This window comes from Pezoporus flaviventris, unplaced genomic scaffold, assembly GCF_033815535.1.
Source record: "Pezoporus flaviventris isolate CSIRO_AGI_PZ_B2104156 unplaced genomic scaffold, CSIRO_AGI_Pfla_v1 ptg000029l, whole genome shotgun sequence".
Taxonomy (NCBI): domain Eukaryota; kingdom Metazoa; phylum Chordata; class Aves; order Psittaciformes; family Psittacidae; genus Pezoporus; species Pezoporus flaviventris.
Window position 1 is genome coordinate 1 of NW_026892577.1, and position 280,590 is coordinate 280,590.

General features: G+C 45.4%; 9 protein-coding genes, 1 long non-coding RNA gene and 1 other non-coding gene across 11 annotated transcripts; all 11 read left to right on the forward strand.

Annotated features, from left to right (window-relative positions):
• Nucleotides 1–2,992: 2,992 nt before the first annotated feature.
• Nucleotides 2,993–5,343, forward strand: LOC133272378 (uncharacterized). The gene is made up of 7 exons (XM_061459537.1): nt 2,993–3,024; nt 3,106–3,373; nt 4,035–4,121; nt 4,199–4,249; nt 4,564–4,623; nt 4,722–4,819; nt 5,142–5,343. Exons 1-7 carry the CDS (start codon nt 2,993–2,995, stop codon nt 5,341–5,343), a joined length of 798 nt encoding a protein of 265 aa, XP_061315521.1.
• A 1,183-nt stretch (nt 5,344–6,526) lies between these two features.
• LOC133272379 (uncharacterized) lies at nt 6,527–8,877 on the forward strand. The gene is made up of 7 exons (XM_061459539.1): nt 6,527–6,558; nt 6,640–6,907; nt 7,569–7,655; nt 7,733–7,783; nt 8,098–8,157; nt 8,256–8,353; nt 8,676–8,877. Exons 1-7 carry the CDS (start codon nt 6,527–6,529, stop codon nt 8,875–8,877), a joined length of 798 nt encoding a protein of 265 aa, XP_061315523.1.
• Nucleotides 8,878–10,060: 1,183 nt separating this feature from the next.
• On the forward strand, nt 10,061–12,411 carry LOC133272380 (uncharacterized). Its single transcript, XM_061459540.1, has 7 exons — nt 10,061–10,092; nt 10,174–10,441; nt 11,103–11,189; nt 11,267–11,317; nt 11,632–11,691; nt 11,790–11,887; nt 12,210–12,411. Exons 1-7 carry the CDS (start codon nt 10,061–10,063, stop codon nt 12,409–12,411), a joined length of 798 nt encoding a protein of 265 aa, XP_061315524.1.
• A 1,183-nt stretch (nt 12,412–13,594) lies between these two features.
• LOC133272381 (uncharacterized) lies at nt 13,595–15,921 on the forward strand. Its single transcript, XM_061459541.1, has 7 exons — nt 13,595–13,602; nt 13,684–13,951; nt 14,613–14,699; nt 14,777–14,827; nt 15,142–15,201; nt 15,300–15,397; nt 15,720–15,921. Exons 1-7 carry the CDS (start codon nt 13,595–13,597, stop codon nt 15,919–15,921), a joined length of 774 nt encoding a protein of 257 aa, XP_061315525.1.
• A 1,183-nt stretch (nt 15,922–17,104) lies between these two features.
• Nucleotides 17,105–19,431, forward strand: LOC133272382 (uncharacterized). The gene is made up of 7 exons (XM_061459542.1): nt 17,105–17,112; nt 17,194–17,461; nt 18,123–18,209; nt 18,287–18,337; nt 18,652–18,711; nt 18,810–18,907; nt 19,230–19,431. Exons 1-7 carry the CDS (start codon nt 17,105–17,107, stop codon nt 19,429–19,431), a joined length of 774 nt encoding a protein of 257 aa, XP_061315526.1.
• Nucleotides 19,432–20,615: 1,184 nt separating this feature from the next.
• LOC133272383 (uncharacterized) lies at nt 20,616–22,966 on the forward strand. The gene is made up of 7 exons (XM_061459543.1): nt 20,616–20,647; nt 20,729–20,996; nt 21,658–21,744; nt 21,822–21,872; nt 22,187–22,246; nt 22,345–22,442; nt 22,765–22,966. Exons 1-7 carry the CDS (start codon nt 20,616–20,618, stop codon nt 22,964–22,966), a joined length of 798 nt encoding a protein of 265 aa, XP_061315527.1.
• A 1,183-nt stretch (nt 22,967–24,149) lies between these two features.
• LOC133272384 (uncharacterized) lies at nt 24,150–26,500 on the forward strand. The gene is made up of 7 exons (XM_061459544.1): nt 24,150–24,181; nt 24,263–24,530; nt 25,192–25,278; nt 25,356–25,406; nt 25,721–25,780; nt 25,879–25,976; nt 26,299–26,500. Exons 1-7 carry the CDS (start codon nt 24,150–24,152, stop codon nt 26,498–26,500), a joined length of 798 nt encoding a protein of 265 aa, XP_061315528.1.
• A 1,183-nt stretch (nt 26,501–27,683) lies between these two features.
• Nucleotides 27,684–30,022, forward strand: LOC133272385 (uncharacterized). The gene is made up of 7 exons (XM_061459546.1): nt 27,684–27,715; nt 27,797–28,064; nt 28,726–28,812; nt 28,890–28,940; nt 29,255–29,314; nt 29,413–29,510; nt 29,821–30,022. The coding sequence occupies exons 1-7, from the start codon at nt 27,684–27,686 to the stop codon at nt 30,020–30,022; spliced, it is 798 nt and encodes a 265-aa protein (XP_061315530.1).
• Nucleotides 30,023–93,904: 63,882 nt separating this feature from the next.
• On the forward strand, nt 93,905–172,245 carry LOC133272408 (uncharacterized). The gene is made up of 4 exons (XR_009744399.1): nt 93,905–94,008; nt 138,018–138,125; nt 168,698–168,843; nt 171,148–172,245. It is a non-coding gene; the product is annotated as an uncharacterized LOC133272408 (long non-coding RNA).
• Nucleotides 172,246–178,375: 6,130 nt separating this feature from the next.
• Nucleotides 178,376–223,281, forward strand: CHST15 (carbohydrate sulfotransferase 15). The gene is made up of 8 exons (XM_061458547.1): nt 178,376–178,487; nt 203,067–204,151; nt 204,905–205,244; nt 209,253–209,399; nt 213,998–214,154; nt 218,126–218,282; nt 221,242–221,389; nt 222,656–223,281. Exons 2-8 carry the CDS (start codon nt 203,564–203,566, stop codon nt 222,844–222,846), a joined length of 1,728 nt encoding a protein of 575 aa, XP_061314531.1. The 5' UTR covers nt 178,376–178,487; nt 203,067–203,563; the 3' UTR covers nt 222,847–223,281.
• A 55,244-nt stretch (nt 223,282–278,525) lies between these two features.
• Nucleotides 278,526–278,598, forward strand: TRNAF-GAA (transfer RNA phenylalanine (anticodon GAA)). Its single transcript has one exon. It is a non-coding gene; the product is annotated as a tRNA-Phe (tRNA).
• The last annotated feature ends 1,992 nt before the right edge of the window (nt 278,599–280,590 follow it).

Below are 280,590 nucleotides of genomic sequence, written 5' to 3' on the forward strand. Positions count from 1 at the left end.
TGTGGGTGTGGAGGCGCTGCCGGTCCACACAGGGACGGGGAAGGGGGTGTCAGTGCTGGCCCGAGTACGCCAGCAGCCACGGGCAGCGGCATGAGCGGGCAGGACATGAGGGAAGATCATGACGGGAGAGCAAGGGCAGCCATGGGGTGTGGGGAGCGTTCCTGAGGGGTAATCATGAGGGGAGATGAGAGGTGGCCATGAGGGGTAGCGGTGGCAGCTATAGGGCGTGTGCCACTATGGGTGGGAGACGAGGGGTGGCTGTGAGTGGAGATGGTGAGGGGCAGCCATGAGGGGAGATCTTGAGGGAAGATCAGTTTGCGCTTAGTTTAGTGGTGGGCTTGTCAGTGCAGGGTAATGGTTGGACTGGATGCTACAGTTCTGTACCAGCGCAGTTGATTCTGTGATTCTGTGACATTTACTTTACGGTCTGTTGCCTGCAATGGAGGGAATGGGCCGTGCCCCTCCTGGAGACACTCTTGTTCCCTCTCCTCTCCTGCAGGCAGCAGAGGCCGACGGAGCAGCCTTCAGACTGGCCATGCAGAGATACTCAGAGCAGGCCGGCAGCAAGGAGCTGCTGCAGGACATGGTAGGTGTGGAGGGGCTCCTGGTCCATGGGCTCTGGGGCTGCAGAGCCTGAGCCCGTGCTCTCCTTTCCCCACGCAGGACGGGACTCATGAGGATCTCTCTGATGCTGTGCAGGAGGTCCGCAGCCAGGTTGGTGTCCTCTCCCCTAGCCATGTCCTAGAGCTGTGCCGGCTGGGGCTGAGCGGTGTGCCGGGTCCTCGGGGGTAGTCTTGTCCAGCGCCCCCCCCTGCTGAAGGAGGGTTCTCTGGCACGTGTTGCCCACTGGCTGCGGGCAAAAGGGTGACTGGGGAGGAGGACACATTGCCCAGGAGATGAGGCATCCATCACTTAATTCCCTGTGCGTGGCCTGGAGTCACCCGCGCTTCTCAGTGCCCTGTGGCGGTGGGGTAGTGAATGAGGGCTGGAGGGGGCTGAGAGTGCCCGACGCTGCCCTTGTTTTGCAGGAGGAAAAACACCTTGCCTGCATGGGGGCCTGGCTGCGGGAGGAGCAGCAGAAGGACAAGGTAGTGCCAGAAGGGCCAGGGCAAAACAGGCCCTTGGGGAGTGTGAGGTTGGAGGAGGCCCCAGCAGGTTCAGAGACTCCAAGCCTTGTTTCTCCCAGATTCTGGATCAGCAAATTGAGAAGCTGGAAGAGGCCGTGGCGCAGAAAGAGGAGAGGGACTTGCTGGCCAGGAGACGTGGTTTCTGCTACTGGCTGCAGTGAGTTTCCCCTCGGGGGTGCCCTGTACCCCGCTCCAGGCAGTGGCAGGGATGTGCTGTACGCCTGCTCCATCTGGCCAGGCTCAAGTTCAGGCTGATGCTGTGTGCTGCTGCCCGGCTCTGGGCTCTAGCTGAGCATTGGCCAGGGTCAGTTTTCCTTGAGCCTGGGTGTTTCCTGGGATTGAGGAGTCTCAGGTCTCACTCTGCTTAAGGGTGCGATGAGAAATGGCTGGGGGCAGCCCATGGCCCCCTCAAGTCCAGAGGAGACCTAGGGTTGGCATCATCCACCCTGCCCTGTCTCCCATGGCTCTTCTTCTTCACAGGATGCTCTCCCTGCTCTTGGTCAGCCTGGAGCTGGCCGTTGGCATCTGTGTGGCTGCTGCACTTGTCTGCACCTTGCGCCTTGACCTTGAGTTCTTCTGCTGCGTGCTCTCGTGTGGACTTCCTGAGCAGATCTACAGCAACCTCGTGTATGCACTGGGATGGATTTTCCCTGCGGTCACTGAGGGGCTGCTGCCCTGTTGACATCCCTTTCCCCCCCGCCAATAAAGCCCAGGGACTGTGACATGCAAACCAGCTCCTCTCAGCTTGGGGGTGCTATGAACAGGGTGGTCTGCAGCGGCTGCTGTGTTCTGGTCTCACCTCAGGACTCCAAACACCCGTGGGGCAGGCGCTGTCCCCAACGTGTCCCTGGATGGGGGCCTGGAGCTTGTGCCCCTGCACACCGGTGCACGTGGTAGAGGGGCCATTGTAGTCCTCTTTGGGCACCTTTGGGCTTCAGCGTTACTCATTGGGAGGGTGTAGGAAACAGCTACCATTGGGCTCCACCGAACTGAGCGTAGGCAGCTGTGATGTCCCAAGAGGCCTCAAAGACACCAACCATTGAGTCGCTGTCTCGTGCGACGAGGCAGCACAAGGTGGCTGTGGGAGAGCAGCCGCTGGCCTTGGAGCACTCTGGGCAGGGCAGTGGGCCTGCAGGGACACTCAGAACATCAACCCCGTCTCCAGGTCCTCTGCGGCCAGCGGCTGGCCGGGCTATGAATGGCCAGGGTGGCCAGCAGCCACACTGTCCAACACATCAGGTCCAGCAGCTGCAGCACAAGCAGGTGCTGGCTCTCTTCAGGAAACCCTGCTCTTCCTTGGGGGCTCTGAGATGGGATCCTGCAGCTTCTTGCCTACCGGTTTGCCCTTCCTGGGCAAGATCTTCATCTGGCCCTACTGCGTTTTGCTGGGTTGGAACTGGACGAGCTGGAAGGTCCCTTCCATTCCAAAGCGTTCCACGGTTCTAGAATTTCTCCTCTGGCATGTAAGGAGGATTTCAAGGAGGGTTTCCCCAGTGTTTGGGGGATTCCCAGCAGCTCAGCCCAGTCCTGGCCCTGTTACGTGGAACTGATGGAGAAGCACCATTTTTCAGCCCCTTTTCTGCTCTATCCTCAGTGGAGCCCTGGGTTTGGGTTAACTCCACCTCCCTCTCAATGCAGTGACCCAGCTTCCCCTGGGGCCGCGCTCCCTAAGCTCACAGGAGCTCATGTGCGCCGGCAGCAGAGGCCCCAGCAGTGAGCATGGTGGAGTTGGACTCCCTGGTGCCACCATTGCTCCGGCCCCATGCACCCATAGCAGAGCCTTGTTCCCCTCATTGCTATGGCTGGGTCCCCGGCTCAGCGCCTGCTGCCAGCAGCGGCCGTGTCACAGTGGGCAGTTGGCGGCCATGTCACAGTGGGTAGTAGCAGCCATGTCACAGTGGGTAGTAGCAGCCATGTCACTGCTGTCACCGCGGGGCTGTGACACAGGTGCCCTGGTGTAGCGCTGGGCTGCTTCCAGAGGTGGGGAGCACCGGGAGAACCTGGGTGCTGCTGAGCAGGAGTGGGAGAGAGACAACAACGACCTGTGGTGTGTCGCTGCGCTGGGGAAGGGCTTTAACGAAGGCGAGAGAGGAGCGTCTGTGCTGCCAGCGCCCGTGTCAGTGCCCCTCACAGCCAGCACTACCATGGAGGCGGCAGAGGTGAAGAAGTCGCTCGGTGTGCTCGTGGAGCAGCTGGAGCAGAGTTGTGCAGAGTCCAGGAGGTGGAAGGAGCGGCTGCAGTGCTGGGTGGGTGTGGAGGGCGCCTGCACAGCCTCAGCCTGGCTGAGGTGGGGAGGGAGCTCTGGGCATCGGCTGCTCTGGTCCCGTGTCCCTGCTGAAGCAGCGTCACCCAGAGCCGGTTGCTCAGAGCCATGTGCTGACAGGGACAGGGAAGGGCTTGCAGCCTATGGTGGGTGTGGAGGGGCTGCCGGTCCACACAGGGACGGGGAAGGGGGTGTCAGTGCTGGCCCGAGTACGCCAGCAGCCACGGGCAGCGGCATGAGCGGGCAGGACATGAGGGAAGATCATGACGGGAGAGCAAGGGCAGCCATGGGGTGTGGGGAGCGTTCCTGAGGGGTAATCATGAGGGGAGATGAGAGGTGGCCATGAGGGGTAGCGGTGGCAGCTATAGGGCGTGTGCCACTATGGGTGGGAGACGAGGGGTGGCTGTGAGTGGAGATGGTGAGGGGCAGCCATGAGGGGAGATCTTGAGGGAAGATCAGTTTGCGCTTAGTTTAGTGGTGGGCTTGTCAGTGCAGGGTAATGGTTGGACTGGATGCTACAGTTCTGTACCAGCGCAGTTGATTCTGTGATTCTGTGACATTTACTTTACGGTCTGTTGCCTGCAATGGAGGGAATGGGCCGTGCCCCTCCTGGAGACACTCTTGTTCCCTCTCCTCTCCTGCAGGCAGCAGAGGCCGACGGAGCAGCCTTCAGACTGGCCATGCAGAGATACTCAGAGCAGGCCGGCAGCAAGGAGCTGCTGCAGGACATGGTAGGTGTGGAGGGGCTCCTGGTCCATGGGCTCTGGGGCTGCAGAGCCTGAGCCCGTGCTCTCCTTTCCCCACGCAGGACGGGACTCATGAGGATCTCTCTGATGCTGTGCAGGAGGTCCGCAGCCAGGTTGGTGTCCTCTCCCCTAGCCATGTCCTAGAGCTGTGCCGGCTGGGGCTGAGCGGTGTGCCGGGTCCTCGGGGGTAGTCTTGTCCAGCGCCCCCCCCTGCTGAAGGAGGGTTCTCTGGCACGTGTTGCCCACTGGCTGCGGGCAAAAGGGTGACTGGGGAGGAGGACACATTGCCCAGGAGATGAGGCATCCATCACTTAATTCCCTGTGCGTGGCCTGGAGTCACCCGCGCTTCTCAGTGCCCTGTGGCGGTGGGGTAGTGAATGAGGGCTGGAGGGGGCTGAGAGTGCCCGACGCTGCCCTTGTTTTGCAGGAGGAAAAACACCTTGCCTGCATGGGGGCCTGGCTGCGGGAGGAGCAGCAGAAGGACAAGGTAGTGCCAGAAGGGCCAGGGCAAAACAGGCCCTTGGGGAGTGTGAGGTTGGAGGAGGCCCCAGCAGGTTCAGAGACTCCAAGCCTTGTTTCTCCCAGATTCTGGATCAGCAAATTGAGAAGCTGGAAGAGGCCGTGGCGCAGAAAGAGGAGAGGGACTTGCTGGCCAGGAGACGTGGTTTCTGCTACTGGCTGCAGTGAGTTTCCCCTCGGGGTGCCCTGTACCCCGCTCCAGGCAGTGGCAGGGATGTGCTGTACGCCTGCTCCATCTGGCCAGGCTCAAGTTCAGGCTGATGCTGTGTGCTGCTGCCCGGCTCTGGGCTCTAGCTGAGCATTGGCCAGGGTCAGTTTTCCTTGAGCCTGGGTGTTTCCTGGGATTGAGGAGTCTCAGGTCTCACTCTGCTTAAGGGTGCGATGAGAAATGGCTGGGGGCAGCCCATGGCCCCCTCAAGTCCAGAGGAGACCTAGGGTTGGCATCATCCACCCTGCCCTGTCTCCCATGGCTCTTCTTCTTCACAGGATGCTCTCCCTGCTCTTGGTCAGCCTGGAGCTGGCCGTTGGCATCTGTGTGGCTGCTGCACTTGTCTGCACCTTGCGCCTTGACCTTGAGTTCTTCTGCTGCGTGCTCTCGTGTGGACTTCCTGAGCAGATCTACAGCAACCTCGTGTATGCACTGGGATGGATTTTCCCTGCGGTCACTGAGGGGCTGCTGCCCTGTTGACATCCCTTTCCCCCCCGCCAATAAAGCCCAGGGACTGTGACATGCAAACCAGCTCCTCTCAGCTTGGGGGTGCTATGAACAGGGTGGTCTGCAGCGGCTGCTGTGTTCTGGTCTCACCTCAGGACTCCAAACACCCGTGGGGCAGGCGCTGTCCCCAACGTGTCCCTGGATGGGGGCCTGGAGCTTGTGCCCCTGCACACCGGTGCACGTGGTAGAGGGGCCATTGTAGTCCTCTTTGGGCACCTTTGGGCTTCAGCGTTACTCATTGGGAGGGTGTAGGAAACAGCTACCATTGGGCTCCACCGAACTGAGCGTAGGCAGCTGTGATGTCCCAAGAGGCCTCAAAGACACCAACCGTTGAGTCGCTGTCTCGTGCGACGAGGCAGCACAAGGTGGCTGTGGGAGAGCAGCCGCTGGCCTTGGAGCACTCTGGGCAGGGCAGTGGGCCTGCAGGGACACTCAGAACATCAACCCCGTCTCCAGGTCCTCTGCGGCCAGCGGCTGGCCGGGCTATGAATGGCCAGGGTGGCCAGCAGCCACACTGTCCAACACATCAGGTCCAGCAGCTGCAGCACAAGCAGGTGCTGGCTCTCTTCAGGAAACCCTGCTCTTCCTTGGGGGCTCTGAGATGGGATCCTGCAGCTTCTTGCCTACCGGTTTGCCCTTCCTGGGCAAGATCTTCATCTGGCCCTACTGCGTTTTGCTGGGTTGGAACTGGACGAGCTGGAAGGTCCCTTCCATTCCAAAGCGTTCCACGGTTCTAGAATTTCTCCTCTGGCATGTAAGGAGGATTTCAAGGAGGGTTTCCCCAGTGTTTGGGGGATTCCCAGCAGCTCAGCCCAGTCCTGGCCCTGTTATGTGGAACTGATGGAGAAGCACCATTTTTCAGCCCCTTTTCTGCTCTATCCTCAGTGGAGCCCTGGGTTTGGGTTAACTCCACCTCCCTCTCAATGCAGTGACCCAGCTTCCCCTGGGGCCGCGCTCCCTAAGCTCACAGGAGCTCATGTGCGCCGGCAGCAGAGGCCCCAGCAGTGAGCATGGTGGAGTTGGACTCCCTGGTGCCACCATTGCTCCGGCCCCATGCACCCATAGCAGAGCCTTGTTCCCCTCATTGCTATGGCTGGGTCCCCGGCTCAGCGCCTGCTGCCAGCAGCGGCCGTGTCACAGTGGGCAGTTGGCGGCCATGTCACAGTGGGTAGTAGCAGCCATGTCACAGTGGGTAGTAGCAGCCATGTCACTGCTGTCACCGCGGGGCTGTGACACAGGTGCCCTGGTGTAGCGCTGGGCTGCTTCCAGAGGTGGGGAGCACCGGGAGAACCTGGGTGCTGCTGAGCAGGAGTGGGAGAGAGACAACAACGACCTGTGGTGTGTCGCTGCGCTGGGGAAGGGCTTTAACGAAGGCGAGAGAGGAGCGTCTGTGCTGCCAGCGCCCGTGTCAGTGCCCCTCACAGCCAGCACTACCATGGAGGCGGCAGAGGTGAAGAAGTCGCTCGGTGTGCTCGTGGAGCAGCTGGAGCAGAGTTGTGCAGAGTCCAGGAGGTGGAAGGAGCGGCTGCAGTGCTGGGTGGGTGTGGAGGGCGCCTGCACAGCCTCAGCCTGGCTGAGGCGGGGAGGGAGCTCTGGGCATCGGCTGCTCTGGTCCCGTGTCCCTGCTGAAGCAGCGTCACCCAGAGCCGGTTGCTCAGAGCCATGTGCTGACAGGGACAGGGAAGGGCTTGCAGCCTATGGTGGGTGTGGAGGGGCTGCCGGTCCACACAGGGACGGGGAAGGGGGTGTCAGTGCTGGCCCGAGTACGCCAGCAGCCACGGGCAGCGGCATGAGCGGGCAGGACATGAGGGAAGATCATGACGGGAGAGCAAGGGCAGCCATGGGGTGTGGGGAGCGTTCCTGAGGGGTAATCATGAGGGGAGGTGAGAGGTGGCCATGAGGGGTAGCGGTGGCAGCTATAGGGCGTGTGCCACTATGGGTGGGAGACGAGGGGTGGCTGTGAGTGGAGATGGTGAGGGGCAGCCATGAGGGGAGATCTTGAGGGAAGATCAGTTTGCGCTTAGTTTAGTGGTGGGCTTGTCAGTGCAGGGTAATGGTTGGACTGGATGCTACAGTTCTGTACCAGCGCAGTTGATTCTGTGATTCTGTGACATTTACTTTACGGTCTGTTGCCTGCAATGGAGGGAATGGGCCGTGCCCCTCCTGGAGACACTCTTGTTCCCTCTCCTCTCCTGCAGGCAGCAGAGGCCGACGGAGCAGCCTTCAGACTGGCCATGCAGAGATACTCAGAGCAGGCCGGCAGCAAGGAGCTGCTGCAGGACATGGTAGGTGTGGAGGGGCTCCTGGTCCATGGGCTCTGGGGCTGCAGAGCCTGAGCCCGTGCTCTCCTTTCCCCACGCAGGACGGGACTCATGAGGATCTCTCTGATGCTGTGCAGGAGGTCCGCAGCCAGGTTGGTGTCCTCTCCCCTAGCCATGTCCTAGAGCTGTGCCGGCTGGGGCTGAGCGGTGTGCCGGGTCCTCGGGGGTAGTCTTGTCCAGCGCCCCCCCCTGCTGAAGGAGGGTTCTCTGGCACGTGTTGCCCACTGGCTGCGGGCAAAAGGGTGACTGGGGAGGAGGACACATTGCCCAGGAGATGAGGCATCCATCACTTAATTCCCTGTGCGTGGCCTGGAGTCACCCGCGCTTCTCAGTGCCCTGTGGCGGTGGGGTAGTGAATGAGGGCTGGAGGGGGCTGAGAGTGCCCGACGCTGCCCTTGTTTTGCAGGAGGAAAAACACCTTGCCTGCATGGGGGCCTGGCTGCGGGAGGAGCAGCAGAAGGACAAGGTAGTGCCAGAAGGGCCAGGGCAAAAGAGGCCCTTGGGGAGTGTGAGGTTGGAGGAGGCCCCAGCAGGTTCAGAGACTCCAAGCCTTGTTTCTCCCAGATTCTGGATCAGCAAATTGAGAAGCTGGAAGAGGCCGTGGCGCAGAAAGAGGAGAGGGACTTGCTGGCCAGGAGACGTGGTTTCTGCTACTGGCTGCAGTGAGTTTCCCCTCGGGGTGCCCTGTACCCCGCTCCAGGCAGTGGCAGGGATGTGCTGTACGCCTGCTCCATCTGGCCAGGCTCAAGTTCAGGCTGATGCTGTGTGCTGCTGCCCGGCTCTGGGCTCTAGCTGAGCATTGGCCAGGGTCAGTTTTCCTTGAGCCTGGGTGTTTCCTGGGATTGAGGAGTCTCAGGTCTCACTCTGCTTAAGGGTGCGATGAGAAATGGCTGGGGGCAGCCCATGGCCCCCTCAAGTCCAGAGGAGACCTAGGGTTGGCATCATCCACCCTGCCCTGTCTCCCATGGCTCTTCTTCTTCACAGGATGCTCTCCCTGCTCTTGGTCAGCCTGGAGCTGGCCGTTGGCATCTGTGTGGCTGCTGCACTTGTCTGCACCTTGCGCCTTGACCTTGAGTTCTTCTGCTGCGTGCTCTCGTGTGGACTTCCTGAGCAGATCTACAGCAACCTCGTGTATGCACTGGGATGGATTTTCCCTGCGGTCACTGAGGGGCTGCTGCCCTGTTGACATCCCTTTCCCCCCCGCCAATAAAGCCCAGGGACTGTGACATGCAAACCAGCTCCTCTCAGCTTGGGGGTGCTATGAACAGGGTGGTCTGCAGCGGCTGCTGTGTTCTGGTCTCACCTCAGGACTCCAAACACCCGTGGGGCAGGCGCTGTCCCCAACGTGTCCCTGGATGGGGGCCTGGAGCTTGTGCCCCTGCACACCGGTGCACGTGGTAGAGGGGCCATTGTAGTCCTCTTTGGGCACCTTTGGGCTTCAGCGTTACTCATTGGGAGGGTGTAGGAAACAGCTACCATTGGGCTCCACCGAACTGAGCGTAGGCAGCTGTGATGTCCCAAGAGGCCTCAAAGACACCAACCATTGAGTCGCTGTCTCGTGCGACGAGGCAGCACAAGGTGGCTGTGGGAGAGCAGCCGCTGGCCTTGGAGCACTCTGGGCAGGGCAGTGGGCCTGCAGGGACACTCAGAACATCAACCCCGTCTCCAGGTCCTCTGCGGCCAGCGGCTGGCCGGGCTATGAATGGCCAGGGTGGCCAGCAGCCACACTGTCCAACACATCAGGTCCAGCAGCTGCAGCACAAGCAGGTGCTGGCTCTCTTCAGGAAACCCTGCTCTTCCTTGGGGGCTCTGAGATGGGATCCTGCAGCTTCTTGCCTACCGGTTTGCCCTTCCTGGGCAAGATCTTCATCTGGCCCTACTGCGTTTTGCTGGGTTGGAACTGGACGAGCTGGAAGGTCCCTTCCATTCCAAAGCGTTCCACGGTTCTAGAATTTCTCCTCTGGCATGTAAGGAGGATTTCAAGGAGGGTTTCCCCAGTGTTTGGGGGATTCCCAGCAGCTCAGCCCAGTCCTGGCCCTGTTACGTGGAACTGATGGAGAAGCACCATTTTTCAGCCCCTTTTCTGCTCTATCCTCAGTGGAGCCCTGGGTTTGGGTTAACTCCACCTCCCTCTCAATGCAGTGACCCAGCTTCCCCTGGGGCCGCGCTCCCTAAGCTCACAGGAGCTCATGTGCGCCGGCAGCAGAGGCCCCAGCAGTGAGCATGGTGGAGTTGGACTCCCTGGTGCCACCATTGCTCCGGCCCCATGCACCCATAGCAGAGCCTTGTTCCCCTCATTGCTATGGCTGGGTCCCCGGCTCAGCGCCTGCTGCCAGCAGCGGCCGTGTCACAGTGGGCAGTTGGCGGCCATGTCACAGTGGGTAGTAGCAGCCATGTCACAGTGGGTAGTAGCAGCCATGTCACTGCTGTCACCGCGGGGCTGTGACACAGGTGCCCTGGTGTAGCGCTGGGCTGCTTCCAGAGGTGGGGAGCACCGGGAGAACCTGGGTGCTGCTGAGCAGGAGTGGGAGAGAGACAACAACGACCTGTGGTGTGTCGCTGCGCTGGGGAAGGGCTTTAACGAAGGCGAGAGAGGAGCGTCTGTGCTGCCAGCGCCCGTGTCAGTGCCCCTCACAGCCAGCACTACCATGGAGGCGGCAGAGGTGAAGAAGTCGCTCGGTGTGCTCGTGGAGCAGCTGGAGCAGAGTTGTGCAGAGTCCAGGAGGTGGAAGGAGCGGCTGCAGTGCTGGGTGGGTGTGGAGGGCGCCTGCACAGCCTCAGCCTGGCTGAGGCGGGGAGGGAGCTCTGGGCATCGGCTGCTCTGGTCCCGTGTCCCTGCTGAAGCAGCGTCACCCAGAGCCGGTTGCTCAGAGCCATGTGCTGACAGGGACAGGGAAGGGCTTGCAGCCTATGGTGGGTGTGGAGGGGCTGCCGGTCCACACAGGGACGGGGAAGGGGGTGTCAGTGCTGGCCCGAGTACGCCAGCAGCCACGGGCAGCGGCATGAGCGGGCAGGACATGAGGGAAGATCATGACGGGAGAGCAAGGGCAGCCATGGGGTGTGGGGAGCGTTCCTGAGGGGTAATCATGAGGGGAGATGAGAGGTGGCCATGAGGGGTAGCGGTGGCAGCTATAGGGCGTGTGCCACTATGGGTGGGAGACGAGGGGTGGCTGTGAGTGGAGATGGTGAGGGGCAGCCATGAGGGGAGATCTTGAGGGAAGATCAGTTTGCGCTTAGTTTAGTGGTGGGCTTGTCAGTGCAGGGTAATGGTTGGACTGGATGCTACAGTTCTGTACCAGCGCAGTTGATTCTGTGATTCTGTGACATTTACTTTACGGTCTGTTGCCTGCAATGGAGGGAATGGGCCGTGCCCCTCCTGGAGACACTCTTGTTCCCTCTCCTCTCCTGCAGGCAGCAGAGGCCGACGGAGCAGCCTTCAGACTGGCCATGCAGAGATACTCAGAGCAGGCCGGCAGCAAGGAGCTGCTGCAGGACATGGTAGGTGTGGAGGGGCTCCTGGTCCATGGGCTCTGGGGCTGCAGAGCCTGAGCCCGTGCTCTCCTTTCCCCACGCAGGACGGGACTCATGAGGATCTCTCTGATGCTGTGCAGGAGGTCCGCAGCCAGGTTGGTGTCCTCTCCCCTAGCCATGTCCTAGAGCTGTGCCGGCTGGGGCTGAGCGGTGTGCCGGGTCCTCGGGGGTAGTCTTGTCCAGCGCCCCCCCCTGCTGAAGGAGGGTTCTCTGGCACGTGTTGCCCACTGGCTGCGGGCAAAAGGGTGACTGGGGAGGAGGACACATTGCCCAGGAGATGAGGCATCCATCACTTAATTCCCTGTGCGTGGCCTGGAGTCACCCGCGCTTCTCAGTGCCCTGTGGCGGTGGGGTAGTGAATGAGGGCTGGAGGGGGCTGAGAGTGCCCGACGCTGCCCTTGTTTTGCAGGAGGAAAAACACCTTGCCTGCATGGGGGCCTGGCTGCGGGAGGAGCAGCAGAAGGACAAGGTAGTGCCAGAAGGGCCAGGGCAAAAGAGGCCCTTGGGGAGTGTGAGGTTGGAGGAGGCCCCAGCAGGTTCAGAGACTCCAAGCCTTGTTTCTCCCAGATTCTGGATCAGCAAATTGAGAAGCTGGAAGAGGCCGTGGCGCAGAAAGAGGAGAGGGACTTGCTGGCCAGGAGACGTGGTTTCTGCTACTGGCTGCAGTGAGTTTCCCCTCGGGGTGCCCTGTACCCCGCTCCAGGCAGTGGCAGGGATGTGCTGTACGCCTGCTCCATCTGGCCAGGCTCAAGTTCAGGCTGATGCTGTGTGCTGCTGCCCGGCTCTGGGCTCTAGCTGAGCATTGGCCAGGGTCAGTTTTCCTTGAGCCTGGGTGTTTCCTGGGATTGAGGAGTCTCAGGTCTCACTCTGCTTAAGGGTGCGATGAGAAATGGCTGGGGGCAGCCCATGGCCCCCTCAAGTCCAGAGGAGACCTAGGGTTGGCATCATCCACCCTGCCCTGTCTCCCATGGCTCTTCTTCTTCACAGGATGCTCTCCCTGCTCTTGGTCAGCCTGGAGCTGGCCGTTGGCATCTGTGTGGCTGCTGCACTTGTCTGCACCTTGCGCCTTGACCTTGAGTTCTTCTGCTGCGTGCTCTCGTGTGGACTTCCTGAGCAGATCTACAGCAACCTCGTGTATGCACTGGGATGGATTTTCCCTGCGGTCACTGAGGGGCTGCTGCCCTGTTGACATCCCTTTCCCCCCCGCCAATAAAGCCCAGGGACTGTGACATGCAAACCAGCTCCTCTCAGCTTGGGGGTGCTATGAACAGGGTGGTCTGCAGCGGCTGCTGTGTTCTGGTCTCACCTCAGGACTCCAAACACCCGTGGGGCAGGCGCTGTCCCCAACGTGTCCCTGGATGGGGGCCTGGAGCTTGTGCCCCTGCACACCGGTGCACGTGGTAGAGGGGCCATTGTAGTCCTCTTTGGGCACCTTTGGGCTTCAGCGTTACTCATTGGGAGGGTGTAGGAAACAGCTACCATTGGGCTCCACCGAACTGAGCGTAGGCAGCTGTGATGTCCCAAGAGGCCTCAAAGACACCAACCATTGAGTCGCTGTCTCGTGCGACGAGGCAGCACAAGGTGGCTGTGGGAGAGCAGCCGCTGGCCTTGGAGCACTCTGGGCAGGGCAGTGGGCCTGCAGGGACACTCAGAACATCAACCCCGTCTCCAGGTCCTCTGCGGCCAGCGGCTGGCCGGGCTATGAATGGCCAGGGTGGCCAGCAGCCACACTGTCCAACACATCAGGTCCAGCAGCTGCAGCACAAGCAGGTGCTGGCTCTCTTCAGGAAACCCTGCTCTTCCTTGGGGGCTCTGAGATGGGATCCTGCAGCTTCTTGCCTACCGGTTTGCCCTTCCTGGGCAAGATCTTCATCTGGCCCTACTGCGTTTTGCTGGGTTGGAACTGGACGAGCTGGAAGGTCCCTTCCATTCCAAAGCGTTCCACGGTTCTAGAATTTCTCCTCTGGCATGTAAGGAGGATTTCAAGGAGGGTTTCCCCAGTGTTTGGGGGATTCCCAGCAGCTCAGCCCAGTCCTGGCCCTGTTACGTGGAACTGATGGAGAAGCACCATTTTTCAGCCCCTTTTCTGCTCTATCCTCAGTGGAGCCCTGGGTTTGGGTTAACTCCACCTCCCTCTCAATGCAGTGACCCAGCTTCCCCTGGGGCCGCGCTCCCTAAGCTCACAGGAGCTCATGTGCGCCGGCAGCAGAGGCCCCAGCAGTGAGCATGGTGGAGTTGGACTCCCTGGTGCCACCATTGCTCCGGCCCCATGCACCCATAGCAGAGCCTTGTTCCCCTCATTGCTATGGCTGGGTCCCCGGCTCAGCGCCTGCTGCCAGCAGCGGCCGTGTCACAGTGGGCAGTTGGCGGCCATGTCACAGTGGGTAGTAGCAGCCATGTCACTGCTGTCACCGCGGGGCTGTGACACAGGTGCCCTGGTGTAGCGCTGGGCTGCTTCCAGAGGTGGGGAGCACCGGGAGAACCTGGGTGCTGCTGAGCAGGAGTGGGAGAGAGACAACAACGACCTGTGGTGTGTCGCTGCGCTGGGGAAGGGCTTTAACGAAGGCGAGAGAGGAGCGTCTGTGCTGCCAGCGCCCGTGTCAGTGCCCCTCACAGCCAGCACTACCATGGAGGCGGCAGAGGTGAAGAAGTCGCTCGGTGTGCTCGTGGAGCAGCTGGAGCAGAGTTGTGCAGAGTCCAGGAGGTGGAAGGAGCGGCTGCAGTGCTGGGTGGGTGTGGAGGGCGCCTGCACAGCCTCAGCCTGGCTGAGGCGGGGAGGGAGCTCTGGGCATCGGCTGCTCTGGTCCCGTGTCCCTGCTGAAGCAGCGTCACCCAGAGCCGGTTGCTCAGAGCCATGTGCTGACAGGGACAGGGAAGGGCTTGCAGCCTATGGTGGGTGTGGAGGGGCTGCCGGTCCACACAGGGACGGGGAAGGGGGTGTCAGTGCTGGCCCGAGTACGCCAGCAGCCACGGGCAGCGGCATGAGCGGGCAGGACATGAGGGAAGATCATGACGGGAGAGCAAGGGCAGCCATGGGGTGTGGGGAGCGTTCCTGAGGGGTAATCATGAGGGGAGGTGAGAGGTGGCCATGAGGGGTAGCGGTGGCAGCTATAGGGCGTGTGCCACTATGGGTGGGAGACGAGGGGTGGCTGTGAGTGGAGATGGTGAGGGGCAGCCATGAGGGGAGATCTTGAGGGAAGATCAGTTTGCGCTTAGTTTAGTGGTGGGCTTGTCAGTGCAGGGTAATGGTTGGACTGGATGCTACAGTTCTGTACCAGCGCAGTTGATTCTGTGATTCTGTGACATTTACTTTACGGTCTGTTGCCTGCAATGGAGGGAATGGGCCGTGCCCCTCCTGGAGACACTCTTGTTCCCTCTCCTCTCCTGCAGGCAGCAGAGGCCGACGGAGCAGCCTTCAGACTGGCCATGCAGAGATACTCAGAGCAGGCCGGCAGCAAGGAGCTGCTGCAGGACATGGTAGGTGTGGAGCGGCTCCTGGTCCATGGGCTCTGGGGCTGCAGAGCCTGAGCCCGTGCTCTCCTTTCCCCACGCAGGACGGGACTCATGAGGATCTCTCTGATGCTGTGCAGGAGGTCCGCAGCCAGGTTGGTGTCCTCTCCCCTAGCCATGTCCTAGAGCTGTGCCGGCTGGGGCTGAGCGGTGTGCCGGGTCCTCGGGGGTAGTCTTGTCCAGCGCCCCCCCCTGCTGAAGGAGGGTTCTCTGGCACGTGTTGCCCACTGGCTGCGGGCAAAAGGGTGACTGGGGAGGAGGACACATTGCCCAGGAGATGAGGCATCCATCACTTAATTCCCTGTGCGTGGCCTGGAGTCACCCGCGCTTCTCAGTGCCCTGTGGCGGTGGGGTAGTGAATGAGGGCTGGAGGGGGCTGAGAGTGCCCGACGCTGCCCTTGTTTTGCAGGAGGAAAAACACCTTGCCTGCATGGGGGCCTGGCTGCGGGAGGAGCAGCAGAAGGACAAGGTAGTGCCAGAAGGGCCAGGGCAAAACAGGCCCTTGGGGAGTGTGAGGTTGGAGGAGGCCCCAGCAGGTTCAGAGACTCCAAGCCTTGTTTCTCCCAGATTCTGGATCAGCAAATTGAGAAGCTGGAAGAGGCCGTGGCGCAGAAAGAGGAGAGGGACTTGCTGGCCAGGAGACGTGGTTTCTGCTACTGGCTGCAGTGAGTTTCCCCTCGGGGTGCCCTGTACCCCGCTCCAGGCAGTGGCAGGGATGTGCTGTACGCCTGCTCCATCTGGCCAGGCTCAAGTTCAGGCTGATGCTGTGTGCTGCTGCCCGGCTCTGGGCTCTAGCTGAGCATTGGCCAGGGTCAGTTTTCCTTGAGCCTGGGTGTTTCCTGGGATTGAGGAGTCTCAGGTCTCACTCTGCTTAAGGGTGCGATGAGAAATGGCTGGGGGCAGCCCATGGCCCCCTCAAGTCCAGAGGAGACCTAGGGTTGGCATCATCCACCCTGCCCTGTCTCCCATGGCTCTTCTTCTTCACAGGATGCTCTCCCTGCTCTTGGTCAGCCTGGAGCTGGCCGTTGGCATCTGTGTGGCTGCTGCACTTGTCTGCACCTTGCGCCTTGACCTTGAGTTCTTCTGCTGCGTGCTCTCGTGTGGACTTCCTGAGCAGATCTACAGCAACCTCGTGTATGCACTGGGATGGATTTTCCCTGCGGTCACTGAGGGGCTGCTGCCCTGTTGACATCCCTTTCCCCCCCGCCAATAAAGCCCAGGGACTGTGACATGCAAACCAGCTCCTCTCAGCTTGGGGGTGCTATGAACAGGGTGGTCTGCAGCGGCTGCTGTGTTCTGGTCTCACCTCAGGACTCCAAACACCCGTGGGGCAGGCGCTGTCCCCAACGTGTCCCTGGATGGGGGCCTGGAGCTTGTGCCCCTGCACACCGGTGCACGTGGTAGAGGGGCCATTGTAGTCCTCTTTGGGCACCTTTGGGCTTCAGCGTTACTCATTGGGAGGGTGTAGGAAACAGCTACCATTGGGCTCCACCGAACTGAGCGTAGGCAGCTGTGATGTCCCAAGAGGCCTCAAAGACACCAACCGTTGAGTCGCTGTCTCGTGCGCCGAGGCAGCACAAGGTGGCTGTGGGAGAGCAGCCGCTGGCCTTGGAGCACTCTGGGCAGGGCAGGGGGCCTGCAGGGACACTCAGAACATCAACCCCGTCTCCAGGTCCTCTGCGGCCAGCGGCTGGCCGGGCTATGAATGGCCAGGGTGGCCAGCAGCCACACTGTCCAACACATCAGGTCCAGCAGCTGCAGCACAAGCAGGTGCTGGCTCTCTTCAGGAAACCCTGCTCTTCCTTGGGGGCTCTGAGATGGGATCCTGCAGCTTCTTGCCTACCGGTTTGCCCTTCCTGGGCAAGATCTTCATCTGGCCCTACTGCGTTTTGCTGGGTTGGAACTGGACGAGCTGGAAGGTCCCTTCCATTCCAAAGCGTTCCACGGTTCTAGAATTTCTCCTCTGGCATGTAAGGAGGATTTCAAGGAGGGTTTCCCCAGTGTTTGGGGGATTCCCAGCAGCTCAGCCCAGTCCTGGCCCTGTTACGTGGAACTGATGGAGAAGCACCATTTTTCAGCCCCTTTTCTGCTCTATCCTCAGTGGAGCCCTGGGTTTGGGTTAACTCCACCTCCCTCTCAATGCAGTGACCCAGCTTCCCCTGGGGCCGCGCTCCCTAAGCTCACAGGAGCTCATGTGCGCCGGCAGCAGAGGCCCCAGCAGTGAGCATGGTGGAGTTGGACTCCCTGGTGCCACCATTGCTCCGGCCCCATGCACCCATAGCAGAGCCTTGTTCCCCTCATTGCTATGGCTGGGTCCCCGGCTCAGCGCCTGCTGCCAGCAGCGGCCGTGTCACAGTGGGCAGTTGGCGGCCATGTCACAGTGGGTAGTAGCAGCCATGTCACTGCTGTCACCGCGGGGCTGTGACACAGGTGCCCTGGTGTAGCGCTGGGCTGCTTCCAGAGGTGGGGAGCACCGGGAGAACCTGGGTGCTGCTGAGCAGGAGTGGGAGAGAGACAACAACGACCTGTGGTGTGTCGCTGCGCTGGGGAAGGGCTTTAACGAAGGCGAGAGAGGAGCGTCTGTGCTGCCAGCGCCCGTGTCAGTGCCCCTCACAGCCAGCACTACCATGGAGGCGGCAGAGGTGAAGAAGTCGCTCGGTGTGCTCGTGGAGCAGCTGGAGCAGAGTTGTGCAGAGTCCAGGAGGTGGAAGGAGCGGCTGCAGTGCTGGGTGGGTGTGGAGGGCGCCTGCACAGCCTCAGCCTGGCTGAGGCGGGGAGGGAGCTCTGGGCATCGGCTGCTCTGGTCCCGTGTCCCTGCTGAAGCAGCGTCACCCAGAGCCGGTTGCTCAGAGCCATGTGCTGACAGGGACAGGGAAGGGCTTGCAGCCTATGGTGGGTGTGGAGGGGCTGCCGGTCCACACAGGGACGGGGAAGGGGGTGTCAGTGCTGGCCCGAGTACGCCAGCAGCCACGGGCAGCGGCATGAGCGGGCAGGACATGAGGGAAGATCATGACGGGAGAGCAAGGGCAGCCATGGGGTGTGGGGAGCGTTCCTGAGGGGTAATCATGAGGGGAGATGAGAGGTGGCCATGAGGGGTAGCGGTGGCAGCTATAGGGCGTGTGCCACTATGGGTGGGAGACGAGGGGTGGCTGTGAGTGGAGATGGTGAGGGGCAGCCATGAGGGGAGATCTTGAGGGAAGATCAGTTTGCGCTTAGTTTAGTGGTGGGCTTGTCAGTGCAGGGTAATGGTTGGACTGGATGCTACAGTTCTGTACCAGCGCAGTTGATTCTGTGATTCTGTGACATTTACTTTACGGTCTGTTGCCTGCAATGGAGGGAATGGGCCGTGCCCCTCCTGGAGACACTCTTGTTCCCTCTCCTCTCCTGCAGGCAGCAGAGGCCGACGGAGCAGCCTTCAGACTGGCCATGCAGAGATACTCAGAGCAGGCCGGCAGCAAGGAGCTGCTGCAGGACATGGTAGGTGTGGAGGGGCTCCTGGTCCATGGGCTCTGGGGCTGCAGAGCCTGAGCCCGTGCTCTCCTTTCCCCACGCAGGACGGGACTCATGAGGATCTCTCTGATGCTGTGCAGGAGGTCCGCAGCCAGGTTGGTGTCCTCTCCCCTAGCCATGTCCTAGAGCTGTGCCGGCTGGGGCTGAGCGGTGTGCCGGGTCCTCGGGGGTAGTCTTGTCCAGCGCCCCCCCCTGCTGAAGGAGGGTTCTCTGGCACGTGTTGCCCACTGGCTGCGGGCAAAAGGGTGACTGGGGAGGAGGACACATTGCCCAGGAGATGAGGCATCCATCACTTAATTCCCTGTGCGTGGCCTGGAGTCACCCGCGCTTCTCAGTGCCCTGTGGCGGTGGGGTAGTGAATGAGGGCTGGAGGGGGCTGAGAGTGCCCGACGCTGCCCTTGTTTTGCAGGAGGAAAAACACCTTGCCTGCATGGGGGCCTGGCTGCGGGAGGAGCAGCAGAAGGACAAGGTAGTGCCAGAAGGGCCAGGGCAAAAGAGGCCCTTGGGGAGTGTGAGGTTGGAGGAGGCCCCAGCAGGTTCAGAGACTCCAAGCCTTGTTTCTCCCAGATTCTGGATCAGCAAATTGAGAAGCTGGAAGAGGCCGTGGCGCAGAAAGAGGAGAGGGACTTGCTGGCCAGGAGACGTGGTTTCTGCTACTGGCTGCAGTGAGTTTCCCCTCGGGGTGCCCTGTACCCCGCTCCAGGCAGTGGCAGGGATGTGCTGTACGCCTGCTCCATCTGGCCAGGCTCAAGTTCAGGCTGATGCTGTGTGCTGCTGCCCGGCTCTGGGCTCTAGCTGAGCATTGGCCAGGGTCAGTTTTCCTTGAGCCTGGGTGTTTCCTGGGATTGAGGAGTCTCAGGTCTCACTCTGCTTAAGGGTGCGATGAGAAATGGCTGGGGGCAGCCCATGGCCCCCTCAAGTCCAGAGGAGACCTAGGGTTGGCATCATCCACCCTGCCCTGTCTCCCATGGCTCTTCTTCTTCACAGGATGCTCTCCCTGCTCTTGGTCAGCCTGGAGCTGGCCGTTGGCATCTGTGTGGCTGCTGCACTTGTCTGCACCTTGCGCCTTGACCTTGAGTTCTTCTGCTGCGTGCTCTCGTGTGGACTTCCTGAGCAGATCTACAGCAACCTCGTGTATGCACTGGGATGGATTTTCCCTGCGGTCACTGAGGGGCTGCTGCCCTGTTGACATCCCTTTCCCCCCCGCCAATAAAGCCCAGGGACTGTGACATGCAAACCAGCTCCTCTCAGCTTGGGGGTGCTATGAACAGGGTGGTCTGCAGCGGCTGCTGTGTTCTGGTCTCACCTCAGGACTCCAAACACCCGTGGGGCAGGCGCTGTCCCCAACGTGTCCCTGGATGGGGGCCTGGAGCTTGTGCCCCTGCACACCGGTGCACGTGGTAGAGGGGCCATTGTAGTCCTCTTTGGGCACCTTTGGGCTTCAGCGTTACTCATTGGGAGGGTGTAGGAAACAGCTACCATTGGGCTCCACCGAACTGAGCGTAGGCAGCTGTGATGTCCCAAGAGGCCTCAAAGACACCAACCATTGAGTAGCTGTCTCGTGCGCCGAGGCAGCACAAGGTGGCTGTGGGAGAGCAGCCGCTGGCCTTGGAGCACTCTGGGCAGGGCAGGGGGCCTGCAGGGACACTCAGAACATCAACCCCCGTCTCCAGGTCCTCTGCGGCCAGCGGCTGGCCGGGCTATGAATGGCCAGGGTGGCCAGCAGCCACACTGTCCAACACATCAGGTCCAGCAGCTGCAGCACAAGCAGGTGCTGGCTCTCTTCAGGAAACCCTGCTCTTCCTTGGGGGCTCTGAGATGGGATCCTGCAGCTTCTTGCCTACCGGTTTGCCCTTCCTGGGCAAGATCTTCATCTGGCCCTACTGCGTTTTGCTGGGTTGGAACTGGACGAGCTGGAAGGTCCCTTCCATTCCAAAGCGTTCCACGGTTCTAGAATTTCTCCTCTGGCATGTAAGGAGGATTTCAAGGAGGGTTTCCCCAGTGTTTGGGGGATTCCCAGCAGCTCAGCCCAGTCCTGGCCCTGTTACGTGGAACTGATGGAGAAGCACCATTTTTCAGCCCCTTTTCTGCTCTATCCTCAGTGGAGCCCTGGGTTTGGGTTAACTCCACCTCCCTCTCAATGCAGTGACCCAGCTTCCCCTGGGGCCGCGCTCCCTAAGCTCACAGGAGCTCATGTGCGCCGGCAGCAGAGGCCCCAGCAGTGAGCATGGTGGAGTTGGACTCCCTGGTGCCACCATTGCTCCGGCCCCATGCACCCATAGCAGAGCCTTGTTCCCCTCATTGCTATGGCTGGGTCCCCGGCTCAGCGCCTGCTGCCAGCAGCGGCCGTGTCACAGTGGGCAGTTGGCGGCCATGTCACAGTGGGTAGTAGCAGCCATGTCACAGTGGGTAGTAGCAGCCATGTCACTGCTGTCACCGCGGGGCTGTGACACAGGTGCCCTGGTGTAGCGCTGGGCTGCTTCCAGAGGTGGGGAGCACCGGGAGAACCTGGGTGCTGCTGAGCAGGAGTGGGAGAGAGACAACAACGACCTGTGGTGTGTCGCTGCGCTGGGGAAGGGCTTTAACGAAGGCGAGAGAGGAGCGTCTGTGCTGCCAGCGCCCGTGTCAGTGCCCCTCACAGCCAGCACTACCATGGAGGCGGCAGAGGTGAAGAAGTCGCTCGGTGTGCTCGTGGAGCAGCTGGAGCAGAGTTGTGCAGAGTCCAGGAGGTGGAAGGAGCGGCTGCAGTGCTGGGTGGGTGTGGAGGGCGCCTGCACAGCCTCAGCCTGGCTGAGGCGGGGAGGGAGCTCTGGGCATCGGCTGCTCTGGTCCCGTGTCCCTGCTGAAGCAGCGTCACCCAGAGCCGGTTGCTCAGAGCCATGTGCTGACAGGGACAGGGAAGGGCTTGCAGCCTATGGTGGGTGTGGAGGGGCTGCCGGTCCACACAGGGACGGGGAAGGGGGTGTCAGTGCTGGCCCGAGTACGCCAGCAGCCACGGGCAGCGGCATGAGCGGGCAGGACATGAGGGAAGATCATGACGGGAGAGCAAGGGCAGCCATGGGGTGTGGGGAGCGTTCCTGAGGGGTAATCATGAGGGGAGATGAGAGGTGGCCATGAGGGGTAGCGGTGGCAGCTATAGGGCGTGTGCCACTATGGGTGGGAGACGAGGGGTGGCTGTGAGTGGAGATGGTGAGGGGCAGCCATGAGGGGAGATCTTGAGGGAAGATCAGTTTGCGCTTAGTTTAGTGGTGGGCTTGTCAGTGCAGGGTAATGGTTGGACTGGATGCTACAGTTCTGTACCAGCGCAGTTGATTCTGTGATTCTGTGACATTTACTTTACGGTCTGTTGCCTGCAATGGAGGGAATGGGCCGTGCCCCTCCTGGAGACACTCTTGTTCCCTCTCCTCTCCTGCAGGCAGCAGAGGCCGACGGAGCAGCCTTCAGACTGGCCATGCAGAGATACTCAGAGCAGGCCGGCAGCAAGGAGCTGCTGCAGGACATGGTAGGTGTGGAGGGGCTCCTGGTCCATGGGCTCTGGGGCTGCAGAGCCTGAGCCCGTGCTCTCCTTTCCCCACGCAGGACGGGACTCATGAGGATCTCTCTGATGCTGTGCAGGAGGTCCGCAGCCAGGTTGGTGTCCTCTCCCCTAGCCATGTCCTAGAGCTGTGCCGGCTGGGGCTGAGCGGTGTGCCGGGTCCTCGGGGGTAGTCTTGTCCAGCGCCCCCCCCTGCTGAAGGAGGGTTCTCTGGCACGTGTTGCCCACTGGCTGCGGGCAAAAGGGTGACTGGGGAGGAGGACACATTGCCCAGGAGATGAGGCATCCATCACTTAATTCCCTGTGCGTGGCCTGGAGTCACCCGCGCTTCTCAGTGCCCTGTGGCGGTGGGGTAGTGAATGAGGGCTGGAGGGGGCTGAGAGTGCCCGACGCTGCCCTTGTTTTGCAGGAGGAAAAACACCTTGCCTGCATGGGGGCCTGGCTGCGGGAGGAGCAGCAGAAGGACAAGGTAGTGCCAGAAGGGCCAGGGCAAAAGAGGCCCTTGGGGAGTGTGAGGTTGGAGGAGGCCCCAGCAGGTTCAGAGACTCCAAGCCTTGTTTCTCCCAGATTCTGGATCAGCAAATTGAGAAGCTGGAAGAGGCCGTGGCGCAGAAAGAGGAGAGGGACTTGCTGGCCAGGAGACGTGGTTTCTGCTACTGGCTGCAGTGAGTTTCCCCTCGGGGTGCCCTGTACCCCGCTCCAGGCAGTGGCAGGGATGTGCTGTACGCCTGCTCCATCTGGCCAGGCTCAAGTTCAGGCTGATGCTGTGTGCTGCTGCCCGGCTCTGGGCTCTAGCTGAGCATTGGCCAGGGTCAGTTTTCCTTGAGCCTGGGTGTTTCCTGGGATTGAGGAGTCTCAGGTCTCACTCTGCTTAAGGGTGCGATGAGAAATGGCTGGGGGCAGCCCATGGCCCCCTCAAGTCCAGAGGAGACCTAGGGTTGGCATCATCCACCCTGCCCTGTCTCCCATGGCTCTTCTTCTTCACAGGATGCTCTCCCTGCTCTTGGTCAGCCTGGAGCTGGCCGTTGGCATCTGTGTGGCTGCTGCACTTGTCTGCACCTTGCGCCTTGACCTTGAGTTCTTCTGCTGCGTGCTCTCGTGTGGACTTCCTGAGCAGATCTACAGCAACCTCGTGTATGCACTGGGATGGATTTTCCCTGCGGTCACTGAGGGGCTGCTGCCCTGTTGACATCCCTTTCCCCCCCGCCAATAAAGCCCAGGGACTGTGACATGCAAACCAGCTCCTCTCAGCTTGGGGGTGCTATGAACAGGGTGGTCTGCAGCGGCTGCTGTGTTCTGGTCTCACCTCAGGACTCCAAACACCCGTGGGGCAGGCGCTGTCCCCAACGTGTCCCTGGATGGGGGCCTGGAGCTTGTGCCCCTGCACACCGGTGCACGTGGTAGAGGGGCCATTGTAGTCCTCTTTGGGCACCTTTGGGCTTCAGCGTTACTCATTGGGAGGGTGTAGGAAACAGCTACCATTGGGCTCCACCGAACTGAGCGTAGGCAGCTGTGATGTCCCAAGAGGCCTCAAAGACACCAACCATTGAGTCGCTGTCTCGTGCGCCGAGGCAGCACAAGGTGGCTGTGGGAGAGCAGCCGCTGGCCTTGGAGCACTCTGGGCAGGGCAGGGGGCCTGCAGGGACACTCAGAACATCAACCCCGTCTCCAGGTCCTCTGCGGCCAGCGGCTGGCCGGGCTATGAATGGCCAGGGTGGCCAGCAGCCACACTGTCCAACACATCAGGTCCAGCAGCTGCAGCACAAGCAGGTGCTGGCTCTCTTCAGGAAACCCTGCTCTTCCTTGGGGGCTCTGAGATGGGATCCTGCAGCTTCTTGCCTACCGGTTTGCCCTTCCTGGGCAAGATCTTCATCTGGCCCTACTGCGTTTTGCTGGGTTGGAACTGGACGAGCTGGAAGGTCCCTTCCATTCCAAAGCGTTCCACGGTTCTAGAATTTCTCCTCTGGCATGTAAGGAGGATTTCAAGGAGGGTTTCCCCAGTGTTTGGGGGATTCCCAGCAGCTCAGCCCAGTCCTGGCCCTGTTACGTGGAACTGATGGAGAAGCATCATTTTTCAGCCCCTTTTCTGCTCTATCCTCAGTGGAGCCCTGGGTTTGGGTTAACTCCACCTCCCTCTCAATGCAGTGACCCAGCTTCCCCTGGGGCCGCGCTCCCTAAGCTCACAGGAGCTCATGTGCGCCGGCAGCAGAGGCCCCAGCAGTGAGCATGGTGGAGTTGGACTCCCTGGTGCCACCATTGCTCCGGCCCCATGCACCCATAGCAGAGCCTTGTTCCCCTCATTGCTATGGCTGGGTCCCCGGCTCAGCGCCTGCTGCCAGCAGCGGCCGTGTCACAGTGGGCAGTTGGCGGCCATGTCACAGTGGGTAGTAGCAGCCATGTCACAGTGGGTAGTAGCAGCCATGTCACTGCTGTCACCGCGGGGCTGTGACACAGGTGCCCTGGTGTAGCGCTGGGCTGCTTCCAGAGGTGGGGAGCACCGGGAGAACCTGGGTGCTGCTGAGCAGGAGTGGGAGAGAGACAACAACGACCTGTGGTGTGTCGCTGCGCTGGGGAAGGGCTTTAACGAAGGCGAGAGAGGAGCGTCTGTGCTGCCAGCGCCCGTGTCAGTGCCCCTCACAGCCAGCACTACCATGGAGGCGGCAGAGGTGAAGAAGTCGCTCGGTGTGCTCGTGGAGCAGCTGGAGCAGAGTTGTGCAGAGTCCAGGAGGTGGAAGGAGCGGCTGCAGTGCTGGGTGGGTGTGGAGGGCGCCTGCACAGCCTCAGCCTGGCTGAGGCGGGGAGGGAGCTCTGGGCATCGGCTGCTCTGGTCCCGTGTCCCTGCTGAAGCAGCGTCACCCAGAGCCGGTTGCTCAGAGCCATGTGCTGACAGGGACAGGGAAGGGCTTGCAGCCTATGGTGGGTGTGGAGGGGCTGCCGGTCCACACAGGGACGGGGAAGGGGGTGTCAGTGCTGGCCCGAGTACGCCAGCAGCCACGGGCAGCGGCATGAGCGGGCAGGACATGAGGGAAGATCATGACGGGAGAGCAAGGGCAGCCATGGGGTGTGGGGAGCGTTCCTGAGGGGTAATCATGAGGGGAGATGAGAGGTGGCCATGAGGGGTAGCGGTGGCAGCTATAGGGCGTGTGCCACTATGGGTGGGAGACGAGGGGTGGCTGTGAGTGGAGATGGTGAGGGGCAGCCATGAGGGGAGATCTTGAGGGAAGATCAGTTTGCGCTTAGTTTAGTGGTGGGCTTGTCAGTGCAGGGTAATGGTTGGACTGGATGCTACAGTTCTGTACCAGCGCAGTTGATTCTGTGATTCTGTGACATTTACTTTACGGTCTGTTGCCTGCAATGGAGGGAATGGGCCGTGCCCCTCCTGGAGACACTCTTGTTCCCTCTCCTCTCCTGCAGGCAGCAGAGGCCGACGGAGCAGCCTTCAGACTGGCCATGCAGAGATACTCAGAGCAGGCCGGCAGCAAGGAGCTGCTGCAGGACATGGTAGGTGTGGAGGGGCTCCTGGTCCATGGGCTCTGGGGCTGCAGAGCCTGAGCCCGTGCTCTCCTTTCCCCACGCAGGACGGGACTCATGAGGATCTCTCTGATGCTGTGCAGGAGGTCCGCAGCCAGGTTGGTGTCCTCTCCCCTAGCCATGTCCTAGAGCTGTGCCGGCTGGGGCTGAGCGGTGTGCCGGGTCCTCGGGGGTAGTCTTGTCCAGCGCCCCCCCCTGCTGAAGGAGGGTTCTCTGGCACGTGTTGCCCACTGGCTGCGGGCAAAAGGGTGACTGGGGAGGAGGACACATTGCCCAGGAGATGAGGCATCCATCACTTAATTCCCTGTGCGTGGCCTGGAGTCACCCGCGCTTCTCAGTGCCCTGTGGCGGTGGGGTAGTGAATGAGGGCTGGAGGGGGCTGAGAGTGCCCGACGCTGCCCTTGTTTTGCAGGAGGAAAAACACCTTGCCTGCATGGGGGCCTGGCTGCGGGAGGAGCAGCAGAAGGACAAGGTAGTGCCAGAAGGGCCAGGGCAAAAGAGGCCCTTGGGGAGTGTGAGGTTGGAGGAGGCCCCAGCAGGTTCAGAGACTCCAAGCCTTGTTTCTCCCAGATTCTGGATCAGCAAATTGAGAAGCTGGAAGAGGCCGTGGCGCAGAAAGAGGAGAGGGACTTGCTGGCCAGGAGACGTGGTTTCTGCTACTGGCTGCAGTGAGTTTCCCCTCGGGGTGCCCTGTACCCCGCTCCAGGCAGTGGCAGGGATGTGCTGTACGCCTGCTCCATCTGGCCAGGCTCAAGTTCAGGCTGATGCTGTGTGCTGCTGCCCGGCTCTGGGCTCTAGCTGAGCATTGGCCAGGGTCAGTTTTCCTTGAGCCTGGGTGTTTCCTGGGATTGAGGAGTCTCAGGTCTCACTCTGCTTAAGGGTGCGATGAGAAATGGCTGGGGGCAGCCCATGGCCCCCTCAAGTCCAGAGGAGACCTAGGGTTGGCATCATCCACCCTGCCCTGTCTCCCATGGCTCTTCTTCTTCACAGGATGCTCTCCCTGCTCTTGGTCAGCCTGGAGCTGGCCGTTGGCATCTGTGTGGCTGCTGCACTTGTCTGCACCTTGCGCCTTGACCTTGAGTTCTTCTGCTGCGTGCTCTCGTGTGGACTTCCTGAGCAGATCTACAGCAACCTCGTGTATGCACTGGGATGGATTTTCCCTGCGGTCACTGAGGGGCTGCTGCCCTGTTGACATCCCTTTCCCCCCCGCCAATAAAGCCCAGGGACTGTGACATGCAAACCAGCTCCTCTCAGCTTGGGGGTGCTATGAACAGGGTGGTCTGCAGCGGCTGCTGTGTTCTGGTCTCACCTCAGGACTCCAAACACCCGTGGGGCAGGCGCTGTCCCCAACGTGTCCCTGGATGGGGGCCTGGAGCTTGTGCCCCTGCACACCGGTGCACGTGGTAGAGGGGCCATTGTAGTCCTCTTTGGGCACCTTTGGGCTTCAGCGTTACTCATTGGGAGGGTGTAGGAAACAGCTACCATTGGGCTCCACCGAACTGAGCGTAGGCAGCTGTGATGTCCCAAGAGGCCTCAAAGACACCAACCATTGAGTCGCTGTCTCGTGCGCCGAGGCAGCACAAGGTGGCTGTGGGAGAGCAGCCGCTGGCCTTGGAGCACTCTGGGCAGGGCAGGGGGCCTGCAGGGACACTCAGAACATCAACCCCGTCTCCAGGTCCTCTGCGGCCAGCGGCTGGCCGGGCTATGAATGGCCAGGGTGGCCAGCAGCCACACTGTCCAACACATCAGGTCCAGCAGCTGCAGCACAAGCAGGTGCTGGCTCTCTTCAGGAAACCCTGCTCTTCCTTGGGGGCTCTGAGATGGGATCCTGCAGCTTCTTGCCTACCGGTTTGCCCTTCCTGGGCAAGATCTTCATCTGGCCCTACTGCGTTTTGCTGGGTTGGAACTGGACGAGCTGGAAGGTCCCTTCCATTCCAAAGCGTTCCACGGTTCTAGAATTTCTCCTCTGGCATGTAAGGAGGATTTCAAGGAGGGTTTCCCCAGTGTTTGGGGGATTCCCAGCAGCTCAGCCCAGTCCTGGCCCTGTTACGTGGAACTGATGGAGAAGCACCATTTTTCAGCCCCTTTTCTGCTCTATCCTCAGTGGAGCCCTGGGTTTGGGTTAACTCCACCTCCCTCTCAATGCAGTGACCCAGCTTCCCCTGGGGCCGCGCTCCCTAAGCTCACAGGAGCTCATGTGCGCCGGCAGCAGAGGCCCCAGCAGTGAGCATGGTGGAGTTGGACTCCCTGGTGCCACCATTGCTCCGGCCCCATGCACCCATAGCAGAGCCTTGTTCCCCTCATTGCTATGGCTGGGTCCCCGGCTCAGCGCCTGCTGCCAGCAGCGGCCGTGTCACAGTGGGCAGTTGGCGGCCATGTCACAGTGGGTAGTAGCAGCCATGTCACAGTGGGTAGTAGCAGCCATGTCACTGCTGTCACCGCGGGGCTGTGACACAGGTGCCCTGGTGTAGCGCTGGGCTGCTTCCAGAGGTGGGGAGCACCGGGAGAACCTGGGTGCTGCTGAGCAGGAGTGGGAGAGAGACAACAACGACCTGTGGTGTGTCGCTGCGCTGGGGAAGGGCTTTAACGAAGGCGAGAGAGGAGCGTCTGTGCTGCCAGCGCCCGTGTCAGTGCCCCTCACAGCCAGCACTACCATGGAGGCGGCAGAGGTGAAGAAGTCGCTCGGTGTGCTCGTGGAGCAGCTGGAGCAGAGTTGTGCAGAGTCCAGGAGGTGGAAGGAGCGGCTGCAGTGCTGGGTGGGTGTGGAGGGCGCCTGCACAGCCTCAGCCTGGCTGAGGCGGGGAGGGAGCTCTGGGCATCGGCTGCTCTGGTCCCGTGTCCCTGCTGAAGCAGCGTCACCCAGAGCCGGTTGCTCAGAGCCATGTGCTGACAGGGACAGGGAAGGGCTTGCAGCCTATGGTGGGTGTGGAGGGGCTGCCGGTCCACACAGGGACGGGGAAGGGGGTGTCAGTGCTGGCCCGAGTACGCCAGCAGCCACGGGCAGCGGCATGAGCGGGCAGGACATGAGGGAAGATCATGACGGGAGAGCAAGGGCAGCCATGGGGTGTGGGGAGCGTTCCTGAGGGGTAATCATGAGGGGAGATGAGAGGTGGCCATGAGGGGTAGCGGTGGCAGCTATAGGGCGTGTGCCACTATGGGTGGGAGACGAGGGGTGGCTGTGAGTGGAGATGGTGAGGGGCAGCCATGAGGGGAGATCTTGAGGGAAGATCAGTTTGCGCTTAGTTTAGTGGTGGGCTTGTCAGTGCAGGGTAATGGTTGGACTGGATGCTACAGTTCTGTACCAGCGCAGTTGATTCTGTGATTCTGTGACATTTACTTTACGGTCTGTTGCCTGCAATGGAGGGAATGGGCCGTGCCCCTCCTGGAGACACTCTTGTTCCCTCTCCTCTCCTGCAGGCAGCAGAGGCCGACGGAGCAGCCTTCAGACTGGCCATGCAGAGATACTCAGAGCAGGCCGGCAGCAAGGAGCTGCTGCAGGACATGGTAGGTGTGGAGGGGCTCCTGGTCCATGGGCTCTGGGGCTGCAGAGCCTGAGCCCGTGCTCTCCTTTCCCCACGCAGGACGGGACTCATGAGGATCTCTCTGATGCTGTGCAGGAGGTCCGCAGCCAGGTTGGTGTCCTCTCCCCTAGCCATGTCCTAGAGCTGTGCCGGCTGGGGCTGAGCGGTGTGCCGGGTCCTCGGGGGTAGTCTTGTCCAGCGCCCCCCCCTGCTGAAGGAGGGTTCTCTGGCACGTGTTGCCCACTGGCTGCGGGCAAAAGGGTGACTGGGGAGGAGGACACATTGCCCAGGAGATGAGGCATCCATCACTTAATTCCCTGTGCGTGGCCTGGAGTCACCCGCGCTTCTCAGTGCCCTGTGGCGGTGGGGTAGTGAATGAGGGCTGGAGGGGGCTGAGAGTGCCCGACGCTGCCCTTGTTTTGCAGGAGGAAAAACACCTTGCCTGCATGGGGGCCTGGCTGCGGGAGGAGCAGCAGAAGGACAAGGTAGTGCCAGAAGGGCCAGGGCAAAACAGGCCCTTGGGGAGTGTGAGGTTGGAGGAGGCCCCAGCAGGTTCAGAGACTCCAAGCCTTGTTTCTCCCAGATTCTGGATCAGCAAATTGAGAAGCTGGAAGAGGCCGTGGCGCAGAAAGAGGAGAGGGACTTGCTGGCCAGGAGACGTGGTTTCTGCTACTGGCTGCAGTGAGTTTCCCCTCGGGGTGCCCTGTACCCCGCTCCAGGCAGTGGCAGGGATGTGCTGTACGCCTGCTCCATCTGGCCAGGCTGATGCTGTGTGCTGCTGCCCGGCTCTGGGCTCTAGCTGAGCATTGGCCAGGGTCAGTTTTCCTTGAGCCTGGGTGTTTCCTGGGATTGAGGAGTCTCAGGTCTCACTCTGCTTAAGGGTGCGATGAGAAATGGCTGGGGGCAGCCCATGGCCCCCTCAAGTCCAGAGGAGACCTAGGGTTGGCATCATCCACCCTGCCCTGTCTCCCATGGCTCTTCTTCTTCACAGGATGCTCTCCCTGCTCTTGGTCAGCCTGGAGCTGGCCGTTGGCATCTGTGTGGCTGCTGCACTTGTCTGCACCTTGCGCCTTGACCTTGAGTTCTTCTGCTGCGTGCTCTCGTGTGGACTTCCTGAGCAGATCTACAGCAACCTCGTGTATGCACTGGGATGGATTTTCCCTGCGGTCACTGAGGGGCTGCTGCCCTGTTGACATCCCTTTCCCCCCCGCCAATAAAGCCCAGGGACTGTGACATGCAAACCAGCTCCTCTCAGCTTGGGGGTGCTATGAACAGGGTGGTCTGCAGCGGCTGCTGTGTTCTGGTCTCACCTCAGGACTCCAAACACCCGTGGGGCAGGCGCTGTCCCCAACGTGTCCCTGGATGGGGGCCTGGAGCTTGTGCCCCTGCACACCGGTGCACGTGGTAGAGGGGCCATTGTAGTCCTCTTTGGGCACCTTTGGGCTTCAGCGTTACTCATTGGGAGGGTGTAGGAAACAGCTACCATTGGGCTCCACCGAACTGAGCGTAGGCAGCTGTGATGTCCCAAGAGGCCTCAAAGACACCAACCATTGAGTCGCTGTCTCGTGCGACGAGGCAGCACAAGGTGGCTGTGGGAGAGCAGCCGCTGGCCTTGGAGCACTCTGGGCAGGGCAGGGGGCCTGCAGGGACACTCAGAACATCAACCCCGTCTCCAGGTCCTCTGCGGCCAGCGGCTGGCCGGGCTATGAATGGCCAGGGTGGCCAGCAGCCACACTGTCCAACACATCAGGTCCAGCAGCTGCAGCACAAGCAGGTGCTGGCTCTCTTCAGGAAACCCTGCTCTTCCTTGGGGGCTCTGAGATGGGATCCTGCAGCTTCTTGCCTACCGGTTTGCCCTTCCTGGGCAAGATCTTCATCTGGCCCTACTGCGTTTTGCTGGGTTGGAACTGGACGAGCTGGAAGGTCCCTTCCATTCCAAAGCGTTCCACGGTTCTAGAATTTCTCCTCTGGCATGTAAGGAGGATTTCAAGGAGGGTTTCCCCAGTGTTTGGGGGATTCCCAGCAGCTCAGCCCAGTCCTGGCCCTGTTACGTGGAACTGATGGAGAAGCACCATTTTTCAGCCCCTTTTCTGCTCTATCCTCAGTGGAGCCCTGGGTTTGGGTTAACTCCACCTCCCTCTCAATGCAGTGACCCAGCTTCCCCTGGGGCCGCGCTCCCTAAGCTCACAGGAGCTCATGTGCGCCGGCAGCAGAGGCCCCAGCAGTGAGCATGGTGGAGTTGGACTCCCTGGTGCCACCATTGCTCCGGCCCCATGCACCCATAGCAGAGCCTTGTTCCCCTCATTGCTATGGCTGGGTCCCCGGCTCAGCGCCTGCTGCCAGCAGCGGCCGTGTCACAGTGGGCAGTTGGCGGCCATGTCACAGTGGGTAGTAGCAGCCATGTCACAGTGGGTAGTAGCAGCCATGTCACTGCTGTCACCGCGGGGCTGTGACACAGGTGCCCTGGTGTAGCGCTGGGCTGCTTCCAGAGGTGGGGAGCACCGGGAGAACCTGGGTGCTGCTGAGCAGGAGTGGGAGAGAGACAACAACGACCTGTGGTGTGTCGCTGCGCTGGGGAAGGGCTTTAACGAAGGCGAGAGAGGAGCGTCTGTGCTGCCAGCGCCCGTGTCAGTGCCCCTCACAGCCAGCACTACCATGGAGGCGGCAGAGGTGAAGAAGTCGCTCGGTGTGCTCGTGGAGCAGCTGGAGCAGAGTTGTGCAGAGTCCAGGAGGTGGAAGGAGCGGCTGCAGTGCTGGGTGGGTGTGGAGGGCGCCTGCACAGCCTCAGCCTGGCTGAGGCGGGGAGGGAGCTCTGGGCATCGGCTGCTCTGGTCCCGTGTCCCTGCTGAAGCAGCGTCACCCAGAGCCGGTTGCTCAGAGCCATGTGCTGACAGGGACAGGGAAGGGCTTGCAGCCTATGGTGGGTGTGGAGGGGCTGCCGGTCCACACAGGGACGGGGAAGGGGGTGTCAGTGCTGGCCCGAGTACGCCAGCAGCCACGGGCAGCGGCATGAGCGGGCAGGACATGAGGGAAGATCATGACGGGAGAGCAAGGGCAGCCATGGGGTGTGGGGAGCGTTCCTGAGGGGTAATCATGAGGGGAGATGAGAGGTGGCCATGAGGGGTAGCGGTGGCAGCTATAGGGCGTGTGCCACTATGGGTGGGAGACGAGGGGTGGCTGTGAGTGGAGATGGTGAGGGGCAGCCATGAGGGGAGATCTTGAGGGAAGATCAGTTTGCGCTTAGTTTAGTGGTGGGCTTGTCAGTGCAGGGTAATGGTTGGACTGGATGCTACAGTTCTGTACCAGCCCCGTTGATTCTGTGACATATACTTTGCGATGGAAGTTTTCTCTCTCCGTGGCAGGGGTGGGAACTGGATGAGCTTTAAGATCCCTTGCAATAGAAACCATCTTGGGATTCTATGACCTGGATGAATTAATCCCGGGGAGGGAGGCTCGTTTTGCACATGTGACTGCTTTCAGCTTTGCTGGTGTGTTTATTTTGTTGGCAAGGAATCCAGTCATCAGATTTTTCCATGAGAGTCTCAAGGTGTTGCTGATGGTCTTCCAATATGAAGCTCATTGCAGCCTGGACCCCTTATGGGAAGCGGGAGGCACTGTGGTGGGTGGCCGGGGAACACAGGGTGCTCAGAGATGGATTGGGATGGCTTTTCCCATGCTGGAAGTCAAGTGTTTGCTATTCACATGACATGAGTTGGAGCAGGAACATGTTGGTTTTCTGCTATTCTTCTGCAGGCTGGTGGGTGGTCACATGCTAAACCAATAACAAGTAAATTAAAACCAAAACCCCGATAGTGCTGCGAACCACAGTGGTGCCTGGAACCTGCTTCCCCATGTGGCACAACTTTCATTGTCTCATGGCTGGCCTATGCAACTGTGCTGCCACTTCTCTGTGACCAGAGCAGCTGAGATCTCAATCCTGAAATGAAGATAAAGTTACTGAACAGGGAACAAAGTCTGGGGTGAAACCCAGCACTTTCAGAGAATTCTTAGTGACTGCCTCGCCTTATAAGAGAGCACTGAGTCTCTTGGCAGAGCTGAAAGTTTTGCTTTATGGAGACTGTGCTTTTGCAACTTGAAAGGATCCTGGAATGTGATCAATATTTATGTAAAGAACAGAAAACTAATGAGGATGTGAAAATGTGAACTAGCTCGGTGGGAGGAAGCACAGCTAGCTGAGGTTGCACAAGAGAGATGAAGCATCTTTTCAAGAGCAGAAACAAAGTGCTGGCAGAGGCAGTAGGTCACGGAGCTCCTTCCAGCCATGCTTTTCCAGGCCGGAGCTCCCTCCCCTAATCTGGGAAGCCACGAATAACGCTCCTCTCTGCCAAGGGGGTCTGGGCTGTCATCTCCCACTTCATCACTTTCATGCCCCTATTCCATGCTCTTATCACTCAGGCCTTGGAGTACACTTTATTATTGTTTTAAAGGTTTAGCACATGCCCTCTCACTCTTCACTTAAGGCTGAACTATCCAGATGTTGGACTGCTTCCACCAGTGTTGTGTCTTCAAGCACTTCTGTTGCTCTCTGGGGTGCTCTCACCCTGTGCTCCCAAAACTGGCTACAGATGAAGACTTTCTAGGGCTTACACCTAGCAGCAGCATACCTTCAAGGCTGTTCTCCTTAGTTAGACGTCCAAGCATGGGTATTTGCTTTCTTTTTTAAAAGACTTGGCTTTTATTTCAGACTGAAAGAGGGTGGAATTAGATTACATATTAGAAGTTATTTACTGTGAGGGTGCTGAGGTGCTGGCAGAGGGTGCCCAGAGAAGCTGTGGCTGCCCCATCCCTGCAGTGTTCAAGGTCCCTGCTGCCATGCCTGTTTCCAGTTTGTCAAGATCTTGTTGAATTTCATTCCTGACACCTTTCTAACCACTGCCCATCCTGTCATGACAGCAGTGACCCAAGCCAGGTCATGGACAGACCCTTACTAAATGCTTCATCCTGTTTTCCCAGGGAGCCATTGGTAGCTGCCAGCAGATGTATTTACACTTGATCCTACCACAGTTTCAAGCAGAACCTCATTTCCAGAGCTTAATTTTGAGAGCAGCAGGAAGAGCCTTCCCTATGTGAGGATACAGGACAACCACTGCTTTCCCCTCGTTCACAGATCCTGTCAGTCTGCTATGGAAGGGACTAAAATTGATTCAGATGGTGTTTTCCTGATACATCCATCATGCTTGCTAATCAATTTATGTGACTTTTGTCAGAGTATTCCATGCAGGGCTGAGAAGATTTGAATGTCTTAGTGGATTTGAATGGGCAATATTAAAATCGTAGTGAAGCAGATAGAAACTTGACAGTTGAGTTCAGCCCATCTTGTGGATAGGAAACTTTGAAATTAAGGAGGGAGACTAGTCACTGAGAATGAAGGCTATTAATAGCACATAATCCCTGCTCATTACCAAGATGCAAGCAGACAGTTAACATTAAGAGCACATCATGCCAACATGGGTAACCGCTGGACCCATGGGCTTGTATCTCCCAGGCCCCAGTTTACAGCTGTCTCTGCAAGATGGTGATTCAGACAGCTTTCGGAAAGCAAATTAAAGCATCCTTTAATATTGATAAGTGGCAGGGGAGGTTGCAGGTGGAGTGGGCTGCTGGATCCCTGCTAGATCCTTGCTAGATCCCTGCAGCCATTGGGATCTTCATCCTGCCCGGGTTGCATTACACTACAGGCTGGTTTTTCTGGCTGAGCTTACTAGGATCACTGCACTGCTGCCTCTGCAGCATGACCTCCTTCTCCTCCTCCTCCTCAGATCCCTAATCTCTGTGACAAGCTTTCTGCTGTCTTCCTGTTCATCGATAAAAGTTTAAGGCAGCATGAGGTGAAGCTGATTGGAATGGACCTGCTGCGCACAGGTTTCTACAATAAAAGCATTTGCTCGGTTATCTGACTGTTCCCAAACCTGATTTCCATGCTGTATTACACACTGTATCCTGCCTTTAGGTGAAATTCTGGCTCATCAGTTGGCTTTGGGCTGCTTTAGCCTAAAGTTGGGCCCCTGTGAGAGCAGCAGGTTCAGCTTCTGCCTCTTGGCTCCTGCCTGTGGCTGCCTGTGCAGGCAGAGCACTGGTGTGCAGAAAAAGGTGCTGAGAAACTTCCCCAGGCTATGACGCCCCGTTCCTCCTCCACTCCTCTTTGCATGCCCTGGCAGAGGATGAGTGGGAATGGGGAGTACCCCTCTGCCCCGGGCAACCTGGTGCTCCTGGAGTAACCCAAATGAAGGTGCATTTATCAAGGCTTAAAATACAGGCTCAGAAGAAAGTATAATGTCCAAAACCAACATAAAATGTTCTCTAGGCTAGATATACTTAGCATGTTCTTTGAGGCTGAGTATGTGATGCCTCATCTTTCTGTATGATAATTTAGCCCTGTTAGCCATCCTAACTCTCTGAATGGGTCTCTTGTCTGCACACACCAGAAATCTGGGCCTGTGCCCCATCCGAAATGCCCAGATCATGGGTGGATCATACTCAGCAGCTGACTACAGCTGTTATTTGCAGCCCTTCCCACATAGATCTCTATCTATCTCTATATCTCTATAATCTATATCTAATGTGTCAATATCTATACCTGTATAACTGTCTACATATTTATATTTATATCTATATATCTATATTGATATAATCTATATCTGTCTATATCCATATCTCTCTATATCTCTTTCTATATCTATTAATCTATATCTGATAAATCAGTATCTATATATCCATCTACGTGTCTATACTAATCTATATCTGTCTATCCATCTATCTATTTCTTACAGTAAGCGGAATTTGGAGACTTTTCAGATAAGAAAAACCTCTGCAGAGCTCCCATCTCTTTGGGGTCAGCTCTAGCCTTAATTCTTGAGCACTTTGGCTTTTATAGAATCATAGAATAGTTAGGGTTGGAAAGGACCTTAAGATCATCCAGTTCCAACCCCCTGCCATGGGCAGAGACACCTCACACTAAACCATGCCACCCAAGGCTTTGTCCAACCTGGCCTTGAACACCACCAGGGATGGAGCATTCACAGCCTCCCTGGGCACCCCATTGCAGTGCCTCATCAGTCTAACAGTAAAGAACTTCTTCCTTATATCCAATCTAAATCAGATTGGATAAAATAAATCTAGATAAATCTAAATCTATCACAGCTTTAATGTGATTTTATATTTAGGGAGTGTACATGTGGAGCATGCTGCTGTCTTCCTAGTAGTCCCAGAAGACCTGAAAGAAGCAGTTGCATAGCAGGAGGTGCCGGGGGGAGCTACACCTGTGTCCTTGGATGGCACCATGCCCTGCCCAAAGGTTTTATTTCAAGTATGTGTCATGGTTTAAACCCATCCAGACAGCTCGTTCACTACCCCCCCCTCCCCCCCCAACCCCTTCTTGCCCTCCCCGTACTCCCTGAGGGACAGAGAGGAGAATCAAAAAGAATGCAACTCCCACGGGTTGAGATAAGAACGGTTTAGTAATTAAAGTATGACACAAATCACTACTGCTACCACCAATAATAATAATGATAAAGGAAATAACAAGGGAACAGAATACAACACCTCAGCATCCGCCCTGACTGATAACTCGCTCCCTCAGCCTGACCAAGCACCGACCCATACCTCCTCCAACCCTGCAGTTCTAGCCCTTCCGGGTAACTCTCAGTTACCTCCTGGGCATGACGTGCTGTGGTATGGAATACCTCTTTGGTCAGTTTGGGTCAGGTGTCCTGTCTCTGCTTCCTCCTGGCCTACCCTCCTCCCTGGCAGAGCATGAGGCTCACAAAGTCCTTGGCCAGACCAAAACATGTGTTACCAGTTTTGTTCCCAGGCTGAAAGTCAAAACACAGCACTGCACCAGCTACCAAGAAGGAGAAAAATGACTGCTACTGCTGAACCCAGGACAGTATGAAATGAGATTTGGTCCAGTGAAGGGGTAATACTATCATACACACTTCTGATGCAAGAGAAAGACAGCTGGAAACCCACAGACAGCTTCTTTTCCCATTCCGCACCCTACTGTGAATGTGGCCTTTCATGTAGAATGAGGAAGATCCAACCCTTGTGTTTCTTGAAGTGCCCTTCCCATAGTGATAAGCTTCCTCACTTTGCTATATCATCTCACTTTTTCCTCAAAGCCTGAATTTGTGACCTGTTAGCCTGAATAGGTGCTGACCTATTTACTGGTCTGCTGAAAGAAGGGTTTGCCCATGCAGAGGAACTGATTTATGTGCTGCCTTACACTCATGCCTTCACAGCTCTGGCTGTGCACACTCAGGTTTGGATGTGACTAGGATTTTTCTCGCACAAACCTATAAACACCGTGTGTTGAGTATGTCTGATACAGTTCCATGGCTGGAAAAAAGAAGGAATACTGAGGGCTAACAAGTAGTTGGAAGAATTGTTTTAAAATCTGCATTCCTGAAAGAGTCCATCATCAGCACGGACAATGTAATGGGCATGATTAAATAGTTAAGTCATATGTAAAAGCAGTGGGAACAGTGATCTTTCACATTATGTCCGATTACATCATTTTTCCCAATGAGATTCAGTGCAATTCCCAATATTTTCCTTCAGGAAACACACAACATAAATTAACACAATATATGATTTGCTCTGTAGCAAGCAGCTACAGCAGATTTTGGAAGGAGATCTGAAAATGTGGAGTGGATGTTCTGCTGTTCACTTGTCTTTATTCTTGATCCAGGACAACTGGGCTTTTCCAGGAGGTTTTTCCTTCCTGTGAGTCTTCCTGGTAATCTTTAAGCCTTGCTTAAATGAAAATTACATTCACTAGAACTTTGTCACCTTTAATTTGCAAAAGTTCTGCGAGATTATACCCATAAATTCATCAGGAGAGGAACTGTAATCAAACATCATTCATGCAGCATCCACCGACACTGAAAGCTGCTCTCTGAAACAGTGACTCATCTCATTCTACATGCCAAGACACATGCCTTGCATTTCTAATACCTGAAGTAGTCTTTAACTTATAAAAGCTTGGCTTAGCAGCCCTCATCAGATAACAGTCATATTTAACAACCGTGTTTAGAACCCATAAATCAGTGCACACACTGCCTTGATTTAGGAGAAGTGGCGCGCAGGGCTTCCCACTCCTCTTCTGTATCTCACTCACTGTTTCCATTTCTGCATCCCAGTAAAAGCCGTCATTGCTGATGTCCCGCTCTGTCACCCATTTTTATGGATCTTCCTATTTACTGTTTAACTTCAGGGCATTTCAGACATCCTCGAGGACATCTTGGGAAATCTTGGCCATGTTTCCCATGTAGCGGTGGCTTCCAGGGGATAGCTTTTGAAGATGGATTGGTGACAGATTTTGGTCTGGATGCAGCAAGGATGGTGCAGTTCTGCCTGAGAAATCCCAGAATCTCACATGAACATGCCTGGTATTGCATTTCCTACCTTCAGACCCAGCTATGCCAGGTTTTCTCAGCACGTGGGGGGTGCACATTTCTGTATGTTTTCCATTCCACATGCTTTCCAAATCTGTGGAAAGCAGGAAGTGAAGGAACATTCCTATCTTGTTCGTTGGCTTAGGAACTTGATCTGGTTGATGCCACCTGATGACATTTTATTAAGCAATAAACTGCTAGACCTGGTTTTGTTAAGCCAAACAGGAAATAAGAAACTCTGCATTAGGCTGACTCTTATCCTATTGCCTGATACCCTGTCCAGCCCAAAGTCCTGCTCTTTTGAACCACACTTATTCCAAATGTGATTAAAATTATTTCCCCTATGGAAAAGTTACCCCAGCATAAGGATAAAGGTTTTGGAAAAAATCTTTACTTAAGTGTAGGAAAAATGGCCTTTAATGTGGACTGATAAAAACCAACAGATCATTCTTTTTCAAAGTAAATCACAGCACTGGGGCAGGACAGCAAGGAGGGGGTTATGGTTTCTTGGGGTTGCATAGAAAGGTCTGCTTTTTGCCCTATTTCATCTGGCCCCAGCTGGTTTGTATCAACTGCAATGAGCATTTACTTCCACTACTTGTAAACCATTTTGCCCTGTGCAAATCCTCCTCAAAATGACCTTTTCCTGGATATATACAGATTACTCAGCCCAGCATCCTCTAGGGCTGAGGATGAGCTGTGACTGCACCCTCTGTTATGGTTTCCCTGGTGTCCCAGCTCTCCTGTGTGTTGAATCATAGAACAAATCATAGAATGATTTGTGTTGGAAGGGACCTTAAAGCTCATCCAGTTCCAACCCCTGCCACAGGCAGGGACACCTTCCACTAGAGCAGCTTGCTCCAAGCCCCTGTGTCCAACCTGGCCTTGAACACTGCCAGGGATGGGGCAGCCACAGCTTCTCTGGGCAACCTGTGCCAGCGCCTCTGCACCCTCCCAGGGAAGAGCTTCTGCCTAAGAGCTCATCTCAGTCTCCCCTCTGGCAGGTTAAAGCCATTCCCCTCGGCCTGTCCCTACAGGCCCTTGTCCAAAGACCCTCTCCGGGTTTCCCTGGAAGTCCCTTTCCAGAAGCCATTCCCTGGAGTCCCTTTAGGCACTGGAGCTGCTCTCAGGTCTCCCCTTCAGGAGCCTTCTCTTCTCCAGGCTGCCCCAGCCCAGCTCTCTCAGCCTGGCTCCAGAGCAGAGCTGCTCCAGCCCTCGCAGCATCTCCGTGGTCTCCTCTGGACTTGTTCCAACAGCTCCACGTTCCTCTTCTGTTGTTGCTTCTCGGATTGATTGTAGTATTCCCTCTCATCGCTCCACAATGAACACCTGGAGAAGGTATTCGTGAGGATGAGCACCACCTGTTTCAACAAATCCATGAGGAAGATGAAAAACCAGCAACAACCAGTTCAGCAAGCTGGCACAAACTATCCTCTTGCAAGTGGCTGTCACACTAGTGTTGTCAGGGTATGGTACATCCTATTTTCCTTGCTACCCTATATATTCTGGAATGCTGCTTTTGTAAAAGGACCTGTTACAGGTATTTACCTACTGTGTCTGTTTGGCACTTCCCAGCTAACTGCCTTAACCCAGGAATTGCTCTGAAGAAATCTCTTCTCTTGTAGTTGCCTTGGCCAAAGTCGGGCTCCATCCTCCTTCTGAGGGAAAGATGCTAGACCAGTGAACCCATGACCAAACAGAAGCTCAGATACACATAGCTAATGCATTCCAAATATCATGAGGTAGGTTGTCTCTCTTGTATAACATTACAGCAGTGCTTAATGTTGCAGTGATAAAGCATATACCTTATTGCTTTGCCCTCACTTAAAACAGCTGATTTGAGAGGCACTTCTCAAGGACCAATCTTTAGTTTCCCATTAGGTGTTTTCAGTCTGTTAAACCAGAATCTGCAGCCCCAGCCCCAGCTACTCAGCCATTAAATAAGCATACATAACTCAGTAAATGGCACACATGAATAACATTCCTGATGGATGCCTGGGCTTGCAGGATTTTGACTCAACACATCTCCATGGCTGTGCAAGTCCTTTCTCACGGAGGTACCTGGAGCAGTTGGTATTTACAGACCTACAAGGCAATTAAGGCGAGATTGATGTATTCATGTCAGTTCTGCCCCCACTGAAGACAAGCAGCAAATTATATTGAAGCAACAGCAAAGCAATCTGAAGATAATGTGTCTATTGATAAAATAATTGCAATATAAAGTTAGTTGGTTTTCTTTCACAAATCCCATAGAAAGCAAGTGGCACTATGTAAAGCAGATGGTGTCTTGTCAGTCAAGGAAACAGAGTGAACCAAGCTTGCAGGGATTCAAACCTGTGTGAAGGAAAACCTCTGCTGCGGAGTGGAGGTGAATGATGAATGCCGAGACAATCATTAAAAACTGGTGATCCTTTTATTGCCTTTATGTCTGTGTCTTTGTCTCCAGGGACCTGTGCTTCTCCCCAGTGGTTTTGTGCAAACCATGCAGAGCTTTGTTTCTTTGCAAGAGTTTTCAGTGGATAATGCAATGTTACTCACCCCCTATTTATCACCCGATCTGCACATTATCTGAGTGCTCAGGCACTGCAGTGTCATAGGGTCAGTCTGCTTTTCTTTCTCTAAAATACGTCCAAAGCACCCAAACAATGCATCCCACGTGTCAGGGCTTGTGCGCAGCAGCACACAACCCGCTCCCTGGCTGCCTGGTTTCTCACCATCATCATCATCATCTCCTGGCTGAGAAAGAGGGAAGGCTTGTCCCAGCAGGCTCACCATGCAGCTCAACTGCACTGCAAGGAGTCAGCTTTCCATCAAGGCTCTAACCATGAATCACGGTGAGCCCATGATCCAGCAGAAGCTCAGATATCCATGCCCCATCCCTGGCAGTGTTCAAGGCCAGGTTGGACACAGGGGCTTGGAGCAACCTGCTCTAGTGGAAGGTGTCCCTGCCTGTGGCAGGTTGTTGAAACTTGATGAGCTTTGAAGTCCGTTCCAACACAAACCATTCCACAATCTATGCTATACGTAATTAATGCACTCTTGGGGGCAGGCTCTCCTTGATCACAGCAGTGCTTAATTTTGCAGTCATAAAACATACACCCTATTGCCTGTGCCTTCAGTTAAAATAGCTGACTTGTGGGGCAATTCTCAAAGACCAGCCTTTCATTCCTCATTAGGTGTTTTCAATCTGCTAAACCAGAACAATAATTTATTACATTCAGGGACTTTTGGATGGTCCTATTTTGCTTTCTGCAGAAATTTAGAAAGAGGGAGAGAAATGTTTCTGGCTCAGACACTGAAGTGTTAATCCTCATCTGAACTCAGGTAGCAGATTCCTGCATCATGAAGGTAGGCCTTCAGGCTACTCTTTAATAGAGGTGAACACTTTTAACTCCTGCATGGTGGTGATTCACCACCAGTTCTCCAGCTCTGCCATTAAACTTCCTTTGCTAAGTGCTCTGCAAATGCAGCTCCTTGTTTATCCTGTGATCACACACTGTTATTCCCCAAACAGCCCTTGGTCATGAACATCATCTCTGCATCTTATTATAGAGTGAGCCTCTTGTTAGACACAGATAATGCTATTCCAGAGCTTGTTACTGTTCAACCAACAAATGAATGCATTTACAAAATAGAATACTCAGCAATCTAGTGTTGCTGGCTGTACTTTTCCACACGACTATAATTAGACAGGTCCTAACCGAACTATGTGTAGGAGTCTGACTAGGCCTGGAAATAATAGACTTATTCTCTAGAGACCCATCTGCTGTACTGCTCTAAATGGGCACTGAGTATTTTTGTTGTTTACAGAGATGATTTATTCTTACTGCATGCCTAGATTTCACCCACACCACCCTACCTCCTCCTCCGTACCCTCTGCATTACCTTTAGTAGTAACTTGACTTCAGAACAAGCTATTGGAGAAGCCGTAGAAGTTTGAATGTAATTGGTTTGAACCTGCCTAACAGGAGAGCTCACTGCAGATATTTGGTATTTAGGCAATGCTGTGCTCTGAATCTCTCAGCAGAAAGATGCTGCTGATGCTTTTTTCTACCACCCTTATGGCTGGTCATCCTCAGCTGGTGCAAACTGCCTAAAGATATGTCTTGGAACAAAGTTAGTAGATACTTGGATCACAGAGCCTGTCAGAAAGCTGGAGAGTTGGGAAAGAGCAACAGAGCCTGGCCCGAGGTAAGCAGAACCACTGATGCATGCAGGCACTGTTAATGTACATGATATACACAGAGGACCAATGCTACTTTTTGTGGATAACTGCCATCTTGGCAGTTATCCACATGTCATATTTTCCAGGCTTACGAAATGCCGCTTGTGTCCTGGACACAGTAGCTACTCTTGCTTTTCCTGTATTTTGATTCCTATGTATTTGTCTTGGCCACTGCAAGGAAAAATATCTTCCCTGATGTAGCCTCATTTCCTCTGCGCTCCCCCTCTTGGCCTGTGTGAGATCCTAACATACCAGTTCTTGAAAATGATGAGCAGTATGATAGGTTCACGGCACAGACCACACTGTGTAGACTCACCTGGAGGTCACATCCCTACATTAATGATCCTTTTCCACTTGAAATCAGGAGCAAAACGTCAGGTGATTTTTCCACATGGTAATAGGGAATATATTCCTGACAGCAGCAGAAGGAAAATTTCTGCTTGAACACAGGGGGAATAAACTCAAAAGGGGCTTTGCAGAGAAATAAGACCTTTTCAGTTCCTTTGTGCACTGCTCATGCAACAAGCCCAAACGTGCACAGCCTCTTACATCCAAGCAGGGCAGGGCACAAAGATGCCAAAGCCCAGGTGCATTTCAATATGCTGCAGGTATGGACCAGGATGTGGATCTGGCATCCCCAGGGAAGAAGGAGAAAAGAGGAGGCTGTGTCACGGGGAATAAATGCTTGGTCCTTGAGAGGCAGGCTGATGCAGGGGCTGTCCACAAATGCCGAAGGATCCAGCTTCAGCCTAGAGATAGAGGCTGGATATTAATGGTAGTTGTGTAGATGTAACCAAATTTAAGTGCAAGGTGGGAAATCATGGACAACCAGCAAACCAGCCTGGAAAAGAAAAAGAGAAACAAGATATTGGAGTAAAGTATTCCAAGATAAGCAGCTTTCCTCCCCCTGCCACATACAGGGAAGAAATGGAAAAAAAAGGTCTAAATCTCCACCCCTTGTCCCTGCATATCTCACACAGATTTGCCAGACCATTGCCTGATATTGGTGGATAATAGTAGATTTGCCTTCTGATTTTCTACCCTGTGTTCCCCTCTCAGAGATGACTCCTATCAGTGATTGCTCCTCTCCTGCAGCAAAGCTTTGCCCTTTGTGAATAAAGAGGACAAACCCAGCATGGAGGATTTGTGGTGCATCTGATAAAAAATGCCTTGTCTGTTCAGGTTTTTGTTACTGACCACAAAAAACAGTTGGATTATGGCATATTACAGCCTCCCAGTAGCTGGAACTCAACAAGTTTTATAGCTGGCATTTTACTCCTAGTGGTTCAGCTATTGATGTAAAATTGGATTTGAGCATCAACCCTGGTTTTATGAGTGTGCATTGGGTTAAACACAGTGAAACATATTGTGCACCTGGCAATGAGGCAGGAGCCTGCATTTATAAGCAGTGATGTTATCAGGAGTAGCAAAGTTGGCTGGAGAAACACATTCGACCTTGGAAGTGCTGAGTTTTAGTGCTGGAAACCATAAACATTACTGCTTTGATTAGGAAACACAACTGCATCAAACGACCATCCAGTTGTAAGGGCTTGGCGTTTTATCACTTGCTGGTGATAAAAGACTATAAATATTATTCTTCTCTGAAATACTTACAGGACTTGCTTTCCATACTACATTACAAATCTTAATTCCCTCACCCTCAGCCTACCCCTTGTATGGGGAGCACTACTACTGCTTTACAGATAGGTTACAAAGGCACAGGGGAGCTGAACCTTGCTTCATGTTAGACATAAAGTCTGCTCCAGAGTAAGAAGACTTGGCTTGGAATTGCAAACCCCGGCCCTCATCACTAACCAGGGCACAGTATTTCCTTGTTCTTCTAGCTTCTGAAAGGGCCACTGAGGGTTTGGATAAGAGCCCTTTTTTAATAGATGGGGGGAAAAAAGAGAAAAAGAATGAACACTTTGGCCTATCAAGTGTTATTTGCTGAAACTGAGCACTGGGTTGTGAATCTTCCACATCAGAGGTTGGCTCTATTGTGTGTTTGTTTGTATGTTGTCTAACACAGTGGATAATTAGTCCCAGTTGGGATACTTTGGATGTACAAGTGATGCAAATATATTTATTATGAATGATAAAAAACAGTTAAAAAAATGGGGAAAACCCTCCTGCTCTCTAAAAGAGTTTTTCGTTTGAACCATGGCATTTTAGTTAACATTCCAACAATTCATTCCGTATAGCCACCTTGGCTTCTAGGTCTCTAATCATCTCCTCTGGGGAAGTGAATTTTCCAGTCATTTTCATTTGATTTTTTCCTAGATAAGAGAGGGCTTATTTATTCCCAGCCTTGCTCTATCAATAGTCACTCAATCTCTTCATACCCCACTCTCATTCTGCTCAGGGCTGGCTCATAATCAGGTTGTGAACAGAAACACTGCTCATGAGTGATGAGGCCAGTCAAGAAAAGATGGGGGTTTAAAAAGGCTCAGCTTGCTCTTTGCTCCCAGTGACCTTAAAGACGATGGGAAAAGTTTTAGAGCAGTGACACATGATTTTTTTAAATCCCATATGAAAATAGCTATGAAAATAGTTGGGTTAGAAAAGTGTTGACCAGTCAGATGCTGGGAGAGATTGAGATTTACAGTCTGAGACGTATGGTGTGAATCACCACAGCTTTACTGGCTCAGTGTCATGTAGCTTCTCAACTTCTTTCTCTTATTTGAATTATTTAATGTTTGGCCCCAAAGTAATGTCATTAGCAACTCTTACTTGTGTGGCCCCTATGGCTCTCAAAGTCTTGAAAGGAGAATCAATGTTAAATTAATTCTCCAAGTTTTGACCCTATCATAGAATCATAGAATAGTTAGGGTTGGAAAGGACCTTAAGATCATCCAGTTCCAACCACCCTGCCATGGCCAGGGACACCTCACACTAAACCATCTCACCCAAGGCTTTGTCCAGCCTGGCTTTGAACACTGCCAGAGATGGAGCATTCACAATTTTCCTGGGCAACCCATTCCAGTGCCTCACCACCCTTACAGTAAAGAACTTCTTCCTTATTTCCAATCTAAACTTCCCCTGTTTAAGTTTGAAGCTGTTACCCCTTGTCCTGTCACTACAGTCCCTAATGAAGAGTCCCTCCCCAGCATCCCTATAGCACCCTGTCCTGGGTTCAGCAGTAGCAGTCATGTTTCTCCTTCTTGGTAACTGGTGCAGTGCAGTGTTTTGTCTTTCGGCTCAGGAACAGAGCTGATAACAAGGATGTTTTGGTCTGGCCAAGGACTTTGTGAGCCTCATCCTCTGCCAGGGAGGAGGGGAAGCCGGGAGGAAGCAGAGACAGGACACCTGACCCAAACTGACCAAAGAGGTATTCCATACCACAGCACGTCATGCCCAGGAAGTAACTGGGAGTGAGCCAGAAGGGCTGGGAGACTGTGGGGTCGTAGGGGGTGTAGGTCAGGGCTTGGTTGGGCTGGGGGGGCGAGTTATCGGTTGGCTGGTGGTGAGGTGTATTCTCTTCCCTTGTTATTTCCTTTATCGTTGTTATTATTGGTGGTAGCAGTAGTGATTTGTGTTATACCTTAGTTACTAAACTGTTTTTATCTCAACCCAGGGGAGCTGCATTCTTTTCGATTCTCCTCTCCGTCCCTCTGGGAGTAGGGGGAGGGAAAGAAGGGGGGGAGTGAGTGAACGAGTTACCTGACTGGGTTTAAACCACGACAGTTCTTTTTGGCGCCCAACGTGGGGCACGAAGAGTTGAGATAACGACAGATCTGACCGGATTAATAGTCACTCGTCACAATGCTGATTTATTGGGTATCAGAGCTGTTCCTCTTGATCTCACAGCTTCAGAATGTTGTAACTTAGAGCCGGTATTTGCTGTGTTAATCAAGTGTGGGGCCTGGGCTAAGGTTCTTGTCTCACTGTGCTTTATGGCAATGGCTTGTAACACGGGCGGGCTTCAGCAGCAGGGCGGGACAGACGTGGCGGTGGACTTGTACCTGGCCGTCCGGCTGCTCTTCACCGTCCTGGCCCTCGCCCTCGCCTCCATCTTTGTGAGGCCGCGGGGAGCCGAGGGGGAGCGGCCCCGGGAGCCGGCGGCTGCTGAAGCAGCCCGGGAGAGTGGCCCCGGGGAGCAACCGGTGGCTGGAGCGGGGCCGGAGGCCGCGAGGGGACGGCTGCCGGTGGAGGAGGTCGGGGCGGTCGAGGAGAGGAAGGAGGCGGCTGCCGAGCAGCGGGATAAGGCGGCGGAGGAGCCGAGCCCCGCGGAGGAGCCGAGTCCCGCGGCCGAGCCCAGCCCCGCGACGGCCGAGAGCATTCCCCGGAAGCCGCCCGCCGAGCCCCAGGAGGACGCAGGAGACCACGCAGCGTTTCCCAGCAAGGCAGAGGAGGAAGAGCTGGACTCAGGAAAAGAGAAGCCGGTGGTGGGAGAGCCGGCAAGCACAGCAGCTACACCAGCCCCAGTGACAAGTACAGCAGCATCAACTGAGAGTTCTGGAGGTTTTGAATGGCCTTTGGGTATCCTTGGGACCTGCCTGCTGATTGTGATGGGGATCAGCATGTTGGCACACATACACAGTGTGTTTTACCCACCGCCATTTTGTCTGATCTCAAAAGTTAAGCAGAGTCAGGTTTGGGTCTTGTCTGGGGTTAGACGACGATGCAGGGGGACCAAGAGATTTTCCCCAAGGCTGGACAGTCATGAGTAGCAGGGCACGTGGGACAGTATGGGCAAGCATCTAGTCCACTGAGCCCCTCCAGTGCTTTGGAAGCGTCGGAGATGGAAGGCAGCTGTATGGAGTCCCCAGCAACAAGCTGCAGAAACTGCTTAAGGGGACAGTGAATTATTTTGAGCCTGATGGGCCCATGGCACTTCAGGCCATCAGGGCAGAGATGCAACATAGAGATGGACTCATGATCGAGGGGTGGACTTAGCAATGGACACTATTGCCCAGGTTATTCACGAGTGTGAACACTGCACACAGTCTCTCCTGCTCTGGAAGACTGTTACAAGAGATGGAGCCTGGCATCATGGACCAGATGGACGCAGCAGCTTTATAGCTACTGGTCCATGCACTTAGATAAGAGAGATGGTATATTGAAAATGTGGGATCTGAGCATGACGTGAATGGTATGGAATAAGGGGTGGATAATGTCCTGGGTTCAGCAGTAGCAGTCATGTTTCTCCTTCTTGGTAGCTGGTGCAGTGCAGTGTTTTGTCTTTCGCCCTGGGAACAGAGCTGATAGTGATGTTTTGGTTTGGCCAAGGACTTTGTGAGCCTCATGCTCTGCCAGGGAGGAGGGGAAGCCAGGAGGAAGCAGAGACAGGACACCTGACCCAAGCTAGCCAAAGAGGTATTCCATACCACAGCATGTCATGCCCAGCAGATAACTGGGAGTTAGCTGGAAGGACTGGTAGACTGTGGGGTTGGAGGGGGTGTAGGTCAGGGCTTGGTTGGGCTGGGGGGGGCGAGTTATCGGTTGGCTGGTGGTGAGGTGTTGTATTCTCTTCCCTTGTTATTTCCTTTATCATTATTATCTTTGGTGGTAGCAGTAGTGGTTTGTGTCATACCTTAGTTACTAAACTGTTCTTATCTCAACCCGTGAGAGTTGCATTCTGTTCGACTCTCCTCTCCCTCCCTCTGGGAGTAGGGGAAGGGAAAGAAAGGGGGGAGTGAGTGAACAAGTTACCTGACTGGGTTTAAACCACGACACCCCCCTTCAGATACTGGAAGGCTGCTCTGAGGTCTCCACGCAGCCTTCTCTTCTCCAGGCTGAACAGCCCCAACTTTCTCAGCCTGTCTTCATACAGGAGGTGCTCCAGTCCCCTGATCATCCTCCTGGCCCTCCTCTAGACTTGTTCCAACAGCTCCATGTCCTTTTTATGCTGAGGACACCAGAACTGCACACAATACTCCAGGTGGGGTCTCACAAGAGCAAAGGGGCAGGATCACCTCCTTCGACCTGCTGGTCAAACTCCTTTTGATTCAGCCCAGGATACGGTTGGCTTTCTGGGCTGCAAGTGCACACTACTGGCTCATGTTCAGGATTAGATGATGTATAGTGCATTTTCCAGTGTAAAATGGAGAACTGCAATTCACAGTTTCAGTTGTTAACTGTCCTCAAATGTACTTGTTTTACAGGGAAACATGCAGGTGAGCATAAGAGCAGATACATTCATGCTGCAGCGTCATGTTTCTTGGTGGCCTTGCAGATCTTTGTGCTGTGGTGGGCACTAAGCATGTTCCATAGCTGAAAGAAAGACATGCTAGCAGAAAATCATGATTTTCCTGAAAAAAACGCCATGCTTATTTCTACAGGATTTATCATTTTGATTTAGCAATTGACTTCAAAAGACTGACCCAAATGCTTTTTCCTCCTGTTAAGGCCAGAGACAGCAGGTTCATGGTTAAGATGATAACACAGCCTTCAACTGCTGATGCATAACAATTCATCATAATGGTTCATAATACTGTTTCTTTCTTCCTGATCCTTCCCAAACTGGCCTTTAGAGGCATTCAGAGTCCCTCAGCTGGTCCTTTTAATGGGAAAACCCTGCAAAACACCGATGTGTTTGACTTCTAGAGAGTCAAGGCAACACTTCATGCTTTATGGGTGGTTTGAGAGAATAATGCTAAGCACTGAGTCAGTGAGCACTCTTCCTACCTGGCCTCTGCTTTTGGAAATCACTGTTTGTCTCACTGCCTTTACCAAACCATTTGGGATAAACAGGAAAACTAACACAGCATAAAAGTAATTTCCTTAGTACTTCTAGGAAACATGGAGCCAGTTTAAAAGCAGGTGAGACTGGCAAAGCCCTCCCATACTTTGAGCTGTGTTTCTCTAGTTTGACTGGAAAAGAAATGTCAAGAATAAAAATTGTGAGGCTGACAAATAACATTTTATCAGGAATAATGTTTTTGTTATCCCAGGACATTGTATTTTACACAGTGTGGTTTAATCCATGAATTATGGAATTACTGACACTCCACTATCCTCAGTAATACTGGTGTGGCTTCACACAACTCTTAGCTGAATGAGTGATGCTCATTTCCATGAAAGCTTTAGTGAATGGGTATTTTATTAGGAACCATTGAAGAATATTCACACTAAAGCAGTAGCAGCTTTCTAATGGAAAATATTCCCATCAGAAGCCAGGCCACTTAGACAAGATGCAGTAAACAGCTTGCTGGATAAAAAAAGAACTATAAAGTAATATTAAGTGAGAAGCAACAACAAAGGACAGCTTGGTTTTGAAAAACTACTGAAGGATTAGTCACAGGAATTTCTTGATGTACAAATTCAGTCAGGTCCCAGATCATTCAAGAACAACGTGATATATTTCACACTGTGATCTTCTCCCAGGTTTATTTATCATTTCCCATCTACTTTTCTCCAAGGCCTCTTATTTTCCATGTTGCCAGAGTAGCCAATAGCAGCCACTTCCATACCTTTAATATCAGAATAACACGATGCAGATAAGGCACATATAGTCAGGACCCTTCACATCAGGGAAGCAGAAATGCTGTAGGAGAGCTACTACTGACTGCGTAGTCCTCAGGACCCCTAGTATCACTTACTCATCATGAGATGGAGCTCTGCTAACCCACCCTGGTGAGAGGGGAGGGTATGTGTATGGGATGAGGAAGCCATGGTCTCCTCCCCTGACTGGAAGCATCTGGGGGTGGCCTATGTACCCCATGTGTACATGTGCCCCATCCCCAAGGCACCACCTGGGTTTTGTCGTCATCTGCCACTCACTGTCCCTGGGGGCTTCCCAGCGAAACCTTCTGGACTTCCACTTTTGCTGGGGCTTAAAGCAACCTGGTCTAGTGGAAGGTGTCCCTGCCCATGGGAACTGGGTGATCCCTAAGGTCCCTTTGAGCCCAAACCTTCCTGTGAATCTATGACTTTTCCAACTTGTCCCTGGTGCTCTACCAGATACTGCTGTCTTTGCTCTGTGGGCAGCAAAACTGCATTTACCAACATTGCTGAGAAGCCTTGATCCTCTTCCATTCAAAGAAGCTTAAAGCCATTAGATCCTCCCACCAAAAAGCTTTATTTGGAGCCATGAAGCTCTCTGCCATCGGCAACCTCAGTTTCTACTTGTTTTGGACTATGATTGGCACAGAGCAAATTTAACTGCTGTGGAAATCAGATTCTTATTCCTAGTCCCTGTTCAGAGTTTGTAAGGATGCTATTGCTGTCACTCTAAACAGAAGCTCAGGTTACGTTAAAGCCACTTTTGAAGCCAGCTCTGATTTTTCCACACATGGCACAATGATGTTATTTTCAATCTAAAAGACTTCTACTACCCTTCAGGGAAAAGAGCAGTAAGAAAAACAGCACAAGTCAAAGCTTTTAGGGAAGATGAGCGTTAGGATTTGTGTCTGCTCTCTGACAGCCTCCACTGAAATGAATGCAAAGTGGCTGCCAGGCGTGGTGGTGAATGAGGGGATGGATGCCTTCGAGATTTAAGAGTGCAGTGTACCAAAATAAAGACATAACAGTTCCACGGGACATGCACCACAAATCTCCCTAAGTGTAATTCCATAGAAACCTGTAGGAATGGGTAAATATCCTGCTGCCACATGTTCTTTATTAGTGGAATCTACAAAGTTGCAGGATAATTAAAGGGTAAGTTACGTGGTATTTGTGCCCAGTGACTCAGTAAAATCACTTTTACAGCTGTTTTGACATAACGTTCACTTTATTTACAAAGAACTTGTAATACTGGAACAGCTGTGAAATTGCTTTCAATGTTGCCTGGCTTTACATCTATTCATAACTGGAAGACTCATAGAAATCCTATTTATCCAAATTATCCTGTGTGTTGAATAAACTACGGAGGATAACATTTTAGGAGTGTGTTCATGGGTCTGTGTGTAGTGAAAACACCTGCTTGAAATTCTGTAGTTCTCCCTGTGTGTAGGAAGAAGAATTGTTTATAAAGGTCTTTTAGGCCCATTATATAAACAGAAGCCAATTACCTAACAGTTAAAGAAGTGCAAACCTGTGCACTTCTGTATTTCATGTCGTATTTCATGTCACATTTAGTTACAGCTGTATTAGGCTGGAGAAATTATGCTGAAAGCAGTTACCTTCCACCACTACAAAACTGGCAACAGAAATGGGGCAGTGAATGTTGGTTCACAGGAATTAGAATCATAGAATCAGCTAGGTTGGAAAAGACCTTTAAGATCATTGACTCCAACTATTACCCCAGCACTGCCAAGCCCACCACTAAACCATGTCACTAAGTGCCCCATCTTTTAAATGTGGTGACTCCACCACTTCCATGGGCAGCCTGTTCCAGTGCTTGACAACCCTTCAAGACATAGCGTCACTAATAATACTACTGCTGAAAGCCAGGAAAATGCTGTTCCTTAATAAGAAACACTGAGAAAAGAAGGTAGAAATCATCAAGAGGAGCACTTACATGATCAAAGTTTAAAAGTGAAATAGGGTGGTACTTTGATTTTTCCTTCTTGTATGAATGCACCGTATAATTCAGGGCTAGGTCCTCTCCTGGAGTAACCAGTCACTGGTTACCTGGTTTCCATGGTTCCTAATTGCATGATGACATGCCAGGCTTTCCCTTTCCTCTTTTTGCATGGTGGATGGTGCTCGTGGATCAGCTGAGTTGTTCAGTAGCTATGTTTAGCCCTACTCTGTTGCCTTACTCTGCATACGCCCAGCTCTGTGTTCAATAGGGCAGTGCTCCAGAGAGCCCCCTCGCTATCATCACACGTGTGAAAAGAGGGAAGAGCAGCAACCCTGCAACTGGGTAATTAAAGACTGTATTTAATGAGCATGCAGAGCCACCCAGTGCTGTGGAGTGATGTTAACTTTGATTCTTTTGGACTCCAGATTATGTATTATTCAGGAGCTTTAATTCATTTTTAATAGTTTTCTGTGCAGGGGTTCCAAATCAAAGCAGAGCCCAGAAAAATAATTTCTGAAACCTGCTCACTGGATATTGTCTGTTCTGCAAAGGTATGCATTCAGGAAGATGGGGATGCTGAATTTCCCAATTCTTTGCAATTACGCATCATCCAGACTCACTGTCATGTTTCCTTTTGAGAAGAGATCTGGCAAGAAGAGCCCAGGGAAAGCAAGGCTTCAGGGCTGTCATGGCACTTTTAAGGGACAGTCTCCAAAGTGATATGTTGGATGTTGCCCAGAGTCTAAATTAATCCATTTTAACTGAGATTGCAAAAGGAGACATTTAAAGAAAACTGGGGTGAAAACTCCAGCTATATAGAAAGTGCTGTGATGCTTAGAGCTCTCATGATTTTGTGTCTGCATATTTGTCAGAGGTCACGTTTGCCTAATCAGGAATGATCAATAGAATCATAGAATCATAGAATGGTTAAGGTTGGAAAGGACCTTAAGATCATCCAGTTCCAACCCCCTGCCCTGGGCAGGGACACCTCACACTAAACCATGGCACCCAAGGCTCTGTCCAACCTGGCCTTGAACCCTGCCAGGGATGGAGCATTCACAGCTTCCCTGGGCAACCCATTCCAGTGCCTCACCACCCTCACAATAAAGAACTTCTTCCTTATATCCAATCTAAACTTCCCCTGTTTCAGTTTTAACCCATTATGCCTTGTCTTATCACTGCAGTCCCTAATGAAGAGGCCCTCCCCAGCATTCCTATAGCCCCCCTTCATAGAATGGTTTTGATTGGAAAGGACCTTAAGATCATCCAGTTCCAACCCCCTGCCATGGGCGGGGATGCCTCACACTAGACCATGCTGCCCAAGGCTCTGTCCAGCCCGGCCTCGAACACTGCCAGGGATGGAGCATTTACAGCTTCATCTGCCAGCGCCTCACCACCCTCACAGTAAAGAACTTCTTCCTTATATCCAACCTGAATTTCCCCTGTTTAAGTTTGAACCCATCACTCCTTGTCCTATCACTACAGCCCTGATGAAGAGTCCCTCTCCAGCATCCTTGTAGCCCCCTTCAGACCCTGGAAGGCTGCTATTACCATTACCTTTTGAAAACAAGCAGAGGGCATGCAGCAGCCCATGTGGTGACACAGGAAGATGATTTCTGTCTATGAAAAATCAAATCCTTGGCTGTAACAGTTAGTGTTGGTCAGCCTGGGCTCGAGGGGTTCATGAGACACAGGAGCTGTAAGAGTTTCATTCATACAAATCACCATCACCTCTGCTAGGTGTGATTTATACGAACTGATGTTTTAAGGGAGATTGATAGGCAGTGTTTCAGAACAATAAATCATAACACTCTGAAGGCAATCTAAGCAACATACCTGTGCTGTGCATCTCAGCTGAGGGCTTCAAGTACTTTGGGAAGTGATTTCAAGCTTATACATTATTCATTTGCAATAGCTGTCTTTTATACCCAGCTGTTAGAGGTAACAACCATCAGTGTGTATTCACCACTGCCATCACTGCCCTTAACAAGGTCTAGACTGTAATTTCATTGCACACTAATATTCCTGAAATCTCTCCCCCTTCTCAGGCTCTTACAGGGAATAGTAACAAAATCAGGCTGCTTAGGGGTATCCATTCCATGGGACTTCCTCAGCATCACAGCTAGTTTCAGTGCTGAACTGTGCTGAAAACTTGGTGAGTTGAAGCCCTACAGTTAAGAGAACTGTAAGTCAGAGTTCTAAGGATGTAAAATAAAGCTCCATTTTTGATGTAGCAAAGACATTTCTCCTCTTTTCTTTCAGCAAGGTATGTTGTACGAGCTGGCTTCTGAGGATGAATGCAATTGTGTATGAAAATAAGAGAAAATGTCCCTTGCAGCTGTGCAGCTGAACAGTGCACATATGAATCTGGGGGCTGTAATGAGGAACAGAAGATGAGTTCCTGTTCCTCCAGGCAGGAATATAATAAATCCTTCTCCAAGGCCATTCAAAAAAGAGTATCTATGAGTCCTGCTGGGATCACACATGGCCAGAGCTCATCATGTCAGCAGAGCACATAACTCACTGCTTTGAGGAGTATGTTTTGAGGGATGTTAAGGGCTAAAGCTTGCAAGAGCTGAAGCGGACTGAAGCCCTTCAAGGCTCTGAGGAATGAATATTGAAGCTGCAATTATAAAAGCTTAATTTTCCATCAGGGATACTGTGCAAGAGCAGGGAAATCCACACTGTATGCTCTACTTCTGCTCAAACCGTGCCATCCTGCTTTAGAGCAATGACTTCTTCAGAAAGCAATAAATGTGACAAAGGGTGTTGGCACCACTCCTTGGTCGGCTGCTTGTAAGCTACTGATTATAGTGTGTATTACTTTTTTAGTACTTTTTACTCTCTGTCTGAAGGTGTTTGAAGCAAAGACTCCCAGAGAACAGAGTAGGCAGTAGCTCTAAGTACGCAACGCTTTGGAAAGCCCAGTCTTATTTAGGTCCTTAATGGGAAAACCGTTCATATACAAAGATGCTTTTGAGTTTCTTGCCCAGGTTTCTCTGGGGGTAAATGTGATAGAGGGTAGCTAAACACAGGTGCATTTTTACTATGAAGATAATGTCGGCTGTGGTGTAGTTCTGAAACTTGGCAAAATGGAAATGCTTTCAGTTTTAGCAAAAATCCTTGATGTCAATGCAACTAAAGGGAAAAGGAAGTCATGGTCTCACTCATACGTTGGTGAAAATCTCCTACCTTTAATTGCCAAGTGACATATTTCCAATCATTTTGGATTCATCAGCTGACACCCTAAAAGCAATCCAAATCCATAACCAGAACCTCTGCTCATTTCCTACGTGCTCCCAGAATAAATGTCCAAGAAATTGGAATTTCATAGATCAAGGAAAGATTAATGTAGCAGTAAATGGGCAGAGGCAGAGGAATGTCTGAGCAAGCTGCTCTTCCCTCATCTTGACTCTCTCATCAATACTTTTCAATCTACTGTGCTGAGAGGGATATCGCTTTTAATGCCCTGAGGTCACTGAAACCACACATCAGATCTGTAATCCCTGAGCTGGCAGCACGGCAAATGGTTTCTCTATTGCTCTTTATAACTGTAATTGCCACTGAACAGAATCTTTATGTATTTCTCACTCTAAATGATGTGACTGATGACACGGATGGTCTCTCTGCAAAGATGATACCAGTGCTTTCTGATGGCGTGAAGCTGATGAACAGTGCATGCTGGTGGCTTTTATGTCTTTCAGAAACAATTTCTTGCCAGATGGTCTTCTGAGATTGCCTCATCTTCTCCTCTCTAGTTGAGGTAACATTGACATTGCAGCATAACCCTTAATTTCCAAGGTGTTGTAACCTGTAGCCACATAATGGAAAAGAAAGAAAATAAAATCGTTTTCTCTCTTGTTGTCGTAATAGAACAGAGAAGATTGCAATGGTGAATGGTTGTGCAGGTTTGTGAAGCTACTGATTCATGGAGTGTGAGTGGCTTGGGGTATAATTAACAAGATGCTGAGTTTTTTCTTCATTTGTGTCCTCACTTCACACATGCTCTGGTTTAATCCTGGCCACTGAAGAATTGTGATGTCTAACGGCTGCTCATTCACTTCTTCCAGGTCATGAAGGCTCAGAGGTGACAGGCACATCACATAACCCAACAGCCATTAGAAAGGGGTTCAGCAGTCACCCCTACATAAGCAAGGGTCTTCCAGGCTGGTGTGGCACTTTGGGGTGTGTCGTGGTTTAAACTCTGTCAGCCAAGCAGTCTCGCTCGCTCACTCCCTGCCCCTTCCTCCTCCCTCTGCTCCCAGAGGGATGGGGAGAAGAATTGAAAGAATGTAACTCCCATGGGTTGAGATAAGAGCAGTCCAGTAACTAAGGTATAACACAAATCACTGCTGCTACCACCAATAATTATAATGATAAGGGAAATAACAAGGGAAGAGAATACAACCGCTCACCACCCGCCGACAGATACCCAGCCCTTCTGGGTAACTCAGTTTACCTCCTGGGCATGTTGTGCTGTGGTATAGAATACCTCTTTGGCTAGTTGGGGTCAGGTGTCCTGTCTCTGCTTCCTCCTGGCTTCCCCTCCTCCCTGGCAGAGCATGAGACTCACAAAGTCTTTGGTCACACTAAACATTTGAGCAGTAACTAAAACCAGCACTGTTTCCAGGCTGAAAGTAAAAAACACAGCACTGCACCAGCTACTTGGAAGGAGAAAAATGACTGCTACTGCTGAACCCAGGACAGGCTGATATGACTGGGGACGAATAGAATCATCCAAAGCCTGTTCTCTACGTGCTCCGTGCCTAATCTGACTTTCCTGGCTCAGCTTTGTATGCTCTATTAGAAGTAGTGTGCATGAGTTGCTGTATGAATCAGTGTTTTATCTACTATCAGTAGAAACACCAATTAGACAGCTGTCGGGCCTTAAACTGGAGGTGGGAATGAGAGTATTTAGCAATACAACTCAAGTTTGATGCATATTTATTTAATCAATCTCCTTCTCCTGAGGTTGTCTGAAAACTGGTGTCCCTTCACTGCCCTCTTGGTCTTGGGGAAGATGTGATTTAATGGTCTCTTAACAAGACTTAGGTCAAGTCATGATGAGCAAAGCTTGAGATGAATCAGTATGTATTTCATGTAGTACCTGTTCTCCGCCATCTATGCATCCTCCCAACAAGGAGCATGAGTTCCTTGGCTTTATTGTAACTCTCCATCTTGCTCCAGTGCTGGCAGGACCTGTGAAATGGGTTCCTGGAAATACCTGGCAAAGGGATTGTTCCCCTGCTATAGCTGGTAGCAGAGGAACAGCAATTCAGTTTCTCTTTTTAATCAGGAATGAGTGGGAAATGACTTTTCCTGGGTGCACTCTGCAGTGCTGAGCTCAGCAGCAGCAAGACAGCTTTCCTTTATGGGTAAAAAAGTGCCAACCTTTGAACTGCTTGTCAGGTAGCCGAACTTTAATGTTGAAAGACTTCTTTTTTTCTTTCTTTTCAGCATTGATGTGGAAGCAAGGGGCTGGATTCTCAGCTGGTTGAGCTGTCACTGTTGGCTCAATAAGGATACGTAGATTTAAAGCGGCCGATAATCTGGTTTTATGCAAAACTTATTAAAAACATAACCCGCCCCCCCCCCCCCCCCCCAATCACTGCATCTGATCCTACTAATCCTTAGTTGTTTCAGTGAACCAAGGCAGTGTTTTTTGCCAATAGCATTATGCATCTCTCCTGTTTAAGATGTCTAATTTTGGGAACAACTCTGCCTTTAAATTCTCTTTCACTGAGGACCAGTCTATTGTATTCCCTGGTAATAAGAACAAACCAAATTAATACATTCCCTGTGAGACAACACTCCAAATGCTTTAGACACAAAGTGATTTGTGGTGGAAGGCACATATTTTTCTGAAGGAGACAATCACCAGTACAGAGCAGCACAGAGCTCACAGGAAATATGGTTGCTTTTAGAGGAAATACCGTATGTCATAAAGCCATGGGGAAACACTCAGCTATGTCATAAATGTGTCCGTGGATGAACTCAGGGAATATATCCAGAAAGAGAAGCCATTCTGGGGAAATTCTGCTTCTTGAACTCATGGAAGTGACACAAGGAAGTATTAATCCTTGGGAAAATGTTCAAAGCAGTTGAAAGGTGAGAAAGGAAAACAGCATATGGGGACAAAATACCATGAATTAAATATATAACAGGAACAGAGGTAGCTCCACAGTCAACAGCACAACTGACAGAGCAACCAGCCAGGAAGCCAGATGCTATGGCAATAGAAAATATCTTCCACCACTTGGCATAGACTCCTGTAATTGCCAAGGACAATGGAAAAGATTTGTGTGGGGGAAGTAGCACCACAGGATCCAGAAAGCAATTGCATCCGAAGAGAGCTGGGTTTAAAAAAGGAATGACTGGTTTTTTGGAAGGGAGAGTGCCAAAGGAAAAAGGCAAGAGAGCTTTTGTGCAGGAGAAATGACATTTTAAATGTTTGTCCATGTAATTTCTAGCCAGGGTGATGTATTTGGGTGCTTTAGGTAGCAACCTCAGTGTAAGGTTTGATGTGCATGGCGTGGCAGTGATGTATAATGGGTTGCCGTGAGTGATGGGCACTATGTATGGTGGGCCCCAGGAGGCACAATGTGGGGAACAAAGACCAGTTGAAGGCAATTATTATTATTTAGGGTGTTTTAGGGATAAAACCACACCATTTCCTACAAGAGCCCAGCTTCTCTGTTCTCTGTGCACACAGACACCCAAAGCTTGCTTTTACAGGAGGAGGCTGGGGATATCAGGGAAGAAAGCTCTGCCATTACATGCTCAGGAGACTTTAGACAGTGAATTGGGCTACACCTGTGTGAGCTAACTTTTAGTCTTAATCTGCAGAGATTGACATATGTACCATATCTGCCATGAGAAGCTAGAGCATGAATCCCTTATTTTCTGAGATAAGACTATAATTAGCTCTTTTAAAAAATGATATATTCCCAATGAGAGGGTGATCTGAGGTTTGGAAGAGTCTATTTGCTGAAGAGGCAGGAGAGCCTTTTTTATGCATTCACATATGCTTCTGTCTGCTTGCATTCATTAAATAAAAGAGAAAAACAAACCACAACTTTAATGGCTTTTCCTGTGCAACAGGAAAACTCATTTGAAGCAAAAGATGGGGATTTGCAGTGATTCTGTTGCCTCTGCAGGTAAGAGCCTAGTGGACAGTGAACCTCGGATATGCACATGCTGTGTCCGTTGTCCAGCAGCACCACCTGAGCTCTGAGTGTGGATGGAGCTGTATAGGCAGCCACCCCAACCAGCATCACTCCAGACAGTCAGGTCCAGGAGGAGGAATGAGGCAACTCATTTAAGGAACCCCTCCTAGCTCATTGTGTCAAAATGTAAAGACTTCCCCAGCTAAATCACAGCTTTGCAGTAGAAGGATTTTGCTGTCATTAGTTATAAAACCTTAGCACTGTTCTCATTGTTTTTATAATAACACCCAGGTCGCACGTTTTTAATTACTAGCCTTCATTAATGCAAAAATGGCTAAATCTGTTCTTTCAGTCACCAAAGAGACAAAAAGCTTGGCAAGGAGGCTTTATGCTGCTTCTACTGGGAAAATTATAGCAGGACAATATGTGCAAAGCACCTGCTGTGGTCTGGGATCAAATCCAGTGTGGATTGCCTACTGTGTCCAGCTTTACAACACACCAGCACCATGGGGATGGCTATCTGAAGGCTATAAAAAGATCATAAACTTCTCTCCCATGAACAAAAACAAATCAAAGGCAGAAAAGGGAAGATGGGTCCAACGTAATCAAACAGCCTGCGAATCCTGGGGCCTTGGCTCTGGATGACTCTCAGCCAGGTTTTGGTGATCAAAGCACAGTGGATTTTTGTGGCTAGAAGGGAGATGGATCGTTGGAGCTTCCTCCTCCAGCTGGAGAGTGGGGTGGGAACCACTGGGATGGAAAATGCTCCGGGACCACAGTGCCCATTGCAGCAGGGGCGTCCTCTGAACCCAGGGAATGCTGTTTCATTAAGGGGGATCCTGGGTTTATTCTGCTGTAAAACTCAACAGCGTTTGCTGGAAACCCAGAATCATTGAGGCACCCACTGGTAGGAAAAAGGAAGACATGAGGGACACAGATCTCTTGTTGGTATTTTTCCACAGTTGATCTATGTCCACAAAAATGACCGGAAACCAGCTGGGGATGTAAATTCGAGGTGTTTGGATATTTCCTGCCTCTTGCTGTGTTTTCCCACCCTGACAGACTGTTTTTGGCACAGGCAAACTAAAATGTGTACTAAAAAATTAACATTAGGAACATGGCCTTTTGATCTTCCTCCTTTATTTTTTTTCCCCATATGAGGGGATCCATGTAAATGCACTTAGGAAAAGAACATTCTCTCTTATTCATATTTACCTGCATTGACAGGGTTGCTGCTAGAAATGAAACTTGTATTCTGTGCTTCTGATGCCCTGATGTCAGTCCCTGTAATCCCATTAATCAGTGAGTGCCATGGTCTTCCATGGTAGTTTCCAGCACAGCGGTTTCATAAGCTGCACTAATCAATGTGTCACCTAATTTAGCATCAGTTTGGTGCTGCAAAGGGAAGCTCTTATGAGGAGCATGGAGGTGGTTGGTAGATCTGGTTCTCAAGGTTCTGTGGCTTGTCCCATAGGACCATCGTGGTCATCCTGCTTCTTCACATGGGAGGTTCCTCCAGTACAAGCAGCTCATAAGCTCCAGACCTCAGTTTGTCTGCTGTGCAACTCCCTGCCAGAGAGCTACAAAGAGGGTATGAACCAAGAAGAGCAGCAGCACCAACACATCTCTGAAGTGTTTCTCTCCCACTTTGTAGCAGTAAACATATATTAATCTGAGATTCAAAGCAGTGATGATTTTGCATGAAGCTTCTTTTTTCCTTTTCATAAGAATAACATAATATCCTGTAAATTGCTACTCACTAGAGACTTTTATGATCATTTCAAAGTACTTAAGCCCACACTACCTGACACAGTTACTTAGATATCTTCCTTGTGACTAAGCTAGTGCCAAGAGAAACTGAAAGACTTATCCAGTGCAATTAAACCTCAAAATTTACAGTGACAGGCCCATTAAAAATTCAGTTCACTCCTCACAGTTTCAAACAAGCAGTAGCTTGACATGTGCGTAGCCTGTTTCCTGAGCAGCTTTTCAAAGGGGAGAAAGATGACCTCTATAAATGTCAGTGCAAATAGGACATGCGTTTGCAGTGATGCTCCCCTGGGAACCCGTTAAGAAAGCGGCAGCAGAATGCCTGGTGCGAGTAAGTAACTCTCTTCTAGTAGAAGGGCATGAAGCTGGATGTAAAGGTCCCCAGGTTCATCACCAGATCCTTTCTGATGTGGAATTTCAGTGGGAGGTTGCGAAAAAGGAGTGAAAGAGAAGGTGGTTGTGTCTTCAGTAAAGCCATAAGCTGGAAAAACCTGGCTAGTACCTCTATAAGGAAGGCTTTAAGAGACAAACCACCATGCAGCTGAAAACAAGGAGAGTGGACCTGAAGGCTGGCATCACCATCGCCCTGATGAATGTCATTGCTCCGTTCCTGTGCAGCTGTTTCCTCACACACACACAAGCTGTCACCCAGCAGACACAGGAGCAATGATCAGCTGCAAACCCCGACCTGTTTTGCATTTCCTTTCTTCACAACAGACTGGAAAGCACAGAATGTTTGTGCTCCCTACCGCGGTACCTGTCACTGACTTCACTCAATACATCAAGGAAGGAAAATGGTGTTTATCGTCTCTCAGGACAGGAAAGTGAGGGTTTAAATCATTTTGCTTCTTTTAACTCCTCTGATTTCTCCAGCACGGGTGAAAGAAAACAACACATCAAATATTAATACGATAAAGATTTTGAATTGTGCTTGCGCTCCATGTGCTCCTGAAATTACGTGACACTTTCCACTGTCAGTACCCTGATGCTTCCAGAACAGCCGTATGCTATACAGACCATTATTCTGACAGCAGTAGGCTCATAGAAACCTGAACATCCTTCTTATTAGAATGCTAGGAAGCATGTTAATAGCAGATAGCACTGCCTGTATAAGTACGTACTTGTATAAGTATGTACTGCAACAGAGAAGATAGCTATTTCCAAACAAACGTTAACGTGTCTTCACTGTAAGAGTTGTCAAGCATTGGAACAGGCTGCCCAGGGCAGTGGTGGAATCACCATCCCTAGAGGTATTTAAAAGATGTGTAGATGTGGCCCTTAATGACATGGTTTAGTGGTGGACTTGGGTTAACAGTTGGACTTAATGATCTTAAAGGTCTTTTCCAACCTGGTTGATTCTATGATAAGACCTAATACTTGGAAATGTTAAGCTGTACTGGGAATTGGACAATCTCTGAAGACATGAAAAATAAGGCTGTTGAAGCACATCTCTTAGCAATCTCTTCTACTGCCATCTCTTGGGTATGCCAAAATGAAGGTGGTCATAAGCTTGTCTCAGAAAGTATAAGGTGCTGCTGAGGAGGAAAAGCGTGGGAGGAGAAATGCTGGTTGCAAGGGAAAGGTGAGGTTTGCTGAGGAGGACAATAGCTGCTGGACATGAGCTCACCCCTTTGTGCCACTGCATGAGGGCTGTGAGAAACCAGCCACAGGTCACACCAGGACATCCTCTGCTCAGCCCTGGGGCTGCCCGTGTGATGATCTGCAAATACATCAGTGCTACCCGATAGACAATACTTGCCCAGTTTCTTATACAAGAAGAAAACCTTTCAGTTCATGCCTACGAGACCCTGGTAACAATGGATATACACAGTATATAATGAGTTCATGCTTGTAGGAGTACTTTTAAGATTTATGGTGTGTACTGAATTCATTTCATCACTACAGAGATTACGTTAATGTGGTTTTCTACTACATTTAGCTCAGAAGCTGTGGTTGCGGCTGATGGAGCATGCAGGCTGTTAACCAGGAAAGATGTAAGAAAACACAGACATCCAGAGGATGTTTTGCATTGTAAAGGGCAGAGAACATTGTTAGGTAGCAGAGGAATCAGTAATCTTAGAGAAACATGATCCCTCTTTGAGAGGAATTTAGAAACCCTCATAAAAAAGGGAAGAGTGGAATAGGACAGGAAATAAAAGAAGGAAAAGCCTGTGCCCCCGTACTGTGCAGGAAGCCCATCTTCTGTGGTTTAAATGGCCTCAGATAAATCACCTGAATTTCCTGCACAGACTGGCCAGCTGTGGAAAGGACATAAATAAGTTGCTCTCCACCGGTGTCCTTTGGAACAAATTAGTCATTTCCACTTGAAAGAACAAGAACAAAATGGGAAAACAAATGAAAACAAGGCTATGGGGCTGGAGCTGGTTGCTTGTGGGACTGTGTGGTCCCTTCTGAGCCATGCGGGAAGCACGTGCATGTCCCACGTCCTGCTGCTCCATGAGGTGGAAGGGACATCCTTCCTAGTGTCCCCATCACATCCCAACCAATGCCTGGAAGGAGCTCTTTTGTGCTGCTGAACCTCCTCAGCTCCTGTAGGACAGAGGGGTAGAGACACCTATTTCTTACTGAGGTTCCCTCTACTCATGCTAAACTACATGCTGAAGCATACAGTTGAAAAGGAGCTGTGAATCAGAGGACTTGTGTGGCTAATTATGTGGGTGCACAACCCTCCACACCACTCAAAACCTCAACTGCTGCTGAATTTTCCTCAGCTCATCACGGTGCCGAGCTCCTCTAAAGGAAAATTGGTGGTTTGTTGCCACATAGTTCTGTTTCCTGTCATCATCAGCTGGAAATAAATTGTTCTGACAACCTGGGAAGCCAGCCCTCCACCATCCTGAACATGGAATCTTAGGATCACAGCCTGGTTTGGGTTGGAAGGGACCTTAAAGCTCATCCAGTTCCATCCCCTGCCATGGGCAGGGACACCTTCCACTAGAGCAGCTTGCTCCAAGCCCAGTCCAATCTAGCCTTGAACACTAATGTTAAATATATAGAAACACATCCCCGTGCTACTGAATTTGAAGCTGTGGCCAGTGCAGAAATGTATGATCCTCCATCAGAACTGAAAATCCTTTCAGCATCTACTCATTTTTAACGTGTTTACCATTAAGAGCTGGCAAAGTCTTCTGCTACAACTTCAAAGCAGATAGGTTGGGGGCAAGACAGTGATAAAAACGCTTGCTGTCAAATATATAAGTAAAGCAGCCTGGAGTTTTGGATGACTGTCAGCACATGGAAGGATTCATCAGCTTCAAGCACAGTGGCTGCAGGGTGAGCTTGAAAACTGATCAGAATTATGGTTTTTGGATGATCTATGCAAGCTTTCCCTCTTGGGAGGGATGTCTGATTAAAATCCAGTATGGTCACAAGAGAAAGCTTATTTTATTTTGCTGTCTGATTTACAAGCCATTTGGCTGACTTCAAAGGAATCAATGAAAGCGATTAGAAGCAATATAGCACTTTGATTTCAGGAACGTTTATGTGGCTTTCCAGGGGGATGTTTTAATAGACACTCTCCTGATCATCTGCAAAGAAACACTGGAACTAGTCTTAGTGAGAGTCACAAAGAGGGACTAATTAGGCACTGCAGGGTTTTGATACGAATGATGCTGACTGCTTTGTCTTTGATTTTGATGCATCATAGCATCCTAGAATGGTTTGGGTTGGAAAGGACCTTAAGATCATCCAGGTCCAACCCCTCTGCATGGTCAGGGACACCTCACACTAGAGGGCTTTCACATTGTGTTTGGCAGAGCTCATGAGCCATAGCTGAAACTGAACCATGGAATACAACCAAACTGCTGAATCACATCTTCCCTTGTCAGATTACTTCCTCTTTATGACGATGTTCTGCAAAATCAAGGAGAAGCCTTAGTTCAAGCTACCTGTTGAGCAGGAGATATGATAATGATAAACACTAAACCCTTCTGTCTCTAATGTCAGTAATACAGTTTATGGATCAGGGAGAATGTTGTGGGTCCAAGAGCTTTATACAAGTATCGGAGTGGAAACTATTGCAGAAGATCATACTTACAATTTTGGTCTTAGGAAGCAAATAACTGCAATTAGAGAAACTAATTAATGAGGATCTTTACATCATTAAATTAATGACCTGACTGTGGCAAAATGTCACATTACCATTTCATTGATATTCATGTTTAGTAGTAGAACAAGTGTTCACTAGTGATACATTACGTTTTCAAGATACTTCTAGAAAGAAAGTAGTGCACTGCAAAGGAGTTTGCTTTTTCATCATCACCTACCCCTCTCCCTGGGTAGGGCACATGATTGCACGTTTGAATACCCACATCCTTTCCCTGAGAGTAACTTTGGTTCTTTGACATTAGACAAGCCGTTAAGCTCTGTGTGTACAGCTGAGCTATTCCAGCATATTACAACACCCAACTGTCTCCTGTGCAGCAGTGCAGTGGTTAATTTGAGTTGTATTTTGTTGCTGTAAAGTTACTTAAACGCCCTGTTCCCTCTTTGGCTTTTTTATATCAGGAATATTCTTTCAGTGTCTGGGCATCCCTTGAGAGAAATAATGTCTAAGATGGTTTGTGATTTTATTGCTGGGCCTATGCAAAACAGATGGGTTTTGAGTAACATGGGACTTGGTAACTGGAGGATTAAAATGCTGATATAAATGAAATATGTAAAGGCGTAACCCTGTAACCTAATGCAGGAACTCCTATGACAAAAATGTGGTGGTCACATTGCTCCTGGCTAGCTGGGGACATGCATTAGGGTAACATTACTGTTAACAAGCAGTGGACTTAGGGAAGATGGAGGGGACTGATTCTGCACTCCTCTACCCAGAAGTGTAGAGCTGCCTGGTGTGCATTTCCCAACGCCTTCTCCCCTTTGGGCCTTTAGTGCTAACTTTTCCATCAATTCTCTTAAGAAACCACTAGGAAACACCTATAGCATCCACTGTCAGGAAATTCCCCTTGATATTCAGCCTTAACGTTTCTCTCTGAAACCTCATCTCATTATTTTTATTTATAACCTCTTGAAACACCTTGAATAATTCTCTCCCATCCTTTCTATTTCCAGACACAAGCAGACACATTCACATTCCTCTCAGCATTCACCCAGCCAAGCTATTCAGAAGCTTCCTTTAAACTTCCTTCAAAAGCCTCTGCTTCTGCAAGTCCTGTCTCATTCACTCTTTAGCAGGATTTCAGAGGAGGAGGAGAGTCTGGGGGAGAAGCTGTGCAGCAAAAAGAGTACAGACAGTGTGTCTATTTGGGGAAAGGAGAAGCAGAGGAAGGCACCCAGCAAGAACCAGTCTGTGCCGTTTCTCTCATAAAAGCCTCTTGTGTTGGAAAGGAGTTTCTTGGTTCTCTGATGCTCTTGTGACACCCCAGCATGGGCAGGTTTCCCTGGAGAACAATTGCTGCAGCAGCTTCATGCCCTCAGAAGGATGATGGTGGGGACAGTTTCTGACCCTGTGAAGCCACAGCATCTGTCAAAACGAAGTCTATCCAGTATGAGACAGCATTTCCTTGCTGGCAGCTGGTTTTATCTGCTTCTTACAAATGGACTTTCCGAAAGCTCATTTAAGAAGATGCAGTGGAAAAAAGGAAAGTTTCATCCAAATGGTGGTTGGCTTTTGTGGCTGAACAAAGGAGTCGGCCAGGTTTTTGTTGTTCGAATGTCCTTGTCTGAGTTCACAACTTGTAAACCCATTTCCCTCTTCCAAACTAATTCTTCCTGCAGGGGATCACGCTCAAAAGCTTTTGTTAGAACTGCTGGAGGAGTGGGAAGCCTTAGATACCATAGAGGTATCTAAGTGCCTAATTGCCACCAATTTCAATAGGAGATGCCATAAATATAGCTTGGAGGATAGATATCAAAGATAGATACTTTTAAAGGGGTTTGCTCTCTGGGTTGATCATGTCCTTTTTTCCTGACAGGGTTTTTTTTAATTGAAAAAGATTCAATTCTCTCATTTTTCCTTGCTGGTTTTAGTGGAGGAGGACTGCAAGGTTGGCAAAAGATGGCTGCAATAACCTGTGAATCCTAGAAAGAAAAGGGCCATTTGCTACAGCAGTTACGTTACCCACCGATTTAGAAAGGCCCAGCCTATCTAACACATGCCCAGCGTGCTCAGCTTCCTTGGAAAGAATGTGCTCTTGGCCTTTGCTCTCAGCCCATATTGTTTCAGCCTTCAGAACACAGCTATGTTTTCAAGGTGCCTTAAATTAGTTTCTCCTGTCATAGTGGTATGGAAATAGCAATGAATTCCAGTGATCTTCCTGCAGCATTTAGCAGGCAGTGTCACTACAGCTTGTTCCTTGACTTTCCCACAGAGGATGCCAGGCAGTTTTGGAGCCCATATGCTATGACTGTAAGGTAGAAGCTCATGACCTAGAGTTGTTCTCTTCTGGGAGCAGCAAAAGCGGAGTAGGTGAGAGGGAAGAGCAGAACAAATATAGAGTTGGTTAACACATATAGAGAAGTAGGACATGCCAGTATTAGCTGGGGTGGCCCAACTGTTCTGCAGCTCCTTCGAGGTAGCATAAGGAGATGTTCACGACAGCTCTTTTCCATACTTCAATGGGAGATGTTGCACCAAGTGGCATGTTACCCCAAACACTCTGAAATGTAAATCAGTTACAGCAATACCGTCCAGGGCTATAATTACCCCAGAGCTATAACCCTCTTTGCTAACATAAACCAGCTTCTACCACTGATAATACATCTGTACTTCGAATGGCCCAGAAGGCACCACCACACTGAGAAACTGGTGCTTGTTTCTTTGGTAGGAGCTACTCCTACTTCAAATTCAAACCTAAATTAGATATTTGGAAGCAAATGGAATAGTGGGGGTATTTTAAGATATCTGGCTCACATCCACCTTCTAGTAAAAATGCTGAACAACCGAAAATGCAGTTACCTGATCTGACTTGGGCTACCATGGAATTAATAAGCCCAATAAAATCAGTCTACATCCATTTCTAGTGCAGAGGAAACCACGTCTACACAAAAATGATTTCACATCCCACTTGCCCTCACTGCCTGAGCCTTGAGCAATGTTAGAGTTGCCTGAATTGTCAAGATAATCTTCCAACCTGTGTTTTGGTAAACACTTGACAAAAATAACACCATTCCACTTAAAAACAGTTTCCCTCTTCTTTCTATTTTGGTGGATGCTCCAATGTGCTGAAGTGTCTCCTTGTTGCTAATTTGCAGTGTCGGGGCGGGGGGGGGGGGGGGGGGAGCATGGCCATAGAGTTGATCCTGAGTTAATATTTTATTTATGAATTTGTTTTTACAGACTAGATAAAAGAAGCTGGAACTTCCCCATCTCCTGAAGGTTTCTGCCCTTTACGGTCCTGCTCTGAACTATCCTTAATCCATTAGAGGGAATGCCCTCACCCGCTGGTCCTCAGTAATGCCTGGTGGGATTTGCAGCAGCATTTTGTGGCTGCCCTGCTTCAGAAAGGAGGGGTTTCTATTCGCTCCTCATGGAGGAAGCTCTGCCCTTTGCTGGCCTTTATGCCAAGCAGCATGAACTCAGGCAGCCCACAGCCTTTCATGACTTTGCATATTTCATTAAAGCTGCCAGTGTCAGAAAAAAGTTAAACTAAAATGGAGCAAAAAAACCCAGGAAAAAGAGTGGAAGGTTTTGGGAGGTTCTCCTCCTGTTGGGCTACCTCTCATGGCCATGGCAGCTATGGAGAGATGCAGCAGGACATAAAGCTGCCAAAGAACAGCTGAAAGAGGGGAGACTGAGATGAGCTCTTAGGCAGAAGCTCTTCCCTGGGAGGGTGCTGAGGCGCTGGCACAGGGTGCCCAGAGAAGCTGTGGCTGCCCCATCCCTGGCAGTGTTCAAGGCCAGGTTGGACACAGGGGCTTGGAGCAAGCTGCTCTAGTGGAAGGTGTCCCTGCCTGTGGCAGGGGTTGGAACTGGATGAGCTTTAGGGTCCCTTGCAACCCAAACCAGTCTGGGATTCTATGATTCTATGACATGCGCTGCCAAAATGGAGCCCAAAAGAGGGAAAGCCCATTTTTTTGGAGCCATTTGTTCATGTGAGTTTCCTCCCAATGATAATACTTGAACCCTGTAGAGTTATTTGTTAGGGTTGCAACACAATGTGGTCAGCATGTGCCTCCTTGTGAAACAGCTGCCAGTGGCAGAGCTGGTGAGTGCAAGAGGGTTTCACCCTTAACTGCTGAACCTCATTCCAAGGCCATTTATATCAGCGCAACTCATCAGCAGTCGCCCTGCCAGGGTGTCTGGATACCTGATCCTTCAGGAGCTGAAACACAGGATGAGTCTGGTTGTCTTGACTTGGAGAAGGACGTGTCATCGATGAAGTGATAACTCATGGCAAACAGCATGACTATAGAACCAGCATAAGCAGCATAGTCTGGGTAAAAAGAAACTTACAGGAAGTAGTTTTCAATCAGAGGAAGGAGAGTTCTTCCCATCTTGTATTTTTCCAGTAATTATGTGCAATTTCTTAAATGCCAGCCAAGGGAGGGTGGCAGAATTGGCTCCTCAAATAAACGTGCTCACCTTGCCACTGCTGGAATATAGTGAAGTATGTGGAGCTTGAATTAACGTGTTTGCTGAACTAGCCTCACATTTTCCCTGGAAGTTCCTGTTTTACCTGGGGTTTGTTCCTGTAATCCGTAATGCTGGATTTGATGAAGGCGATTTTTACAAGTTGTTCTTTATTCATCCAAGAAAAAAGAATGGAATTCTTTTTCACCATCGCTGCACCACCATTTACCAAGCCAAAATGCTTTCCCCAGCTCTAGCTCCTAACACTGTCAGTCATGCCTCGAATGGAAAGTGCTGGGTTTTATGCACATGTATTTAAAACAATCTTCTTAAGGAATTCTTGGCACCCTCCTACATACCCTTTATTATTATTATGGGTTTTTTTAGGTGCTTTTTTTAGGTCTATGCAATTGTCACAATGCAGTTGAATATATTGAATCCTTTCAGAACAAAAACTGAATGGGTTGGACTTGGCTGACTAAACACAGCTAAATCCAGAGAGCTGCTTTAGAGGTAACTTGGACTGTTATGAGTGGGATTACTCAAATGGGATAAACCATCATTAGAGCCTGGCTAAAATACCTGCTGAAGGGCTCTTGCCTTAGGAAAGTCAGTTTAGGGAAAAACAGACTAAAGGATTGTATTTTATGAGTTGACTACAACTTGGCCCAGCCCCATCTATGGGAGCCAGCCTGCACATACCTTTCATGAACAGGCAGTTTTGCAGATGATTATGTTCCAGTGGGACTCCTTGTGCTAATGACTTTCCAAGATGACTGAGGTGTCATCACCTATCCCAGGAAATATAAATCAGCCCTTCCAGTGTCTGGGGAGCAACAAGAGAGGCTCAAAAGCACAGTGATTTGTAAGGCATTGACAATACATCCAGCTTTCAGTTTGAGGGGTTCTCTATGAGACAGAGAATGCAACAGCCCCTTTTCCCTTTGGGGAGGAAAAAAATATCCTCAATTTAGAGGGTTTTCTGGTCTTTTCAAAGTATAACTCAGTTGAATTTTTCTGGGAGATGGGAATTCCTGGCAGGGACAAGACCTCTGATTCTTCACCTCTTGGAAACGGAGCTGATGTTTTTTGTTCCATGGTGCAGCCTGTTCCTGCTTTGTTGACCTGGATATTCTTCCTTGTTTAGAGAAGTTTTGTCTTCGGCTGGAAAAAGAAAAACACGGGCTTTTGCTCATCTTTCATCAGGATAAAGCGAAAGGCAGAAAACAAGCAAGCCTTTGGGTTTCCAGAGAATTACAGGCATTCCTGATATGTTAAAAACACTAAAAATTCCGAGTCTGGCAAGTGGAGTCAAACGAGTTCAGATGATGTTTATTTCCTTTGGTCTTTTAAAATCCATCTCCTCCCTTGTGCTTTTTTATGATGGTGAAAGAATAATTCAGAAAACAACAGTAGAAAAGGACCATTTTTCCCTATATATCTGAGGGTTTTGACTTTGAAACTCCTCACTGCCTTCAGAGGGAGTGGTGCAGTATGAAACAGTCTGCAAGCAAGCACTCACATAGCAAAGCACTTGTTGCCCCTCTTAGGAAGCATAATGCAGTGATGGGAATAGCAGGAGGAGGTGTCCTTATCCTAAGGGCGTTTCAAGTTTCATTTGCACCTCTACCACCACGCAATTAAACCTCCTCAGCCTGATGTGTTTTATGGTAGGAGCAGGGCCAGAGGAAGAGGGGAAACAAACAGCAGGCTGGGATAAAACAGCCTCCAAGTATTTAGCTTGCTTGCTTTCCCTTTCCATTCCTGGCTCCAAACACAGCACTGTCTGTAACAGGCTGTCCTCATCCATTCACCATCCCTGCCATTGCACCTAGTCAAGCCCCTGCCTCACTTGGGGGCCTGACATTTAGGTTATATACCCCTTCAGTTAGAATCACAGAATCCCAGGCTGGTTTGGGTTGGAAGGGAGCTTAAAGCTCATCCAGTTCCATGCCTCGGGCTGGGACACCTTCCACTAGAGCAGGTTGCTCATAATTGCTGCTGACCTCCCTCCATTGTGCAGTGCTGGTGACCACTGCTGGCACATACGTGGTCCCTGCAGGGTGACCAGCCACCATCCGAGCATGGTGCCTTGTGGATGCTGTAAATCCAAGGAAAACACTGAGCTCAGCATTACAAGGAAGTGTCAGGGGGGAAAAGGAGGACTTTGACAACTGGTCAGGAAATGAGTGCTGATTAAAGAAGTCCCTCTTATTAATCACACAGTGTGGGTGCATACTCCGAGGTAGTTTGGGATAGATAATATTTAACAACACCCCATCTTTTTTTGTTTGCCAGCAACAGAACGCTCTCAGCATTTCTTTAAAAAGCAGCCAAGGGAGGGTGGAAGTGGGTGAGCAAACAGCAGCTCTCCCTCGTGGAGCACATGTTGGAGGGACAGCATGGGGACACCTGAAATCCTGCTCAAAAGAGAGACATAACACTGAAAACATGAGCTTATCCTTAATTATGGAGTGTGTGGATTCAAGAAAACTGAGAAGAAATGTGACCCAGGATAGTTAGGTGCTTGCAGTCAGCATCTTCCTAGCTATTGCATCACTTGCAATACTGAGCATTAAAATATTCAATGGGCTAATGTTTCAATCAAACTCTGAATTGATTCAGTTCCTTGTCAAGGTCTAAAGCTTTGATCATTGTACAAGAAGCTGAAACTGCAGCAAAGCTATTGACTGACATCCCTTGGGAGCACTGACATATGCCGTGGTCAGAAGAAGCTCAACTGAAAGACCAAAAATGTCAAGAGGTCAGAAGTGGGTCTAGTGAGGAACTGAAAAAAGTAATTGGGATCAGGGGCAGGGGTGGGTAAAGCAACCAGGAAGGAAACAGGACTTTGTCAGGTTACTGAACTGACAAAGGAGCTTCTGCATCTCAGTTTGCAGGTATGAACAAGGAGGAAGCTTGCAGGGAGGTCTTGAGAGGTGCGGATGCAGAGGAGACGCATACAGAGCATCCTTCCCTGCCCACAGGTTGGCTCAGGAGCCACCTCAGCACTGGGCACTGCACGGTGCCACTGAAGCAGAGTGTCTCGTAAGTGAGACTTGAGCACGGGTTTGCAGATACACATGTGGAGGTCAGCAAAGCAGTGCTGTAAATTTAGGGAGATGTAAAAACCAGAAGGGAAATGCCAACTACTGCAACAAAAGGACAAGAGCGAAGTTAATGTTAAAAGGTGAAGTGCTGCAAGAGACTAAGTGTTAATTACGTGCATGGCAATGCATATATTAACCTTTGGTTACACTGGAAAGTATTTCAGCAACAGGCACACATTCCTACACAGACTATAGAGAGTCGGCACCATGCTCTTGGTGCTCTGGCCTTGGATTCACAGGGTAAAAATGTGAATGCCTGAGAGTTGCCTCCTGTTTGATGGGAGCCATTGATTTAAAGCCCAACTGTCACAAACTGATGGCACACAGACTGGGTACTGCAGCACGAGGAGAGCAGGGCGATGCTTCCGACAAAGCCATCCAGGAGCAGAACATGGCATCAGCAGTATCACATTATGTTGGTTAGGCATGTGCTGCTGTTGACACATTAACTTATCACTGCTGCATCTTTAAGACGTTATCACAATAAATTAGGCAGCTATCCTGTCTTGCTTACACAAGGCAGGAGCCCACTGCTGATACAAGATGATTTCCCTGAGTGAAAACTTGAGGATTAACTCTTGATTGCTTTGTGCCTGGGATCAACAACATTAAAAGGTTGGTTTCAGATCAAATGTTCTCTTTTCTATTAGGAGAGCAGGATTGAAAATAAGAGATCACCGGGGCTGTGAGGTCCATTCAGGTGAATGGATGCTCCGTATGTGGGTAAAGAGCTTTTAAAAGGTTAGCATCATACCACACTTTAATCCCCACCAAATAGGAATGACACACACTGCCTGCATTGCTGTTTCAGTCAGTGCTGCCTGCCTGGACTTTTGTTTTAGTGCTGACAAAGTGCATGGCATTGCAACTGAACTCTCCAACAGCACAGGGGTAGAAAAATCAATCATGTCTCTGACACTTGCAGAAGGAAGGTGTTTAACACACAGGGGATCCATCACACACCACTCGCCAAATAAGCCACACAATGCTTGTAGTAACCTGATTATGCAGCATGCCTTAAATTAAATTAAGCTGGTATTAAAGGGTTCAAAACACACAGCTCTCTACCAGACCCCTTGTAAAGCACCCTGCCAATTCCTGCTCAGCATTTTAAAAGCACACCGCTCCTATGACAGGGTACAAATGGATTTAACTTGTGCTGAGGTTGTTTGGTTCAAAACTAGCAAATTCACCATTAATTATTGATCTGGCTTGTCAAGCTGTAGCATCAATTACTGCAGCCTTGGCATATGGGGCTTTGGAATTAAAAGCATCCATAACCTTTGTGTGGAAAGAGCTTACTCTTTTTTTTTTTTGGCTGAAGAATACCATTTTTCTTCCATGATGTGTTTTTTACTTCTATACACATAGCTGTTTTGTTTCCCAGCACAGGTATCAGTTCTGAGTTGATTAAATAACAGTAGTAAATGGTACCCACATGGACCCCCTGATAAGCATAAGGTTGTTATTTCTGGAGCGGATGCTCTGTTCCCTGGGGAAAGAGAACCTGTATCACTGTTTTTGTTCCTCAGTATGAATGTCATTCAGTTTTAGGCTTGTAAGAATATCTTTGCTTTTCATCCATTCCAGCTATGATATATATTTGATAGGTAGAAATGGAAGTTATGGCCATCAGGGGTGGAAGATGAATCAGTTGACATTCTCCTTTTGTAATAGGATTCAGATTGACTCTGGAGGATGGGAGAATGACTCTGACAGGGAGCCCTGAAATCCTGGGCTAGGGAAATAAGGTTTTGTAATTGGACTTGTTGATGAGGACAGGATAGGCAAAGGATGGAGCAATATTTCTTCTGTGTCTGATTCAAGAAATGTTAGCTTGCCAATTTTAGAAATGTATGAAAAATCACCTTGTAGTTATTAGGGCTGGGAGTTGCAACAAGAATTACAGAAGCCTTAGAGCAATATTTCTGAGAGCTTTTATATAGACACATTTCTTAGCACTGAAAAACAGGGAAATAATACTTCACATGGGAGTTGTGGGTTTGCAAATGAAAGCAACACTTGCTTTTAGCAACATCAGTGCACAGAGGAGCCGAGTCTTCGCTCTAACCTCAGTGGATGTTGCAATCCACAAATTAATGCTCACATTCTACCTGGGTTTAGGCTGCTGCTCCAAAATGTGCACTTTAGAGGGACCTCCTCCTCCAGAAGTCTTGTTGGGTCTCAGGCTGTTTGGTCCCCATTTCATCTTGTGCTTCATGGTTGGATTGGGAATTTCTCTGCCTTCTGTGGTTTCTACAGCACCTGTTTCAAGACAATCTTCATCCTGTGATGATGCCATATATTAAAGCAAACGTGTTTATGAAGTGTTATAGAATCATAGAACAGTTTGGGCTTGAATGCACCTTAAAGCTCATCCAGTTCCAACCCCCTGCAATGAGCAGGGACACCTTTCACTAGAGCAGGTTGCTCCAAGCCCCATCCAACCTGGTATTTAAGAAGAAATTGCAGTGTGAGACTGGAGAGAAACTGCTGCATGTAACCCACAGCATCAATTATTTATCTTCAGAATCTTCCAGCTAAAGCAAATCAGCAAAGTCCTGCTGTTTTAAGCCTCACATGTAGCTCTATCCCATGACAGAAAAGGAATCAAGCAGCCCAAGGACATTACACTTGTACACTCGACAGGGAGGTGCAGCTGACAGCACCTTTGTATCAAATGCGTCCAAGTGAATGAGGGTAAATTAAGAATCTCATTTATTTCAGAGGGGAAAGCCATGCGCATTAACATACTTGCAGGAAAATGCTTCCATTTCATTTATCTGCTTTATTAGACAGGAAGAATTGGTCTCTAGACCTTACCAAAACACGTACCTTAAATCAGCCCATGCAGCTAAGGATATTAAGCCAGTGAACTCTTCGCACCCTTTCCTTTCATACCTGACCTGGAAGATACATTAATAGTTTTCTGCCTTAGCTGGCCAGTCAGCTGTGGGAGCAGCCAAGAAATGATGCTGAAGGTTGTTCCTTGAGACCCAGTCAGCACATCATGACTGCTTGAGGGATGCCTTCAGAGAAGGAAGAGCCACAGCAGATGGGTGCCCTGGCATCGTTCCATGGCTTCAACTTGGTATCAGCCAAGAGGAATTGCTGAGATTAATGGTGAGGTCATGGAGATGGTTTAACTGCAGCCCAGCGTGGTGGAAATTCATAACTAATGACTTCACCATGACCTATGAATAAGAATCTGACCTTCCTGGTGGGACAGCTGAGTCAGTGGTTAGACCAGCCCTTACTATCCTACAAACACATAGCTGATGAAACAGAGACCTCCCAGAAGGGATGCTATGCCTGGGATTCCATGCTTTGAAAACCAGAAGCAGCTTTCAGCTACTGCCCTCTGCCAAAGGCTACTCTTGGAGGCTGTAACGGGTGGAGACACACGGTGTTAAGGTAGAGCATGGGGAAGCTTTTGTGTGTTTGTGTGGTACCTTCCTCCTCCTGTCTCCTCACAGGAGCCAACACTCCCTGGGCTTTCAGTGTGAGCAATTACACCCAAGTGGCTCTCCCTTTGCTGTAGACAGCAGACAGAGGAAGTTAAAGATGTCAGTGGGCCACAGTTGCCTTTCTTCTCACAGGAAACAGAGAAGTTGCTGCTTCCTATTACTTGAGTCAGAATTTAGGGGAAATAAAGTTAGCATCAGCCATTTCACCTTCCAGGACCACTTCAAACCCCAGACACTTAGCTGGTCTAACCTTAAACAAGCTAGCTACCAGGTTTGGCATGTCTCTTGGCAGTGCAAGAGAAGGGACAGAAGGTTTCAGTGGTTTGCCATTTCCTCCTCAGACAGACTCACTCTATGATGGCTGAACAAGATGGAAGAGTTTGGAGATAGGCAACACAGGAGATCCCATGCCAGGCTGGATGGAGCTCTGAGCAACCTGCTCTAGTGGAAGGTTTCCCTGTCCATGGCAGGGGGTTGGGACTGAATGAGCTTTAAGGTCCCTTCCAACCCAAACCATTCCAGGATTCTATGGTTTTTCTTGCGCTTTCTGGCCCCACAGATGTTTGGGAATGGAGAGTCTTCTGTGAGGATATGAAGGACAATGGAATGCACATAAACATTTCCATGCTAGATTCTGTCAATCCACTCACCTTCACCATCTTATACCTGGTCCCATACGACTCTAAATGATTGCGAGTTTATGGGTCACTTGCTCAAGTGGGGTGCCAGTCAACCACACAACCATCAGCACCATCAAAGCACCCTTGCTGCCTTCAGAAGAAGGGCTATGCTTGGGAAAGCAGGCATGCCAAAACTGGATTAGAGAAAACACTTATACCCTTTGACAAACTGGATTAAAAAGAAGTCTCATCAGAAGGCTCAGTTTAATTGCTAGGATTATGCTAGCAGTGGAGATGTAATGGGAGGAAAACTAACAGGAGATGTGTCCAGAAGAAATGCATTCCCTTGACTTCCCTCACAAACTGGAGGAGAAAACTGGCCGATGATTCAGTTTTGCCTTTGATTCAACATAATGACTAAATCCTGCACAGATAATTGGTGCTATGGCCATTTGTGCTGGCAGCTGCACTCCAGCACTCTTTAAAATCATTATCTGTTAAGACATTTGCAAATATACAGTGAGCCTGGCAATGCCTCATTAAAGCACTGAAGAAGACAGTCATAAATTTTATTGCCTCAGCATTATACGTTGAAGTTATAATGGTGCAGAATCTGTTCTGAATGTATAAATTCCCCTATTGCTTCAGCAGAATCTCATGTTCTTCTGGACAAGCTCTTGAGAAAGGCATAAAGATGAAAAATGCCATCAGCGTTTAAAGTGAGGGAACTCTGAGTGACTCCATTGCTTTTCATTTAAGGAAAATGTTTGCTTTAACCATGCAGGGAGTCTGTTTTAAAATGTAACCGCACAGAAACATCAGACAAATGCTATCCCTGCAGTGATTTCAGGCTATATACTTATCTCTGGTATTTCATTTCCAGTTCACTATTTCTCCTGATCACAGAATCACAGAATGGTTTGGGTTGGAAAGAACCTTAAGATCATCCCGTTCCAACCCCCTGCCATGGGCAGAGACACCGCACACTATAAACCATGTCACCCAAGATGCACATTAACTTCTATTTTGGGGTCTCTATCCAAACTTATTGAGGTCAGTGGAAAGACTATCATCAGTTTCCTTTGGTTTTCCACCAAACATTGATCAGGACATCTTGTTTTATAAGGGGAGAATACATTTGCTAGTGGTTTAGAAAAACTATTTTGCCATTGGCTTAGAAATATAAGTTGTTATTAAATGGAGCTGAAACAAGGAAATTCACGTGGTATCATGTTACATTCTAGGGACAGGCTTCTAGTCTGTGTTCAAGGTGCTGTTTGATGTTGTAAATTTATAAATATGGAAAAGAAACATCGGTAAGAGTTTAATTCTGTGAACTTTCCAGAATAACAGTGTTTTAGAGACCAGCAAATCCCACTGAGTGAGTCACCTCTGTCTTATTCCACATGAACCTGGATTTGGGCTCTAGATAAATGAACGTAGATAAATATTACTTAGCCTAATGGAATCCCCATAGGCTGGGATAAGCTTCTCACTATTACTCACACTGCTCCTCTCTGCAGGTCTTTGGATGTGGTGAGGGATTTTTAAGGGTGTATATTCTCCTTGATGTGCTTGCAAGTCAGCTCTTTGTGTGGCTGTGTATTTGCATGGGTATCTAGGGGAAAATAAATCACCTTTGTATAGCTTCTCAGAGGGAGTTAAACTGTTTAGGATTGAGCCATCTATTCTATAACACTGGAGACACTTGTATTAAATGACATGGATGCTGGAATATCCATGCTGGAGTTTCACTGCCATGCTGCTGTGGTGACATAAAGCCATGCCATGCCGTGGAGACATAAAGCAGGGACAATGACACTATTAATATAAAGCCAGATTTACCATCATTGTGCCCAGTGATTTAATTCAAGGGTATGATATCATCCACTTTGAGTTAATGCAGAAATACAGCCTGTATTTCAAGGCCTGAACACTTCCATATACATAAAAATACCACTTGCTCACAAATTGTTCAAAGCCTGTACATGCTTTTTGGAGATGGATTGCCAAGCAGCATCCTGGGAGGCTCTCCTAACCCTGCAGAAGAAGGGCATTCCTGCTCTTAGCTATTAACTGGAGCTGGGATAATGTAAAAAGGGATGGAGAGAGCAGGAAAGGTATAGAACCATAGAATCATAGAACCATAGAACCAGAGAATCAGAGAATAGTTTGGGCTGGAAAGGACCTTAAGATCTTAAGATCATCCAGTTCCAACCCCCTGCCATGGGCAGGGACACCTCACACTAAACCATCTCACCCAAGGCTCTGTCCAACCTGGCCTTGAACACTGCCAGGAATGGAGCATTCACAGCTTCTTTGGGCACCCTGTGCCAGCGCCCCAGCACCCTCACAGTAAAGAACTTCTTCCTTATATCTAACCTGAACTTCCCCTATTTCAGTTTGAGCCCATCACCCCTTGTCCTATCACTACAGTCCCTAATGAAGAGTCCCTCCCCAGCATCCCTATAGGCCCCCTTCAGGTACTGGAAGGCTGCTCTGAGGTCTCCACGCAGCTTCTCTTCTCCAGGCTGAACAGCCCCAACTTTCTTAGCCTGTCTCCAGCCCCTGATCATCCTCGTGGCCCTCCTCTAGACTTGCTCCAGAAGCTCCATGTCCTTCAGCCTCCAAAAGAATTTCACCTGTGCCATCAATGATGGATCCAGACATGAGCCGCAGGCTGGTACATGGCCATCGGATACCCAGTATGGCCACACTGCTGACCTCCACACAGCCTCTTCCACCCTTCCACATCTCTTTTGCTACCCCAGTCAAGAGCTGTTTTGAAGAGAGAGGAATAAAGCAAACACATTTAGGGTTTGTCATTCTAAAGGAAAGACAAAATCTATAAAAAGAAAACCAAACAAGGAATCGTAGGAAAATCTTACCAATGTAGGAGGCCCCTGAATGTTTTGATCCCTGAAGCTGTCCAGAGAGGCATTGCCAGATTTTTTCCCCAGCATGCTGGAAAAACTCTACCCTGGGATAGGTCTGCTTTGTCAAGTGTTAGGAGAATTGGTTTGGCCTTGCTGAAGCTGAGGGTGGAGTTGGGAATGAAGCCTGATTCTTGGTCAGATCCTGGCTTTGATCATGACTATAGAGACACTAGAACCTCCCGCCATAATTTAGGATCTGCCACAAACATTTAAGCTTTAGACTTCCCCCCGCCCCCCCCCCCTTCCTTTTTCCATACTTTAAGTTTCTTCCTTTGCATGGACTCATCATTTCAGGAGCTTGACCTCTGAGCAATGTTGGCAGCTGTGTGTGCCGATGTTGACATCCCAGCCATTACAGCTGCACAGCCCACAAACCTCTGCAGTCAGAAGGTCAAATCACCTCAGGAAAATGATTCAAGAACTAATAATCGTCCTACCCCCAACACCTCCAGTTTGAAAACCTTACTGCATTTAAGAACAAAGGGTTCTTCATTCTTAGGGTTGACCAGCCCTTTGCTGCCACTTGGCGCTGCTACGTCTCACCCCAGCTGGGCAGAATAGGAGGGACAAAGACTTGGCTTAGCTCCCCAAAGTACTGGTCATCTTCCTAAGATACATCAAGGCAAAGGAGCTGGCTCAGGGTAATTCCTATGTATCTGGACCAAGAAGCCATCCAGATCAGGAGTCAGATTGTGGTTCAGGCCCTGTGCTTAGGATGTTATACAGCTGTGTACTTGTACAGGGACAGCCCAGCCCTCGGTGAACCTCAGAGGGTACGGTCAAGCATGTTCTTACCGAAACACCAAGCCCCTGAGGGCAGTAAGTACAAGATACAGCATCTACAGAAAAGAATCTTAGGATTAAAACCAGGAAAGAACTTTCTACCCTGTTTCAGTTTAGACTTGGAAATCAGTATGTTGTCCCTAGCTGCACAGTAACAGGAAAGACTGATTTTTATCAAATCACAAGCATTGCTGGTGCAGTACCTTTATTTCTTTTAAGCTATATTTTTTCCCCAGCATACGAGGTTACAGGACACCAGAGAAATCTACAGCTATTGAAATAACTGGGTAATTTCACCAGCATCCTGTGCTGATATTACAGCTTTCATTGTGTTCCTATTACAGCCGCACATTTCAATGCCTCCTTCTTTCATTTGGTGATGCTTTTCAATGCCAGGTCTCTCCCAGGGAAATCCATAAATCTTCCTGTGTGTTCTCTTCCATCCTCAGCGTACTTTGAGTATAAGAAGCTACCACAAGTAAAACCATGTGAGTAATATGCTTAACAAAGCTGATGTACAGAGTACATGCACAGCGATGGGCAGATGGTTCGAACTGAGATCTGTGGTACTGCTGTGAGTTGACATTCTTTGAACTTTATAATGGTGGGAACAGAGCAGCTCCAAATGCTTTGTAAATTGACCCGGCAGCACAGAAATGCCAAAGGCAAATTTCATTTAGGGTTAAGCAAAGAGGTCAAAATGTTCTGGTTGTGATGTGAAGGACTGCAAGAAGAGCCTGGGCTTTTCAAGGGTCATACTTGGGCTTATGTGACATGAGGCAGGCCTCAGCTCCTTGGATCCATACCAAGGAAGACTCTTGTTTATCTCAGTATAAACACTAAGAGCATCTGGCCAAAGACAAGAGGCTCAGCCACTCAAGCTCTTCAACAGTGTCAGGCATAGTGCTTATCACTTTTCAGTAACATCTAAAATGAAGCCAAAAAGGCAGAGCACAGTTTGTTCCATTTCCACCCTCATTAACTGTACTTTGTTATTTTCTGGATCATTCACCCTTGGTTCAATTTAAGTTTATTTTAAGGCAGACTAATCAGCCTTTTAACTCGAGAATCCTTGGCCTCCCACTGCTCACTTACAGTGGTGCCTAATCAGGTAGAAAGAGTGTTTCTGCTTTGTGTAAAGGCAAGGCTGATGCTGACCTTAAGAAGTGGCCTGCCAATCAGTCACCACTGTGGGCTGCCATGATGGACTCAGTGATGTGACGCAGATGCATCATGCCATGATAAAAGGTACATTATGTGTCTAAGCAAGAGGTAAATGACCTGGACATACATAAATATAGCTGTGAACTAGATCCACATCCCCATTACATTTCCAAATATAATTCTTTTCAAGTAAGGACCAAAGGAAATTCATGTTATGACCACATGCAGGCTGAAAATACCTCTTATAATATAAATATATCTGAATATATATCTGAAAATGCATCTTATCATAGAATCCCAGCCTGGTTTGCGTTGGAAGGGACCTTAAAGCTCATCCAGTTCCAACCCCTGCCACGGGCAGGGACACCTTCCACTAGAGCAGCTTGCTCCAAGCCCCTGTGTCCAACCTGGCCTTGAACACTGCCAGGGATGGGGCATCTTCTGATGAACAATTTAATGTCTCCTAAATTTTTAAGCAAAGCAGAATGCAAGTAGTACATATGGAAGAGGGAAAGCCAAGCATATGTGAATGTTAGTTCTTGTGCATGCAATGCTATGGGGAGACCCCCTCAGTACTTTCCTGCTGCTGCTATAAACAAAGGAACTTCTCTTAAGAAGTCATCTTAAAGAGAACTAGATAATAGACTCTATCTTACTGTACACTACCATAGCCCATTTTACACCACGAACACAAGAGCTCTCCAGGTAGTTAAAGTCTTTGCTCTTGATCTTTATTTCCCAGTCCTTATGAAGCAGTGGTGGAAATGGAGATGAGAAAGATGATGGTTATTTGGGATTCTGTACTGGAGCCTGAGGAGAGAGGGAAATTCTTTGCATGTTTAACTCTGCTAACTTCATGAGGGATGTTGCTGGCCTTGTGGGTCTATTGTCTTGGTACAATATGGTTTTATACTTTTATGAATGGGCTATTTATGTAGCTTCTATGGAAGATCTTCATTTGGTGGAAAACAATAGACAGTGATGAGGATCTGTTCCACAGGGTTACAGATCTGACATTCGAGGGCCCCATGAACCCATCGAAGATAAAGTCCATTGTGTTTAGATTTGAATAGAAGGAATGTTCAAATTTGAAATAAAAAAAGCTGCTTGATACCCTGAAGAAGCTTACACACTGCGTTGTTTGTGGGTGATGGGAGCACAGGTAGCTTCAGTTGCTTCTTCCTCTGAGCTATGCACAATCAAATAACTAATCTGAGGAAAGCAACCTATTAGCATCTTCAAACATCACCTTACAGGGTTGTGCATGGGCTTGGCTCACATTGCTTGTAGTGGGACTCAGTCTTTACCCCAGTAGAACCTCAGTTCCCATCATCTCCACCTCTCTATTGACAAGTTTCTACGTAGTGCAATGATAATTTGCTTCTGAGTGGAAACATTAATAGCATGAATATGCTTATATGCTCACCAGGAGATCTGGTGTGGATTAAACTATGCACAGTATTCTTCGCAGTTACTCTCAAATTTTGCACTTGGAAAGCATTACTATTTCCCTTTTGTCTGTAAGTCACTTTTTTGCCATCTTTATGCCTTCTTGGGTGGTAAACAATGGTTATTAATATGGAATTTGCGACATCGACATTGGTCAGGTTCCTAGAAGATGATTACAAACACCTTCTTTGATCTCCTGCAGAACCCAGTCTAAAGAAACCAAGTCAATAATTCTGTCTACAGCTCATAAAAGCCACTTGAAGGATAGCCTATCTCTCAGGGAGTTATTGTCTTGATGCATTGAAACAGAGACCTCAAAAAAATGGAGATTCCACCACATTTTCCTTTCTCATAGACTTCAAATATAAAAAACCTGGTGTGCCATCATCCCTGAAGCCTAATTTGCTCTACTTGCAGCACTGGCATAGACAACAAGTGGGAAAATAATGTCAGTGGTGTAAAAAGGATTACTTTTCAATTAAAATTAAGCTAGCATGATAAATTGACCCTTTTACACTTAACCAGCCTCTCTGCCTGCAGGTCAGCAGTTAGAACAATGTCCTTACCCCATCTTTTGAGTCAATGATATTTGTGTTTTCCATTGGCCTTGACTGAAAGACCTCACAGTAGGAGAAATTCTGGTGGTCTTACACCATCATCTGTGGCAACAGCATGTGGAAAACAACTTTGCATCACTTTCTGCAGTGGATAAGGGATAACAAAGAGAATAGAAATAAAGGAATTAAAGGTTGTAGGAAGACAACATTTTCCATCGCTGGGAAGAACCATTTGTAAACATATTTCCCCTACTGATTATAGGCTTTTGGCTCGGGGCAAGATCAAGCACTCTCCATTGACAGGGTAAGGATGCAGCAGAAAAGCCTGTCCCTAGGCTTCCTGCCCCTCAAAGGAGGTAAAACCAGTGGTGTGCCAGCTACTGAGAGTGAAAAAATGTGTTGTGAACTCCTCCCTAGCCAAGCACAATTGCCTCCCTCCCTCCCAAGCATACTTCCATGCTGCGAACACAGTGTGTTGGTCCCACATCATTCTCCTGACCCACAGCAGGAAAGAGCGCTTTGGTCTGTTTGGGCTTACAGACAGAGACAGGCATGCTTGCGCTAAACCCTTCTTCTGGCTGGCAGGTAACAAGGCTGCCCAGAGGCAAGAGCATCTACCCCTTGCATGATACCTGCTTCTTGGAAATATCGGAGTCAGAGAACAGTTCGTGTTGCAAAGGACCTGCAAAGCGCATCCAGTCCAGCCCCCTGCAATGAGCAGGGACACCTTCAACTAGACCAGGTTGCCCAGAGCCACATCCAGCCTGGCCTGGGATGGAGCATCCACCACCTCTCTGGGCAGCCTGTGCCAGTGTTTTACCACCCTCATTGTGAAGCATTTCTTCCTCACATCCAGCCTGAATCTCCCCTCTTAGTTCAGAACCACCACCCCTCATCCTATTGCAACAGGCCCTGCTAAAAAGTCCCTCCATGGGCCTCTGCACAGCCTACTCACTGGTCTGCTGGAAGAAGTCTCCCAAGACTATTTGCTCATGAACAATGAGAGCAAGAAGGGGAAAAACTGTGATTCTAGTGCTATAATGTAGCACCGTATCTTCACGTGAGGCAACAGGAGCCTCTTGCTCCTGATAGATTCATGCCTTGTATCACCGCGTATGGCATTGCTGACTTCTTTTTTTTGCATAACCATAGATGTTTGGCTGCCTCTTAAAATTAATGACAGTAATCAGACTGGTGGATCTGTGGGAACAAAGTAGGACATACTGTTGGTTTCGCACCATGCTACTCCCTGGGGACACCGTTCTGGTGGCTGAGAGACTGGAAGACACCATCTTCAGCAATGAAAAAGGAGCTGATGAGTCACTCCAGCTACAAAAGGGATTAAAATATTTTTAAACAGAAGAGCAGTTATTAATAAAGTGCAGGAAATGATAGGGAGTTATTGCACTTGGAGCAAAAAGTCAACACGACTTCCTCCCACATAATACCTACTTTGATGGTGCTCTCCCTCCCTCCTAAGTCTTATTTTTACTCCCTCTCAAGGTTCTTTCAAAACTTGTTTACAAAAGTGTCCATGGTGTTATCCTCTCTCTGGCTGGATACTCATCTGCAGTAAGTGGTTTCTACTTCTCAGCCTTTAAAACTGGCCAAGGTTTGGAAGAACATCTCCACTCTTTTTTTTCTTGGTAGTCTGTTTCTTAGTGAGAGGGTCTTTGGACAAGGGCCTGTAGGGACAGGCCAAGGGGAATGGCTTTAACCTGCCAGAGGGGAGACTGAGATGAGCTCTTAGGCAGAAGCTCTTCCCTGGGAGGGTGCTGAGGTGCTGGCACAGGGTGCCCAGAGAAGCTGTGGCTGCCCCATCCCTGGCAGTGTTCAAGGCCAGGTTGGACACAGGGGCTTGGAGCAAGCTGCTCTAGTGGAAGGTGTCCCTGCCCATGGCAGGGGTTGGAACTAGGTGAGCTGTAAGGTTCTTTCCAACAGAAACCATTGCATGATTCTACAAAATGCCCATTTCTTGGGAACATGACCCAAAATGTCAGTAACCAGTGCAAGTGTCCAAGCCCTCCTGAATCCTCCTGAGTCTCCTTTCTTTGCAACTTTCACAGAATCATAGAATAGTTAGGGTTGGAAAGGACCTTAAGATCATCCAGTTCCAACCCCCCTGCCATGGGCAGGGACACCTCACACTAAACCATGGCACCCAAGGCTCTGTCCAGCCTGGCCTTGAGCACCACCAGGGATGGAGCATTCACAATTTCCTTGGGCAACCCATTCTAGTGCCTCACCACCCTCACAGTAGAGAACTTCTTCCTTATATCCAATCTAAACTTCTCCTGTTTAAGTTAGAACCCATTACCCCTTGTTGTATTAATACAGAAAGTTTAACCTCTACCATATAAATATACAAAGAGAACTGCCAGTAATTTCAGTCATACGAGATAGGAAAGGTGCAGAGCTGCAGAACACGACTGCAATGTTTTACTGACTGCAAAATTATCACTGGGGAAAGAACAGTGATAAACATGTATTCAGAATCCTCTACCAGCCAAACCCTGTTCTCCAGCCTGTGTAACCCATTGTCTTCAGAGATGCCATCTTGCAGCAAGGGCACAACAATTTCTCCATACACTATTCTCACCTTTGACGTTGTTTTGGAAGATAAATTTAATGTATTAAAGTACTTCAGAAAGCATCTTACCTGCTGCAGTTTTCCCTCGCTTCTGAATGTCACAATGCCCCTTATTTTTCTCTTGATAAATTTATGAGTTTACTTTAACTTCTTGAAGTATTTTGACTGCTTTCCAAAGAAATTCAACCTCAGTTAAGTGAAGTATTACTGAAGTGCAGTCTTGTTAGCTTGAGCGCTTTCTGGCAGGAAAGCAACTTTGCATCAGTTCTCTTTTTAACTCACTGGTGCTCCAAATCGAAGTGTTAAAACCATCCCCATCTAATCTACAAGGTTTTGCACAGCTCTGGCTTTCTAACTGCACGAATAACTTTGTTCTGATTTACTCTACTTCCTTCCTTTCATCACCAGTAATAGGATCCTGCCCCTGGAAACAACCCCAAACCTCAAGTTTAATTTTAGTTCATATTGCTTTACTTTTGTGACGGTCACTTTACAAATCAGAATTCCCCTCAGCTACCAGCTCATATTTATTGTTATAAATCCTATGAAGCATGAGGATACATGGGAAAAATGTCCTTCTTCATCTTGAAAGCATAATGCTGAATAGCTGGAACATGCTGAAATGGAAAACACAATTATTTTATGATGTATTTGATCCACATCTGGTGCAGTACAGGTAAGACAACATCCAGAAAGTTATGACCCACAAAATGGGTATTTCAGAGGAAATAAAACCAAGTTCTTATTTTTGTCCTTTTTTTTTAAAACTGATGTTTGTGTTACTGTAACTCCTCAAGCCCTTTATAAGGAAAACACATAATCATACAGTTACATTCTCTCCAATTTGAAAGATACGGCTCTGGGGCATTGAGTTTAGTATCCCTATTTAATATCCTTTTAGTCTACCCCTGCTTCCCTTTTTTAACATATTTTCTCTTTGGATTTCTTCTGAACAGCGAGATGGATCTTTGTTTAATTTTGGCTTTCTACCCCACTGCTGAGATTTTATTTCTTGATCAGCTGTTACAGCAATGATTTTCTGCAATGTCTCTCTCTTTTCTTTTGGAAACTGTACATCTGCTCTTGGCATCTGTTCTGTATCCTTTATGAACACTGAAGCAAAGAGCTTATTTTTCATGCAGAGGCTGAATCTATTGTCTAGAAATTATTGTCTTTGCCTTAAAAATCCCATGTCTCCTTCACTGACACTTTTCTCATACTGGAAACACTTCCTATTGCTCATCATCTGGTAAAATCATATTAGAATCTATATCACTACTTTCAGTGTTATTTCTTTGGCAACTTTAATTGTATTCACTAACCATTCAAGCCCTTCTCTGTTATCTACCTCTTTATTGCTCGAGACGTTTTGCACCTCATTGTTTTTGCACACCAATGTTTGCCTTTTTATACTGCTATAGTAGATTTAATGACATCCAGTCTCCAAGCCTCCTAGAAACTGCCTTTGAAACTGAGGCTTTTGTACCCTGCGTAATTTCTGCCTCTTTATTCAACACAGTTTCATTGCATTTCCTCTGCCTCAATGCAAACGCCTCATTTTTATCATTCATCCTTCCCCACAGTACAGAGCAAACCACTTCTGCTGAAGAGTTTTAGCCTCCATTGAAATGTTTTGCTTCCAATAGCACCAAATCAAGTGGAGAATCCTGCTCTCTGTAGTTTTTGCGTTAAGAAAAAATCCCTTATGCACCTCAAAGTGCTTGACTAATGCAGTTATTGCTCCAACTTGTTTGTATCTGTAAAGTTAACATCTTTCATCTTGAAATATTATTACACACTGTTGGCCAGTAAGGTGAAAATGGACAAACATGCAGCCTGGTTTATAATAGATCTTTAAACAGACATTTTTATGCTTCGCTGAAGAATTACTGACAGAGAGTTTGGTCTCTGGTGAGTGCCAAGATCTTGTAAAGCTCAACAATTATAATACATGCACACAGGGAATGCTAACAGAAAGCAGACCAAGCGTTTATTAAACCTTCAAGGGCTGTTGGATGCACAGCTTCCCTGCAGCTGAATTCAGTGACCGTGCAAAGCTCAGAGACAGAAAGGGTACTGTGATGATGTGCAATCTGATGAGCAATTCAAGCCCTGGCCAAACATCAACCAGCCACCTGGAGACTCAAGCAGCATCATCAGCGTCTCTCATGTCTCTTCTTTTGGCCCTTTCAAAGAGTCTCAGAGGAAGGAGAGCTTCTCCCTCCTTCCTCATTCTCTCAAAACAGTGGTCAAGTGGAGGAAAGTTGATCTTGCCCCATGTGAATAACCAAGAGAAGCCTTGAAGCAGGAGACTAATACAGTGCAAGTATAATACCAACACTCATTATCAACAAATACATGAGGAATTTATCAGCAGCTCAGACACATGGATTTATCAGAGCAAAAAGTTTTGCCTTCCAATACCTAAAGGAGCCGACAAGAAACCTGAAGAGGGGCTTTGGCCAAGGGCCTGTAGGGACAGGCCAAGGGGAATGGCTTTAACCTGCCAGAGGGGAGACTGAGATGAGCTCTTAGGCAGAATCTCTTCCCTGTGAGGGTGCTGAGGCACTGGCACAGGGTGCCCAGAGAAGCTGTGGCTGCCCCATCCCTGGCAGTATTCAAGGCCAGGTTTGGAACTGGATGAGCTTTAAGGCCCCTTCCAACACAAACCATTCCATGATTACTCTTTCCCTATAATTTCTTTTCTATGAACTTATCTCTATCTCAAACCCCTTTTCTTTTCCTTATTCCTACCAACACATTTGGGAGGCTGCGCTGAAGTTTTACTTTTGGAAAGATTTAAAGCTTTCATATAGCTCTCAGCCCGGAGATAATTCAAGACCAGCCCAGAAAAGACACCAAACTTGTAAAGAAACCTGTTAAGAAAAGAAGCCAACTCCAGAACAGACCTTAAAACCTTTAGTAGTTAAACAACAGCAGGACTTGCTTTCTAAAGGAAATTTCACACAAAGAATTTTGTGGCCATTAAGAAATCCTTTCTCCTCATATCATTCAAACTCAAGACTCCAATCTACTCTGCAAGTTCCCTCCATAGGCTGTTTTCCACCACCATCATTTAACACCAGTGTCAGTAGGATGTACCATAAGCAAATGCTTGTGGAGCGCCATGGATCTACCTTTTCCTGATTTGTATCCAAAGCGGTTCACTTATTGCTCATGTTTTGGTAGATCATCTATTCTCCCTTTGGAATATGCTGAAAAATTAGAAGGGCATCAGAGAACTCATGTTACAGAGAAAACTTTGCAAAATCATCTAATACTAATTCCCCTGGATTTCACATTCCCCATTATCCTTTGGGATGACAGAACAGAGCCAGCAATACTCTTACACTGATGCTGAAAAGGTTTATTGTAATAAATGGGAAGAGTTGGAACTCCTCATCCCATTGGTGTTTATGGCTGTTGGTGGAAAAGAAACACCTCCTTTGGGGGGCAAGGCAAGAAGAGAACTGTGATTGCCAGGAGGCTTGGGCTGGGAAATCAGCCATATATATGCAAAAGGATTTCCACTGATATTTTCATGCAAAAACCTGTGAGAATAGTATTCAAATATTCATTTGGATAACACAAATAATCAAAGACAATCAAAACAGAAAGCAAAGGCTGTTTGTTGGCAGAGGGAAAATGACTGGAAAGCAAATGTTTTAGAGGAGCACTGCCCTACACAGTAATAGAGCACATCTGGTTGCACCCCTGTTGTAAAACGAACAATGTAATAATTGTGAACTGAGCTGGCTTTAGATGCTGTTACTGAGCAGTCTTGGAATAAAAGCTATCATCTAGATGAGATTAAACTGTATGATTTCCTTAGAGTGAGGAAATCCATGTCAAGGCAAACTCTAGCCAAGCCTGACAATATAAAGTTGTGTTTTATGAGCCACAGCAGAAAAAAAACATTCCTATCTTCCAGAAAGTATTAGAGAAAGGGGTTTCTGTTATAGAAAAGTCTATTGCAACGACCTCAGACCGGATCCCTCATTAATTTGGGGCTTATACTTCATCCCTTCATTTTTAACCTCTTATTTGGTGCAAATATAGATGTTTTGTGCATTTACATTTTAAACCTTTCCCACTGGAATGCAAATTAAAGAGGGCACTTCTACACGATTTAAGAAATATATTTCTCTGTTGACAAGTACAGTAGAATTTTATCAATTATACTAATGAAAAATTGGTATTCAGAGGCTGGTATTGAAAATAAATTTGCTATTTAGAATATGCATGATGTTGTTAACTTGTTGAGGCAGCTGCGAGTGAAAATTAATGATTCATTTCAGCACATGATCAAGAAGGCAAGAAGAAATTTCATGTGCAGAGGAATTATTGGTACAGTTTATAGAGGCCATGTGTTACCCACCCTCATTAACCCACTGAAATAAGTAACAGAAAACCTCACAACTACACTGAGGGTGAATGAGCAGCTAAATGGTATCGTTGGTGGTGCAGAGCTGAGGTTTCCAGGAACTGGCACTTCACCAAATTAATGTGACATCCCACAAAGACATGGCCAGGTCAATAGGGAGGGCAGGAAACCTACCCTACTCCTCTCCCTCATTTACCAAGTGAGACCATTGGGCAGCCAAAGCCACCTGTGATATAGAAAGATGGTTTTGTCTAACAACAAATCATCCAGACAGCATGAAGGCCTCAATTATGTCATTATTCTAATTGTTTTAAAGCTTCATAAGTGCTCTACATTAAATCAGCTAAGCTGTTATACCTGCACCAGGTTGCTGCTTCTAAATCAGCCACTGATTCAGTGCAAATATAATCATCAGGAAAATATTAAATGTATTTGTCTCATCAGCTGCCACCTTTGAACAGTGTTCTTAAAGTTCTCATTAAGCAACAGAGGAACTTTCTCAAGCTACCAACATCACACTACACAAACCAGTTTATTTTCTTCCTAATGAAATAAATTATAATAAATAAATATAAGTGTACAGACACTTGCTTTTTAAATGAAACATTTCACAGATTTCTCTGGCGCAGCAACAAAATGAAAAGCAGAGATTTATGCGCTCCCTTACATTTTGAGCATATTCACATTGAAGCTCATGCTACAGCTGTGAACAGCACTGAAAGACTCCACTTACGGGTGCTAGTCTACAGGCTGCAGTGTTCTTTAGCCACCAGGAGGATGAAGACAGCTCTTCTGATACTTTATGACTTTGCATTGTTAATCAATGCAAGTAAACTCTTTGCTTGCAGACAGGGGCATAATGTTGTAAATGTAAGGTCACAGCCGTGGGTGCTGCAGGAAACTGCTGGGAATAGCTCTATTTCCTTTGAGTGTGCATCAGAAAAGGTGTTTTCTGTGATTCCAATCTCTAAAGTAGTTCTGTGCCTCAAGAATTGTCTTTCATAAGTAAAACTCTTTATTCATCTTGATTATGGAAGTGCTGAATCTACACAACACTGAAATGATCAGCTATTTCTTCTGTATTTGGAGGTTGTTGAGAGGGGTAAAGTGATCCGCAGATACAGTGCAAGTCAGCAGTAATTTAGTGTTCTGATGCACTTACAAAGCCATGAAAACCATGCCGTGTTGACTGTACAATATTCCACCTAGGGTTTTTTTTTTAGATGGTTAGTTATGATTGAAACTACAAGTCACAGCCTACACCAGCAAAAAGGTTGGAGTAAACCCAGAGTTTTGAAGTTTTCAAAAGTGAACCATTACATTTAAAAGGTGTTAAATTCTTACAATAGCCCTGGTTTTCATGAAGCATAAAGAAGTGAGCATCAAGAATCTTCTCTCAGTTCCTACACTGTACTTTAAAACATTCTGTCACCTGAAGCCTTACAGCTAAGTGCTTTTGAAAGCCAAGAGAATACGTTCTTATAGACTGCACAGGTAGGAACCAGCTACTGAAGTAGTTCCATGTGTGTCATTAGCAAGCTGGTTTATGTTGTATGAATTAAAAACAGACCTGGTGGAAAAAAAACAGGAAACCCCACCTGATTAGCAGGTGCCCACAATAAGCAGTGTTGAATCCTGACATTTAACTTCTCTGTCTGAAATGCACCCTCTTTACCATTAGCTCCTTCACGTTTGCAAGGATATCTCCTCTCAGTCTTTCCTTGACTAAGCAGACCAGAATCCCTTCCAATGTTCCCAATGGGTTATTTTTATTAGCTGGGTGATCACTCCCATTCCTCTCACCTGGATACCAGCAGTGCAAGGGCAGGGTGGGACCAGTCTCGGCACCCAAACCAGAGGAGTTTAAATCCTATCTGGGCTTGGTAAAATACCTGAAGGGAGTAGAAGAGCAAGACAAGAACAACCAGATATCGTCTCAGCTCACTACTGTTCCCAAGGTGTTTCTGGTGTTCTGGTGTCACTGTTGAAGCCCTGGGCAATCTCAGCCATGAGGAAGGGAAGCATTCTCCCACCACTGGCACATCCAGCATGGGTAAATCCCATCCTTTCCTCGGGGAGATATTAGCCCACAATACTGACAGGTAAGGCTCTCCTTCCCCAGCAGCCTGGCACTGCTGCCCAGTTTCTCTTCACCTTTCATGACAACAGTCATTTATCAACTTGCTCAAGCAAAACGGCTTATGCTGGTCTGCTGCTCATCTCAATGAGTCAATGCCTCTTCATGTCTTAAATAGGATTTTGGACGTGGGGAGGTCAGAGGTAAACAACACACCATGTCAGGCTAGATTAGATTGCATTTGAAGGTACGACGCCACTTTGTTTCTGCTATTAATGCTGCCAGGCGCTAAGGAGTCTCATTCAGCTGCCTGCAGCAATGCAGCATGCATGTTTTGTACAGCAGACCTCCAAGCAACATGCACCAAACATTTGCATTAAAAAAATGGGTTATCTTGAGCTCAATGAATTTCCTTTTGTTAGTTGTCTACTTGACCAGCCCCTTAATTTTACTAAAGGCAGCCTACCTCACTTAATGTCCTTCACAAACGTTGATGCTACCTTCCTCTTGGGATTGCACATGGTGCCAACTTGTAACTTCAGCAGGCTGGAATAGCTCTGCCAGCTTTCAGAAGATGAAATTCTCTGTCGTATTCTGTTCCTTAGCTATTCTTTAGACTATTATAGCCCATTAACTTGCACCTTCTTTGTTTCACAAAGCTTTTCCTAAGTGAGTTTATCAATGGCTTTTTAAAGACCCCAATAAGCACCACCTGGTCCCATTTCATGGGTACTTAGCGGACACACAGAGAAGCAAAGTAGCAGATAAGGGTAGATATCCATTAACTTAAGATAAAATGCAGATGCAGGGGGTGATGGAGCAGCTTTACACAAAATCTCCCAAAGGATCCCTTTCCTGAGGTAAGAATTATAGGGAACAAAATTTTGGAGGATTTGAGACTTTTGTGTCTGAGTAAGCTTAAACCAGGAATTCAGTCACTATTTAGTGCCAGTGAGCAACATGGGAAAACCAAGAAATAACCCTGTGCATTTTCTGAGGAAAAAAATACATAGGAAAAATGAATTAAAGCACTAAAATGAATAAGCAGCCACAGGCTATGCAGAACTTCCTCTGCCCATTACACTGTAGCGGGCACAGTAAAGAACAGCAAGATAGAGCCACTCATACAATTGTAAACACTTGTATTCTAGTAAAAGCTGTTTCTTTCCACCCATTCTAACACAAGAAATGGAATTAAAGCCTGGAAAGCAAACAAAGAAGCGCTATCAAAGAAACAAAATACAGAGGAAAGGGGAAAAGCCCCCGCATCTTAAAGCCATAACACACCTACCTCTTCACAAAGCATAGGCACATGGTGGGACCTTTTCTAAGAAAATCTCCACCCCCATTTCCCACCATGCTCTAACCTCATAGCTATATATAAGCCGGTGAACCAGTCAGGGTGGTGTATGCTTTTTGCTTTCCCTAGCTGTGGGAAGGTTGGTGGCATAGCTGGTGTTCCTAATGGGACAGCAACATCTAAGGCCCTCAGTGAGTAGAGCTTGTTCTTTAGGAACATACAGGTAAGCTACGAAGAGAACACCAAACTCACTCATGGTTTTTGAATTTGGCCAGGGTTAGCAAAGTGTTGGAGGTGTGGATTGTGACACTGTTAGCATTTACTGCAATGTTACTTCATTTGTTTGTGATAGCGTCTTATTGTTTAATAATTTGGTCTTTGAGTAAGGAGTAGCTTTCTTTAAGCATTGCATCTGATTAAAGGAATTCTTATGAAAGCAGCAGAAGTACCCATTATGTAATTAAAACTTTCCTGTTTACATGGAAAATTGCTATGAGACTAATGCTGTGTGAAGGCAAAGACTTTAATGGGTAGAACCTTGACTTTCAAGCTCTGTTAAAGAACATGACTCATGTTTGGGAATGGGTTTAAAGCAAATTTCTGCTTTAGCAGTAGGCTTACTTGTGACACTCCTTTTTTCTTTTTCTCTGGCTGCTTGATGTCAATGCTCAGAGGCCAGCTGGGAAGGTGAATAAACTAATGCTGTCAAGGCATTCTTGCAGAAGACTCCTTGATGTAATTAGGGATGTGAGACCTCCATTGCAAATAGCTCTGTTAGTGAACTGCTCAACTTCAACAAGACTGTCCGACTTCTGCAGTTTCTCTCTAGTTCTTTGTACTGAGTTGATGCTGCTGAGAGCTTAGCTTGAAGTCCTGGTGGTGATCCCCAAGCCAGTGATGGTCTGGGGTAGTATGTTTGTGGTTGGGTCTTGTTGGGGTAGAGCAGAAAAGGAGACTGCTGAAAGTTTGTTGTGCTGTTTTTCTGGTGTTGTGTTTCATTAACAGTTGTTTTCTAGATGGTATGTGAAGCATCTATTCCCTTAAAGGTTATAGGCAATGTAATATGTAGTATCAGCAGTCTGTTAACTAGGATGATACTCTCAAGTGCACAGTTACAATAGGAAGGTCTAGTAGAAGGTGTCTCTGCCTTTGGCAAAGAGGTTGGAACTGAATGAGTTTTGAGGTCCCTTCAACCTGAACCATTCCAGGATTCTATAAGATGTAGCATTTTTAAAACCAGAACGACCTTTGCTGTTTGATGGGATGTGTATACTTTCCATTCCTCCTGAAGATGTAGGAGGAAGCTCATTTCAGCCGTAGGTTTAGTTGGCATTCTCCCTTCAATAAGAGGAAGAAATGACATCTGAAAGAGCAAGCCAAGGAATGAGTGTCTTGTGATGCCTGGTGCCACTGTGTCCTCTCCTGGGATGTGTTTGAGGAGCCCTATGGGGAGCAGGGAAAGAAGTGTCTCTCTGTGTGCCAAGGGCTTTCCTGGGAGGGAGGTTTACTTTCCCAGCAAAGGAAGACTGCCAGAGTAGATGCCATAAACCAACAACCTGTGAAAGATCAGGGAGAAATTCCCAGGGGAAAAGAGGAAACTACTTCAGAGAAAAGGGAAGGGATAGGAGTGAAAAGGGATGGGAATAGGAGATCCAGATGACTTTTTACATAGCACCTGTTTGGAAACTTGAGGAAGCTCTAGTCTAGAGTCCCTTGTGAAAGACCTCTTGCTCAAGATGTAAGCCTGTAAATGATGTGAAAGTTAAGCTTGACATTTCTAAGAAGCTGTTAGAACAGATTCTTTTATGTTCCAATGATTTCTACGTGTCTCTGAAAGTAGCTTTGTCACAATGAGCTGAAGTACTGACAGTGCAGTAAGATGTTCTGCAAATGGCATGTGGGGAAGGCTTGCACAACCTGCACTAAATCCATTTTGCCATATGTGCTAGCCCACATTGGAGTGGGGGATTCATGGGGATTTAGAAGAAATCAGCTGAGAAAATGAGAAGAATTGGGGGAAAGCAATTCTATGGGTTGTGTCTGCACAGAATGATCCTTCAGGAATATGGTGAATAAAAGAAACCTAAACCTAGAATGTTTTGATGAGCATCACTTTGAGAATAACACAGTATGTTCAAAGCAAGAGCTCTTAAAATCTGGTTTAGTGCTAAATAGGGATACTTGGTGGAGAAATTTAAGTGCTTAGCCAAGAACCCCATCAAGCAGAATGTACCCTTAAGGATGTCACTTGAGCTTTGAAATGCTCTTGCAGAAGGTGTATTCCCCAAATAGGTAATCCTGCTTTTAAGAAGGCAAATGTCAGTCAATTGCTTTTAGAAAGGAAAGGGCAGAGAGGTGTAGCAAGCACTCTGTGTAGGGGTACTGTTGAGAAATGCTATTGGAATCCATGGATGTGATTTGATATCTATTTGATAACTATTAAAGGAATAACTTGATTCTCTTGCAGTGTTGTATCATTCTGCTGACATCTTGCTGATATTTCTGGAACTTGCCTTTGTATAGGCTAAGCTAACTTCTGCTTCATGTTGTAAATAGTGATTTATCATTTTTGGTCTAGCCAGCTAGGCTGATCAGTTGACAAACAATAGATTTCAAGCTTCAGGCTTTAAATACAGAAGCCATTATTAATAAATATCAAGGGATTTACCTGTTCTTTCAGAGACTGACACTGTATTTGTGTCAAATCCAGATTTCCAGCCAAGCCCAGATTGTGCATGGATTTAATGGTGCTGAAGTGTATATACCAGTTCTGAAGTGAGTAGGACTCCTTGTAGCACAGGAAAGTCATGGTCTGTCCACAGTACCCTGCCTTATGGAGGTCTCGGATGCTGTAGAACAGGCAGGCAAGGAATGCTTCACTAGCCAGCTTAAAAAGCAATAACTGGACTCAAATCCTTCAGCACTGCATGGAAGTGTAAAATAAGCATGTAAAATAGGCAGCACTCTCCTGGTGACTCCATCTGCTCCATGGCAGCACCATGGCTGCTCTGCCTTATTTCTCTGGCAGATTCCTCACCTCTCTTATGGTTTATAGCTCAGCCAGCTTGCTGCAAATCATCCTCTCACCCAGGCAAGGTTGGAGACTGAAATCACTGCCCCCGAGTAAAAAAAAAAGGCATCTTAATCTCAGGCTCAGCCTCAAATCTCATTTTCCCTTTTGGTGCTGGACTCCTATCTCCACCCAGCTTTCTCAGCTGATGTGCAACTGGGTATTTGGCTTTGCTGTTGCACACTGTGGGTTTTGTGTTCTCTTCCAGCCAGGAATGCCATTACTCAGGGAGGTGTTTATGTGCTTCAGTGTTTTGACTACACCAGCTTTCCATTCAAACAATTTCTGGTGAAAACGAATCCAAGCCTGCAGTGAGAGAACAGGGCAAAGAATTAGTACAGCTATTGCCTTAGACTAGACAAGGGAAGAAGGCAAATCACAAACAGGGTTGTAGTGGCATGAGCAACAAAGGCGGGTTATTTTCTTAGTGGCTTTACCGCTGGGCGTAGGGATGCTCAGTGTTATCCACAGAGAACAGCCCAGTTGGAGACGAGTGATGTTATACTCCAGCCCCGAAACTGTGCTCTAGGATGAATAAATTCTGAGCTACAAAGTGAAAGAAAAGCATAGAAGAGTTATATGGTGTCAAGTTTATGCCCTTGAAAGTGCGGATCCCAGCACTGTGGACTGGTGGGCTCCACAGGCTTCAGTGAAGATACATTGCTGCAGAGCAGCTGAGAATAGGCAGCTTCATTGGCTACCAGAGAAGATGCTTGTTGCCTTGCAAAGTAAGGGCTATTTATCTTTCTCAAGTTACAATCAAATATAGAGGCAACTGCCAAGGGAAGACAGGCAGGCTTCATTCTTTTTCAGCCCATCTTAGATTTTGCTAATAAAATACAGTTTAAGTATGGTTTTGTGTGGCTGTTTGGGAAGCCCATTTATTTTTCTGAGGAATGATTTAATACTTTTTTGTGAGCCCATATTGTACTTGGGTGCTATAAATCTGAGCTCCTCTTCCCAGTGTATTTGACCACCATCCTGATTATACAGAATGGCAGAATTTGGGATAACATTGCAGGAAAAAAAAAAAAGATTCCATAGATAATATTAGGATTTTTTTCCCCACACTAGCCTGACAACACAGCCTGACAGTCTTTACAAACTATTTAGATCAAGCTTTCCCATAATTTTCAAAGCTGGCTAGGTTTCTGGGGCTAGATTTTAATAGAAATCAATAGAAAGGATTCTGTCACTCTAAATGCAGTACCTACAGAGGTTTGTACATGACTGGGATCTTATTTTTGAGGTGTCACCAACACCCGGGGGTGAGGTGCACACAAAGAAATGAAAGTGGGTCCTGCTGGCCTTAATTCCTGTCCCCCTCACCTGTGGTCGCCTTCATTTCTGCAGTGAAATTCTGCTTTGTACTCCAGCTTTTATTGCTAAGATACAGCACTGCTGAACAGATACATGAGTGGCTGAAATCCTGGTGGGATTCAGGGAGCTGGTGTGCTCCCACTTCTTCCACCTGAAGAATTCATCCAGACACATGAGCTCAGAGCATCCCTATGGTGTATTTTAGTGACCTGTTGTGGGAGGTGGGAAATGGGGGCTCTGTGCCATGTCTCAAGTAGAAAGGGCTTTTAAACCCATTGCTTTTTGCTAATTACAGGTGAAGATGATTAATCTGCTGCCTGTTCCAGAAGCCCATCCGTGCTTCTGCAACCACACTTGGGAGTTGGTTTACAGCCATGGATGGTGGGGCAGGCAGGAGTCCAGCTGTCTGAAGGGTGTTTAATCCATGCTCCTCAGCCAGCAAAGTCAAGTGTGTGGCAGCAGTCCTGTTAGCATTGTGTTTTTAGCCATTTAATTACTCTCGTGTATTTCAGGAGTTGTCGGTGCACTCTTGCATGTCTAGGTCCTGAAGCTGATGCGTAACTACCTCTTCTCTGGTAAACTTAAATGGATGCATTATCTGATGGAGTGCTTTTTGTGATTTAGAAGCAGCAGTGGGACTAAGCACAGGAATCAGTCAATATTGATTATCACAGTTTTTCCTGGGCTTAAGAGAAGTGTGCTGTAATAAGGGACTGTGGGGTTTCAGTGTTCTGAAGCCTACCTTATCCCTGTGAGAAATCAAAGCAAGGGTAATTAATGCTGTTGGCATGAACATTAATTCTGGACCAGTGATGATATGGACATTAAATGGAGGGTGTAGCCTTTCCCATAATGTATTATACTAAGTGTGTGCATAGTTGAGCTTGATGAATTATCTGCCTTGGTTCTGCCACTGAGGTATTCCTAGAGCTCATGAGTCACAAAACAGTGGCAGAGACACTGGTGTGGTGCACAGGGCTTTGGCTGCTGCTCATGGGCTGCTCATGACACGTATTTGTGCACCAATATGTGCTTTATCTCCAGCTGTGCAGAAGGAGCAATTGAGGCTCGTAAGTACTGCGGGCAATAAAGAGCTGTATTAAAAAGGCAAGACATACTGCTACAGCCTACATGCAGTCCTCCCAGGGAAAACAGCACTCGGGGGTTCCTGTGGTGCTTGGTGTTGGAAAGGGGAGCATTTGCACTTTGCTTCTGTTTGCCCTTGAAGTCTGTAACGCCCCAGCCTTTCGCTGTATTGAACTGAGGGAATAGTTGTGCATTCTGTCGCTGCTGGCCTGGGATGAACTCTGCTTTTCTGCTCTATTTCATGCAGGGTCCGGTCGCAGAGGCAGGTACAGATTTAATGCAAATGATCAGCTGAGCTGGGGGGGGGGTAGCATAAGAAAAGCTAGGAGCAGAATGGGTTACCACATCATGGTGACAGTCTCCCTCTTCTCCATGACTCCCTTTTGAGACAATAAAAGCTCATTTGTGTCTTTAAAACCACCATAGATTACAGCCTCATCTGCGTGCCAGCTTGTGCGGCTGCAGTAGTCTGAACACTTTCTTTTATTCCAGAGAATTCATCTAAAACTCTTCTGATTTGTTGTGGCTGCCCTGAAAAAAAGCCCCCTTTGAGAGGGTATAAAAACCACTTAAAGCACTGAGCCTTGTACCTGCAGCTGCTCGGGCAAAGCCCCTGGGATGCTAAATAGACACAGGGAAAGCCTGGCACATCCTGAGGCTGAGTACCAGCCGGGGTGGGGAAGCACAAATCTGCCTCCAGGATGAGGGCACAGAGAAGATCCTATGAGTGGAGAGCTGGCAGTAGTTTTGGGAAGCTGCCCTGCCTGGAGGGGCTGCAAAGTCATCAGTAACATCAAGAGTGGGAGAGGGTTTCTAACTTGGTGACTTCCCAGGCGGGTGTCCCTTTCTGAAGCTTAGTTTGCTGTCCAGGCCCTGAGTGTTGTGTTGTCTGAGGGTTCCCTACCTTTGGGGTCTGAGCTGTACAAGTAGATACGTGAGAAGCAGCTTTGTGGGCTACTTTGACCCTGCTCCAGCTGGGCTGTGATTGCGCTTTGGGTGGGATGTGTTCAGAAGAAGATATCCTTGGCACCAGTGGGCTGCAACTGGTTATTTGTATGAGTTTGTCACATAATCTTGCTGTTGTCCATGGCCAGTCTTAATATTCCAAAGTGAAAAAAGCAGATTCTACTTGGAGCTCAAAGCAGCTTTTATCCACTCGCTTATGGGGAAACTGAGGCAGAGATTTCCTTTCCTTATGCACTGATCAGTGGTTACATCTCATTGTGGTACAATAAATCGTATGTTCTGAGTAGCTTGCTGAGCTCATGGCGTTCTATAGATATCTTCCAAAAGGTTAATGGGAAGACTGACACATACCCTCTAAACCACCTCAAAAACTTTGTCTCAAGCCTTTCCCTCTAAGGTGAATCCAATGGGGTTGAGCACTGTCCATCCATAAATATTAATAGTTCTGCAACTATAAAACTTGTTGCCAATGTGAAAAATAATCTCATCAGGTTCTCCTTTCACACTTTCCCCAAGTAATGTGTCTGGAGGTAAAATACTGACACACAAAATCAGTGTGACTTTCTGATCTGTGTTTGGATTAATTACAAAGTTTTAAGTTGGGTTTTATGTATCTTTTAATGTTGCTTTATCAAGATGCCTGTCTCCAGTTATCTAGCGAGTGCTCAGCTTCTATTTTGAGTCTCTTAATAGCTTGATATTATCAAATTGAATAATTTGTTTGCATCTCAAAGACAAAGATACACGGCTTGCTTACAAAGCTAGATCTAATCTTGGACCTTGTGTTAAATCTTTGATCTCAGGACTTCCAGTGCAGTGTAAAACAACAAACCACAGCGTTTTCATTAAGATACACAAGTGATACCATTTCCTGAGGAAAATAAGATTTCATTGCTTGATCTTCTGAGGGGGTTGGTGAACATCAGCTCTATTAGCATGGACATAAAAAGGTCAGCACATCTACAAGGCTGTTTATGAAAGGGCACGTTTATCACTTGAGAAAACCAACTGTGAAGCAGGGCTACCTCTGTGCAACCCCAGCCTTAGCCTCTCTGATGGGGATGAACCTTGCAGAGAGCCTGGTTATGGGGGTCCAGGTAACAGGAAGGGTGAGCAAAGCATTTCTTATCCCACATGTCATATACAAAAAGGGTTAAACATGCTAAAGCGCCACAAATCTGATTTGTTGCTGTACAGTCTTTCTTAAGCATTGAGGTTTAAATACTCTTGGTTTGGTCTTGATGAGAGCTACACAAGGAGGGAAAGGAATGAGCAAAAGCAGTGCAAGCGTGCAATCCAAGTCATGCTTTGCAGCACAAAGCTTGTAGACAAGACCTTTTTCCTCATCCTTAACTCGGGACTTCGGCTGCTGTTGGATTTTTCCCAGCCATTAGCCTAACTGTGCTCAGCCATTTGTAACACAGCCTATAAATGCTTTCAGTATCCAAAGAAAGGCCTGTGATTACCCTGGAATTCCCATATTTCCTCCTACAATATTAGTACCACTGACTGAAGCCCCAAACCCTCAGCCTGTGCTGTTGTGCTGGCCCAGTGCCTTGTGGTACCCAAGCTGGTGATTAATGGTGGTGAGATGGCCAGCACTGCAGTACAAAGGGAGCAAACCTTGAATTGCTGTTATCCTGTGCCCCCCTGGGAGAGCAGTGGGGCAGGATGGTCAGGAGGTGCTTTTAAGAAGGATTTCTTTGAAGTTGTTTGTGAAAGGCTGTTAGACAAAGGGCAGGATGTGTCAGCTGTGGGATGCAAGGTGGGTAGGGAGGCTGGGAGGGAGCTGAGGTCTGCAATTAAAGTCCGAGTGTTTCTTACTGAGGGTGGAAAATCCTATGTAAATGTGATTATGTTTTATTTCCTTGTGATAATGGTAGTGGATGGACCCTGGAAGAGTAATAAACCCCCTGTCACTGGGGAGCCAGGCAGGGATAGGGCCAGCTGTGATCCATCTGGATAAGGGCAGTAAATGCAGGCAGTGGCCTTTCCCTGCAGCTGTCTGAGGATTTGGCATTCCCCTTGTTTCCTTTTGCCTTTGGGCCTCTTCTTGACATCTTTAGGGATGATGGACCCTGCATAGGAGATGGAGACAGACTGCATACACAGCCCAGGCTCCTGCCTAGCCCTTGGTGAGTCATTAGGGAGACTTTTTTTCTTGAAGCCTGGGAAATGCAGGCAATGGGTCACAGAACCCCAGACTGGTTTGTGTTGGAAGGGACCTTAAAGCTCACCCAACCCCTGCCATGGCAAGGACACCTTCCACTAGAGCAGCTTGCTCCAAGCCCCTGTGTCCAACCTGGCCTTGAACACTGCCAGGGATGGGGCAGCCACAGCTTCTCTGGGCACCCTGTGCCAGCGCCTCAGCACCCTCACAGGGAAGAGCTTCTGCCTAAGAGCTCATCTCAGTCTCCCCTCGGGCAGGTTAAAGCCATTCCCCTTGGCCTGTCCCTACAGGCCCTTGTCCCAAGCCCCTCTCCAGGTTTCCTGCAGCCCCTTCAGGCACTGGAGCTGCTCTCAGGTCTCCCCTTCAGGAGCCTTCTCTCCTCCAGGCTGACCCAGCCCAGCTCTCTCAGCCTGGCTCCAGAGCAGAGCTGCTCCAGCCCTCGCAGCAGCTCCATGGCCTCCTCTGGAGTTGCTCAAGCAGATATGGATCATGAAGCCATTTTTTGAGAGCCATATTCATGATAGGTTCATTTTGGAGTCTGAGGTTCACAATCATTTCTCTTGCTGTGTATGCCATGGCTCAACCGGAATTGTCCTTCCAAAACCTTTGAGAAGAGAAGTTAGATCTGAATTTTGGGGTAAAGCTGCATCTTTTCTAGATATGCTGCAGCTGTTTTCTGTTTTCTTTCAAACTACCGAGTTTACTCCTGCAAAAAGCCTATTTTTGCCATAAAGCTAATATTTCATAAGCTTAAAGTGCATTTGGCAAGCGCAAGGATGCTGCATTCATTCTTATTCTAAAGAGACAGCAGATGAGAGAAGATGCCTGCATTAACAAGCAGAGTCAGACGGTTTGCCATTTGTAGCTTGCTTAAACTAATCAATGATATGGTATTATGAGCAAAACTTGCCGAAAGGCTGAGGATTTTATTGGAGCGCTTGCAAATGGTATTAAAGTGAGACCTCCAACAATGCTATTGATGAAATTTCATCTTTCTTAACTACAGAGCTGTGATGCAGTTCATCACAAAACCCCCCTGGGTGCCTAGGAGCTGATTTCTGTAGCCTGAATAGGTGCTTGAGTCCCTGACATACACCATGGTTGATGCCTATGGGCTCTAGTCACATGAACTGAGAGTTTTCTTGTGTATTGCTCTGTTGATGTGATTTTACTTGTAAATGTCTCTGGACACATTGCTCTGAGTATTGAACATCCAGCCCTTCAGGTTTTTTTCTCGGCAGTCATCTTAGACAAACATGAAAGCATTCCTGTGCTTCATTGATCCAAATGCAGCAAGGATGTGACTAGAGCGGGTGCCTGCGGTCTGTTTGTTGTCAGGATGCTGCTCCGGATGGTAAAGGTGTGTGAGATGCTAATGGGGGGGGGGGGGGGGGGGGGGTAAAAAGGGAGCCATGGATAAGCAGGGGAAGGTTACTTGCATCTCCGTCATCCTGTGCCGGCTTTAATTTCCATCACTTTTCCTAAGTGCTCATTCCACAATTAGGGAAATTCCATTTTGGATAATTAAAATGGAGAGCTGGGGATGTTCAGAGAGGTGTCTGCTGAGAGCTCATTGTGGCCTTTCAGTGCCTTAATGGGGGCTGACAAGAAAGCTGAAGAGGGGCTTTGGACAAGGGCCTGCAGGGACAGGCCAAGGGGAATGGCTTTAACCTGCCCGAGGGGAGACTGAGATGAGCTCTTAGGCAGAAGCTCTTCCCTGATGTTACCCAGCAGTGATGGTGAGCATGGTCTTTGTGTCCCGGTGTTGCTCAGGAATGGGCAAGCCTCAGTGTTGTACAGCAGCAGAGCTGCGAGTATTTCTGGAAAATAGTTTTTATCCCTGCAATTTTTGTTCCTTTTCCTCCTATTTTTAAATTTAATTCCCTTGGGAACAAATCCATGCTCATGGAAAGGAGGGTGGCTCCTTACCACATTTTAAAGCTGAGGTTGCCTTTAATATTTCTTCCTCTAGTGGGATTTGACGGTTTTGAGTGTACCAAAAATATAAGCCTTTTCTTTATAGAGAAGAAATCTCTTCCTGTTGTCTTTTTGCACTAAAATCCTTCTAAAATGACTGAAATGCCTCCCTCGGAGTGCTGTTTCATCTTTGCTTCTCCTTTGTGCCTCCTGCTTATTTATGGAAGCAGCTTTGTTTCCTCAATAAACAAGAGCTACATTTTTTTCTTGATTTCATCAGGCGAGCAGCATGACCTGGTCAGGACTGGGTCTGATTTGCTGCAGACTCCACCAGAAACAGCAATCATGTCAAAGGGGTGAGGTGTAGATATAATTGTAATGTGGGCACAGGCATCTGTGAAGAGAGTTGCTATCTGATATAAATGATTGTTGAAATATGATAAACCATCTAGGATTAAAAAGAGATGATAGGAAGGGCTTTTGACAAATATAGGTATTCCTTCTTTCTCAGGAAGCTCAGGAAGCCATGTACTTCAAGCAGAGAAGCATGGCAGACCTGAAAGCTAATGGGATAATACCTTCTGCCTTAAAAACAATTAAGATTTAACCTAAAAGTACACGAACAAGTATTTTGGTTAAGAAACTTACCCTTTTCCCATTAATGCTTGTGCTGGAGAGGGTTCTATGGCCTGAAACTAAGGATTACTCACAGAATAAATTACCTAAGGAAGAAGCCTGGAGAGGGGCTTTGGACAGGGGCCTGTAGGGACAGGCCAAGGGGAATGGCTTTAACCTGCCAGAGGGGAGACTGAGATGAGCTCTTAGGCAGAAGCTCTTCCCTGTGAGGGTGCTGAGGCGCTGGCACAGGGTGCCCAGAGAAGCTGTGGCTGCCCCATCCCTGGCAGTGTTCAAGGCCAGGTTGGACACAGGGGCTTGGAGCAAGCTGCTCTAGTGGAAGGGGTCCCTGCCCGTGGCAGGGGTTGGAGCTGGATGAGCTTTGAGGTCCCTTCCAACACAAACCATTATGGTCCCCTTTGCAAGGACACTATCAAAGTCCCCAGTCTCAAATCAGGCTCTGTCTCCTCTGTGTTTGCCTGAAGTTCGGTTTACAACATTCTGCCAAATATCTTTGCTGTGTATTTTCCCATTGCTGTTGTGCAAGCCCTTAACTCCTGATCTGTAGAGAAACGGCCAACTGTAGCTGCCAGGAATGAGCCCTCATGCCTGGATGCAAGTGACCTCTAGTCCCTTTAGGTGGAATTTACCTGTGGCTCATTCCTTTTAGAAACCAAACCCCAGCAGAAAACCTTGGGGGGATGTGAGAATATTCCAGGTGAGCAGAATTTAAGCCTTTTTTTGCTGTATTTTCTATTGTTAGTGATAGATTTTCAGACGAGTTTAAGAAGGGGGTAAAACCCAGCAGCCTGCACTACTCTGGACTCTACCTTGTTGCCAGAATAGGAACCTTTGGTGACACACAGCCCTGAAGAAACCAGGGAACAACTAAGAGCTCTTTCCACGTGCACACACGCTCCAAATTGATGTGAACATGCTGACTTTAGATTGGAGAGATTATATGCTAATGCTGGCAGTTCTTAGCAAGCTGGCTCATGCTGTTTATTTCATTCTCCTAAAGTAGTTCTATGAGTAAGCAGAGATGCTGGTGGTCTCATGCACGTGTGCAAGCTCTGTGTCTCACTCATGCTTTTGGAGGGTGAGAGTGGTGTTAAGGCAGGATGGGCAGGGAGGTGCCTGCAGCCCATCCAGGTGAGATAGGCTGGAGTTCAGTGCCTCTGGTCCTGGCTGAGGACTTTGGCCAGGAGAAGAAGACCTGAGAAGTCACTTTTCTTCCCTGTGTCACAGAAACTGGGCAGTGATTCCTTTTGAATTACCCTCTGAATTGTACAAGGTTGAGAAACCCCAAACTTGCCGTTTTTTATTAGTCCAACAATACTTTTCCCTCATCCTAACAATATTTCACATCAGTTTGTCTCTTGGCAACCCTCCCCAGATATGGAGCCAGATCAGCAGAACTGCATTTACTTCAGTGGAAGGATGCCAGGTGATGCAGCCAAGGACCATCTGAGCTGAAGCTATCATACTTATCTAAGCTTATCTGCAAATTTTGCCTACAAATCTTGTGAGAATCAGGTTTTCTTGCATGATTCGGAGATTTCTTGTTCCAAGATGGGCTTAGAAATACCCCATAGCAGATTTTCTGGTGGTACAAGTTGCATTCCCCATCTGTCCTGACCTTGAAATAGACAAGTGTAATTGGAGGAAAGGAGGAACAGATAAGCTTAATGGAAAATTCAGTCTCCTCAGTGACTTGGTTCATAGAATCATAGAATGGTTTGGGTTGGAATGGACTTCAAAGGTCATCTGCTCCAACCCCCTGCCACAGGCAGGGGCACCTTCCACTAGATCAGGTTGCTCTAAACTGTGTCCAACCTGGCCTTGAACACAGCCAGGGATGGGGCATCTACCACCTCTCTGGGCAACATCAACTGGGCTGAACAGCAGCATTCTCTGCTGCAGAATCTAAACGTTTAAAGGCAGGATGAGGGCTCGTTCCTCTACTCTTTTGTGTGATATTAACTCTTGAACACAGCTGCTCTGGTTCATATCTCACTGCCACCATGGATATTTACACTGCCCTGAGTTTGCAGAGCTCCACTGTCCTTGTTTTCTACTCTATGTAATGCTTTCCTGTGCCTAGTAATATCCCACATGGAAACCCTTGTTAGCCTTGCTAATTGCTATTGTATTTAAAATCACTTTATCTCTTTTTGACCAGTCAGGACAAGCATTTATCCTTGGGGCTGTCTAATTCACAGTAAGTGGGTTATAGGATTGCAGTGCTGTAGGTTCTGCTTGGCTGTGCTTGCTAATGCTCTCAGGAGCTTTGTAATCACAAGTGAAAGAGCAGCAACATTTGATCCAAGGCTTTAATATGTGTCCCATAAGATACATGGGGTGCGCTCCAAGCAATTGCTCTTTTGAATAATTATTACTGGGGATGTGGAAAGTGGTGCTTGCTGTGGGAAGAGTTTCCTTGTACAGATGTAATGTAATGCAATACACGTGTACATTTGGGTCTGCCCGCGTTTAACAACATTAGCCAATAATGAAAAACACATACATTCAACATGCTGTTACCATTAACAGCTAAAACCTGCAGCCATGCAATGTGGAAGGCTTGACTTGCTCTCTATGCACAGTTACTATATCCTAAGGTTTATATTCAAACTTCTTTTTTTTTAACCTGTACTAGCACAAAGTGCAGCAATTCCAGGGAATTTTGTTCTTCTAATGCTCATGTGTTTCATAGTACTTAATGGACCAACTTTTCATGGTTTTATAGGGGTTGTAGCATAACATTTGTAGCATGTAAATGGGACAGGCAGTTTGATATGATAATAACCTCTTTTAGGTAGTGTGTTTGCTCCTAGATATAAAATCATTTTATTCAAAAGTTACTTTTTCTTTCAGTATAGAGAAACAAGCCAGGAAGTTTAAATTATTTATGGAAAACCCATTGCCAGATCACTGACAGAATAGGAAACTAATGCTAGTTTTATGATGTTCCAGTCCCTGATATCTTTGCCAACCTTGTGCAATGTTGAGGCTAATGAAGCATAGAACAATAAGTAATAAACTATTAGTGAGTCCTAGGCCTGCCCTGGGATTTCAAGGGAGGAGGATCAAACTGCTATTGTGAGTTCACTATAGCAGCTGCCTCAAAAGCAGATGCTGTCATGGAATACACAGCTAAAGTTTGGTGTCCTACCCTTATCACCAAAGCACAGTTTATATATCAGAAGCCATCAAATACCAGTTGCAACAAGTCCCTCAAACAGTTTACTCCTAAGTGCTTTCATTTTTGACACTTTTTGATTGGTGTATTAATAAGTAATTAAGAGCTCCAGTTCTTCAAGTAGACTTGTGGGTGATGAGATACATGGCTGAAATCCTTTTTTCATTAACACCCTGTTATGTTGTTCTCCTGGATCTAAGGTAGCTCCCCCTTCCTGTTTTGTCATTTGGGTTTTCTTGGATGCCCCCTTTCTTTCCCATTCCATAGATGGGGTGGGTGTTGGAGTGATGGACACCTAGCTGAGCCTTCCCTGAGGCAATGGGGATGCCCTGCAGAGCCATGCTGGTGCTGTGCAGGCAGGGAAGGTCACATAAAGCCAGGTCTGCTCCCACTTGGCATCTTGTATTTGACAGCGTCATCCCTCTGCCTCAGCATTTATGGACTGTGAGCCAAGAAATCCTGTGATCAGGCTTCCCTTGCAATCTGGCTGTCTGGCAGGGAATGTATAATGGATTCATTCTTCATATCTGATCAGAGAAGCACATTACCCTATGCTCAGCAGTGATGCAAACGCATACATGGCATGCAAGGTTGTGCCTGAGAGGGCATATGCTTGAAGAAATATGTGAGCATCTCCACCTCAGTTCAAAGGCATTTTTTCCATTCTGGTCATGCAGAGGATTTCTTTACATTGTATGTAGCAACTCTTAGCTCATGATTACAGGCTATGAGTTATTTAAGGCAGTCCAGCCTGTTTCTTGTTACCTAAAATAGCATCAAACTGTGCATTTATCCCCTCAAAATGGGTGTGATTGTGTTGCAAGGGTAGCTCTGAATAACTTCACTGAAGCACGTTACAACAGTGCAAAGCCACTGTAATCGAGGAATAAACTCTGTGTAACCCTCCCCAGTGCCACCTTCCATGGGAGCTGCTGAAAAGGTCGAACCTGCTCTTTGCCCATAACTTCCCTATAAAAGAAGACTTTTTGTGGCAACTTCATGCAACTGCGGTGGTGAAAGGGGCAGCAAATCCTGAATCTTGGTCATGGTTATTGCAACAATGCGCTTCCAGCACACCCATGGCTGATTTTTATTGCAGTAGAAACCCATTCCCTGTGTAATTCCAACCACATGGAAGATTTTCCCATAATAATTTCTGCAAACATCCCTTGAAACAGCCACAACAAGTTTCATACCCACTTCTCTATTGGAGCCTTAAGTCTTACAAAATGCCACTTCCATTTCCTTTAATGACTGGAATCTTTTATGGCTACAGCCTGAATCTCACATATGCCTGGTTGGCCTGAAAATCATGCTATATTTTTACCTTTTGCTGCCTATTGGAAACCAACATAGGAGTGAACAATGGAGAAGCAGCTTTTCCATGCAGCTTTCCTGTTCTTCCTAATTCCCCAGGACTTCCAACCACAACAGGTAAATGCTTGACCACTCTGCGAGCCCTTATCTTCCATAGATCCACAAAAATATTCCCTTTAGGAGTTGCAGTGTCTTTCCACAGAGAAATGAATTGTGAAGGCTAAGATAACTAGTTCAGGTAGAAGGAAGAAACTCATAGGGACAGGATCAGAGGTGCTGCTGTGCCTTGTGTTCATGGCTGATGGTCATCGTCTTGCCCAAGTTGCACTTTGTTTCATCCTGGGCTTCCTAAGTAAGGGTTTTACAGCACTCTGCTGCTCTTCCGGCTCTCCACCAACTCCCAAAGGCAAATGAGAAAGCTGCCTTTCCTCTTCAGGATTTCACACCTTGCTGCAGCATAGGCGAGGAGGACAAATTGGCCATTTCATGCTGCGGTGCACTACAAAGGCTGCTCAGCTGGGCGTTTGCCTGTACTGAAATGACTTGGCATGCTCCCCTGGTGTATTACCAGCCCTGGGTGTGCTCAGTGCTGCTGCTGCAGCAGTGAAAATCATGAGATGTAGTTGGAGGGATGGCAAGTTCTGGGGAGGCCTTTGAGTGCTGGAGGGCAAGATAGTCAAAAAACCCCACCAGCAAATGATATCTGCCTTTTGATTGTGTGGTCACTTGAGGCTACTTTTTAGTCTCAAGTCTTTTTAATAGAAGGTTATTTCCCCTTAATTAACATTTTATACTTCTCTTTGGTATGGTCACAGACTGAAAGGAAACTTCAGCTATCATTGTAGTTTCTTCAGTTGCAAAGGAAGGCATTAACCGAAAGAATGACTTTCTCTTCTTAACTCATTTATAGCACTTAATGCAAAATTTGGAGGGGGATGAGGAAACAATCAATTGTAAAACCTTTTGCAGTGACACTTACAGTTCTGGGGGGTTAAATAGGCTGGGAATCAACAGATGTTTCTTTTCTTAGCCAGTGGAAAAGCATCAAGAGGAAAACCAAACTCTTGGAAACTTAACAGGGCAATCTGACTACCAGATGAGCCACAGCCCCAAACCCAGGCTCTTGGATGATACAAGATAATGTGACACTGGATCTAGTTTTAAGAATGCATGGTTTTAAAAATACTCAACAGAAGGAGAGCTATGACTCAAGAGGACATGTTCCCACAGAACCCAAAGGCCAGATCTTGCTAAATCACAACTATTTTTGTTTTAAATCACCTGCTTGGCCACAGAAGATAACATCATTCAGTTGAGCGATAGTTCTCAAAAACTAAACTTGGAGATGATATGGTCAGAAGATAAAGATGTAGGGAGGAAAGGGAGCTGGTAGGGTGCTTTTATCCCTGTGGGTAAGTTTTCATGTGAATAGTCCTAATGCACAAGCAAAATATGACTTGCAAGAGTGTGAATAGTATCCAGCATCAGGCCATCCTCTGTCCACCTCCTGATCCTATAAACTGTAAAGTGGTCTTACTGGAGTGGCATGTTCTCCAACTTCATTCCAGCAGTATAGCTGCCAAAAGGTTGGTCTTGACAAAGAGCATCTCAGATTGGCATTGTTTTATACTTTCAAGCAGTTGAAGGAGTCTGTGCAGCCAGATAACCAATGAACTATGTAAGTGCTGATACTGAAATTAAACAGTTAATGAAGTTTACTTTCCCTGGGCTGCTCATCCTGCATTCTCCCAGTGTGCTGCTATAGGAGAGGCAACTCATCCAGGAATGAAGGGGGTCTCAGATATGAAACACATTCAGTGAACTACCACTAAAATCACTGCAAGTCTTTTCATGCTATTTAACAGGTTTAGCTCATCCTATTTATGAGTACTATGAAAGTGATAACTATTTTTTGCAGAGACCCCTCTCCAGGGTCAGTGTTGGCTGAGCCCAGCAGCATCTCATCCCACATGGGTTACATACGGGTGGTGATGTTCCCTTTTAAAGAATCATAGTGTAGGCATATGGCCAGGGCTTTTTTCCTCAGGTGATTTTATACCTCCCGAGAGGCATGTGCAGAGGAGCTCCGATTTATTGCAAAGGAGTTGGCACCACACATAAACCACCCTACATTGTGTTCAAACAATCCTTACAACAAGTCTCTCTAAGGTGCTGTTTCTGTTTGCTGGCAGCTTGGAGTAATTCAGATGAAAAAGCATAGTGAATTTTTGCATGCTGAAATCTCCCCATGCCCTGGCACAACCTAGGAATAGTTCTGCAAGATTAAAGTCGCCTGAGAGCAGCACTGGTAGGGGAAGTGATTTATCACAAATCCTTGTAGATTTAGAGGTGAAGTAAACCTGCAGCTGTAAGGCTTCAGTTTTGGGGTCTTGAGCCTCTGATGCTTGTGCCAACACTTGCCAAGGGATGCGTGGTGTCGGACCCTATCCAAGGGCTACCACTGGAATTGGTGTCCTTGGGGACAAAGGCAACCCTGACTGTAGTGGGGTTACAGTGAGGGCTGTAGAGACTGATGTTAGTGCTGCTAGTTCACTTGAGGCTTGCTGGGCACAGCCTTCAAAGGTTTTTGTCCTTTTTGGACTTCAGATGGAGCTCCCTATCTGCACAGAAGTATTGTCAGTGTTAGCTTCCCCTCCCCTCATCTGTGGCACCTTTGAAGTGTTTGGGCAGGAAAGCATCTCATTGCAGGAGCAGTTCTTTTAGTGCTTTTGTGTCCTCAGCTGCTTTCTGTGGGCTCTCTGGCACGTTGTGGTGCCCCTGCTGTTCCTGTTCACTTTGAGAATCCACATATCCTCATTTTGTCTCACTCACATGTTTGCTGTCTCTCACTTTTCCTTCCTCACACCTCCCCAGCCTCACTGGATATCCATTCCCATGGCCCAGACCCCTTCTCCCCCCAACAGGCAGGCTGCTCAGGGATTTACTGCTTTGCTTATCATATCTCTCCTATCCAACACTAGCTTTTAAAAACAGCATATTGCTTCAGGATGGTATAGAGCTTTCAGGTCCATATGGACACATTCAGATATAGATTTTGATGATTTCTTAGCCTAAGAGTGCTGAAGCTTCAGGTTTTGCCATGGTTCACTGCAAAGATAGAACCATGCGAAATGCAGCCTGAGGGATGGAGTACACTGAGGGAGAGTCAGGATTTTGGGGATTGAGTCTGAATGCTTGAGCTTCAGGTTTCTCAGGCTGCAAAGTGAATAGAACTGAGCCCATCTGCAGACTTCTCACAGCCTTGGGGTGTCTTTGCTGTGCACAATGCCTCCCAGCAGCACAGCCCAACTCATAATGCGCCTTCAGCTCCCCTCTAGGAGCTGTGCCTATTCTCACAGTTCCGAAAAGGAATGTCATCTCTGTTCTTGCAGCTGCTGCCAATGCTCCTTCCAAATGATTTTCAGGTGTTATCACTGCAGGTTGCATCCACTGGCTTCCCTTCCAGAAAGGACCAGATGTAATTACTCCGGTTTCTTCTAAGAGCCTGTATCTCAACAGGCTGAGCCGCAATCTCTCCTCGGGCTCCCCACAGCTATCATGTATCCAAAGTGCATTTCTTCCTGCCAGAAGCTTGAAGAGTCCTGTGCACCTGTTATAATATGACTCTGGGGCAGCTTTCAGGGTGTTTCATGTGAATTCAGAGCTTTTCTACCCTGTGAGATAACTCTGCCTGGATTAGGGAGCTTACTTCCCAGATTTTTGTTATTCGGAATTTAAGCTGGTGGCATTTCATGCTTTAAAAGGCTTCTCTGAAGAAGCTCATATGAAGTCTATTATTAGGTGTTATTTGAAAAGCATTTAAACTAGCTCAGCTCCATTTTCTCCCAGACTATTTGGATGAGAGTATCCGGCACCAGTCTTTTGTGCTGAAATCAGAAATACCCGTGTCTAGAGAAGTGATGACCAGCGGCGGGCAGAGACATTTGCAGGCTTTTGTGTCTGGGACAAGCAGACTGTTCAGCTTGTTTTGAGGTGGGATTGTCAAAAAATGCAATTGCAGGGAGCATCATTGTTAAGGAGGCATTAAAATGGAGCATTTCCCTGTAGCGTGAAGGCATCCACACTGCAGCTCCATTATGTCTCGATCCATTGATATTGCTCTTTCCTAGCCTGAATCCTTTGGCAAATTTCATGCATTTCACTAGTTATTACCCATTTCCACATTCATCTGATGATTATAGCTACCCAGTGCTTCATTTATGCTTTTCTATTCCTGCGTCACAATTACATAGTTCTTGACAACTCACCGTATCTTTAAAGCCACTATTACCTCCTTTTCTTCCAAACCTGAACAAATTCCAAAGGAACAATTTTAGCTTTAACTTAAAACTATGGAACCCTCTGGTAGCATTGTTTCATAGTAATATCTCTGCTTTACTGCCTTTATTTACTCTGTTTAGCAATGTTTTCTGGTATGACACTTGTCTGAGCACCAACCCAGTTTATGGCACACCCAGGTTACACTGATCTCTAATGAAAGAGTTAATCCCTCTCAACTGGCTTTTGTGGACATGCTCTCAGTGTACAATTCCTTTCTCCATCAGTTTGCATTTCCCTTGTTGGCGTTCTCTGTCACTTCTGCTAATTTGACTGCAAATACTTGGAAAAATGGTTGTATTTCCTGCTGTAGTTGCAATCCCTTCCCTCTGTCACTTGCAGCAATCCCTGTGGAATTTGGCTTGAATTTTTATGTTGCTGTGTTGGTTCCCAGCTTTTTTTCCTGCCTGGATTAGTGCCAGGTATGGTGCCAGGATTAGCACTGACTTATCTGCAAGTGATGCTTCCATTATCAGAGCTTCAATAACTGGATGGGTGGTAGGGCAGCGAAGAAATGGGAAACCCCACTTGTAACTACTTACATGTTTAATAGTAAGGTTTTATGGCTGGAAGAATCAACAACTTGCTCACTTCTTGGCTCTCGAGCTTTCTTGCATCCCAAGAAGAGCATAAATGACATCTAAGCTCCTGTTTGCTGGGAATTTTATTTCTTCTACAACTCTTCATGCAAAGCAATGCAGTCTCAGCCAGCCTTTTGCTGAACACTGACTGGTTTTCAAGAACACACGGAATAAACCCTACTCCCCATAGTACCTCTGGAGTGAACTAAAAGCCTTACTGCTTCCAAGGGGATTTGGTCTGGCCGTCGTTGTCTCTTCCTGAACTAGGAAATGGTGCTATGTTTTAAGGAAGGCAACAATAAAGTGTCAGGGTCAATAAACTGTCAACAGGCTGCCAAATGCTGGTTTAGGATTAGCCGGCTGTGTTCAAACAGCCTAAACTCACACATCCTGCCGGGTCTCAAACCAGGCAGTCACAGCGTTCTGCTTCAGTTGCTGCTTGTGGCTGCAAAGTCAGGCCGAGCTGCTGGGGCATGTCACAAGACCTCATCTGTGATGCTCCTCAATGGCTGAGTCTTGCAGCCAATTTTGTGTGTTTTAGCTTGTATTTCATTATCCGTCTTGCAGAGAAAGTTTTCCTTATCTTTCATTTAAGAAAGAGCACTTTTCTCACTGAGTTTTCTATTTGGAATCAGCTGGAGCTTCCCATTCATTTCCCTGCTGAAATTATTGAGCTGCTTTCATGGAAGATCAGTAGCATGTGGGAGCTCTTGCTCTGTGACACATCACAGACTTCACGTGCTTGGTTTGGAAAACAGGTAAAGCCATGCGGATAAGTAATGGTGCATTATGTAGCTGGGACTGCAGTGCCAGAGTGTGATGAGCTTAATACTGAAATGATTGTATTTGTGTGGCTCCTGTTTGTAGTTTTTCTTATTTATACTATGAAAGCTACATTCTTCCACTGGGAGATGGGTGCAACTGGAGTCGGTAGCATTACTGGAGTAAAGGCAATATTCTCACCTCTTTTTGTTGATTCAAACTGCAAGTCTTTTCCACTCAAAGGATTACTATTAGTTTGGTTTTCCAGCCTTGCTAGGAAACATCCTGTATCCTTTGGAAATAGGAACATTTGAGTTGCAATTGGCATGGACTGGGGAAGCCTTTATTAATGCACCATTCTGTTTTTCTGCTGTAACCTTCATGCCCTTGGAGTTAGGAGCAGGAGGCAGCACTTGTGGGCACTGGCCTGTCACACATTGCAGGGCTGAGGTGGGAGTTCAGCTCCTCTAAGGGGTCAGCTCTAATTCAAGCCATTTGGCCACAAATGAGATGGTCATTGTGCTTGGTTGTGACAACACTGGGAATCAGGAGCTCCAATAGCTTGTTCATTGATAGGAAGAATTGCTGTAAATCTGCTTTGGGGCTTTCTTTAAAAAGAAAGACACATTTGTTCCAGTAAGAAACACTTCATGCAGCTGAAGCTATAAGTAGAAGCAAGAAGGAATGGTGGAATTCAGTGCATGATGTTATTTATACAAATGTCTTTCACATTTCTGTGGTTTCTTCAACCTGGAAAAGCAAATTTGCCCATGTTTTTATTTCCTAAGAGGAGATAAGAACCCCATTCCCTGGAAAAAGCCACTGAAATGCTCAGCTTTGATGTGTGCAAGCTTATAAAGCATGGCTATATGTAAACCACATAAATGGAATGTAATTGCAAACTTCTTCTCCCTCCTATATATATATACAGCGACTAGACAGTCTGGTCAGCTCTATCCAAAACAGGGATTTGTCTTGAGTGAACTGTAGCTGTCTGGGTGTCTGCTCACCTCTCTCTGTCCCTTCTCTGCCTCCTTGCTACATCCCAGACTCCTTTCTCATCCTTCCCCTACAGTTAGGGGAGGACCTGATGCCCTGAAAATAGATGAGAGCCGAGAGTGGGAATGGGTGCAAGGAAGATGATTTACTCTACTTTGCAAAACTGCAATCGTATTTCTACTGTAGCCCTCTCTGTCTAGCAGAAATCTTCCTGTAAGCTGCAGGAAGATCTGCAGAATGGGGGGTAGCACAGTTGAGTGGCAATGTTCAATCTGTAGTGGGGTTTAGAGAACACATCCTTCATCTTTGGTCCTCATCCCTGACACACGGTCCAGCTTTTTTGTGTTTTTCCGCTCTGAATCTGAGCCCTCGTCACCCCATTAAATATTTGATAGCCCAATAGGTGGCATGGATCTCCTTTTGTGTCCTGGACTTGCCCTGGATGTGTTAAATTGGTTCTTGTTGCTCCAGCCCCCAGAGGTGGTGGTTGGAAAGCAGCTGTCTGCTAAACCCTCTCTCATCCCCTGTGGCCATGGCCTCTGGGTAAGAGGCTGACCTTAGATCCAAATTCTTCCATCTCTGTTCCTGAGAATTTTGAAAGTAAGCTATAGTGCATTCCCACCAACAGTGGCCTCAAGTGTCTAAATTCATAGAATCTGAGAATCTTGGAATGGTTTGTGTTGGAAGGGACCTTAAAGCTCATCCAGCTCCAACCCCTGCCATGGGCAGGGACCCCTTCCACTAGAGCAGCTTGCTCCAAGCCCCTGTGTCCAACCTGGCCTTGAACACTGCCAGGGATGGGGCAGCCACAGCTTCTCTGGGCACCCTGTGCCAGCGCCTCAGCACCCTCACAGGGAAGAGCTTCTGCCTAAGAGCTCATCTCAGTCTCCCCTCGGGCAGGTTAAAGCCATTCCCCTTGGCCTGTCCCTACAGGCCCTTGTCCCAAGCCCCTCTCCAGGTTTCCTGCAGCCCCTTTAGGCACTGGAGCTGCTCTCAGGTCTCCCCTTCAGGAGCCTTCTCTTCTCCAGGCTGACCCAGCCCAGCTCTCTCAGCCTGGCTTTGTCTCTTGTAATACTTACTCCTCCTGTACAGTATCAATTGCTTTGTCTTTCTGCATTGTTTAGCTGTGTCATGAGATATGATTATTTGGCTCCTGGTTATCAAGAGCTAAACCGATTTAGCTTGCTGTTTTGTCTTTGCTGCTGCTCAAGCAGTGACTTTAAAGAGCAGTGACCTCAAGAGGATTATGGTCTTTGCAGTGCTTTGTCTCAGCAGTGTGGAGGCTGCTTTGCCCCAGTCCAGCCTCCAGCTTTGCTAGTGGCAACGCCAGATGGGCCAGAGGACAGAGCCGCCACTGACCCGTTGCTGTGTTAAACCACATCCTCAGGGCTGTGCTTATTTAGACTGTGCAAACAGCACCTTGAGCTAAAACCTCAAAGATGCTAGCTAGGTACACTGAGTATTTAGTGCTGTCTATAGGGGCAGCTGAGCCTGGATTTGGGTAACCTGAAGGCATCACACCTAGGGAGCACAGGCAGGATTAAAACCTTCCCCTCTCTCAGTAACGTGATCTCTGAGGGAGGCTGCGCCTCCATCCCCAAGGCTGGAATTGCCTTTTCCAGGCTTTCAGCCTGTAACATCCTTGCAAGCTCTTGTCCCGGGTCGTACCCTATGGGCTGGGAGTTCCTGCCTGCTCACAGCTCCACAGTCTTGGACCAAGTTCATGCAGGCCACAGGAAAAAATACCCAGCTTTTAGCTACTGCTGCCTTGAACTGGGTTTGAACTGGAGCGGATCTATAAATAAAAGACCTTGCAGTCCATTACCAGTCCTCTGCAAGCCTTCAGCCTAGCTGTATTTACAAGGTAGCTATTTAAATAAACTCAATATTTTATGGACATATACACTTGCCCTTTCATGTCAACCATTTAGGATCATGTGAGCCTTTAAAAGCTTTCACAGGCTTGAATTGCCTGAGCTGATTATGCACAAATCTGATTTGGGTGCTGGCTCTTATTCCTGTTGTTATCCTATTGCATTTCAGCCACCCATTCAGTCTCTTTCAGATCATGGAAACCAGATTCATGGGCCTTTGCCAGGGCTTCAAAGAAAACCTGTCTTGCTGAAGCTACTGGCCGTCTCAATCTGAACCTGATTGCCAATGATAATTAATCTGTTCAGCAGAGCTCCTTTTGCAGAATCACAGAATCATAGAATAGTTAGGGTTGGAAGGGACCTTAAGATCATCCAGTTCCAACCCCTTTCCATGGGCAGGGACACCTCACACTAAACCATGGCACTCAAGGCTCTGTCCAGCCTGGCCTTGAACACTGCCAGGGATGGAGCATTCACAACTTCCCTGGGCAACCCATTCCAGTGCCTTACCACCCTCACAGTAAAGAATTTCCTCCTTATATCCAATCTAAACTTCCCCTGTTCAAGTTTGAACCCGTTACCCCTTGTCCTATCACTACAGTCCCTAATGAAGAGTCCCTCCCTAGCATCCCTATAGGCCCCCTTCAGATACTGGAAGGCTGCTATGAGGTCTCCATGCAGCCTTCTCTTCTCCAGGCTGAACAGCCCCAACTTCCTCAGCCTGTCTTCATACAGGAGGTGCTCCAGTCCCTGATCATCCTCGTGGCCTCCTCTGGACTTGTTCCAACAGTTCCATGTCCTTTTTATGTTGAGGACACCAGAACTTGTGAAGTTGTGCTTTCACTTCACCAGCTATCAACATACATCCCAGTCACGTTATTCCCTTCTTGCTCTGTTTTATGTTTGTTTTTTCAACATGGAAAATAACATCTGCTTCTATATGCAAAGCAATAACTATGTTTTATAACACAAGAACATGCAGGTCTAGCTGTATTTCAATAAAAGAGACAATTAGAAGTTAATTTACACTTGGCAAGCACAGAGACAGAGCAGGACTATGCAAATCAGGTACTGAATCTTAGGCTGTCAAGAAATGAATGTTTAATGGCAGAAGTTTTTTTAATGGAAGAAAAATGGTATCTATTCCTTAGACACATATACCTGCTGCCAGAATTTGGGGGAAAAGTGCTGTGTAATCATTTTTCCCCATGATCAACAAAAAGCTCTGTATTTTTTCACTTCCTTTTAACTCCTGTTTAAAGCTGCCGTAATCCCCACCCCACCCATTCCCTTTAGGTTTACTTCTGAGTAGGACTTTTCTCTCCCTTTATTTAGCAGGACTAACTGGTGCCTCCCTTGTGCTCCTGTTTTGGGGGGCTGCAGACAGGATGTGCTGGCTGGAACTGATGCTGGGCTCCCAGGCATAAGGATGGGAGAGCTGCAGCTGTAGTTCCCCCATACAACGGCACTATACAAAGTTGTCTTCTGAAAGACCTTACATAAAGAAGCAGTAAAGGGTATAAACTTTTCTCTTTTTATTCTCTATAAACCCATAGAGGTTTCAAAGTCTTTGGGAAAATGTCCAAAAAAAGAAATGAGGTGTTTAATAGTACTATTTTTGTCCTGGACTCTGAATTCCTCATGTCTTCTCCTCCTCCCCTCTCTTTCTTCCCCTGATTTGCACTTTGGGATTAACAAACCTATCCAAGTGCAGATTTGGAACCAGAAGGGTTGTTTCTCTTTCCTGCTGAAGTATATTCTCCTCTTGGCCAAGCTGGGGCCTTACCTTGATTCCCAGGGAATTTGATGGAGCAATGAGGGAGATACTGTTCACCACAAACCAGAATGGGCTTTCTGAAGGTGGGTGCATCACCCATCTGCAGAAATGGACCACGGAGTTTGTGTTGTCTGAAAGCAGCAAGAAGAAATGGTCACAGCAGTCACTCCTTGTGCTGCTTGTCAGTGAGCTTCATCACTGAGATGAGAGACCATGTCCATAGACCAGCCCCAAAGGGGGACCCCATAAACCTCTATCAATGACATCTTTAGTTTTTCCTCAGCAAATTCAAGGTTCAAATGCATCATGAAGTTTCTCCAGCCTCCCTGCCTGACAGTAGCCTGGTGCAGCTGGTGCGAGCAGCAGTGTAGCGCAGAGAACATGGCATCATCAGCACGCTTGAATGCTTGTGCTCCTCTGTCTTGATGCTGACAGTTTTGTCTTCTGATATCAGACAGCGGTAGCTCAGCAGTCCTGCACTGTTCTTCCTATAGGCAGGATTTAATTCAGTCTGAACCGCTGGTAGAAAACACTGCAGGAGGTGAGACAGTAAGCATATACAGGGGTGCAAGGCTGAGACCAAGCTCCTCTGGTTCCTTTGTCTCTCCTGCAGAGCTAACATGTCTTTCCACATGGGTGTCCTAACAGCCCTGCCATGGCTGATGGAGAAAGATCATTCCTTCCTTCCTTTCTTCTCTTCTGGGACAACTTGTTGTTTTGCTGCTTCACTGGTTTTTACATTTCACATTTCAGCATGTTTTCTCCCTTGTGCCGGTACATTGCCCATTAAACTTCTTTCCTCAGAGTACTCATTAAAAATATTAGCATCTACAGTATGATTTATGACAATCTTACAAAATCACTGAAGGTTTTTATTATCCACATGATCACCTTTTAGAGAAAGAACAGATCTGCAGCTGGAGACTGAAAGCTGTCCTCTCTGCTTTGCACTTGGGTGAATCAAGCCTGGGGCTCTGCCATGGAAAAGACCAGTATGGGAAGGTCCCGTTCCCATTTGCAGGTGGTGTGTGTCATCACCTAGTTTGAGGGGATGGCAAGATGGCAATGAGGTTTCTCCAGAGACAGACCAGCCTGGGCTGTTATCAGCTCCTGTTTGGTTTATGCATTGTTTGAATCCTTCAGCAAGTTTCCACCAACAAAAGCAGCTGGGTCACAAGGTGCTGTGGAAGATGTGGCAATGGCTGGAAGGAATCCCCTCCCCTGGTTTTTAGGGTCTTATTATGGTGAGAAAACAAAACAAGTTTATATGCAGATCCAGCCGAAGATAGCTGGAGCATCACGATGTGAAATCACTGCGGTATAATAAACACAGGAGAAGCCTGAGTGAGTTTGTTTTCATGACAGAACTCCTCTATAACATAGTCCTTGGAGGCTCTACTAACCCGATGCCGGGGAGACAAAGAGTGTCACAGTCCAGGAAGAGAACATTCCTCTTGTTTAAATTAATCTAAATGGTTTCTGAGTATTTTCCTTTCCTGAGGTCCCTCTTGCCTTAGTGCCTAGCTTATGGCTGTGCTTCTTCACCGGCTCTGCCAGCAAACATGTCAGCGACCCAGGCCCTCAGGACAAGTTATGGGTTTACAGCTGTTGATGTTGGCTCACGTGTGAGAGGTCTGCATAGCTGGAGGTGGAGGCCCCGGCTTCTGCTTCCCCCCAGACCAGTGTGGGAGCAGCATAAGGATGCATTATGTTACATGCAGCTTGGAGGAATCCTGCAGGAGCGGCTGCAGATTTCATCTGCCAACAGTCCCCAAGTCCTTTATGCGTTGTGCTGATGAGCAATAAATGAGGCAATTATGGAAATATCAGTTATTGCAGCTGGGGAGATAACAGGGATCCACTGCATTTTTGGAAGGTGTTAATAATGAACTTGTACAAACAAGGATGATCCATCCCAGCTGTGCTCATGGATGTGCCTTATGGGATCTGCTTGTCTTGGGGTCATCTGTAAGCTTAAAAGATGAAAATGGCCCTTGATGGGCTGCAGAGAGACTTATGTTTTGTGTTGGGGGTCATGTGTGGTAGGGCCAGTTCTCAAAGAGAGAGCAAGATGATCCTTGAGGTCCCTTCTAACCTTGCATTCTATGATTCTATAATGTTGCTATGTGAGTTTTAGAGCTCTGAAGCTATGTTTCATGAAGGCACAAAATGGGAACATAGCACATCAGCTGGATGAGATGGACTGATACAGGATCATCCGCAGACAAATCTCCCCCCTACTTAGTAGGCCAGTTTTCCCTTCCAATCTTGCTCTTTGTCCAGCAGGTTTTGATGGTTCCTGGTTTCCACCAGCTCCACACAGTCACTTCCTTCTGTGGTTCCAGAAGAAATCTGATTTTCGTATGCCTTTATGGCTTAGGTGGGTATTTGGTACTGGGAGCCTGCCAGCCTTTTTCTCCTCCATGTCCTTGGTCCTTCATACCCTGTTTCTCCTGGCCAAGAGCACTTGGCTGCTGCCTTCTTCCCTTCCCTCCAGGGCAGCAGTTGGGGGAACTGGCATCGGTTCCCTTCTTACTCTCAGCTACAGGTTCTTTAACAAAACACACCCTGCAAACAACTCATCAACCAGATACCCTCCCCAGCAGGTGATGATTTCAATCCGTGTGTGTGCTGCATTGATGGCTCCTAATATTCTGTCCATGTTACTATTTGAGAGTCAGTCTTTTTATTTCCGAGGGAGAAAAAAGGAAGTAAATTCAGTGACAGCTCTTTCACAATATGAAGTAAGGATCTGAGTGGCTTGGGTATTTTTTTTCCCTTCTAAACTTTATATCTTTTAAGGACTTTTCACAATAAATGCTTACAAATTGTAACACCTTTTGTCAAAAGCTTTTGAGGTGGGGAAAAAAATACAGTTGATTTGGAGTTTGCAGCTTGCTTTTATTATAAGTTACACTATATTTGACATAGATTTCAAAGTCTTGCTGTAATATTACAGCTTTTAGAGATGTCAGATATATTTGTAGCTGAGCATACTTTCTAAATTTGAAGTTTTAGCCTTTGCCCTTTTTGGACTAGGTGAGAAAGCAAGACAAGAATTCCTTCAGTCTATTCTTTAACAGATGTAAGGGTATATAAGCTATCATGGATTAAGTGTACTTGTACTTCATATTCTGCTTAAAGCTAATTTGGGATAGATTAAGACTTAAGTCTTCTGATTAAAGCTTAATGACATGTGAGAAATTACTGAGCTAGGAGAAATGGGAATGAGTCTCTCGTCTTTGTGAATGCAGATGATCTAGAGTATACTTTATAAAATATTTCCATTACACTACTTTGACTGATGGATTTTCCAGCATTTTTATTCAGAGATAAGTTTCTAGTCTGGCACTGTGATTACCTAGATAGTGAAGTGTTTGGCAGAGAAATAAAGGTATTTTAGTTTCAGGGTAAAAGCATCATCCTTAAGTAATGCAGATAATTTTGGCCAGACTTGTTCCAAGTTGCCTCAGGAGCTGAAACTTCCTCTTTGAATATTGTTAGGAAGCTAATTAAATCTCAAAGATGAAAGTAGAGGTATAAAATATACATGAAAATCATGTTGCGAGCCAACAGGAGTTGCACATTGTACCACCATTCCAGTCCATTATTGTCCCAGAGAGCATTTTCTTTCAAATTATCTTCATTTCACTGAAAACCCAAACAAAATGATTTGATGTTTGTGTCATATTTTAAAATGTCCCTATCTGAATGCCACAAAGCCCAAATAATTCTTTCCCCTCATTTTTGAGCAACCTGCTCCAGTGGAAGGTGTCCCTGCCCGTGACAGGGGGTTGAAACTGGATGAGCTTTAAAGTCCCTTCTAACCCAAACCATTCCATGATCTTGTGATATGAGTTTTGGAGTGGAGAGCACAGTGGTGCACAATGGGGGCTGCTAGTTTTATTTTCTGTCTAAATGCAGTTGTTGAGCTTTAATTCCTCTGAAAAGCAGTCTGTGTTGGATGAGACATGGCAAAGACTCCTTGAGAGGTGCTTTTTTTCTGTGTTTAAAGCAAGATCTGACTGCTTGGGATCATGTCAGCCTAATGATCAGGATTCCTTCTATAGTTTGGGATCAAAGTCACTGGTGCTTTCCAGCTGCTTTGCACCGTGCTGGTAATGCAAAGCAGCCATAAACTTGGCTTAACGCAGAGACGTTAGGTTTGTAGGCTGCTCTGTATCATTGATATGCCTGTCCAGAGCATACCAATGGATCTGGTGTTATGGAGCCCTGGGAGAGCTCTTTTCATCACCACCTTTCTGTTTCCAGACAAAGTGCCACCAAACCCATGTAAAGGTTGTTATTATCTTAAGCAAAACTCAGTGCTGTTCAGGAACCTGTGTCAAGTCTCAGCAAAAGGGCCTGAGCATCCTTGTCAAGGCAGATTGGGATGATTTTGTGCCTTCTGAGCTTTCTGAAACACCACACAGGATACGAGATAGCGGCCTGAGGAGGTGGAAACCCCTGTGGTAGGAGTCAAGCAGTGACAACTCACTTAAATTTAGTCATGAGCACTGCACTTAGAGTGCAACTCCAGTCACAGGAACTCACTTCAGCCGGGGGTGCCTGTGAATTGCTTATTGGATGTTAATTCTGGAGGCATTAAGAGCGTTTAGGTGGTCAGCACCCACTTAAAACTAATCAATCATAATGATACTGGATGCATTTTTCCCAGAGTAAATCATAAATTTGAGGCAATGTATTTTCTGCCCCAAATAAATAATATATACAAAAAAGACGGCATCTTGCATTTCTCAAGGAGTTGCAAGTGGAAATTCGTTACGTTTCATTTCAGAAGATTTATGGCACGAACAAAATCGCTTCCAGTGAAAAATAAATCAATTCTTTTCAGGTCTCTACTGAGGGCTTGGAAAAACTTCTAATTATATCAGTGAGATAGGGAAAAAGCAAAATACATGTGTGGGTTTTGGAGCTGTATTTTCTCTGAGTTTAACACGCTTGAATATGTGAGATAGGGACTCTAATGCACCAGCCTGTTGAGCATTTGCAACAGCACAAGTTTGTACAAGTCTCCAGATGACAGTTGCATGGTTTTATTTATTGAGTTTTCCTTGTAGAAAGCAGTTTTCCTGTCTGAGGAAAAGTTTTTTTGTTTCCAAAGGTCTAAGTAAATACAGTCATGTTTCCAGGATTTATTACTTCTCGGGGAGAACATTTTATTGGGACTTTCATTCAGTTACAAATGTTGAATAGGAATTCTGGAGGAGTTGTGTTTGTTTTCTGAAGCGTGCTTAATTTCAGCTTAACCATTGGCCGCGACTTCTTCATTACCATTCCCAGTGATGGGCTTGCATACATTAACATTCATTTCTACATCCCCAAGAAGATCTTCAGGAAAAATGGGTGTTGCATTAAATACCCTGTTTTCTACAAGAAGAAAAAGTTATGACCTATTAAGGATGCAAGATCCCAGTTTCCAGTGATGTCAAAGAGCTGAGAAAATGGGAAAATGCTTTGTATTTGACATATTCCCTCATGTAACTTGCCATTGCTCAGTTTTGTTTCTTTCAGTGAATAACTTGGAAAGCAACTTAATTTTTTTCTAATTCGATTTGTAGTCAGCTAATCACTTCTGCAGAAGAATAGCTGACGAATGGAAAGGGCAAGGGTTTGAAGTCCCTTGTGGGAAAGTTCAAGTATTACTGATGAACTCAGAAGTGTGGATGCTGTAGCTGGGGGTGATCAAATCAGAATCAGGGCCAAAGCCAGCACACTTGTATGCAGATCACGCAGCACCTCAGCAAGAGGTCTTAGGGGTTTCAAGCAAGTGTGTGCGTGTGCAAGGTACATGCTGATGTCTATGCCCCATGTGGAGGGTTGGGGTTAAAGGGTAGGAGAACAGGGCTTTGGGCTTCTCCTGCATAAAACTGGAGGTTCCTAGGTGTGAATCAGCATTACTACAATGAATTTTAATGATACTCCTGACCTACTGCTGCTAGATGAGCCTGAGTACCATACACAGAACTAAACCTTTCCTTCTCTGCAGAGGGGGCTAAGGAGGGAAGTCGGAAGTCACCTAAAAACAGGGGACTTTTGATTCACCAGATCCCTGTGTGACTAGAGGCACAGAATGTCATGGTCCCCTCCAATGCCTGAACCCAGATACAAAACCTCAGCTCTTTGCAGCATCAAAGCTGCATCTTCTCACTCATGGGAGTGAGGCCACCCTGTTGTACCTAACAGATGTGCTCTTCTTTCTCATTTTTGACTTGGAAATCATTCATTTTTGGCATAAATGTGACTTTCTGCCTCCAAGTTCATCTAATCTTTGCTAACAACAGTTAGAAATTATTTAAATACAGGAAAAAAAGCTAACTTCCTGGTAGGCTCACTGTGACTATGGTCAATATGACTGGGATAGGGAACTAGGAAGAGGAGAGCCAATTTTTTTCCACTTCTGCCATTGATTCTCTCAGCAAGCTGTCAGCATCTCATTTTCTTGAGTTGTAAGATATGGGTCTGCTACTTTGTAGGGTGCTTTGAGTTATATGAGGGGAAAAGTGTGATTTCTGTTTGAAGCTGCTCGGAGAAGCAGTCACACGCATCAGCAAAGCGATGCACCTCCTGTGTTAAGTCATTTGTATGCATATAAGGCTATACCAAAACCAATGAGGAGGGCTGAGGAGGTGGATCTGCTTCAGAATGATGTTATTCATATGCAGACTTCACAAGGTGTTTAATTCTTTTTCTTGGCTTGCTTATTCTTTAACCTGGGATTACTGTACCATAAGTAGACTGAGTCAAACAGCCTCCTTTGCAGGGGATGAAAGTCTATTAGTAAATAAACCAGAGAGAGTAGAGGAGAGCTTCAGCCTTCAGTCACCCTGTACAGCATGTATGTTTCTAAGAGCATATATGTGCAAATGTGTAATGGCCATACCTAAACCCAATATGGCCTGCTTGAACAAGCTGTGGGCTTCACAGAGGCAGAAAAAGAGAGAGAAATAGCAAAAGTTGGGTAAGATCCAACTCCTGGGCTTTGTGATGAGTGAGGAGAATTAAGGTGAGGGATAACGTGAGCTGACGTTGCCCAAGGAAGGGTATGGCTAGACACAACGTGTTGTGCAAAGAATTGTTAAGGAGTGGCAGAAAGAACTGTTTAGCACAAAAACCACTGAAGTGAGCACCAGCAAGAGAGCTGCTTTTCCAGACACATTCAGAGCATCATTCAGTGTGGTGAGAGTTATGGAAAGTCTATGTATAAGGAGAATGGAAGGAGAAAAATAGTTTAATCTGATACAAACTGAGCAAAAGAGCATGCTTAACCCCCTGTAAACTGCTCTCAATCTGTTTCTATACCTGATGGCATAGCTGCATAGCAGGGTGGACTTGGCTCCTGTAGAAGGTAGGACATGTGTAAAGGTAAGAAATGCTCTTGATAGGAAAGAGAAAGCCTTGTTTTGTAGGAGGACAAAGACATGGATTCCTGCCTGGTTCAGTTGAGCTACAGAGCTGTCTCTGGTCTGTGGAGCTGCTGTGATTTCCAAGATCACCTTCTCTACCCAGCCTCCTCTTGTGCAATGGAGCAGAAAGCTGTCAGTCTAAGACAGCTTTACCCAAGTGAAGAGACCAGGAAAGATATTCTTGAATTAAAAGTTCTTCTTTTTGAAGTCAGCGGTTTTCCAGAGTCTTAAAAGTCATCTGCAGGACCAGCAGGGCAAGGCCTGGGTGTGTTTGGAAGCTGATGGCATTAAAATGCATCCTCTTAAGCTTCTGGCTCCGCCTTGCAGATGCAAGCTGTTGCTAAGCTGAGGCTCATGCACTGGTTCCAAAGGTTCTTGCCTTGTTTAAGCTTTCTCGTTGCTGCTCTGGAAAGATGAAGAATGGTTTTGTTTTGTAAGATAAAACACATCTGCAACACGCCAGACAAGAGACAACAACCATCTGGCTCTCCTTAGACTTTTCTGAAGGGGAATTGTAGTCTGCAAAGCAGGTGTACAGGGTGCTAAGGCACGTAGATTTTGCTCTGCACACACATAGGAATAAGATGGGTGGAGTGAAAAAATACAACCTCTTTTTAAATTGCTCTTCTAGACACAATTATAATCACTGTACTAAGTAGTGTTCACAGATGCAGAACTTCTGTGACTTCTATTATTGCCTCTTATGTTTGGCTTTTGATTTAGCAGCCGCACAAAGAGATGGGTTTGCTGGCTATGTTAGTCCAGGGCCTCTGTAGCATGCCAGCACACATGGCACAGTCTGAGCCATGCTGGCTCCCTTCAAAACCCCCAGGAAAAGTCCTGATCCTGGTCTGTCTCCTCTTGGTCATGGTGTTAAAGATGCCCTCCATTGTGAGGACATTTATCTGCTAGGGAAAGGATAGGCATAACAAAACCACTTTACTTGGACCGGGAGCCACCTGCCCCACTGTGAAGTCAACCAAAGGCATAGTATTGGCATTGCTGAGTTCAACATGATGAACAATTTCAGCAACAACCAGCTTAAAAAGTCAGTTCGTGCTTGAGTTTCTTCAACAAGCCACAAGTTCATGTTAATTTCCAAGTGTTGCTGTAGTATCTGCTGTACACATCTACTTATGACAAAGAGTTCTAGTCCCATAGACAAGCAAAATAACTTGTCAGCCCTGCTTTCCTCTGGGACAGTCTTTATTGAAGAGATGTCATTTTTCTGTAATTGAAGTTCCACAGAGAGTTTGGAAGTTGCATGCTCACAATGTGCAAGAATAGCAGGGAGCACAATTGTGCTCAGGATCATGCAGGGCTTCCACTGGTGTCCTGGTAGGAGGGTCATTGCAGGCAGCTGTGGAAGGAAGCACGGAAGCAGCATGCAAGGCTGCAGAGAGCATTTGAGCACCTGGAGATCCTGAGAAGCCACCAAAGAAAAAAGACAAGCGCCAGTGGTCCCTGTGCAATGTTTAGTTCACCAGAACAGGAGCGTCAAGTCAGTTTTCTCCATCTCTTACACCCTATGAAAGTACATTGCAGTGCTTGAGGCTAGTCACCTATGAGGAGGGACACCTAGAGTAAGGGCTCCTTATATGATAACTGGCTTGGCTGGTGCTGGGGATGCTTCTCCAGCAACTGCAGAGAGCCTGTGGTGATTACACAACATCGTTGGCTTTAAAAACAGATCTTCTTCCACGATGAACGGAATGGATTAATTCTGCCTTGCCAAAGGGACAGCATCTTAAATAGCTGTAACGAAGAATGCTATAACCGGCAGCATGTCCAAGAAGAGGGTTTCAGCTTGCAGTCGCATTTTGTGCGCTAACCGCTTCTGGATCGGGAATCCAGCCCTTGCTCTGATCTCTCCAGATCTTTTTCTTCTTCGTTGTGCTGTATTTCAGCAGGTCCCATCCTCAAACCTGCTGCACACATGCCTGTGGGCACACGGGGCTTGCCTACCTGCTCCTGCTGATGCTTGTCTGGTTGGAATCCAGCCTTTCCCCGTTTTTCTGGGATACAGGAAGGGAAAGACAAGAAGGCTGGAATGACTCACAAAGAAGACAAAAGGTTTGTGTGTGTTTTTCACACTCACTTTGCATGGCAGCCTCTCACATCCTCCAGCTGCCCCAAAAGCAAGCATCCCGGAAAGGAGTGAGAGTCTCTGCAAGACTGACAAGCCAAGGGCATGTTGTGTTGTGAAATAACAAAGAATCATGATTTATGTCATTTGCTTATACATCTGAACAAGAAATGCTCTAAGCAGGACCTAAAATCTGTTCATTTTAAAGACAGCATGCAGCAAGCCTTCATGCTATGTCTAAGCCATAGAGAAGCTACAGTGTGACTTATATCTAAGTCCACAACCAATAAGTCAGAGGTATTAAAATCAGGCAGAATAGAAAAGCTTTCAGCTTTACTTAACTGGATTTATCTGAAGAGGAAGGCTTTCCATCTTGGTTGAGAAATAAGATCATATAGTAAGCCACCACTGGAATGTGGAAGGGATCACAAAATTAGCCTTCCATCTTTAAATCAGTGTAGGCTTCCTTTCAAGCAGAGGAATGAACTTCTCAATCACTGACTCCTCACCCACACAAGTGCTGGGAGCCATCCAAATCTTATTGGTTAAGGCAGTCCCAACGACATAAATCACCAGCAGCTCCTGGCCTCATCCTTGAAGTTATGGTATCAGGCTCTGAAGTAGCAATGGTGAAGCTAAATCAGCAACGGGGACTTCTTCCCTTTCACAAATGAATTACAAGAGTTGTTAATTCTGCAATAACAAAGACTTCCCCAAATAATCAAATGGACCTGCAAGCAGTTTTGTAGCACCTTAAACCAAAATGCCAAAAGCTTTTGGGATTTATCTATGAAGACACCCAGCAGCTTTCACCTCTTCGGATCACTTCCCCACCTTATGGATAAGGCACTAATTCCAGCAAAAAGACCCTGACAAATAAATATCAGCACAAAATCTGTAGCTTTGCAATATAAAATTTGGGAAAAGAAATCAATGAATCTGATAGAGAGGGGGAAAGAGGGATCTATCTGAAGCTGAGCAAAACTCCCAACCTCAGGCAAAGATTTTCATCATTGTGCGGCTTCTTGTGGGTACAAAGTATCCTGGTCAGAGATGTGCCTAATATTTAATGTATGCCCATGAGCAGATTGTGCCGTGGGGTTCCCCCTGGCCATACCTTGTGTTGCGGTGTGTGCGAGAACCCACTGACTTCTGCTTTGTGCCCCATGACAGAGGTGCCTGCCCTCAACAGCAATAAAACTCCCCAGGCTGTCTTGAACCAACAATAGGTAAGAAAAGGTTGCATTTTAAGGCTACACTCGGAGCCGATTTGCCTCACCCCTGTCAGGAGGCTGGGTGTTTGCTGCCTACACAAGAGCAGACTTGAGGCCGAATTCACCACTTGTCTGTACAGCTTGCTCACCCACACACAGATACTTCTGACCAAAAAGCCAGGTTCGTTGCTTGTTAATTTTAAATCAAATAACCTACTGCTTTGCTTGTTTGGAAACAGAGCTCAGCTGATTTCAAACCCAACAGAAACATGTTAGTGTTTTAGCAAAAATGCCCATTGTTCTTTTGGTTTGTTCTGAAAGTATTTCCTTTTCTTTAGAAGAAAGGCTGCGTTGTCATTGGAAGTAAACAAGACAAATGTTTACAAATGGTTCAAGTCCATATGCAGTTTTGGTTTGGACAGAACATTCTCATTCCACCTGTCAAGCAAAAGCCATTACTCTTCCACTGCTCTTTTTTAATGGCAGTATAATCAAATCAGCAGAATTCAGCCTGATAATGATGAAATAATACGCAGAGTAAAATTAGATCCTCATATACATACATATAACAGTACTTGACTCCATCAGCACCTTGACGTTTACATATAAATGAGAATATGGTGATTTAATATTCACTGATGTATGAGGGCAAGTAGAGAAATACTTCAAATGTGGTCCAGACATTTAACTCGCAAGAGCAATGTATTTAGGGACCAAGGTCAATAGCTCCATTGCTGCCAGCCTTCTCCAGTGCAAACCGGGCAGCTACGGCTTTTTGTGAGTGAGGGGATCTCGCTTCTGGCAAAACAACAGCATGCCAAGTGAACGTTGGGTAGCGATCACCCCCAGCGTTGCAGTATTCTTCTCCAATGTGCTTGTGGAGTTAGTCCAAGCTGAGCAATAAGGCAGTGCTTTTCAAAAGGGGCCAGCAGACCCGGGGTGGAAATTACTGCCAGGTTTCCCAGTGAATCGGCAAGTTCCTGCTCCAATAACAGCCTGAGTTTTGACCTGATGATCTCTACCTCCACTGTCTGGGTGCATACTGGGTTTAGAGGAAATACAGTTTATCCCCAGTGGGGTTGATGTGCTGCCACTGGATGATGCACTTTCAGTTGCTGTTGGCCTTGTTAGATGGTGCACATTCATCTGTGACTGGACTGACAGGACTCAAACCTCAAACTCACCCTTAATCCTTAAAACTCAGCCTTTGCAGTGGGTTAGTGGTCCCTGGAGCTGAGGAAGAAGTAGGAGAATAGTGATGAGGGTGGGAACTCTTCCATCTCTCTTTTTGGCGGAGCTATTCAATGGGAGGCTCTGTTACCTTTTACATGTTTCCAATGTTCCACTTCAGGCTGAGGCATTATTTTTAATGTCTGAGGTAAACATAGTGGAAGGAAAAAGAGAAATTTTGCCAATGTTTGCTTAGCCTTACTGATATCCTGCAACTGCCGTACAGGGATTTACATTATGTGCCAAAACTTGATGAGAATGATGGTTCAAGATCAACCCAGAGTGTGGGTGGATCCTGCCCCAAGACGTATTTTTTCCTAACTGGAATTAGTATTTACTTACTGGAGAGTCTACTTGCATTGCTTGTACATTTTGTGCACTGAGGATCAGGTTAAAGTAAATGTTATGAGGACTAAAGGCATGCCCAGGCAATCAGTTTAGCGACGATGATGTTTCTGGGGCAGCTTTGGAGTAGATCACATAAGAGCAGCAATTAACTCCCTACTATTTATGATAAAGTCAAGTATCTGTTGTGTGGTAAAGACATAGGAGAGTTATGATTGACAGCCTTCCATTACCACAAATGCAAAAGCATTTGTAGAGTTGTCAAGCATGAGATACCCAGCATGCTGGATTTGTCAAGCAGATGTCATCAGATGCCACTGGTGTCTGTTCAGATAGCTGGGATTGTGATTTACAGCTGGGGAGGATTTTCACCATGCAGAAGCATTGGCAGCTTGTCTTCAGGCTAGAAGATGACCTGGCACAAAAGGTGGTTGTTGGGTCCATGCCTGGATGTACCGTAAGATCCTGCCAGCCTGGTGAGCTCTGGTCAGCAGCCCATCCCAGACAGAGGATGGAGTCGCACAGGTAACAGCTAAGCTTTCTGCTGGAAAGGATTTGAGTCCACCAAATTGAAACTCACTTTAAAAATATGATTCAAGCTATGAATGTCTCAGTGACATTTTAATAACTTGAGGATGGTCAGAGAGCAGAAAACACGCTGCAAAATTCCCATCCTCCTGTCACATCTGTGATGAGTTAATGCCATGTGGTATGTTCATAATGCATTCACTCTCATTTTATTTCTACTGAGGTCAGCCCATGATATAGCAGCTTGGTTTTGAAGATGATTTGAATCATCCTAAATATGTGCTGAGGAGCAAAACCCCACCTACACGGGTGAGCTCTGCAGCTGCACAGCAATGTAAGGAGAGCACCTATAGCATGATGCCCCTAATGGGACTGGGGAGTTCCAGCTCTCAGTCATTCAACACTGGTTGCTGTCCCTTCTAGGGTCAGGAAAAAAGCCCACAGGACTTTCTTTTTGGGTGCAAAATAAGCAAATATTGCACTATGCACCTTTTTTGCACTTGATATCCATGGAGAAGAGCAATGGGAAAGTGGGAACCCGCCCTGATAAGGAATTGTTCGGGCATGACTGTGATTGCTTTAAAAGCTGTGCAAAGCTGGTCCTTCCTTCTCAGGTAGTTCCCATGAGGGTAATTGCTGCCATATGTTTCACTAATCTTGTGTCAGGGAGGAAGTTTGGTCACTAGTGACCTCAAATTCTTAGGTTCTTAAAAGACCTGAAGCAAATGTATTACAAATAAAGCATACTTCTGTTTTCATTCTCTGTAGAACAACGCAATTTCCCTGAGTTGGAAAATAACTCCTGAAAACTGCTGATGGAGATGGGAAATCTTGGAAATAGTTTGTCATAAATATCACATGGAAACAAAAAAAAAACAACCCTCTTTCGGGTATCTATGCTAAAGCGTTTACATGGGAGGAGTACATAAACTGAATGAAGCGATATTTTCTGCGATTCCAGGACTGATACATCAGGAAAGCCCAGTGCAGCACAAAGCAGTATCTCCCCACTAGCAACTGAGAAAGGCAGGCTAAAAATAAATAGTATGCAGATAAATACAGAGATGTTAAGTACACGATGCTGTTCCTGGGTCTTTGTAGCTGTTGATTGCAACAGTGAAAACCCCAATGCAAAGGGAATGTTTTAGCACCGGCTGTCTCAGTCCAAGAACTGAAATTACCAAGTATTTTTAGTAGGTATTTTGCACAAGTAGCCCATTAGAAGCTGAGCATTTGCAATATACCAGGAACAACAGTTAAAGGAACAAGACTTGAGCCTATTCTTGGAGGGGTAAGTAACCAGGTTTGCTTCAGGGGTCCACCTTATTTTGGGGGAATGTAGAGGGTGCACACAACTACCCTGGTTGAAGTTTGGGCTGTGAGGATGGCTGTGGTACTGGGGAGCTGCAGAGCTGTGTGTTATGCAGCCCTAGGCACAGGATAAAAGTTAAAGCCTTTATCACAGTGCACTGCTCTGGGCATCCCATTTTCAAACTGGGGCCCAAAAATCATAAAATCTTAGAATAGTTTGGGTTGGAAGGGACCTTCAAAGGTCATCTAGTCCAAATATTGATAGAGAATGGTTTTTGTCACCTTTCTGGAGCCATATGCTCTATTTACCATGAAGCACTCTGCAAGGTGCTTGGAAGAAACTATCAAAGCTATAGAACTGACCTTCAAAGCTTTCCTGTGTCTCAGAGTTAGCATCTTGGACTCATCCAGAATTGGATCTTTTAGGGCAGCCACCATGTCTGGGGAACAGAGCAAGGGACTGTGCAGCTGGTCAAAGCCAGTTTGATAGCTCCATATCTGGGGTGTGTGTACTTAAATCTGTACTTAAATCTGTGTTAAACTTCCATTTAGAAAGTGTGGCTGAAATGTCTCCCCAGAGTGCCTCTTTTGACCTCTAATCCCACTGACTTTTCATACGTAAAGTGGGAAGCTGTCCTGGTTCAGTGCTCAGTGAGGATGGAGCTGTGAATGGGGAAGAGGATGAGGTGCCTGAGTATAGCCACTTTTCTTGTCCTGTTCTAGTTCACAACCATGCTGGTCATTTAGAGGCTAATGCTCAAATTCACTACCATTTTTCTAACGAGTTATGTACATAGGCCATTGTAAAAACAAGATTGTGGGATAATAGCTGTTAAATTTCAACTCATTTAGACAAAGCCTGTCAGCTTGCTGAGATCCTACCATAGACTGTAGAGGCAGGAAACAGTCACACGAGGTGTTACGAATTAAACCCAGCAATCCTCTAGGAAATACTCTATAAGAAAGAGTCATTTGGGTACTAGAGAGCAAGAAAACTCCCAATTGCTTCCACCATTTCACAAAGATTTTCTGCTTGCTACCAGAGCTACAAGAATTTTTAAGCAGGTTGCCATGGTTTGCATTCCCAACTCCAAAAGATGAAGACATTATTATTAGTCTGAAGATTTCAACTAAAAAGTGGTTCCTCCAGTGCCCAGAAGGTTATGGAGAGAGAACCAGAGAGCTTGGAGCATTGGGAACACCATAGGGGAATATTGAAAATATTTGTTTTCCTGCACACGTAATTACTGCCTTCAGAGTTACCATTAAAGAAAGCAATTTCGGACTGGAGGGTTTAAATAGGATGTGGAACCATAACACTAGGTAATGTTAGTTAATTGCAGAGCTGTAACAATACATGGTATTTCAGCTGCCCTAAAACATAAGTCTTAGTTCAGTAACCTTTAAGATTTGTTATTCTTTGCCTTATCATTGAGTTGTAACATCATCTAGGTGGTTATCTCTGTGAGGTTTAAATTTCCAATCTATTAAAGTAATTTTGGCAATCTATTATTTCTAGGCCATTGAGGAAAGGTTAAAATGAAAATTATACCAAAGGGAATAAGTTCTGTTCCAAGTACAGGTTGAAAACATCTCAGTAGTAGAAAGCAGTAAGGTTTCAAGGGAAAAGGCACTTATCAAGGGAAATGAAATGACTGATAATAGTCATTCAAACTGATTTAAAATGATTTAAAGTGATTAAAGCAGCTTGAGTGAGGTAACGTGAAAGGATTTTTTTCCCCCACTAATGTAATGGAGAATTTGGAGTGCATGATTTAGACAGCTTCTGCCTCTGAGCTGGTTTTGTATGGCTGAGTTAGACTTTTAGCACTGTATTACAGGAATGGAAAGTTTCATTTTCAGGAGTGCACAGGAAGACTAGCATCCATCTTTGCACAGCCATCCACACAGTTTAAATAGAACTACATGGTGCAGGAGAACCAGTGAACGTAGGCATTTGGGAACAGCAGTGCACCCAGCTGAAGAAGCTTCTACATTAAGACCTCCTGGATACCAGCTGGACAAATCATCACCAAAACTTAAATCCATGCAGTTGTGATGGGCAGAAACAGCAATGATGTGCTTTAGCCAAGCTGAGTGTCGTTCATCTTGACTTATGGACTGACTGACCAATATATTCCTATTGCAGCACTGAGGTTTTTGTCATTCTCATTCACTCAGTGTCTCCTCCTGCCCTGCACCCCATGCCCATCTTTGCTGCTTGGCTTTGGATGGAGCTGAGTGAACGTGGGCTTGAGCCCTGTGACTGTGAGTGAAACCAATCCAGGGAACAAACCCCATTTATACCTGTTGGTACAGAAACAGCAGCAGCACCAAAACCTTGGAAAAAAACCAAACCAAACCCCAGTCCTTAATGTTGTTTTTCCTTAATTGTTTTTTAGTACAATAGAAGCAGTTGATTTTATTAATTTTTATGGTGCTGTTGGGAAATTTAATAGTCCTATAAAAGCCAGTTTAAACCTCTGTAATTGTCTTATCTCTTCAAATAAATGCATACTCTGGGAATTTTAAAACTGGAGACTATCAACTGGATAGAGCCATTACTATGAATAATTCTGCTCTTACAGCAATACAGAGCCTCGACACAATAGACAATAGCCTCTGTGGCTCGTATGGGGGTGAATATGCCAAGGCTCACTAAAAGGGACGTTTTGTTCATTGACCCCCGTCTGCTAAGGGCTCCTTTGGAGCTGCCACGTGTGCAAAGCAAATTGCAAGGCACCCAGGCTTCTGGTCAAACGAGCAATTTCAGGGCAAGTTGTTTAGAAACAAATAATTCAGTCACTTAATGTATTTTCACATAGTAAAAGCAGTTAGACGCTGGGAGGGATGAATGCACGTTCAGTGAAAGGAACAACTGGTCTGGGGCCACTGGAGGTGAGGCTTAAGGAGGTGGAGGTATGGGAAGTTTTATAGCAGGGCATAGACTTTTAAGGCTGAGAGTCCCAATTTAGGCAGAGAGAAGAGGAAAACGGACATTTCAAAGCAGTGCAGGGCTGAGCACCCCTGCATACCCTCAAAAATGTCACTATGGGTCATGCAAAATCTTGATACAGTATGTTATTTTAAAAATGAAGTAATGTGTCAGATGTGCACAAAGCAGATATAGCTGTATCTACAATACAGGGAGAGCATGCATCACTTCCAACACAAAAGTGTGTTCCCTAATTCAGTTTTCTTCTTTTTTGCATACATCCACAGAGCTACACTGTAGAGATAACCACTACATGAAAATGACTGCCAGCCCTGTTTTGCTGTGCTGCTATTTTTGTGTCTCTCTGATCATTTCAGAAACCAGCCAAGCCCTTCTAGCTCACCCCTTCCCATTGCTCACAGCAGGCAGCACGACCCAGCTTCACCCTAGCATGGAGCCCATGTGCGCTGCTTGACCCAACAGCCCATCACCCTAGTCTCTCAGGGGTTGCCATAATCATGGATACCCAGTCTCCTGCAAATAGGGCTTGTCTCACAACTCCTTGAGGCAGTGTTTTTCTCATAGGTCATGCTCCTATTAAGTTATTCTTCCTTCTGATGATGTTTTTCACAGCTGCATTCCCTTTCTGAGGCAAATGAGACTTTTGAGGCAGGGACTGTAATGAAGAGGTTTTGCCTTCTAGGATCATCCCTGCTGCTGACAGAAGTTGCAAGACAGATATGTTTTATGCTCTTCTGCATGCCAAAAAGAGAAAAAAGAGAATGAGAGCAACAGGTCCTGAATGACGTTTCTGTTTTTCTTCATGAGATCAAATGGCTCCTCACCCTTCCCAAGAGCTGGCTGGTACCAGGGCTGCTGTACATAGGCTGGAGCTTGAAGGATGTGCAAGGACATGGGGCAAATAGGTGACAAATAGTGAAAGAGGACATCCTGGGCTCGTTCTGCATCCTCCAGATGTTCTGAAGTTCTTGCAAAACATCTTTGTATATAGCTCAAAGCTACGCTGTTTGGGAAAGGGTTGGGTTTGACCCATATCTGTGAATAGTGCGGTTGCTGGTCACCCTTCTCCTTTCCCTCCTCTGCCTGCTGAGCCAACGAGCAGATACAAGCTAAATTCTGTTTTAATGATTTTTAATTTCAGAATGAAAGACACCATCTGTGGCATATCCTGTTTATGTCTGCTGCTCCTCTGCAGACTGCAAACTGTTGTGCGTGTCAGTGCGGAGCTTCTCCACTTGATGAACTTCAGGTTTGTTTTCGTTGTTTTTTTCCCCATAATTGTGCAGAAAGAAAGTAAATTCCAATTGCAGGGCTATTTCTGAAAGTGTTCTTGGCACCTGTGTTGAGATCTTGTCTCAAAGAGGAAGCGTTAGGTCCACAGTTCCTAAAGGCAGACGTCCTGATGAATTCCTCATAGAGTTGGTTGAGCGGCAATTCATCCAGCGACTTGTGGAGGACTCGGTGCCTCTCTTCCAGATAATTGAACTTTAATTTATTTAAATTTAATGGAAAACCATATGGAGAGGAACAGAAAGCTAATTTAAAGCACTCCTCAAAGCAATCAATATGTTAACAGATTCCTTCAATTTACCACACTTGGTTGCTGAAAAATGTTTCAAATGTATGGGTTTTCAAACTGGTATTATGAAAACACAGGGTTTCTGGCATGTTGTATTCAAAACTCAAGAGCAAAAATAAGCTCTGTTGTGAAAATGAAAGTGTACTTTGAAAGCACTAATTGTTTTATTAGAAGTGGGAATGACAACTAAGCTATAGTTCATCCAAAAATCCACCAATCTGAAGTCTTCTCAGAAGACACATACAGATCCTAAAGGGTTCAAATCACTGGCTTTCATACGGCCCAGAAATAAAAGCAGAAAATTAGTTGTATGGATTACATGAACAGATTGAAACTGGCAGTAAGAATACATGAAGGAGCCCTTCAGTATAAACGGATTAAGTACAGATTAGAGCAGGAGAATGCAAAAATACCAATTATGTACTTCAAAGATGAGAAACAAACTTTTGTCAGTTTTCATATTTCCCTTATTCCTTTGGCACACCTCAAGGTCAATTCTTTCCATACTGGGTTTTGAATACAGACTTTCAACAGATTTCTCAATGTCAGAGTATCTAATATCTCTTCATCGGGGATTGTACTGATAGGGCAAGAGGTAATGGATTCACACTTAGACAGGGGAAGTTCAGGTTAGATATAAGGAAGAAGTTCTTTACTGTAAGGGTGGTGAGGCACTGGAATGGGTTGCCCAAGGAAGTTGTGAATGTTCCATCCCTGGCAGCGTTCAAGGCCAGGTTGAACAGAGTCTTGGCTGACATGGTCTAGTGCAAGATGTCCCTGCCCATGGCAGGGGGTTGGAACTACATGATCTTAAGGTCCTTCACCACCCAAGCCATTCTATGAGTCTATGATTCTATGCTTTTACTCTTAAATGCTGATCTTCAAACACTGACCATCTCCTGTCTCACATTCAAATGCTTATATTGTTTTGCTCTCAGCAAGGCTTAATTTAATTTACTTACACTAAACAAACAATCTGTAGGCAATTTAAGATCCTAGAAAATAATAAATGTCCTAATTATATTTTATCTTATGAAAACATAATGTTTTAGTGATGTCAGTGAGCTGGGAGCTTTATATACGCAGTAATTTACATTACAGTTAAATCTCTGTCAAGCTTGAAGAGTGCAAACTCTAAGAATAAGCGAAAGCCTGTTCTTTCAGCAAGTTTAATAACTTGAGATTGTTAAGAAGGCTGGAAGCTGAAAGGAGCAGTTACTCCCTGCAATGAAATGTTAGCAACCAGTACAAAGTCTTATGGAAATTCTATAAATAGTCTTCAGTCTAACCTCACTGAGGGCAGGTCTGACTTCTCTGTGGCTTTTTAAAAACAAATTATTCTAAGCAGCCTTTTTTTTTTTTAAAGGTGTTTTTTTATTTTTCTTTGGTAAGCAAATGATCCTGCAGCCTTTTTCATTATCAGAGGCCTGGAATTCATTTCAGATTTGCCAAGTCCTTTCCCAGAAACTTATTAGCACAGTGGTACAGCTTTGCAGAGATTAATAGCTCCGGAGGAAAAAGAGCAAGTATTGGCTACAGTAGCTTTCTTTTTCTTTTCCTTTTTCCTTTTTTTCTTATAATGTATTATTCTGTTTCTTTGTATCTTTTCCCCCTGGATTTGTTCTCTCTTGGGATAGTCTTGACTATAGAGTAACAGATAATGAAAATCCTGAGGTCCCGCAACCATTGCTTATTTCTTGCGAGATCAATGTAATAGTAAAACTCGTGGATGCCGAATGAAAAGACTCTTTTAAATAAAATGTATCATAAAGCTGGTATAATTAAAGCATTTGTTTTTCAGTGCCTAGTCTGCTGCAAGCAATTTCACCTATAGTATAACATTGAGGAGCTGGGAATTGTATTTTCTATGAGCTTTTTAAGGCCCTATGGAAAAAAAACATTATGATCAGTAAAAAAACCTTAAAGCCATTAGAATGCCAGCATACCAAAGAGAGAGTACAAAGCCAATGGCAGCATTCCAGAATGCCTAAAATGGCCAAGACATTGTGGTGTGTGATGCCCATTTGACCATGTTGAGAACTGATGGCTGTGTAGCTTTGACTGTCCACACCACCTGCATCCTGAAAACAGCTCTGAATACAATGGGGGGTGGCCTCGCACCTTTCCAAATATCCCAGCCCTGCTGATTTGGTAGAAGGCAAGCAAAATGTCTCCAAGTCAAAAAAAGCCCTTGTGCTCTTTCAAGCAACCAGCAGCCAGAAGAACCAAATTCATTAATAGCCTAAATATGGTTCAATCAGAGTTCATCAACACCTACTCAACTAATCTCCTTTCAGATCCTTGTGGGGAACACCATCTTTCAAAGCCTTTAATTTCTAACCTAAGGATTCTTTCTGTTCTCTTACCAAATCCCACCCAGAAAGCTGCAAAGATCCATCTTAAAACAATTTCTGTTCTTTCTTCCACCACTGTGTTTGATGAAGGGTTTCTAAAATTCAGTGTGGTGATTACAGACCTTCTAATTTCACACTTAAACATATTCAAGACCGATATACGTATCTATATCTATCTCTCTATATATATCCCCACTTGATCTTGTACTACCCTTCAAATAGATAATTCTTCTGGTTACCCCAAGACGATTTTTACAGAAAATTATAATATCTTTCTTGGTCTTTAATTTCCTGCCTTTCCCTGTGGTACCTGAGCAGCTGAGTTAGTTGAGCCACTGGCTTTGGCTGCAAGACGTGAGCCACTCTGCTGATTTTACTTTACACTCTTTCTGCAGTTCTGGTGGACCAGTGCCTACTTATATGACCCTTCTCAACTTTTTGTGGGAAATCAGGGGCAGTGGTAAGGGACAGTCAGTGTGAGAGCATTGCTTTATTTGTTAAGCAGAAACCTCGTGACAATAATGATGATGGCTTTATGAAATTAGTGGTGTAAGTGGTTGAAGTTATGAAAGGAGCAGGCAATAATAGGATTTTAAATGACTAATTCACATAGGATTTCAAAGGCTTACTCACAGGCTAAATTGGTCTTTGTATTTTTATATGGTAAGTAGTGAAGTGGTTTCTTTTATTTATTCAGGTCCTTCTGTTAGAGACCTATACCCAAACATTGAGTGTCCTGTAACTTTAGACACCTGCCTTTGGAAATTGTTTCACAGCAGGAACCTCATTAAACATCATTTGAGATTGACAGTGAAGTGTTTTGAAACACCATAGGCTTCCTGTCTGCCTTAAGCCTTCTGTCAGCTTGGCTGTATAAACATACACCGAAGTGCTGATGGTCATGTACTTGGCAAGGGGAAGGTACCATGGCAAAGTAAATATGAGGTCAGCACTGACTCCTGATGACTAAGTGATGAGAGATGAGACTTGGCCAGTAATGGGCCACTTGCTGTATGTCTGCACTTCCCACCTCTGCTTGGAGGGCAGTGGGTGTTGGGGCTCCCTCTCATGAGGATGAGTTCCTCTCATCCTCATCTTCATTCTCATCCTTGTCTTCTGCATATGTGGCTTGCTCATCTCCATTCTGCTACCCTGTAACTCAATTTTGTGAGGAGAGAGGTGGATCAGATCCTCCAAGGTGGAGCGGTGGAGACAGCATCAACGCTGCAGACACTCAGGGTGTGATGGAAGGGCTGCACAAGTCACCACTGACTCATGACCTGAAAACTGTACCATTTGTTGAGCCTTGTACCAAGGAATGATCATGAGCAAGGCATGGGCCTTTGAGGGATCCAACACTTCAAAATCCCTGTAGCCCACCAACAACCAAATATGTCTTCCCTTGCATATGTCACTTTAACCCTGTTTAGTGTTAATTCTTCAGGGCAACCATTCCACAACTTGTCCTTCAAGAGGAAAAATAATTAAGGAAATATGCAGTAAATTAATATTCACAAATATGACCTGAATAAGGTAAATGGAGAAGGATGTTTGCATTGAGGCTTGCTCTTTTAGTAATGCCGCTGTGATTCCCTTCATCTCCTGAGGAGGGAATCCTAGAATGGTTTGTGTTGGAAGGGACCTTAAATCTCATCCAGTTCTGACCCCTGCCATGGGCAGGGACACCTTTCACTAGAGCAGCTTGCTCCAAGAACAGCTTGATTCTTTCTGGCCCACAACTTCATCTCCTGAGAACCAATGTCACAGGACTCAGCCTCTCCAGCTCCCAAACTTCAGCAAGCTGCTGACCTTGGGTATGTTGGGTGTGCTTCCAACAGGTGAATGCAGGTGTCTACAAACTGATAGTAATTCATAGTTAGGCAGCTACAATCACAACTGAAGCGTGGAATCCCTCCACATGCTGGCAATGTGATTAATTACCTTGTCTGTAAAGATTTAAAGCTCATTGAAAGGAAAATCACAAACCTCTGGCTCACAGTATCACAGGGCCTCCTATAATGACACAGCTTAAATGAAAATGCCAAACATAGCAATGCTGAGCCACACAGAAGATGGGATCTCCTCTTCCCACAGTCACAAGCACAACTGTGGTTAGCTTTCCAGGCAGTTGGTCACAGGCTGGAGAGCCATGTGTGCTGTATGTGTTATCATAAGCCTTTGATATAAGCCCAAGAAGAGCATACGCAAGCCTGAAATGACATGCTGTACAAACAAAAGGATGCATATGGAGGTTGGAGGAACACACTGGGGAGAGGAAGGGATAAAGGAGCTCTGAATCCTGCTTGCAGGTTGTGTGCACAGGACCTGGGAACTTCGCATCTCGATGTGTACATCTGTGGCTAAGCAACCTGTGGCTCCAGGGGCCCCCAAAATACTCTGAGTTTAGTAAATATACTAAAGTCTCTCCAGAAGGTATGGATAACATCACGTGACACTGATAGTGACTTCCTTAAACTGCACATGAGATTAAAAATAGTTTATGTATATGTGCTCCACTCAGCTACCTACAACAGAGCATATACGCAAACTCCATGTACAAACTGCGGCATGAAGCTTGGTATGTTGGGTCCCCCATGTCATAGAATCATAGAATCCCAGATTGGTTTGGGTTGGAAGGGACCTTAAAGCTCACCCAGTTGCACCCCCCTGCCATGGGCAGGGACACCTTCCACTAGAGCAGGTACTTCTAGATCTCCCCTCTGGCAGGTTAAAGCCATTCCCCTTGGCCTGTCCCTACAGACCCTTGTCCCAAGCCCCTCTCCAGGTTTCCTGTAGCCCATTTAGGCACTGGAGCTGCTCTCAGGTCTCCCCTTCAGGAGCCTTCTCTTCTCCAGGCTGACCCAGCCCAGCTCTCTCAGCCTGGCTCCAGAGCAGAGCTGCTCCAGCCCTCACAGCATCTCTGTGACCTTCTCTGGCCTCGCTCCTGCAGCTCCATGTCCCTCTTGTGCTGTTGGATCAGGGCTGCAGGAGGGGGGCTCCCCATAGCACAGTAAAGGGGGAGAATCCCCTTCTTTGACCTTTCATTATGCTTATATCCGCATTCCTATAAAGTGTTTCAAGTGCTTGTGACTTGGGCTTTTTAATGTCTTAAAGAGTGACCATGAACATTAGTAAAATAGTGAAGATACAGTTTCTCCCATAAACCTGCATCCATGCATGGTGTCTGAGTGCATTTACATAATTAAAAAGAGGAATGCAGCATAAGGAGTAGCGCTAATGGATGACTCCCCTCACCCTTTACAACCAAAGCACCATCTGTCATTTACAAAGAAAGCTGGCTTTTCAACTAACTTCATTCTTTATTAGAAATTACTATTTTTCATTTCCATGGCAGAAAGCCTGTTCTGGTTCCTAAGATACAATTTGGGATATATGAATCAAGTGGTGCAGAAAAATGACAGATGTCTGTTGAGTAGAATAATGAGTGTTGCTGGCATGTGCCTCTGCCCAAGCAATGCACTTATCTCTGGAAAACTTTGCTGAAGTTGGGAAACCCATGTGTGCCTGACCCTCCATCTACCACGTTATGTGGATTGCCTACACGGAGCACATCCTTTCCTCCTTAATGATTTCCTTCCCATCTTCTGAACCTTCACTCTCACTTAGCCCTCACCTCCTTGTCTGAGTCCTGTTCGGAAACAGAAATGCCTGCAGTCTCTCCCGGGAGTTTTCCAAGCTGTATGGAAAGGTTGGTTAGTTCACTCTGATTTGTTGTTTTCCTTCCTCAGCGTGAGAACGTGTGTTAGACTACCTGGCATAGAGAAAGATGAGGGGAGGAGAGGCTGAGGTGTGGGTCTGGAGCTGGAGCAGGGTGCTACATGATAAAGGAACGATCTGTTCCTTCAGCATTTCTGCTCCTTTTGGGAAGAAAGGGAGGGAAAAGAAACCAACCAAGCCTGGTCCCTCCAAAGCTGACATGTTTTCAATCCATTCTCTTTGAATTTCCTGGGGGTAATGCTGCCAAGCAGAGCATCTGTCCTCAAAGCAGACAGCCAAAGTGAAGCAATGCTGTCCTAATGAAGATGACAGGAGCGATAGTTTCATCAGCAGATGAAACTGGAGACCACGTCATCCTCACCAGAGTTTAATAAAGTTGGTTTCTAGCTCCTTTCGTACTTTACTTTCTACCCATAGTTCTTCTGCCTGTGCCACCGCAGTGTCACACAGGGTTTTATGATTCTTGTCATGTAGCTCCTTGCCCTCGTTTTATGGACAGGGTGAATCACAGTGAGACTGGGATCTCTTCTCGTGAGATCTGTGGCCACTGTTTTACAATTGTGCACTTGGGTGATGCACAAAAGACAGCGAGCAGGGAAAGAGACCTGGGCTTTCCAAGTGCCACTGACCACCATGGATGCAGCGGATCAGAAATACTCCATGGGCAGACCTTTACAGCCCAAACAGACATGGCTTTCTGCAGCACCAGGAGGTTCATATCCCTGGGTTAATATCATAGAATCATAGAATCCCAGCCTGGTTTGTGTTGGAAGGGACCTTAAAGCTCATCCAGCTCCAACCCCTGCCACGGGCAGGGACACCTTCCACTAGAGCAGCTTGCTCCAAGCCCCTGTGTCCAACCTGGCCTTGAACACTGCCAGGGATGGGGCAGCCACAGCTTCTCTGGGCACCCTGTGCCAGCGCCTCAGCACCCTCACAGGGAAGAGCTTCTGCCTAAGAGCTCATCTCAGTCTCCCCTCTGGCAGGTTAAAGCCATTACCCTTGGCCTGTCCCTACATCCCTTGTCCCAAGCCCCTCTCCAGGTTTCCTGCAGCCCCTTCAGGCACTGGAGCTGCTCTCAGGTCTCCCCTTCAGGAGCCTTCTCTTCTCCAGGCTGACCCAGCCCAGCTCTCTCAGCCTGGCTCCAGAGCAGAGCTGCTCCAGCCCTTGCAGCATCTCCATGGCCTCCTCTGGCCTCACTCCCACAGCTCCATGTCCCTCCTGTGCTGTTGCCCCAGAGCTGGATGCATGACTCCATGGCAGGGCTCTCACAAGATATCTATCCTTTCAATCTGTCCCTATTCCAGCCTGTATGGACCAGCTCGATGGCAATGTCTCCCATGAGTGCAACTTTTCCATTGCTGTTCCCAATACTTGAGCCTTCCTCATTCCCTGGTTTCTGCACAAAGCGGACGGTTCTTGTAAGACACAGCAAGAAATTCCTGTGGTGGTGTTTCAGAGTGCCAGCACATGTGAACTGCTCTCTGGGTACATATTTTTACTGTTTCCATTTCAGCATGATTTAAGGCTGTGGGGAAAATAGTTACAAAGGGTGAGGAAAAAACCCAAAACCCCAAACTCTCCAAGACTGCTGTGGCTGGGCAGCTTAATTTCATACTTAGCAATCACAATCTGCACTGAGATAATTAGCTTGAAAAGTCGAAAGAAAAGAGCCAGATGTTTCCAAACCTGTTCAGCAGAGATTCTGCCTTTGGTTGTGACAATTTAGCATGTGAAATGAAAATGTCCATAGCTGGAACTCAAGTTTAATTTCTGAGTTAAAGAAAATCATCATAGGAAGAAGCTGTCTCAGAAGAGAACAACTGGTTTGTGAAAACCAGCACATAAAAGGCACAGTTTAGTAAAAAATTAATGAGTTTTGCCCTCTGTAGAATTTAAGCCCTTGCTACAACAGAAAGGCTATTGGAGTCTATGATAAACTATTACTGCACGCAAAGATAAAAGCAAAAACATCCTGCACTTTTGATCTATTTCTATTTTGAGAAACAGAAGAAGTGTATATGCCATCCATGTCCATCAATGAATTTGAAGGAAAACGTACAGAAGAATCATGATACTTGAAGTTTTTCAGCTGAATTTTCAGTGTTTTTCATTTTATTTCAGTACTGGACTAGCTTGAAGTCAGCAAATGACACCATGAATTACCCCGGCTGAAGATCTTATCCCATTTGTTTATATTTGTTTGTGGAAGTCCAGTTCCCAGGAAGCAACCAAAACGATCATAGGAGGATTGAGAAAGAAAGGAGGTAATTATGAGGGAAGCAGCTAATTGGGATTCTAGACTATTGGAAAATCCCAATGCCACAGAATATGAAAGGTCAGGTAACTAAGAAACAGTCAAATTAAATTTACTTTCCCCTTTAGCTTTCCAAGAAAACCTCTGCAGCCACAGCACATTTCAGACCCAGAGGAAAATTGCATGGAAATATTAGGTGAGCTGTAGAGAAAGGCCTTATTTAAGTGCTTTCTCAAGAGCATTAGACTATTGCTCTGAAACACACAGGTATCTTCCAACTGCCAGAACAGAAATCAGTAGAACACCAGCACACGCAGCAATTATGTGATAATCCACCCTTATGTGGACATACAACAGAGGCAGAGTTGCTCTGAGTCTTCTCTGCGGCTGACCTCTCATACTGCACTGCTGTAATCCAATACTTAATGTGAAACGTGTGGTCATGAATAAAATCTCTCTGGACCGGTCAGGGAGAGGGATGTCTGTAACTCTGCCAGAAGGAAAGAGGTTACCATGTTCAGAAGTCTTTATTATATTGTCTAAGTGACTACTGGGAGAGCTGGTTATGTCCTACCCAGTGGTAAACTGGTGTCAGAGCTCACCCTCTGGCCAGCAAAGCACTGATGTATCTAATCTCCATGTCTGTGAGCTGTATTAATCACTTCCCAGCTAGAATCAGTGACTGGAGTATCATAATGCAATGGTTCACTGCAATGTCACATACTGTGTTATGATTTCCTTTCTAACAACATTTGGAATCCAGACACAATTCATACTGGTTTATTTTCCTCATAAAATACCCTACTGAGCAGTTTCCACATATGGCTGAAGTTACCTGGAAGGATTTTTGTAATAAACTGTTGTGTGATGACATAAAAGTCTCTTGCAGCTACAATTACCCTGCACAGATCACAGTCCTCAAACAAATTGTTCTTGTTTTCCGTCTTCCCTTCTCTAAAACATGTATACCTAGATTTCTATGAGCCAGCTAACAAAGTTCGTTTGAGGGTCAACCCATTCCCTAAGCAAAACCGACCCAGATCTAAATTTAGCAGCTCCTGGTATGCCATAATGCTTGTTTGGCTTTTTAGACATTTGCAGTTCCTAGTCCCATTTCATCTCATCCCTGTCATCCTTTACTCACAGCTTCCTGTCAGCCACTCTCTCATCACTGCTCACTCTACCCAGGGTCTTCTTTTCAGTGTGCTGCTCAATCTCATCACAGTCAATGCCTCTTCTCCAGAGCAGCCCATCTGACACAAGTGTGCTACCTTTTCATTAGTGAGTTGCCCCCAGTGCTCAGATGAGCTAGAATGATCACAGAATCCCAGCCTGGTTTGTGTTGGAAGGGACCTTAAAGCTCATCCAGCTCCAACCCTTGCCACGGGCAGGGACCCCTTCCACTAGAGCAGCTTGCTCCAAGCCCCTGTGTCCAACCTGGCCTTGAACACTGCCAGGGATGGGGCACTCTGTGCCAGCACCTCAGCACCCTCACTGTAAAGAAATATTAAGCTTTCAGTCCCTCCCTCCCTGGCTGGTTGTCTCCCTTCCCCACCGTACCCACATTCACTGTAGCCCACCTTTGCTCTGTCACTCACTGCTTTCTCCTGCTTAGTGAGTGACGAATGCTTCAAGCTCTGTACCAGTGTCCTGGTGCTGCTGTAACGTGGCTGGCCAACGCACAGCCATCACATCACTCGACCGAAGGGGTCAGTGTTTTATTAGGTGATACCAATGAGGATAGGCAAAAGGGTAACAGCCTCAGCCTTAAATATCTTTGAAGTAATTTGCTATTATTATCTTGTCTAATGATAAACACCCCAGATGCCTAGCAAAACTGAGCATTGCTCCCACTATAGCAGAATGTAGGTGGTACACCCTCCAGATCGCTGCAGCTCCCAGATCAAAGATAGCTGAGAAAGACTGATGGATGCGAATTCTTTCTTCATATATAGCTGAATGAAACTGTGCAAGTAGAACCGATTTGCTTTTCAAAACTAGTGAATAATGTGATTCATGGAACTAAAAACATCTGCAAAGGGCATTCTCTTAGATCCTTGAAGAAAAGTGCTGAGACTACAGTGTCTACTGGTGTGTGTGCATTTCTCTGCGTTTGCAAACAGAATTTTCCCTTCTGTGTTTTTTAGATATTGAAGTCAATACTGAATTTTGCCAAGCAGAACTTGTTCTTTTACTGATATTTCTTTGCTGTTCTTCAAACTGCTGTTGTCTCACCCTACTTTGTTAAAGCTTCTAAATTCCCTGTGAGGCAGGAGAGAATTAGCTTCATTTTTCAAGGAAGACAATTGAGATTCAGAGACTGACTTATCTAAGGAATGAAGTAGGAGAAAAGTAGGTACAGAAGAAGATCCAGACCACCTGAAGACCAGACCTGTGTCAGAACCCTTAAACTTCTTTCCTGGGAGCAGAAACTGGACTCAGAGCTGTAGAATATCTTGGTTTATTATAGAGCAATTGATATAGAGAAATATTTTCAGAGAAAATTAATGTTTAATGAATTGGTAAAAAGAAAAGCTGCTTTTAAAATAGCTTCTGCCTCCAATTATAGTAGGAGAGGAAGAAGACACATGAGCTTCTTTGGGAAAATTCTGTTGTCCTTTAGTTTGAACCGCAGCAGAATTCAAACCCTACGGGAATACAGCAAGACTTATTTATATACAAATAGTTGTTTATACAGTATTTATTCTATTCTGTTAAAATACTTGCTAAGACTTGTCTTCATAGCCATCTGCTTCCAAACAGAATCCACACAAAATGCCACTACATTTATTTAGACAAATGTATATGCTTTCTAGCTTTCACTGGTCATACAGGCAAAAAATAATTGGATGAAAATGCATCCCAATTTGATTAGTACAAAAATATAGCCTATTTGTACTCTGTTATTCAGAGGAACACACTGAAATACAGGTCACCCTCAGATACAGATGAGTGTAATTTCTGGCATTCCGAATCTATCAGTGCAATATAGTTCGGTTTTATTTACTTTTATTTTGCAGGACTGTGTAGAAATATTATCAGTCTGCACTACTCGGATGCAATTCTGACATTCAAAACTCCTGGGGAGAAATTAATCCCTGCAATATTTTCACAGGCTTTGGAGGGTGAGGATAAAGCAAACACAATGGATCACATTCAAAGCACATACTGTGAGAGCAACACGTCTTATTTAGCATCAAGCATCTAAAATGTATTTATCTGTATTTAAGCTCAGTTTCTAAGCTCTCCGTAAAGTCCATAGAGAGGAACTTCCCTGGGGCCATTTCTGCTAGCTTTTTCTTCTTATTGACTCTAAAAGAAGCCTAAACCTAAGGTCTTGAATGCTCATCACCTGACACTGGAAAGATCACCCCCTCTGTCAGGGGCAGAGGTGTAAGTGCTGTAGCAGCTCCTCTTCCTGAGCATCAAGAGAGATGGGACAGCTGGTACCAGCATCATCCCACCCATTTTTCACTCTCCCAACCTTTGATGCTATGGGACAGTCACCATGCTGCAGCATGTGGCCATAAGGATTCACAAGAACAAAATCTGGACCATCAGGGCATTTTGCACGTTGCAAAGTAGAAGAGCAGGACAGCTGATAGCCTCACAGTCATAGAATCATCATAGAATCTCAGATTGGTTTGTGTTGGAAGGGACCTTAAAGCTCATCCAGTTCCAACCCCTGCCATGGGCAGGGACACCTTCCACCAGAGCAGCTTGCTCCAAGCTCCTGTGTCCAACCTGGCCTTGAACACTGCCAGGGATGGGGCAGCCACAGCTTCTCTGGGCACCCTGTGCCAATGCCTCAGCACCCTCACAGGGAAGAGCTTCTGCTTAAGAGCTCATCTCAGTCTCCTCTCTGGCAGGTTAAAGCCATTCCCCTTGGCCTTGTGCCTTCCTCTGATGGCTCTTCAGAGTGCAATTAGGGAGCTGCAGCAAGGTTTTCAGGAGGTTTCCCACATCCCACCTTGAGCATGTCTCCACTTGATGAAGGTTTTCACACAACCCTTGCTCCAAACCTAGCCAGAGGCTTGGTCTGCTCATTGGAGTTGGGGGAAGAGGTCCGTGAGTCAGTGGGGCAGTGGGAGTTGCACAATCTGTGAGTTCCCACAGTCACATTTGTGACAGGAGTAAGCCAGATGGACACAAACTGCTCTCCACGGGCTGGAAAACGGTGTCTGGATTGTGCAATTGGGGTGTCTGTGATGGTGAGTATTTGGCCATGACGCAAGGAGTCACACGCAAGAGAGGACTTATCCCAGGAAGCTCATGCAGTCACCCGGGGGTCATCTGTTGCTGAATGTTGTTATCACGAGAGACAATAAAACCAAACCTCCTGTGCTGCCTGGGTGGCAGGAGCTGCTGGGGACTGTGATGTGCTCCTTGGTTTGGAAAGCAGCAATATCAATGCTACCGTCTAGGAGGCAAGGAGGAGCAAAGGAGCTTCTCAAAATGGGAGCAGCCTTGCTCCACCTGTGTTCTCTCCTTCTAACCTCTGTGGGTATTTCCATTTGGCTTTTTGCAAGCACCAATATCTTGATTTCTCTTTCTCCACTCTCAATCATATCTAGCATCTCTGACTATGGAGTCTTTCTGTATCTTCTTCCCCAACCCAGATTTGACCTCTTCCTGCAAGACAACAGTTTGTTCATAAAACACTTCCTTCCTAAGCCAGTTCCTTATTTTGGCAGCTGCTTTTCTCTGTCTGCTTGCCATGCTAAAAAAAATCACTGCAGACTTTGTGTGATGGTAGAAACCTTCACAGTTCTGCTTTTTAGTTTCAAACCTAGCACTGCCTCCTCCAGCAAAGGGAGATCACCCTTGTGGGATCCCTCAGTTTACCCTATAGATCTTTCCAGTCTTTTCATTTGGGGTGAAAACTGGACTCCCATCTTAAGAAAGGAACTAGCTTTGGTTCCTTCCACACCAAAATGATTGAAGGTAGGTCCCCACCTTTGGGCCCTACATTCTGAAGTCATCTCAGATCAGTTCTATAAAGCAAAGATTCCCTCCTAAGGTTGCAAACACCCAACTGAGAAGGGGTGACACTTGAGACAAGCAGGAAAGCGAACAGAAAACCAGTTAAAAATGAAAGTTCCCTGGAAAACAGCTCAGGTTTTTGGACATCCTTAATTTGGTTCCTTAATCTCTTTTTCCAGGCTGAAAAATTCCCCCAGTGAGAACTGTGTCTCAGACATCAAATAGTTCCCCACAACTTGCCTTACTGAATGTCTCGGAGAAAGCTAAGCACTTTGGAAACAGGAGCAGTAATGTGGCCAGGAATTACTTTCCATCTCCTGAATACCTTTTGCCACACTACAGACAGTGTCATTTTGCCGTATTTTAGCAAAAATAGAGATACTAAATATACCCCTCACCTAACAAAGGAGTGCTATCAGCACATGTCAAAGTAATGAAGAGGGAAGACATAAGGAAATGGCACTAAGCTCTATAGCGTTCTTTGCTGTTAATTGGATAGCGGGAGCACAGGCTTGGGGCTGTATCCTCAACTTTCAGAGCAGTGCATGGAGAATTAAGCATTAAGAGGAATAGGAGACATCATGAGGAGGGAAAACAAAAAGCTTGGCTTATAGCTATGAAAATGCAAGTTTAAGTACAGTGGCTGCCAACAGAGACATAATGAGGTGAACTTCTGGCCTTATCACCAAACTCTACTGTACACTGCACCGTTAAAAGCAATCTCCTACTGAAGATGAACGCCTGCCTCATATTAAGCTGTTCAAGTGGTGCACTGTAATTATGCTTACAGATGTCTCAGGAATACACATGTAGTAAACGGCAGGTCTTTAATTATAGGTAAGCCTGCCTACGGTGCACTTTGCTCCACTGCAAATGAGACTGGGCTGACACAGGAGTGACCTTCGAAAGCCTGTTTGAGGAAGCTGCTTTCCTGCCATGATCTTTAGTCAGTCGCAATGGCAATGACCCTCTTTAAAGCACTTCCTTGCCCCTGTGCAATAGTTAACCTCTGGCTTTCCGTGCAAGAGCTGATCTCCTCTTGGGAGTGTCACTCTGGCAGGATGGAGGCACATTTAGCTCCTGGTTTTTCTTGCTGTATGGCTGCGTACTCACACCAGGGCCTGGTCCCATGGGGAAAGGTAACAAAATAGGGATGAATTTTCCCATCCCACTCCAAGCCCAGACCCACAGCTCTTTGAACCTGGTGCTTCTTTATTTTTACCATATTTTCAGCTGCATGCAGCTCATGAGCTTCCTGCCGACGGGGAAAATTGGCAGTTGTCAGAGCAGGTATCACCCTTTCCTTCCCCTTCCTTCTCTTCTCATGCTTTTCTACCTGCTGAATGAATCCAGCCTGGAGACACGTCGAGTGCAAAGAGGGAGCAGTAGTAATTACATGGTATGTGGCATTATTATTGTTTACTTGATTCAAGAAGAAAACCACCCTCCCCATCCTGTCATCTGCTTAGGTTCTTGCACCCTTTCCCAGAGAATACTTCTTCAGGGCCATGTCCCTGGCTATGCATGAGCGTGCAAAACCATCAAGAGTGGAATTAAAATGCATTAACAAGAGCAACAACATCAGCATGCTTAAGAAGCTGGTTAACTAAGAGCAGGGGCTATGTTAGATATGGCATGTGAAGTGTTTCCTGTACATCCAGTTAAAACTTGGCACTCAAATATTGTGTCTCTTTTAAATGGATTTGTACTTCTGTTAGCCTGCAGAGCACACTTACTCAACAAAGAAACCCAGAATTTATGCCATTTTCTGTATTGTTTGTCAGCTTGTGCTCAGACCAGGGGATGGAGATGGGAGAGAGCTGCTGTACCAGCCCAGATGTTTCTCTGTGGCTGCTGTACCTCATTCACCAGGGCACAAAAATGGACAAGACTGAATTTACTTTTCACTTTCTTTTAGTTTTCTAATTGTAAATCAAGGGACTCAGGATGTAACAAGTTCATTAAGAGGATTAAGCACTTTTTCATTAAATTAATTAATTAATTATTAAATGTTTAGAGACAGCAAATGCTATACAAGTGTCAAGAACGCATTGCTCATATGAAAGTATTTTTGTCACTTGGAAAGCACTCTGAAATGATACCTTTCCCCTCTCTTGGGTTAGCTGTGTGATCCACAGATGTGGCAGATACCCCTTTATTTTGCAAAGAAAGGGTCCCACACTCAGTACGTTGTTTTATCCCTACCTTTGGTTTCCCTTTAACTGAGCAGCCCCACAGGGAGAGAATCTTTTAGGTTTCAAAATTGTACAACTCCTCATCATTGTGATGCTGCAAAGCAACAGGGAAGAAAACCATTTCAGTGGGTTTCAGAGAGATGGGCAAAGTGAAGGGACACAAAGAAGGTGTTAGCTGGATGGCTGGAGGCACAGGGATGTGCAGCCAAAGTGGTGGGAGCCACAGTTTTGGGGGTTATGTGGTTTTATACTTTCCAAGGCAGTAAAAGCCCTATCTGAGGACTAGTTAGAGAGGCTGGACTAGTGAAGTGGAGGCTAAGTCAGGATCCTGCTCACGGGGCAGCATGTAGAAGCAATAATTGTGACACAAGAGGATTTCATACCTATTGAGAAACCATCTACCATCTCACCATGTCAGCTAGAAGAGTAATAGTGGCAGCTCACAGCGATGTGCTCCTGCCTGTGGCAAACCCATCATAATGAGTCTGTGGCTTGGGGGGAAGTTATCATAGCGATCTCTCCTTCTTTTATTAAAAGAAAATAAACTAATAAACAGGAAGGAGACACATGTGGAGAGGACCACAGTAGATGGAAAGAAAAGGGGGAAAAGGTTAAAGGATGGTTAGCAAGTTTAAATGTGTTTCCAGACTCTCTTGGAACTGGATGAAAGCTGATCTCCTCCAGGCTATTCCCAGTGTTTTTGGTTCAGGGCTGAGAAGAACATTATGTAAAATATGCTTCCCTGAAACAGTTTCACTGTTTCACCATTTCCTGATCTTACAAACCAGAATAATATAACTATTTTCATTGATTGGGCATAGTGATGTCTATTGATAACGTGGGGCTAAGGCCTTGCCCATTGAAAAGGCCCTGAAAGTGATGCATAATCAGAGGGGCCACATCTTTCACTAGATTGGGTTATCTCCAGTGCCAGAGTACACTTCTCAGCATGAAACTTCTGTATTTTGTGTCACTTCAGTCCATAACAAGTGTTAATCTTTACTGGTTGCTAATGGAGGAAGTGTCTGCAGCAGATGGAGAGGGGCAAGTCTAAATAATGAGGCCACTGATGGGACACAAATACTTAGACTAGACACGACTCATGTCTCACACTGTTTTTTATACTGCTGTATATATAATGCTTAATCTACTGTAGATGGATATGAACTTTTTAATTCATAGGAAGACATTCCTTACACTTCTCTTTAACCTGAGAAAAGTTAACTTCTTTAACCTGACAATTCGAGTTCTCATTTCCCTGAACTACAGTTAACATGAGACAATTATACATGTGAGTCACAGAAGCAATCGTGGGATGGAGACCTGTGCTTGCTCTCCTGCTTCTGGCAGAAAATGATAATTACTATGTGGAAAATCAGTTAAAGGACAAAGGCAATGCAATCCTCTGTCTTCTTGGCATTTGGGAAGTTATTCTTCAGGATAGCACTGCACTCGTGAGTAAGACTGGGTTGCATCTGAAAACAAAGAAGTAATGGGGCAGTTTAACTACCATACATTGTCTTTTAAAATGAGATTTTCTCTTTTAGGTTCAGCTTTCCTGTGGATTTTCATTATAAATAGATCTCCCTCTCCCTTGTACTTTCGTTCCTTGCCTGTTGCAGTTCTGATGACCTGAAGTTGTAAACAACTCAGGAGCTTTACATCTGGTGTTGCAGTGAACCATAACTGGATTTTTTCCTGTACCTGGACAATAATGGAGATTTGGAAAAAAAACCCCACATCATTATGTGCCCACGGTCTTTTCTATGCAGGAAGTTGCTGTAATGCCAGCTCTGCTCATTATATTTAACAGATATACTAAAAGCACTGGCTATTAACAGGACAACTAAAAATTCCTTGGCAGACAGACCTCCCCCAGCATTTACCTTCCTTAGCACGAGAAGGCGTGTCCAGAAGCTTTCTGTGTTCAAGATTTTATGATCATAAAGTCATCTGCAGATATCTATAAAAGTAATGAACCATTTGCATGTATCTCCTGTACAAAACCATTTTCTTTTAACTTAGAAGATTTTTATGCTTCACTGGAGTTTCTCCTTAGCCTGCTTATGCTTAAGAGGAGATGATTCTCTACCTAGGGAAATAGTAAGTAGTTCTTCAGCAGTTCATGCTGTGTGTGGCTTTCTGAAGTTGAGATCGGAATGTAAGTAAGTAAGCACTACCTTGGAATGAAAAGTCTAGTCTGGACACCTCACCAAAATCAAGGAGCTTGTCGTATGGGAGTTTTCAGTTCAAGTCCATCTGTAATTTTATCTTCAAATCTGCAAGCTCATGGGTTATGAAGTGACAGAATCCAAAAATGCCTGCAGGTTTTCAAGCTTCAGCCTGCGTTTATTCTCACATCACTTCTCATGGAAGTCAATTGAACCTTCTAGCTTCCAGAAGCACAGGGAAAAGCCTTGTGTCTGACAGTTAGGGTTTGCTATCAATCAAATGAGATATGGGAGGTAGAGATTCAATAGAAACTTTAGAGCTGAGACACATCCTATAGATCTCACCTCCAGCTGGGTTGTGCCTGGAGTTTCTCTCCCTTCTCCACTTGAATGCAGGCTGCAACCAACTGGGAAAGCTGAAATGAGGAACACAAACAGATTATGTTCATTCTGTATGAAGTTATCCTTCTTTAGTTAAACAGAATCTCTTCTCCTTGTCTCCACCATCATTTGTGCGATTATGTATGGTATTTTAGCCATGGTTTAAGTGAGGCAATGGCTTTTAGGGGGAGAGAGTTTATGTTATACTAGATTGCTGTAAAAGAACAGATAAGCACCCAGGCACGCAAGGCCAAATGGTCACAAAGGAACTGCTTATTTGTAAAGCTTGCCCTTTCTCCAGCTTTGTTAGTTTGTCTAATAACAGTATTTCTCCTTCAAAACTTGGCTGCCCCTGAAACGCTCCACAGAAGTCAGGGAATGGCAGTCTGGATTCCCAGTCAGAAGGGGATCATGGACAAGTTTTGAAGAGCTGGAATACCAGCCACAAGCATGAATTATGTGTAGGTCGCATGGACTCAGATAGGAGCAGGTCTGGCTTTTTGGCTGCAGACGTTCAAGGCCATTCCTTGGCAGTGTTACAGGAGCAATATTTATGCAAGGATGAAGCACAGCTTTGTCAAATCGTTTGCACAAATGAAAAACTTTGGTTTTCCTTGCTATTATTTATAATAGCAGACTGGAAAAAATACCCCCAAACAACCCAAAGCTGGTTTTCTTATGAAGGAATTTTAATTGGTGCTCATGGCAGGACTACACTGCGGGTCCTTTCTAATGGATGCAGGTTCTGGGTTTCTTCCCAGACACAAGACAAGTAGTTTGTTACAGGTTTTAGCTGAGGCAAAGCAACACTGAAGAGTGGTGAGCTCTTAGGCCTGGCATACTTACTGTTTTGCTTTAGCTAGTTAAACAGCATCTTGCCATCTCCCTGTTAGTGCAGTCCCCCATACAATTCTTCAATGACTGCAGATACTCCCAGTATAGATACATGATGAGCTGCTTGGTAGCACCCTTCTCAATGGGTACATCAGCTCCCTGAAGATCTTACTCAAATATTCATGCAGCTGTTTCATGGACAGAATGGACTTGGAGGTGACCGATTTTGCCCCGATATCCTGGTATAATTATGTAGAGTGGTTCTAGCCCATCCCTTTTCACCACTACAGGAGCTTGCTTCTGTAACTCTCTGTTTAAGCTTTTCAGTATTGAAGCAGATATAATAGCATAGGCTAAACCTTGTGTGAATTGTGAGAACGAGGAGGAAAAGGAAAGTATCTTTTCTTCTTATTGGGAATGCTGTATTGGCAATACAGGCTTTAATACAGGGAACTTATGTTGAGTGATTTGTCTCTGCTGAGCTGGAGAACAAGCTGTCCCCCCCCGTCCCCCGTCCCCCCCCATAATATGAAACAAATGTGTTTTGGCTTCAGGCTGATCCCTGAATACATGATAATGTAGATAAAGGTTTCTTGAATTTAATTTCAGCTTTAAAGGAAAAAGGAAATGTCTGTATTTAAAATCTGTGCTCACATGTGGACCCCGGTAAGGTCTGTTGATACTGCATGCTTCGCTGGCAGCTTTGTAATACACAGGAGATGCACTCTATGCACTAGAGAACAGATAAATAGCAATGACCTACTAACTTAAATCTCCTGATTGCTCTAGAAATGAACACGAGAGAGGCATTACATAGCTTTCTGGAATGAATAATCCCATAGGCCTCTATCAGAAATATATTTGTATACCTGCATAGGCTCATGATGGCTGGAAATAGGACATTATTTTCTGATGTCTTGGTAGCTGGTTAGAGCTATTTAGAAAATAACAGTTTCATTTTGTAGGCAAATGCTGGAAAGTCTTAATTTCTTCTCATTCAAAACTGGAAGAAAACGTTAACTTTCCTGATACAATAATCATCAAGAAACAGTATTTTTGTGTTACAGTTTAAAAAACCCAAAGCAAATAAGCAGTGAAGGTAACATCTGATTGAAACAAACTATTGACAGTTGCATTAGGAAACTAGAAAATACAGTCAAAATTCATATGTCACCTCAAACACTCTGCTGCTGCAAAACCAGACTTGTCCAGGTCTTGCTCCAGGTCTGTCTTAGCAAGGGCTGCAATGGCCACGTACCCATGGTCAAGACTACATCCTGCAGTTTGTTTTTCTCATGCATTAACAGGGCTTTTGTAGAATCTTCCAAGAGTACCAGTATGTGTCCTGTTAGATGTGCTGGTATCTAAAGCTCTTGTGCCACCGTACCCTATACAAGGGTGTATATCCGTATCTCTCTCTCTATATATCCCCCATACAAGAGATGACTGTTGGATGCAGCTGGCAGAAGTTCCTTCTACCCACCTCAGCAGTGGCTCGGGGGGTGTGTGTGTGTGGTATGATACACAGTGAGATCAATCCTGACATGTTCTGGGGGTGAAAAAGCATATTTTGGGGAATCTCTGATGTCTATCTTTCTAATCCCAGCCTTACTCCCTCTGTTCAAAAGGCACTTGGTGTGGGTTTCATCCTGGCACTGCAATCCTACCTCACCCTTGCAGTGATGCAGTGGTGGAAATGGTGGGAAATGTTTCAGCATAAAGTCTGGTGAAGCAAGTCCCAGGAAGTCCATTTTGCTCCAGAGTTCCTTAAAAATGAAAAGCTCCATACATTTATTCTTGCTGACAGAGTTAGAAATGCATGAGGCTGTCAAAACCAAACTCAGATGCAGTGTTGTGTCTGTCACCATGTTGGTGGAGTTTAGATAGGATTGAGAAAAAGAAATTGTTTCCTTGGTAGCAGAAAATTGCTGATTTTACAAGGTGGGAGAATGTTATCTACGTGGGATTTATAGGGGAAAGGCTTTAATAATGCATGTCAGCAGGAAAGGAATATTTGTTTTATGACACACTTCCCAGGGTGGTGGTTGGCTTTTAGCTGCACTGTGCCTCGGAAATTAATAATGCACCTATCAGAGAGCTGTGATACCACTTGCCCTAGGGGCAGGTAGGATCTGCAAAGGAGCTAGAGCTCAAACTGTTCCCAAGACTTGAGGCAGATGGGCTGTGGAGGCACCCCAGCTGCCAGGCATCCTGGTGGGACGCTGTCAGGAGCAGAGCATCGATGCATTAAGCGTAGCTCATTATTTTGGACAGCACATCTTTGTGTGGAAATGCCGTTAGCAACAGCAGTGGTGTTGAAGCCATAAAAAGCTATTCCTGTAGGACAGTATCGGGATGTGGTCCTATGAAATAATGCTTGCTGACATCTGGTAACAACAGTGCGATAGCACACGGTTTGAACCAAATTTAAAGAGGATAAGTAGGTGCTGTGGCTTTTATATTGAAGACAGAGGATCAGAAAACACAATATAACGTACAGTTACGTGGTGAGCAGCAGCTCTGTCAGCTGAGTAGAACTGACACAGCAAGCTGAGTGGGGGGAAGGCACGTCGCGTGACAAACAGCTAACAGGAGGATAATACCAAGTAGGTGCAGTGAGTTGTTGCTTAATGAAGATCCTCTCAAGGTTGGAAATTTACAGTTCTTTCACAGTTCAATTTTGTTGGAGTATGAAATAGAAATAGCCATTGAGTAGAGTGCAGTGACATGGTGTATGAGGGAAGCAGTATAGACCTTGCAGACCTATGGCACAAAGTTATATTGACAAGGGAAGACAGAGTGAGAACACGAGCCAGCAAAGGTCAGCTAGTGCATGGCATGGGAGTGGTAATTAGGCCACTAATTAGAGTCTTAAAGGCAGGCTGGGGAAGGAAGAATGCTATACAGTAGAAAATGGAAGAGAAAATTCCCAGCACATCATCAGACAGGCATCAGCTCTTCCTTTCGGACCAGTGTGCCTCATGATTGCTACACCGAGCCAAGTTCTAGGTGAGATGAGGTCTGAGCAGCTGGTGGTGGGATATGAGGAACTTCTGCCAGAAACAGGCACATTTTCATTGCAGCAGGTTCAGAGAAAAACCTGCTGCAAGTCCTTCTCTACTGTCCTCAGGGAAAGCCCTTAGTCAAAAGAAGTGGGATCAAAGCTGGAGTTTAGTGAATGAGTAGGAACAGAGGTGTTCAAGACAGGAACCATCCCTTGCAAGCCAGAATCATAGAATCCCAGCCTGGTTTGTGTCGGAAGGGACCTTAAAGTTCATCCAGCTCCAGCCCCTGCCACAGGCAGGGACACCTTCCACTAGAGCAGCTTGCTCCAAGCCCCTGTGTCCAACCTGGCCTTCAACACTGCCAGGGATGGGGCAGCCACAGCTTCTCTGGGCACCCTGTGCCAGCGCCTCAGCACCCTCACAGGGAAGAGCTTCTGCCTAAGAGCTCATCTCAGTCTCCCCTCTGGCAGGTTAAAGCCATTCCCCTTGGCCTGTCCCTACAGGCCCTTGTCCAAAGCCCCTCTCCATCTTTCTTGCAGGCACAGAGTGCACTGCCATCACTCTGCAACACGTAGGTAACATGAGTAACGTAAATTAAAAAGGGTGTAAGTGTTCTCTGGAGAAAAACAGGTCCCCAGTGAGTTCAAGAAGCTGAATTTATCTCATACAAACACCACAATTTGATTTTCTGAGGTGATTGGAGTCCCTGCACAATCGCACTCCACATTGGCTTCATCCTGACCCCCTCCTCTGAATCAAATTTAAAGATCACACTCATTTCATCTTATTTTTCATTTCCTGGGCTGTGAGATCAATAGCCCAACCACATATAAATATCATCCAAATCTTGTTTTCTTTCTGTTTTAGTTGTTATCACAAAAAGGGCTCAGACTGAAAAGAACTACAGAAAATTGTTGATTCCACCAGGATGGATCAAAGCTAAATCTGTAATATGGAGAAAAGAGAGAATTCAAGTAGTAACGAAAAAATGAAGGCATCTGGGGTGTAAAAAACCCCTGTCACTTTAGCTGTGTTTTTTTCACCTCTATGTTTTATCATGTTCATGTTCTTGTTATCCAAAGTAACATCTCCGATGTAAAGGAAGCATACTACCAGAAACAGGAAAAATCTGCTCAGGACCTTAACAGTAAAATTAATGTACTGTAGGAAATATTTAGTGGAGTGATGCTTTCCAAGTACATGTGAGATTGGTATTGACAATGGTGTTGTAACTGCTGGAAGTTATGACTTAAAAGGGCAAAGTCCTATGTCAAGTGTAGCCTGAGGAGCGTTTGCCATCCTTTCTCCTCTCAGCTCTGTATCCTAACCAGACTGTGTATGCCAGGGTACCTGACCCTCTCTTCATCCTCCAGAGCAGAACTGTGAGTGAGCACAGGCATTATAATTCTCTGCAAGTACACGGTAGTACCCAGGGAGGAGAGTGTGAAACATGGCTTCGGATGTCCATGTCTCATGGGTACCATCAGATCTCCGACCACAGAAGCTCCTATGAGCCAACACTTTATATGTTTTTTGCAAGCACAGGCACCAAAAAAAAGCCTTTGTGATCTGAAAGAGCTGGAATAGAGGGACTGCTAAAAAGATACAGTGAAATTTCAGCAGTTTCTGTAGGACCAGCAGCTATGCAGTGGCATCTCAGGAAGGGTAAGCAGAGCTGAGTGACAGCAGCACACCCTGAGTGGCTCTGGGCAATAACACACCTCTGCAAAAGAGTAGACTGGGACATTAGATTACCTCCTGTGACGAAAGCATTGCTAAACATACTGAAAATAAAGGTTTACGGATGTGTGGGATGAGCAGATGTTCAAGTAAATACTTCTACATTGGTCCAATCTACCCACAAATAAAATCAGTGAACCATGCTGGGCCAACCAGACAGGAGGAAAACAGAACTTAATTAACATTACACTTCACTGTAATGGTATTTCATATGTTTGTACACCTTGAAAATAAAGCCTGGAGTCCGGGTACATACTACATTGACTGTACAACCCACACACATCATGAAAATCTTCTCCCAGAATCAGTTATCCTCCATTCTGAGCTGATGGGGATGTCCATCAGAAAGAGCACAATGCCTTTGACTCCACTGAAAAGAGTTCCCTGCAGAAAAAAAATACACTCCAAAAAAGAAAATGACTTAGTGGTGGAACTTTTGTGGTTGGATCTTTCTAAGGATTCAGTGACTTTGGTGAAAGATTGCATCCAACTCAAGACTATGTATGCCCCATCCCTGGCAGTGTTCAAGGCCAGGTTGGACACAGGGGCTTGGAGCAAGCTGCTCTTGTAGAAGGTGTCCCTGCCCATGGCAGGGGTTGGGACTGGATGAGTTTTAAGGTCCCTTCCAACCCAAACCATTCCAGGACTTTCTGATTCCGTGTCACTCGCACTTGTCCTTGCATGTTCTTTTGGGCTAGCATTTGGAAAACATAGAGGAGACTTGGAATAAAGGGGAGAATTTCTGGAGCAGCTAATGACCAAGCTGCAGTACACAGTGGCTGTGAGTATAAGAGGTTGTTGGCCCAGAAAGTTTATCAGAGGTCAGCTTTTCATCTCTCCAAAAGCAGAAAGAAGCAGGAGCCATTGCTCAGCTGGTGACCAGTTGAAAAGCAAGCAGAAGATTGTCATTTCCCCAGGAGCAGCACTTGCCAGGCTCAGCTGCAGCCTGTCAGTGAGACTTCGTGTTGCCTGAGGAAGTCTCCAGCCGAGCTCTAAGGGAACACGGTGTACGGGCGGAAAGGACTGCTCTTTGTTTGCCGGTGTTTTGGGAGTGCGCTACCTTCGCGAAGCTGCCGGCCCTGGAGCCTGGGTAAATAGCTGAGCAGAAAGAGAAACACTTCTTGTCCTGGAAAACAAAACAAAAGAAGAGCGGGAATGAAACTGGGATTACAGAATTGGAAATAGAGGGAAGTGCCAGTAGCGGGAGGAAGAGGAGCGCCAGGTTTGGCTGGAGCGGGGTCCCCCGGGAGGAAGCAGTCACTGGGACAACAGGAAAGGCTTGACAAACACCAAGCGTGTGGGACTGAAGCAAATAGTCTGAGTTGGGATGGGAATGATGGTGTTTTAATTGATGGTGCCCCATCTTTTTTATTTCCTTGAAGAAAGTGCAAAATGGATACAAATTGGGAATTTTATCCCGCAACAGACTTCCCACCTTCAGCTAATGTACAGGGAGTGCAGCGGGGGTGCACAGCATCCCAGTGACTGCCGAGTGCCTTCCCAAGTTCACCATTCCATACTTTGATGTTCTTTGCAGGCAGTAATTGACAGCAGCAGTTTAATTAAACAAAACCTGCAAGACTGTTCCTTGCTAAAAGGGCAGACAATAATCATCGTCTAGAAATGGATCCCTCCAGCTCTCACTGGGGATGAACACTCAGAACACTTGCAAATCCTGATAAGCGACTTCAGCTGTTATCTTGCTTTTTTTTCTTAATACTGTGAAGTTGTTGGGAGGAATAAGAAGAGCCAGAAATCTTTATTAGTCTTCCTAAGGGATTCATTGCATTCTACTTCATAATGCTTCATCATATCACCAATTTTCACTGTACATGCTTTTAATAAATACTTATTGTTCTAAGGATAATAACACTCTTATCACATTAATGACTTTGCAGTAGTATAAATGGAAACGAATATTAATAAAGTTAACAGTAACCTTGATAGAGTAGAACACCAGTAACTGGGAAATTTACTCAGTGTTTGATAGTACAAGAAACCTTTCTTTTCTATTTTTCCCTGCCAGCACTGGAAAGGAAAGTATATGAGATAGAGATATAGATATTTGTAAAAAGGGTCAATGATTATTTCCTCTTATAGATCACTGCAGTCTGTCTTATTAAAAATATCTTCTCACCTCCAATTTATCCCTGAGGTATTTCTGCTGCCTACCAGCACTGCAATGAATGAAGACACCATATGGGCACTTTTCTTCCAGCCTGTATATAGGTCTTTGAGGGTTCTGCGTGGATTCCAACATATGGGTCAGACTGACATTTCTTTTTTGATTCAGAAGAAAAAAATAACAACAGTGCTAGAGCAGCCTTTCTAGGCAGGTCTGCATTTTCTCATTCAAACAGCTTTCCTTTTAGACCGTTTTTCCCTATGGCTTGTACACCAGTTGAGATTGCAGCAGGCTAGCTGCAGCCAGGATACACCAGACCAGCTTCACCCCTGGTTTGATAGTGATGGCTGTGCTAGCCCATGGTTCTGCTCCTATGTGGTAAAAGAAGCAGAACCAGAGGTCATGTTCCAGGACAGTCCCGTGCTCAGGGAGCTGAGAACTTCCAGGAAGGCACAGACATCCTGTCCACAGGGAATCTGCAAGTGCACGGTCAGTTCAGACGGCTCAAGGCACATCAGACCTCCTGCACAGCTCCAGCCCATATGTGCAAGGCAGGAGCAGTTCCCTGGCCTGGCTCAGAGACACTGGACAGGCTGTGAAAGATCCCTGCATTTGATCTCCATGACCATGGGAAACACATCAAACGTTTCCAGAGGTCTTGCTGCTTGCTATGAATCACTGGAAGTCTTGGACAAGTGGACAAAATCCTGAACTTGCAGGTACCAGAGAAGGAAAGTTTATGGAAGCAAATGCACTCATTTAATAAATGAGTCAATGACACAGAAGTTTGATCCCTCCTGTATCTGCACTAAAAGAAGAGTCACCTACAACTAAATTACCGAAACCAGTGATTTTTGCATCCCTATGTATTTCCCAAGCATTTTTCTTTGTTCATATGTAGGCTGAATTTGGGAGTGGGAGCATGTGAAAGCGAGCACCAAAGCTTTTTGCCTGATTTTACTACCCCATGTAGTAGCTGTCCTGACTTAAAAACTCCTGTCGGAACAATTAATACCAGTTGTCCTATGTTCTACAACAGAGAGAATAGCCTATTCTCAATAAAGAGCTCTCAAACTTGTGGTACATTGTTAGTCCAATACAAGAAATACCCTAGTGTGCTGAAAGTGCAGTCAGAGGGAATAAGAGTATTGCAAGATTTGGAGTGCTAAGAACAGAGATTTGAAATTTAAAAGCCAAGGCTTTACATAAGGTTAAGCCTTGAGATTTTTAAGCCTTCAAAATCTGATAATTTCAAAGTTACTGTCCTCACTGTGCTCACCCCTGTCACATTGCTCATTTGCTTTTATAGTTTGTGGACGCTTTTACATGCTAAGGCATAAATTTAACAGAATAAACAGTAAAGTAAAAAGCTACAGCTGGCAACTGCAGAGCAGCCAAGCACTGGTTCTGATAGTGAATTTAACTTCAAGGTCTCCTGGTTTAGCAGATGGCAGAGCTCAAGCCTGACAGCGCATTAATGCAACTTTCTTTTGGTGGAGGGAAGTGTGTGGTCAAATTCACAGAGAATCTGCATTAGCTGATGCTGCTACATTAGCCAAACCACAGTAACATCACAACAAAAAGTGTGTATGTGTGGATATATAACTCACTGGGTCATAGAATCCCAGCCTGGTTTGTGTTGGAAGGGACCTTAAAGCTCATCCAGTTCCAGCCCCTGCCACGGGCAGGGACACCTTCCACTAGAGCAGCTTGCTCCAAGCCCCTGTGTCCAACCTGGCCTTGAACACTGCCAGGGATGGGGCAGCCACAGCTTCTCTGGGCACCCTGTGCCAGCGCCTCAGCACCCTCACAGGGAAGAACTTCTGCCTAAGAGCTCATCTCAGTCTCCCCTCTGGCAGGTTAAATCATTGTGCAAAGAACATTGTGCAGATTTTGAGTATGGCTTTCCAGTTTGGGGAAGGTAGATGGATTTTATAACAGAATGGAGAGCAGAAGCAATGAGATGTCTGAAATGAAGAAGAAATGATTGTAGCCTAGAATAATGTATTTCTCAGATTCTGACTGGGAGATGCAAGGAGGGTGGTAGATATAAATAAGAAAATGTGGCTGTATCACTGTGGGCACTTGTGCTAACTCAGTCAATGACCCCAGAAGAGCTTAAGGAACTGTGCAAGAGCTTCACCTCACTGTCAGCATCGCCTTTTTTTTTTCCCACAGCATTGTGACAGTGTTACTAGCATTGGATAAAAGTGACATATACAGATGCATTTTACAGGACTATGTAGATTCCAGCATGCCCATTCACCTCTCTACACTGGCATTGCTAACCTGCCCCTCTCTCCACCACTCCGATTCGTAACAGTCCTTAAACTGCATTCTCAAGCCTCTGAGTAGGTTTTATGTCACTGTCATTTTCCCATTTTATCTTGCTATTATGCTTTCAAGCAGTCAGAAGCTGGCAGCCACTGTCTTCAGCCTAAAAATGAATTGCATAAATTAAGGATGGCCAGAGGGTATCATGGCAACAGAGGTGTGAAAGAAGGTGGCCAGGTTTCCAAACAGAGTGATTAAATATGGCAGTATAGCCTTGGCAAGTTAATGCAGCTTCAATTGCCCACAACTAACGTGATAATTTTTCCATCCAGAAATACTCCAGGGAAATAAACGTTTCTCATCAGTGCCAGGAAAGCAGAATCATTAACGATGAGAATGATGATGAAACGCAGAAAGCCTTGGTTCTTGAGCAAAGCACATTAGTTTCTGGGACATGAGGCTCGTTTGTAGTAGGGATCTAATTCATATCATCAACACAAAGGCTAAACACTGAAGAGGAGATTTTCAGAAATAAAGATTAACTTCTCTACCAGTCCTTCTATGTGAAATGCACTCACAAATTGCATTTTTGTGTCCGGGGGAGATATTTAGATGCCTTAATATCCATTTTTGCATACCAATGGGCAGTTTGCCTGCACAGCTAGAAGAAAAGCAGTAGAGATAGGTTTTCCAAATCTGAACTCCCTGGTGGTGCTTCTTGGCTCTCACTTTGAGGAGAACTGGCTACTTCTGGGTAGAATTCATAAGGCATTGAAGTGCTCCATGGCACCAGTCCGACCTCTTTGAATAAGGCTGAGACTATTGCTCTGTCTCATCTGCTCTATAGTAACGGTTGACATTAATATTTCACTTTTCACCAGCAATTCTCAAAGCTCTTTTCAAGCCTAATTAAGGTTCACATCACACTTAAGAATGAGGCAGATATCCTAATGACAGGAAAAATGAGGACAAGAGAAGCAAAGTGACTTGCTTGATATCACACAGTTGCAACCAAGAGACTGAAACACAAAGATCTTGAGTTATCTCTAACCACTAATGAATGATAATGACTGACCATATTGATAATTAATAGCACTTTCACCGAGCTTAATACATGTAAAGTGCTGTTGAAATACTGATTCATTCTCCATTACTGATAGCTGGGGCTATGCAAAGTCTTCATCCCGCAACCCACTCCACTTTGCATATGTGGAAAACTGCTGAGTTAATCAGATACTGCTCCACAATGGAAAGCTGACCATGGAAATGGTTTCAGGATGAGGTATGAAAAAGGATGCTCACAGTGGCTGGCTTTTGGCATGAAGTGCCTGATGTAGGGGTGCTTGGGCTGAGAACTTGGGTCTCCCTTACTGTTAGCAGAGAGAAGCAGGTTCCATTAGAAAGCCCATTCAAAACATTTCAATTAGAAGCTATTTCTTTCTGGAGAGACTAACATTAGAGGTCTGAAGCTAGACATGTGAATACTCTCCCTAAGTTCTTATTATTCCCATTTTGCAGGTGGGTGAACTGGAAAGGACAGGACTGTGCTGAATTAAGTGAGCTGCCTGCAATGGTTAGGTTTCTTCTTCACTCCTGCATAAAACCCCTGGAAATGTGTGTGAGCAAAAGAATGCAGAGCTGAATAAATACCCAGGGAATATGTTTAGGTTGTAAAAGTAGAGACAGATCAAAATACCTCAAAGTGCTCTTGGAAAATATATGGTGAGTCATGAGCAACGTATATTAAATGGTCAACGCTCATTCAACAAGAGCAATTTCTCATGCGAGACCACAGGAGTCACAGGAATTGGCTTTGCACCAAACTGCCTGATTCAGCAAGATATTACCTACGTGCAGAAGCTCTGTTGTTCTATTTCAACTTTCAGGCATCAGGAGAGAGGAAGAAACCAGCACAAGGAGAAACTGAGAGATCCCTCGCAGCTTCAAGTATAGCAGTGTTCGAACTATATGAGTAGAAACTGAACAGGAAAAATGTGCATTAAGAATAGATAATATATGTATGAAATTCATCCCTCCCATGCTATTTCCTCAGCTTGTATGATGGAGGCTGAATTTTATCTCTCTGCTTTCTGCTATCTCTGGTATTCTTCCTAAAGCCAAAATTCTGCGGGTAGTCATTAAGAATTATAATATAGGAAGGTGTTTATCAGTTCTATCATTGCAGGTGTACTGGAAGAATGATTGCAAATTGAAATGGCTTTGTAACGAGGCCTGAGTTAGCAACAAAACCAAACAGGAATATTCATTTTCCTGAAATTATCAGAGAGAATAACACTTGGAGAGAACATTCATCATTATGTCAGCAAGGAGGTATGTGATTTATCTTTGTAGTAATGGTTTTCATAACTTTGAAGGTAAGGACAGTTGATCTATCTTGATCTTTTCCATATAACATCTAGCAAGTATATTACTTTATTTGTCTATCTCAAATGAAGCCTAAGCTAGCAAAAGCATGCTTGGAAATTCATCTCCTTGAGCCGTACAAGGTCAGGGCCCATCCGCTGGTCCAGAGGGAGGAAGCATGGCACAGACCACCTCTGCACAAGTAAGCCCTCTTTGAAAAGCAGGCTGACCTCATGCATTGACCTCACAGGTGATGTCACACCTATGGGAACAGTTGCTGACCATGTTATTCCCTTAGCCATGTACTGTTTCGGCTAAAATGGAGTGTGGAAAAGCATAACAGAATGGGACCTCATACTGGGCTACAGATTTTGGCCCTCCCTGCCCTAATACTGCCCAGAGAGCAGACGGGAGGGATGACTGGGGTCCCCCTGGAAGGAGGCCATGGAGATGCTGCGAGGGCTGGAGCAGCTCTGCTCTGGAGCCAGGCTGAGAGAGCTGGGCTGGGGCAGCCTGGACAAGAGAAGGCTCCTGAAGGGGAGACCTGAGAGCAGCTCCAGTGCCTAAAGGGGCTGCAGGAAACCTGGAGAGGGGCCTGGGACAAAGGCCTGTAGGGACAGGCCAAGGGGAATGGCTTTAACCTGCCAGAGGGGAGACTGAGATGAGCTCTTAGGCAGAAGCTCTTCCCTGTGAGGGTGCTGAGGCGCTGGCACAGGGTGCCCAGAGAAGCTGTGGCTGCCCCATCCCTGGCAGTGTTCAAGGCCAGGTTGGACACAGGGGCTTGGAGCAAGCTGCTCTAGTGGAAGGTGTCCCTGCCCGTGGCAGGGGTTGGAATTGGATGAACTTTAAGGTCCCTTCCAACACAAACCAGGCTGGGATTCTATGATTCTATGATCTTTCCATCATCTGTCTGCTTCTTAGACATCTCCGACGTTAATCAAAGTTACCAATTTCCAAAGACTTTCTGTTTTTCTTTATTAAAGCAAACAGAACAATTGAATAAGAGCCTGAACCAACCAATGTCAAGCTCCTTGGCTGCTGGCTCACCTAGTTTTGTTTCTGTGATGAGCCCTTGGTTGGTGTCACATATCCAAGAGTGATAGGAGAAGCAGCGTGAAACCCCCAGGCAATCAGCACATAGGAGCTATTTCTGCTGCCAATTTGAACCCCATCTCCATTTGTCTTCTAAATTATAACTCCTTGTTCATACTCCTTTAGAGAATCACAGAGCTGTGCATGCAGCAGGTTTAAAAGCTTTGCCTGCCCTAGAAGTCACACACATGCATTTCCAAAAGCAGCAGGCTTCAAACAGCTCGAAGCCTTCTCATTGCGTGCGGTGCCACAGAAGCATTATGGTAATTCTGAGCATTGAACCATTTAAAATCTATTTTAATTGATTCCCGGCTACTTCGTGATTCCAGCATGTTATTGAATCAGTGGTAGATAAAAGTAGCAGGAGGTAACATCTTTTGTGTTGCTGCAGGGAGATCACACCTAAAATAAGGCATTAAATTCTGGGTACCTCATTGCCAAAGAGATGTACAGAAACTGGGAGAAATTCATAGAAGAGCAATAAAAATGATTAAGGGTCTGAAGAGGCTGAGTTATGAGTGAAGATTAAAGGAGCTTAATATATATTGCTTGGCTAAATGATGACTAAGAGGGAGATGATACCCTTCGACAAGTACTTGGAGGGCATAAATATCACACATAAAAAAGGAATAATTTAGGGCGCTGAAGGACATACAACTTGGGATAAAAGGATGGTGTCGGGAATGAAAGGATGGCGTTAGGGAAAAGGAAACTGGCTGTCCACATGCATCATTAAAATGTAACAGGCCATTTGTGGGGAACCAAATTCTGACACATTTATCTCATTGTGTTTCAGTATTAATTTTTGCCTATTCTAGGGGAAAAAAGGCATTGTTCTCAATTAAAGGCTGAGCCGGAACTCCCAGATGCACTCCCAGGATATGCATGCCAAGATGGGTAATTCCCAACCAAACTGGGAAAATAACAAACAAGCTTATCACTTAGAAGGTTGATATACCCAAGAGCTGAAGGATGTGTAAGGTATGATATTAGTGATCTGTATTTTAGGGGTGTGTTGTCTGTTGCCAGGATACCATGGGGAAAATAAAATAATGCATTTCTTTAAAACAGGCATATCCCGTTAATTCCAGTGAGAACCATACCCATATTTTAATGGGTATTTTTTTATTTTTTCATTATAATTAAGCAATTATTTAATAATTATTTTTAATTTTACAGCTAGAAAAGCAAATCCTTCTGCAATTTTCTCCTAGCACCAACTCACAGCTCAGAGCCCAGACTTAGATTTGGAAGAAGAGCCGAAATAGTCACCACGGGTGTTGGGGTGCTGTGATTGCCCATCCTCACCTCAGCCTGTGTTAGAAAGCAACCATGCATTCCACAGGATGGAATGTCTGTGCGAAACTGGGCTTTGCTGTGCCTCTGCTCAGCAGCACAGCAGTCTTAAATCCTGAAACTGTTAAGTACAACATATATATCACCTTGTGGTTTTTCAGGCTCACTGCATGGAAACTCCCTGGCTGGATTTAGAAGTCCCCACCCAATAAGTTATTTGCTTCCAGCTCCTGCTATTCCTTTGCTTTTCTGGGCAAAGGTGGAATCCTGAATCTGATGCTCAGGCAGCTCTCCTGGGGAATGTCCGCTTGCTCCCCACAGTTCACGGCACAAGGCAGGCAGAGATGTTTTGGAGTTTTTGTCTTTTCCTGTCCCAACCCACAGCTGCCTCTGCTGAGATTGCAATCTGATGTAAGGGTTTACGCTGGTACCCTACAGCAACATCCCTTGAGAAAAGCTTTGGGAAGTGGTGCCTGATGATGGGAGGTCATGGGAAAAGGGCTCCCCAAAAGCAACAGGAGTGGGAAGCAAAAGGCTCCGGAGTGCTTGCGGGCGATGAACTTCTTCCTCTGCCTTTTGAGTTTGGGAGAGAGGAAGCACAAAGCAGAAACATCTGCATTCCTAACTCCTCTGTGTGAGAATAACCTAAAGATGCTGATGCTGTAATAGGCAGCGGAGGAAGAGCAGCTCTTTTCCCCGGATTAGCATCCCATTACAGCAGTGCTTTGAGGATATGATCTGATTTGTTTATCCCAGAGTTCAATCTGGCTATGAATGCACAGCTCTGCTGCTCTCAAACCCAGCCACAAACCTCTATGCCCCACTCCTGCCCCAAACCATGGTCAGGAGCAACAAGGAAGGACACCCCTGCGTTAAAAAAAATCATCTTTAAAATTCACACACTTACACTTCCCATTTTATGTCTGCTTTCCAACACTGCAAAAGGGGTCTCCCATCTTTTTGCTACCAGATAAGCCTTCTCAGAGCTAAGAAATACAAACTTGTTTTGGAAGTGGGATGATCCTTTATACACTCACTGCATAGTAAGCATGGCAACCAGCAGAAATCACATATACAGAGGTGGAGGTCAAAATCTTTCATTTTAAGAGAACCAATCTAGTCAGACAAAGTTTACTCGAATTTCCCTATTGAAATCTTTTCCCTCTTTGAACATCTGGAATGAGGAGAATTAAAGTTCAATTTTAGTTTTTAGGCTTTTTAGACTATTTATTCTCCTGAGTATTGCTGGTCACAGTAATACAATGAGCTCCTGGACAGTGATTTATTGTGCCATAAAACGTTGTCTTTTCTGCCCCATCTCACCAGGTAGTGTTGAAAATAGTTTGCAAGAGCCTGTGAAATGGATAGACACAACCTTTATGGGGTGCCTGGAAGTTTGAGCTGCCATGTGTAGATGCCACCATCAAGATATTTACTCCAGCTGATGCTTGGTGAGGAGCAGCATGAACAGAGACTTCCCCAGGGAATGAAGATCTTTCCATGACAGCTTATCTGTTCTTTTTTTCACATACATAAAAAGGAAGGGGGTATAATTATGCAGAAATCTGGCTAAGCCTAATTGCTACCCAGAGCATCCCAGGAGGCCTAAAAAGGCCTGTGAAGGCAGCATATTTAACCCAGACCAGAAACACTGACTGGGCATGAATATTTCATAATTTACAGGTTTCACCCCATCAGATGTCTTATTCTGTGAGGTTTTTTTTAAGCTAAGAACTAGGTGAGAATCTGATATACACACACTGTACTGTAGGAAGCCTGTGGGATTTTTAAGTCAGTACCTTATATATGGTCTTAGGGGTGTATAATCACTCATATGAAATCCTTTATCAGTTTGGTCCTAATTGTAGCTGTGTAACATGTATTTTACTATTGTGTTACATATGGTTTCACTTCAAACCAGATTTCCACAACTTTGTGTAAGTTTCAGGTGCTTCTGAAAGTTATAACCAGAGATGGACGTAATCATGAAAAGAAATACTGAAATAAATATTCATTGTTCTTTCCTATTTAGCTCCTGCTTCATCACCTCAACTTCTTAGAAATAGTGTTGCTGAATATTAAACATGTGGATCTAAGCCAAACAGTGGGTTCATTTAGTGTAAGGGGGGAAATATGAAGAGTTTTCCTTCTCCAGTGCACTCACACAAGCCTTGGCCAGATGCAGTCACAGCCACATGACTTCTGACACCACTAGTGAGTGCTGAGTTAAACCTTCGTGGGAAACTTTGTTACATCACAGAAGGTGTGTGCATGTATCACCTGGATGATTTCATAAGCAAACTATACATTTACATATACATGTATATTTATGGATACAAACTAGAATCATAGAATTCCAGACTAATTTGTGTTCAAACAGACCTTAAATTCATCCAGTTCCAACCCCTGCCACGGGCAGGGACACCTTCCACTAGAGCAGCTTGCTCCAAGCCCCTGTGTCCAACCTGGCCTTGAACACTGCCAGGGATGGGGCAGCCACAGCTTCTCTGGGCACCCTGTGCCAGCGCCTCAGCACCCTCCCAGGGAAGAACTTCTGCCTAAGAGCTCATCTCAGTCTCCCCTCTGGCAGGTTAAAGCCATTCCCCTTGGCCTGTCCCTACAGGCCCTTGTCCCAAGCCCCTCTCCAGGTTTCCTGAAGCCCCTTTAGGCACTGGAGCTGCTCTCAGGTCTCCCCTTCAGGAGCCTTCTCTTCTCCAGGCTGACCCAGCCCAGCTCTCTCAGCCTGGCTCCAGAGCAGAGCTGCTCCAGTCCTCAAAGCATCTCTGTGGCCTCCAGACTCTTTGGAGCAGTCCCACTGTGGTGTTGCCTCAGAGCTGAGCACATTACTCCAGGTAGGATCCTCTCAGCCGAGAATAAACCTTGCACTTGCTGAGTAGAAGATTTTGGCTTTTTAGCCAGTGTTTGTGCTGTTCCCATTTCAAACTGGACCACGGCAGCACATGCTGCGTGCGGTCTTCAAGGTACGGAGCGTCAAAGCCCGGCTCAAGCGATGGCAGCAACATGTCTCCTCGGGCTGACCTCTGACTGCCCGCGACAGTTTGGGATGCTGCTTCCACCTACGCGCCGCTTGCTCGGGACAGCTCGAATTCCTGTAGGATCGCTCGGGAGAGGCCCTTCTGCTTCCCGAAGCTTTCTGGCGAGCCCAGCAGCAGTCTGCGCTACCGGGAGCCAGCGGCTCCCGCGGGGGGGCGATGCCCGGCGGGACCCCGATGCCGACCGGGGGTGCTCCGCTCCCCTTCCCCCGCAGAGCCGCAGGCACCAGGGCGGCTCTACCCGCCCCATCCTCCCTAGGGGGCACCGCTGGGGACCCCCCGCCCCTGCGGAACCGGGGGGCCGAGCCGAGCGGCAGCACTCCGCCTCCCGGGCTGCGCAGCGCGGCCGGCGAGCGGCGCGGGGCTGCTCCCTCCCTCCCCCTTCTTCTTCTTCCTCCTCCTCCTCCTCCTCCTCCTCCACCCCCCCCGCAGGGCAGAGCCGGTGGAGGCGGCGGGCGCGGATGGGAGAACGGCGGAGGTAGGAGCGAGGGGGGACGGGGATGTTGGGGCTCCCCAAGTTTGGAAGCGGCGGGACTTTGCGGGAAGTTGGGCAGGCAGCCGGGCAGCGCGGCTCGGCTCGGCTCGGTACGGCTCGGTACAGCGGAGCGGAGCTCGGGGGGGGCGGACCCGGGGTTGTGGGGCTCCCGTTGCTGCAGCCGCTATGGAGGCGCGGAGCTACCCCTGGCTGCTCCTGCGTTACTCTGGGGTGAAACCTGGGGGGTGCTTCCCTAGCAAAGGGGAACCGGGAGCCTTCCTCTCCCCCCTCTCCTCCTCTTCCTCCCCGGGCTGGGGGTGCAGCATCCCCGGGCAGGGTGAGCGGAGGGGTGGCACTTCTCCCAGTTCGTGCCCCCCAGCAGGTTAGTGCTCCGGGGAGGGTGGAATGATGACAAAGATAACGCTGCTTGCTGTCATCTCCTGCGCTGGGCAGACCCTGCTGCCCGCCGGAGAGCCGCTCCTTGGCTCATCGCGGTGGTTATACGGCGGTTTGGGCGAGGAGACACTTGTAAAGCGGCGTTCCCTGAAAGACTCGTTGAATTCCGGCAGCGCATCCTACCTAGAATGAAGCCGGGGATGATGTTGCCATTCACTGACGAATATTTTTAGGTGAAGAGGGGTTTTTCTTATATGCAATCTGTTGGCTGTTGAAAATAGCTTCGTAGCATGCTTTTGCTGAGAATGCAGTCAAGGTTCAGCGATGGGTTATTACGGTTAGAGTCTGTTAAGCAACAATTCACCAGCTGAACTTTGGTGGTGTCATAGATAGGTTTGGGTTTTGTCTGTTTTCTGTGCTGTTTCATTGTAATACTACAGCTGTGCTCTGCAGTGAATTGACTTTCCCAGACTCAGCTAGATTTGTAGGTGAATAGGAGAGGGGATAGTATGCCTAGGCTGGTGCATCTAAACACCTACCAAACTTTCCGATATGGAAATGTATTTATTTCTATGATATGGTTCTGTGGCCAAAAGTTCTCTGCTTATTGATTTTTCTTGTCTGTAATGCAAGAACGGTTTCACTTCTTGAACTGTTAGCCAGGCAAAAAACATCATTACCATCTCCATACAACAAGCATGTATCTTGTGTATTTTGCCATTAGAAAACCCCAGGGTAGTCAGCTGAAATGATTACAGATTAAAACTCAAAGTTTGCTGGCACTGTTCATGAACAGTAAATATTTTTAAGGCTTAACTCAAAATCAGATGCACTCTTGTGTGTAAACAGAAGCCTAATTGAAGAGTGCAGCACTTGGTAGTAACTGGGGACTACTTGATCCCTGGCAAAAGGGGAAATTTCCATCAATAAAAGGTCACAACATACATATTGTTATACAGTTGTATTTATATCTATGCTATTTATATACATTGGTATATGTATTTTATATACAGACACATATATATATATACACACGCACTCACCTACAAAACAGTAAATACTAATGGAATGGTTGTCTTGAAGCTTGGTTTGTCGGTGATTAAAGCGTTGTCACACGTCTCTTGCCCTGAGAGCTTCCCTGCTGCTGCTGCTTCACTCCTGGGCATTGAGTCAAAGGATTCATCTGTCTCTTCACATGCCAAAAGAAAGAAAATCAATTTGAATGCAGAAAAGAGGAAACTACTTGTATGAAGATTTAGTAGTGAAACTACCTTGGGTTTTGTTGTTTTTTCTAGATGTTACTTAGATGCTGTGTCTGTAAGTGCAGTCACCATGCAGCTCTGAAATCAATGAGAAAACAGTTTTAAGGTTCAGGTTTTGTAATAGGAAGACTGATCTCAAATTCAGAGTGTTTTATTTGGCGGTCTGTAACAGGAATATAGTGAAACAATGGAGATTTACATGACAAAACACTTTATTCCCCATATGCAATGGAAGACAGCAATGGATTTTTATCATTGCTAAACAGAAAGTAGGTATCTGGAAACTGCATAAATGAGAAGGTTGAAGCAGACTCTTGTGTTTGAATTATTCCATGAGGTTGAAGTGGAAGGGTGAAGTTATGTAATCCATTAGCAGCATTAGCAAGGATGGAATTATATAGGCATAATCATAGAGATGCAAATAAGATAATTGCTTATATTTTAAGAGTATTTTAACCCACCTGCAGCATGAGCTCTGTGAGAACCAGGACTTTCAGTGGGCAAAGGTGATGTGATTTCAGTATTACTGTGCATGTTTCTATAGGCTGTGTCCCAGTACTAAGGTACCTCTCAAAGTATTGGTTTGTATTTAAGATCAAGTTGTGAGGTGGATGGCAGCAAACTCTTCCAAAGTTCATGTGGTATCACCAGCCATGATGCTACAATCCCTCCACCCCCCAATAGCGATTTCTTATCAAATTCCTCTGCCAATTAGGAAGGGAATCATTATTAAACTTCTGCACTGAGTGCTTCCTCATGTGCTCATGGGAGCAAATTCTTACGAAGCTGTAACTCAGCACTGTGTTACTATTACCTTCTGATATGTGTTCTCTAGAGATAAGCTAGTGGCAAGGGCTGATCTTGCCAAAATGACATATTGATTTAGGGAGTTACAACATCCAACTGTGTTTCTCTTTCGGTACAGATACATCACTCAGGTGAAGAAAGCCATGACTTAAACAGGTGCCAATATGCTCCCTCTCTTTCTTAATTACTCTTACAGTTACTGTGGCTTCCAAGGCTCTATATCCCACAATCAGAAACTCCAAGGAAATGTGCTATTAAATCACTCAGTGATACTCTGGATACTTGAGTAATGTGAATCACCCTGTTTCCAACAGCTTATAGAGTTTGCAGGAGCTGTACCCTGGTTTGAACTGGGTTTCTCAATTGCTGTTTTCAGGCTTCAATTCCTCCCTTAACCCACCTATTTTCCTCTGTACCTTGCACAGTGAGGGATATAACTCTGGATACTTCCAGCTTAGCAGCATAACTCCAGCCAAGGAGAATGGTGGGAACTCAAAGTGCTATGGAAAACCAAGGTAGATTTCCAATAAGAGAGCTATTTTTTTCACCATTTCCCCACAAGTTAGTATTTCTTATTTATTTATGTTTTATAGCGAAGTGCACTGTTTTTCTTAGTGACAGAGTGCGGTGCCAGATTTGGAGTCTAAATACAGCTATTCACGGGAGGGAAAGGGATCTGTAAGCTCCTACAAGTCCTTATCTCAAAGCAGCCTGAATTACACCAATCTCTCCACTTATACTGCAGTTTCACTAAAATTAACTGTTTACACACAGCATTGTTGACCCATTGCCTTAAAAATGCATAGGGCTGCCGATGTACCTAACAGAAACCGGGTTGTACAGTCACACTGGCTGTTTGTCCTGGTTCATTTGTGTTTCCCGGGTTGAAAGACATGGTTACAATTCCATCCTGGTTACTCGATTGGGTTTTTACATGCGAGGGAGACAGGAAAGCTACCAAAGAGGTAGAGTGCAGCAGGCATGTTGCAATGGGAGCACTGTAATCCTTTGATTACACAGCTGTGCCTGACATGCCACTAAACAGCACTTTGAGGGCAAGCAGTTAATGTGGCTTTTCCATGGAATATTTATTAATTTATGTTACACTTGGTTTCCAGGAGCTGTTGAATGCGGTTTGTAAGCACTAGTTTTAAGGTGTGTGGTGTCCTGTCTAAGAAGAGATGAGCATGATAGCTTGCAAGAAGGAACAGAAGGAAACATGATGTCCAGGTGGGTATTATTGCCTGATGGCAATGACATCATTGAGGTGCAGTGGTGGTGTTAGACCATATGTGATGGTGAAGGTGAATAGGAGTGAGGGGTCCATGGCAGGCTCTGTCCCAGTGCTCTACTTTTCTCCCCTTGTGGCAGCACACCAGAAGTCATAGACTTGCCTACCCCAACCCATTGCTGTGCCTTTTCTCATTCCCAGATCCACCTTCTTAACATTCCCACAGTAGCTTGAGCTGGCTGAAACGCTTGTTTTCCAAGCCTCTGAAGTGGCAAGACTGCTGCTTGCCTGATGAACTTGCCAGAAATGAGGTGGTAGATTTAGGCTAACCCAGCTCCAGAAATACTTGTGAAGCTCATGGTGCACTGAGTCTTCCTCCTTGGGTTTGCAGAAAGCAGCTAAAGCCTCTGCAGCATTAGGGATGGTGAAAGGCACCTGGCTGCTAAGGAGCCTGCCTTCTGTGTAATGGCTTTCCCCTAAAAGTCCTGTGAAGAAGAACCGGGTGGGACGGGGCTTGGAGCAAGCTGCTCTAGTGGAAGGTGCCCCTGTGTGCAGCAGAGGGTTGGAACTGGATGAGCTTTAAGGTGCCTTCCAACCTAAACCATTCCGGGATTCTATGATTCTCTGGTAAGAAATGTGCTGGAGAGACAGGGAAGTGACATATAACAATATATATACCAAGCGCTACCAAGCACACTTTATATTCTAATCCTTAATGTGTCATCATTTGAAGTCATCAAAAAAGCACACCATTCTATAAATGTGGGGGGCTTTATGCTAACTCTGTATCTAAGGTGGGTCATTCCTCACTGTACAAAGGGCAGATTTGTACTTAAATAGCAAAATCCTAAACCTGACTTTTTTCATCTGCTACACACCTTCCAGTGAGGAAAAATATGTTTCACAAGGAGATAAGTTTCCTGTATAAAACTTTGATATTCAGTGTGGGTGAATGCACCCTGAATTATTTATTTTAATATTAGAATTATTCTAATATAATTATTAGGATTATTATAATTAGAATCATGAGAATTATTCTAATAGAATTATTTATTCTAATAAAATTAGAAAAACTGACGAGATTGATAAAGACTTCTGTATTTTTATTTTTTATCCTGTATATTTGTTCTGCACATTTTTCAGCCAGGTTGGACAGAGCTTGGAGCAAGCTGCTCTAGTGAAAACTGTCCCTGCCCATGGCAGGGGATTGGAACTGGATGAGCTTAAAAGTCCCTTCCAGCCCAAACCATTCTATCATTCTATGATCATACAAAAAGAGTGAAGATAAATGTCAGGTTTTAGGATGTACAGAGGAAAGAAGACTGAGTTGAAAAAAATGTGAACTTCTGAAACATCAATAGCAAAAATAATACAGATTTAACTGCAACACTTGTCCTTAGGGGATGGAAGAAGCCTGGTTGGTGGTCATGTTGAAAGAGCGCCATGAAAACGGGCAGCACGTTAGATGTGAGTTTGCAATATTGGATGGTTTCAGATGATTGAAGATGATAATGTCCTTATATGTTCTATATGCTGAGTTAGAGTTCAGGTCTTGGAGCAGTAAGGGGAAAAAAGCACCTTAATTAAAGTGCTCAAGATCTGGCACCAAATTAGTAGTGAGATACCAATTAATAACAGAGATCTCAGGAAAAAAAAACATAGAAATCAGGATTCTGGAAGGTTTTGCACATGATTTGAAGAAAATGTAAGAGCTCAGTGTTAACCCCAATGTGCCTGAGGTAGGATATAATGGCTTACGAGTGCCAGAATTTATTAAACCAAAGAAGGACTCAGTTTGACTGGTGCAGCCAGGAGGTTTGACTGTCTAAAGCTAGAAATGGGAGGAAATAAAGAAGGATGGTTTAGTAGATTGTTAGGTGTGTATATCAAATAATGAGATGGGATTGCCTGCAGGCCCAGCTCTTTGCAGGGGAGCTTCATCTCCTGAAAACTCTTTAACAGGTTCTTAAAACCAACACTGTTTTTTTCTGTCCATCAAATGCCTTATCCAATATTCCTTTCCAGCCTCATCAGTTTTGGCTCCTTATAAGTTGAGAAATTTGTCTTCTGACTGAGCTATGTAGATATTATAGAGACAATGCTAAATAGATATTGTTAATTATAGAATCCCAGACTGGTTTGTGGTGGAAAGGATCTTAAAGCTCACCCAGTTCCAGCCCCCTGCCACTTTCCACTAGAGCAGGTTTCTCCAAGCCCCGTCCAACCTGGACCTTCTTCACAGGACTTTCAGAGGAAAACAGGATGAACAGCCCCAATTTTCATGGCCTGTTGATGTTAACCAAATTAAATGGATAATAAACCTGAAACATCTAGGATTTTTCAAGGAATACTCTGAAAGCTTAGCTTTCCCTAAATCCATTTCACCATGTTAGGCCAGTGGTCATGCTCCTCTTCTGTCTTCATCCACCACTCAGTGCATTTATAGGGCTGCTGCTTTACAGTTCACAAAATCATAGAATGGTTTGGGTTGGAAAGGACTTTAAGACCACCTAGTTCCAACTTCTGCCTTGGTTGCTAAAGCCTGAGACAATTTCCTGAGGCCATTTCTGGAAGGGATTTTGGATGCTGCTGTGTTGAAGTGGAAGAGGAGCAGGTTGCATGTGTCCATCAGGTATTGAGCCCATGCAGAGCTCCCTAAAGGAATATGGGTTCAGGATTAGAGAGTTTTGCTTGTTTCCTGGCTCCCTGGAGCTCTAGCCTGAGATAACACTGTGATGCGTGGGTTGTAAGTGCATTTATTGCAAGTGCAGAGGTCAGGTAACAACATTGCTGTGCATTAAAAGCTACCAATAGGAATTACAACATGAGATATAGTGGTGGTCTCTTCATTTAAAAAGACAAAAACGTGTTCTTGAGCACTTCAGCACAGAGTAGTGCAGCTTTATGCCTTGAGTAACTCATCAGAACCATTCGTGAAGTGAATAATTTAGATGAAAAATGTCATAAATTATAGAGCTATGAAAACAGTATCTCAGGTTTAGGATCAACTTGCCTGAGGAACAGCTAAGGATAAATCAGAATGAAACCACTATCACTCTTGACATTTAGTATTAGAATTACTTCAGAGAGCTATTTATACCAGCTTTACAACAGTTTCAGCAAGAAATGTGAGAGGTGAATAGAAGGGAACAGTGGAACTTAAGCTTATCCTGCTCTTCATAGGAAAGAGAGAAAATGAATTTCTCTAACATCAGGCTGTTTTGAACCCTGAAGTGTTTTAAGTCTTCAGAGAAGATTTTTGAACATTGCTGAGGAGATCAGCAAAGTTAAAAATAGTAAAATGGAATATTTGTTGGTAGCCATGGAAATCCCATGTGGATTTCTCTTGCATTAGAGTAGATCAAGAGTAATTCTGCTTTTGGTTTTCACTCCTGTAAAAGGGACCAGAATGTGGCTTCTCCAAACTGTTGGGCACTGAAAATGTTTTCTGGTTGGTTTGGAAAAGTCCAGAGTCTTCTGCTTGACAAGGTGTGTGGCTATAATGATAACACTGGTGAACCTAAGCATCAGACTACTGTAACACTCTAGTACTTGACAGTGAGTAGCTTTTAGCTGAAGTCCCCACTAGTTAGAAAAGAAACCTTTAAAAAGACGTAGATTTCAGAAACTCTTTGGGTAAAATATCCTTATTAGATGGCTTCAAATGACCTGCTGCTTATTTCTGCATGCAGCTTTATAAACAATATTCTTGTTGTTTGATATCAGAGTTGTAATGATGCCATACATCATGCTGGTGTAATACAGGGGAATGCATAAAAAGCCTCTGCTGTGTTTTGATAGCTTTTTCTTTTAATGGTACCCATCAAGTGGGTGTAGTAATCTGTTCAGTTTTCCATTTTTTTTATCTTGCTGTACTAGTACATTGGATTAGATGTACTGTGAAAATACAGGTAAGTATGTAAATATCAACAGTGATTTTTGTTGGACTATTACAATTCTTAGCTTCGAAGGCTTTTGGGTATTAGAAAATGAGCTGAAAATTTATGACAATGTATATTCCTGCATTAAAAATACTTGCCTGTTACTGAAACAAGATTATCCCCATGCTAACCACTAGAAATTTACACTGCAGTGTTTTAATAACCTTCTCTGTATATTTTTAAAGGTAACAATTCTGAAATAGCAAATACCATTAAGTTGCACTTCAGGAAAAAAAATGGAGGGTTTCAAATGAGGTCATATAAATGCTGTGTTCGTTCCAAACAGCAATTTGCAGGATGAACCTCTGGCTTCATTAAAGTCAATGAAATGTCTTCCTGCTGACTTCAGCATCCCAGGATTGAAAAACAAAGTAAATTGAAATGGGATCTCAAGAAGTTTTATTCTTAGGGATTGACCTGAGTTAAAGTCATTCAGATGCTCCTTTCTCTGCATATGTTCTTTAGTTCAGCCAAGCAGTCTTAAGGTGAAGATACTGTCTGGTGGGGATGAGAGTATGTGAAAAGGATATGCTATTTCTCTTTGGAATAATCTATCAGTAGTTATGTTGTCCCAGAGGTCCCCTTTTATTGGGATACTGCAGACGTGTCCTCGTCTCTGTGCTAAGGGATGCTGACCGTGCAGGTTAACATTCCTGTTGAAGATATTTAGGCCTTAAAAGTGATGGAAAGCCCCAAAGTCTAACTCTTTATTTCAAGTATACTGCTACTGCATTGTGTCGGTAGGAGTCTAGGCAGTCATTTCCATCAAGTGCAGCCTTCAGGCATGGTTTTAGGGACATTTTTAGCTTTGTCCTTTTGGCATCAAGGATTTTTATGCAGCAGTTGAATAGGAGGAAGGAATTAATTTGATTTAGTGATGTCAGACTGAAAATGAAGTTCCTCCTAGCACATCCTTCGAAGAACACTCAATGGCTCTGGATTTAGCCTGCCATCCGCCTTATTTTTGCAGGGATATTTTTGAACTTCCTCTGCTGATAAATATTTAGAGTCTGTTTAGATTTCATCTCATTTCTCTTAGATTTTTTTTCCCCATAAATACTTATTACTGCAGAAATGGGTATTACAAGCCTTGAAATCGCAGTGCCAGCAGTTCTGTTGTTTTAACTGTGGCTGACTGACAGTGTATTTATTAATTATCCAAGAGAGGCTTAGAGCATTCAAAAAGAGAACTTCATTCCTGGGCTGTAGGAGTTGGAAAAGGAACTGTAATTGCTTTATGACTGGAACACAGGTTTAGGAGCAGAAGGCTTGGCTGGATTAGATGTGACCACGACTGAGGATCGATAAGGTATGGAAAGTGGAAAGGCTGCTTCAGATCTGTAAAAGTTTCAGTCACCGGGATGCTTCGAAGCTCAGAATGAAAACTGGAGCTGTTCCTCCATGGTTTAATTAAAATTGAATGAAAAACAACTGGGAGCAACCTGAGTTGATATTAAAGACTTCAGGCACTTGAAGGATTTCCTTTGCGGAATTCAGTGCAGCCTTTCCTCACAGCCTGCCTCTGCGTGGCTCTCACTGGTGTTGCCCAGCTAAATCTTTGTGCTGTTTCGCTATGCCTTGCTAATTCCTTTTTGGAATCGTGTTTTTCCCGGTGTGAAGATGACAATCCCACTTTAATTAGATAACAGCAGTTGTCACCGTGCATGGGGACTGTGATGCCTGGGAGCCTCAGAAGTCTCTGTGTCAAAATGAATAAATAAAACATCTAAAAAGCTTTGCTAAGAAGCAGTAAACTTAAAACCTGAGTCGGTTAACAGCATTGAAATGAGTTGTCTTATTACATTACAGTGTGTAGCCACCAGATGTCACTTATTTTGTGCTGGGGAGAAACATGTCCTGGGTATATAAAAGATTAAAGAGAAAGAGCAACTTGCTCTAAGTGGCTTTGTTACTGTTTGTATTCATAATTGGCTACTGTCTTGCTCGAGAAATATTTTCATCTTAAAATAGATTGTATAGACCCGTTTCTCACAGGTAAGACAGACTTGCGTTTTTAATGAACCTTAAATGTCAGCAGTGACATTTTGAAACTCAGTCTTTAAGAAAATAATGAATAGACTCACTAAGTTTTCAGAAGGATGAAAGTAAATTTGATGGAATGGACAGTTTTATTACTATGAACTCTACTATCATTAAAGACACTTTAACCAGTGGCTTAAATGTGTATTCATCTTCAGCCAAGTTAAAAGCAGGGAGATGAGCCTTCAAGTCCTGCAGGGCTGAAAGCAAGGTGGAAGTACGTGCAGGCAGGGGAAGAACCACTTCTAAAATCAGAGCACAGCATCCACTTACAGAAGGATGCAATTCACCCTCAGGGTTTAAAGGCTTCAAAGAAAGGTGTAAATAAAGCTAGATGGATGGGGATATATCTGTAAAGTGGAAAAGGAACATGTAATACTCAATGCAAAACTGCTTTACTTGACCTGAGTGAGCATGAGCAGGGCGAGATGCCTGATTGCTCATCAGTGAGATGGAGCAAAGGGCTGGTGGTCTGGGTCATGGTGTTCAGCAGAGGTTTATTCCTCCCATTATTAGAGATGCTAAACCGACATGCGCAGGTATCCTTCCTGCTTCACGGTCACATAAGCATAATGCTTGTTTGTATTTTCTGATCTGTACTCTAAGGCAGCACCATTAGAAAGGGGAAATTTAATTTTCTGGACTTGAAGTAGAAAGCCTGAAAATGGAATGATTTCCCAAGGGGCAATTATTAGTATTTATTTGGGATTTTTTTTTCCTTCTCTCAGTGATAGCACTGTTTGCTTCTGGAACTTAAATGTGTATTCTACCTCAGATATCAGTTTGGGATGGAGTCGTACTCCCTCTGCGCATCTCGTGCAGGTTGGACATAAATCCATCGCTCCAAGTGAGTGATGTGAGGACTGCTTTCCAGATTATTTTCCTTTGGAGTCCTCAGGAGCAGCTGTTTTGAAAGACTGCCTGCCTTCATTTTTCACCTGAAAAATGACACAGGCATTTATTCCCCACCTTTCCTTCTGTGCTTGAGCAAATCTAGGGGTGAGCAAAGCCCTCCTTGACTATGGTGTTGACTTCAAAATGCAGTGAATTAGTGCTTTAGCAGCTAGCATGAAAACAATTCTATTAATGAGCTCCAGCTCTTAACTGAGAGTTGGTTATGAGACTGAGGGTTTCACTTCCTAGCTGGAGGTCTTGCACCATCACTCCTGAAAATGCCACCTGCCAGCACTGAAAACTGCTCCGTGCTACTGCTCTGCAGCAGCGTCCCAGTGTGGCTCTGGGATGGGGCGCTGGATTGCAGCTTGGGAAGGCTGGAAAAATGCCTTCTCTGTCTTTCAAGCTTCTGGAAAGACTGAAATTCACCCCATTTAATATGGTTACTGGGGGAATTCAGGCTGAGTGCCGTCTTAGATGTTTTATGTAGAAATTGGATTGCCAATGACTTTCTGTCTCGTATAATGCATATCTGTATTTTGTTCAAAGTCCCTCAATCCCCATGTAATGGGATTCTGGATGGTGAGTTAGGAGAGCCTGATTTTTTTTCCTTGGACTTCTCCCATCTTATGCCATATGGTAGCATAGGTAGCGCATGTCAGTACTCTGTCATCTTGTCAGCTGCAGATTGAAAAGCACCTTTGAAAAGCACTCTGACACCTGCTGTTGAGAGTTACTCCACAAAAGTGAATACTGTCCATGCCCCAAGGGTCCGATGCACATGGACGTTAACCAAAGTCTGAGATGCATTTAGTGCACTCCAGCATCCCCTGAGCCTTCTGTGTATGGCATAAACATTTGCAATGAATGTACCACCTGTACTCATTTAAATAGTTTTTCAGCCTGGACAGAAGCTTCTATTAATAAAATAGTGCATATATTGTATTTAAATGGTTGTGTTTGGAGGATACATCTTTGGTTGTTCCAGATAAGTTTTGCTGGTGTAGCTTAGCCCTGTACAAGGAGCCTTTAGGAGGAAAGTAAGAATAACTTCAAAGTCAACTTTTCACAGGTAAAGGAAGAAAAAAGCATGTCATTGTAAGGTTTTATTCCAATTTGTTACTATTACCAAAGTCTAATTTATAACACTGTGCCATGCAGTAAAGAAACTCAGGTATGTTATTGGCGTATAATTTATTTTTTCACTTAATGAGGAACTGTGACATTTTCTGAGTTTATAGATCAGTCTGAACTTCTGAAGTCACTTACTTTGATTATAATGTTTTGGATGCTGAAGGCTTTTTTGCAGGATTTAAGCACGAAAGAAAATTCTAAATGAAACGGTCAGTGGTGAGGCTATCTCGTCTCTTACGCACCTCGGATGGATGGTTTTCTAGCATGCCTAATTCGCAGAATCACAGAATAGTTTGGGTTGGAAGGGACCTTGACGATCACCCAGTTCCAACCCCCCAGCTGTGGCTGCCCCATCCCTGGCAGTGTTCAAGGGCAGGTTGGACACAGGGGCTTGGAGCAAGCTGCTCTATTGGAAGGTGGCCCTGCCTGTGACAGGGGGTTGGGACTGGGTGAGCTTTAAGGTCCCTTCCAACCCAAACCAGTCTGGGATTCTATAATCCTATGACAACACAGGGTGGAGAGGTTGAAGTGTCTGAAACTGCTCCTGCTGGTGGTTGAGTTGCATTCCTGAAGCTCTGATGGAAGACATGGTATTTTGCGGCACTTTCTTGCACGTTGCTGTTTTTAGATGGGGGAGTGGAGTGATCTTTGTAGAACACAATGATTGATATGGCTTTTTGCAGCAGCTGCTCTGTTTTGTTAACACCATTCTCGAGGGTGGAAGGCATTAAAGGAAACTGAGCATGGGCCAGCTTCTGCAGTGCCTTATTTCTGAAACCATGCAGTTCCTTTGGGTGACTACTAAAAAAATAGGGTAACTCAATAGTGCTATTGATAGAACAGCTCAATATAGACCCATTTTTCATGTTTCTCTTGATATGAGGCACTAAAACCCCCTGTTTCTGGAGCTGCAGTTTGGTTCATCAGCTGGACTGAGCTCTTTTGCTGATAAATACAGCATATTTCTATACCATTGTCTGCATAAAATGTACATATTTTATTTATTATTGTGTTGTAGTGGCTGCATCTCACTATATGAATGCTGCTTTCATAGAATGCTTGTGTTGCCACTTATTTGATGGGGTGTCAGGGGTTTTCCTTGGTGTTATTATTGATATTATATAGTAGTGCTTAGAAACCGTAAATGGGCTTGGAAACCATCTCTTCTAGCCTAAGACACCATACTAAGCTTTTATTTCAGTGTAGTTCCTGCTGCAGACACCTATTAAGGAATTTCTAGCTTATTCCACATAAAAAATACCCCCTCCAAATGCATCTGTATGCTCCCAATGCCATCTTAGTCTCCTGTGTGTCTGAAAGCTTTGAATGCATTAACAGCCTAACCCAACTTATTACATTAATCTCATGAAATCAAAGATTTGTGTCTGCAGCTCAAAGTAAACACTATTTGCAATAGGGAAGTTTAACAGATGGAAATACATTTCCAAACTTGGGAGGTATTTTTACTGGGGATGTTTTTTGGCTAGATGTGTTACTTCTGCTAAAGTTGGGTTTTTATAAGTCTTTGCAGAATATTTTGTGGTGTATATTCTGCTTCTGGTTCTCTGCAGAGTTTTATAATGTTAATGCTCAGTTTTTCTGCATTAGAAACGAAGCTTTTTGGGTTATCATTAACAGTCATGCATCTGTTCTTGAAAAGCTGGCTGCCAACTACAGCTGATGGAATTTCTGTCACTTCAGGGTTCTTCTGTGAATTGCTTCAGTAAATGGTTTATTTCAAGAAGTGGAACCTGAGCTCCAGAACTTGTGTTGAACTGATTTCAGCTGCAATGTCCTACAGCAACTCTGTGTCCCTCTTTATTTGTATAGAACCAAATATATCAACAAGAACTGCTGTTTAAAAATAAAACCTCCTTTTACCTCCCACTTTTCACTTCTGAGTTGTGCCCTCCTACCCCAGGGACATGGGGAGTTTTCATCGGACCGAGAGCTTCCCGGCTGGAACAGAGCATCTGGGAACAGTTTTTCTTCCTTTCTCCTTAAAGCTGCATCCTTAAGCTGTTGGAGTGAGTCCAGAGGAGGCCACAGAGATGCTGCGAGGGCTGGAGCAGCTCTGCTCTGGAGCCAGGCTGAGAGAGCTGGGCTGGGTCAGCCTGGAGAAGAGAAGGCTCCTGAGCGGGAGACCTGAGAGCAGCTCCAGTGCCTGAAGGGGCTGCAGGAAAGCTGGAGAGGGGCTTGGGACAAGGGCCTGTAGGGACAGGCCAAGGGGAATGGCTTGAACCTGCCAGAGGGGAGACTGAGATGAGCTCTTAGGCAGAAGCTCTTCCCTGTGAGGGTGCTGAGGCGCTGGCACAGGGTGCCCAGAGAAGCTGTGGCTGCCCCATCCCTGGCAGTGTTCAAGGCCAGGTTGGACACAGGGGCTTGGAGCAAGCTGCTCTAGTGGAAGGTGTCCCTGCCTGTGACAGGGGTTGGAACTGGGTGAGCTTTAAGGTCCCCTCCAGCACAAACCAGTCTGGGATCCTCTGGGCCATCTCAAGAGATGGTCTGTCCAACAAAGCATGTGGGATGAGCATCCTGGCCCTATGCATCCCTGTACAGCACCCACATGATGTTCAGGGAGGATCAGTGAGGATCACCGTGTGAATTATGCACTTGTGCCATCTATGAGTTGTCGAGGGTGGGTTTTTTTCTTTCAACCTTTCAATGAAAGGCTTCACTGAGTGAATTTTGACCTCTCCGCAGTGTCAGCAGGGGAGAGTGGAAGGTTAATTTGATAAAGTCTCCCTGCAACAAAAATTAATTACTTAACATCTTCATTGGAAGAAAAAGCCTTTTAGAGAGAGAACTTGCCTCAGATTACCTCTGCACCACAAATAAAGACCATCTAGTTTGCTAGGCTAAATGTTGGCTTTATGTTGCAGAATATGCTGCAGAAGAGGCAGGGTGTGAGGGAATGCATGCCACATTTTCTGTGGTGCGTTCATAAGTACGCAGGGTTGGGATTTGGTTTATGTCTTTTTCCTGGTTTGTTCCCATGGAAATTCAGTAAGGAAAGTTCTCAGATATTTATCTTGTTTGTTTACAATCTGCAGCCCAGCAAAGTGCAGTGCAAAGCATGAAAAGGTATTTGTGGTTGTGTTCTTTCCAAGTGGAAAACAAGTGGACTGAAGCCAAACATGGGCAAAACCTGCAGGAATACACAGTTGAGTCAGAGGAGGCAGCGACCCAGTGGCTGAAGATCAGATTTATCTTATTGCTCTGAATTTTACAGTAGTTACTTACCAGGTCCCATACATAGCATGGCTTTTTTTGTATTACTACTGTTGTAAACAGGGGTATTTGTGCAGTTGCAAGATTTCTGAGCTAGAGTTTACTGTGTAATGGATATCGTATTGAGAGCTGTGATATTTTGAGAGGCTGGTGAAAGAATGGACAGTAAATGAAGATATGTGAGTTTCTTTGAAGTCTGTAATAAAAGCGTTGTTCTGTTGCTAAAGATATGAAAGGACAATAATCAATTTTTAATCCATTAATGAGTGGATTAGGTTCCACATCAGTTACATGCTCTGCCTGTGAAGATATAATGTTCTAAGCCACAGAAAACAGGGTATATCCATGCAGAAACATCTTCAGAATGATTGTATCTTGTAAGATGGTTAGTAAAGAATTATTTCCCTTTGTGTAGCTAAAGAGCACATAATACAGATGAATGATGGAGTCTAAGCCTTTGATGAAGCACTTATGAATAGCAGTAGGAGACTATAGGAGTAAATGTTGCTTGACTTATGCAGAATAAACACTTTTCCAGGATGTTGAAAGCAATTTCATCTGTTATATCAGAAAAGCTTTGCTTAATTATCTGTAGCCAGAAGTTACCTGCAGGAATTTCATCTGATCTGCTTCACTTTGGATCAAGTGTATGGCTTTTGGTTAATGGGCTGAGATTTATCTGCTGCGTTGTTGCTTAAAGCGTTAAAGTTGTTGGACATTTATAAAAGTTACTACTAAGCTGGGAACACTTTTTAAAGTATTGAAACAAAGCCGCAGTTGTGATTTGGCATCAGTGAATAGTTTTTGTTGACTAATTTTTGTTTGAATTTACAAGAAACTTTAATGACAGACTCTAACACTGAGTTTGTCTTTTCAGGATGCAGCTGTGTATGTTTCCTTTCACCCACTCAGCGCTAGATGAAAGATGAAATGCCTTATTCATGAAAAAGCACTTTCAGGGTACTTATATACAAATGAGATATGTTTTTCCATCCATTTTAATGTCTGTCTCATGGAGAAGGTACCATAGATGAGTCATACCAACAAATTTCAGATGACTGCATTAAGATAGTAAAGTTTATGGAGAAAATTCAGTTTGGAGGTGGAGGAAAATCCCTTCTCAGTCACTAAAAATCAAATGAGCAGCTGTTAGCATGTACATTGCTCTCGAATTGTCACAACAATATTGTGTTTAAAGCAATGTTAAGTATCACATAGACTGATCCCCCTTCAGAAAGACTGCTTATTTATGAAGTGTGAAGGTATATCAAATGAATTCTAGTAGATACCATTTGGTTGCATTATTGCATGCAAAAACATTTTGCCACACCATGAGACAAACAGGCACTGAAGGCATTACCTTATGCATGTTCTATTTATTCCATATAATGTTACTCATCCCTCAAAAGCAGCCTTAAATTAGCAGCTGATCTCTCACAACCCACAAGATTTAGCGATTCGTACCATTTGTAGAGTGGCAGCAAGTATTACATTTCAGATGGTGGAAAGAATATGGTTCTCACTTTAAATCAGCTTGAGGTAGCAGCTGCTAAAATCAAGTAAAATCAAACGTGTAAAAAGAACAAGATGGTAATCAGAGTAACATAACTGTGAATACCCACTATTTTGCAGCATGTCGAGGCTGAAAATGCTTGGCAGGACTGTTGGAAATACTCTCTGAACATTTTTCTCCCACGTCCTGGTTCTGGACCAGTAATCAATGCAAGAGACAAAGGCCCAGGCTTAAAATAACTCTTGAGCACTGACAGATCTCTTCCTGCAAATTCAACTGTGCTACACTAGCTCTCCATCTCTCCCTCAAATAAATCAGCTGCCACTCTGAATGTGAGCATTTATTCTTCTTTAGCACAATGAGGCTTTGGTGTTCATCTCGTCTGACCTTAGAGGTGTGGATGGCAGAAGCCTAAATCTGAGGCAGTCACTTGAGCATTGCATTGTAGCTGACACAGAGAAATTGGCTGTCCAGAGCAATTTGCTTGTGTTCAGATAAGGTTATGACAATGAGCGTGTTGTCCTCACCTAACTGAGCTTTGCGTGAAGAGAAACCCTGTGTCTCTATTGAGCAAGTTGCTCCAGAAGAGCTATTTGAGTAAATTACAGCAGTATCTATCCAGAGACTCAAACAATGAGGCAGACTTGGAAGCCTGAAAATACAGCAGGATGGGCAGATGAGATGCAGAACAAAAAGTGTCCTTTTGATAAGTGAACTCTGTCAATACCAGACCAATTTTTGCCTCTGGAGTTTTCTGGAGATAAGTACTTATCTATTTTTGATTACACCTGACTGCAGGGTGTATGGAGCTGTATTTAGATAGGATATTTCCCCCCCCCCCCCGCCAATCCCCAAGCCCCATGAATTTGTTTGATAAACAAGCTTCATAATAGATTCACCTTCATGCTTCATGTTTCCCTGTTGTGCTAGCACTATATATAGGACCAAGAATATAACATGTATAACAGGAATCTTGCTGATTTGAGGGATGATAGTGTGATTTGTTCCTTGAAAGAGCATGTGAATTTCTATTATTGTGGAGTAATGTGTTGGGAATAAGCCTTCAATGGCTGTTTGATGTTTGATTATTTGATCTTACTGGTAATGACGTCCACTGCCTGCACCTGAAGTTGTATTTCAGGTGATCATTTTACTTTTCCTGTGAGCTCTTTGGTTATTTTCCTTTTTCTACATAACAAAAGAAAACAAATATGGCAAATTCAGCCTGGAGAAAAAATACTGAACTTCCACCATGCATTTCTTAAAATAGCTTTTCTGTGAGAGACGTGGACTGGAGTAATTCATGTAAAGACAAAGTTTTTCTACAGTATGCATTCTTTTTCATATTCAATATAAATCTGTCAGTGCTTCTGTAGCAAGACAGCATGTGAGATGAATAGAAACTAAGTGAAGTGAAAAGATGAATTGCTGGAGAAGTTGCACATCGTAGGCAGTGCTTTAATCAAGAATCGAGAAGCCAGTGTGTACTGTAGGCAAAAATCTGCTCTGAGCATCCTTAGAAATAGAATCATAGAATAGTTAGGCTCGGAAAGGACCTTAAGATCAACAAGTTCAAACCCCAAATACATGAGAAGAGAATTTTGCTCCGTGCTTGTACAAGGGGAAGGACTTAAGTCCATTAGTGTGAGCTCTACCCTGATGCATGGTGAGGGATTAATGGTGCAGGGGCCATGTGCGTGGTTGGGTGGCTGGCAGTGGTGCTTGTATTCTCCCAGGGCTCTTGGAATCACATTTCTGGAGAAGTGGTTACAGTGCTGATGCCCCAAATCCCTACAGAGCTCTTCAGCTCTCATAAAGCCTTCGGTGGATATCTTGCATGGGAATAGCTCTTGGAAAATGACTTTTGTGGGTCTGTGGCAGGTGTTGCTGTGGAAGAATTGGCGAGATCTCATTCCTGTCTTAAATGTAGAAGAACCAGTCCATTATAGTCTAAATCCTTATGTTACTTAGATCTAACTGAGAGATCGTAATATAGTTTGGAGTTATTAGTAGGCTGGACATTGGCTGGTTTTGGTTCTGCTTTATTTTCCTATCTGGACTTCTTATTCTTCAAGCAGCCGAAAAACAAATGGTGGCTCTGATTCTAAACTGACTGGAATCAGGTGAAATCAAAAGAAAAAGCCAAAGGGAAGTCATGAAATCTGTAGTGATATTTTTCCTGCTGACAGATAGTTTAAATTAAAACTGGGTGATATCAAGCTTAATTCTCATTTTTACATTTTTAAGGCAAACCAAACAATAACACATCCGAACGTGCAGATGTGGCATGTTAGGAATGCAAGAAGCTGGACCTTGGTAATTTCTAGGAACCCGCACATGACTTCAGATGTAATAACAGATTTCTGGGGGAAGTCATGACCATGCTGATGCAGAACAGTCTCCTGCTTCCCTTCCCACATCCCCCTCTTTTCCCTTGCTTCCAATAACCTGTTTATTCAGGCAGTGTTTATGTCCTAATTGAGTGGTGATTCAAGCTCAGTAGCTATTTCCTGAGCACTGCAGCACAAATAATAGGAGTGGGTCCTTATTTGATTGAAACAGCTACCATTACACTGATTTTAGGGGAGTTTGCTGATTATTTTGCAAATGGAGGGTGTCATTTATTCCATTCTCACATTTTCTGTGGAAGTTTATTGATGAGGAAGGAGGCAGAGCCTCTTTGGATCTTGAGAAAGAAAGCAGCTGGGTTATGGAATAAGCCACACTTGTTATTTGGGTGAGATTGCTGATTCAGTGGTGATTCAGAAGCTTTTCTTTGGCTTTAAAAGGCTTCTTTAAAGAATATGTTAAGCTTGAACAAGTGTTCAGCAGTTGTTGGACAGGTCGAATCTGTAATCATGGGGGATGACCACATCTCTGGGCTTTTACAAGTAGCTGTTTTTAAGTGATTGCCTTCAAAAATATTTGCAGTGGGTTCATATAATTTCTTGGAAGATACATTTATTAGTTTGGGAGTGTTTTTAATTAGTGTTTTTAAGCAAAGAAAGGAGCTTTACATCAGTCTGCAGGAGGCTTCTGAGCTGTGCCATGAGTCCTGCGGCTTTTCTAAACCACTGCTATTGCTTTTTGTTTTATTCTCTTGCAGAGGTCAGTGATTCATGGTTCTCATTTTATTGACATATCTTCTTTGTGGCAGCTCGTTGATTTCTCTGAGGTAAATAACTGTGAGTTCAAGCAAAGTTTATTTCCCAAAATGTTAACTCAAGGAGCCAAACGTGTGCAATAAACGGAACAGAGAGAATGTACAATTATTCTTCTCCTTTTCCGACCTCATTTTCATTTTTCTTAGCTAAGGTTTTTATTACTTGCTCTGTTTTAGTTTTACTGTTATGGTACAACCTGCCCACTGACAGGACGAACTTCCTCGCACTGTACAAATACCTCGCTACACTTGTAAAAACACTTCGGTTTGCTGTGAAAAGGCCATGTCTGAGAGCAAAACCATTGTACAGCCTGTAGTCTGGTTCAACTGCTATCATTTCCAGTAAGCTTGATAGGTAAAATGTATCCATAATGGTAAAGTTTGCAGGTTTTTTTGTGTCCAGAGGTCATAAACTTCTGTATGGGTTGAAGAATTGCTGATGTACAGGGACAAAGGTGGTCCCTGCTGCCATGGGCCCTATTGCAGTGGGTGATGGAGGGATGGAAGAGGAATTAAGTGGTTGTGCTGCACTGCTGCTAAATATTGCTTATCTTTTGTCATGTGAAAATGTGATGAAGGTTTTACTCCACCAGCATCACTCTGCCCTTTCATGTTTCCATTCCTCTTCATGTGAGTCATGGAAAGTTTGGTATGAAATGGTTGTGGGCAGCATTTTACTGAGCGACCTACATCTTTCTGTGACTAGTAACAGCTCCATCTTCATAGGAGCTCTTGATAGAGAAATGTTACCAAAGGGAAGTTCATTTCTGGAGTGTTCATGGAGGGTGGAGGATCAGCTTTGCTCTGAGATTTCAGAAAACATTAACAGTGCAAACTGAGAACCTGAATTAGACAAATCTGTCATGGAAGGCACTTAGGCAGTAAGGTTATTTATCCAGATTAGTGAAAACAGGAGAATATGAATAAAACAACACAGCTGTTACTCAGACAATGTGATCAGATATTATTAAATTAGAAGCAGTGTGCTCCTTCAGAATCCTAGAATCCCAGCCTGGTTTGTGTTGGAAGGGACCTTAAAGCTCACCCAGTTCCAACCCCCTGCCACGGGCAGGGACCCCTTCCACTAGAGCAGCTTGCTCCAAGCCCCTGTGTCCAACCTGGCCTTGGGCACTGCCAGGGATGGGGCAGCCACAGCTTCTCTGGGCACCCTGTGCCAGTGCCTCAGCACCCTCACAGGGAAGAACTTTTGCCTAATATGTAATCTAAATGTACTCTGTGTCAGTTTAAAGAAGTTACTGACCAGATGAGCTCCAGCAGTATTATCTTTTGCCTAATCCTTTTTGATTGATTTTTTGCTAAAGGTGCTTATCATTTTTATAGGAGCTGTGGTTTTCATTTAAAAAAGAAGGGGGGCAAAAAGCTACCTGCTGCAGGGGATGTGTTCTACATGTCTGCTTTGGGGGATGCTTCAGCTGAAGTATCTTCTTGCTGTGCAACTTCTCATCATATGGAGAAATAACAGACATCATAGCAGCTGAAAGTCTACGCGTAACAAGGAAGCAACAGAGCAAGAGCATGAAGCGCTCTTGTGTTGCCACATATTAATAGTTCCATATTTTCATTTTTGCTTAGAAGTAATAAGATTCCTTGGGAAAAAGTGCTCCTTTTTCTCAGCTCTAACAAGTGCATTAACACACAAATCCTCAGTGTGATGTATGGCAGGAGTGGCAATAGGCAAATGGACAGAAAGAAGAACGATGTATTTTGTGAGACTGCAAAGCCTGCCTGTGGGAGCTGTAGCTGTGGGGCATGCTTTGACTGGGCTTTGTCTCATCTAACCTGAGAGTTGTTGGGTTATTTTCTGTCTTAGGCATCCCTATTTTAGGCTGTGACCTGCCCAACAAGACAATTTTAGCTCAAATTATCACCTGGCACAGATACCTCTGTTCCTCTCTCCTGCCTCTGGCCATGGCCATGGCCAGTAACAAAGGCTTAATGAAAGAGTGTTAGAACAGGTATTAATAGATTTCTCCAATCCCCATCCTTTTCTAGCTTCTGGGAATTGAGGATAGCAACTGCTGATAGATTCATTCTCCATTAATTGTCTACTGTCTTTCAAATGCATTCATCTTTTGGCCTCAATGTTTTCCACATTTTAATTATCCTGTGTGAAGAAAGGAAATAAAGTGCTGTAGCTCCATGGACATAAACCAGACAAACTGTTCTACATCCAGCTGAGAATTGTTACTGGTGTACTTGAAGTGTGTTTATAATAGGTTAACAGCATGCCACTCTTTCATGTGCTAGTAGGAAAAGCTGAATATGATTAAAAGTAACAAGGCTAGTATAAAATTTAGCCTCAAGATTACTAGCAAAAGTTTGTTTTGTCTTCATTTTAAAGACTTATGAACTAAAGCACATGAAATATTAAGGCTGGTGACCTGAAAACTAGGTGGTATGCTTAGATGTCCAGAAGATGTGTGTGCAGATAAAATCTGTTCCATGTGTTTTATCCTATTTGTAAGGGAGAATTTTAGTTGTATGACTGAACATGTGAAATTAATTTCTCTTTATAGCCTGTCAGTCTTTTCCCCCAAGTAACAAGCAATAGGACAAGAGGAAATAGCCTCAAGTTGCACCAAGGCAGGTTTAGATTGGATATTAGGGAGCATGTCTTCACCAAAAGGGTTGTCAAGCACTGGAACAGGCTGCCCCGAGAAGTGTTAGAGTCAGCATCCCTGGAGGTATTTAACAGACACGTAGATGTGGCACTTAGGGATGTGGTTTAGTGGTGACTTGGCCGTACTGGACCAACAGTTGCACTGATGATCCTAAAGGTCTTTTCCAACCTAAATGGTTCTATGCTTCTATATCCATTTTGATTATAGTCTTCCCTTACAATCTTTGAAGAGAAAGGGGAGGAATTTTGTGAAATGTTTATTTAATAGAAATAAAGTAGAATTTTAAATATTTTCTATATAGGGAATAAAAATAAGTGAATGCTGGAAAACCTTGCATGCTTTATTATTGGTGGAATTTGTCTTTTTACTTTATTTAGCTTCTCATATGACAATTGGTAGGACATGGTTGATACTGCATTTTCACTAGTTAATTGTAAGATCCTGCTGCTCACTTTTGTGGTGCTTGCAAGTGTTACCTGCCAGCTTTCTCTCCGACACGTGGGGCACCCAACACTTCCTCTTCCTATATAATGAAGGCATTGCACAAGGAAACTATCAAATAAAGGCTTCACCTCTTTGCTATTAAGTTCTTTGTTGCATATAAATATGTTTGCTAACTTGAATCTGATTCAATTTGAAAAAGTGATGCAGGTCCCATTAGCTTCAGTAGGAGTATCTTGAAATACAAGGTAGCTCATAATTTTTTCCCATTTCACTCTGTGCAATCTCTTATACCCATGTTTCCTACTTAGGCATTCCCAAAAATCCTCATTTTTATAGGGAGGGCTGCTTTTGACCCAGGAGCTTGAAAAGATTTACGTTGATTTCTGCTTTGTGGTTAAAGCTGGTCTACAGTTATGTACAACAGACAAATACCATATAGTATAGACATGATCATAAATAATTCACCATTCTCTTCAACAAAAGCAAATTACTTGCTACATTATTCAACAATATACAAAGACGCTGCTTGTTGTGTAGAGAGCAATATTCTGGCAGGGAACAGACAGCAGTTTTGCAACTAAAATATAAAAAGACATAAATGGTTTATTACCAACTCAAATCTCATAACCTTTCTGCTGCCTGCAATTCACATCCTTCTGCTTTCAGTACTGAAGTACAAGAAAGGTGAAGTATATCTGTGGCTGTGGTTGTGACTGCTGGAAGTGTTGAATGGAAAAACAAGCAAGAAAAGATACTATAGATACATTGATTTCTTGGGGTGGATGAGGAAAATGAGGGCTGCTTACGCTGGGGAAAGATCCTGGCCTTCTTGTGAGCACCCTTTTTTCCATAGCGAAAAGTTAGGGAATGTATTCAAACCTTCTTTGCTAAAAGGAAGACAGTGGAAGTAGAGAACCATGTCCTGACTTTTATGCGTTTATTACAACTGGGTATTTTATTACGTGAACATGACTGTGGAAAATCATGTAAAATGGTATGTCTGCAACTAAAAAACAATAAAATTGATGTCTCCGTTAGCTGAGTACTATGTCATATCGTACTGTGGTAGATCATCAAACTGATCATCTAATTAAGCAGCCTGTTGTAGTGTGTCTGCATAAGTTGGCAGTTATAGTTGCTGGGGGAACTTTAAATTTCCCCTCAGGGATGGTGTGATGAAGTTCTCTGTTTTACTGTAGCCTAACCGTATTGTTTTCCCCTTATATCAGCTTCCCAATAAAGCATTTTCCTCAGGTGTCAAAGATGTAGTTAACGTGTTTTTCCTTGAGTTTGTCATATTTGCAATGGAGTTTCATGAGAGGCGTCGGCAACTGGGAAAGGTTCAATAAATTCCAGCTCATTTTGTTAACATAAAAATGGACATGAGCTAGGACAGTGAATTTTCTGTGGTTTTGCTAAGATCTTGTGCTCTGAATTCATTAATGTATCTTTGATGGCTCTTTTTAAAAGTTTGAGAATTAATGTCAAATACACAGGGCTTGAATTGATTCTGTGAGGCTATGTCAGATAAATCTCTTCAATCAGTGTCACTGAGACAATTTCAGATCCCGGTTAGAAGAGGACTGGAAATAAATTGGATTTATATTTTTTTCTAAACAGACCGTGCATGGTAACTGAAAATAAACTGCAAGGAGCTGGGAGAGCACTGAGATACTCACCGGGTGTCAAAGCGGAGGAGTTCAGGGTGGAAGGATTACATGAAAACAAACATGTAGCACAGGATAAATTTAGTTGAAGTGATGCTATAGAGCACCTTCTGGTTACCAGATCTTTATATAGTTGCCACTGTAACCTGCAGTCTCTTTATGCATTGTTAAGTCCTTTTTTCATCTCCCTTTCTTTATTTTTTTGTTATCTCTATCCCCCCTTTTTCAATAGTCTTTTTTGGGAACTATCTCTGCTTTCATGTTTTCCTCTATTACCTCCGTGCATGATGTCCAAATCTGTCCTGGCAACACTTGTCTCCTGCCTCCTTTATTTCCTCTTTTAAAATCTTTGCTCAGGTGTCTTACTGTTGCCCCAAATGTTCCCTTGAAAACTGTAAACTTTTCGCTTCTCTTCAGGACCTCCCTTTCTTGTCCTCCTCTCCAGCCATTAGGACCATCACTGCTGTTTGGACAACTGCCGGGTTCTTTCCTGCTTTAAACCTTGGCTTCCTTCCAGAGTTTTTGTTTTGGACGTTTTCATGAGGAGGGGCTTTGTTTTACGTGTATGGAAGCATAAAATCTCTGGGTTTAATATTGCACAATATGAACCCAATTTTGGCTCTCCAGTCATTCAAACTTCTGTCAAAATCATCTCAGGCCCATTTCTTTAGAGAAGTTTTTAAGACTAGCTTATTTAAGAAGTCTTACACTGATTTCTTTCACTTTGGTTTAAAACAGAGTAATGGTGCAGCAATGATTTCTGTCTGCCTCATCTGACTGTAGAATGAACTCATTAAGGAAATGAGCCTTTATTTTTTCGTAGGAAGATATTTGGCAAATACTTTTATAAAGTATTTATCTAAATAATGACTCTTGAGTCCTTGAGACACAGCGTGCTTGCTCTGATTGCAGAAATGCTCCAACAGTGACAGGGTTAGGTGGGAAAAACCTCAAGAATACAAATAATTGTACAAAAGCACTTTGTCTCATGCAAAAACCGCACTAGAATAATGATGATTAATGCAGGATCTGAAGTGACGGCCCTGTTTGATCTGGACACTTTAGTGCAAATGAATGAGGACTTATTATCTGGGATTATAGCAATGTTTCTTAAGAATTCAAAGTAAGTGTTGAGAGAGCTAAAGGCAAAATTGCCAAATTCTGGGACTTATCGTTAGCAGTCATCATTAGTGATGATGAGTCCCATTACATGGGGGTTGTCCTTTCCAACCCAAACTATTCTATGATTCTATGATTCTAATGATTGTACTTCTATGATTTGGGTGACATGGTTTAGTGTGAGGTGTCCCTGCCCATGGCAGGGAGGTTGGAAATGGATGGTCTTAAGGTCCTTTCCAACCCTAACTATTCTATGATTCTATGATTTGATGTCTTGTAGGAGTACTGTGAGGTCCCTTTCTGGATACTCTGTATTGGCAGGAGAAATTATTTTTGTTATTAGTGTCTTGGACATTACACAAATGTGCACTTCAGAAGTAAGCCGTTTTTTTCAGGAACCAAGGGAAGAAGTCAGATAGGAAGAATTCTGCTGAAGACATAAGTGTGCAAATGCATGAGCCAAGTTAGATTGTTTTGGGTGGAACGAAGAGCACTGTAGGAGAGGGAAAACAGAAAGATGTCTGGAAACAATGCAGAAGAAAACTGTTTCTGAGCCTTAAAAAGAAAGATAGACTTTTGTAGGGAAGGAGTAACTATTGCGGGTCCAGAGGAGGGAGCCACTGGCAAAAAGTAATGAAAAGAAAATCTGTACATGGTTACTGAGGTGTATTTAAAATAGGACAAATGTACCCACATGAGAATCATAATGGTGTGGATGTTTTGATGTTACTGTGATAGCACACTGATTTTTCTAAGTGTGAATTATCAAATCTCTTTTTTATTTCATATTTCGATTAAAGTGACTTGGAAAATGTATTTTCATTTAAGTATTAAAAGTGAATGTTGGACCTTTAGATGTCCCATACAGCAGTGAGCTGGTTCTCTGGTCTAGCAAAGTTAATTATAACATGGATTAACTTAATCTAACACATAATTCTAAATAATTCATATTTAATCATCCTTAGTCTTCTGGGCAAAAGATACTGTTCGTTCAGGCAAATTCTTCCAAGTCCTTCAGCTGCTGCTTTTATCTGCAATAAGGTGTTATATTTTATGTAGAAGGTGCAGTCCTTCTGTTCTTCAGAAGCAATATTGAGCCTCTTAATCAGCATATGGTTAAAACTGTGTGCATTGAACCTTCAGGGTAATTACTCAGGTTAATACTGGGTTGTAGCAAACCAAGTCCTGGGTTATGCTGAGGAAATGGAGGTTCTGAGAGGGGATCTGGATAGCTGCTTTCACTAGCATCCACATTGGAATGGACAAGGAACATCACAGCACTGGAGCTTAAGGTGTCTTCATTCCCGGTGGCTAAAGGGAAGTTCTGTCTTTATCAGGGACAAAAACCAAAGAAGGATTTACCTGTCAGAGCATTGCTACTGTCCTTAGGTTTTCCCCATATTTTTTCTCTTCACCCTATGCCAGTTTATTGGTTTGCTTCTGATTATTCACGATTATTTTAAAACATTTCCTGTCTAATTACCCCAGAAAAGTAATTTTAGAAAATCAGAGTATTTTCTAATATATAGAAGAAGATATAACATTATCTGTGAACTTTTGTGTTTGATAATCTAGCTTCTCAAAGCAGAGAAGCTGATTTTGACCTTAAAATGTGGGTTGTACCAGCAAGGTGTTTATAAGCCATGAAAAAAAAATTCTAGAGGAACTATGCATAAAAATGCTTTAATGAGACCGTCCTTAAGCTGATGACTTGTTTGTGATTTTCAAGTATCTCTGCTCTGAATGTTGCCTGGAAACCCAAGCATGGATGTGCTCAAACCAAGACCATAAATACTTTAAACAGCTCTGGTTACTTTTTGGCTGTAAGACACCATGGTGTTGAAGTATTTATGTGAGGGTGGCACAAACCCTGTGCACAGGTTGCTTTAGCCCCTGGTCTATATGGATGTGGACATCTTCATGGGACCCACAAGTGCTCAAGTCCCTGCCCATGGTGCCTGCCTTGTAGCAAGGGGACATCACTTCCTATGTTTTCTGCACCACCTCTCGGGTACTAAAGTGCACGCCATTAAGAGGATTTGCTGGATGCAGTGTCTTGCCTTAAAGCTGCAGCAGTGTTGGTACATTTCATTTAAGTAACACCATTTGCCATTTTTATCAAGTACTATGTTTTCAAAACCTATTTGGCCAGTAGCACTGAAAGTACCTTGGTGACTGCAGTGTGCAGTTACTCCCATCCCAGAAACATTTGGTCCAGAAACCAGAGATCCTCTCATGAGCCTTTGCCCGTGTCTATTATTCAATCCCTTCAATTTCACTTGTAACTTTGGGGGTTTTTGTTTGGCTTTTTATCTTACACACTTGAAAGAAGACTGTAACCTTATCCTCTGTGCTCTTAACTAGGGTTCTACTCCGTTTCAAGACAGTTAACTTGAGGTCCCCAGGTACAGATAGAATGTAAATATTTGAACCAATATTACTGAATACTTCCACCTTTAAGAAGCAGACTGAGATCTGCTGGATAGGTTAATGAGCAGCTGAGGGAGTTTCTGTACTGTTACCTGTGGTAGCTGATCTTTGTTGAAGTGAGCAGATGGGTGATGGAAAAGAAAGGGCAGCTTGCTGTTGAACTTGAAGCCAAACGTTTCCTGGGTTTAATATCGTGAGTGCTGTAATTAATATACTTGGCAAATAGAAGTCATCTTTCAAATACAGTTGGGAAATTACTGGAGGTAGATTGGTACTTTGCTGTGGCTTTGAATGAAGCTGAATGTAGATATTCTGTCTGCTGTTCTGTGTGTATGTATATATGTATTTTTGCCTTTTTAGGTTGTATGATGCAAATCTTTGGGAAGATGAAGCTTCCAGGAGCAGCACTCCAGTTTGGAGCCCACTTGCTTTAAGTCTACCTGGGAATTTCTACCCATACTTGCCCATTCCAGCGTAAATCAGAAGACAATGAGTTATTTTTATGTTTTGCATATTTTCATACCGCGGAACAATTTTTCTTTCTTCTCCTTTTGTTCGATGGGAAAAACTTGAGCTGGTTGTTGTAGCTGATTCTTCCTTCACCACATTCCTCTTGCTGAGCCAAATTCTTGGAAACCACAACCACACTACGTCTATTTTTGTGTGGGGGTTGTTGGTTTGGTTTTTTTTTCTTTATGGGACATATGTCACTTTTTGAGTGCTTTTACCTATTCTGGTTTGAGCCTGTCTTTTTGCATTGCTGATTAGTTGTAATCAGGAACTAATAACTGTAAACTCAAGGAATTAAGTAACTTCAGACTTACAGAAGATGACTCATATGCTTCAGAAACCTTTTCATGGCTTTGCTTGGCTCATTAATACAGGAGTTTAGCAGTAGTAATATGAGGTATTGCATTAATTGCTGCATACATTTATTGCCAAATGACTTGCACAGACAGTGTTTCAGATGCCGTGGACCTAATCATAATAACCAGAAGTGTCCTGTTTGCAAAGAAGAAAGTAAGATCCCTTTGTACACCGATAGCAAGCAGATGAAGTTGCTTGCAGTTTTGGAAGTAAGGACTGATCACAGTGAAAGCTGGAATGGAGTTTTCTGTTTGAGGAAGGGGAAGCTATGCAGCTTGATATTTGGGTTGATTATAATGACTCTAGTGATGGCATCCTACATACTGACTGGAGCCAAACACGGCCTCTTGTTAATACCATCTCCCTTCCATTATGGAGCTTTTACTAGCAATCCAAGCTTAATGGACAATGAAAGCCTTAGTGACATGAAAGACCATTACCAGCCTTCTAAAATGAATATTTCATACGTAAAGGATTATCCAAGCATTAAATTAATTATTGACACTATTACTTCAAAGATAGAGTTTATAACGAGACAGCGCCCTGATTCAGAAGAACTGAGGAAACAAGAGCCACATGTAAGTATGAATTGAAGTGTGTCTTTGATTGCTCTATACTTGCTTATTTCAAGACTTTTGGGTCCATCTTCAAATTAGATAAAAAAAAGTGAGACCACTCAGATGTTCATGTGGTGATTTAAACCATCTAGAGCCTCCTGGCTAACACCAGCTGAAAAGATGATGATGTAGATCACATCTTTCTGAGTCATGGGCAAAATAGGTGGGTTATGTAAATGGCTTTGACACCTAAAACAAAAACCAGGCAGCTCTCCGACAGCTGTACAATCTCGTTGAATTTTCACCTTGTCTCACGCAAAATCATTCTGACTTAAATTTGTCTGTCAACCTAAATGATAAATAAGAAAAGAGCCTTTCTAATAACTGGCTACCTGTGTGCCTCCCTGAAAATCCAGTCATTGCAGACCTTGTACTTTAAAGGTAAAAGCTGTGAGTTAATTTGATTTGAGTATTATGTGGTTGACTTTAAAAATTAAATCCTAGGGTTACAGTGGAGTTGGGGGATTACTGAGGTCCTTTCTGGCCTTAAAAGCAAAGGATTTCCGACTATTCTTGTCTCCTAATCCAACTGTTTGCAAAGGATTTGGTTCTGGTGTCATCAGAAGAAATAGGTTGGTTTTGTAGTTAACAAAATAAGGGTTAAAAATGGCCATATAGTGATTTTATTGTGTCCTCTTACTGTGCTAAGTTAGAAAAGTATAACTGTCAACTTTTTTGCTGCCTTGACTGAAATTGTTGTTCTTTATGTTGCAGATGTTTTCAGTAATTCCTAATAAATTCCTTCCAAATAGCAAGAATCCTTGTTGGTATGAAGAGTACAGAGGAAACACAACCACAGATCCTTATGCAACAAACTCTTATGCACTGTATTCAAAGCGCTTTCGAACCATATTTGATTACCTCAGGAAGGTATTTTGGAACCACTTGTACCATTATAAGGACAAGCACTACCGCCTACGCTGTCTCCCCCATTTCTACATCATTGGCCAGCCCAAGTGTGGGACAACTGACCTGTATGATCGGCTCAGGCTGCACCCTGATGTTCGGTTCTCAGCAATCAAAGAGCCACACTGGTGGACAAGAAAACGGTTTGGTGAGTAAATGTGTCCTCTGGCATCCAGATGAGTTGTTTCTATTAAACTTTGATATTTCTTGTATATATTTGGGATGATGTTTATGGATTTTCTCTGTATTGTCTTCCCTTGAAGTCACTAGAGTTAAAACTTAGACAGGGGAGATTTAGCTTAGATATAAGGAAAAAGTTCTTCCCTGTGAGGGTGCTGAGGCACTGTCACAGGGTGCCCAGAGAAGCTGTGGCTGCCCCATCCCTGGCAGTGTTCAAGGCCAGGTTGGACACAGGGGCTTGGAGCAAGCTGCTCTAGTGGAAGAGTCTCTGCCCATGGGAGGGGTTGGAAGTAAATGCTGTTAAGGTCCTTTCCAACTCAAACCATTCTGTGATCCTATGAACAGTTTTGAAAAATCCAGGTGACGAATTCTCAGTATGCTTCAGCCTGTTTTTTTTGAGGTGATGCACTTTCATTTGGAAAACCTAGGGAAAAATAAAACCATTGGCTAAAACCAACCCTGTGAACTTGTAAAAGCCGGAAAGAAGAGCAACTCAATTGTGATGGGAGATTTAAGGAAGAGCAGTGATAGTTTTGCATTGCAGAATCCTGTAAAGCCCTTCTGACATGCATAAATGATGGGCCAGTATTTGAAATGTAGGTGGCTTCAGTCCTTACGGTTCAGTAAATAATACAACTGTGCTTTGTGGTAGGAGCTTCATTAGCATCGCAGCTCTAGTCAAGCACTGAAGAGCAAAGGTGCTCTGCATGAGAAAGCTGCCTCACACCGAGGAACCTGCATGTATTTTTGATGCTCTTTTCCTGGGTAACATCCATATTTCATGAAGTGACCTTTCGTTTCTGAAGGCAGACTGGAATAGCTGAGGTTACGGCCTGCTGGAGCAAAACTCATGCACCCCTCATGATTGCACCTTCTAAGGGTGTCTGAGGGCAGTGGGGTGAGAGCATCGTTTTATCCAGCTGAAGGGTGTATGTCCTTGTTCTCTCCTCCCTGGGTGCCAAGGAAGGTCAGTCTTGTGGTCAGAGACCAGACAAGATGCAGAACACCCATTTTCAATTCCTGACTTCTATGTGCTTAGTGCCTTCCTCTAAATACAGATCCGTATAATTCTTGCTGTATTTCACCCAGGCTTTGGATTTTCCCACTGTCTGGTTTAGCTGTTAAGTGCGATTATGCCCTCACTTTGTATGACTTTGGTATCAAAGATCGCAGGCTTTTCAGTGATATTACTATTTCCAAGGGAAAGATCCTAGTTATTTTACGGTGACATTGTCACTTCTATTTCTCATTTGCTGATGCTTTACTGCAGACACTGCCTTTGGAACAAGTTAAAACCTAGCTCTGTGGGATAGACAATTGATGACTTTGCATCACTGCTTTCCTTTGGTGCTTTTCTAAGCTTCTTTGAAATGAGAAACTCTCTCTTCTGATGAAGTGCTGTGGCTAAAGGCAAGGACAGACACTGTCTGAGGGACTGGGGCACATGCAGTGCTGCTTCTGTTCTCTGTTTTGGGGTCATACCTTCAATTCTTTCTTTCTCCTACATGTGGTGTTGCCATTTCCACCTCACTTCCCTGTATCCTGGAGCCCAGAAGAGTCTCTGAGCTCCTGCAGATGGGGCTTTGTTCCTCATTGCTCAGTGAGGAGGAGAGCTCAGCCACAGAGCCAGGATTTCATGTTTGTCCTGTGTTCATAGAGTTTGTATTTTCTTCCCTTGTGAATGCCATAAGAAAATGGCTAAAATAAGTGGTTTAGACATTTTCTAAATGTTTGTTATAAACTAAAAGTTACAGCAGTATGATGAACATGCAGCTTTGAGATAATTTATCCCAGTTTAGGAGGCACTAGAGACAGCAGTAGTGGGAATTGAGGAGTCAAAGTCAAACAAGAGAAGCATCGTGGTGCCCCCTGAAGCCCCATTAGAAAACACTCATTCATCACAGTCAGAGGCTGACTGAAGATAAATGATAAGGATTACCTCCTGACCTGAAGGGGGTAAGTCAGTTCAGTGAAGAAAAGAGATTTTAGGCTTGGACACTTTCCAGTGCAAATTCTGTGTATAGATGCAGGGACTGTCAGCAAAAGCTGCTTCGAAGATTTTGTCTTCCATGAGAGTGCTGGCAGGAAAGGGTGAGCTGAACTGATACATTAAGCTGAAATCCTTTACACTGAATAGTTCTCTACACCTACACTAGCCTCAAAAGTTTGGAATTAACGTTGGAGGAGGTAGTGTTTTCCAACCTCACCAAAGCAAGACTGGGCCCGCTAAAGCTCAGAACTGGACCTGCCAAACAGGCAGAAGAGTGTAAGAAATCCTGCTGGAGTGCATATAGTTTCATAACAAGGATAAATTCCTATCTCTGTGTTGGCATTCACAAACTCTCCACTTGCATGGTCTTGTGGTCAGCCACTGGGGACAAGTGCAGGTCCTTGAAGAGAGCATTCTTTGCATAATTACATTTTCTGAAGTGACTTTATAAAGCTGAAGAATGAGGAAGGAATGCAGAACTCGTGATCTCATGGGAGGGAGATCTGTAGAGCTGACCTTCCGACCATCTAGGGCTGTCTGCCATCGAGAATGAAAGATTAAGTTAGCCTCTGGTGTCTTGTCCTTTCATTCTGCCTCAACAGTGCATTAGCTAATAGTTACTATTGAAAAAATACAATAAGAAAAAAGAAGAGAATTTGACAAATAGAATAACAAGTGAAACTGAGACAACTTCATTTATGAGCCAGATAATGAATATGACTCTAATGCTCCTGGCTACTAATTTGGTTTAGTTTGTAACACTTATCTGGATGAGAAAATCTCTTTGTTCTGTGGCATCCTCTGATTCAGTGGACCTTTATGAGACTGCCTAATTCCAGCTGGAGCTAACCAGCCCTCCTTGGGAAGCCCTGTTTTGCAAATCACCACTTTCCCATTCCTCTGGGATGGCTGATGCTCCACAGGACTTTGTCCCAGCTTGACTGTCTCTCTTTCCTGGCTCGTAGCCACCATTTCTATTCTCATGAGTGGAGTGGCAACAGACCAAGACACTCTGTAGCACCACGAGTGTACTTTTATTTCCTTCCCTCAAAACAAGTCATAATTCACTGCTGAGCTTTCTTCTACCCTCATTAAATCCCACTCTTCTAAAGGGGAAAATAACTCCCTTGCTGAGGTTTCCTCTCACATAGTTGATGATTAGTGCCCTTGCAGGAAGAAGAAAGAGAAAGATGAGAATTCCTGCTTTATACTCTTAGGTTTCCTCCTACCCTGTCGCCTTCCCAGTATTGTCCTTGACCATTGTCCATTTAAGAAACTCTCTTATGGTGTGTTAAGAAGCAAGAAAGCAAAGATAGGCGTGGGCAGTATGTACAGAATATAGAAAAGTGAGACTAGATTTGGATAGAAGAGTGGGAAAAAAAGTATAAAAATCACAGATGTAGCTCAAGATGCTGAGGAATGCAGGGAGCAGGTGATACTGAACACACCCTGGAGTGTAGGGAAGGAGAGGATGAAAATAAAACACTATTGTGGAGCTTTGTTTTCATACTTATGGAAGACAAAACCATGAATGATTACACAGCTTTCTGATTTTGATAAGTGCATGTTGGTTTGCATATTTGGCACCAGAGCCTGTTCTCATTCTCAGTACAGTAAATCTAGTGGGAGTCCAATATTAATATTACTTCAATTTATATTGGTGCACATGAAAGTGGAATCTGGTCTTTTATATTCATTCCAAAAGCTAAATTTAGAAGAACATAAATGCAAGCTATTCATGCAGGAACTATAAACCAGAACACTTCAGATATTTCCTATCTCTGTGAATTTATGGCTTAATCGTATCGTATCTCCAATCTCAGCTACTTCATTATTGGCACTTTTATCTGAGTGTTACACTTCATCAGTCTAATTCTGTGCTGATGTTAACTGGCTCAGTGCCAGCCATGTCAGTGAAGCCATCTTGGTTCACACCAGTGGTTAATCTTGCTCTGCCTTAAACTTCTCTTTTTTCACTGTTTTTAGGAATCATTCGTCTGAGGGATGGATTTCATGATCGCTACCCAGTGGAAGATTACCTTGATCTGTTTGACTTAGCAGCACACCAGATTCAGGGTGTGCTGCAGAGTGAAGCAGCAAAAGAACATGGCAAGATGAACAACATCGTAATTGGTAAGGGAAATAACACTCTGGAATATGACTCTGTAGATCCAGGCTGGCAGCATTTGCAGCTGTGGCATGAGAGGGGAATTGTCCCACTTGTGAATGGTTCTCAGCACAGAGCTCCTGACATTAGTGCAGAAGTTATTATTTTGATCATCTTGGAGAAGGCTCCAGGGAGACCTGAGAGCAGCTCCAGTGCCTAAAGGGGCTGCAGGAAACCTGGAGAGGGGCTTTGGACAAGGGCCTGTAGGGACAGGACAAGGGGAATGGCTTTAACCTGCCAGAGGGGAGACTGAGATGAGCTCTTAGGCAGAAGCTCTTCCCTGGGAGGGTGCTGAGGCGCTGGCACAGGGTGCCCAGAGAAGCTGTGGCTGCCCCATCCCTGGCAGTGTTCAAGGCCAGGTTGGACACAGGGGCTTGGAGCAAGCTGCTCTAGTGGAAGGGGTCCCTGCCCGTGGCAGGGGTTGGAACTGGGTGAGCTTTAAGGTCCCTTCCAACACAAACCAGGCTGGGATTTTTGGCTTTTTCTTGAGGGTTGTTTCTTGCTTTGTTAAAACTGTGATTATCCTTAGAAGATGCCTGAGTAAGCAGTGAATGTCTGATGAACGTCATCATTTAATTAAGTCTTAAAAAGAAAACCCAACCAAACAAAAAAAGAGTAAGAATGATCTTGGTGGCTCCTTCAAACGCTGTTTTTGCTTCATTACGGGATTTGCCTGTAGTCATGGGGTTGTAGCATCAGATTCAAATGCTGTAACAATGCATCTGGTATAACACACTAATTGTGATTTTATGACATACAGTGGTTGCTGTAGAAACCCTGTAGCTGAATGGAGATAGTTACAGCTCCAAGCAGCTTTTCTCAAGCTCCTACATAAGACAGACATGGGAAGAAAGAACCCTATTTTTTGAGTCATCAGTCTGTGTAGCCTGTGGTGGACTAAAATAAAAATAATTGAAACCCTGAATTGCTTTGTTGACAGCAAAGATAATGCAAGTTTCAAGAGCAGGAACATAGAGTCAAGCTGGAGCTATCTTGCATGGTATTTCTTTCCAGATGTGGAACCTAGACTCACAGGATACTATTTTAAGATAATCTTACAGTTTCAGTTTACCTGATTAGCATTAAAAGTGGTTTAGAAATGCTGTTATATTGTACCTTATGGAAGCCCATGGTTAGAACTGGGCTCTAGGGAGGGCTCCCTGGATTGCTTTCTATGGCACAGAGTGGTCAATGCACTGTGCTCATCCACTGGGGTCAATGCTACCATCAGTTCACAGTGCCCATGGGGAAGATCAGGAGGAGTTTCTAAATTCTGCTTTTGCTGTCTGCTAACACCAGAACAGTTCCCTGTTGAGACTTTTCAAATAGGCCTGAAGTCACTATTCTGTGGGAAACAGAGATGGTTTTTTGCTGCTTGCCCTCAGAATCTTCTTGATTTTGTCTTATTCTAACCAAAAAAAGTTTAACATTGTTGGCACGTTGAAATGGTGACTGTCTTACCTTGTTTAAACCAGAGACTTGGCTGGAATCACATTTGCTCAATGCTTCCTTGGCCTCCATTTAAGTCTGTCATTCGCTTTATTAAATATTCACAAGATAGGGTCTTAAGAATGTTGCCATCAAGGACATCTGCAGCTTTTCCTCCTCCTCACAATATCTCCTGTCCTTTCATGGGTGAAGTGCTTATACTAATTGAATTCACTAATCTAATTGGCAGCATACATCTTTGATTACTTACCTCCTGTTATGGCTTTTTCTAGAGTTCGCTTTGTGTTTCGTTTTCCTGTAGTCTCATTTCTTGTTTCATTAAGGTTCTGTTCGCTTTTCTTATTAAGTTTACAGGAAAAGTCCTGAATGATCATACTCATTAACTCAGTCTTTTATGACCTTGGTAAAACACAGAGAGGTGGTCTAAAATGGATATGTTTGTATATCAGGTTTCTGTCTTCTTATTTCAGATGACTAGAAAGAAAAACAAATGGTTAAACTATAAACCTTTAAGTAGTTTGTCATGTTACATAAAGTTCAGCTTCTTTGGATAGTATACTTAGTGGGTAATAATTGCATTTCCCCCTGCAAAAGCCCAGCATCTGCTCAGAGATGCACCAAAGAGGACAGCACTGATCTAGCCGGGGGCATTCTGAGCAGGACTTATTTATTTGTGATCATTAATATAATAAATTCAGAGGAATGTCTTGTGAAAACACAATATGATGTTAATCCATTAGTGACTGAATAAAGAGGTTAGACATCCGCTCTTTAGGCAATTTACTAATTCATATGTTCATTAAGTCCATAAGAGAAAATACTGCAGTAATTTGACATAATTGCTCCAGTGATTAATTTATCTCATGTTTATTATGGTTTGTTGTTTTTGCAGATATTAAATCTACATTATAAAACAGAAACAAGTACTGTTAGGATTATTTTTGGCTGCTTCAGGAAATTACAGTTATAAGAGCCAGCATAGACCAGAATGCTGTTTGTTTTTCTAATTATTATTATTCCCTCCCCTTAATTCTTAACAGTCAGCTTGTTTTGGGAAGATTTGTCCTCTTGAATCCAAGCTGTCCTGGATCAACTGCATTAGAGCATCACCTTGAGTCTCTGTTAATGCTTTAGCATGACTGGCCTATGTGCCTGTGGTCTTCCTTTCTGTGTGTGCTGCCTGCAGAGCTTTGATGGTGGCAGCTACGGAGTGGTCTGATCTGTGATGTTAAGAGAATCTGCCCATTTGTGTGTAAATGCACTGATTCTACTTAGTTCAGATAACACACGTGTAAGCAGATGTTCCTAGATTTGGTCACTATATAGGAGCTAATTGGAATAAATCCAACAGAACATCAGATATGATCAGAGATTACAGCGCAGAGGAGCAGGAAGGAAGATCAGACAATCTATTCTAGAGCCGAATAAATGGCCTGAGGAGGTTGTGTGCTTCACTCTTTGGCATGATTTAAGTAAACATGTTTGAGGGAGCAGTTAAGTCAAGCCATTCCAGTCACGGAGATACAGCAGTGACTTTCCAAGGTCGCTCTCATCCCTGGCGTGCACTATTCCATAAATCCATGTACACAAGTGCTCATACCCATTTGCATGATACCATCTTCTGATAGCACAGAAATAGCTGCACGATGTTTTTGTGTTACTGCTATTTCAGCTCTTGTCCTATATTTAGTCTTTTGTGTTTCTGCTGCACCCAGCATGGGAGCTGGGCTAATGAGTTTTAATTGACAAGTCAAAGCCCACTGAGAATTAGGCAGTACTTTGGCTAATTAATTTAGAATGGAAAAGCTGTGGACACCCAGCTTTAGCCAATGGACCTGATCTCCTCCTTCTGAAAAGGGACAGAATGAACAAGACAGAAGATTAATGTGTTTTCTAACAACTTCCAGACTTTATTAATGAATCACATTATGTTAAGCTGAAGTTTGGAGCCAGTATATTTTTCATGCTGTGTTTTTTGCCATCTTTTAAGATCTTTATGGGACTTTCCCAAGAAAGAAACAGATAAAAGGAGCGGGGAAATCATGTCCAAGGTCATGTGCAAGTCTGTGAAATCATGTTGTCTCATCTTATTCCTTTTGATTTGAAAAACCTCATTAACAAGAATTAACTCTCTTTAGACTGTCAAAGAGTGGAAGTTTCCAAAAAGCTTCTTTATATGTTTTATTAAGTGGTAGCATGCCACATAAATGCCAGTATTACTTAAAAAGACAGGGAAGATTACACAAGTCAAAACATCTTTTCAGATCATTTATTTAGCAGCTGAAGCATCATGTACCTTGTGCTGGCTCAGGCGTTACTGGTTGTGTTTCTCCCTGTAGCATTACATTCAGAGTGAGCTTCTTCAGAAACCAAGGATGTCAGAATCTGGCATTTAACCAATGTGTTCTTTAGTCTGTAGACCTTTTGTCTAATGGTTGGGGAGGGAATAGTTATATTTGACTTCACCTACATGAATAATTGTAGTTCTATAAAAAAACTCTGATAATGGAATATTCTCAAGAAGGGATATTTCAAACCACAATGACTCAATTCAGCTGCTTAGTGCATTGTATTTTAACATTTCCCATGTGCTCACCAGCTCTCCTGTTTATGTTCTAAACACTATTGATCCACCAGTGTGGTGGTTTCTGCTTCTTTCTTTAGTTTGTGTCAAATTGTGCTATTTGTTAGCAGTTACTTCTCGAGACCAGGAGCATTAAAACCAACCCTTTGAGTGCTACAAAGAGCTTGGCAGGTCTTCAGTAGCTCCTCACTGGAGGACGTGCCAAAACCTGAAGCAGTCCATTCCAGCCCAGAGCAAATACATTTCCATGTGTTAACCACTAAAAGGAAGCAGTGTGGTTAGTGGACAGTAATATTTCAGGTGGAATTACATGAAATCTGCCTTACCCATCACTACATTCACACAGGTATAAGGCTGAGTGATTGTTCTGGCCCTGGGGGGAGCATTAGCTAGATCAATTTACAAGAACGAAGGTATGTTGAAATTAATAGCGTCAATTTTAGTCAATCTGCACCACTTCTAAATTCAGCCATTTCCACTCCAATACAAGAAATTAAATGAGTTACTAGCAGAGATGCTTTTAATTTCCAGGGGAGGCCAGCGCCTCAACGATGTGGGATAACAACGCTTGGATTTTCTTTTATGACAACAGCACTGAAGGAGAACCTCCCTTCTTAATCCAGGATTTTATCCATGCCTTCCAACCGAATGCCAAACTGATCATCATGCTGAGAGACCCTGTTGAAAGGTGAGCAATGAACACATTGCTAAAGTACGCAATGACAATTTCTTACTATGATGATTTTATTTGCTTTCGCTCTCTTGGATGCAAATAAATGTTCACGTGGTATTTGATGGAGTTGCATGGTTTGTGCTAAGAGCTGCCAAGGGGTTTTATTCTGTGTATTTTGGCATTGTAATAGTGTTTTAAAGAGGGACATGTGAGTGTAAATGCTACAGTGAGTGCCACACGTGGACACCTGAAAAGAAATGAATATGTACCTTGCCAAATGCAATATAACTCCATCACCTGAGCTAATATGCCCTGGTTCTCAGCAGGGCTCACTTGACTGAGCATGGCACTTGTATTTATAGGTCCCTGCATGTGTGGTCCTATACATGCCTCAGTTCAGGTTAAATAATAAGGTTTATATCTTCAAGGGGTATACTGGTCAAATTGATTCAAAGATTGCAGATAGCTCCAGAGGCAGCAAATGATACAAACTTCTTTTAAGTTAAAAATGCTTGGTGCAACAGTCATATAAAGCTTTACTGGGCAATTTTAGCTTGTTCAGCCAATAGGAGTTCATTCTTGGTCTTCCTGACTTCGTTTGCAGTGAAAAAGCTCTGCTTTTGCAAAGGTGCAGGCTGTTATTAAATTGTTCTCCATTGGGTTAGCCAGGAATGCCCTTTTTTCCACTTGGATTTCACTTTTTCTTCTGGTCTTCCTCCAGATTTCTGAGGCATTTCTTCCCACTGTGTTGTCTGAAAGATGATGATAACGATGAGGGCAACCGGGAAGGTGGAGGGCATGAGGAAGGAGTTGAAAAGTATCAGACCAAGCGGGTGTGAATTCCTTCTCTCTGTAGCTCCGTAGGGATATCCAGGATACTTAGGTCAGTGCTCAGGGGCAAAACCCCAGAAATGACTGAGAAGGAGAAGGGGCTGCAGATGATGGTGGGACCAGGATCTGGTGTGAGCTCAAGCACTGGGAGAAGAGCAGGATCGGGATGCTCTTGGAGGCAGCGGGAAGAGAAGGGTGCTCATTGGAGGGTTTCCCTGATGGTAGGACACGGCTACTGAGGAAAGGCAGAGCTGTGAGTGCTTCTCATCTCCTTTGTCAGGAAATAGAGCTCTCAGCTTCTAATGGCATCTCCTGACCTCAGGATTTAACAGATGGCAATTTTCTGCTAGAGAGCTGGCTGAAGTGGCTTCCTCATGTAAACTACCAACAAATTCCCTGATTGCTTTAACCATCCTTTGTAATACAGGTGTAGTTCTTTGCCAGCTTTAATAAGGGTGAGATAAAAAGTCAGCTTCATCTCACTTGCTCTATTGATGATAAATTGGTGGCTTTTTGTTTGTGATTCCCTATGCCTTTGCTGTTGATAGCTCATCTGAGCTTCAGGAGCAAAAGCAGCTTTGGCAGAACGGGAAGCCCAGGCAACTCCATCAATAATGCAGTAGCCAGGAGAAAATCAGGAGTGTCTGGGCCAGGGTCTGATCTAACCTGCACAGGGTCTGGTCTATCCCCCAGTGGGGGATATTTGGAGGACATCAAGATTTGCGATGGTGGGTGTCAGTGTCAGCATTATTTCATTGTAATGGATGGTGATTGAGGTTAAGGACTTCAAGTACCTGGAACAGCTGAAATCCTAATCAGCAAAGGTTTTAGTTCCAGGCAGATGTCCCCAGAATTTAAAACAGATGGAAAGAAACATAGAAAATCTCGACTGCCCTGTAGAGATGGAGCTTGTCTTGAAGAATGTAGTTTTCCATCAGATGTCAGCAAGTCTTTAAAATGATGCATTTATTTTAATGGATGAATAGAAATTCTAAGCAGTCATATTAAACATTGCAAATGAAATTGCAGCCAGGCCCATGCTGTACATGATGTCTGCTGGCTGATTTCCCTTAGCAAGAAGCTTTTCATCTTGTCTGCCGGGAGCAGTCGGTCCTGTCATCCCTGGCACAAGCCGGGCAAGCTCAGATCTTGTTGATGTACGCACTTCTCTGCAAGCAGGAGATGCTGTTGTGTGCCTGATTTAGTTGAAGTCAGCTGGCTTTGTCCAGTAGCTTCTCCCTCTCATACCCTGTACTGATGGGGTGGCTCTTTGGTGGGTACAGCGTGAAGGAACCAAGGTCTGCCATTGCAGAGGAGACACTCATGGTGCCATGGTTGTGGTCCTCAAGGACTGGTGGGCATCACTTTGAAATAGGCTGCTTAACCAGCCTGGTCCAAACCTAGTACCATCCCTCTGCTCTGAGGTGGAGTGTTTTCATTTAAAGAAAACTGTCTGAAGCATATTTGCCAGACTGGAAGAACTGGATAAAAAGAGTCTTTTTCCTAGTTGGTCACTCCTATACATAGTATTGGGTGTCTCTGCCTCATCTTCTATAGTTTGCTATGAGTCTTCTTTTAGAACATGGGTAAAAGTTGAATGGGAAGCATCCTGCAACAAATGCAACCCTTCCTTTTAAAACTAGCAGAGAGCCTCTGTTTGTTTCATATGGGAATTAAAATCATGCTCTTGCAAAACGCTAACATAAATAATGAGTGTAGAGGGGCTATTCCTGTGCTTAAGTGCTTTGCTGGATTAGGGCCTAAACTTTCTAAATGAAATGATGAATTTTTAAGTACCTGTGGACACCAAGGGAAGTTAAAAAATAAATAAAGTGCGGTACAAAAGGTTACTGCAGCAATAAAATAAGACCGAAATAAATGGATTTTATTAGGTTTTTCCTTAGACACCTGTGTTTTTTGGAAGAGGCTGAGAGATATCTAGGATTTGTGAGAGGTGGGTGCTATGGAGGCACAATATTTGTGCTGCAAATACACTCGGAGAAATGACTCCTTCTCAATAACAGCATATCAAACAATACCTACAGTACTGGTTCTGGTCATAGTTTCTAAGCCTAAATTTGAAAGAAAGCAGATCTAATATTTACGCTGTGTCAGGGCATTTCCTCTGTCTCTTTGAGCCACATTTACCTTGGAAAAGTTTAATCAGGGTTTGAGGGATTAATGCTAAAACAGTTATTTCACTTGCCTGGAGGTTTTGGGTTGTTTCACCACCACCCCCGTCCAGAGGGATTTGAATGTAGATAATCTTTTAAAAGTGATATTAAGCAACTGTAAAACTTTGGCTAAAAATGTGCAATAAAGGGATATTCCTTTGCTGTAGCTTTAGAGAAATTCCTGTTGCTGGTGGCTTTTGCTCACGGCAGCAGCTGTTGCAGGGGCTCTGCTTGCCTACAAGCTCCAAACATGCATGGGCTCATGTCCTGCTGTCCTCTGAGCAGAGGTGGGACTGCTTAGGGAGTGCGGCACTAGACACTGTAGCACAAATGTGAACCATTCACCTAGCTGGAGTATTTCAGCTTGAAAAAACCAAGAGATGGAATGCTGTAAATTGGAAGGTTTTGATGGAAAGCCAATATAGGGTTGGAGGGGGAGCTTTCTGAAAAAAAACTATGAAATCTATACTCTTTCCTGCTCTTGATGTTGGCCAGCTTGGTAATCATATACAAATCGCTCCTTATAACCCGTCCCATTCTCTGTTGGTTTTGAAATCAGCATTAAGCTTTTGGGATGGGGACTGTTTCTATCCATGGCAGTGTGGAGCACCAGATATAGAGGAGCACCCAGTCAGCTGAGAACAGTTCCATTAGTGGTAGATAACACAAAATAAAAGCACATACACTTGTAAAACTTGCTTTCAGGAGAGAATACTGGCTTGCACAATTACTAGGGTCAGGTTCTTGAGTGGTGTTGACCTTGAAAGGAGAGATGATGTTTAACAGCTCCCTGAAATGAATGCTACTCTGAGCCAAACCCCATCAAAATGAATAGAAAATGTATCCCTGGCCGACCAGGCTGCCTATGGGGCAATGTTACACACATGTACCCTTTCCCTTGATGCACTTAACTGGTTGCCATTCTCATGTAAATAAGTCTGCTTTCATTCCCTCTATCATTTACGCATCTCTCATTCACAGATTGTACTCCGATTATCTGTACTTTGCAAGTGCTAATAAATCTGTGGAAGATTTTCATGAAAAAGTGGCAGAATCACTGCAGCTGTTTGAAAATTGCATGCTGGATTATTCCCTGAGGGCCTGTGTCTACAACAACACCCTCAACAATGCCATGCCCGTATGTATTTCCAAGAATGTTTGATTCCTTGCTTGTGGGATGGTGCGTTGTGTCAAGGTTATTAAAACACCAAAATGCTGAGCAAATAAGCATCAGGAAATAAAACTTTCTCCGTTTTCATTTGTAAAGGGGATGACATAAATATATATGTAAACATATAAAAGCTGATGTACTGGCTCAGCTGTCTCCTCAGTCTGTTCCCTGATGAATGCCAACAGTAATAATACAGTCTTTCCATTGTGCAAGCGTATGGAGAGCACATTTAGTGAAGATTACACTTTAATGTGTAAGCTTTTTTTTGCAAATGTCTCCAAAAAGTAGTTCTGGCAAGGATCTTTCTGGTGTGAAATTGCCTCAAAATCAGAAGAAATGATGTATTCTTTCTCCAGAAAAGGCTACCAATAATTAGATAAAAAAAACTTTCTTTTTCAGTTGCGCACATCAGAAAATGATAAAAGGAAATACAGAAAGTGCTGGCAGGAGAATGGATGCGTATCACAGGCTCAATATTCCAAACTTCACATTTTCAGTGTAGTAATGACTTCAAACTTTGCTTGAGGGGGGAGAATAATATGGAACAGATTGACTTGAAGTATCACTTCTGGCCAGTTTGCCATTCAATCTTATTTTATTTGCTCAGGCTGTTGAGGACTTAGAGGGAATACTTCCCCTCTTTGTCTCCAGGAGGAAATTATTGCCCTCCTCCACTCAATAAAATTGCCATAAAAGAGTGTATTGCACAGCTTGAGCCCCACAGCAGAGGACATTCCTCTTACTTACCTTGGCAGGTAGACTGGAGCTGCTCATCCTTATTGATAGCCTCCAGGACCTTCACAGACACGAGCTGCTGCTGGGCAATATCACAGCATTTTCCAGCCATCTGCTTGTACAAATGCATTTCTTCCATTGTGGGGAGAGAAAGGCAGAGAGGGAACCAGAAGGAAAGAGTTTCCTCCTCTCTTCATCCTCGGGGTACAGAACCAATCTTCATTTGTTGTCTTAGGCAGCCCTCTGAAGAAGATACTTCTGCAAGTGAACAGAGGATGCCTCTTCCCAAAGAGCCACAAGCAGGTGTTTGTAATAAAACACAAATGCTATTCGTAATAAAACACAAATGCTAACTGTGCTCCTCAATGGGCTTTTTTAGCGGCTGCTTCATTCAAGTTGCTAAAGTCTGTTTGTTATGTGTATGGTTTGCTACATGTTGAAAAAGTAAGGATTATTTTCCCTGGTGAGCTCATTAGATTGCTAACTGTGTGACTATGCCAGAGGACTTTTATGTTGTTATTTGTTAATATATTCCTGAAACAAAAGAGGTGTCATAGACGTTGTTGCTGTGTTGCTGCTGATACCTGCTAACCTGTAAAGAAAGGGGTGTTTGGCAGCTTATCCTTAGAATCAGTGAAAAGCATATTACCCAAAGAAAGGCATGCAAAGCCAGGGTGAACAAACTGAATGAATAGCTATTATGGAAGGGAGAAGGGCTTGGGAAACTCTACTGATGCCTTCGATGTATAGAGGAGAAGCTTTGGAGCTTTATGGAAGGAGATGATCTGGTTCAGAAGAACAGCGATGGAAAAGAAGTCAGTACAACACACTGTCTAGTGAATAAGATTCTTGCTGATTCCAAGAAAACTGAAAATTATAGGATCATATTAGTTAAAATTATGGGGACATGAGCTTAAAATTCTGCTTTCTGGTGGAAAACTTTAAAGAGGATTCTAAACCTGTGTGGGAAAGCACTGCAATCCCAAAGTATATCATGCAGCTCATGCTTGCCCTTTGCTCACCTCCATCTCCCAGGAGAAAGAAAAGCAAAACCCATCACTGAGGACATGTTTCACCCAGTATTCCGTGAAATGGGGCATTGACTGAGGGCTGGAGAGCTATTATTAGTATATGTGTCATTATTATTACATGTTAGGCTGATGTTTTAATTAAATGTTTCAAATTCTTGTGTAGCATGTATACAAAGAAGTCTGCTAAATATAGATGCTTACTGTTATAAACAGCCAAAGACTTGCATCAGAATCATACATTATGATAATAATGACTAGGAATAATTCAGAAGAGGGCTTATTTTACTGGAATTTAGGTATCAGTGTAGGCCACAAGTCAGTGTAAGAAGTGAAAGACACAATTGTTATCTGAATTCATTTGTTCTGCAGTAATGCGACTTAAAGATGTTAAGTCTTTTTTATGAAAGATGCTTATGACTTGGGATTCGTGATTCTCTCTTCTGAGCCTGAAGGGATTTAGGAAAGTATTTATAGGCACAGTTGGAGGTTGGACTTTTAAGAACTCCAGACTACCCTTTTTATGTTTCAGCTTGTTATGTAAAATTGAGGAGGGAAGAAAAACAGAGATTAGATCAGGATAGGCTGAAAAACTGCCTTTTCACATGCCTGGTCTAACATAGTCTGGCACTCTCATCGCGTACTCAGACAACGTGCCATTAACACTGTCTAGCAGCCACTGCTGCTTCAGCTTAGATCTAAATCTAATTATTGCAATGAGAGGATACAAGCAAATACATCCAAATCTAATTCTTGACACCAATTTGGAGTATTTGTACTACTCACAGTGAAGCCTGGGTCATCCCAAGCACAGAGGAGCATGGAGGTGAGATGGCCAAGCATCCTTCTTCATATAGTTGTTTCTGTGCAGTGCTTTTATGCAGACCTGTGCCTGGTACAGCAGGTACATTACCAAGCCCTTAGTAAAATGGTATCTCCAACCAATAGAAAGGCCATTTACAAAGATTTCCTTAAGCTGCACTGAAAACAAAAGGAAGATTAAACAAATGTTCCATGTTCAGATATTGTCTTTTTATGGTTCCTCAGAAGCACGTGTGTGGGAATTTTGCCCAAAAGGCAGAGCTGAGCTTTGGTTTCTTACTGCTACAAGTGTTCTAAGATGAATTAATCTTTATTTGCTTTGGATTTTTTTGTGCTTACAGGTAAGGTTACAGGTTGGGCTCTATGTCGTGTATCTTTTGGACTGGCTGACAGTTTTTAACAAAGATCAGATACTTGTTCTTCGTTTGGAGGACCATGCATCAAATGTGAAGTACACCATGCACATGGTGTTCCGGTTTCTGGATCTGGGTATGTGTCTTCTGGCTGATTTATCCTTCTTCTAGGTAATTTTTGCTTATTAGGAGACAAAATAGGAGCATGGGAATCTGGCTTGAAGTATGCATTAAACTTGTTGCCTGGAGTCGAGCAAAATTAAAGCTCTCAAATTCCCATAGAAAAGCTGGTGTTGGAAGATGTTAATAAGATTATGTCAAGGAAAAAACTCAAAATCATTCAGCATGTAGGGATATATCTGATAAATCTTATCATATGGAAGCCAGTCCTTCTTCTGAAGGCAGTCAGGGCTTGTTTGACATGGGCTTACATAGGTGCAAGAGCAATCCCATGCAATTTAAACAAATCGAAGTGTGCCTGCTGTTGCCAGCATCCACCAATCCAGGATCTAAATCTGAGTATGATGAAAGGTTGAGCTTCTAGCCTTGGGAAAAGGGGGAAATTGTGTTTTTGCTGTGTTGATTGAGACATCTGCTGCTAATCCTCAGAGAAACGCTGGCAGACAAAATGTTGCCCAATGTTGATTTGACAGTAGCAAGAGGATGAGAATGTGGCTGCAAAATAGTCTGGCTGGTCCAAACACTGGTCTAGATGATGAGAAAGTTTGAATGTAGCAGATTGAACAGATGAAGTGTTTGGCATCTCCTTCCTGAATATGGTTTACACTGGAAAAGTCTGTGGGTTTTTTATCTTGCTGAAACACACTGTCAAGGGCTTACTTTTGTTCCTGGAATAGGGGCATTGCTATACCCATGGACCACTTTGATCCCACTGACAGCCTCTAAAACAAACAAAAAAGAGGGCTTACATGAGTGAAACCCATAGAGTTGCTGTCAGATATTAGACAACTCACATCATAAAATGAAGTGACACTAGCAAATAATTGCAAATCCAAAATGGATGGAAAGTTATAGTCACAGAATGGATTGGGTTGGAAGGGACCTTGAAGATCATTTAGTTCCAACTCCCTTCCATGGGCAAGGCCACCTTCCACAATGTCATAGCTGTCTTCTGAAAACACTCTTTTTTTCCTCCAGGAATGATTTATGCTGCTTGTTGTAGCAATGATTAATTAATATGGAAGGAAAACATATTATTTCCATATTTACTAACAGTGATTTATTTCACTAGTCTAAGCCTGTATTAAGTATTCTGAAACATCACCGCTGCTAACGCAAATTCCATTCATCTTCCCCCGGCAAACCTGATTTAGTCATTTGCTGTCTTTAGCATGGGCATTTTTAGTGAAATATGCCAAGATAACCTTCTGGTTTTCCACAGGACCTCTAAGTGAGAAACAAGAAGCTCTGATTACAAAGAGTCCTGCATCAAACACTAGACGACCTGAAGACAGAAGTCTAGGACCTATGCTGCCAACAACGAAGGCAATTTTAAGAGATTTCTACAGGCCTTTTAATACGAAACTGGCACAAGTTCTTTTTGATGATGCTTTTTTATGGAAGAGGACATAATATGTAAATTTGGTGCCACAAATACAGCGCTTAAAGGAGTTTTTATTTTTTTAAATTCTATTTTTGTGCGTGGATATTTACATTTTTCCCATTCCAAAGAAAAGCCGATTGATGAGCTGAGACTCTCACCTTCAGTCAGCACACTTCATGACAGCTATACCACATTTTCCTTGTGAGAATGTAAAGCATCTTGTTTATCAGTTTATTGCAACTTCTTCTACCCCTGGAAAAGAGTGGAAAAGCATTAGTACAAAGATGATGTCTTACTCTCTCCATGGGGATGGTGAAGTTTAACCTTCTTTAAGATGCTGCAACACAGCACTAGCATCAGTTTCCTACAATTACACTTATAATCTCATTTTCAGTATATGTTATTCATTCATTTTTTCAAACTATCAATGTCATTTAGTCATTAAAATTTTTAATTGAATTCAACCTAAAATTTGGTTTCTTTTTGTCAGCATACTCACAAATGGTCTTCACTCTCAGTAAGGTTTTTATGTTTCCTTAATTCTGAAACAAAGATAAAGGATAATTGCATTTGCATAAATTTGCAAGTCTAATTTATACCTTCAAGATAAATGGACTTTCTTAGCCACAGATCTTGTGAAAGAACATTTTCTATTCCAGGTAAGAATGGATGACTGAAATACAAACAACAAGCCACATTTAGTGTCTAATATACAAATCCATTGTCTTCCATAGATTGTTCATGTAAATACAAATGCGTATCATTTATTCGTATTATTCACACATTTACCCAGGAAACCACTAACAGTCTTGGTGTAAAGTCCATTACTGGCCACGGAGAGCTTTTATGGAGTTTTCTGTTAGGTTCTACACAATTACTCTTCTCCATTGCAAAGAAATATGCATTTTAAGATCAATATGAGATCTTGTTATTAAATGCATAAATGGACAGGATGCACAGTATCTTGTGTCCTCATAGAGAGGGGGTGTTACCTAATTAATTGGTTGCATGTTGTGTGTTTCCCTCTTCAGGAAAGATGTCTACACCTAGTTAAGAAGGTTGAGATATGCAGAATTGATTAAAAAAAAAAAGTTTTATCAATTATGGAGAAATTTTGGACTATCTGAAAGTTTTTCTTTAACCAAAATGTCCAAATTTGTCTATAAATGTGCAGTAATTCAATATTTGATTTCAAACACACCTGGTCAGGGTCACTGATAGCTGCAGATGAAGATGGAACTGGCTGGCATGGACACATGAAAATGCTGCCTGTAGATGACTTCATTTTAAGGCCAAAATGGATTGTTTCTTCCCTGAATGCATGTTGAGTGGACCAAATGAAGCTGGTATTTAGCTACCAGGTATCAAAACCCCAAAGAATCATTTCTAATTGGCATTATGTGTCCTTTCAACCTTTACACAGGGCCCCACAATCCAGCTTCCTGATGGATTCACAAATAGATTTCAAATACTATGGGTAACTATTCACCATCTTCCTCCACAGGGACAAGTTATTTACCTCCTGTGTTTCTAAACTGAGAATTAATGCTGAAAACTTACATGAATCCTGAACATTTCACACGTGAATATGACTGATGCTGTGAGATTTTTTTGTAACAGAAGTATATTTCTAGGTACTTTGCCAACTGTTAATGTGCTGCCTAAAAAGGGTTCAGTCTGGTGTTTGGAAAGACTAAAATAAGTAAATGAGGGAAGTAGTTCTAGACAACCAGAACAGATTAGTTCTAGTTCAGGAATGCTTAAAGACCAAAAATGGTTTGAGAACTGAGGATGGATTATTTTAGCAGTACAAAAAAATACCATGGCAGAATGAATCAGAAAATCAGAATAAATTCACCGCTGTTTGCAAATGTAAAATTTTCAGTCAACAGTTTATTGACATTAAAAGATTTCTGCTACCTGTGCTCTGAATTAGAGTCAACACTGTGTGGTCAGGATAATGCTATACACAATGTTTGCTAACCTGATCTGCCATGGTCAAATATTTCCATTACAACCACGAGTTCATGATGTTATCTTACCTGCCCTAAAAGCTAATGAATGTTTCTGCTATTATCATTTAGTGTGAGGGATAATGCCATGAACAAATGACACACAGTAGTTTGTGTCACACTGATGTATGGTGCTGAACTCTAATTTCTGCCAGCAGACTCATGCAGTCCATCAGTGGTTGGGGAAATTCTCTCTGCCTTTTGCCCAAGTATATAAACTAAATCAAAACATGCTTCATGGTCATAATTTCTGCTTTTTTTAAGGCTGAATCATACCCATCACCCTCCTAGATTGAGGTCTTGCGTAGTTCTGACTCAGAGTAAGGGAAAGACTGGAGGTTCCCTGTATGATGCTGAACAGTGGTGTCTGGATGTGCCCAAGGGTAGGAGCAGGCAGTGCACTGAGAGTCATTGTGCTGTGGAGAGCACTGCAACACATAGGGAAGGGGCTATAAGCTATATGTGATCTGAAAGCGAAGTCTCCAATGAGGCTGTGTTGTGGTTGAAGCTGCTTTTAGGTCTTCATCTTTTTCATGAGCTCCAAATTATGGTCTCTCACTTTAACACATTGCAACCTTATACTGTTGGGTTGGGGCACAACTAAGTATCAAAAAGTAGGAAATTAGCTGTCAAAAGGGTATCTTGGAAGTAAGGATATTGCTCTCTAGTCCATACTGTAAAAATAATATTGATCTGGTGACCTTAAAGTAAAAAAGCATTTGATTTTCTTGAATGATGTGACAGTGCTGGGAGACAGAGCCCCTCTCTGTCAGCCTCAGAGCAGTGTATCGCTGCCATTCAGTGGCTTCACTCCAGCCTCACAGCAGATCTCTATATTGGATAAAGCTCATGCCAATTTCTTCCAATTCCCTTCACCTTTCTGTTGACAATTCTAGCTGTGAAAGAACTCAATATTACTGTTATTTGCTGCAGCACTGAGCTGACCTCCATCCCCAGAGCAGTAATTTGCTAAGGAATTGGACTAGCTATCGACACAATAGATTTTCATGTTTGCCAAAGCGTAGCAGCGGCTCTTTGCAGAGACCTCCGAAAATGTGTTGTCTCATATTGCGTTCTCACTCTTATCCCTGCTGAACAGAAGTAATCAGGCAAAGATGCAGCTTTGCTGAGTGCAAAGGCACTGAGGGAAGGGTTGTTTCCAAATATTCTCCCTGCTACTGCAGAAGAATGTGAAATGTGTTTTCTGTAAGACCTCGCATGTTTGGGCCAAGCAGCTTGGCTGGCTGAAAGAAGCACAGTAAAAACAAAGGATCTCCGGCTAAGAAAAACAGGCACTGGTTTACATGGAAAATGTTAGTATCTGTTGAGTCCGGTGCACAGGGTTGTATGCTTCAGCTTAATAAACTGAAGATAAATGGTGAAGCTGCCACAGTTCTGAATACATCCTTCTGACAAGAATTTAATCCATCTTCCAACTAAGCCAAACGCTCTTTTGTTAAAGACAAGGCACAACAATGCCACAGGAAGTTACTCCTGATAGATATCCCTAACACAGGCACGTGAAACGATGCTCCATCCCTGGCAGTGTTCAAGGCCAGGTTGGACACAGGGGCTTGGAGCAAGCTGCTCTAGTGGAAGGGGTCCCTGCCCGTGACAGGGGTTGGAACTGGGTGAGCTTTAAGGTCCTTTCCAACACAAACCGTTCTAAGATTCCATGGCTCTAGGATGTCTTGAGCAGCTGTATTTTCCCAACAAACGCTTGTGTTGCAGCACCATCGTGTGGACAAAGCGGGCAACACTTTGTGCCGCGGACACGGTTTGGGTTTTCTCTTCCTATATTGAAAAAAAGGCAGGTGCAAAAAAGGGGAAAAATGATTTCCACTTCTTTTCCAATGCCACAGGAATAAAACTTCCCGTGCAGCCCAGGAGCTGGGGACCCGGTGGAGGTGCGCTGACTCCACATATCCCCAGCTTTGCAGAATCACAGAATCGTTTAGATTGGAAAAGACCTTTAAGATCATTGAGTCCAACCATTAACCCAGCACTGCCCAGACCACCACCAAACCATTGCTCTCAATGCCACATCTACACATCTTTTAACTACTTCCAGGGATGGTGGCTTCACCGCTTCCCTGGGCAGCCTGTTCCAGTGCCTCACAACCCTTTTGGTGAAGGCACGCTTTCTAATATCCAGTCTAAACCTCCCCTGGCACAACTTGAGGTTGTTCCCTCTTGTCCCATCACCTGATACTTGGGAAAAGAGACCCAACTCTCGCTACAACCTCATCTTTGCAACCCCTGTTGGGGAGTTGCTTCAGGGTCCTGCATGTGCTGCAGTTTCCCATTGGGATTTGGCAGCACCAATGCTGACCATTATGCAGCGCTTACCTCTGCACAGAGGGGATTTATTAGGTCATGTTATTGCAGTGATACTTCTAGTTGTTAATAGCAGAGTGGCTGCCAAACTGCTGTCAGGCTGTGGCCTGGGAAACACAGTTTGCAGAGATGCTGTTAAAGCCTTTGGTCCACACTTCTGCCTGTGCTTCTCTGCCTGCATCAGGGGACATACGTCAGAGGCTGAGGCTGGGGAGATGCTCACCTCCACTGATCCCAGCACTGTCCTCCTGGGGACCCTTGCTTCTAAGTCACAGCTCCTGTGAAAACTCTGCCAGCTCTCTGTGCTACCTCAGTCAATGGAACGGCCCTTAAAATGATTGCCAGCATGGCAGGGGCTTAATGGGCTGCCAGGCAGAAAGCTGCCGTTGAAAATTAGAGGCCTGCTGGGTACGTATTAAGTCACAATTAACAGAAAAATAAGATTTAGAAGACACTCAAATAGTGATCAGCACATTCACGTCAGAGGAAACACACACATCCCATCCCTCGCCCTCATCGTCTCTGAGCATGCATTTGCTAGGTGGAAAAGCTGCCCCTTTGAGCAGGTCTAGGTGTGCTGGTGTCTCCACAGCAGTGGAAGGGGCTGTTCCCACCCTTGGGCTGTGCCACAGCAGGGGAGCACTGGAATACCGGGCTCTGTATGTGTCCACCTGTCTTCTCCTCCTATCACCCACCAAATGTACTTCTCTCCAATGATGGCTTCAGGAAGAGGGGGTAAGATTTCTGTGCACATCTGTATCATGTCTGTATCTTTTGACTCATCTGATGCTCTGCTGGGGTGAGAAGCCCCAAGCCCATGATGTGACTGGTTCATCACCTCCAGTCCTGGAGAAACAAGTCCCAGAGAGGGTTGGGAGTGCACCTAATACCTGCCTCCCTACCCTCAGATGCCTTTCCTCTTCAGTTTGGATTCCCAGCTCAGTGGCAGGATCCTACCCACTGCAACACTCCCTGTTTCCCACCTACCCAGGTGCTCACTCTCCTTTAGCTGCATGTCACAGCCAAGATCTAGAGGAAAATGCTGAAAATGCAACCTTAAGAGCTTTACAATTGCTGTTTAGTTACTGAAGTAGCAGTTGCTGCAGTAACAACTTACTGCAAGGTAGTGGTAGCACTGCAAAGCTGCTGCACAGGGCATCTTCCCAAGGAAACCTCAGGCAAGCACTGTCACTTAGTGTCAAAAGAGGGACAGAATAATTCACAGTTCTTTCCTCAGCCTAGGTATGTCTCACAAAATGATCCCTTCATCTACTAGTGAATGGGAATGAGAAAAGAGAAGGTGCTGATACTCAGTATTGCAGTGGAAGAACAGCCTCAGAGGAGCTCCCAAAGCTCTGTTTTAGGCTACAGAGGCATAAGCCATAGGTGAATGGCAAATAACTTGGGGCTTAGCTTTTGAGGAAGCTTAATCCTGATTGTTTAACATGCTGGGTTTCTCAGAGACCAAAGATGCTGTCTACTTCACACATGTACATGTAGTGAGACATCATCCATCAGTGGCTGCTCGCTGTTTATCCAGCCAAGCTGGGTCTTCTCCCACAGGGATATATTGAGAAAAGGGTTTGTAGAAAACCCAATTGTGTTTAAAATTTCAGTGTTTGTTTTTCTTGGTTTAGAAACTTGTTGAACACATCCGCAAGTCAGATGAGTGTGCAACATAAGATTTAGGTCATTTCCAGCTTTTCTGTCTTCCCAGCTCAGCCCTCGTGGTGACACACAGCCTGTGTATATTTATTTATGCATATTCCAGGCCTGAACTGACTTAATTTAAGTGACCGTTGCTTTCTCAGGTCTTCTAGTAGAAGAGCAATTGCCAACTTTCTACTCAGGGGACAGTCATATTGCCATTAAATAGGCATTAAAGCAGAAATAGACTTGGATATCTCCAACCAAGCTATCCCAGGCCTGGAAGGAGCCAAGCACTGCCCCCTGTGCTGTCTGCCTGGGTGGCCCCAATTACCTGGGTGGTTAATTAAGTTTAAACATCTTAACTCTTCCTCTAGTATGTTGAAATCAGAGATAGAAAACTGCTGTCCATTGACATGAGCAGGGCACACAGGGCAGGGTCAGGAGGCAAAGGCTGTGATACAACAGCTACAGAAAGGGATGGAGGAAGGAGGAAAAGAAGAAAGAAATCCTGCAGTTGAGTCAGATGAAATCCTGAAGAGCTGAGAGAAATCAATAGGGCAAAACTGCACAGAAGAAAGTAAATCCTCGCAAGGTAGCCAAAAAAATAGAATAAATCAGACAGAGAAATAAGCAGGAAGAGATGTAGGGCTGTCAGAGGAAAAGAAAAGATGGATTATTTTGACCATCTGAAAAGGCTTAGGTAAAGGACATAATGATATAACCTGGGGAAGCTATGTTGGCTTGGCTGGAAAGGTATCAGCTGAGCCCACCACAGACTTGTCTGTTGTTGCATGTTGCACTGGGAGGTCAAACCTCAGAGTCGGGAGGAGCAGGGATGGGATGGAATCTGCAGAAATGTGTGTTCCTAACCCCCCTTTGCTCAGCTCATACAACAGAATCCAGTGCCTCATTTAGGCTTGGGAAGGAGTAAACTCTGTTAAAGGGAACAGAGCAACTATTGAAGGGGAAGGGCTAAAATAAGAACAGGAGCTACTAGAGTGGATTGAGAGACTGAAAGAGGCTAAATGCTGCATTTATAGCTAAGAAAAGTGCTGACAGTGCCAACCAGAGGAGTTGTGGATGTTGTACCCAGAGAAGCTGTGGCTGCCCCATCCCTGGCAGTGTTCAAGGCCAGGTTGGACACAGGGGCTTGGAGCAAGCTGCTCTAGTGGAAGGGGTCCCTGCCCGTGGCAGGGGTTGGAGCTGGGTGAGCTTTAAGGTCCCTTCCAACACAAACCATTCCAGGATTCTGTGGTTGGGGGATGTCTCAGTGTCCCTGCATGCACACCTGGATGGGAGGACCATCCAAGGGAAGGACTGTGGTCCAGAGGGTGTGTAAGAGATGGCAAGAATTGCATAAGCCTTTCATTTTAGTCTCTGTGGGAAACCATGCTGGCAATTTTAGGTGGTGGGATGTGATGCTGCTGACAGAGGCAATGTGTAGCAGGAGCAGCACAGTACTTGCCAAAACCCATCTGCCTGCAGTGTGTTCACACACTGACACCCCATCCCCTCAGCTGCAGCTTTGAGGGGTCTCCAGGCGTTTATTTCCCAGGGGTGTAAGATCAGATGAGGCGCGATTAGGCCAGCAGCACACCACAAGAGGGCAGGGCATCTCTGGATATTCAGCTGCAGCTGGAAACACTGGTGTGCAATGGGCAGACCCAGATGAGCTGCTCTGCAAACGACATTCAGGAGGTAGCAAAAGAAACCCGGGGAAAAAGAAGGGACATGTCTGATGGTGACTGCAGCCAGGTGGGCAAATCCTGGTGAGAGATTCACTCACAAAAAGCTTTTAACAGAGGCTGTCTCAGAATCACACCAAGTGTTGAAGGGAAAGCGTTTCTCATGGCACATAACACAAACGCATACATAACTCAATATATCCCTTACATAGCAGCATAACTCAATCTAACTTGTACATAACTCAACATAACTCAATATAACTCCCACATAACTCAGCATAACTCAATACAACTCGCACATAACATAACTCATACATAACACAAAGAGCTCTGGGAGAATCAGGCAAAAGGACTGAAACATGCACAGCAGTACAATTTACATGCACTGCTGTAATCATTTAGATTGGAAAACACCTTATAGATCATTGAGTCCAACCGTACAGCATTGATGCTATTCGTGTAGAGGCACTGGTATTGGGATCCTTCTCCTCTCTCCTGCATGAGCCCACCAGGTCTGGGGTAGCCCCACACCTTCTAATTCACTCTGATCTGTGCTGCTGAATACAAATCCCTTTTCAAACCTCAGTGCAACTAATATGGATTTTGAAGGTAGCAAATAAAAATACCACTTCCTCATTGTGACTGGCAAACATAAGCCCAAACTCTAGGAGTCTGTTAATTGCAGTGCATTATTTAGTTATCCTGGAGCATGATATATCAGGAAAAGGACATCTAAACAATTTATGCCCAGTGAAAAATCCTTCTGTGATGGTTGCACACTAAGCAGTCAAGTCAGTATTTATTGAATCATTAAACAGTATTTAAGTGCTCTGTTGCCTCACAGTGACATTACCAAACTGAGTGTTGCTGAAGCATCTTTTGGTTCAGTATTACTATGAACACATAAAAACAAGCTTAGACTGAAAAAGTAAGCCCTCTACATCTAAATACCACCTTCCAAAGAGGCACATATGAGCTGGTCTTTGACAGCGCTGTGTCATATGGCCCAGGGTGAATCCTGGACCGTTTGTTCCTACTCCAAAGCCAAGAGTGCATGATGTCTGGCCTGATTCAACAGTTAATATGTGCTTTGCTGAAACTGGATTACCAAGTGCATTTCATTTCAGCAGATGGTGCTGCCGAGCCGTCCCATACTTCTAAGTGGTTGAGCTTTTGTAATACTGTATTTGAGAAGTACTGGGTTTATACATTCATATTAAGCTGCTTTTCAATAGCTCCTTTCTTCTATATTTGCTACAGAAGTGTATATTACTTAATGAACACCCCGGTGGGTACTCATTGCTGTGTAATTAAAGACTGGGGACCTGAAGGCAGCACAGCATGAACTGAGACAGGGATTTGAAACAGAACAATTGGGCAAGCAATCAAAATCCTCAGCTTCTGAAGCCAGAAGATGTAAAGCACTTGGACCAGTGCAAGCGTACTAGCATGAGTGTGGTAAAACCCTCAGGAGGCAGAAGCTGTAGGTGTCCAGCACCACGTGAAGCAGCATTTGCTGAAGTTAACTGCTTGCAGAACAGAAGCTCAGCAACAGAAGTGTTGGAGACCTGGAGAAGCCAGGTCAGAGAGAGATGAAAGCGTCCAAGCGCAGTCTTCCAACTGCAAAGGGAACCAACCAGTGACACATGTTCAGTGTTCACTGTTGTCTTGGCAGGCATCTACAGCATTTTAGACTGTAAATCTTTAAAATCTGAAGTGCCCTGAGCATTAAAAACAAATCTGTTATTGCTCTTAGGACTACTTTTGTTAGGAGGTGCATATTCTCTGTTCACATTTTCTTTACTTTCAAGAATGCTGCATCAAGGATTTGCAGCAGGCAGTATAACACCCAGCTCATGGTTGTAGCCATCAAAGCTAAAGGAAAGTAAGAGGATCCTGTAGCCAACATACTTCCTTGGGACTCAGAAGATTTTAATGATGTTTTAATGATACCCAGACCCCCATCAGATCTCAAGGAAGCCTCTCAGAAGGCAGACCTAGGACCTTCCTGCCCTTGAGGCTGGTGAGCATCAAGGAGGCAAATCAGCCATGTTTAGGCATTACACCTAAACTAATATTCCACCTAAGAGTATAGGATCATCCGAAGTCTTACAGGATAACTTGTCAATGGGACAAAAAGAGGCTACTTAAGAAACCCAGCCTGTGCATGGGCAGGAGTCCACACATAGCTCCAGGTGGGAAGAGTGAAGGATAGTCTAGAGAGCTTGGCAGGGCTTCTGTATAGGCATGGAGAGAAATCCCTCTTCTGTAAGGAACCAGCCTGATATTTGCCTGATTGGTTGCTTCAAAAGGACAATGCAACTGATTAGAGTAACTAGCTTGAGCAATATCCTGAGATGTTTTAATACGTGGAGCTCCTTACAAAGCTTTGTGAAGGTAGCCGGAACCTGGCTGCAACGAAGATGATTAGGGGAGTGGAACATCTCCCTTATGAGGAAAGACTGAGGGAGCTGGGTCTTGGAGAAGAGGAGACTGAGGGGTGAACTTATGTCTATAAATATATAAAGGGGGAGTGTCACGAGGATGGAGCCAGGCTCTACTCAGTGGCAAACAATGATAGGACAAGGGGTAATGGGTACAAACTGGAACACAAGAGGTTCCACTTAAACTTGAGAAGAAACTTCTTCTCAGTGAGGGTGACGGAACACTGGAACAGGCTGCCCAGGGAGGTTGTGGAGTCTCCTTCCCTGGAGACATTCAAAACCTGCCTGGACGCATTCCTGTGTAACATTATCTAGGTGTTCCTGCTCCGGCAGGGGGATTGAACTAGATGATCTTTCGAGGTCCCTTCCAATCTCTAACATACTGTGATACTGTGTGATACAGTCCCTAATGAAGAGTCCCTCCCCAGCATCCCTATAGGCCCCCTATGCAGTCTTTTAGGAGGCCTCCCAACTGACATGATGTTATGATATCTACCATGTGCTTGAGAAGAATTTGTAATATATCAGCAGTTTCATCATGAGAAATACCACATTTTTATTTAATCCCATTCAGGCCCAGTTCTCGTAACATTTGTCACCAGAGAGACTCATTTCTAGACACACGCTGCAGATTTTCTGCTCTGCAGCTCACACAGGTCCCTAGAATAAACTGAGCTGGTTCCTGATTGTGCTCGAAATATTTTCTCCCTAGCCTGGCTTTAATGCACATTAGTAACACAAATAACATGGGCTCAGGTTTGCAGGTTAGGCAGATGGAGGTACTTGCACCATAGAATCATAGAATAGTTAGAGTTGGAAAGGACCTCAGGATCATCCAGTTCCAACCCCCTGCCATGGGCAGGGACACCTCACACTAAACCATGTCATCCAAGGCTTCGTCCAACCTGGTCTTGAGCACTGCCAGGGATGGAGCATTCACAGCTTCCCTGGGCAACCCATTCCAGTGCCTCACCACCCTCACAGGAAAGAATTTCCTCCTTATATCCAATCTAAACGTCCTCTGTTAAAGGCCATGTCTTTCTTCAAGACGCCACTTGAAGAAATCTTCATTATAATTAATATCCCCTAAATAAAGTGTAAATTGTCTTTAAAAAATGGTTACTGAGCCCACAGGTGAATGGGAACAGTTCTGACAGTGCCAGCATGTCTGTTAGAGGGCCAGGCTGGATGCCTGGATAAGGACCTGAAGCACATGTTGATGCCAAAGTCTTTTCCTGCACTGCATAACACGTCAGGAAGAATATTACAGTATAAATATTGTTTCCCTGAATTACAGTCTTTCAAACATTCCATGTTTAGGAAAAGGAAAATGTACAAACTGAACCCAGAGAATATTACACAACAAAAACCTGAGTGAGTCACAACAGTAAACTTAGATACCTAAAATGTGCATGCAGTTATGTTGATTGCAGTTTAAATATCATTTCACATGCTTAAAGTCAATTTGAATAGGACTGTAAGGGGCAGCAACACTTATTTCAAGCATCTACTACCTTGTTTTTATAATTTATTGAATGTATTTGGGAAAAGAATTGTTTTCAAGTTGCTCCGGCATGAAAATCAGATGAAACCCAGCCCTGCACAGCAGAGCTGAAGCCCTGCACTTCCCTCTGCTTTGCAGCAACCTGGTTTTCATATGGGAAATGTCACCTTGTTGAAGTATGTGTGGAAGATGAAGGGAAGAACAAACCCACCTTGCATCTTCTGTGTGATGAGTGCCATGCACCTCAGCAAGGGATGGAAAGGAGAGAAGAGGCGGTACTTTCAGGCTGCTCCTCTAACCCAAACAGTTCCTTTGCTGCAAGTTTATTCTCAGTAAAGGGGAAATCCATTTATCTGACATCATTTCCTCAAAGGACCATCCCTAAGCATTTTCAGGCCATATGGCGCTTGTGTAACAGGCAGTTGAATCTCAAAGCACTCTTCTGAGAGGCAGCAGATACAGCACATACCACTGGTTGATCCCATCTCAGGTCATAAACACATTAGCTGCAGCCACAGCTGAGACATGCACCTGAGGCTGATTATTTCCTCTCCATTTCCACATGCTGCTCCAGTTAAATACTTGGCACCCATCAGTTCCACTGATGGAGAGAGAAGTGAGACTTGGGAATAGTAAGAGCTGAATGGGTTTGAGGGGTTCCCTATTGACTGTCCCTTCCCTAACCTAAATGTGTGCCGGTGGCCACAGCCTGGGGCTCTGCTGTAGAGGGAGGGGGGGTGTCAGGAAGGTTTCCAGCAGCAGTGAGCTGTGGAAATGCTTTGGAGTAGGGTTCTGTGCAGACAAGCACTGACTTGGCTGGTTGGGAGCCCCTGTAGTGAGGATTTTGTTGCTTGGTCTAAGGCCAGTAGTGGGGGGACTTAATGGAGCAAGGTCCTCTCTCTGTTATGCCTCTCTTTGGAGCAAGCAAAACTGAAGCAGAGTTGGTTTAGTTTAGGGGAGAGGAGCTTTTTACAAGGGCCTGTAGGGACAGGCCAAGGGGAATGGCTTTAAGCTGCCAGAGGGGATACTGAGATGAGCTCTTAGGCAGAAGCTCTTCCCTGTGAGGGTGCTGAGGCGCTGGCACAGGGTGCCCAGAGAAGCTGTGGCTGCCCCATCCCTGGCAGTGTTCAAGGCCAGGTTGAACACAGGGGCTTGGAGCAAGCTGCTCTAGTGGAAGGTGTCCCTGCCCGTGGCAGGGGTTGGAGCTGGATGAGCTTAAAGGTCTCTTCCAGCGCAACCCCTTCCAGGATTCTGTGGTGTATCTGGAGCTGCCGGGGACCCAGCAGCAAATCTGTGATTTCTGCTCTGGTGCATTTGCCTGCTGTTTGTCTCTGATTCCTGTGTGTCCAAGCAGAGTTCTGCTGCTTCAAAGGATTTCTTACTGGCTAAGGACTAAACAGAAATTGAATCAACATCACAAGACAGTATTTTGACTGCAATCACTTGGAGTTTTACTCTGAAAACAAAGGCTACATGAAGTAACGTTGCAGACATTGCAATGAAAAATAAAGAGATGCAATACAGTCACAGTAAAATAAGTAAAAAAATGTTTCCTCTGTATGCTACCTATAGACACAAGCAGTAGTGAAGTTCTGGGATCTCTAGAGCCTTTCTCTGCCCTCTGATGCATTTATGCATGCTGAGATGCTCTTTGTGGAGATTTATCTTCTTAAGCCTGTAACTATTGCTTAGGAAATAATTCTACTGGCAATCCACTGGAAGGTATAAAACCTTCCTCTGTTCCTACTGAGCACAGGTCAGTAAAACCCAACAGCAGAACCAGAAGGAGCAGGAGTAAGAGTGCTCCTCTGTGATTGCCAGCCTGGGTGTTATATATGCACAAGTCCCATGTTGGGTAGGAAACAGTGCCACTGTGCTGTTTCTCACCAGCATGAGCATCCCCTCTGGACATAAGCCCCAGGTGTGCACAATGGGGTATCTAAGGTGGCTGTATAGGCTCAGCAGGAGAAGGTGGGGCAGTGCCAAAGTCATCTCTAATGGAGAGAACAACAGAAGCTCCTGGGAACCTCTCCAAAGTCCTGACTCTGGTTATTTCCTTTGGTGAAAAAAAACTTCCTTCCTTTCTTCTCTCCCGATGTGTGAGGGTGGGATGGCACAGAGCCTGCTCCCTCTGTCTGTGAGGTCCTGGTGCTTTGCAGGAGCAGGAGATCCCAGCTGTGGGAGGTGTTTGCCCAGTGGTGGTCCCATCACGTGCCAAGGGAAGGTCACAGCTCAGCAGGTCCTAGGCAAAGAGAGGTGCATCCAACACATCTGCTGGGAGCCATCTGTGGAGTGGGAAGATGCTTGGCTGCTGCTGGAGGGGCATTTCTCACAGTAGAAACTTGTTCTTACCAGCCAGAAAAACCCAAACAGAAAGCGTGGGATGCTGTCTCAGCCATGTGAGTTGATAGGCTGAAGTGGCCTACTTTTAATAGAAGAGGCACTCTCAGGTGAAATGTTGAGTCTTCTCATCCTTGGGAGAACATGTCTCATTAAAATTTTATATGCCCTTTGGATCTCGGTGGTTTATAAACAAAGCATTTCCAATGCATAAGTGAGAAAAGACTGGAATAGCACAAATTGCTTCTTCCAGGGGAAAAAAAGTACAGGAAGAAAGAAAAGCTCAGGGATTTACTGAATATATATGGAAATTTATATAGACATTTGGGAGTTTTAGTCAACAGCAATGTCGTTGCTCTTGCAGGGAATTAGAGTAACTGGTAATTTCCTACGTCATTCCTTCTTTCTCCCTGGGGTGCTTTATAACATGACCTTTGAATTGAGGTCCTGAATGTGTTGTTGGGATAGGTGGTGCAGTCTGTGGGGTGTAGGTCACCTCAGATGGGGTTTTAAGGGAGCCTTCTGAACTAATTATCCATGTCGAGGGGGTGGAACTTGATGATCTTAAGGTCCTTTCCAACCCTAACTATTCTATGATTCTCCGATTTATATGGCTACCTTGTGTTACATGGGAAGGGACTTGATAACTCAAGTGGTCCCTTCCAGCTTCCCATTAAAGAAAACCAGTGGAAGAAGTGTTTGTTATTCTAAGGCTCTTTTCAGTTGCCATGAGGAAGCTCTCATATAGTAAAGAAAATAATAATCAGTCATATTAATGCATATCATTCATTGTACTGTAATGCTAAAAAAACGGTTTGATGCCTTTGTACATACAATCTGCCTTCCTAGTAAAAATAACATTTTTTCCTTTACATCAAAAGCAAAGCAAAACTTGCTATTTGTGCTGAGCTTTTTCAAGCCCAACTCTACAAAAATTCATTTCCTAAAACTGCAAAACGTGTTTCAAGTCTTTAAGGAATGAATAAGAGATCTTTGGGTTGGTATTGCTAAAGTACTCTAAGGTCTTTACAACACTGCATTAATTCCTGTGCAAACTTTTCCATCCTTCCCCAATATCCTTGTAATGATTCAGACTCCTTTTTCTATCTTGTATGGCTATTATCCATTGTGAGGGATGCTAAAGGAGGAGTAAGGCCCTGCGGTGCTTGTTGTGCTAACACAGAGGGGCAGTGGCAGCCCCAGCTTAGGGTGTCCCACGGCCTCCACCCACTCACACACCCCCATACACACAGACACACAGGCTGATGCTGGCTTTTCCTGAGACTTTTTAATCACAGTGTTATTTCTGTATGGTTTTGGTATGCTATAGCCATATTATCTTTGGCAGGCAGTCATATAAAGATTCGGATCAAAGGAACACTGCAAGTTCTGGAAGAAAATGTCTTCCTTGTAGAACAAGATCCCTCTTTCCTTTGAATAACCCTCTCCCGGCACCCATTGGTGAGAGGCTATTTCCCCATGTCTCACCTTTCTTAGTATTTAACAGGTACAATCACTCTTCTGGCAGCAATATTGAAGATCTGGCAATTTTCAGAGCCTCTGATGTGTGGCATCCCACAGAGCTGCTTAGTGAACCTGGAAGTTATAGAGAGCTAAAGATCAGGTAAACACTTGGAAGCGTGCTTGCTTGGAAAGGCTGGGTGAGGTTCCCATGTCCTGCTTTCTCCACAGGCCACTTGTCATTTGAAAACACTCTGATCAGGTTGTTGGATCTCTGACGCTAATGTGCTCCAGGTCGTCCTACACCCTGGGAGCTGACGTGTTTTATCACAGAGAGACACAGCAGTAAGTGCTTATGAAATGGAAACACTGCAAAGGCTGCCAGTTGTCATTTGTTCACCCTGCAGAATGGTCAGCACTGGTTATAATGCACCACCACACCACCAGTGCAATCCCAGAGCCAGAAACAGAACCCTTGCAATAAATACAAATAAAGCTGAGAAAGGGCTGCTGAGATGTAAATAAATAAAACCATCTGCTAAAAATTGACCTCACCTCTCTAACAAAAGCCCTCTCAAAACCAGAGGGTGGCTGCCAAATGCATGCTTGCTGCTTAGGCAGCTGTGATGAACGGCATTTACAGACTCGGAGTGAATCCTTGTGAGGTCACTGGCTCTGAGAATGGATCCATTTTGGTTCAGCGCTTGAGCCTGAGTTGTGGCACCCTTCCGGTCACCTCTGTTAGGAGACTGGAGATCAAAAGCAGGCAGTGGGATACCTCTGCTGACAGCGGGCTGTGCTGCCATACCCATGCAGTAGAAAGATCGATATGTTAATTTTACCCTGAGGATGCCTGGTGGCCAGCCCCAGTCTCTGGTTTCTTTACAGAAGACTGTTTTACATAGCGTGAGTGGAGGGAGTGTTAGTCAATCCTTAGCACCTTGACAGGACTTCATAAAGTCACAGAATGGTTTGAGTTGGAAAGGACCTTAAGATCATCCAGTTCCAAACCCCCTGCTATGGGCAGGGATGCCATTAACCCAACATCATTTAAGTCAACAGGAATAAAATGTCTTATGAGAATGAGATTTGTGTGCATTGGATACCCATTGCCTTGTGTGCAGGTTGGGTTTGCTCAGTGCCAGTCACTGTCTGCATCCCTTGGTAATCTAAGCCCTTCAGTTTTCTAGGGATATAGTAAAGAGTGAGAAGAGATTAAGGAAGTGCTGGGTCAGGCTGGCTCATCAGGAAGCCACAGATATTTGTGATTGAGAAGCCCCAGGCCCATTGTTAAAAAAAGAGATATTTCTACTCTGAGTCTTTGACTATGATTTTCAAAAACATGTAAGTGCTGGGGAGGACTTCCAAGAGGTCTCAAGCAGAATATAGAACTGTGTTTCCTGTGGGTGGAGTGGAACAGATGCAACAGGAAGTAAAAAGAGCTTTCTGATGGCAGGTGTGGAGCACTTCAGACTCTCTACTGAACATAGCTCCCACCAGGCAGCCTGGGTGAGCTTTGTCTGGAGGATAAGGAGACAGAAACAGACAGCCACAGGACAGATGTATTATGATCTTTCCTGGGCCTTTCCCTCTGCAGGGTACAGCCAGAGCACAAGTGATGCCCTGAGGAGGCCAAGACGCCCCGTGGCATCGTTCCCCTTCCCTTCTATTACATTTCTTGTTGGAACTTCCACACCTTGGCAGCATGCCCATGGTAGCATGAGCTTGGTCATTTAGGTGGCACTTATAATCATGGCAAACAAAGTCATCATCCCCCTGTTTCCTGGTTCTGCAATATAGCTCAGCTGACATGGATATACCGCAGCTGGAGGTCTCAGCACCTTAGGGTTGAAAGATGAGGATAACTAAAGCCTCACCTGCCCCCTTTTTAAAAAATAGATAAAAAATGATTGAGTTGAATCACTTTTGTGCTGGTGATTTTCTCTTGTAAACTTAGAGCACTGTGTACCAACATATCTAGTACTTCCTCCACTTAATAGCAATATGAACGGCATAATTTTCATGGCATGGTCATTATGATTCCTCTTTTTTACTCATATCACAGCCCTAAATTCTGAGTTATGTTTTCAGTCACTAAAATCCCCCCTTCTCTTCTTAAAGTATCAGAAATTTCTGAGAGAATGAGCACCCAAATGTTTTCCAACCGCTTCACTGAATTTGTTGGCTTGCTGGCTAAAAGTGTTTGAAGCCAATATTTGTTTCAGTCACACTGGAAGTTTGTTTTCCACCAGTTCCTCACCACTTATTTCTGGCATTTTGTCTACTAAATTTAAACTCTGTTTCTCAGTCTGTTTGTAAGATGTTCTTTTTTTTTGCTTCAAACTGTTATACTAACTAGATACTAAAAGTAACTACTATGCAAAGTATTGTGCTAAAGCTAAAAATGGACCATTTGTTTAGAACTGGGCAAACTTTCAAGCCAAGGGATACATTCCTACTGAAATCTTACCGTGTAGAGAAAGTTGTCACAGTCTCTGTCTTTATAAGCAGTACAGCCAGCTTTTCTTTTGCTTTTTATGAGGAAGCACGTTTTCCAGGTCAGTGTATCTATAGAGTTGCTCTTGTTTCTGTTCAACTCCGGAGTCTCCACAGGTTATCTGAGACCCACCATGTTTTTACCTTATTTGTTTTTGAGTACTGTTTGATACCATTTCCAAATATCATTTTCATTATTATGCCTCTCATCCTCAATGTACCAGTCATTGGGGAGTTATGCCTCACTATTGTACCAAACAAGTATTTACTGCAACAGGTCTGCAAGTCACATCTATGTGCAACCTGGCTGAAAGCACCGTGCCAACTTCTGGGTGTTCCCAGTGTGAATGTGGAGAGAACTCCCACCACAACTGTGCATATTCTACATCTTGAGATATTTACCAGTTCAACTTTCTCCTCTAATAATCGTCTTTTTCATCTACTGAATGTTGTGCATTTTCAGCTAAGAAAGAGTCAAGTTCTGCATCTGTTCTTTTCTTAGGTAGTATTACCATTATAGAAGCATAGAATCAGAGAATAGTTAGGGTTGGAAAGGACCTTAAGATCATCTAGTTCCAACCAAACAGAATCATGGAATAGTTTGGGTTGGAAAGAAACTTAATATCATCCAGATCCTATCCCCTTCCATGGGCAGGGACACCTCACCCTTGCACTTTTATTTTCAAGGGCAATCATACTATATCTCTATGCTAAGTGATTGATAGGAAACCCATTGCTTGTGGAAGAATACCCAATTAGAATTTTAAGTAGATGAAGCAAATGGGAATTATTTTGCTGTTTCCAAGTGGACTGCACACAGGTCCAAATGAAAAACGTCTTTGAAAGTTGCCTTGGGGCTGCTGATACCAGACTGATTCTAATAAGCCATCCAAACTACTGGATCTTATTGACATTATCAAGTACAAGGTAATGTTTATAATCCTCAGCTCCTAGCAGTCTTTGCTATCATACAAAGCACCTGGGTTTGTGTATGAATATTCAGGAAAGCATCTTAATTTGTACAAAAGATGTGTTTCAGCCAAAGCATCAGTAGGACATGTCATTCTGTAAAGGTACTGCTCCAGACCTCTGACAGATGTCAGTTTTACTGAGTACTCCTGGATAAGGTTGGGGATCTCCACTCTTGGGCCATGGTATATCTGCAAGAAAACAGGAAATCTCTAAAAACCAGTTGATCATGTAAGAAATCCTATACTTTCAGTTAACCCAGGTTTAATTAAATGAAAAAAAAACTACATATATTGCATGTGAACTGCTGCTAATCCCATGTATTGAAAAACATGAGTCCAATCTCATAAAATGTGAGATTTATTAAAGTAAAACATTTGGGCTTTTTCTGAAGCTTGTGTTTCCCTGTTATCCACAGGTTTCCTATTTCATTTTCATGTTTGCCTTCCCAGCCATGTGGGCTAGAAATTTAAAAGGAAATTGAGACTCTTACATATTAAGTAAGTTCAGCTGATGGACATCTAAAGAAAATATTCATTACCAAGCCACATGTAATAAAATCTTTCATCAGCTCCGTGGTAGATGCAGTGTTGTTCTTCATGGGCTGGCTTCTTCCAGTATTCGGTGTGCATTGCTCTTAGGTGGCAAATGTTGAAAGCCTATGCAATTAACACAACTCCATGGACTGGCCTCGTTACTGTTGCAGGTGAGTTGGTCACTTGACAAGTAGTGTTGCTTAAAGTATTTGCATTAACCTATTTTCACAAGAGATTCTGCTTATACTTTTGGCCTTAAAACTATGCCTTACTATGCTTTTACCACAACAAACACTATATAAATAAAAATACATTCTTTGTCCTAATAGCTGAGACTCTTAGGAAATACCAAATCTATTCTCAGCTAAAGGATAAATTGCCAACACAAGAAAATAGAGCAGGCCTTGAACCAATTAGCATCACATGTTTCCATTTAATACATTTATTACAGTTCCTAACAAAAAGTCCTGCCAGTTACATAACGCTATCATTTTGTGGATGGCAGGACTGGAACTGTAAAGTATGATATTGTTTTGGCACATAATCCCAAGAGCTTTTTCACTTCTGCTAAGTTTAAGGAAGCAGAATGAGGCTGATCCTGATAGCTTAGAAGGAAAGAGGTGCAAGTTTTGTAAACTAGTAGTTGAATACTAGTTCTACAGGTGAAGAGAAATTCCACTTGCCATCAAGTTGTGCTGGACATCATTGATAGAGAAAGTGGAACAAATACACAAATCAAACGACTTTACTGCTGCTCAGGGTCTGCCACAACCCAGGACAGATACAGAACCTGCAGCTGGTCACTGATGTCCTTAGGGAAAAAACTCTCTGTGTTGTAATTGTGGCTCTCAATGGGGTAACTTTCTCTAGGCTGCAAAGGTGACTGTAGGATGCCATCCTGGAATGATAGAATGGATTTTCTTCAGTTAAATTTAACTTTCCAATGCCCCAGATTATCAAAATGAAGGCTTGCAAAGTGCTTTCTCAGCATTGGCCAGAGAGCTTAAATCCATTATATCTCAAACCTTAACTTTTATCACCCCTTGCTGTTGTCACAGATCTATTCCTAGTCCCTTAAGGCAACTTCCTGATGGATGGCAGAGCTGGTGAGTGACTTACTGAGAGTCTGAGAGACAAATAATTATCTATGTGGAGCTAGTATCAATGTACATCCACAGATTTATGGTACCTAGAGATCAAAGCTGAGGGAAGTTCTCATATCTTAAGAAAATAATGCAGCTCGTTGTGCTCTTTCCTTTCGCCTTTCCTCCCACATTTCCTTATTATCCCAAACTTTTGGTGTACCTTCCCCTCCCCTTCTGACACTGTTCTCCATAATCAGTTACATTATGCGTATGTTTGGTTTTGTACTGGTACATACCATCTCACCATATACATATCCATATATGTTTCTATATAACACGCCATGTAAATTTCTAAACCTTGATTTACGTGAAGAACAAAAGGAATAAAGTCAGACATTTGGTTAAAAAACTAAAGGAAGAGTACAAATACAAAAAAAAAGAAAAGAAAGACTGGAAGAAACGACATTTCAACACATCATCCCGAAATCTCCTGTTTCTTGGTTCAACCTGATTCATGGCTGAACTCTTTGTCAAGACCCTTTTCTGTAGACCTATTCTCTTTGCAGAGCTGGCATTTTACATCTGAAAACAAGCACAGAAAGAGGAGTTGTGTTCCTGTTGAATATAAGGCCAATTCCATTGATTTCCATGGTAATACTTGAGCAATAAGTGATTGATATATATATATTTGAAACAAAAACTCAGAACTAAAATCTGAATTGATCTCTCTTTCCCAATGAAAAATACTTTCAATGTCTGATCTCATGCTGCTTAATGCCTGATAGCACTAGGGACCAAATCCTGACTACTGGTAAATTGTTTATTTAAATCACCACAAAACTCAAATATCTGCAAATAGAGTACTTGAGGTTTTCTACTATTCAGGACAAGGACTATACCAGCAATAGGCTGAGCTACGAGTATATGATTTTTTGGCCACATCAGTCTATGTTAGTTAAATAAAACAGTGGGATTTTGAGGATATTGTCTCTGGGAATTCCCACAGTAGTTACTGTGGATTAGCACACAGCATAATCACAGTCTTATAAGTGATAATTGTTCAAAAAAGTAGGACAAAGATTATATGCCTGATGCACAGTCAACTAGAAAATTGCTTTCTTATTAATGCTCTAACTTGAGAAGAAAAAAACTGTGACTCAGAACTCAGTAGAACATTAGGAAATAGAATAGAATCTTTTCTTCTTTTTGTTCACTTTTTTCTCCAGTGACAACAATAACAATAATAACAACACAGGTTATTCCTTTCATAAAACTGAATACGTTTTCTTGGTTGGAGCACAATAACTTTGTTTAGTTTGCCTGGACTCAGCATGGCACTTGTCTCTGTAGATTTTTATTAGCATTTAAGGTTAATCATCTTTTTTTCTTTTATGGTAATCATAAAATTGGATTAATTTTTCTTCTTTTCACATGAAAGCCCTATCCAAATGAAGTCAATGGGGCATGCACCACTGACTGCAGCACTAACACCACCAAATTCAGTATGCTACCTGTCATGTACCACACAGCACAGTTATGGTCAAGGACATGGTAGCTTGGGAGGTGGGCTACCAAACTGCCTCAGGTCCCTTATCCTTTGTGACCCATGTCCTTGTCTGCAGCACAAGGAGAGAAGGATGGACTTGTTCCTTCACAGACATCTTCTTCTGGGGACCACAGGGTGATGAGTGCAGGAGTCAAGCAGAGGAAAGCTTAGCTCCAGAAAACCTGGGCTCTGTGGCACTGCATTGGCCTCTTAAGAAACCTTCACTGAGGCACAGAGTGCATTTCCTCAGCCGGACTAGGGGAATCGTAACCATCACTATTCAAAGCCATACACACTGAGGAGTGCCACTGAAATCTCTCTTCTGAGCTGATTTGTTTTTCTTTGCTTCACTTAAAGAACGTATCTGGATATGCTTTTGTTACTGGAACAACCTCTGGAAAGCACAGAGTGACTGCAAGCAATAAAACCCATATTTTATTAATGTACTGTGGGTTATTACAAAGACATGGTTGCAAATTAGGAAAAATATGTTCTTATTTAAATGTAATAAACAATCTGGGCTTGAGATCTGCAAAAGCCATTTAACAATATTTCTGTCTCCAATTTGACATTGGTTCATGCTGATAGATATGAAGAATAACTTTGTGGAAGTTACACTGAAGAAAAATGAGTGTAACAGGAAAACTAAGGAAAGGAGCAGAAGCCACAGCCTCATGGTACTGGAAAAAAGAAAGTTATATGTTGAAACTTGTACTGGAAGCTTATCTTCTGCACTGACAATTTGAGGCTGTAGTTGAGCTTGCTGTGAAAGTAAATATTATTATACAAAGAAGAAGAAATTGTAGGGTCCTGACAAAACTAGATGCCAGCAATTTGATTCATTGCCTCAAGTAATACTTGCATGTAAACAGAAGCTTCCGAGCCTGCTTCTACATAGTACTGAAAATGTTCACTGTTTTCTTTTGTCAGCTGGATGAACGTCATGTCACAGTTTGTTTAAAGAAAATGCTTTATATTTCAGAAACCATGTTTTCTATTAAGTCATAAAAGACCTGCCTGTGTAGCTGAGGGTGCAGCAAACTGAGATCTAGGGTAATCCTTACCCTGAGAATACAAGGGTAAACAAAATACCTTTTCTAACCAAAAACATCTCTGCCTTCCTTGGACATATTTTGTGATGAAGCCACAGTGATTTTACCTTCTATAAGACAGAGAGTTCTTTAAGCGGAGAAAGAAAGGCTTCAAATAAAGTTCTCTCTCTTGAGTCTGTCCTGCAGGTGTTATTTGTTCTTTGTCCTGCCACAACCACACCAAAGGTGTTAGAATTCACTGATATTTGCACACAAACTCTAGAACTCTAGATATCTGTCACAAATGTACTGGCAATGTTTTCCTAGGGACTTGTGATATTTTTGTCTTTAAGTCCTCCCTACTCTTAATGTTTAAATTCACATGTTCTTTGGGATCTGCTATATGCATTTCAGACACATCCTTTATCACTTTGTAGTGATGGTAAAGACAAATCAGCCAGAAAATTCCAGCTCCTCCTAGAGAACAGTAAATAACACGAGTCAGTTTCAATTACCCTGTTGTATCTTGGGAATGTTTTGAATATTTCTGGCTTGGTATTTTCCCAAAAAGTCAAAATTGTCCATAGACACTAATAAAAAAACAAATAAAGAACAATCCATTTCATTTCTAACCGGAGCAGATCAGAAAAACACTTGCATTTATTTTTCTTGTCCAAGTCCCAGACAACATCCCTCAACTCTCTGTTTTGGTTCTGTGAGGCTAAAGTCAGATAAAGAATGAAAAGCAACCAAATATTGAATAAACATTTCTCAGGAAGGTGGCTGTGACCGCCAATCCATGATAACCCTATGGCTTACTCTCTTTTTAAACTAAGGGGTAAAGATTTTGTTATGAACATCAGCATTTCACAATCCTGGAATTTCTAAAGCTGTCTTAGATACTCTCTGATTAGCTGAAAATAGAATCACTTGAATAATCCTTTTTTCAATTGAAATGTTATTTAAAAAAAAAAAAGATGTTTCCATTAAAATATTTTTAGTTTTCTCTCTTTTTCAGATTGGCTCTATGCCTGTAAAGGCAACTGTGTGCTTGTGGGCTGCATGGGCTAAGGCCTGAGACAGAGTTCTGCCAGTTTATAATTCCAGTAAAGCACTTTTATAAGAACATAAGGTACAAACAGACAAAACCCCCCTCTATTTTGATGTTTCTGGGAAAAAGAGAATCGACACAACAGGCTGCCCAGGCTAAAGAACAATGACCAGACTGAAGACATTAAAATCAGAGAGGTTTTTCACCTTCTCACCTGGCAAAAGGTACAAGTGAGCAAGTCTTTGCTTTCATCAGATTGTATTCAGAGCACATTCCCTGGTTTTCTTGCAAAACAAGACTGAATGTTTTGCAGATAGCAGACTGAAGTCGGCATCTCGCTAAACCTTTGCCACCATACGCTAAGAAGATGATCTTCATTGCCGCAGAAAGTAGAGATTGCCTTTCAAACACAGTCCTCTGAAAAGGCAGATGCAGTTAATCACCCAATGATTTCTTCCTGTGTTTCTGAACCTGGGATTTACCCATTTTCTCCTGATTTACCCATTGGAAAAATCTGCTGACTTCCACAGTGAAAGCATTTTAACCAGAGGATGGGAGGGAGAAGAAAATGAAGGCAAAGGGAAAAAATACATTGCCTATTCATTAATTGAGATGGAGGCTGCTAATTGTCTCACATATTCACAACTTCATGCCATGTCTTTCAATAAGATCGTAACCTTTTTCCCAAACCATGTCAAAGCATCGACCAGCACAGACAGCTTCCCATTCCATCACTGCCATCTCCACAGAGCTCCCGTGGTTGGAGGACTGGTGGGACAACCTGCTCAGCTTTATCCCACATCGTTGTTACACTTCGGGAGTCAAATGTGAGCATGACATAAGTCTGAGAATTGCTTTGGGTAGTGAAATTGGCAGGTCTTAGTTCAGTGCCCTGGTCCAATGGCATGGGAAAGGCAAGGTTCATAGAGGTATGACAACCACAGCACCACAAAGTTGTTGGTAGACATAAAGGAATATTTCCTGCACATTGCAAAACCTGTGCCAATTGACAAGAATTGCTATTTTCTTTCATGCTGGAGGATGCTAAAGAGTCCCTAGAGCTCACTGGGTCTCCAAGCTGGTGAGCTCATGATACTTTTAATAATCAGAAGTTGTTCCTATGTGTCTGGGCTGATAGACTGACAGGATCTACCTTCAGGGGGGAAATTGCTTTGAAGCTGTATCAGCAGCAGTGAGGGATTGATGTGGAGAGGTGCTGGGTTTTCAGAGCTCCCTCAGAGTCTGCAGGGGTGGGATTGCTCTGTGCTGGTGCAGGATGAGGAGTGGGCAGAGAAACTGAGTTAGAAACAAACCCAGCGTTTCTATTTTCTGCCTTGTTTTCCAGGAAGCAAGCTCTCTTAGACGGGGGCTTTTGCTGGAAAACATTCAAAGCAATGATATTATTCAATTTCTTTCTCTTAGTTTGTGTATTTTGGGGATTTAAAGTCAATAAGACCAGATTTCTGCCTGTAACAGCCATGGCAGTGCAGGCTCGCATGACACAGCTCAGCACTGACAGCCACCTTGGGGCTCACAGTATTGTCCATTGGGGGTCTTCAAACCACCATGGACTTCTAGGGGAACAGGGGAATCGTCAGTTGCACCCCTTGGTGATTTCAGACTCTGCAAGGAGGGGGAGCTTGTGATCTGCAGCCAGGAAGGCTTATGAACACAGATTACAAATTGTACAGATGAAAATCTGTAATCACAGGTTGTAATTTTCACCATTTTCAGCACGTGGATTTTAGTGTTAATTTTATTGCTTCTTCAGCTATGTCATTTTCATCTTATCCCCTGAATTCCCTACGCTTTACATCCTAGCAGGGTGGCTGTACACTTTGTTTATGCTGGTAAATCGAAATTATATTCATTTACCATATTTGTATGGAAGATAAGTAGCAAAGCAGGCTGAAGAGAGGCGGTAAATCAATCAGTGAATTAACCTCCTGGTTAAATGGTAGAATGCGACAGGACAAATGCACCATGATCCCTCTTTGGTTTAGAAATGTAAATTTCAACAAGGGAGATTAGCACAGTTTACAATGACCTAGAATGCTTGCCTTATAAAATGATACCCCAGATGTTGGCTGTCAGACAAGGATTCAGCCTCTAGAGTCTCAACAGCATGTTTGCAACATGAAAAATGTGCTCTTATCAAGGAGTGGAGACTCCAGGCTCAGTATTGATTTAAATTTATGAGCATATTTCAAAGGCAGCAGAGGGTTTATTTAGTGCAGATGACCTGCTGAAAACAGTATTTAGCTTGCTTTCCAGGGTCGAGCACAGAGGTATATGTGCGAAATTGAACATGTAAGGCTGTTCCCACGCTGTACTAGGGGAAAAGCACAAATCCTTCCATCCAAATGACAGAGAAGAAAAATCACCCTTCAGCTTTGAAGGATCTGCTCTGGCACAGGTTTGGTTTGCGTTCAAATGTGGTACTATGGAATTAGCTGTGGTGACAGCTGGAGTCATAGAATCACAGAATAGTTAGGGTTGGAAAGGACCTTAACATCATCAAGTTCCAACCCCCTGCCATGGGCAGGGACACCTCACACTAAACCATATCACCCAAGGCTCTGTCTAACCTGGCCGTGAATACCACCAGGGATGCAGCATTCACAACTTCCTGGGGCAACCCATTCCAGTGCCTCACCACCCTAACAGTAAATAACTTCTTCCTTATATCCAACCTAAACTTCCCCTGTTTAAGTTTTAACCCATTACCCCTTGTCCTATCACTACAGTCCCTAATGAAGAGTCCCTCCCCAGCATCCCTATAGGCCCCCTTCAGATACTGGAAGGCTGCTCTGAGGTTTCCACGCAGCCTTCTCTTCTCCAGGCTGAACAGCCCCAACTTCCTCAGCCTGTCTTCATACGGGAGGTGCTCCAGTCCCCTGATCATCCTCGTGTCCTCCTCTGGACTTGTTCCAACAGTTCCATGTCCTTTTTATGTTGAGGACACCAGAACTGCACACAATGCTCCAGGTGAGGTCTCGCAAGAGCAGAGTAGAGGGGCAGGATCACCTCCTTCGACCTGCTGGTCACGCTCCTTTTGATGCAGCCCAGGATACGGTTGCTTTCTGGGCTGTGAGCGCACACTGAAGCTGGCTCATGTTCATTTTCTCATCAACCAACACCCTCAAGTCCTTCTCTGCAGGGCTGCTCTGAATCTCTGCTCAACCTGGGTAACTCTTAGTTTTGCATCTGGAAGGAGGGAAAATAGCTGATCCCTGATGGGCACTTAGATGAGTTTCTTGTTCATCATTGAAGGCTGAAGAGCATCCTATGCCTTTCCTTGCATTCTTGAAGAAGAGACAGCTTATGACAAAGACTAGTGAGGATCAAAGATTTATTGTAAACGTCCCTGTTGCCCTGTGGATTGGTCAACTGTGGCATGGAACTGTTTCTTCCATAATTTTCCACCATATATTCTTTTATTCCATTCTCTTCTCTTCACTACATACACCTTAAAATGCACAAAGATGTGCACTTTGTTAAATATGGTGACTAAAAAGATGTCTTAAACTCCGTTTTTTGTATTACTCACACTGGACAAAATTTAAAAAGGTGACCTTGATGTCTGAGCATATCCAGGTTGAAGAGCTCTAGGTGGAGTTTAATTATAGCCTCACAAGTTTTCCTCCTTCACCTGGATGACAAAAAAGGAAAGAGAGAAACCAGAGATGGAAATATGGAAGAAAATGAATATAACCCCAAAAGAAAAAGAGAGAAGCTGTAGAAATAGTCATTAACGAAATAGTCTTGCTAAAAATGATATGGTCCTTTAAAACCCTAAGACAGTTTTCAGGAACAGAATCTTGTAGTCTTTTAGAATGAGATTGCTTAAGTGGGATTAAATTAATCGTGTTATACAACTTGGGATTTAAAAAAAAAAAAAAGAAATTAGAATTTAAAGAAATTGATTTCCTAATGGAGTCTTCCTGGAGATAAATTTCTACTCTGGCCACAGTGAGAGCCCTGGCATCTACAGGGAAAATTGCCTGAAGCATTCCAAACCTAGAGCATAAGCTGTACATCTGCCATTGATGTTCCTCAATATCCAAATAAAGACATCCATCACAAACCACAGGAGACAAGCTATATCTAGAATTTAATTAAAATTAGAATGAAAAAACAGTAGATTTAAAATTTTTAAAGAAATTAAAAAACAAACACACCCTACCCCCAAAAAAAAACATAAATAAATGAAGAATCCTTCACTCCGTGACTTTTGTGAGACCTCAAAAGGTGAAGCTATTATTTCTAGTCACTTTACCTGTATTCGCACTGCTGCGCATATTATGACAAAGTTCTGCCTGAAACTTTGTAGACTGAATATTTCTCAACCCTTCTGCAACTCAGAAAGTACAAATAAAGCTTGTCTTCTGGTCTTAGAGGAAATCTATTACTTCTTTACTGACAAAGACCCACATAAGTTCAATTCTGAGGGCTTGTACTTATAATATATGAGAAAAATGTCAACTGTCTCTAGATATACATGTCAGAAAATGCAGGTGAAAACTCATGGTTTAGTTCTACACTTAGATGAAGAGACCCCAGCCTCTTGTGGCTTTGACAGTCAAGCTCCAGCAGCAGAAGCACAGTGCCATGTACCTGCTTCAGTCAACATCAGAGTAAGAGATGCAAAAGCACAGGTCACATCCATTGTTAGCGCAATCTACCAGCTCAGCCAAAGGAAGTCCCTCGCCTACAGCTCTTCTTCCCCCACAGGCATTGCCACTCTTCCAGACTCAGGAGTGGCCCCACAGCGATGACTCTACTGCTTCAGGAGAGTGCTAAGGGCTCTGTGCAAGGCTTTCCTTTTCTCCTGCCTCACCCTACATGTGGAGGGGTAGCGCCCTGCTGCCAGTGCCAGGCCCAAGGGAGCTGTGCTGAGGATGTCATGATGTCATGCTGCAGCCTGCACTTGTTGTGGGTGCTTTCTTGGGCCAATAAATAATAACTCTTCCCCCCCCCCCCCCCCCCCCCCCTCCCCAGTGCTCATCTCTGCCTGTATGTTGGTTAGGTCCTCTAAGGGCTTGCCCGTGCCCCCTCCTGGATCTGCTGCCATTGGCAGTGTTGCTCCTAAGAGAGGGAGACAGTGTGGATCCTCCTAGCTCACTGGGGGGAGTAACTTGCTTTCATGGGCAAGTTGAAGGTAAGGAAAAGCAGGATCTCAGGTCTTGGCAGTGTTGGTGGAGCAGCTCTGCCGACATAGGCTCCCAAATACCGTCTGTCTGGTCTGACAGTTGTGCTTCATGTTTGTCTCTCTGCTGATGCTCATCACATGTCTCACTGCAGAGAGACTGCCATGAATGGAGTCTTTTTCTATTGAGACTTGTTTGCCAAGTGGCTTCGGCTTCTGCATGCAGGGTTTTGGGTTTGCCTTTTTTGACACTGTACTAGATGGTTTTGTGGAATTAAGTCTCTGTGGGTTTGTTTGCAGGTTTAGCCCTTGTATTTACAGTCCCTCTGGTCACCAAACCCCAAGTTTCTGCTGACCACTTGATGAATGAGAGCAAGATGAGTAGCTGTGGAGAGGGCACCTTTAGCATCTGGGTGTGGGAAATCACAGTGTCCAGGAGTCTCGATCCTGAAGGGCAAAGAGCCACCAAAGCAGCCCCAAGTCCCTCGTCAGGACTTGCCGGAGAGCTGCCAGTGCTCCTGCATTACAGGGACCAGTGGTGGGAGGGGTGGTGGCAGATTTAATATGGTCATTGGCTGCCATTGACATTCTTTAGCCAAGGTGGGGGCTGCGCCCTGAGCAGGTAATGCCACCCTTGGGAGCGCTGTGGGAGATGGGGGTGTGGGGTGAGCGCTGCAGGGCTGAGCTCAGCCCCTGCTCTAGGGTAGTGTCCTCTAGCCCCAAAGCAAAGCAAACTCAGTGCTGGCCAGGAAGGACGTGGTGACCCAGAGAGAGATCCTTCGTAACCATGTAGCTGTCCAGGCATCTGGCTGTAGTGAGTGCCAGAGCCTGTTGGTGATGTTGGATGACGGCTGTGTAAGGTGTCAGCTGGTTGGTGATCTGCTCTGCATGGTGGCAGCAGGAACCATTTAACAAGTACACACATGGTGTTGGGGGAGCTGAGATACCAGGAGAAAGTAGTAGGTAAGGACGGCAAGGGAAAGGAAATGAAAAACAGATGCAGTGGAAAGAGAAATGCAGACGACCTCTGTGAACACTGATTTTTCAAGTGCAAATGCATTTCCCCTGTGCAATCTTTGAGATGATCAGCCCCAGGCTCTGCGCTGCTGGGGAAGGTCGGTGAGGTAGAAATTCATACAGCCTCTATCCTGTTTGAGTGGGTGCCGCTTGATGGTGCTCCTCCCTTTGCTGGGGTGCATGCTTGGCCCTGGCCAGGCCCTCAGACCTTCCCGTGGTGCCTTTCACCATGGGGAGAGGTGTGATGCTTCTTGATGTCTGAGTGCTGGTGTCCACCAGCACCCGTGAGGTACCAGCTGTGCTCCCTGAGAAGCTGTTTTGAGAAGAGGACAAAAAGAAACAGAGAACGGGAGATGATTGACAGCAGCCCTTTAGATTGCTTTTGATAATGCACCAGATGCACCGGTAATAAGATAAGCTTTATCTTGAAATGTTCATGTGTCGTGGTTTAAACCCAGCCAGACAGCTTGTTCACTCACTCTCCCCCTTTTCCTCCCTCTTTCTTTCCTTCCCCCCCTCCCCTTCCCCGCTCCCGGAGGGACGGGGAGGAGAATCAAAAGAATGCAACTCCCATGGGTTGAGATAAGAACAGTTTAGTAACTAAGGTATGACACAAACCACTACTGCTACCACCAATGATAATAATGATAAGAGAAATAACAAGGGAAGAGAATATGATACCACTCGCTGAAAAACGAGTCTGACCCAGAAGACCCCGTGTCCTTCCAGGTAACTCCCAGTTACTGGGGGGGGCAGCATGACGTGCTGTGGTATGGAATACCTCTTTGGCTAGTTTGGGTCAGGTGTCCTGTCTCTGCTTCCTCCTGGCTTCCCCTTCTTCCTGGCAGAGCATGAGACTCGCAAAGTCCTTGGTCAGGGTAAACATCACTTAGCAACAACTAAAAACATCGGTGTTATCAGCACTGTTCCCAGGCTGGAAGTCAAAACACAGCGCTGCACGAGCTACCAAGAAGGAGAAAAATTGACTGCTACTGCTGAACCCAGAACATCATGGAATCGAGACTTTGATGGAAATAGGCTTTTGGGTGAATGTATTTTTGAATGGTAAAGTAGAATGAAATAGAAAGACCGGGGGAACATGCAGTATGTGAAGGCAGACATATTTTTCCATCCCAGCATTCCCAGTCAGTTGCCAGCACCGATAATAAATGCTTGGAGCAATGTAGAGGTATTCCAGCTGCTTCAGCCAATGAGCCGGCTTCATTTGGAGCTTGGCTCAGATGCCTCTATACAAACGCCCGTAGTAATGGGAACAAACAAGAGGAATCAGAGATGTGTGCACATCTACAGGGATATGATATAATAGGCATCACAGAAACATGGTGGTTTGGCCTCTGTGACTGGAGTGTTGGAATGGAAGGTTACAGGTCTATGGGACCTGATGAAATCCATCCTGATGAATGTCCCATCCAGGCACATGAAGAAGAAGGTCAGTTTCAGAGCTGGTGTCAAGGAGGTAGAGACACCAGCCTCTCCCAGCATCGGCAGGCAGGCTGCAGCAGGACAAGCACCGGGCCGGGCACCTGCCCTGTACAGCCACAGAGAAAATGCAAATGACAGCTTTTGGTAAACCAAAATGTTTTGAATAGAAGGGCCAATGACTTTTCTAAGTTTTTCTAGATTATTCTAATAATTTAACAAGTATTTATTTCCATTCCCTACAATTAGGGAAAATCAAAATCTGACATCTTTTTTGAGTCATATTTTCTTGTTGCAAGGGCATCTGTAGTTATTACAAATTAAAAACCCCATGGGGTTCTTCATGGTGATCTAGGGGGAGGTTTAGAGAGGCAGAGAAATTGAGATTGAAAACATGGCATAAAAAGTCAAGCTTGTTACTTAACAACTTCATATTAAAGTTCTTTGCTACTCATATGATGTTCATCAGCATGACAGGAAAATATAAGGACTCTGTGCAGTAGTAAGTACGAAGTGTCTGTCTTTTAAATTGAGACATTCTCCTAACCTGAGAAGTGTTACAGCATAATGACACTCCAAAATGAACTAAGCAGAGATATGTATATTATATACTACACTCTATTTTGCAGATAGACCCTGAAGAAAGAATTTCTCACTTAAAGGGAAACTAATTATATGACCTTTGTATTTTGAGGATCTGTCTAGAGAATTTTAATCTCTCAGACAGCATGAATGGTTCAAGTCAGCTCTACTTACAATCAATTACAATGTGCAAGCAGTTTTATTGTTAGCACTGAGCCAGCAAAAAAGGCACCTTGATAGAAATAATGCTGTTTACACTGCAAGCTATAATATGTCTTAAGATTTATCCTTTTCCTGATATTAATGCGATACCAATCCTGATCAATATATGAGAAGGGTAAAGGAGATGAGATGCACAAGACAGAGGCACTGTATGGGGAAATTTCAGTTTAGATGGCAATAGAAAAGGAATACAATGAAAAATCAGTGGAAGTGTTATGAAATGCTTGTGCTGCCTCTACTCTATGGAGATTTTATATGTAGCTGTGCATGTCGTCAGTCATTAATAGCCACCAGACTCAGGAAAAAAGCTATATGTCTTTTCATAAGCTTGTCAGCTAAAGAGACCAATAAGATCACTTATCCCCTTTCCAATCACAGAATAGATTAGAGATAACTTGATTGCCTCTGTATCTTGCAAAGGTGTTTTCAATGCAAGCAAGAGACTCTCAATCTTCACCTTGTTCAGCAGAACAAATGTGCAGTTCCTCTTTATAAGGCATCTTTTCTAGGAATTGAATTATGTATTACTTTTTAAAAGTTCTGTTTTTTTTCCTTTACAGAAGTCATATTTTGCTGTGGAACTGGCTACTCCCAATACCCATTAAAAGTAGGACATCAAAATACTTTTGAATATCCTGGTTTAAGAGCTTAGAGGCTTCACCAGGGACTTTTATGTTCCTCTTGATTAATCATTCTCTTCTCAACTTCCTAAGAAGACAGGCTGAGGAAGTTGGAGCTGTTCAGCCTGAAGAAGAGAAGGCTGCGTGGAGACCTCAGAGCAGCCTTCCAGTATCTGAAGGGGGCCTATAGGGATGCTGGGGAGGGACTCTTCATTAGGGACTGTAGTGACAGGACAAGGGGTAACGGGTTAAAACTTAAACAGGGGAAGTTTAGGTTGGATATAAGAAGGAAATTCTTTCCTGTGAGGGTGGTGAGGCACTGGAATGGGTTGCCCAGGGAGGTTGTGAATGCTCCATCCCTGGCAGCGTTCACGGCCAGGTTGGGCGAGGCCTTGGGTGATATGGCTTAGTGTGAGGTGTCCCTGGCCATGGCAGGGGGGTTGGAACTTGATGATCTTAAGGTCCTTTCCAACCCTAACTATTCTATGATTCTATGATTCTATACCTCATATTTGATAACATCCAGCTACCTCAGCCACATGTTCTGGGATTTGTGCATTATAACTGTTTAGCTTATTAGATTGTGTAACAGATAGTGATGGTTATTGATTAACAGTATGTTATTATGGGGTTTCTGTTCCATTCTGTTAATACTTCAATTTCTTATAAAAACACTGTAAATTGTGTTTTCTAGAAGGCAAAGGACCTTTTTACACCATCAGAAATATGAAGTAGCTGCTGGAACAGTTCAGTAAATTTCCCTAAAAGACTAACTTGGCTTCCCCATATTTATAAAGATGATTTTACTGTTCATTATCAGAAAAGCAAATACTGACTCAGTCCTGACTCATAGGTAAGAAAAGGCCACAAAAGGACAACTTAAATCCTTGGTATTATTGGGAGCTTCAGACACAGAAACTCTTCCTTTACTATTGCACTAATGATGAATATAGGTTTTAAGAAACACAAGACAGGCAGGTCTGTATGTCCAACCTGAGTAGATTGGATAGCAAACTGAATATATCAAACTAAATTGGATATCAACTGAAACTGAGCTCAGCTTAGAAATGGTAGTTATCTTATTTTCCATACATGACAGATCCTTAGACCTGGGCTAATGTTATGCCTTTTCTTTCCACATCAATCTCTGACCATAGGGGACATGTTACACAATTCCACTTGGACTACAGGTCATGAATCAAATGAATAGCTTATCCTTGAGATTTCAGTAAAAGATTTTTTGATATTCATCATGTTATCAGCTGATTTGGCAAGAAGACCTTTTCTTTATTATTATTTCAGCCTCAAGAAAAAAACAAGAAAACACGGACTTTGTTATCACTGTTTCAAGACTAAATTTTGATCCCAGTATCTGGAGCTGAACAAAACCATTTCCCTTAATTATAACTCCATGCAAAGATATTTCATTAGCCTGTAAATTGACACAGAAACAAAGAGTATCTACCTCAGGACATCTTTTACCTTTTCTGCTTTTCTGTTGAGAACATGGTGAGACAGGGCACTAAGAGACACAAACACCTATAGATGGTCTCTGAAAATTCATATGGAGGTGACCTAAAAGCCTGTTTTCTTCTGCCCATTGTCCTTTGCTATTAGAAGTTTCCATAGCACATTATAAGGCTTTTGCCAGCTCTGCCACCATGATGGAGTTGTGCAATAGCCATGGAGCCTGAACATCTTGGCCCTTGTGGAGTCTGCAAGTTGGAAGTCTCTGTGAATCACCCAATCCCAGATATCCGCATAAATATGGAGACACCAGCAGGAAGAATTTTGTGTGATGATTCCCTTGAATCAAACCTGGTCAAATCCAAAAAAGATGAGCCCTTCCCCTTACTGAATAGGCAACTTTAATTTGATCCACACCTAAGACCAGAAGTTCTTGTTCAGGCTTTGAGATATCTCTAATGGTAATAAAAATAGTAACACATCACTAGTTTGATTTCATTTCCAGAGACAGACTCTGATGGTGATAGATGTGAGCAACGCCAGTAGGTGGCTAAAAGCAGCCTTTGTGGGCTAAGCATTACGCAGGGCCTTATGACCCTTTTGCTGATCATGTTGAAAACATGCTGGTATAGCTGGGGGCCTTATAGAAAGATGAGTCCTATATTCATATGGGTAAGATTAAATAAATAATTTTCTCTTTCAACAGCTGTAGGAAATGCTTAGATGTACCCTTTAATTTCCCTCATCAATCAGTTCAGATTGTTTTTAAATGGGGATCATAGGGGAGCCATATGCTCAGAGATATTCTTAACACATTGTTTAGTTGGACAGAACCGAACTTGCTCCTTAGTGGGCTAATTTTTCACTATAATGTTGTATTCTGATTGAATTTCCTAGCAGTTGGTGGTCTGTTGCATTGTATGACAAGAGCCATTTCAATGAACTCCAAAATGAAGTGGCAGAACAGCTCATCTTGCTTTCTTCTAATTGCTTCAAACATCTCCATATGTGAATGACAGCACAAAGGCTTTGCAGAGAGCAGTGATAAGGGTAGCTGATTTGATCAAAGCAGAAGACTGTTGTGAGATACTGTATTCATTATTTGAAGAAAGTCTTTCTTTTGTCACAAGACTCATAAATGTGGCTTGATCTGCCTTTTGGTCTCAAAGGGAGAACAGGTCCTTCTTAGGCGGGTTCTTAACCCTCTGAGCACTCAGTGTCTGTGAGCTTCCCCCCATTTTCCCCTTTAAGGTTCTCTTTGGTGGGGTTCAAGCTCTGCAATAGTAATAATTTGGAGATCATACATGCAGGTCCTGCTTCAGAACCCTTTAAGTGCTTCAAAAAGGAGCAGTCAGGTCTGAAAAGATGCTGGCATCGAAATGGGCACAGTTGTTTTGAGAGAGAAATACTCACAAATGTCGATTTTTTTCCCAGCCTTTTATTGCTTGTGAAGGAGAATCTTGGAAACAGAAAGGGAAGAATCTTCCAAGTTAATTGTAAAGTCTCCAGCTCAGTTCCCTTCATCCTGGAAAGGTTAAAGACCAGGGTAGATTTTCATCTGCTTCCTGGCTCAGCAGTTCCAGACATAAATACAGCACAGAGGCAGCAGATACATAGAGAAGGTGCAACGTGTGCTCTCAAGTCATCTGCCATGAAATACCTCAGAATGGAAAATGTTCAGGTTTTCTGACTGTATTTCTTTGTGTGGAGGTACAAAAAGTTTAAGCCCAAGAACATATATCAAAAGAATCAGCAACAAAGGCAAAGCTTGTGTCCCAAGGCCTTCACTTGCTCTTGCTCTTGTAAGCTCTGCAGGTTTCTGCATGAGCCTTAGCACAATGACTGGGAAAAGGTGATATTACATCCTTCCAATACATACAGGGAGCCTACAGGAAATCTGGAGAGGGACTTTTTACAAGGGCAGGTAGGGGCAGGACAAAGAGGGAATGGCTTTAAACTGACAGAGGGGAGATTTGGATTAGATATCAGGAAAAATGTTCTTCACTATGAGGGTGCTGAGGCGCTGGCACAGGGTGCCCAGAGAAGCTGTGGCTGCCCCATCCCTGGCAGTGTTCAAGGCCAGGTTGGACACAGGGGCTTGGAGCAAGCTGCTCTAGTGGAAGGTGTCCCTGTCCGTGGCAGGGGTTGGAACTGGATGAGCTTTAAGATCCTTTCCAACCCAAACCATTCCAGGATTCTATGATCACCTCAAAAGAAGAGGAGAATGAGCAGTCTTCAAGGCTAACGGGAATGCTGGCACTGGGCATTGCATACATATAGCCTGTTTCTTCTTTCAGGAGCGTGTAAATCAAGACTGAATCCATTCTAAGTAAGAGATAAAATATTATAAGCTGCTGTACACAGAGGAAAAAAGGCAAGAACACTTTTCATTTTGCTAACGGCATGTGCTCTTTGCAGCCTCTAGTAACAGCTCTCATTATGGGAGATATTTTATATCGCAGCATCTGGTTACATAGTGCAAACAAAACAACAATTTACACAAGGGCATGTGAAAAGGTTCGACATATGGTATTTATTTATGAATTTCAAAGAGATGACTATATGGAATTTACAGTCAAATAGTCCCTGTGTCCCATGAAGAGATCCCACAAACGGTCTGTATAATATTGGATTGTTTTGGTATAATAATGCATGATGCTGAGCTAAGGTAACCTCTAATTGGCAGACTTAGATCAAGCACAGATTAATCACAATTTTCCCAGAGAAATCCAGCAATGTTTTCTACAATAAATACTAGCAAGAAATTCAGAACTGAGAGAAAAATACGCCAATTCATAGAAAAGGATTATTCACCAAATAATACAAGCTATTTACCTTATTGTAAGAAGCTTCTTGACCTGACATTAAACATCAAACATTAATGCCAAGTTTTGATCTAGAAGTGGTATGGAGTGTCCTCCATACCAAAGGACTACTTTATATTGCTTAGATAGAATATTTATCAAAGCATTTTCCTAATGCTTGCCCTGCTGAGAGAAAATGAAATGTGCCTAAAAATATTGAAGTTGTATCGACGTCAGTGATTTGGTTGAGGTCATGATAAATTCAGCTAAGACAAGAGTATTAATGTTCTGCATTTACATGCACATCTGCTCATTCCCGCTTTTATCTTCCAAGATCCTGAGTCTATCAAGTGGCCTTGGGAATAAAAGATGCGTGACTAAGTAACTTTGTTGTTACTAAATTAGAGATCTCTAATGTTCATTTCGTGCCCTTATGGGAAAAAAGTATCATTTTCCAGTGATCAAGAACCCTAAATTAGCTGATTTCTGCTACTTTACCCTGATTTGTCTCCAAATCTTACGTTGAAGCCTGAGCTGGTATTTCCAAACACTTTTTAAATGCATCAGGCTGGTGAGCTTGAGTAGCTGTAAATCCAAAATAAATGTGAAAATTCTGTGTATCAAAATAAATTTCTACAGTAGAAACATATCAAACATTAAAATTAGAATCATGTTAACCCTCCATCCTCAGCGCATGACATTTGTCATAGAGGAATGAGAAGCTGTAAATTTGGGATGGAGTTTTGTAGTTACCCCTTTTGAACTATTACACAATACAGACTAGAAAGGGAGTTTTATTAGGTTACTTCTACCCCAAAATTCATAACTTTTCAAGGCATTCTCACTTCTCTATCACATCTGTCATCAGTTAAGTCATTCCAATAAAGTTTAGCCTTGCTGTTAAAAATTTGCAGCTCATTTCTCTTCTGCTTTTTATTTGTTTTATCAGTTGGTTTCAGCTACTAGAGCTGGTAATTCCATCATTTGCTGAGCCAAAAGAGCCCTCTGCTGTTGGAAACCTACTTCCACCCAGGGGACTTTTAATCCACAGCTAGTGTTCAGTTGCATAGTGCAGAAAAACAGAGGGGTTTTTAGTGTTTGGAGGGCAGTATTTCTTATGCTGGCATCCTTCTTGTAGCTCTGTTCTGAAATGTTTCTCAGATTGCCAACAGTTGTGTGGATTGGCATCGCAAATATTGGCATTTCAACTGTGAAATTCAAAAGTACTTTCTCCTCGTCTCACTCTCTCAGACTTTTTAAGTCTCAGATTTCACCTTTAAATAGTTACCCTTCAAAACGACATTGAGAAGAATGTCTCAAGTTAAGTTGCTCTCTTTAGTGTGAACCAGTCAGCCACAAGATGTGTATGTGACACTGTTCATTCTTACAGAGAAGGCGCCTTTCTGCGCTACGGCTGGTGTTGTTTTGGACTGCCTGATAACATAACCACTTGATCCAGAGTAAAAGAATGACATGAAGTTCAAAAAGTGTAAGATGATAGTACCTGCAAATGCTGTCAAGGGTAGCAACAGGCCAAAGGCTGAAGCTTTCTCTTTTACTTTCACGATTCTCATCAATAAATGGCTCCTATTAAAGGTGTGGAAATGAAACTTTAACAAAAGCTCTGCTTCTGCAAAGTGAAAGCATTTTGCTGATTGAAACTTCAGGTTTCTGTTCTTTGAATGTGAGCTATGAGAGTTATTTCTATTCTGGCTGCTGCTGCACTCACCCTGATGGTGGACCTTAATCCCCTTGGGCTTTCCCTTGTGTTCTATCCTGCTCCAGAGGCTTCCAGGGGCTGAATTTTGCAGAGCAATCCATGATGAAACTCACAAGGAAGAAACAAGGACCCTTTCTGACAGACACAGGAGTGCTGCAGGCTGTTACATCCCTCTGCCCACACGAGCATTAAGGGACATATCAAGGAAGAGAAAGGAGGAATGGACAGGGCAAGCTGGCTGCAGACACATCATTAAGGACAGTCTTTCTCCCTCTGGCAGCTTGGAGAGTAAACTTAGTGGAAGCCAGGACTGTGTCATCTATTCCAGAAAACCTAGGCAGCCAGGGTGAAATACCAGTTTTCTTTGCACCAGATTGACAGCAATTTATACCTGCATGTGCTTCAGTCTTGTATACTACCAGCATGCCTGGTGCAGGCAGCTCTGGCAGCACTGATGGGTCTCAGCATGAGCCATGCTGGAGGCTGGGTAAATGGACATGTCCCTGCAGCTGCTTTCATTAGTAATTAAAGGGGCATTTATGTACAATCTCATTTAAATGGATCCATTGCATTTGAGATAATTCCAAGGAAATGCTCAAGAAGCAGGAGGTAAGCAGGCACCCTTGAGCTATACAAGCTGACCCTGGTTCAATGCTATCACTGATGGCATTGCAGAAATGACCATGGATCTTAACGTTATAGTGCCTCCTGCACTGATGCCCAACAGTTAATGTGAACAATGAGCCAGTCACAGGATCTTCCTCACCTTTTCCTGATGTTCAGAGGAGACTCCAACGTTCTAATCTATTGGTCCAAATCTTCACAGCATGTTAATTGTGCACATGTGATTAATTTTATTAGGGCTCTGGATGTGGTTACCAAATCCCAGTTTGCTTCTCTAATTACCCTGTTTTGTTAATTAATTAGGCTTTTCCATCCATACTGTGAGAACGTTTTCTCTAATAACCTTTGTTCCAGTTGTCCTGGCTCATTGGAGTTTGACAGAGAACATGGAGGCTGCAGAGTTTTAAAGTTACTACTGATTTCCTTTCCCACATTAATTCTATGAACTACAGAGCACTGATGCTCTGGGTAAGGAGCAGCCCGTAGCTTGAACTGACTTGTTAACATACAACAGACAGTTTATGTGGAGAGATGCATTGTAAGTATCCCAGTCACCATAAAACATTATTGACAATAATTTTTATTGCAATGGGTTATTATGTAACATGGACTGTCATAGAATCACAGAATCCCACACTGGTTTGGGTTGGAAAGCACCTTAAAGCTCATCCAGTTCCAACCTCCCAGCACAGACAGGGACAGCTTCCACTAGACCAGGTTGCTCATCCAACCTGGCCTGAGGTTCTGTTCTGGTTTTGTGACAGATATTTGGTCTGATCTTAGTGGTGTCTGCCTATACACAGCTCTGGCCAGCATTGCCCATGGACTTTAAGCTAACACACCTTGGGAGCTCCAAACCACTGATGTCAATGTGATGTCCCCAGAGAGCAGAGGGCTGTACACAAGAACATACTAATAGAAGAGGGAAGGAAAAAAAGTAGATCACAACTCAGTATTCCAACAACATGAGGGAAATGATGGAAAACTGGTGTTCAGCAGCACAAACCCTGAGCTGCCACCATTAGTTGCTCTTGAAACACTTAGGAGTAGTGAAGTGGTCTGAAATAACTGACAGCGACTCTCCACAGCACATCTACCCCAAAGCTTTCACTGAGGCCCTGGTGAAAGCTTGGCACCGTGATGGACAGACAGCACTCTTGGGGAGGCCATCAAAAGCAGACAGGGTTTCACACCCTTGCAGCTATTCCTGCATGAAGACAGCTTCTAGGCTGTTCACTGGGCTGATTCACTGCCTGTCTGGGGGATATGGCAGTGTTTTCCGAGCATCCTCTAAAAATTCCATTTACAGTTTAAATTAATCCATCAGCCAGGGGCTTGTCACAGGATAGATGCTGAGGGAAACTGGGGATGCAAACAGGTTGGTACAGGAGGGATTCTTTTAGAACAAGTATCAATAGCATCAAGAAGAAAGATCCCCCCTGAGACAGCATCTACCCATAGAGAGAACGAAACTCACACATTCTTATTAATGACCTAGGATTACTATTTGCATTGATCTCATTTGCATGTTATACTTAAAGGTTGGCTTGGCTGCTGCTGCTGTTTATTTGGTATTAGGATCTGCATTTATTTAGAGATGTAATAATAGTAATTTAAGCTAAGATATTCTGACTGCTATCATGTGATGGAAGTGTTAATCATTAACTCTCCAGAGCTACACAGAAAGAAGAGTTAATCCTGCAGGCAGCCACACGTATCATCCTTATATTAAGAAAAGAGCTGTATGATGACATCAGCCTTCCAGAATGTCAACAGACATTTTTAAGAGTTTCTGCTGCTTTTGTGCAAGAAGATTCAGCTCCTCTGAGCGTCTGCAAAGGGAGTTAAACATCCAATTATAAAAATTTTTACCATCCAGATCATGAGCCTACTCTTCAGAATTAGCTTGAATTAATGATAAGTGTGGAGAGAGGAGAAGTTACACATCATTATCAGCTGCATGCTCTTTTGGATAAAACCAAATCCCTGACCTCATTCTTAAACCCTCATTAGCAGCACTCATGGAAGAAGTCAAGCCACTCTTCATCCCATCGGCAGAGCTTGTCACAGCAGACCAGGGCTGTGCTGGCCAGGTCAGAGCATCCATTAGGCTCAGCTAGCGAGTGTGGGGAGAAAAGGTGATAAGATCTGCATGAAAAAGTTTGGGAATGAGTTCTGAGTCCTTGGTGCTTGACAAGCCCTGGGGCGATGAGTTTGAACCTTGAAGGACAGGGAAGGTAAACATCAAGCCTTGGGAGGTTGGGCCAGGATGTAGTTTTGGAGGCCATTGGATGGCCATTTGGAGGCCAGAGGATGTGGGGGTTGTGAGAGGGTCTGCAACACTGTGATTGGACTATTTCCCTGGAGAGTTTTACAGGGGCCAATGAGATATTGAACGTTGTATGTATGTGCAGGTTGGGAAAGTACCGAACAAGGGGATAAAAAGGGCTTGGTGGTAATAAAGGAGGATTTGAGTCTCTGCATCAACTTGAGTCCTGCTGCCACACCTCCGGCAATGCCGGGCAAAGGCTCAGCAATCATAGAATCATAGGGAACCAGAGAAAGGTTTGGGTTGGAAAGGACCTTAAAGCTCATCCAGCTCCAACCCCTGCCACGGGCAGGGACACCTTCCACTAGAGCAGCTTGCTCCAAGCCCCTGTGTCCAACCTGCCCTTGAACACTGCCAGGGATGGGGCAGCCACAGCTTCTCTGGGCACCCTGTGCCAGCGCCTCAGCACCCTCACAGGGAAGAGCTTCTGCTTAAGGTCTAATCTGAATATCTTCTCTGTCAGTTTAAATCCCCATTCCCCCTTGTCCTATCTCTACTTGTCCTTATAAAAAGCACCTCTCCAGATTTCTTGTCAGGCCCTTTACGTATTGGAAAACTGTTATTAGGTCTCTCCAGAGCCTTCTCTTCTCCAGGCTGAACAAGGCTGATCCTATATCTTCCTATAAAAACATATGCACATAACACACTTGCTATATGCAGAAAATTATATTTTGAGTATAACTGAAATATTTGCATGCTAAATGAACTACCCTAATTTCAGTGCAAAGTATAAACATTCAGCCTCATTTGCTTTGGAAAGTACCTTTTACATGAATAACTATTAATATAGTTGGCATCCTACCTAGTGGTTTTGTTTCTCTTTTGTGGCAAAGGAAAATCATGATTATGCTTTATCACCATTTTAGCCAGGAAATTTGCACTGTTGTGAGACCTCAGAAGTCCCGTTAGCTGGAGGGAGACTCTTACAATCCCTTTTACAAACAGGATGTCCGTGAAACTGGTTGGTTGTTTACAAGTCATAGACTCTTCAAGAAACAGTTTGGAGAACAGACTGCAACCAGGTGACACTCTTTGAGCAGATGCCATGATTTTTCCTGCCTTGTCAGGACTGTGGAGTTGACAATTTGTAGCCAGCTTGTTAATTGATGTCCCTAATGTAAATGCTCAATACTGAAAGTATCTGGTAATACTGAACCTGTGTTCAATAGACAAATGGACATGAAAGTACAAGTGAATAATGCTAATAGCTCTTATCAGCTGCTTAAAAATGCAGTTTTTATTAGGAGAATAAACAGAAAGTGAGTTACAGAAATTAAAAGCAACGAGTTTGCATTCACATTGCGAGCCAGTGCCAGAGTCAATGCTCAGCTCTGCTATTCCTCAGCTTTCTCTGCTCGTGGCTGGACCACGTGTTGTTGCTAGTAAAAAGAAGTTGGACAAAAGGAAAATATGCAAAGAGTATTTCTGTGCCTGGGGGGAAAGGGAGAAACTTAGAGAAACAAAGAGTTTTCCTCTCTCTTGAGTCCTAAATCTGATTTTGAAAGAGTGTGGTATTGCTGCTTATCTGTTTAAAGAACACATATTTCTGATTCCCCAGAATTAACTTCTGATATTTTATTTATAGCAGCATGGTTACAGTCCACTCTGAAGAGACCAGAACCACACCTGTGCCACTTTAAACCTTTCCTTATAGCCAGACATTTGCTTTCTGACAAGCAAATGAAAGAGACTGACAGACCAAGCAGAAATGTCTGCCTGTGAAGGCAGTGTTACCTCGATAGGTGGGTTTAGTGTGAGGTGTCCCTGCCTATGGCAGGGGGGTTGGAACTAGATGATCTTATTCTATTATGACCATAACTATTCTATGATTCTGTGATTCTGTTGGGCAGATAATAAAACCTTCTGGTTTTACCTTGTTTTCTTAGCAAGAAAGGTATTTGGAGATACATAAGATGCTGAAAAGACCAACATTTTAATAAATGGAGTAAGGAGCCATGTGAAATGATGGCATGGGCATTAAGGACCATGCTACAAAATAAAGGGGTTGCCTGAAAAGAAATCATGAGAGAAAATCAGGGGATTTTTAATTGCTGTGTCTTGAAGTAAGTCTATTTTGGCCTGATGGAGCTTGAAGCTGGCTGCATGCCTCAGCACCGCAGGGTTGCCCACCAGGCAGGGCTGCACCACTGGCTGCCGGGCTCCCCAGCACCACAAGCAGGGCTCTGTAAACACCATCTCATTAAAGCTATTTGAAAAGAAAACTGTTGTAAATTAGAGCTGGGAGTGATGTTTGCACAAGGTTTGCAGCCAGTGGAATTCGCATTCCCGGCAGGTCACAGGCAGGATGAGCTTGTGGTTTGCATCTGATCCCTTGCATGTGGTTCATGTCTACTGCTGTTGCTGATGAGGAAAGGCAATGCTATTTATGCAGGAGTAAGTGTTTAAATACTAGAAAGTTTAAATCAGTAGCAACCAACACCCATATCTAATAATCTTAGAAATTGCAAGGATTTTATTTTCCCAGATTAATGATTATCTGGGGAATTTGACTGTCTGTCTGGAAATTACTGGGTCTTGCTTTGCCTTTCTCTACCCTAGTGTTTTGGTTTAAGCTTCTGGTGTTTTCCAGGGCATTTTCAACATTGCCTTTTAAGTATTTTTTCTTTCGTGACAAGTAGGCAGGAGGAATTTACACATGATTGGTCGAAATTACAACAAATATTTTCCATTGCAATTACAAGGTTGGCCTCATACAAATTATTTATGGAAAAATACACTTAATGCCATTACCCAGATTTTCCAAGATAAAGGAAGATGAAGCTAAAGTTGCCCTCTAATCCATTAGTCTGGTATGTGTGATGCATCAGTTAGAAGCAAACTATGTAGAAAGTAGCTGTAAGTGATCCTGCAGCTGACCTGAACTTTTAAATCTATTTTTCCACTACCAAGGTGAGGATAGATCCGTTACAGCAGAAGAAAACTTTCTAGGCACATCACATCCTTCTTCCCTGCTGTGCTGGCCCTCAGGTTGCTTAGACACAGTTCACCATGCAGCCCTGGAGGCAGTAGATGTTTGCAGATACGGGAAGTCTCATGACATGGAGCATTTCACACAGGAAAATGACATTGGAAAACCCTTCATTTGTCTGAGTGGATTCTTGAGTGCCTTGAATAACTAAACACTAAACAGCAGTGAATTGTGGATCCATGCAAGGAGGTACACAGGCATGTAAAGACGACCACTGGTGAGCCACATACCTACCTGATTCTCTTCCTCATGGCTCAGAGCCCTTCACCCATGTTCACAGACTGCCAATTGCTCAGGAGAGTGAAGGACTTTTCCACCCTGCTCAAATAGCATTCACCAAGGTCTTGAAGCAAAGCGCCTACTGAAGCAAGAAACGAAGTAATTGCAGCCCTGGGATTAAAGCAGGCAGCGGCTGACAGCTCGTCTTGTCATAAAAGTTCAGGGAAGATGATCTGCTGCCAAAGACTGTGTTCATATTAATTTATGAAACCAACCACGACACATACTCACAGCTGTTAAAAAGCCCAGCGGTTCTTAGCTGCAACCTGAATTCTACATATGGCGACTTCATTGGTAGGAAAGGCATTGTGAGTGAAGTTTCCTTTTTCCTCTGCACTTCAGATGAATATATGTGATTGAAATAAAATGTGCCTATAAAAATCCTTCCATTTGGTGATGTGCTGCCTACATGTCTGGAAGCTCACTCAGGAAGAGCCTTAGGCAGTCTGCCTTCCTCCCCTGCCTCTTAGTATTGCAAAGGGTATGGAAATCAAACACCAAAATGTTGGTGCAGAAATGGCAGCTTCGGGCAGTCATTGTCTCTTGCATGAATATAGCAGTAGTACTTCCCCTCTACACACCATGGGAGACCTATGACACAATATTTTGACCAGGGGCAGAGAGTCTGGAAGACCATTGCAGCCTTTGGGAAAAGGGAGGCAGATATAGAAATAGGAAAAGAAACCCCAGGCTTGCAGCAAGTGTCTTTGGGGGACTTGAGGCACAGGTAGCATGTGTAGACAGAAAAGATACTGAGCATCACTTCTTCTAGATCTCCATTGTATGTCTCCTACAGGGCTCTTCTATAATGACTGGACAGGCTGCCCAGGGAAGCTGTGGCTGCGCCATCCCTGGCAGTGTTCAAGGCCAGGTTGGACACAGGGGCTTGGAGCAAGCTGCTCTAGTGGAAGGTGTCCCTGCCATGGCAAGGGCTTGGACCTGGATGAGCTTTAAGGTCCTTTCCAACACAAACCAGTCTGGGATTCTATGACTTGATACCTATGGCTGCTCATCACAGTGAGTTCAGTTTTTCTTCATATCTTCTGCTCCTCTGATCTTACTGAGTACCCTTGGCTCTCTTTCACATTCCCAAATTGCTGTCTTGGCAAGAGGATTCATGTGCTTGGGTTGGTCTAAAGCTATCAGTATGATGAGATACCAGCTAGCTAAACAGAACTGAAAACTGTTAAATCCACAGTGCAGATTTCCATCTCTAGAGTTACTAATTTGGCCGTGCTTTCAGTATTCAGCCAATTTTCATACTATGTGAGAGGGATTTATTTGCCAACTTGATTTTCACGTTCAGCTCAAATGAAATCCATCAGCTGTTCCAGCATCACTAGGATGAGGGCACTGCAGGTGGACACTCACCTCGGAAAGACAAGACAACAGACAGCCTGGTGACAGTGCAACACAACGGGACAGGCATTTCCAAAGACCCTAATAAATACATTATCTTCCACAGACCTTGAGGGAGCAATGATGGAAAATGATGCCTCTGAAACCCCTCTAGCAGTTTGAGTTTGTTGGAGATAATCCAGATGTATAGGAAGGCTGTGACATCTTTGATATAATCACAGTTTTCACATGAGTGTTTGCAAGTGATTAGTCCAATTTATAAAACATCATGAATTCATATGGGTGTAATCTCATTTAAAATACATGTAAAGTACCCTTAAAACCTGAAGCTGTCACTCAGCATTAAATAATCAAAATATGCTAGTGGATGATGGAGGTCTCTGGAGAGAGAGGAGCTAACTTTTCATTTTTTGGCAAAGAGGCCTTTGGTAATGTTCTCTGCAAGTGATCTGGAGCCTCTTGTGAGTTTCTGTCAGGATTTTGTCCAAAGTGAATAAAACACAGATGATGAATATTTGAAAATGCATGTTTATAGTCAGAAAAAACATCTTAATACAGCTTCAAATCACCTGTGAAACTAGGTGGGAAAGATAATTATGGTGCAGTTTTATTCCATATAGGAACATCAGGCCAACCACAAAGCTCGGGTCTGCAGACGTGCCCATTCCCTGGTGTTCAGCCTTGCAGGAGGTCTGTTGCTCTCATTCCAAAACTACACATCTGAGATTTCCCATGGAATGGAGGCCTGAGACTGTGGTCACTGAGAAGCAGAGAGGAGCAATGAAGAAGACGAAAGTCACCAGCATGAAGGCAGGTCTCTGCAGCAAGATTTGTATTAAAATCTGTGACAGTGACACCGAAGCATGAGGGAGCCTGTTTGACTCTAATGCCTCACCCTCTGGAGAAGCAACTTGGTCCTTGCTTTACCAGCCCTCTGAGTTCAGCCTCTCCCCTAATACGCTGTGGTCAAAGCCATACAACATCATAGCCTAAGAAGAGGTCCATCCCAAGGCTAACATGCAGGGACCACGGGCAGGAGAGGAAGAGAAGCTCATAAGCAATAACAGCACATAACAGCATCCTTAAAAACACCATGAGAGTTCTGAAATCACTTTGTACCAATTTTGATATCAATTCAGTTATAGCAGTAAAAAAGAAATAAGAAACTCGTTTGTCTGGATACTGTTGCAAAGGAGACAGCAGTTCTATTAGTCACAAGGGATTTCTTTTAAAAAACAGTATTATCATTGTTATTATCATTATTTCTGTGATAAGCCATTTAAGTCCTGATGGATGCTTCTGGAAATTACTCCCTACTCAGCTGACAAGCTTATCGGGTCTCAAGTGAAGCCAAGGTATTTTACTTGGACTGTGTTTCCCATAACCAGTATGAAGCAAGCAAAACCAATCTGAACTGCATTATGGGCTGTACTTGGCGAAGTTTCAGTATTTCTAAAACTCAAGTTCAGTAACCCAAATGTTAGTGATACTCTTTAGGATAGAACTCTGTTGAAGTCAGTAATATCTCTAACAGTGTTGATCCCACTAATGAGTGGGACATAAAACCACATTGCAAGAAATAAACTGTGTCTTAGAGATCTTATAGCTTAACATACAACTGGGATTAAAAAGGGAGATGCTTATCTCCCAAAAGTCCATTTTAATCTAAACTGTTCTATGATTTTTTGGAAACTAAATATGTTAAGATAGATTTAAAACTGCAAGGCAATTTTCATGACCCAACTTCCTTGGCAGAATTAGTGTGGAAAAATCAGTGCATTTCAAATAATTGGGCATTCGTGACATGAGATGGCAAAATATTCTCTGGAACTTTATGTTATACCACCTATTAGTAAACATCTGCATAGCCTTAAAGGTTTCACTCCATCTTTAGAGCCTATTGCTTCACCCTTCAAACATGCTGGCACAAGCCCTTTTTTAATGGCTGCAAGCCAGGTTCAAACAAGTTTATTACCCAGCTGTGAAACCATATTGGCATATTCGGTAATGTAAGTGTGACATGAATCTTTTATGCCTTCTGTATGACAAGTAAAAACTCATTCAAGAGCTTTTCTTTCCCCTAGATCCTGAATTGTCACTGTTTTCATAAGTGAACGCATTATGGAAGAAACTTCCAGCATATTCTCAAAAATCTGTGATTATGAAGATAAACAAAATCAGCTCTTCCCACCTTTAAGCAAATACACTAGCTTTAAATAATGAAACATCACTAAATTACATTGAATCTGTTTGGATTTGAACATAAGCTACGCAGAGGCAGAGCTCTCATAGGAAGTATCGCATTATGTATTTATTTATCAAAATGAATCACAGCCATGAATACAACTTGTATCTGAAAGGAATAATTCCTTGCTGTTCTGTCTTTAAAATGCAATCCTTAAATACAGAAATTTTAAGGACTGCTCTCTGCTGGTGTTGCATTTGCCAGCTCTATTGTATTTAGCATAACAAAGGCTGTTATATTTATATGTCATATTCAGTTCCCAATGGACTTTTGTCCGTGACTTCTCAAGCTACACTTAAGCTGTGGAAATTGAAGAAATCCCAGGAAAAAAGGCTTTTGAGTAGGTTTCAGACAAAATCCGCATTGCATTTCCCTGCTGCTGCCTGGGATGCATTAAACATATTGCTCACACTTTGCATGGCACACGTACAGCCAATTCTGGTCCAGGAAATACCAGACTGAAATGTGAGAGTCATTACGTTTTGAAATTCAACTGTTGGCAGGTAGGTGATGTCCATGGGAATTTGCTGGAAGTGGCTGTTTTCATACCAGTGAGCTGAAAAGGACGTTGCAGCAGCCTGGTTGAGTGCACAGCGGGAGCATCTCATCCCATTTTCTCCAACTGTTCCATAAAGCTACTGTTATCCAGTTACCTCTGGTGCCTTAACACTGGCTCAGTCTTACAGGTAAAATAAAAAAACTGACCAAATTTGCTCATTTTTGAACAATGCAAAATACTCTAAACCATCAGCTAATGCAGACCTACAGTCAAATGCTGACAGATCAACCAAAAGTAAAAATATGTATTCTTAGTTCTCCTTTTTGTACTGTTAGGATTACAGATTGCTTAATCACATGGCAGCCTTTTCAGTCTCTTTCCTAGTGATAATCCTGCTGGCTTCGATCCAGCAGTGGCTGCCAAATGCTAGGGCAATGTGTTGTCAATACAAAATCTACAGGCATTCTAGGGCATGCAGAAATATAGTTCTCAGCATAAAAAAAAAAAAAAAGAGAAAAGAACTATTGCAAAAATGCCAGAAATTCTTTTTGGTTTGTTTATGTCATTGGTTAATGTTGATTTCTTAAAATGATTTCTTCTCATCTGTTCAGCATGGAAGGGAGAAATAAAGCAAACTCTGGAAAAGAGTAGGTATTTTTCATTTCTCCAGCAGAAATGGACTGATGCAGATGCATCTGATTTAAATAGCCCTAAATAATAATAATGATGATGAGTGCAATCTCTGCTCCACATTCAAAGCATTTCTGCCATGAACTAAGCCATCACCTAAGATGATGCCTTCAGGATGCTCAAAACATCAAAATCCCACAATTCCGTTTCTTACTAAGAAAAGGATTCATATAATGAAAATGATATCACAGCACAAGGAAGTACAAGAGAACAAGGAACTTTTGTTTCCATGGCAGTCTGAGCTCCTTCATCAGGCACGAGCACAAAGGCAATATGCTGAATGATTATCTGAAGGTCACGTTGCTCTTAGGAGAAGAAGTTAGAGAGAATACACTGAGCTAATTTCACCAGTCAGGATGCATGCTGCATTCCCAGCCAGTTAAAATAAGCAACTGCTAAACAAAATAATTGCCTCCATTAATGTCATTAATGTTTATTTTAGTTCATTTTAAAACCTGTTTACCTAAAGGAAAGAGCAGAGTGCTCGTGAGGGAGGGGAGCATAACTGCCTCTTCTTTAGACTCACTTTATTTTGTATCATTCTTTGATATGCTCAGTGATAAATGTTAAGATCCTGTGTATTTTTGGCATCCCTCATCTGGTCAAATAATGACATTCCCTTTGAAGTCAAATGCCTCTTAAACATGAGTAAAATGTCTCCATATGAAAGCTTGGCTTTGTTCCTAGTAATTTTTGACATAAGAGCCACTGTTTTAAGGCCTTATCAACAAGTGCAAATAGGCTTTTATATGCCTGGGTACCCCAGGGATGTGCACAGTGTACACAAGTAAGCAGAAGGACAGCTAGGTAGTACTTGTCTCTGCTACATATGTAAGAAACAGACATCCAAGAGACACATAAATGTTAAATACAGCTTTCTTTGTATTTCCCGATGTCAGTTTTAGGTTTCTGTTTCCTCTGTGGTGGTTTGACCTTGTTGACAGCAGGAGTAAATGCATTATGAGGAAAAGAAAACGAGTGATTAAAAAGTGTAATTCTATTTTCTTGCTCCACTCTGTGCTCCGTGATTTACTACAGATCTGAATTACAAAAGGAACAGAAACTTACTGGTGTTCGGAAGGAGTTATTTTTAGTGTTGCTTTGTTGCCAAGGCATATAGAAACCTTATGTGCTATCTCGGAAAGTTACCGTGGAATTGCAAAGAAAGAGGGATACCTCTTTCTTAATCTTTTCTTTCCAACCAAGTTGGAAGAGTCACTGGGCACTTTGAATTAAGCATAAACGTGCAATCATTGGTTATGTAGTATAAATACAAATGAAGACCTTGGGCAAGGACTGTGCCTATGCATACAACTCTCTTCACTAAAAATGTGCTCCTGAATCTGCACTTCACAGAATCATTTAGGTTGGAAAAGACCTTCAAGATCAAGTCCAACTTTTACCTCAGGACTGCCAAGACCACCACTAAACCAGGTCCCAAAGTGCCACATCTACATGTCTTTTATATATGTCCAGGGCAGCCTGTTCCAGTGCTTGACAACACTTTCAGTGGAGAAATGTCTGCTAATATCCAACCTAAACCTCCTCTGGTGCAATTCGAGGCCATTTTCTCTTGTCTTATTGCTTGTTACTTGGGAGCAGAGCCCAGCACCCTCCTGGCTCCATCCTCCGTTCAGGGCGTTGTAGGGAGTGATAAGGTCCCCCCTGAGCCTTCTCTTCTCCAGATTAAACCCCCCCAGGTCCCTCAGCCATTCCCCATCACACTTGTGCTACAGGCTCTGCAACAGCTCCGTTGCTCTTCTCTAACCCAGCTCCAGCACCTCAATGTCTCTCTTGTAGCAAGGGGCCCAGAGCTGAACACAGGATTTGAGGTGCAGCCTCACCAGTGCCCAGCACAGGGAAACAACCACTGCCCTGGCCCTGCTGGCTATGTTATTGCTGATGCAGCCCAGGATGCTGGTGGCCTTTTGGCTGCCTGGGCACAAGCTGCTCATGTTCAGTTCCTTCAGTCAGTACCCCTAGGTCCTTTCCTGCCAAGGAGCTTTCCAACCACTCTTCCCTGAGCCCATAGCATTGCATGGGGTTGTTCTGCACCACAGTGGAGCACTCCTCTGCTGATCGTGCCAGCACTGGAACCACTTGCTTTAAGAACTTCATGACGTTATGGCTGTTGACAACCAGATAGAGAGAAACACAACTGCAGAGTTGGTAGGGGAAAAGCCTAGGTTTCCCATACACAAACCACTAGTTCCACTAAAGCCACATAATGTCAAAATGGTGCATGTGAAATAAGAGCTGGGAAACACCATCTCGAGGCAAGAGAAGGGCAGGGAAGAGTGGCGCACGTGTGCCCTCCACCTGCTGGCACTGAGCATCTCCAGCTCCAGGGTGACATAGGAACTTGCCAGGCTAAAAGTAACTTATTGCCTGTGTTTAGGGGCAAGGGGGAGCTGCAAGTGCCTCTTTTTCCAGGGGTGGTGTTGAAACTGGCTCAAAAGAAGAGATTCAGAGCAGCCCTGCAGAGAAGGACATGGGGTGTTGGTTGATGAGAAAATGAACATGAGCCAGCTTCAGTGTGCACTTGCAGCCCAGAAAGCAACCGTATCCTGGGCTGCATTAAAAGGAGCGTGACCAGCAGGTCGAAGGAGGTGATCCTGCCCCTTTGCTCTTGTGAGACCTCACCTGGAGCATTGTGTGCAGTTCTGGTGTCCTCAACATAAAAAGGACATGGAACTGTTGGAACAAGTCCAGAGGAGGCCACGAGGATGATCAGGGGACTGGAGCACCTCCTGTATGAAGACAGGCTGAGGAAGTTGGGGCTGTTCAGCCTGGAGAAGAGAAGGCTGCGTGGAGACCTCATAGCAGCCTTCCAGTATCTGAAGGGGGGCTATAGGGATGCTGGGGAGGGACTCTTCATTGAGGACTGTAGTGATAGGACAAGGGGTAACGGGTTAAAAACTTAAAGAGGGGAAGTTTGGACTGGATATAAGGAGGAAATTCTTTCCTGTAAGGGTGGTGAGGCACTGGAATGGGTTGCCCAAGGAAGTTGTGAATGCTCCATCCCTGGCAGTGTTCAAGTCCAGGCTGGACAGAGCCTTGGGTGAGATGGTTTAGTGTGAGGTGTCCCTGCCCATGGCAGGGGGGTTGGAACTTGATGATGTTAAGGTCCTTTCCAACCCTAACGATTCTATGATTCTATGAAAATACACAGCTTGAGAAGTGTTAATTCAGCTTGGAGGTTAAACCATCATCTTTCAAATGAGTACTTCTTGGGAACAGAAATGAGCCCTGCTCATTTGCAGATAACAGCACATTGTGTTTCACTTCAGCAGGATAAAGACTTAAAGCAAAGTGTAGAATGACTTACACATTATCACTGGCATTAGTCCAGGAGGGGAGGATAATGCTGGTTACAGTTGTTCTATAAAATATTAGTTTGCTCTATCTCCTTCCACATCAACTGCAAACTTTTTGAAAACTGTTGTGATACTTCACAGGCAAAAATAAGGAGCAGCCCTTGGGCCCAAAACATCTGAGCCTTCAGTGATCTTAATACTCTAAGAAGAAAAAACACCTTCGTTCCTGTAAGTTGTCAGTTACTCGGATGTTGACAGACAGAAAGAAAAACATCTTGCAGTGAGGAACACCAAAATTCTGCCTAGAGACAACTTTTGTGTGGTTTTCCAGCTGGCTGGATGCATGCACATCCTGTAATGAGAGGTGGGTCTGGAAGGGGAAGCAGTGCATGTATATCCATATAAAGTATTAGAATTCAGGAGAAATTAAAACAGGGGGGGTGATTATTGACACAGGATGAGACCCAGGAATAGATATTGACATGTAAATTTGGGTGAGTAATAGAATCATAGAATACTTAGGGTTGGAAAGGACCTTAAGAAAATGCCATGGGCAGGGACACCTCACACTAAACCATGGCACCCAAGGCTCTGTCCAGCCTGGACTTGAACACCACCAGGGATGGAGCATTCACAACTTCCCTGGGCAACCCATTCCAGTGCCTCACCACCCTAACAGGAAAGAACTTCTTCCTTATATCCAATCTAAACTTCCACTGTTTCAGTTTGAACCCGTTACCCCTTGTCCTATCACTACAGTCCCTAATGAAGAGTCCCTCCCCAGCATCCCTATAGGCCCCCTTCAGACACTGGAAGCTGCTCTGAGGTCTCCATGCAGCTTCTCTTCTCCAGGCTGAACAGCCCCAACTTCCTCAGCCTGTCTTCATACAGGAGGTGCTCCAGTCCCTGATCATCCTCGTGGCCTCCTCTGGACTTGTTCCAACAGTTCCATGTCCTTTTTATGTTGAGGACACCAGAACTGCACACAATGCTCCAGGTGAGGTCTCACAAGAGCAGAGCAGAGGGGCAGGATCACCTCCTTTGACCTGCTGGTCACGCTCCCTTTGATGCAGCCCAGGATACGGTTGGCCTTCTGGGCTGCAAGTGCACACTGAAGCCGGCTGTCCTGGGTTCAGCAGTAGCAGTCATGTTTCTCCTTCGTGGTAGCTGGTGCAGTGCTGTGTTTTGACTTCCAGCCTGGGAACAGTGCTGGTGAAGCCGATGTTTTCGGTTGTTGCTAAGTGATGTTTACCCTGACCAAGGACTTTGTGAGGCTCATGCTCTGCCAGGGAGGAGGGGAAGCCGTGAGGAAGCAGAGACGGGGCGCCTGACCCGGGCTAGCCAGGGAGGTATTCCATACCACAGCACGTCATGCCCAGGGTGGGGGGGTAACTGGGAGTTACCCGGAAGGACATGGGCTTCCAAGTGGGACTCGTTTCTTGGCCGGTGGTATTGTATTCTCTTCCCTTGTTACTTTCTCTTATCATTGTTGTCGTTGGTAGTAGCGGTGGTGATTTGTGTTGTACATTGGTTGCTGGACTGTTCTTGTCTCAACCCGTCGGAGTTGTACCCTTTCGATCCTCCTCCCTGTTCCTCTGGGAGCAGGGAAGGGGAGAGACCTGGGGGGGGGCTGAATTGCTCTCAGCCCAGCACCACTCACTGGGAGTGAGTGAACAAGCTGTCTGGCTAGGGTTTAAACCACGACAGTTCTTTTTTGGTGGAGAATGAGGGCAGATGGGGAAGTCCGGTGTGTACCTCAAGGGGATTTGATTTTAGGGGAAAACAGCCAATGAAATTAATTGTATGCTGTTGCCCGCTGTGTAATACTTTTATAGCCCATCAACTAGATGTCTCCAGGTCACCAGCGACTGGCCCTGACTTCCTTCCAACCATCATCCCAACAGAGAATGAACTTTGATAGAACCAGATGAGTTCCACAGTAAAGGAACGACCAGCATCAGCAGGCAACGATCCAATACTGCACACAGCCTTTCCTGCCCTGAAAGATTGTTACAAGAGATGGAACCTGACATCATGGACCGAATGGATTCAGCAGCATTATGGGGTTTGGTCCATGCATTAAGAAAATGATCTCTTTCTCTTGGTCTGTGTGTATATGGATGTATATATGTGGGAGAGCAATGGTGTATTGAAAATATAGGATCTGAGCATGACATGAATGGTATGGAATAAGGGGTGGATTAAAGTAGCCGAAATAGCTCAGCTGGGAGAGTGTTAGACTGAAGATCTAAAGGTCCCTGGTTCAATCCCGGGTTTCGGCAGCTATATGTATCTCTGTCAGTGTTCAAGGCCAGGGTGGACACCCCTTTTTAGGGGTGGTGAAGCTGCTGTGCTTGGAGCTGGAGTAGCTGCGCTGACTGTCCCTTTGCCTTCAGATCCACCGACATTCTTTTCCTTTTGAAGGTGCTGGATAGTGTTGAACAAGGCCCTGTAAACATGGGCCAAGCCCCAGCACGTTGCCGTGATTTGTCCATCTCTGGTATGGCCAGAATGACCACACACCTCATTTAAGTGTTTTACTAATTCTTCTGGATTCTGCAGTTGTTCGGTAGTGAAATTCCAAAGTACTGGAGGGGCCCACTGACCTAGATTCTTGCCCATACTATCCCACACACCCTGCCACTCATGGCTGTCCAGCCTCAGGGAAAATCTCTTGGTCCTCCTACATCGTCGTTTGACCCCAGACAAGACCCAAACCTGACTCTGCTTAACTCCTGAAATCAGTAGTGGGCAAAACACACTCTGTATGCGTGTTAGCATGGTGATTCCCATCACCATCAGCAAACAAGTCTCAACAGCATTAAAAGGCCATTCAAAAACTTCAAAACTCTCAAATGTAAATGGTCTGGGGGGAGGACTGGGAGGGTAAAAGGATGTCTCCTTCACAGGTTGAGCACCTGAGAAGGAGAAAAAAGATGTGTAATTGCTAAGCACCTCCATCATATACCTCCCAAAGTATAAAGGTGGTGACCACACTGGGAACATAAACCAGATCAGTTTCATGATCAATGATTCTATTGTATTGCAAGTCATTACCATAAAGTACAATGGGATAAAAACCTTAGCCCAAGCCCCACACTTGAAAAACACTAATACAGCCAATACCGGATGGACGTAAGATATGATATACTGAAACGGTGAGATCAAGAGGAAAAACCTTGAGAGCCAATAAATCAGCATTGTGACGAGTGACTATCAATCCAGTCAGATCTGTTCTTATCTCAACCCCTCGTGCCCCACGTTGGGCGCCAAAAGAACTGTCGTGGTTTAAACCCTAGCCAGACAGCTTGTTCACTCACTCCCAGTGAGTGGTGCTGGGCTGAGAGCAATTCAGCCCCCCCCCAGGACTCTCCCCTTCCCCGCTCCCGGAGGAACGGGGAGGAGGATCGAAAGAGTGCAACTCCTACGGGTTGAGACAAGAACAGTCCAGCAACCAATGTACAACACAAATCACCACCGCTACTATCAACTACAACAATGATAAGAGAAAGTAACAAGGGAAGAGAATACGATACCACCGGCCAAGAAACAAGTCCCACCCGGAAGCCCGTGTACTTCCGGGTAACTCCCAGTTACCCCCCACCCCGGGCATGACGTGCTGTGGTATGGAATACCTCCCTGGCTAGCCCGGGTCAGGTGTCCTGTCTCTGCTTCCTCACAGCCTCCCCTCTTCCCTGGCAGAGCATGAGCCTCACAAAGTCCTTGGTCAGGGTAAACATCACTTAGCAACAACAGAAAACATCGGCTTCACCAGCACTGTTCCCAGGCTGGAAGTCAAAACACAGCACTGCACCAGCTACCACGAAGGAGAAACATGACTGCTACTGCTGAACCCAGGACACCGGCTCATGTTCATTTTCTCACTGACCAACATCCCCAAGTCCTTCTCCGCAGGGCTGCTCTGAATCTCTTCTTTGTCCAACCTGTAGCTGTGCCTGGGTTTGCTCCAACCCAGGTGTAGGACCTTGCCCTTGGCTTGGTCTTAAATGATTCCATAAATCTTAAGGAAGGAATGCTTGGAGTGAAAAGAGAGTTATCTGTGGCAACTGCAAGAAGTGAAGGAGTGCGCATGGCACCTCCTGAAGTTCTGCAAAGTTCTTACCTGCAAAAGTGGAGGTGCACCAGCGAGCCTGCCACTTCTTGAGTCCCTTGCTGTGTCCTGCTGGGTACATTCTCATGGCTGACCACAAACAGCTCACCAGGCTTCTCTTCCGGCTCAGGGGTCCCAGGAGTCATACTTAGGGATGGCTTCT

Bases quoted from the DNA above. Each gene is read 5' to 3' on its own strand.
- LOC133272378 (XM_061459537.1), top strand. From the start codon at position 2,993: ATGTCACAGTGGGTAGTAGCAGCCATGTCACA. The intron at 4,250-4,563 runs GTTGGTGTCCTC...CTTGTTTTGCAG, and splicing joins TGCAGGAGGTCCGCAGCCAG to GAGGAAAAACACCTTGCCTG. The intron at 4,624-4,721 runs GTAGTGCCAGAA...TGTTTCTCCCAG, and splicing joins AGGAGCAGCAGAAGGACAAG to ATTCTGGATCAGCAAATTGA.
- LOC133272379 (XM_061459539.1), top strand. From the start codon at position 6,527: ATGTCACAGTGGGTAGTAGCAGCCATGTCACA. The intron at 7,656-7,732 runs GTAGGTGTGGAG...TTCCCCACGCAG, and splicing joins AGGAGCTGCTGCAGGACATG to GACGGGACTCATGAGGATCT. The intron at 7,784-8,097 runs GTTGGTGTCCTC...CTTGTTTTGCAG, and splicing joins TGCAGGAGGTCCGCAGCCAG to GAGGAAAAACACCTTGCCTG.
- LOC133272380 (XM_061459540.1), top strand. From the start codon at position 10,061: ATGTCACAGTGGGTAGTAGCAGCCATGTCACA. The intron at 10,442-11,102 runs GTGGGTGTGGAG...CCTCTCCTGCAG, and splicing joins AGGAGCGGCTGCAGTGCTGG to GCAGCAGAGGCCGACGGAGC. The intron at 11,888-12,209 runs GTGAGTTTCCCC...TCTTCTTCACAG, and splicing joins GGTTTCTGCTACTGGCTGCA to GATGCTCTCCCTGCTCTTGG.
- LOC133272381 (XM_061459541.1), top strand. The intron at 13,952-14,612 runs GTGGGTGTGGAG...CCTCTCCTGCAG, and splicing joins AGGAGCGGCTGCAGTGCTGG to GCAGCAGAGGCCGACGGAGC. The intron at 14,828-15,141 runs GTTGGTGTCCTC...CTTGTTTTGCAG, and splicing joins TGCAGGAGGTCCGCAGCCAG to GAGGAAAAACACCTTGCCTG.
- LOC133272382 (XM_061459542.1), top strand. The intron at 17,462-18,122 runs GTGGGTGTGGAG...CCTCTCCTGCAG, and splicing joins AGGAGCGGCTGCAGTGCTGG to GCAGCAGAGGCCGACGGAGC. The intron at 18,338-18,651 runs GTTGGTGTCCTC...CTTGTTTTGCAG, and splicing joins TGCAGGAGGTCCGCAGCCAG to GAGGAAAAACACCTTGCCTG.
- LOC133272383 (XM_061459543.1), top strand. From the start codon at position 20,616: ATGTCACAGTGGGTAGTAGCAGCCATGTCACA. The intron at 20,648-20,728 runs GTGGGTAGTAGC...GGCTGCTTCCAG, and splicing joins GTAGTAGCAGCCATGTCACA to AGGTGGGGAGCACCGGGAGA. The intron at 22,443-22,764 runs GTGAGTTTCCCC...TCTTCTTCACAG, and splicing joins GGTTTCTGCTACTGGCTGCA to GATGCTCTCCCTGCTCTTGG.
- LOC133272384 (XM_061459544.1), top strand. From the start codon at position 24,150: ATGTCACAGTGGGTAGTAGCAGCCATGTCACA. The intron at 24,531-25,191 runs GTGGGTGTGGAG...CCTCTCCTGCAG, and splicing joins AGGAGCGGCTGCAGTGCTGG to GCAGCAGAGGCCGACGGAGC. The intron at 25,781-25,878 runs GTAGTGCCAGAA...TGTTTCTCCCAG, and splicing joins AGGAGCAGCAGAAGGACAAG to ATTCTGGATCAGCAAATTGA.
- LOC133272385 (XM_061459546.1), top strand. From the start codon at position 27,684: ATGTCACAGTGGGTAGTAGCAGCCATGTCACA. The intron at 27,716-27,796 runs GTGGGTAGTAGC...GGCTGCTTCCAG, and splicing joins GTAGTAGCAGCCATGTCACA to AGGTGGGGAGCACCGGGAGA. The intron at 28,813-28,889 runs GTAGGTGTGGAG...TTCCCCACGCAG, and splicing joins AGGAGCTGCTGCAGGACATG to GACGGGACTCATGAGGATCT.
- CHST15 (XM_061458547.1), top strand. From the start codon at position 203,564: ATGGCTTTGCTTGGCTCATTAATACAGGAGTTTAGCAGTAGTAATATG. The intron at 204,152-204,904 runs GTAAGTATGAAT...TTTATGTTGCAG, and splicing joins TGAGGAAACAAGAGCCACAT to ATGTTTTCAGTAATTCCTAA. The intron at 209,400-213,997 runs GTAAGGGAAATA...TTTAATTTCCAG, and splicing joins GATGAACAACATCGTAATTG to GGGAGGCCAGCGCCTCAACG.